Source organism: Cyanistes caeruleus, chromosome 17, assembly GCF_971803275.1.
Source record: "Cyanistes caeruleus chromosome 17, bCyaCae1.hap1.1, whole genome shotgun sequence".
NCBI lineage: Eukaryota > Metazoa > Chordata > Aves > Passeriformes > Paridae > Cyanistes > Cyanistes caeruleus.
In genome coordinates this window covers 16,577,174-16,860,450 of record NC_141717.1, presented here as the reverse complement: position 1 = coordinate 16,860,450, position 283,277 = coordinate 16,577,174, and the positions used below count along the sequence as shown (strand labels likewise).

The 283,277-nt window shown below is 42.7% G+C and overlaps 11 protein-coding genes and 6 long non-coding RNA genes across 67 annotated transcripts in view; 7 read left to right on the top strand and 10 right to left on the bottom strand.

Moving 5' to 3' along the window:
* The window catches only part of LOC111944292 (uncharacterized), a 23,453-nt gene extending 274 nt beyond the window's left edge, over positions 1-23,179 (bottom strand). Inside the window, exons 1-18 of the mRNA XM_086854091.1 lie at positions 22,996-23,179; positions 22,776-22,876; positions 20,986-21,082; positions 17,676-17,767; positions 14,650-15,844; positions 14,391-14,555; positions 14,243-14,307; positions 12,971-14,165; positions 12,711-12,876; positions 12,563-12,627; positions 12,414-12,485; positions 11,662-12,374; positions 10,804-10,940; positions 8,908-10,152; positions 5,001-5,073; positions 4,396-4,915; positions 2,237-3,108; positions 1-1,133 (exon numbers count right to left, since the gene is read on the bottom strand). The exon at positions 1-1,133 is cut by the window's left edge and continues 274 nt beyond it. Coding sequence (XP_086710217.1) covers positions 15,584-15,844; positions 17,676-17,767; positions 20,986-21,082; positions 22,776-22,778 — 453 coding nt within the window. The 5' untranslated portion in view covers positions 22,779-22,876; positions 22,996-23,179 and the 3' untranslated portion in view covers positions 1-1,133; positions 2,237-3,108; positions 4,396-4,915; ... (9 more) ...; positions 14,391-14,555; positions 14,650-15,583. The remainder of the gene's footprint in view (positions 1,134-2,236; positions 3,109-4,395; positions 4,916-5,000; positions 5,074-8,907; positions 10,153-10,803; positions 10,941-11,661; positions 12,375-12,413; positions 12,486-12,562; positions 12,628-12,710; positions 12,877-12,970; positions 14,166-14,242; positions 14,308-14,390; positions 14,556-14,649; positions 15,845-17,675; positions 17,768-20,985; positions 21,083-22,775; positions 22,877-22,995) is intronic.
* Positions 23,180-26,025: 2,846 nt separating this feature from the next.
* Positions 26,026-35,279, bottom strand: GNPTG (N-acetylglucosamine-1-phosphate transferase subunit gamma). 2 transcript variants are annotated; one of them, XM_023937080.2, is made up of 11 exons: positions 35,171-35,279; positions 35,036-35,090; positions 34,713-34,780; positions 32,574-32,628; positions 32,378-32,461; positions 31,244-31,337; positions 29,844-29,958; positions 29,218-29,300; positions 28,839-28,967; positions 27,358-27,439; positions 26,026-26,208 (listed from the first exon to the last, which is right to left on the bottom strand). In XM_023937080.2, exons 1-11 carry the CDS (start codon positions 35,277-35,279, stop codon positions 26,081-26,083), a joined length of 1,002 nt encoding a protein of 333 aa, XP_023792848.2. In that variant the 3' UTR covers positions 26,026-26,080. The 2 variants fall into 2 exon arrangements, with proteins under 2 accessions (XP_023792848.2, XP_086710206.1); XM_086854080.1 differs by lacking the exons at positions 32,574-32,628; positions 34,713-34,780.
* Positions 35,252-38,638, top strand: TSR3 (TSR3 ribosome maturation factor). Of its 2 annotated transcripts, none has more exons than XM_023937081.2 (6): positions 35,252-35,359; positions 35,457-35,673; positions 36,504-36,697; positions 37,438-37,611; positions 38,335-38,398; positions 38,477-38,638. In XM_023937081.2, exons 1-6 carry the CDS (start codon positions 35,278-35,280, stop codon positions 38,607-38,609), a joined length of 864 nt encoding a protein of 287 aa, XP_023792849.1. In that variant the 5' UTR covers positions 35,252-35,277; the 3' UTR covers positions 38,610-38,638. The 2 variants fall into 2 exon arrangements, with proteins under 2 accessions (XP_023792849.1, XP_086710207.1); XM_086854081.1 differs by having other exon boundaries at positions 35,258-35,359; positions 35,457-35,652.
* A 1,938-nt stretch (positions 38,639-40,576) lies between these two features.
* UBE2I (ubiquitin conjugating enzyme E2 I) lies at positions 40,577-49,438 on the bottom strand. Its single transcript, XM_023937082.2, has 6 exons — positions 49,368-49,438; positions 49,047-49,130; positions 46,668-46,740; positions 44,156-44,265; positions 43,917-43,996; positions 40,577-41,235 (listed from the first exon to the last, which is right to left on the bottom strand). Exons 1-6 carry the CDS (start codon positions 49,431-49,433, stop codon positions 41,172-41,174), a joined length of 477 nt encoding a protein of 158 aa, XP_023792850.1. The 5' UTR covers positions 49,434-49,438; the 3' UTR covers positions 40,577-41,171.
* KCTD5 (potassium channel tetramerization domain containing 5) lies at positions 49,370-87,715 on the bottom strand. Of its 6 annotated transcripts, XM_086854087.1 has the most exons (8): positions 87,300-87,607; positions 79,892-80,000; positions 78,701-78,792; positions 77,766-77,861; positions 74,631-74,747; positions 68,709-68,834; positions 66,188-66,246; positions 55,441-61,636 (listed from the first exon to the last, which is right to left on the bottom strand). In XM_086854087.1, the coding sequence occupies exons 1-7, from the start codon at positions 87,531-87,533 to the stop codon at positions 66,202-66,204; spliced, it is 819 nt and encodes a 272-aa protein (XP_086710213.1). In that variant the 5' UTR covers positions 87,534-87,607; the 3' UTR covers positions 55,441-61,636; positions 66,188-66,201. The 6 variants fall into 6 exon arrangements, with proteins under 6 accessions (XP_086710209.1, XP_086710212.1, XP_086710213.1 ...); XM_086854083.1 differs by lacking the exons at positions 55,441-61,636; positions 66,188-66,246 and adding an exon at positions 49,370-49,444 and having other exon boundaries at positions 87,300-87,573; XM_086854084.1 differs by lacking the exon at positions 74,631-74,747 and having other exon boundaries at positions 87,300-87,705.
* On the top strand, positions 66,731-68,452 carry LOC147650102 (uncharacterized). The gene is made up of 2 exons (XR_015277291.1): positions 66,731-67,538; positions 68,340-68,452. It is a non-coding gene; the product is annotated as an uncharacterized LOC147650102 (long non-coding RNA).
* A 49-nt stretch (positions 87,716-87,764) lies between the features above and the next one.
* PDPK1 (3-phosphoinositide dependent protein kinase 1) lies at positions 87,765-120,270 on the bottom strand. 16 transcript variants are annotated; one of them, XM_086854076.1, is made up of 15 exons: positions 119,847-120,211; positions 108,758-108,817; positions 108,548-108,640; positions 105,013-105,055; positions 104,686-104,823; positions 103,364-103,508; positions 100,919-101,016; positions 100,085-100,160; positions 98,298-98,366; positions 97,687-97,783; positions 96,251-96,424; positions 95,611-95,828; positions 94,717-94,774; positions 93,665-93,817; positions 87,765-93,058 (listed from the first exon to the last, which is right to left on the bottom strand). In XM_086854076.1, exons 2-15 carry the CDS (start codon positions 108,758-108,760, stop codon positions 92,951-92,953), a joined length of 1,473 nt encoding a protein of 490 aa, XP_086710202.1. In that variant the 5' UTR covers positions 108,761-108,817; positions 119,847-120,211; the 3' UTR covers positions 87,765-92,950. The 16 variants fall into 16 exon arrangements, with proteins under 16 accessions (XP_086710202.1, XP_086710203.1, XP_086710200.1 ...); XM_086854077.1 differs by having other exon boundaries at positions 119,995-120,208; XM_086854074.1 differs by lacking the exon at positions 119,847-120,211 and adding an exon at positions 119,648-119,771.
* On the top strand, positions 120,033-120,548 carry LOC111936224 (uncharacterized). The gene is made up of 2 exons (XR_002868079.2): positions 120,033-120,100; positions 120,407-120,548. It is a non-coding gene; the product is annotated as an uncharacterized LOC111936224 (long non-coding RNA).
* A 2,001-nt stretch (positions 120,549-122,549) lies between these two features.
* Positions 122,550-130,699, bottom strand: LOC111936218 (interleukin-9 receptor-like). 6 transcript variants are annotated; one of them, XM_023937060.2, is made up of 9 exons: positions 130,609-130,699; positions 130,390-130,480; positions 129,883-129,991; positions 128,435-128,628; positions 127,591-127,736; positions 127,084-127,258; positions 126,726-126,840; positions 125,594-125,678; positions 122,550-125,107 (listed from the first exon to the last, which is right to left on the bottom strand). In XM_023937060.2, the coding sequence occupies exons 2-9, from the start codon at positions 130,466-130,468 to the stop codon at positions 124,568-124,570; spliced, it is 1,443 nt and encodes a 480-aa protein (XP_023792828.1). In that variant the 5' UTR covers positions 130,469-130,480; positions 130,609-130,699; the 3' UTR covers positions 122,550-124,567. The 6 variants fall into 6 exon arrangements, with proteins under 6 accessions (XP_023792828.1, XP_023792829.1, XP_086710183.1 ...); XM_023937061.2 differs by lacking the exon at positions 130,609-130,699 and adding an exon at positions 130,081-130,321; XM_086854057.1 differs by lacking the exon at positions 130,609-130,699 and adding an exon at positions 130,081-130,276 and having other exon boundaries at positions 130,390-130,478.
* An 8,371-nt stretch (positions 130,700-139,070) lies between these two features.
* IL21R (interleukin 21 receptor) lies at positions 139,071-162,070 on the bottom strand. Of its 12 annotated transcripts, XM_086854048.1 has the most exons (11): positions 161,777-162,070; positions 160,656-160,878; positions 160,410-160,510; positions 150,079-150,153; positions 146,916-147,021; positions 146,102-146,298; positions 144,287-144,438; positions 143,709-143,886; positions 142,287-142,386; positions 141,421-141,502; positions 139,071-140,909 (listed from the first exon to the last, which is right to left on the bottom strand). In XM_086854048.1, the coding sequence occupies exons 2-11, from the start codon at positions 160,706-160,708 to the stop codon at positions 140,007-140,009; spliced, it is 1,947 nt and encodes a 648-aa protein (XP_086710174.1). In that variant the 5' UTR covers positions 160,709-160,878; positions 161,777-162,070; the 3' UTR covers positions 139,071-140,006. The 12 variants fall into 12 exon arrangements, with proteins under 12 accessions (XP_086710174.1, XP_086710179.1, XP_023792824.1 ...); XM_086854053.1 differs by lacking the exon at positions 161,777-162,070 and having other exon boundaries at positions 146,829-147,021; XM_023937056.2 differs by lacking the exons at positions 160,410-160,510; positions 160,656-160,878; positions 161,777-162,070 and adding exons at positions 156,814-156,904; positions 157,071-157,399.
* On the top strand, positions 159,197-162,362 carry LOC147650100 (uncharacterized). The gene is made up of 2 exons (XR_015277288.1): positions 159,197-159,397; positions 160,093-162,362. It is a non-coding gene; the product is annotated as an uncharacterized LOC147650100 (long non-coding RNA).
* IL4R (interleukin 4 receptor) lies at positions 162,134-174,919 on the bottom strand. 8 transcript variants are annotated; one of them, XM_086854043.1, is made up of 12 exons: positions 174,450-174,876; positions 172,673-174,406; positions 172,254-172,327; positions 171,604-171,717; positions 168,991-169,132; positions 168,020-168,171; positions 166,827-166,981; positions 166,087-166,243; positions 165,258-165,357; positions 164,611-164,680; positions 164,400-164,476; positions 162,134-164,300 (listed from the first exon to the last, which is right to left on the bottom strand). In XM_086854043.1, exons 4-12 carry the CDS (start codon positions 171,671-171,673, stop codon positions 162,575-162,577), a joined length of 2,649 nt encoding a protein of 882 aa, XP_086710169.1. In that variant the 5' UTR covers positions 171,674-171,717; positions 172,254-172,327; positions 172,673-174,406; positions 174,450-174,876; the 3' UTR covers positions 162,134-162,574. The 8 variants fall into 8 exon arrangements, with proteins under 8 accessions (XP_086710169.1, XP_086710171.1, XP_086710172.1 ...); XM_086854045.1 differs by lacking the exon at positions 172,254-172,327 and adding an exon at positions 170,529-170,632 and having other exon boundaries at positions 174,167-174,406; XM_086854046.1 differs by lacking the exon at positions 174,450-174,876 and adding an exon at positions 170,529-170,632 and having other exon boundaries at positions 172,673-172,966.
* NSMCE1 (NSE1 component of SMC5/6 complex) lies at positions 174,877-182,614 on the top strand. 6 transcript variants are annotated; one of them, XM_086854061.1, is made up of 8 exons: positions 174,877-174,970; positions 175,991-176,150; positions 178,020-178,141; positions 178,959-179,036; positions 179,763-179,909; positions 180,873-180,989; positions 181,835-181,955; positions 182,416-182,614. In XM_086854061.1, the coding sequence occupies exons 2-8, from the start codon at positions 176,033-176,035 to the stop codon at positions 182,463-182,465; spliced, it is 753 nt and encodes a 250-aa protein (XP_086710187.1). In that variant the 5' UTR covers positions 174,877-174,970; positions 175,991-176,032; the 3' UTR covers positions 182,466-182,614. The 6 variants fall into 6 exon arrangements, 3 of the variants coding, with proteins under 3 accessions (XP_086710187.1, XP_023792816.1, XP_086710188.1); XR_015277284.1 differs by having other exon boundaries at positions 174,879-174,970; positions 181,117-181,955; XR_015277283.1 differs by having other exon boundaries at positions 174,918-175,066; positions 181,117-181,955.
* Positions 182,615-183,519: 905 nt separating this feature from the next.
* On the bottom strand, positions 183,520-191,673 carry KDM8 (lysine demethylase 8 (putative)). The gene is made up of 7 exons (XM_086854060.1): positions 191,055-191,673; positions 190,794-190,957; positions 189,350-189,482; positions 188,475-188,516; positions 187,569-187,718; positions 184,460-184,552; positions 183,520-184,367 (listed from the first exon to the last, which is right to left on the bottom strand). Exons 1-7 carry the CDS (start codon positions 191,541-191,543, stop codon positions 184,203-184,205), a joined length of 1,236 nt encoding a protein of 411 aa, XP_086710186.1. The 5' UTR covers positions 191,544-191,673; the 3' UTR covers positions 183,520-184,202.
* LOC147650099 (uncharacterized) lies at positions 184,551-187,136 on the top strand. Its single transcript, XR_015277287.1, has 2 exons — positions 184,551-185,016; positions 185,642-187,136. It is a non-coding gene; the product is annotated as an uncharacterized LOC147650099 (long non-coding RNA).
* Positions 191,674-194,899: 3,226 nt separating the features above from the next.
* On the bottom strand, positions 194,900-200,522 carry LOC147650098 (uncharacterized). Its single transcript, XR_015277289.1, has 3 exons — positions 200,455-200,522; positions 199,550-199,644; positions 194,900-198,471 (listed from the first exon to the last, which is right to left on the bottom strand). It is a non-coding gene; the product is annotated as an uncharacterized LOC147650098 (long non-coding RNA).
* A 118-nt stretch (positions 200,523-200,640) lies between these two features.
* LOC111936213 (uncharacterized) lies at positions 200,641-238,900 on the top strand. Its single transcript, XR_015277286.1, has 11 exons — positions 200,641-200,748; positions 210,102-210,238; positions 212,447-212,646; positions 213,492-213,649; positions 215,178-215,314; positions 229,021-229,419; positions 233,958-234,063; positions 235,200-235,425; positions 236,441-236,602; positions 236,873-237,162; positions 238,598-238,900. It is a non-coding gene; the product is annotated as an uncharacterized LOC111936213 (long non-coding RNA).
* Positions 238,901-283,277: the final 44,377 nt, after the last annotated feature.

Below are 283,277 nucleotides of genomic sequence, written 5' to 3'. Positions count from 1 at the left end.
TCTTCTCTGACTCTTCAGGATCTCCTTCCATGGACTGGCAGAACATCAGCAGTGTTTTCCAGCAGCTGGGGCTGAGAGCAGGAGGTGCCCAGCACTGGTCTGGCACTGGAGCCACATCCCACTGTTTGTCCAGCGAAGCCCAACTCTGTTCCTGACAAGGTCTGGATCAGAGCCGTCCCCCAGCTGAGCTCCTGGAGTGACTATAGAATAGAATCATAGAATCATTAAATTTGGAAAAGACCTCCAAGAACATCAAGTCCAGCCTTCTCCATTCAGGAGGTTGGTTCTGGACTCCTGGTGCCTCGAGATTGAACTATGAACTTAACTTGGTATTTATATATATATTTATATATTTATATATATTATGGAATGCCAAAGTTGTGTGAAACAAGCTGACACGTAAGTTCATTAGGATGCAATTACTGCAATCAGAATGTAGGCTACTCAATTATTTTAGCAAGAAGGTGTAATTAACTGCAGGTTCATGTTGAATGCTGCCTGGTGCCAGATTTCGAGGATTGGCTTGCATGGGTAAACACAGCAGTGGGGTTTTACCTAGAGCACAGCCACTAGCTGAGGAGATGCAGACTGATGGAAAACAGCAGCGGCTGGATTGGTGGGAGACAAGCCAGAGCAAGACAAGAGGAGCAGAGCATCTTGTCCTTCACCTAGCAGCCCAGCTGATAGAGCTGGAGCCTCTAGGGATGTGAGCTGAGTGCATCAAAACTTACTGGCTATAATCGCTGCTGAGCCGTTGCTGCCTTGTTATTTAAAAGCATGAATATTAACGAGTTCTTACAGCTTCTTTGGAAAGATCTGCCTGTTATGGCTTATAGATCATAGTGGTACTGGGAGAAAATAAAACTATGTCAAATTGTTTGCCTGTTGCTTGTTTGCAACTCTCTCCTTCAGCTCATGGGAGCCTGGACACTATTCTGGAGAGGTAGTTTCCTCAGCATGTCTTCCACTTGTGAATTATTTAATGGGAAGCTTTGTCCTAGTAATGAGTGGAATATTCAGTGTGCAATTAATATCTCTGTTGCCCTCGGGCCTTCACAATCCTTGTCAAAATGTACATTACACCTGTAAAAATTCCATACAGAGCAGCAGGCAGAGAGGCGGCTGTTCATGGACTGTGCATGGAGAGAAGGAAGAGAAAAAAGACAGGAAATCTTACAAGATTTGCTGCATACATAAAGCAGGAGACCATCAAGGGCATGAGTGGCACAACAGGACCTGGGAGCTGTGGCACAGAATCCTGTATGGTGCTGAGCAACCTGGCCTGGGAAAGGAGTCCCTGCCCACGGCAGGGATAATGATAATAGAGATAATGAGATAGAGATAATGAGCTTTAAGGGCCCTTCCAATCCAAACCATTTTAGGATTCTATGAAGTTAATTTTGTTATTTGCTGTCCTTCATTCCCAGGGCAGTGCCATAGGTGCGTGAGTCCCTGGTCCTGTTCCATTGTTTTAGAAGGAAGTTTCTGCAAAGAGCCTGATCTTCCCACAACTCATTTCCAACTGGAATTTAACAGATCCCCATCTGCCAAATAATAAATAAGAACCTTTACATGCAACACTCCGTTTGTTAAGCAGAGCTATAAACAAAGCCTAAATAGCAGCTAATTTAGGGAACGAGGTTGGGAAGGCAATGTTGCCATAGCTGCAGCACACGAGTGGGATGAACACCCAGCCCCATGTAGTCAGGTCCCCTGTCATGGTTTAGGGCAAATTTGGGAGAAAACCTCCAATAGGCCCCCCCCCACCCCGGGAAGCAAACATACGTGGCGGTTCCCAAAAACCAAACCTACTGCCAGGCTTAAAGGCACCACCGAGAGCTTGTCCCTGTGGCAGTGAAGGGCAGGCTGTGAAGGATTGCAGAAAATGCCTTATTACAACAAAATGACATGGCTCTGGTTTTCATTATTTTCACTCTGTGGGGAAAGTCCAATGTGGTGAAGCTGGTGGCATATCAAGGGCAGGGCCAGCAGCAGCAGCTGTGTCTTTCTCAGGGAGAGCAGAGCCAGACATGCTCACAGACTTCCCAGGCCAGCCTTTGGGCATGCACCAAACTGGGACGGGAGCCCGTGCACTGACTTGCCGACAGCCAGAATGGGGCTGGCAGAGATAGGAAAACCCCAGGGCTTGTGGCGCCTCCGCACACTGGATCCGTGGGCCGCTCCAAGCTCTTTACACACCGCTAACTAATGTATTTCCCTGATGCATAATTCATACCTTTTTAGCAGAAGGTAAGAACTTCATAACTGTTAACGTGCAAGTGTTCATTAATGTGAGTATGCCAGACAGCCCTTGGATTTGGAAGGCGCTCTTGAGAAAGAGCCAAAGTCTGTCCTCTGTGAGCAGATTTTTTTTGAAAGCTCAGAGGCTGGTGGGCACCAGTCTCCAAATGATTCTCCAGTGGCTGCTGCTTCATCCTGGTTCCGCTGAAGAACTTGGAACATCATAGAAGCGGAAATAAACAGATAATTTCCTCTATACAAGGCATGGTGCTGGATGTGCTGTATATTCCACGTCTCTGTCCTGCACAGAGAAGTCAACCAAGCACATAAGGGAGATAAGAGCATTTGTTCCCACAAGGAACATGGAGAGGATGAAAAACAAGTTTTCTGTTATGTTCCATGCAGGGCTGTTTATAATGCCTGTGACTATTTTTAAGCCTGAGAAATGAAGGGCTGCCAGCTGCAGCTGAGGGAAGGTGCATTGTATTCTGGAGCACTGTCAGGTGAACAGAGCAGATACTTGTTACCCAGCAGCCAGCACAGGGACATTGGTGACACCACCCTCCCCATCCCTCTCCTTGGCAGAAGTCTGGCTGCAGGCACTGTCCTGGTAAGTGGAACTGCGTGCCTGCTACTGGGCTGACACCAACATTCACGGGGACAATGTCACTGTGAAAAACCTTCCAAAAGATATTGCTGGGTGGAAAAGGCAATCTCTAGGTGTAGAGGAGGAGCAAGTTCTGCTGTTGCTGCTGCCTGTTCTGTAAGACCATGTTTGGCGGTATGGAGACATGGGCAGGATGAAGGCGTGGGCAGGATGGAGGCACAGATGGAATGGAGGCACAAGCAGCCAGGAGTACCCTGCCCCTGTTGGAACAGAGGAAGGATAGCTGCCTGTGAGGCTGCCCCAGGAACCAGGGATGGAGAGCAAATCAGAGAACATCAGAGATACTCCAGCTCCTTTGGCAAGGTGAACAGCCAGCCCCTTACAATCTCTCACCCCACTGCTGACACACAGGAACTCCTGGATACTGACAGCAGCTATTTTCAACAGCCTCTGACACAGTAGAGTGAGAAATAATTTCCCAGAGCCAGAATCTCTCTTTTGAGTGTTTTGGAGAGGTCTGAGGCCACCCAAACTCATGCTGTAGAGTATCACGGACTCTGGAACTGGCTCCCCAGGGAAGTGGTCACAGCCTGAAGCCTGACAGAAGTCAAAGAAGCATTTGGAAAATGCTCTCAAGCAGATGGTGGGATTTTGGGAATTGTCCTGTGCAGGGCCAGGAGTTGAACTCAGTGATTCCTCCAGCAGCAGGATGTGTCCATCATCCAGTGTCTGCGCTATGGGGACTCAGGAATAGCAGACAAAGATGTCAGTGCTTTGAAGGACTCCAACCAGGGGCAGGAATCTTTCAATGAACCTCCTTGGCCAGACTCAACTTCCTAGAGGTAACAGAGGGGTTTTGCTCCAAAGTAGAAATTCCCAAACACTGCTGACGGCCCCACCCCAGTCGGACCAGTCACACCAGGGATCACAGCCCTGGCCAGAGGCACAGCTCTGACTCTGGGCAGGGCTGGGGGGGCAAAGAGCTGTGCTGGGAGCAGCCCCTTGGCAGGGACACTGCCCACAGGGATACCCCCAGTGCTGTGGGGCAGTTCCACTACAGAAATAGTTTTAGCAGTTTGGACTCACTGGTACAATGATAAAGTAAGGAAACTTCCAAATTAAACCCCACAGGGATATCCACTGAGGGGAATTTCATTTGCTGACATACCTAAGCCATGGCCAAGGTTGTACAGGACAAGTGTCTCAGCCACTGTTGCAAGCACCGGAGGGACTCTTACTACAGAATCATGGAATCATTAAGGCTGAATGGCAGAAAACATTTCCAAAAAGGGCTGGAAGCAAACGGCTGTGCTGAGGGGAAATTCAAAGGGCAGGGCAGAGCTTGGGATTGCAGCAAGACCATCCAAGTGGCGCTGGCTTTGGCAAAGCAGCACCTGTAATTTCATGCTCATCCAGCCCCCAGGCTGGCCGAGCTGTGCAGTTTGTGCAGCACAGAGCAGCCCTCAGCCCTGGCCAGCAGCCCTCGCTGACACCCAGGGTTGACCCACGCCCACCCGCACCACCGCTGCCCACTGCTCCTGGCTCACCTGCCATCCCTCTGCTGCCAGAAGCAAAGACCAAGGAAAATGTCTGTATTTACCACTGAGAGCTGCCTGAAACCTTCCTCAGACCTCCAGACCTGCTAATCCAAATGACAAGTGATTGTCAAAGTAGGAGCTCAACCCAGTGCACAAGTTTAGACCTTTCCCATGGTTTTGGAGATATTTGTGCACAACCAGGCAGGCTGGGCTTAACACACACTCCAGTGGAAAAGGGCAACTTCCCAGACCTAGACCTGGAGCAAAGTGTCCGGGGTGGCTCGTTTTCATTGCTAAATCCCCCAGAAAACATCCACAAGCAAAACAGAGAAAGGGACTTGGAACAGAAGAATTTGAAAGCCTAAACAAAGGTCAAACCACAAGTGTTTGAGCAGTGTGGGAAAAGCTGCCTGCCCTTACCTCCTTTTCCAAAGGACATCATGCCATGTTCTTATTTTACCTCCTGCAGTAGTGACAGCCTTCCCAGCCTCACGGTAGCGCAAATGTCTTGTTGAAAGCTCCAAACAACCTGCCACAATGTCAGCAGATGCCTGTACTTGTGCAATGCCTGCCTGCCCCAGCGCCGATCGCTATTTGCTAATACAATTCCTTACTTTTCACGTCAGTGCGCTTCTCCGGTGCAAACAGCAAGTCGGGAGGTGACCCTGGTTAAAGGTTCCTGATAACCTGTAGCAAGATAGTGACTTGGCTTATTTTCACTTACATATTTCCCTGGAGAAGCTGTAGCTGTCAGGAACCTGGATTCAAGCAGAAGTCCATAAAATCTCATGCAGTGTCTACCTGAGCTGAGGAGGAGGAGCTGGACATAAACTGAAACTGTTTGGACACCAAAAGCACTTGGCAAAATAGAAACAAAACGCAACTGGTCCCCATGATACGCAGCCAGCCAAACCACTGCCTCTAGTGTCCAGTTTCCCGACTGGGGATATTAGCTTGAGGGGGCTCAGCCAAGCCCCTGCTCCCAGCCCACTCCACGCAGATGCAAGCCAGGGATCACAGTCCCGTTCTCCCGGAGGGGTTGGAAGGCTGGGGCTGGGTTTAGGGAGGTTGGCGGCCACTGAGAGACTTGGCTGCCAGAGTGCTAGTGCTGGAAAAGGCCCCGCAGTCATGCTTTTGGAATGCTCCCCTGCTCCTAAGACATTACACAATTATTTCCCCGCCCCGCAAATCCCCCTAATATAAATGTTTAAGAATGAGCTCAGCAGTAAAGAAAGGGAACTTTTTTTCCTTTTTCTGAAGAAAACACAGAGCGGCCACTCCATAAGCAAGGCTGTCCATGGGGACACTGCTGGAGCAGGGGCTGTGGGGACGGATGTGGGATGGGGCAGCAGCCCCCAGGCTCCCATCCCAGGTCAGACACTGCCTGGGAGACCAGGCAACTTGGGACCCACAGCCCAAGGCCACCGTCAAGGGATGACAACCCGCATCAACGAAAGTGCAGCTGACCCACCCTCACCACACCCAGGGACCCCCACCCCACCCTGTCGCACTGCACCCCACCCAGCAGCCCAGCTGGGCCACCCACCCTATGCCCCATTCCCCCACCCTTGCACTGACCCCACACCCCAGTAACCCCACCTTTGAGCCCATACCTGACCAGAGGCAGTAACCCCACACCCCATTAGGAACGCAGATCTCAGTCCCTCCAAACCCGACAAGGAAACCCTGACCCCAGTTCCCCCAAGCCCCAGCAGTAACCACGAAGCCCTGTTTCTCCGGACTCCACCAGTAACTTAGACCCCACCACAACCAGTAACCCAGACCTCAGTTCCCCCAGATCCCAGCTCTGGCCCCCCTCCCCACCAGTATCCCCCCGTCCCCGGCTGTCCCCGCTCCGCTCGGCTCCCCCGGACCCCGCACCTCTCTCGGCCTCTGCCCGGTCCCGCTCCCTTCTCCAGTTCCGTCCCGGCCCCGCCGCGCGGCTCCGGGCACCGCCCCGAGCGGGGCCGTACCGTGATGGGCTGTACCGTGCCGTGATGGGCTGTACCGAGCCGTGCGGGACTGTACCGGGGGCAGAGCGGGAACGCGGGCCCGTGCGGGGCCGGGCGGGGCCGAGCAGACCCGAGCCGACCCGACTCTACCCGAGCCGTGCCTACTCGCGTCTCTACCCGAGCCGTGCCTACTCGTGTCTCTACCCGAGACGGGCCTACTCGTGTCTCCCTGAGGCGACCCGAGCCGCGCCGACCCTACCCGAGCCGACCCGAAGTCAAAGAAGCATTTGGAAAATGCTCTCAAGCAGATGTTGGGATTTTGGGAATTGTCCTGTGCAGGGCCAGGAGTTGAATTCAGTGATTCTTGTGGATACCTTCCAGTTCTGTACTGCATGATTCCAGAATCACTGCAGTGCCTCGACCAAGCTGTGGCTCTGTATAGTGCCTCCCCATGGCAATCCCAGCAACCACTAACACAGGTCTGCCTGGCTTCCCTGAGGAGCTACTCTCTCTCATGTCCTGGAGGTTTGATGTGTGTTCATCAAATTGAAAAAGGATTTAAAAATAAAGGAGTATCATAAACACCCTAAACAATCAGATCTATATAGCATGTTGTCAATATAGATAACATTATTTAAATAATAAGCTCAGAACTTTCACCTGTAAATTAAAACATCTTATTGAAATATATGCTGATTACAAGGCAAATGTCTTTGTTTTAATTATCTTAATTATGGGCTTTTAACGTCAAGAATCTGAATAATAATAATAATCTGAATAATTAATATAATAATCTGAATAAAATAATCTAAATAAAATAAAATATCGTAATAATCTGAAATAAAAACACTCATAAATGGCAGCATGTAACAACAATAGCTGCAGCTGCTGGCACTTGGACTGGGCTGTCAGGGTGAGGAATTATGTGATTCCTGGGGAGGGCATGGTGGGTGGTGGGTGTGCAGGGAGACTATAGGGCTGAGAACAGTGTCTGAACATACCTGTCACATGAAGTGATGGTGGCAGCTTGGACTAACTGCATTTATCATCCCCAGTTGTATAGCTCCCACCCCTGAGTACTGCACGTGGGGGAGAGTTGCTTGCGAGTGGGAAGAGAAGGAGACTGGGCTGGTGCATGTGTACTCAGTTGATTAATTTTAATTAGTTAATTAATTTAGTTAGTTGATCAGTTTTCCATTGTTTTGTCCTACCTGGGTGAGGCACAGCTGTGACTGCTGCATCCCTGGAGAAATGCTTGCCATGGCCCAGCTCTGAGAAAGGCCTATCAGCTGTGCCCCTTCCATGAATGAGTCTGACAGTGCTTGGGGCAGAAGATCCCACAGCCACAGGGTCCAAGCAGCTACCTCCTGCAGCATGTGCCTCCTCACAGGGCACTGAGCTCAGTCCATGGGCACTGGGATATTAGGCAAAGCCATTTCCAAGCAAAGGAGAGGTGCTGATCTCTGCTTCTCAGTAGACAGGCTGCAATTCCCACTCCACAATGGTATGTGGAGAAGGAGAATTAACTTGCATTTTCTCTGGTTCACCACTAGCAATTTCATTCCCCCTTTTGGGCTCCTGCTTCCACTCCCATTGCCTGTGCCTGAAAAACTAATTTTCAGACGCTCATTAGGATGGTGTGTCATTGGAGTGTCCTGCCTGATCCTCAGCACACTGTGTGCTCAGTTGTCCTACTGCCTTTAGAAGTGCCCCCAGAGAGGGTTTCTGCTATGCTCCCAGCCTTGCAACGCATTTTGGAGAAAACCAGTGAGCTGAAGGGCAGATTGGCAGGCAGATTCAGATTGTTTTTCTTTTCTAGCTGGACATATAGAAATAGGAAATCTTTAGAGACCTTGAAAAGGAAAAGTACTTCCCTCTGAATTGCTAAACTGATGGCATGGCTAAGAATAGCCTCTGAAGGGAGAGGGAAGATGAATGACGTGAGGCATTCGGCACCTTTTCTTACTGTGCACTAGTTGTGAAATTTAAAAAGTGAAATATCAAGGCATGTGCAGGCGAAGAGGAATGGCCAGTCACGCTGTGGACGTTTGGAGGAGTGTGTTATTATGTAAAGCAAATTGCGGAAAGGTTAGCAAATACCACTGCTTCCCTCAGGAGCTCTTCTCTTGCCAAAGCCATTAGTGCATTGGCAGGATAACAGATCCTCTCTGCTAATTCTCTAGGTCATAAGCAAATTGAGACAGAAAAGCTGATCTGCTATCAATCTACATTAGGCACAGGAGTCCAGCTCACCTGTCCAGCAGCCACTGGTTTACAGAAAGTTTAAGGCTGGAATATCAAATTATAATTAAACTGATCCCATTTTGCTCACTGCTCAGGCAGGCTGGGCATAGAGCTCTGGGACAGGGCTGTACAATTCTTGCTCTCCCCAGGTGAGAGCATGGCACAGGGAGGGCAATTCCTCAGACAGTGCCCCGGGACTTCCACCGTGCTGCTTCATCCTTTCAGGGAAATCCATGGCCATGGTGTTGCAGCTATGCTCCATGTCCAGGGGCTCTGGGGTTGCGGCCCCACAGGGAGGGCTTGGATTCAGGCAGTTTGTGCTTACCTCAGAGTCTTGATGCCAGCTCACAGTTGTGCAGCTTGCAATTTGGAAAGGGACAGATCAGGGAAATGTTGCATATGGGATGTGGGAAACTCCTTCCCTAGAGAGGAAGGGGTGAGTGAGGGCAGGAGGAGGCAGAGTTTTTTCTAGAAACAACCCAAGTATCTCCCAGCATAGGCAGAAAGAGTTTTCGATAACCTCAATATAAACTGCTTAGTGCGATTAAAACAACCCGCTCTCATGGAAGGGAAAACAATCCTCCCAGGGAGGATTAAGCCCAGGTCTGGAGCCCCTCCCTCCATGGACACACCAGTCTGTGGATGAGTACCCTGGGCATGGCAGGTGCTGGGACAGTGGTCTTCTCTGCCATGCGTGCAGAGAGGTTTAGCCTGGATATTAGGTAAAGGGTATTCCCACAGCAGGTGGTTGAGCACTTGAACAGGGTCCCCAGGGAATGGTCATGGCCCCAAGGCTGCTAGAGCTCAAGAAGCATCTGGACAATGCTCTCAGGCACAGGGTGGATTTTGGTGTTCTGTGCAGGGCTAGGAGTTGATCTATGCAGATCCCTTCCAGCTCAGAATATTCTGTGCTTCCATGATTTCAAACACAAGTGGTGCCTGCAAAACCTCCAGAGTCACATTTGCAGTGAACAAAGACACCCACCTGCACATCATTTCAAATCCTGCCTTTGATCTCAGGTTCCGGTAACAACCTTCTCCCCATCCAATTACTTGTCTTACAATTGACATAGAAATATTAAATTCCTAAGAACTAAAGCGCTTTCAAAGTATAACCTACTTTTAAAGTAGACAAGATTTATCATGGAAGCATTTGCTTTCTAGTCCTTGACATTATCAAAGTCACTGATGCCTCATCAGCAGCTCCACAAATGAGGCCTCCAAACACAATGTCTAGTTGCCTTTTGCTGAGCACTGTTTGCTGGCTGAGCTCTGATGATGGCAGTCTGGCACAAGTCCAGATTTTTGTTGGTGTTGCATTTGGTCAGGGTGTGATTTCAGCAGAGGAACCCCAGCAAAGGCATTTGCCATTGCAGGGAAAGGAAGTCAAACAGCCATCGTGGAAGTGCTCCATCCCTGGAAGTGTTCAAGGCCAGGGCGAAGCAACCTGGTCTAGTGAAGGTGTCCCTGCTCATGGCAAGGGTGGAATGAGATGAGCTTTAAAGTCACTTCCAACTCAAACCATTCTGTGATTCCATGATCCTTCAGAAGCAGCAACAGCAGGACACAACTGAGCATAGAACAATTTGGTAAATGCTACTGTAGCAGGAGTCTTGACCTACAGATATCACTACAAAGTGACTATCCCAGAGGAGGACTTCCCTGTAAGGGTCACACCACTGCCTCACAGCCACATCCAGCCCCTTCTGCCTCCCTGGTGGCACTAGAGCTGGTCCTGGCTGAGCCCCTCTGACTGTGTGACAGGTGGTGGCCCTGTCACCATCCCCTATGACTCTATAACCATGTGACCATGGTGTGCTGTGGGCATCCTTCTGCTGCCACACACTTCCAGGTGCAATCAAGTCTGTCCTGCACCCCTCTGACCATTGCTGAGTAGCAGAGGCAGCCGCTGGCAATGTGGGCTCACTGCTGCTAGCCACAGCATCCAGAAAACAGCTCAAATTCGAACTGGGAAACCTTTGCAATGGAGCAAGCACCAGGCTTCTGGTGGCGGCAGCAGCAGCAGCAGCAATGGTGCCCCTGGTCCACACCTCTGCCTGGTCCCAGCTCTCATCATAAATTGCTGCACTAACCTACATGGAGAGGCATTAACTTTCTCTCCTAAAACAAGGTGCAATTAGTTGGGCTTAAAAGAACACCAAGCAGTGCTAATTACTCTCTAAAAGATGAATAGAATTAAGCCAGAGAAGCAGAAAATTACCTTTGTGGGAGATCTGTTGCAGAGTTTAACTGAACAAGAATGGTAGCTGGATTGACAATGAAGAATTTGTCTTTTAACACCAGTTCACAAGCACCTTGACTATCGCCTTTTTTTTTGCTCCTGGAAATCACCTAGAGCTTTAATTAATAATTAAATAATAAATAATAACGAGCTAATAAATAATTAATCAATATTTACTTAACAATTAATAAATAATATTTAATTAATAATCAATAAATAAAAATTAATAAATATTAGCTAACAAAGAAATAATAAATATTTAATTGAATAATTAATTATAAGTAATATTTAATTAGTATTTAATAGTATTAAATTATAATTAGTAAATAATAACAATCTAATAAATAATAAATATTTAATTAAATTATGATTAACAAATAGTATTTAATAATAGTAGATAATATTTAATCATTATTTATTAATACTTAGTTAAACTAATACATATCAAGATAACAATATATCTTGTTAAAAGTAATTATAATTAATAATAATTTTATTATTTTAATAAAACGAGAAAAACAAAGCAATGTAATAAAGAAAATCATTATTATTTTAAATAAAATCAAACTAAAATAATAAAAACAAAAAAACCCCAGCTTTATTCTTGATATTTTAAACATTATCTTCAATCCAGAAACTACAAAACAGCTCCTCTCTGTCCCGCAGAAACAACATCTTGTCTCCCTGTGCCACTCCAGACCCCGCACCCGCCTCCGGCCGCCCGAAAAGCCCAGGACGTGGCAGAAAGAATTGGCCACGACCGGCCCCACCGCCCCAGGACACCGTCGGCCCCCAGATGCTGGCCCCAGCAGACGCGGGCATGGCGCCCGACCTCACCGGCGCTCCCCAGTTCAGTGAGCACAGGGCTCCCGTCCTGGCGCACCGGCGCTCCCTGGATCGCTCACGCCGCCGCTCGCCGCTGCCGCCCGCCGCCGCCTCTCCGCCGCCGCCTCTCCACTGCTCACCGCCGAACTAACGCCCGCACCCCTCCAGCTCACGCTATTTATAGCCCACGGCCGGCCAGCCCAGCCAATCACAGCCTGAGGCAGCGCCGGGCCCGCCAATCCCAGCCCGCCCGTTCCCGCCGCGCTCGCCTCCGCGACCCCCCGCTGTCCCCTCAGGCCCCGCTCCCGCGATCCCGCCCGCTCCCCCCCCTTCTCCCCGTTTCTTTGGGCGAAGTTACGGCTGGGACCTGAACGGGGAGCCCCCGCCCACCCTTCCCGGGACCCAGCAGCACCTCTCGGGGCTGCGGCAGCTCGGCTCTGCCGGCTCCCAAAGCAACAGCGGCCGGAGCGGCACCCCAGCAAAACGGGGGAGCGGGAACGGGCCACGACTGAGCGGGCTGAGCTTGGCGGGACCGCGCCTGGATTCAAAGGGCGGCTGTGATTGGCCACCTAGAACCATAACCTAGAACCCTGACCTAGAACCATAACCTAGAACCCTGACCTAGAACCATAACCTAGAACCATAACCTAGAACCCTGACCTAGAACCCTGACCTAGAACCCTGACCTAGAACCCTGACCTAGAACCCTGACCTAGAACCCTGACCTAGAACCATGACCTAGAACCCTGACCTAGAACCCTGACCTAGAACCCTGACCTAGACCCATAACCTAGAACCCGGAACCTGCCATCGCCAGGCTGTCGTCTCTCCGTCAGCTACAAAAAATAAAACAGAAAATCAGCAGCTGATCTTTGCAGGGCGTTGGCCAAAACCCGACAATTCCGCTACTCACGGCCGTGTCCTGAGGCCGCACGATAGGGCCACGCCGGGACCAGGCAGCGTCGTCGCAGGGCGCGCCTGAGTTAAGAGAAGAAAAAGTGATGCGGCGTTGCTGAGACTTGAACAGGCCCTCGCTCCTCCTCCCGACATCCCCAACTCACGGGAAGCCCTCGGCCCCTTCCTGAAGGCCACCCACACGGCCCCTTTACGTGGAAAAGGCTCCGTCACGCGGTCCCTGTGACGCTTCCGCAGGGGCTCACGGGAGCGGCGAAGCAGGCGTGCCGGCCGGCTGGCGACGGGGGTCTCGACGAAACGCGACTGGACCGCCTAAAGCACGCAAACAAGAAGGGACGCTTGGCGCTGCACCAGAAACTGAGAGCCCAGCGATAACAACAGCCTCCCTCCACCGGTCAACGCTCACCTTGCCCACTTCACCTTGACTGCTGCTAGCTGGCTCTATTTCCTAAAAATAAAGACAAAGAGGAGACCTGGAACACAGTGACCGGTTCCAGTTGCCCTGCAAAGACAAACACTGACTTACCTTCTCGGGGGAACCCCCTTACCCTGGATGGGGCGCTCTGCCACCGATTTCATCCGGCCGCATCTGAAAGAGAGCTGAGACAAAAGTCAAAGTGCTGCAGGGTAACGTCACAGCTCCAGACATCTTGTGTTGATCTAGGGATATGTTCTAGACCCCGACTACACCCTACATCGCCAATTTCAAATTACAGGGGCCTGGGACTTGGCCTTTTACACCTACAGCCAGGCTGGGCAGCAGGGCAGAGCAGCTCCGGGACAACTACACCCAGACACCCGTGACACACCAGACAACCGACGAGGGGACACAATGGGGAGACCAAACTCTGGGCCACAAGGACGGCCGCAAGGACTGAGAATGCGGAACGAGATGAGCCGGGTGAGAATGAAGGCGAGCTGATGAAGCTCACAGAACCCGGGAGGAAGAAGATGCTGACGGAATGACAAACTCCAGGAACCGCCAAGACGGAGGCCCAAGAATCTTATGGCCGCAATCCTCTACCTATCTTTGCGTTTCTTCAAGTCCTAAGCCGCAACAATGGATCCTCGCGGCGCACGGCTGTTGACACAGCTCGGAAGAAGACGTCTAAAAGACATCCGATCGGATGCTTTTCGAAACAGACGCGATTCCAAGGCCTCTGAGAGCAGTCGAGCCGAGGAGCCCAGAGATCGGAGATGCTATAAGTGATGCTGGCGTTTCTGGTAAGCCCCCAGAAGAGATAGGGCAAGGCACGTACAACACAAGAGGCACAAAAGACACAGAAGGCACGACGGACAAGTGACAAGCCACGCCCCGAGGCTGCTCTGTCCTGCACACCTCAGCACTGTGAACAAAAGTGAGGCTCTCCCACCGTGCGGCCTAAGGGGCCACAGCCTGGACCTCCCCGTCCCCAAAGCTGACTCAAAAATCCCAGGTCACGAGCCCCGACCCGGCACCCCGCTTCCATCCCCTCCGCGGGTCGTAGCCTTTGACTCAGCTCTCGGATGCCCGCTGGGGAGGATCCACACGGAGCGCCAAGGAAGGCCGCCTGGCTATCCGGGAAGTTCCTGCCATCGCCAGGCTGTCGTCTCTCCGTCAGCTACAAAAAGTAAAACAGAAAATCAGCAGCTGATCTTTGCAGGGCGTCGGCCAAAACCCGACAATTCCGCTACTCACGGCCGTGTCCTGAGGCCGCACGATAGGGCCACGCCGGGACCAGGCAGCGTCGTCGCAGGGCGCGCCTGAGTTAAGAGAAGAAAAAGTGATGCGGCGTTGCTGAGACTTGAACAGGCCCTCGCTCCTCCTTCCGACATCCCCAACTCACGGGAAGCCCTCGGCCCCTTCCTGAAGGCCACCCACACGGCCCCTTTACGTGGAAAAGGCTCCGTCACGCGGTCCCTGTGACGCTTCCGCAGGGCTCACGGGAGCGGCGAAGCAGGCGTGCCGGCCGGCTGGCGACGGGGGTCTCGACGAAACGCGACTGGACCGCCTAAAGCACGCAAACAAGAAGGGACGCTTGGCGCTGCACCAGAAACTGAGAGCCCAGCGGTAACAACAGCCTCCCTCCACCGGTCAACGCTCACCTTGCCCACTTCACCTTGACTGCTGCTAGCTGGCTCTATTTCCTAAAAATAAAGACAAAGAGGAGACCTGGAACACAGTGACCGGTTCCAGTTGCCCTGCAAAGACAAACACTGACTTACCTTCTCGGGGGAACCCCCTTACCCTGGATGGGGCGCTCTGCCACCGATTTCATCCGGCCGCATCTGAAAGAGAGCTGAGACAAAAGTCAAAGTGCTGCAGGGTAACGTCACAGCTCCAGACATCTTGTGTTGATCTAGGGATATGTTCTAGACCCCGACTACACCCTACATCGCCAATTTCAAATTACAGGGGCCTGGGACTTGGCCTTTTACACCTACAGCCAGGCTGGGCAGCAGGGCAGAGCAGCTCCGGGACAACTACACCCAGACACCCGTGACACACCAGACAACCGACGAGGGGACACAATGGGGAGACCAAACTCTGGGCCACAAGGACGGCCGCAAGGACTGAGAATGCGGAACGAGATGAGCCGGGTGAGAATGAAGGCGAGCTGATGAAGCTCACAGAACCCGGGAGGAAGAAGATGCTGACGGAATGACAAACTCCAGGAACCGCCAAGACGGAGGCCCAAGAATCTTATGGCCGCAATCCTCTACCTATCTTTGCGTTTCTTCAAGTCCTAAGCCGCAACAATGGATCCTCGCGGCGCACGGCTGTTGACACAGCTCGGAAGAAGACGTCTAAAAGACATCCGATCGGATGCTTTTCGAAACAGACGCGATTCCAAGGCCTCTGAGAGCAGTCGAGCCGAGGAGCCCAGAGATCGGAGATGCTATAAGTGATGCTGGCGTTTCTGGTAAGCCCCCAGAAGAGATAGGGCAAGGCACGTACAACACAAGAGGCACAAAAGACACAGAAGGCACGACGGACAAGTGACACGCCACGCCCCGAGGCTGCTCTGTCCTGCACACCTCAGCACTGTGAACAAAAGTGAGGCTCTCCCACCGTGCGGCCTAAGGGGCCACAGCCTGGACCTCCCCGTCCCCAAAGCTGACTCAAAAATCCCAGGTCACGAGCCCCGACCCGGCACCCCGCTTCCATCCCCTCCGCGGGTCGTAGCCTTTGACTCAGCTCTCGGATGCTTGGTGTGGTGGATCCACATGGGGTGTGAAGGAAGGCCTCCTCGCCATCTGGGAAGTTCCTGCCATTGTCAGGATGTCGACTCCTGGTCAGCTACAACCAAGAAGACAAAATATCAATGCAGGAGCTTAGTGCCACATCTGTGAAAACCCAGCACTTACCTTCTCTAGAGAATGCCCAGGTCCTTGGGCTGCACACTTCACCCCACAGGGAGGCCGAAGCTTGCTTCACAGCAGTATTGGCTGACAGCCAAATGACCACCACCTCAAGGAGGGGAGGAAGACTCTCCGGTCAGTGAGGGCCAGGGAGCCCAGGGTACCCCAAGGACAGAAACCCCAGCTTATACGACAGCAGTAGGCCCGAGCACTCACTATCGCTTCCTGGCTGGCCCTAGCACCAGGGAACTGCCTGCACCTCTCGGGGGTTCTGGCACTCTGCTGCTTTAGGGTTCCTGCCTGCAGCTGTCTCAAGGAAACGGGAGTGCTGTGAGGGCTACTGTTTAGGGTTTGAATAGTCCTGTACTCTACCTTATATCCCAACCTATACCCCTTTTCTTTTCACTGTTTGTCTCCAGCCCTCAAGCCCTTGACCTCTGAAGCCCTCCCTCAGCCTCTCTGTGTCACTGCCAAGCTGCCCCACTGAACCCTACAAACTTACAACCCTACGCTTGCAACCGGGGATGCTCCTTATCCATAGGCCCCAAGAGATGTCCCTTAGCCTGGACCAGGCAATCCACAGTTGCTCCCTACCCTACCTAAGTTTGGCCCTGAGACAGGGCAGAGGCTGACAGAGCCGAACTCTTTGCGGAGGCCAGGCACGAAGCCTTACCAACCGCCGCCTCGAGGAGGGGTGGGAGCAATCCCTGGCTGCGGAGGGACAGAGAGCCCAGGGTGGGGCGGGGCGGGAAACCCCCTGTTTCCCCAACCCTGCGGATCGTCCCCCCACTATCTCTTCCTGGCTGGCCCTAGCACCAGGGAACTGCCTGCACCTCTCGGGGGTTCTGGCACTCTGCTGCTTTAGGGTTCCTGCCTGCAGCTGTCTCAAGGAAACGGGAGTGCTGTGAGGGCTACTGTTTAGGGTTTGAATAGTCCTGTACTCTACCTTATATCCCAACCTATACCCCTTTTCTTTTCACTGTTTGTCTCCAGCCCTCGAGCCCTTGACCTCTGAAGCCCTCCCTCAGCCTCTCCGTGTCACTGCCAAGCTGCCCCGCTGAACCCTACAAACTTACAACCCTACGCTTGCAACCGGGGATGCTCCTTATCCATAGGCCCCAAGAGATGTCCCTTAGCCCGGACCAGGCAATCCACAGTTGCTCCCTACCCTACCTAAGTTTGGCCCTGAGACAGGGCAGAGGCTGACAGAGCCGAACTCTTTGCGGAGGCCAGGCACGAAGCCTTACCAACCGCCGCCTCGAGGAGGGGTGGGAGCAATCCCCGGCTGCGGAGGGACAGAGAGCCCAGGGTGGGGCGGGGCGGGAAACCTACTGTTTCCCCAACCCTGCGGATCATCCCCCCACTATCTCTTCCTGGCTGGCCCTAGCACCAGGGAACTGCCTGCACCTCTCGTGGGTTCTGGCACTCTGCTTCTTTAGGGTTCCTGCCTGCAGCTGCCTCAGGGAAATGAGAGCACTGTTAGGGCTGCGGTACACCTGAACTCCACCTTACCTATAACCCTTCTTTTCACTGTTTGCTCAGCCTTTTTTTCTTGGAATTCTTTTGACAGATTGAGGGCACCAGGGAGGGACTGCCACGATGAAATCAAAAGGGAAAAGGAGAAAGATCACCCCTGCAAATCCACACTGGCTCAGCTGTTCAGGTGCTGCTTCCTGGCAAAAAGCTTTGTCCATCACCACTTCCTTTAAGCAGTGCTCCAAGTCCAAGCGCATCCAGGTGCTCCCCCAGACCCCATGAGATGCTCTCACCGTCACTCCATCAGATGCCACTGGGAGCCCACCAGAAACTCCTCTCCTCCAGCAGTTCCATGCCAACGTTGTTTTGCCCCTCGTATTTGGCCCTGTAATAACGGCAAAATTGTTGCCTTCTGTCAGGTACGTGTTGTTAGACACAGGTTTTTCCATGGCCATCTTTTCAAGAATGAGGTGCCATCCCTGCTTGATTGCTAAATTATCGGTAAATTCTGGAAAACCTAAATAAGAAAAAAAATCTAAGACACTGACGAGTTAATATGGGAACCTTTACATCACTAAACTAGTATGTCTTGAAATAAAGTGAATTCTTCCATGCCTACTACAAAAATCATATTCCTAAAAATAAAATAACCAAGAAACAAACAGCATCAAATTCCCACCAATGTGGGAATCACAATACCTCCACCAACCAAGGGAAAAAAATCTTAACCCCCTCAAAAAGACCCAACACTGAAACACAACTCATCCTAACATTTCAACTAACAATACTAAAATAAATTTTCGTAACAAATATTCCCTCTATCCACACCACCAATACTACATAAAACAAATAAAGTACTCTCATCACAGCACCCCCAAATCAAAAACCTAAATTGCCCTAAAATCTTTAAAATAATCACAAATTAACCCCAAAATAAAAACTTTAATCTCACTAACAAAAAACCCCAAAACAGGCAACACAAACAAAACCAACACCGTACAACCAACTACCAGCAAAAACAGATGCTATGCTTTCACTAACAGTTCTTATCACATCAGCAAAGTTAGACATAAATAAAAAACAATCCTATTGAACTCCACACAACAAATCACACCAACTATTAAAAAATAATCAGACCAACTCGCTAAACTCAAAACCATTCAACTAACCCTAAACATCAGCAGAAAAAAGCCCCAAAGCTCTACCTTTATACTAATACCTAAATACTCACCAATACTCTATAAAAAAAATTTAATAGCTCATTAAAAACAAAAAAACCAATCTAAACTACTAAAAAATTAAAAAGCATCACCCCCAAAAATATACCTATAAAAATCCACCATATAAATGCCTGCCCCCAGAAATGAAACTAAGAAACACAACAGAAAGAAATCCAAACTTATCATCACCACCTAAACTAGAAAACGCAACATTAAATAAATAGAACATATACATTATTATACACCAACTACAAACAAAATAAAATGATACAATCAATTACTAAGTCACCTTAAAACCAGTCAATAAAAAACTTTCAAAAATTGAAAACTGCATCTAACAAAAGCCACCTAATTAACACCCAAAACTCAGCTAACCAAACAAACCCTACCCAATCTGAACACCAACATACAATAAACAAAACCCAGTAATACATATCGAGATCTATTTTAATTGATTCTACCTAAAATACAAACCCATTCATAGAATCATCTTTATTCAAAAAATAAATTTCACATAGTATACAACACAAATCAAACAACACACTGTGTACCACCAAAAAAATCTAATCTTGAATAAAAATCACATATAAATATCTCTGCTTACTAAATATTACTACCACTATTTATATTTACCTGTATCTGTATAAAATCATATTTAAATTTAATAAACATTAATTTGACCTCTAAGCCAAATATATACAATAAAAAATAAAATGTCCTTAAATTACATTATATCCTCATCATCTGCTTTATGCCCAAACATAAATTCTGTAACTTCAAAACTAAAAAAGAAAAAATTCTTTGAACATACAATCTATATACAATACTAATACAGCCTCACTCAAATTCTCTCTCAACTCTACTGTCTAACACAACAAAAAATGCATTTTTTACTTTTTCAAACTAATTTCTCATTTATTAGTGAATACAAAATAATTGCCAGAACCATAACAACTACTTCTAAAACTATTCAACTTTACTCCAATCCAAAAACCCAAGCTACCACCAAAACACCCCACGGCTCAAAAAGATCCACGCCACAGCCCAGCTCCAAAAACATCCAAACCACACGTGCAGAAAAACCCTTCTAAAGCTCCTGCTCTTTTCTCCACAACAAAGAAATTATCTAACATTATTCATCCTTTTTTTCCTCTTACCTATGCCCTACTTATTAAAATAAACATTTTTTTTCACTTTTCCTCAAAAAAAAATTCCTTTAAAATCAATTAAAAAACAGACTGAAACCTGACTTCTATTAAGAAACACATTCATTTTAAAACGTTTTCTCCCAGTTTGTCTCAACTCTTTCCAAAGTTTGGATCCTGTTCCAGTGCACCTGAACCAAATCAACCTGCTCTGGCTCTGAAAATATCAGCAACACCAAACCCAGAGCACGAAGCACCTCGCCCTTCCTACCCCGCTGTCCCTCGGCCCTGCTCTCTCGCATCCTACGCTGCAGAGCGCTGGGAGCCAGGTTCAGCCCTGAGAATTGTCACATCCATTCCCTCGGACATTCCAGCTTCCACGGGGATATTGCGGGGACCCCCTGCTTTCCATTCCCCAGTACAGCACCAAGACAAAGTTCTCACTCGGCCCGCGTCTCCAGAAAATCGTGTGCAAGGCTTAAATAAACCCCGAGGCTTGAGAAATACAGTCTGCCCGAAAAGCCCAGCTCTGCATCCAGGGGAAATGAACATCACAAACAGATTCATGCACCCCAGATGCATGGGACGCTGTCAGCTTAGATCTGCAGTTAACTCGGCAATGGAAAAACCTGAGCTCGAAGCCCTCCTGTGAGGGTGCAAAAGGTATTGGACACAGTTTCTAGAAGGCACCACATCGTTATTTAAAGGCACAGCTCGGCTAAAGAGCAACACCGACAAAGCCCCGAGACAAAAAAGCCCGGAAGGTCGGGCTTTTCCCCCTCCCCTCCTCCCAGTGGCTTCTGCTAGCGCACTCTGGAGCTGACAAGCCACAAGTGTCCCCCAGCGCCCCCGCCGGGACTCGCTCCCGGGCTGGCGCCGCTCCAGGTGCAGGGGGACCAGGGAAACCACGCCAGCCCCAGCAGCGGCGGCACCCAGCACCCGGGGGCGGCCCCGCGCTCCCGGCCGGAAACCGGCTCCTCCGGCGGGCGGGGGCAGCGCCGGCCCCGGGAGAGCCCGGCCCGCCCAGCGGCACCGGGACCGGCCCGAAGGGGCCCCGGCGGTGCCCGAGCCCTGCGCCCGGAGCGGACAAAGACGCCGGAACACAGCTCCACGCCACGGCTCCCGCCTGCCGGCTCGGCAGAGCCCGCCTCTCCTCCACACGGCTCTGTCGCTCCCTGGCAAGAGGAAATCAAAAAGGAAAAGGAGAAAAGCCCCACTGCGAACTCACACAGGCTTACTTGCTCCGATGCTGCTTCCAGACACAAAGGTTTCTCCCTTAGCACCTCCTTTAAGCAATGCTCCATGTCCAAACGCATCCAGCTGATCTCCCAGATCCTATGAGATGGTCTCAGTATCATTCCATGAGATACCCCCAGAGAGCTCACCATAAACCCCTCTTCTGCAACTGCTCCGTGCCCAAGCAAAGTGAGATAAACCCTCCCCCTAAAATAGCCCCGGGCAGGCCCCACCCATTCTTTACCATAACTGCTCACACCTGGGGCTGCTCTGAGCGCTCATCAACCTCACTGCTCACACCTGGAGCTACTCTGAGCGCTCATCAACCTCACAGTTCAGTTTGTGCTGTTGCCATCCTACGGGTGAGGGGAGGGGCAGAAGGAACTTGTTGCTCATTCCCTGGACGGCTCATTGTCTGCACCTGACACACTGGGGCACCTGGATTTCCTTGCTATGGATGAGGACACCTCTCCTTCTCCTGGTGCCCAAGGCTGAAAATGGAATTCCACCTCCACAATTCTATGTGTTTGAGTTTCATAATTCCCAATGTAATTCCCCAGGGATCATAAGCTATCACCTCTAATTTTTCCTCTAGAATCGCTGCTGACTTGCCTGTCTGTGGAAGTGCTTGACACATGGATGCAGAGTTCAGGGGCTTGTTTATGGCTTATCCTGACGAGCACAAATGAAATCCAAACACCCAGAATTACAGGGAAATATGGATAAAGTTTATAAATACTCCTCTTCCCTGCAAATCCCTGGCAACCTCCCATTTACCTTTCACTCTTAACCTCTGAATTTTGACCTTTGGCTCTTGACTTTAGCTCTCTGAAGTTTGATTCCCTGATAATTGACCTTGAACCACATAACCTTGGAAAATTAACCCATAACATTGGACCTTGGACCCTTTACTCTTGATCTTTGAACACTGACCATTCACATGTGACCCTTGAAGTTTGAATCCCTGATTTTCAATTTAACCATTGACCCCTGACCTTTTGCCCTTGACCTCAGCCCTTTGACACTGTCACAACATCAATATTACTGACCTACAGTGATTTCAGCATATGAATGCTACCATAGTTATCTCACCCAGCCATGTCAATCCCACTATCAGTCTCTATATCCCAGCCCCACAGTGATTTCAGCTCTAGCCCTGGAGAGCCCTTCCCAGCCCCAGTGATTTCAGCTCTTGGCCCACAAGCTTTATTTCACTGCAAGCTCTCTTCTTCCAGCTCCACATCCGCTTCTTTTTCCCCCTCTCTGCTAGGTGAAGCTGCTCCAGGTTGAGACAAAGGGTCTTTGTTTTTGGTTCCAGCTCTGAGGTTTCACCTCCACGCCGAGAAATGCCACTCCAACCGCATCCCAACCCCAAAGCAATCTTTACTGTAATTGCAGCTCGCCCCATTTTGTACCATTCTATGGGTGCTTCCCACATCCACAGTCACTATCCCCTCAGAACAGTGTTTGCAGCTCCCCACCCCAGCCCCAGTGATTTCAGCTTCAGTCCCACAAGCTTTATTTGACTGCCAGCTCTTCTGCTGCGCATCTGCCTCCACATCTTCCCAGCAGTGTCACATCATGCTGCTTTCTGGTTCTCTGTTTTAGCTCTAGCTCTCTGTGGTTTGAGCTTAGCTCTTGAACAGCCCCAGCCTGACCATCCTTACTGCAGGAACAGCTCTTCAAGGCCCTATCCCAGCCCTTACATTGATTTCAGCTCCAGCCACGCAGTTTGCATCCCGGCTCCATATTCCCCATCCCAGCCCCACAACAGTTTTACCCTAAACCCTACCATATTTCTGTCTGCTCCAGCTCTGCTTCCTCAGTTCCAGCTCCTCAGCTTCTCACTACCGATGGCTGAAAGCTGCTCCTGCTTCTCACTGCATCCCCGGGCTGTTAATAAGGCCACAAATCAGTTATCATCATCACTTCAATGTCTCTAGGAGTTGTCCTACCCACCCTAATGGGAGCCCAACTTTGGGGCCACTTGAGGCCTCTAGCCCAACAGGTACCTTCCCCCTCCCCCTGGGTCTCAGTCCAGCATTTGTCTGGGGCTGCAGCACTCTCCGGGGATAGGCAGAGAAGGGAGGCAAAAGTTGGCAGAGAGCGCTTTCTGTTCCCTTCAGTCCCAGAATCTGTGCTTATGGTTTCAGGGTACTTGATTGATTCGTTCCTAGATAAAAACGTTACGGCATTATTTTCAAAACTACTACCCCTCTCTAGTCAGTTTCCTACATTCCTGTGTACAACAGAAGGGACAGAGAGGATTTCTTTCCAAAGGAATTTAGAGATAAATTCCTATTCTTTGCCAATACCTATAAAAACAAAGAACTTGTCAGGTTTTTGTATTCTACACTCAGCACTCCCTGTGCATTTCCTGGCAGCTTTGGGTCCATCTAGGGGAGGGCACCCAGCATGACCCCTCCTCAATTCCCCCTCACCTGCTCCTCCACCACAGCCTGGCTCTCCCCGTCCCCCTCAGCCTTTTCTCCTTACCCCCAAAGAAGGCACAGAATGAATGGTATAAACACATGCAGAGGTGCAGCTCTGTATTTCCTTAAAGCAGCTCATTGTTTTTATAGAATACGGTGCAAGAAAACTAGCCAAAAGCAACAGGCATTACACCTGAGCTTCAATATACATATGTATATAAAAAAAAATTCTAGGATCACTCTTTCACTCATTTACCAGGATGCCCCCAGGCATCTTCCTTGCAACATTCTACTATAGTAGAAGATGAATACCACGATTAAACCTTGTGACAGTACCAAATCAGGTGTGGCATCATGTGGTTAAGGGCCTCTATGGCAAAATCAAAAGCCACAGTAGTGCATGTTGTTCAGACTAGTCAGTGGTATTACACAAATGTGATGCTACCTACCCCTGTTTTCTCCTGATAGTTTCAGCCTATCTTAATAGCTACCATCATCTTCATCAGTGTTGGGGTTTTAATTAGGGATTTTAATAGCATAAATCAAATTTTCCACTTTTACATTTGAAAACTTAAAAACAAGCCTCTAATTTTGAAGGGAACTAAGTCGTGTTAGTATTTTACATTCCTCTTCTCCAACAAAGTCTCCAGAGAGTGCAAACTTGAGTATCTATGAATCTTTACAAAAAGCCTAGGTACTGTATTGTTCACTTAAACCTCCCCAACATAACACAAGCCAAACATTTAGATGCTGGGCAAAATACTCTCCTGCCAGTATCGACCCCCTAAATCAACCACATCTAGAAAGTTCTAGTTTACAAAGCATGCACCCTTGAAGGTAATTTCTACATTAATGAGCAGAATTATGCACAAAAAGAAAAAATTCAGAACACAATTGCATAGTAATGAATCATTCTTTTACAGCTGTCTTCAATATAAAATGAACATATTCTATAACCACCAAAATGTCAAATGAGAGTCACCTTTTGGAGCAATTTCACAGATACCCCCATTCAGTATCTTTTAATACAACAATCCGCTAAGAAAAATGTTCCATGGAAAAATGATGGGTTGTATAAAACTAATATTCAAATTCAAGCTGATTTGCAATACGTCCTGTTCATCCCTTACCAGGGATGCAATCCAGAAACTATACTTTCTCCTAGCAATGTAAATTACTATGGCAAGACCAGCACAGAAAGCAGCATGAAGAAATCAAGGTTGCAAGATAAAGCTGCCGAAAAGCTAGAAAACCGGGATTTTTTCATTACACTGTCAGTACAGCTTTTAACTCGGTGAATACCATCAACTTTTGTCGGCTCCCTCACGGCAGCCGCATTCCCGTCCTCAGCTCTCTTTCAGAAACTGATGGGGAGCATTGCTTTCTTGGGCTGTATCTGAGTCCACAATCTCGCCGGAAAGAACTGCTTCCAGTCGTTTGTCGATCTCCGTTTTTTCTCTGAACACACACCATAGTAACAGGCCCGTGCCCAGCACACTAAGAGGCAGCACCTTCACCAAGGGCCTGTTGTGGTTGCTCCCCATCGACCGGCTAACGCTCCAAAGCCGCGGACTGGCCTTGCTGCTGAAGAAGTGAATGTGCCCCTCGCCCTCCAGATCCGCGCCCGCCGCATCCTCCGGGTCCCGCCGAGGCCCGGGCAGACATGGGGCTCGCCGCGCCCTGGAGACACACAGGCTTGAGCGGCGCAAAGCGCTCACGTAGGGTCCCGGCCCCCGTCCTCACCGGCAGCGGTCACGGTCCGTCCCCGCTCCAGGTTCCGACAGTACCGGCAGCGGTCACGGTCCGGCGCCCCGGCTCCCCGGCCCTCTCCTCACCGCCAGCGCCGCAGCGCCCCAATCATCCCGCGCCTTCCGCGAGCGGGAGCGGAAGTGCGAGGGCTCCCGCGGCCTGGGCCGCGGCTCGACGCGGCTGCCGCCGTGAGGGCAAGGCCGAAAGCGCCCTGGGCTAGGGGGGTCGCGAACCGCACAACAGGACGTGGCACGGTGACCACAGAAGGCGTGCGTGGCGTTCAGCGACTGCTACAGTGATGCTTCCACAGTTTGTGTAGGACGAGTCCATTTTATTCCGTATTACGCACAAAGAATTGCCAGGTATTCCCTCAACACACCTTCATGCTTCTGTAACAATTCAGTTACATTTCACTGTACCTTTCTGTTGGATTCTGACCAACTTCTTTTAACCTGACAACCAAAGACGGCATCAGCCTTTGAACGCGAGTGGGTGGACTGCTGTGCTCTGCACTGCTGTGGCAGAAAACGTTTATTTTTCTGCTAAACTGTGCCCAGAAAACTTTTTAGCATATAGATGAAATAATATGTCCCTAGCATTGTATTTAGGACCTTTATTACAACATCTTTCAGCACTAGTCTTGAGCTGGCTTGTATTTACTCCAACTTCTACTACACTTGATCAATGAAAATAGCAAAAGCTGGGACTAGACACACAGAATCTGTAAATTTGTGCCAAGTACTGGTCTTAGCAAATCAGTGTTACAAATGCTATTCTCATAATGGTGTGCCCTCACTCCACTGCACTGTTTTAGGGCAGAAATTCAAAAAGTCAAGAATACTCACAAGAAGGTAAATCATCTTTTTTGCATAATACATGCTGAGTTTAATTTATATTCTGTACCACCCAAGTTTCTTCATACAGTGTAATTCCAAATTCTTGTATTGCCATGCAGGTGCTTATCATCCTTTGACCCATTAAGAACTGATGCCATCGATGCAGATGCCAGTTGGTGACTTACATACTCAATACCGGTATTTCCAGCTGTAAAATTTAGTTTTTTAATAAGACAACAGTTATTTTGGCTTTTAAATAGCAAAACATTTTTGTCACAGAATTCACTAAATAATTTTGAAATAAATCATCTAGAGTAAACTGAATTCTGCTTTTGATTATACACTGCTAATGTGCAATAATTAAAAGAACTATGCAATAATGGAAAAACAACCAAACAGGCAAAAATACTGTGCAAATTACATTGTTAATAGTTTAAATGTGCAGACATGTTCTACAAAATTTTTATATGATGTTTTTTCCTAGAAAAATTTTTCAAATCAAAAAGAAAACATTAACTGTGTCACTACTTTTAAGCTAATTTAATTAGGTCAAAGGTTCTTTTTTCATTTGTTGAAATGCCAATTCTGAACATACAACCTGTAAAATAAAAGATATATGTATTTATGACTATACACTTATGCCCGGACATTAAATTCTCCTTTGACAAATAGTTCATGTAATAAAGGGCTTGATGGTCTGGAAGGAATGCAGGAAAAACAAACAAACAAACAGAAAACCAACCTACAAACCCCTAAAAAAAAAAAAAAAAAGAAAAAGAAAAAGAAAAAAAAGAAACAACTTGTCTGGAATTAATCCAGATAAGCCGTGCCCCTTCATGGGCAGCACCAGTCTTTCCTTCTAAAAACTGCATGTGATACGGTACTTACCTAACAGAAATCAAAGAGAGGGGAAAAAAACCAGGCAGCTTCAAAAAGGGGAAAAACTAATCCAAAAAGATATAGATAAAACTTCAAGTGTTACGAAAGAAATCAGGCCTCGTGGTTAAAATATAGAAAGTGGAGTTACTTAAAAGACACATTTGTGCTATTAATGATGTGATATAGATTTCCTTTTATGTTGGCACCTTAAGGACTGTAGACAAGCTTCAGTTACAACAGCCGTCAAAATTTTTCTATAAAGCTAGAATTTCAAGTCATCAACACATTTTTTGAGGACAAAGTAAGTCCTTGTGCATAGGAATCAAAACCTAAGTACTTATTTAAAACTTTGTCTACTAAATTTTACTGTCATATTTTATGCCAGATTATTTAACTGTTGCTGTAATTGAAAACAACATTGGGGTATTAACATTCTGAGCTGACAACAATGGAAAAGAACGATACCAAAAAATCTCACCAGAATTTCCTTGGTATGCAATACCATGCTGACCTAATAAAACTCTAAGTTTCTTTATTTCTTCAAAAAGTTGCTTGTATTCCTAAGAAAGAAAACACATTAAAAATAGTTCTCCCACTTTTCAAATACGTACCTGAATTGGAACCTTTTAAGAAAAAAATGCCTCCGTGCACAGCTGTTACACCTTTTGACTTTAAGGATCTTAAAATGCTTGTTCCAAGAACACAGCGCAAATTTTAGAAAAAGATACATGTCTGAGTTGCCAAAAGAGGAGCCGGCTTTTTTCAAGTCCAAGAGTAAGATTTAGAAATGTTTTCTGGAACTATTTCAAATCTGTCCTGCAACTAGCATTTTATCGTAGGACAAAATCTAAAGGACTACCCTTATTTTATAATTATCATAATTCTGCAGTCTGGATATTTGTCAGCTTCTCAACTCTTGACCTAGCAACTTCATGTTCTTGCTTCTCAGCAATTTCTGTTAACTAACAGACAGGGATTGCTGAGTTCTTTTGAGACTCAAAGCACATACCTGAAATCTCAGAGAAGCCCCTATTTTTTTTTTTGTGTGTGTGTTTTGGTGTTTACATAAATAAAGCTAGAGCAAAAGAATAAGTATTTAAGATTCTTTGATTACCAAACCAGCCAATTTATGTCAATTAAGCTATGATGAAGCCAGAAAAAGTAGAAATTATTAAATACTGTATTGTTAATGAGTGGAAAAAAAAAAAATCACATAACTGTTCCAGCTCCTATGAGATCAAAATGGTGATCTTTATATTAAAGTATATTCAGCTTAGCCATGGTTTTATTTGGTTATATTCATGAATTACTACATGGTGTTTTGTCTTTGCTACATTTTTCAAATAAAAAGACAATAGCAACTGCTACTCTGCATTATAATGAATGAACTCCTTTCCATGCTCTTTTTCTGACAGTCAGGTTGCACTCTTTTAGGCCGAGCACACCTTCTACCTCTATTTTCTCCATTCCAGTTCTGTTGCAGAAGAACTGTTGACATACACAAGAGTCATTCAAAAATAAATACAGCCATTCTGCCTATTGCTTGTGCAACAGCCAATATATTCTTACACAAGTGAGGGTAATTATCCAGAAAGAGAAGTGTCAACATTCTTGAGGTTGCTTACACATTTATCTTCACTAGTAATTCCATCCTGTCTCCCAATTGATATTCCCCAGGAGTACCTACAAGGTACATAACCCAAGCACATACACTAATTCCTTCATAACCCCCATCTTCTTACTGAGCATTCATTTTTGCTGGTTTGTTTTTGACTTAGGGGGCTATAATAAAAATACTGAATCACACTATATGCAGGCTGTTACATATGGAAACCAGAAAAGATAACCCCATGAAGAGATTCAGCTGAATACCAAGGGAGTTTACATAATGCTATCCCACTGATATTGTCATACATTAAAAAGGTGGCAATTCCACATTGTAAATATTATGCTCTATACCTTACTGCATTTTTCCACTGTTTCAAATTCCAGAGTTATTTTCTTACTATGTTTTTCAACTTCATTTTCTTCTGTTGCTTTTAGAAGTCCTGCTTCCTCAAAAATCTCTTTCAGAATTTTTTTGTAACCCTAAAAAAGAAAGTTTCCAAAAGGTGATAGATCAATCTATTCAACTCTTATCTCTGCTTGCAATTTGTACTTGCCATTCCAAGTCCTCAAGCTTCATTACCAGTTCATATAGTAGTTACAGAACATGAAAATTACTATTTGCCAACTGCAGAATAAATGCACCTACTCCGAAAGGAGAAACTACAGAAGCCAAGTTTGGCTATTTGACAGTAACGTTTTTATCAAATAGAGTTGGAAAAAATTAATAAACCTGATCAGTTATTAGTCCATCGTACAGAAGCTGCTCTGCTTCATCCCACTTCCTTTGCAGTGCTTCAGTCAGAGTTGGATAAACTGAAAAATGTAAGTAAAACCATATAAACATCAAGAGCACTGTCCTGCCTTAGTTAATTCCTCCTCTAGTATCATGCAAGAATATCTGTTGTAAGAACTCAGTGTTTCTACACAGTACACAGTCTCTACTGCTTTCAAGAGCTTGCCTTACACTTAGGTTGTGCTTCACGCATTTGAAGTGTCTGGAGAACGACTAGAAATTTTTCTTGTTTCGAGATACAAGGCCTCGTATTCCTTTGCTTAGTGTAACTCCAACTGAGCTTTTTTGTAATGTAAGTAAATGGGCAGATACGACAGGGCTTATTCCTACCGTTTGAGAAAAGAAAAAAAAAGCCAAAAAACATTCACTGGGTCTACACTAGCAGTGACAATTTATTTGAGAAATACCTGTGTGCTATATTGACTGGGATTTAAAAAACACTTCATATTATATGTTAACATTTCATACCAATTTATATTAAGGTACTAACTCAACCTAGAAATGGACATTCTGAGGATAGCGTAATATGCCAGCTGTTCCACAAAGTATTTTTTAAATCTTACCTAAAAGTGAGTGGGGATGGCACACAAGAGGAGTCTCAAATGTCAGAGAGTAAACGCAAGTACTTGGCTCAGACACATAAGCCAATTTATTGCTCTTTCCACAAACAAGATGAACCTAAACATCAGTAAAAACAAAGATGAGCAAAAAAAGTCTACGTGAAACAACACCATCACTGATGTTCAATCTGCTGTGTTCCAATGCCAGTAGATGCATTGCTCGACACACTGTCATGTCGAAGCTTCCAGCGCCTTTTTTTTTTTCTCCCGACAGAAAAAACATCGTAACAAGGACACTGTCCATTTATTTTATCAAATGTGAAAATTGTTTTCTCTAATGGGAAATTATTCTCCCCACCAACCACTGTTCCTTGGACTACTAAGCACCCTATTTCCAGCAATAATGACAGTAAAAAGGATGGTGAATAGGACACCCTTTAGAATCTCATCTAACATAAGCACGGTTTTCTTAAATTTTATTTCTGACCAATGTGCTAACTTAAGAATACAAGACACATCCAGACTGCAGAGAGTTGTTTTCACCTTTAGATTTGCAGCACCCATATTTTCTGTCTTCAAAATGAAATACCAGTGAAAGATTTAAATTACAATACCAAAGATCATACAGGAATATAATTTCTTTCTGCAGCTTCTATGGGAAATAAAGATGTTAAGCAGGCACCTCCATTAGAGCATAACGTTTTCACCTTGGCCAGGATATGGCAGCCAAGTTGGCAGCTAATCACAAGAGATTCAACAAGGCAAAGCACTGCGCCTGGCTCATGACAACCCCATGCACTGCTCCAAGCTTGGGCAAGAATAGCTGGAAAGCTGCCTGGTGGAAAAAGACCTGGGGATGCTGGTTGACAGGCGCTACTCATTAGGCTTGTGCTCCAGACCCTTCCACAGCTCCAGTGCCCTTCTCCAGACATGCTCCATCACTTCAAAGTCCTGCCTGAAATGCCCCTAGTGCTTGCTCTAACACCATGCTTAGCTTCTCAGGATGCTATTGTTACCTGCCTAATTAATTTCCCTCCTTTTTCCTGGATGTTTTTAATAGGCTGGCATCTTGATTTCAACAAAGAGCTCTTTTTCTTTATTTTGCCTGACACTAATTACAAAGCACTGTATTGTATTTCTACAGTAGTAATTATACCACTCTATCAAGGAAAAAGAGTTGCAAGTAACCGACAAGAAAACCTAAGTAAATGTCTTCTAAATTTTATCCTGATTCTAGCTTTCCTCCTCCAGTCATTCACACAGTTTGTGCAGGAATTCATCTTTCTGTTTTCTATCACAGCTTAAATGATGACTTCTTCAGGGTAGGAATGTTTCAGTTTGTAGTCTCCCAAGTGTATGCAGAGTCATGCTGTCTGAATTAGCATAGTCTACCGCTATTATACCTTTGTCTGTCTGCTCTTGGTTTCACAGGAGTCTCCTTCCCTCATCCACATTCCAATAAATGTGTTGTTGTCAATTTCCCATTCATGCCAGATTCTGAAAAAAAGAGGACACTATTTTGTTTTAAGTTACTGGGCAGAAAAATGTGAACCCTCAGGAAGAAGACCAACAATACCCTTAATACCATGTTCAATTTAAGTGTATGTACTTCATTTTTGTTGTCTTAGTATTTCCATTTCCTATAGCCAACTCCTTGGAAGCAGTGTAGTTTGTTATCCAGGATGCCATATAGGACACTTCAATAGCACTTTTTGAGAGCAGAGTTTTGGATAAAATTTCAGTTTGCAAACTATTTGCATTTAGAAATCTGTGTTTAAGTCCAGTAACGTTTATAGACAACAGTTTATAGATCAATCCCACAACAAATTCCATGAGGCTAAGTACCATATGCAACTCAGTTTGATTGCAGGATTTTTAGTGCTGGTGGAAGCATCTACAGAAACTACTGGTAGCTGTCTACTTCTGCTAGTCCTAAAGCAAATGATACCCTCAGCATGGTGATGTACCAGTTTCCTCACATACTGGCTTACCATTTTGCACATAGGAAAAAAACGAGGCATCTATATACAAAATATATAGAAAAGCAATGGTCTGATTTATACTTAGATTGATTTTAGGTATTATGATTTGGCAGTATTATGATCCAGGGTCTTTAACTACTTTGGGATACTTTTTTTGGGGTGTACATTATGTTTAACAACCATTAGGCATGAAGCACTCTTTTCATTTTGTAATTTTTGTATTTAACTAAAGCTGCAAATAGTTACTGGACATGAAATCTGTGCTAATATAAGCTGTATTTAGACACTATTGAATTTCTCACGTGAACATATCATACTTGCAGTTGTCATTCGTTATTAATCAGTCTCCAGCTAAAAGACGAGGTTAGTATTAATCAACAAAAAAAGAATCTGAATTTTTCAAGACAGAATATTTTTACGTATAACGCCTTGGGAACTAACATGACATAAGCTGACCGATGGAAGAATCTTATTTTTAAAACTGTCTCCTTTTTGCAATCTATGAAATGGCCTGCTGACACCATAGCTAAAACGTAAATGGTCTAAATGCCTCACCCTAAAATCCCACTATAGGCATTCCATCGAAAAGTCTGCTCATGCTGAGTGACATTATGGAATGGACAGAACTCATACTTGTACCTTAAAATGAGAGAAAAGAAACAGAAAATAAGAAAGGTTTCAGACAGGAATAAAAAAAAATCTATTTAATTCCTATTAAGTATATAAACAAATATCCAAATCCATTACTCACGTGGATTCCATAAAACTGAAACACTTGCCAGCAAGCCTAAAGAGATGTGCAGGGCCTAAAAACATCACAACATGACATAAAGGAAAAATAATGTTTTGGTTAAATTTAAGCAAGCTACTGTGGTGACAAAAGTGCAAGGAGTATGTGACAAATTTAGTTTCATGCTGTACATAAGGAAATTTTTATCTTCCATAAGAATTACTCTAAGTTCTCACTAGCACTATACTGGTTTGCGTCATGTTCTTTAACGTTTTTCATTCTCACAACCCAGAGAGATAGATAAGCCTCTTTCGACAACAAAAATGAGAGGCCTGTGTAAAAACATTTGGAGGCCGGGTCCATAATAGGAATCATCAGTGCAGATCCTGCCACAATCTAACACTGAAATCACTGAAACTCTTGTTTGGCAGCTGTCTCCAAATTCATCCAAACTCTGCAAGTTTATACTAGTAAAGCCCACTTGTTCAAAATATTGACAGTGCTGCATAGTTAAGGTTCACTGGGATTCTCTAACTGGATAATCCTTTTCACTGTTCGCCTTCACGGTCTGATCCAGGTAATATTTAACAAGATAAACTTTTTGCCGTCAGACAGGTCAGCAGTTGCAATTCTATTCTTGTATTATTGATTACAAGACTTGCTGTTAAAGGAATCCAAGATAGGTAACTTTTCATTAAAAAGAAGGTGAAAAGTTCTGAACGCTAGAAGAGTATTTCAGTATCTCTTGTGTAAGGAAATTTTCCTTGGAATTACTAAGTATTTATGAGGAAAGAAGAAAGGAGATTACAAAGCATATAAAGTAAAACCCCATCCTGGATTCTAATTCCCCAGTGTCAGGATTGTGAGGGTACTTTTTCCAGGTATCTAGACAAGCAATCCTACAAAGGCCAGACTATCAGAATCATGCCCTCCATAATGCTTTAACCACTGGGATACAGGCAGGTTCTCTTTCCCAAGTATTCTTCTGACTGTATGATCTTGCATTTCATTCTAGAGATGGGCTAGGCCAAAGGGTTTGCTCCTCTACTACGTGAAATCTGTGCCCCGGTGATTAGGATGCTCTCCCCGCAGATGAAAAGAAGCAAATGTGAGAAATGCATGAAATTCATGTCTCCCTTTCCAGGGCAGATGCTGTAGAAATTACCAGAACTATTACGACAACTGTTTTGTAGAAGAAAAGAACAAGTACGGTTTTCATGCTAAAGAAGTACTTGTGCAAGGCAAGGTTCCATGCCCTAGGTTTGCGCTCCATATACACTTCCAATTTTTGGCTACGTGTAAGATCCTACAACATAGAAAAAGGGATTTCTGGTGTGCTGTCCTTTTTTCCTGCTACATTTGGCATCTTTCCATCCTTCATTTTATGGCTAATCCCATATTTCATGTTTCACATGCAGTTATACACATTATACACTTGATATGAGTTTATAAAACATGAAAGAAAACATTAAGCATAATCACATTCAATGTCGTCATACCAAAATGCCTTTCTTGAATCTGAACAAGGTTTAAGTCTGTGCCTAAGCTTAGCAGAGAGACAAGATTCACTCCCTTTTGTTTAGTCTTTGCCTTCAGTGATTATCTGCTCCCCTCTATAGATGGCCTAGAATTTTTTACATTCCTGTTTATTTTACATAAGTGGTGTATTTACGTTGCAACATCTAGGCTGTGTGTGAAACTGAGCCCCTCTGACTGGTTCCAAGAGTACTTTTAGGACTTTTTTTTAAACTATTTTTGGGTATTAAGCACTACCAGATGATGGGATGACTTTTATATGACAATCTCAATGACATTGAGGACTGTGTCAAGAAGAAAAGAGTATTTACTGTGGAATAAAATCAAAATCTGTGACAGGCTAGAAAAGCACAGAATAAAACACATGGATAGTTCTGTCACAAAAAAACAGCACTAACAGCACTGGCACCTGGAACCACCACTGAAGTTAATCTAGGTTTTAATCCTTCAGGAGTACAATGAAATATATTTGCCTGTGCTTATTTTCCAGGATGCCTATAAAATCTCACGCAAAATTTGGTTCAGTGTGTGTAAAGTAGAAATAGACTATTTGCCCTGCAAACGAGTGCTGCTAAATGATGAAAACTGGAGGGGAAAAAAAAAAAAAGTAACGGTTGCATATACCTGATACTGCAGACGGGGACATCTTTGGCTGCAGCCTATTTGTTTGAGGCAAGAATGGGTTATTCAACCTTTCAAAAGAAGGAAAGTCAAACGTTTAAGGCTGAGTTATGCATCTGGCCGTGCCTACATCCTCCCCTACCTGTGTGTTTCAACACCGACAGCCGCTGCCCGCGGGCCAACGGGGGGGTCTGCGGCAGCGGCCCGGCTCGGCGCCCCATTCCCGGAGGGAGAAACGGGCTGGAGCGGGCACAACGGCACAGAGACCCGAACCCGCCGAGGGCGGGCGGATCGCGGGAAGACACGGCGAGCAGGCGACCACGTACCCGAACGTATTCGGCTCCTCCACGATCTTCATCTTCCCCGCCGAGGCGAAGAGACCTATTAGGAGTGAGCAGTTGGGCGCGGCGGATGGACCAAGCCGCTGGCGCGCCCATCCCCACCGCGGCCCCCGCACCTACCCAACGCCGCGCTCAGCGCCGCCAGCAGCAGCCGGGCCGCCATCGCCTGTTCCGCAGGAAGCGGAAGCGCGCGACACCGCGGGGCGGAGTCTCCGCCGAGCGCGGCCATGGAACGCGGTCGGCGCGGGGGCCGGCGCGGGGTTCGCAGCCTCGAGACTTTCGCGGCGGAAGCGGAGGCCGCGCTGAGAGGTGCGTGAGGCGCCACGGGACGCGGGCAAGGACAGGCGGGTTCTGCCGGGCAGCGCCGCGTAGCCGCTGGGCATTGATGTACACCTGCTGTTTTCAGCTTGCCTGGAGGGCGAGAGGGCCGCGGATGGGGACGCTCGGGAGGCCAGATTCCCCTGCCCCCTTGCCATGTGGGAGCTCGGACACTGCGATCCCAAGAAATGCACCGGGAGAAAACTAGCGCGGAAGGGGTTGCTGCGAACACTGCGCCTCCGCCAGAGATTCCCGGGCGTCGTCCTGAGTCCGCTGGCCACGGAGTACGTCTCTCCCGCTGACAGGTGGGGCCCCGGCGCCTGTTGGCAAAACCGGGGCGGCGGGAGAAGGCGGGGAGGCGCCGACTGTGAGGGAGAGCGTTTGGTTCATGCTGTATTAGGGAGAGCATTTGAACCACTGCCTCATGGCCAAAACTCACACGGAATAAAATTGACCTTCTTAGTACATTACTCTGATGCATGAACACGAGAAACAGCTGTTTTATTAAATCAGCTTAACATTTTTACACAGCTGGTATCAGATGAGAAAATCATCTGTAGATCTCACTGAGAAATCAAGGTGCACGTATTGTAGGTTAATTTCTTCAGAACATGGGCCTGTAGCTACTGTGTCTTTTATCATGCCATATTTAATTTCTTCGGTTAGACAACACAATGTATTGACCGGAAAACTTTTTTTCGGGAAATGAGAATTTTCTTCAAATGTGCCTGCAGAATTTTTACGAAGATATACTTACTCAGAGAAAAGATTTGTTTCTAGAAGCGGAGATAGGATAGCTGAGAACCTAAATCGGAACTTTTATGTATTTTAAGGTTTGATTGAATGTTACTATTAATCACACTTCTCTGTCACATTTTTAAACCTAGCATTATTCACTTTTCATTTTGTAATATACGGATAAACCTTTTTTGCCATTTGCATATTTGGAGGAAAACCACGCTATTATTCTTTCTTATTACATCGCTAGTATAGGCTCTTGTAAAGCCTGTGGGTTTTGATTGAGAAACAGGGGTTGCATGCAAGTTGGTTGCTAGTATAAAGTGGCAATTGGAATTCTCACTTCATCAGTATAATGGTGACAATTTTTCAAATACAGTGACTTTCTTTTTTTCAGGCGTGTCATTGCTCAGAGTGGGATTGCAGTCATAGATTGCTCATGGGCCAAATTAGAAGAAACTCCCTTTAAGAGAATGAGGGGGAGTCATCTGCGATTGCTGCCTTACTTAGTGGCTGCAAATCCTGTTAACTATGGTCGGCCGTGCAAGCTGTCCTGTGTGGAAGCTTTTGCTGCAGCATTTTGCATTGTCGGTAGGTTCAATTTGTCTGATGTGAAGTATGTTGCTAGCAATTCCTACATCCTTAATAAATCAGAAGAGATGGTTTACGAGAAAATACATGCTGTCACACAGGTCATCACTTTCTTGACTTTGGGATCAGATTGTCTAGCTTTCTTCCAAGTATGTGTTTCAGTGGCACTGAGGTAGCTGTGGAGTATTCATGTTAGCTACGGAACAGGACACAAACTGATAATTCTCATTCTGTCTGGATGGTGCTTAATGTTAGAAGACAGAGCATGAATCAATCCTTAGGCACCTTTGCCGGGCTTATAGGGCAAGGTCTGGGTAAGAACAAAAGAAACTGCCCCCCCTCTTGTAATGGTCTGCAGACACAGAACTTTGGTAAGAGAAATGCTCTACCATACTGCAGACAAATCTTATCTTGTGAAAATACGGTATGTACAACTGGTCTTGTACTAAGGGGCTGTGGGCTCTAGAGCTTGAATCGTTCATTACCCATACAAATTATTTTTATGTAACACTCGCTAAAAGGCTATGAACTGTTCTTGGATTCAGTTCCATGTTTCAAGTTAAACTGAAATTTGAAAATATTTGCAGTCTTTTCAAAAGTTTTAATCCTCTTACACTGAATGAAACACTGGCAAACCTCTTTCTATTGAATTGACATGTATGCACATACTGAACTAGAAACATGTAAGCTGAGTGAAATCTCACACTAAAGAAGAAAACTGATAATTTATTTTGTTTCAGGATTCCCAGATCTAGCCACCATTCTTCTAAGAAAATTTAAATGGGGTAAGACATTTATTGACCTGAACAAAAATCTCTTGGAAAAATACGCAGCCTGTCATTGCCAGGATGATGTGCTAAGCATTGAGAAGGACTTTCTAGCCTGTGTCCAAGAAAAAAAAGGCGAAGAAGTAGGTAAGAGAAAAACACAGAAACACTACACATACCCTTTTTCTTACTAGTTTCTTCACAGTCTTTTCCTTAAATCTCATGAAAATAATTAGCAAGGTGGGAGGTAAGTGCTTTGCTGATATGTGCTGTTCTGTTTTTATCCTGTGCTAAGTGTGCCTGTTTGACCTTTTTTCCCCCAAGCAAAATAGGTGAAAATGACTGACGCAATTTAACGCGGAGAGTAGTGTATTCACGGCTGAACTGTGAAGCAGTTTACCCCTATTCAACTAACCAAACTGGAAAACTTGGGAGCAAAATACGATGCTTCCTTGTTTTATATACAGATGTTAAAAGCAGATTATGAGTAAAAAGACTAGGAATTGAGAATGAACTGTAAGAGAAATATAGGCATACAGTCAGACAGCAAGTTAGTTACAGACATACAGTCCTCAATAAAGATGTTTAAAATGAGACCCATAATCAAAATAATTCATAAGTACAAGTAGTTTATTCCCAAACTCTTCCAGTAATTTATTGTTATCCCAGTATTTCATGCTGTATTCACAGGTGAGTGCTTGGTCTCATTCAAGAAGGCACAAAGAAAGGCAAATAATCAAGAACGTATGAAGAGATTATCCTAATTAGCATTTTCCTTTCAGGGTGATTAAGCCCTGTGAACTAGGCCAGGGGCTTACACTGTAAGAAAATGCTTTTTTCACCTTCTGCAGTTTTTCCTTCTTTTTCCAGATCCATTTGACGTTGACTTAGAAAAAGAATTTTCTAATCCCAACAGACCAGTCAATTCCTCAGGGTAATGAAATTTAATCTATATACTAGTTCTACTTACTATGAGTTATTCTGCTCTTAAAATTTTGAAAAATGTTTCCAGTCTAGCACAAAGCAAGGAAGACTCTGAGGAGGACAACATGAGTAATCCAGATGATGCCACTGAAAGCAGTGAAAGCACTGATGAAAGCAGTCAAGATGAAATAAACACCCCCAATAATCCCACGGAGTTGTAATACCTTGTATAAAGAAATTTTCTTGTGAATGCTTGAGTGCGTCTTGTTCATCTGTAACTTGGTGCTTAGCAAATCTCAGTCTCGGTGCAGGTTTGTAGGTCTTTTTATGCACAAGGGCTCTGGGTTATTTAATTTTTAGGTAAGTATGGAATGTTAAATTATTTTGTAAGGAGTTTGAAGCTTAGTTACAAGTTAAAAAATAACCCTGTATTCTAATCAACGTGTTTGGAAAGAGGTTCATAGGGGATTATTTTTAACTAATAGTATATTAGGTAAACTTTCTTAACTTCTGGTCTATATTTCAACAGGAAAACATGACTAAGTTATTGACCTATTCATAGGCACAACATACCACATAGGAAGTCTGACTTTTTGCAGGCTTGAACCTGCAAAACTACTTCATCTATTTTGAATAAACTGAGTTAAGCTCGAAAGGAAAAATTGCTTCTTGGAATTGCTTTAACATCTCAGTATGTCTTTTCAGAACTTTAATTGCTCGCTTTATTTACTCTTATACATTCCTAAGCAATACCAGTGTTTTGGCGCTTCGTATTCAGAACTGTACTGTGAAATTTCAGATCACAGGTTCATCAGTGCTATCTCTGTATATTTTCATCACTCAAAGCGGCACTGTACGAAGTCAGAAATACACATTGTCTGGCCCTTAAAGCTTTATGACAGACTTGCAACAGCAGTGGTATCTTAGGTCACTTTCTCCTATGCCTCCCAGTTTGTATAGTGAAAATAAGCTGTTAGCGGTTGTTTTCTACATATTTAAACAGAATACTCTGGAGTTTCAAGCAGCCAACAGAAACCTAAACTTTAGCAATCCTTCAGTAGAATTGGAGATACTAAGGAGAATTTGTAGACTCACTGTGACAAATCAAAGTTCCTCACGTCACAGGACCTTCTCGTCCCTCCACTACTAGAGGGATTATATACTAGCGCTACTGGAGCTAGAGCTGGGAGTAACAGCAGCAGTTTGAGTGGTACAAATACTCAATTTCCCTTTTGAAAACAAGAAGCACAAGTAAATTAATTCTACAAGGAGACTTTTCCTCTGATTCAGTTTTTTTCAGTAACTTCCCCACACATACGAAGTCTTTACCAAATGTGCTGTTTTAGCAAGGATTTCTTAGATAGTGACAAGAAAGCAATTCAGCGTAATTTTTAAAGGACTGAGAACAATGTGAGCATGTCATCTATTCTAATTTGTGGGGGATGCTTTTACATTCTAAAGCTATAGTAATCAAATGCAGACAAGCAAAACAGACTTGGGAACAGCTGTAAAACTTAAATTAGCTTAAGTGTTGAGCAGTAGCTATTTTTTTAATAAAAACACTGAAGAAGCTAAGCTCAGATGGAACAAAGCCTTTCACATTTTTTTCTGTTTTGCAGAATAATTTTGACTTAAAAAAATACAATTAAAAAAGCAGTGAAAGTTTAATAAAGGGCGTTATCAGCTTGACATACATGAAAATGACTTACATAACTGAACAGATTTCCTTTACAGAAGGAAACTGTAATTGCATAGAGCACGTCCTTTCCCTAGAAGCTATATGCATTAACATACGGAAAAAGGCACAAAATTATTTCTGATAAACAAGCACCATTAAAAATCCTCAGCATTCCTTGGACAACTTCTGTTATTGTTCATATCAATCTAAGCTCACGTTACACATTACCATAGTTGCACCAGTATGCTGATCCCATTACGCACAGTAAGCAATTGGTCTCTGCTCAAGGAACTGATCAGAACTGACTCGCTGCAGTTACCACACACAGCCCAAGGAAGGGCCACACGTGCTCTGGGTCAGGGACAGGCAAAACAAATGAAGGCAACATCCAAACAAAAGGCAAACGCAGCATCACAGGCCTTAAAAACAGGACTTGCACTGAATTGTGTTCAGAGCCATTTAAATGGCAGTCTTTTAATAATTTTAATGAAGATAAATGAAACAAAGCCCTTTATATAAACAGTTTATTTACTCTAAACAGCAACACAGACAGAATGCCATATAAACACAAAGAAAGTGATGCAGAGTAAGGATGCTGGCTAACTTTGGATCTCAGAGGCTCTTAAGCAATAACAACCTAGTTTCTGAAAGATAGAAAAAACAAATTCAGGGAGGGAAGGGGGTGGAGGGCATGATTTTTGTTTTATACAGCCAGCTAGAGGCTAAATATAGTTCTAACATTTTAAAGCATGCCTGCATCAGATAGCAAAGTAACTAGAGATACTAGTGAATTTATAGAAGTATAAAAGTTTATAATTTTACAGCAGTTGAAATACTGACATCAATATTAAAATAAAAGCAAGTTTTACATAACAATCAAAAATACAAAAGACTGAAGGAAGAGACCCTGTATGAAAAAACTGGGGGCAATTCAGCAAATTTAGAACTGTATACAACTGGCAAATATGGAAAATGGCACACATACAACCCCCTCCCCTCATGTGGATATTAATTGTACATAGCAACATTAGATTTTGCAAAAGTTTTGTAAACAAGTTCTTGCCAAACCAATCCCTTCCTTTTTAAGATGCTGCATGACAAATGCTTATGATGGTGCAAACTTCTTGGCTTGTGCTCGAACCCTCTTTTCATATTCCACTCTGTTTTGGCTGAAAAGGAAAAGGGTAATTATAGCTGGAGAAATCAGGCTGTATTACAGAGTTAGCTTCATATTGAAGAGAAATAGAAGTGATCGCTGGAGGCAGACCCTTTCGATAGCAGTTCACGGACACTACAATAAATTAAAGGCCTTTCTTTACAAGTATGGTACTGTTCAACTAGGTACATCCCAAACATCACCTGCTGTCAAATGACTGTACTGACTTCATACTGTACCAGTCTCTTCAAACAGGTTTGCACCTGCTGTTCTCAAGACCAGCTGTACCTCACGTGCAAACATTCTCTCATTCATCTTAAGTTTTCTACTCCCCACTCACATTAAGACCTGAGGTCATTAACAACAAATTCCAGTATCGGACCAGTACAAAGTGAAGAGAGAAGTTCACTAACAGCTGGTGGACTCCATATGGCTTTAAATTACCATCTTCACTGCTTTGGAGAGAGAATGGAAACACTCCTAAGAAACAGGAAAATGATAATGGTGTGGTAAGTTCAGCCTTTATCTCTAAAGACCCTGACTCACAGATTTAGGTTTATCCTAATCTTCAGCTGGGAAAAAAAAAACCACCCAGCTCAACATAGCTAAGTGTAGCATACTTGCTACAGACTGATTAAACAAGTAAGTATTATTTGAGGGAAATATGTCCAGTCATTGAGCCTCAGACTCAAGATGTAAACGGACAAGTTCTTTGTTTTCTGTTCTTGTGCCAACAACATAGTAGCATAACGTTTACATTAAGTTGTCCATTTTGTATCGGCTGTCAGAAGTGTGAGATGAGCTAAACAAAAATTTGTAACCATTACTCTCAGAGATAGAATGAGTAGATTTTGCAGACAGCTTTGCAGTAAATTTAACCTGCTTTCAGCTATAAAGGCTTGCTGCAGTGAAAGGAGAAAAAAAAGGCAGCAAATTATATCCTCAGAACTTGACAGATTGGGAGGGAAGAGGAAATGAAACCAATTTTGGTCACATGCAATGAACTGTTGCTAGCAAAGAGACTGAAGATACTCTCTTCTCCTGAAGAGATTTACAAACTTTATACTACATTTTTTCTCTAAGTTCTATTGCATTGCCACGTGAGAACATGGCTGTTAAGTCTTGCACACATAGAATCCACACAGAAGAATGCCTTCCAGTGCAGGCCCTGAATGCCTACAGCAAAGACGAGGAAGGAGGTTAGCACATTAGGAGTGCTAAGATTACTGAAGGACAGTACCAAAGGAATCCTGAGAGTAAGTATTCTTATTTTGAATACAATGTTTATTCTTGAAAGCTTAACAACTAAAAGACATCTACCTAAACAATGGTATATCTTCTGCAGTATTTATCAACTATGCCAGCATTACAGATGTGTGCACAATCCTGCTCTATTTAATTTCTAGCAGATACTCAGTAGCAAGAGACACACTCTCAGACTGCAGAATAATAGTAACTCATCTGAAATGCTCTGCATGTCCAAGAGACATGAGGAGGATAAATGGGAGACTATACATACTTGAAGTAACAAAAATCATGTAATATTTTAAGCTAAATAGATATTTTTTCCCCCTGGAAGCACTTTAAACAGAAACGAGACTAGCCAAGACTGGTTTTGTACATACATGCATGTGGAAGGTGATGAAAAAAAATTAAACACAGACTATCTGTACATGTATGGAAGTATATTATTGAGGCCTTCCTCATCATTCCTGGCTCCTACAACTATGGCCACTGAACTGTTTTCCATATGCACTCATCTCCATCAAGCCTTCAGTAAGTACTTTAAAAAATAACACTGCAGGAAGCTATTAATTAAATTAAAAAGCCACACTACCCATCCCCTATGTTCCCTTTTCACTAGGACCTTACAAAAACACATATTTAGCATAGCTTGGCTGTGCAGCCACATAAAACATTATTTTTCAAAACTGGCACTCGCCTGGAGGCCTCCTCTGTCCAAAATTGTAATTCTACAGTTCCATCTTGGTTATTATTTCAGTAGCTGCCAGTGCCAATAGCATTTGCTGCTTCCCAGAAGGTTATAGAACAGATACCTATTTTTAATGGTGGCAAAACTTCTAAGATTAAGCCTTAAAAAAACAACAAAAATCAAACAAACCTCCAAAACTCTCTTTAGCTCACGAATTGCCCCCTTTCCTGATCAATGCAAACTTCATTCTGATAAAGATACAGACATTCTGTACTTTTCAACCTATTCTCCCAAAATGCTACATTTCCTACAGTGACCACAGCTCTCCTTTATCCTTCAGGCAGAAGTTCTTACAGGTACACACCACGGGACAGAATTAAGTTACTCCTGTACTGACAGATGTGGCTTGTCTTCCAATTCAGTCTCTTCCTGGTCTCATGACACCATTACACCCCATTGTTACTACTCAGCCTTTAAGGGCAAGGACTCTGTGTTGGGCTAGAACCAGGATGAAAATCATGATACAAGGAGTCTTCACACTTCATTGCTGAAGCTTTGCTATTAACCGTTCTAATGGCGTAATAGCCATGAAGTTACTGTTTTGCTGAAGTTTAGCCCAATCTAGGCATCTCCACAGAATACAGTCATGAAGGTAAGAAAATTCCCCCAGTCATTTGTAAAAGCACTTGCGTGTTATGCTAAAGTAACAGACGACTGTAGGCAATATGACAGCTTTCAAGCTGATATGCAAAGACACTTACCAGTAAATTGTGTAAGCCTCTGCTTGAGCTGGGTCTTGAATATTTGGTTCATTTAGAAGTTCTTGTATTCCTAACAAGATCTATGGAAAAAGGAATAGAAGTAACAGGCATATATTATGAGTATTACTAATAGAGATTCAGTGAAAAACCCTTAGAAACCAATTTAGCAACACACAGCTAACATCTTGTATTTGCATCAGATAAGCAAGCAAAGCAAAAGCCTAAGTACAACTAATGACCTGTTTAATTGTGATTGCTGGCCGCCAGTCCTTATCCTCCTCTAAGATGGAGAGACACACGGTGCCTGAAGGATACACGTTTGGGTGGAATAACGGTGGTTCAAATTTACCTGATGAAGAAGAGGAAATTACTTACATACAGTGTTAAGAGGAAGATCAGAGAGTTGGGCTAGATCAGTAGGGGAAAACAAAACCCCCAAATCCCCAAATGAACACTGGCAAAAGACCCCCAACCCCCAAATAACACCCCACAGATTTCTGGAGCTATTAATATCACTTTTCTTCTTGGCTCAGCCCACAACTAAAACAGAAACTCATCACATCTGTGATACCAGTTCAGGCAATCTAACGCTGTCTTTTTGACTGATAATATTTTGGTTTAGGAATGGAAACTGACAAAGTAATTCTAGTACCTTTGCAATAAAGACCTTTTAAAAAAAAAATCTGTCTTTTCAGCCTCACATACTACTATGTAAAAGAAAGATACTACCCTTCATTCATCTTTTCTCTCCTCACTTTAAAATAATGGAAGTTTCATACAAGGAAGACTTAAGTTCCTAGCATTTTTTTCAGTTTCATATTTTCCTATGTATAATCAAGATGCACTGAACAAGAGGAACCAAGTTTAAATTACAAGACTGACTGAAGGCTTGTGCAACTTTCCTTCTGCCGCTGAATCTGTATTCTGGCATTGCTTCTAGTCTTCACAGGACTTACATGCAACAGCCAGCATCTTGGGTAAAGTTATGAACACTCCTTTTGCAATACATGAAATATCTACATGTTAGTGCAGTTTTCTAATCCACCTGACATCACAAATATTCACAAGACGTAACAGTCTTGCTGCCCTATCAAGTTCAATGGTACTTCAGAAGCTGCACTGTTAGGGCATCTTATCAGTCACATATACATATTATTTTAAGGCATGATAATTCCTTTAACACTGTCAGGATGTGAAAGCTGGTATTTTTCAAGAAAATAATGTGAAATGTTTTCAGTTAAGAGATATTCCCCCTGTGTTACATGTATTTAGGTGGTAACAAACAAAAGAAGTAGCCAGGAACTGCTAGAGCTGAAATATGGTAATGTGATGAGAGACGAATCGCTGTCAAAAGAGCTATTTGTAATCATTGTCATTGGTTTGAGATTTCAATTTCAATTCGAGAACCAAGAAACGGTGCAATAGACGTTTTCAGATTTCTGTAATAGGTAGGTTTTGTAATTTCTCTCTCCTTGCCTCCTTTGGGCTGAATTCTCTGTGGATATAACTTTTCTCTAGTCTCTCAGCCTCCTTTGGGCTGAATTCTTCTGGGATCCTCCCTCGTGGCGAGTCCCACTTATCTCAGTCCTTATTATTCTAAGAAAATTCCCGAGCTCGTTAGAATCTTGTTTCTCGTGTTTATTAACAGGTGATCACAAAACTTGACAGATCTCTCCAGGCTGGTTACAAGGTTAATCTTTGCAATTTGGCACATTTCTTTCTTCTGATGGTACAAACAAGGCCTTGTGGCACACTTTGTGTCTGATGCACAAAATGGCCCCGAACTACGCAGTTCTTTTATCTTTATACCTGTTTTTACCCAATTAACAGTAGACACGTCTATTATTTTTCTTAATGACCCAGTGACCCATCACCTCTGTGATGCACTGCGGCATTTTCTATCCAATCACTTACTATTACCCAAAAACCTCTAGGAAAAGAACATGAAGAAGAAAGAAGAAGGGACAAGGGACAACACCCTAAATCCTCCATCTTGTCTCCTGTTCTCTAAACTAACTTTTTCACCCAGTGATTAAAAAAAAACTTTCTAATCTACACACTTACATTTTTAGCTTTTTCTATCTAACTTCAACATTTGTTTTCATGTTTTACCATGAAAACATGCTCATGAATTTCATATTATATGAAAGTCAATGTTTTTCTAGATCTTATAACTAAGTATCAGAAACAAGGGCACACACTCTGTATTCCAGACTCCAACAGGTTTGAGATGGTATAAGGAAAATTCAGTTCAAAAACTTTATAAGGAAACTAGGTATCTGGAGATCTGTTAGTAGCAGAAAAAGAACAGATTAATACTTTAGAGCAAGTTGATTAAAAGGTTCAAGCTATAGAACTCTTTTTTCCTAGCTCCTGTCTTTTGAGTTCTTAGCTTAGAAGACCAACTTAGCAGTAAGAACACAGGGATTTAGTCTAAGCATGCCCACATATTAGTTTCCACGCAGTGTTGATAATGGAGTGAGCATTTTAAGTGATGCTTTTGTCACACTTTGAGGGAACTTACAAACCGATCTCCCTCCCCTCCCAGTTTTGATGTATCAAGAACTTAGCTGATTTCATCACAACTTTCTGAATGCAAAGTGGGTGGGCAAAAAAGAAGAAGCAATGTGTCTTTAAAAAATAAAACAAAATCAAACAAAACTGTAAGACAGTAATAATAATTTGTAAGAACTCCATGGATTAATTCAACACTGTTCTAATAAATCTGTGGTTTTCCGTGATTTTACTTACATTTTGGGGGTGAAGAAGGGTAATCATCCTTGAAAAGCATCCGTAGTTTAAATAAGCCTCCTTCCCACGGTGTCTATAAAAAAGTTAATGTAGAGTTTCAGTTACAGCAAGGGAAAGTCAAAATTATGGAAAAATGCTTACCAAGAATACAGTTTCTCAGACAAAGCATATGACATTCTTCTGCTACACAGTAGAAAATAGCTGTCCTGCACTGCAGCACACTGTCTAGACCATGGTAAGCTATCCTACCTATACAGGAAGCTGAAGTGGTAAGGAAGGGGCTTCTTTCTTCATTACAGCTAGTAAGTGATGCTGAGTCATCAACTCAGCCAGGATCATCACCAGTAATTCCACATAAAAGTAAAAATTTCACACTATGTAAGAGCAGAATACTTCTCAAGTTTTACATGATATGCATACAGTGAGGAAAAGGCTGTTGTACCCCTACTTATGTTTGAGAAGATAGGATATGGATACACCCCTTAAGCGTGTAAATGTAAATGGCTTCTCTTGTGCTTTATGAGAATGTGGGTAATAAAAGCACAAATTAACTAAAAACGTGGACAGGACCGTAGTACTACTACAGTTCATGAAATTCACTAGTCTGTTTGCATTTGGTAGACTGTAGTCTCACAGATTCCATCTTTCTGTATAACAAGAAACTTTAAGAAGCTCTTTATCCCTATCCAAAACTCGCAAGAGCACTCATAGGAGCAGACACAGAGCAAACCAAATAAGACAGCACTACTCAAAAGGGTCATATAAACAAACAAACAAAAAACACCAAAACAAAATCTAGCACCAGAGAAAAAGACTGTCTCAAATATACAAAACATAAGAAAAAAGCCTATCTTCTGACAAACTGAGTTCTGCTAAGAGGTGTAGAAATACAGGAAAGATTCTTGTAGCTGTAAAATGCACTTCTCTGCTACTTCTCTGTAACTTGCCTTTGCTATGGAAACACTGCAATGGAAGTAAATGCTGGGTCCTATCTGAATTATGTGGTTTTTAGCTGAATGAAAATCAAAACAAAACACCCAGAAAACACACATGAAAAGAGAAAATCGCTCCATCGTCATTGGTATTCATTATGCAAAATCTCAAGCTAGAAAAGGAAGAACAACATTCTAGGAATTAATAAGATAATCCATTTCCAGAAGTGAATGAATTTGATTATATTTGTTAGAGTGTACTTAAAGAACTAGTTCTAAATCGCTGTAGTCAGTTAACAACAAGAAAAATCTATCTCCATACCTTCACAGAGCAGTTCCTTTTTAGAAAATATGAGCTTTTTGATAGAATAAACTACCTATTTTGTTTGCTTTCAGGAACAGAGGAAGACATAGCTTTTAATAATTTACACAGAAGAATAGAACAGTTGGCAAAATTTTTATCATGTTTCTGATAGAGCAATATACCTTATGGGTGAAAGATAGCAGACACTCCCAAGCCTTACTATGGCTAATATGACAGCATTATCATCAAGACCATATTGCATTATGGGACTAGTTGCAGATGTTTTTTCAGTCAAATTTTAGGTAGTTAACAAGTGATTTGATGAGTGAACGGAATATCCAACCCAGGACTAACACCACTTCAATATTTCATGTGGCTGACAAGCAAGCATTTTGGTGGTTTCAACTACTCATCTCAGGGAAAGCAGCTGCAGTATAGGATGCCTCCAAACACAAAGGCAATAGAGAGCACCTGCTTGGTCTGGTAGAGATGAGTAAGTAATCCCGCTTATTTTTAAATATAATTTTTTAATTAGCAGGAATCACAGTGGCAGAATGGATACTTCCTGGGTGTGACACATTTTCTAGTATACATGAAAGCTGGCTTTAAGGCCTTGTTTTCTCCATTCTGTGGTTTACAAAACTTCAAAGCAGTATCATGAAGATTTTGTATGTATAAAAATTTTTTTCTAATTATTTAAAGGTGACATCTCAATAAGGTACATAAACTGTTATGGGGGATAATCTTGTCTTGGCAGAACACAAGGAGATGAGTTTTTCCTTACGCTGTGTTAGATTATTTGTCGGTGCTCCTTTAAGAACTAACTAATGCTGTTTGCAGGTAACTAGCAAAATCAAGTTGCAACTGTAACAGCAATGCTATGTTCAGCATTCAACTAAGGCAGCATCACAGACCCTGCAGGTTCTGCCAACACACAGAGCACTGGAATCTAAGAAACGAGATCATAAGGATATTTAAGCAAATTGGCAAAAGACAGTATAAAAGGCAAGGCATAAAAGTCCCACACCAAAGACAAGACAGCAAGAATTGAAACCCCCAAGTAATTAATAGCAGTATTTCAGAAGAAGCAAGAAGAAGCAGAAGACATCTTCCTGTGTTTGTTCAGTACAAGACTCTTCTTACCCCTTTCTTTCCTGGAATAGCACACTCCCAGTTCATTAGGTTCATTGTGCCATCTGGATTTTTTGTAGGTACTGCTACAAATCCCTGAATTAAGGCAAAAAGACATAGGGTGTAGATTTTACAATATATACTTAAAATACTTCATGATATATTTTATCTTTACACAAAGTTACTTCTTTTTGCACTACATGGTTTCAAATAGCTTTTTTAAATTTAAAGATATTAATTTTATTTTTAAAAAAACCTATCAGAGTAATGAAAAAAAAGTCGTCACCACTGAAACAACTCCAGAGTAAGCAATTTGGTGGTTTTCATACTTACAAATGGATGATCTTTTCTCCAGGCTTTTCTCTCCTGTGCAAGTCTGCTAAGAGCTATGCCAGACATATTCAGAGTCTCTAAAACCAAAGTAATTGCTGTTAGCATATACTTTTACCTACAGCAGAAACAATACATTATGTGTTTATAAGCCCTGATCACTCAAGAATTATTTTGACCTCTCATTTTCACTTCAATAACCTAGATGCACGTTTCTGCATCGCCTGCAGAATTTATCATCAGGAATAACATCAAGCTTCCCCATGCCATCAAGCTCTTAGTTACTGGACTTGACCTACAAAATTCCATTCTTACCTTATTGCTTTATATTTGAGCCCCATCTCAGAAGCAACTTTGACAGTAGCTTGACAACAGAGACGCTATTAGTAAGGGAAAACATGCTCAGACTTCCTATTTGTGACACACACTCTGTTTATCTCCTTCCTACACCACATCAGGTATGGCAAATTTCTTCTGTAGGCAAACACCTGAATTACTCCCATTTTTGGCAAATGGGAATAAGAAATATTACTTTTTGGGTAAATTCCCATTGAAAGTCAGTATTCCACACAAAAGCAACATGGGCATAGAATTTAACAAAGTCATCTCAGTTTTGCAATGATGCCATCATAAAACTTGTAGACAACAACAGGATCAGGCAGTAACACAGAATTCAGCTATGGAAGAGCAACCGAATAATTCCACTAGATTTTCAATTCCCGTATAAACTGAAGAATATTTCCGCATCCCCACTGCCTTAGTAACAGCCAAGCACGATGACCATGACTACAGATAAAATATGCAGAGCGCAGGTCATTCGCTACTGCATGATACCGAACAACAGTTCTAGACAGGATGATCACACGAGTGGTGCTTTCAAATTCAGGAGAGAGGATTCTCCATTCACCCAGAACAGTACTCAAAGCGAGAGTTTATTTTTCATTGTCAAACTGTGTCTAAACTAAGGGTTTCACCAGCCACAGGGTCAAATTCCAATGAAGGTTTTTAATCCTCTTCATAACTGCACTTCTACACATTTTAAATAAGAGCTGATAATTGGCAGTGGGAGAAGTCAGGCCAATTTGTTCTCAACTCCACATGTACCTAACAAGCCTTTTCGACAGCAGAATAGTAGAATGCTTCCACTTAACAAGCACACAGAATGAATCAAAGCAGTGTTACCACTCCATTTAAACAAACACTTATACACTGCTTAAGAATTATGAAAAATTTCACATCCTCTCAATATGTTGATTACTTATAAGGTACTGTGGTCTACTATTATAAGCATATGAACTGTAGAGTTTTAAAAACACCAGATTAAGCAATTTATGCAGTTCCTAGGACAACAGGTATTTTAAATACATTCTTCAACCTTTTAAGCAATTCAGTTTTGCCTGGATGGCCATATTCCCTAATTCACCTTCAAAGTAGCAATTAAATTAATGTCAGATAAAGCATTTTAAAAGGGACAATTCACACACAGTGAACATACACAAAAATATTCCTATATTCAGTCCAATTTTCCTCTAGTGATCTTAGCACATACACCTGTATCTTAATTATGGCAGAAGAATTGCAGGAATTAGTGAATGTGTACACGTAACTTCAGATTTTAGTTTGCTCAAAACCAGGAGATGCAGAGCCTTGAAAAAAACACCAGTGGAACAACAAAAAAAATCCAACAAAACCAACCAAAAAACAAAAGACAACGAAAAAACTTCTCCCTTCACCAAATTATACAGGGAGCAAGTTTTAATACGCTGTGAGCCCATGGACTTGCAAGAGATGTAAATGAACTGAGTATACAGCAGAATTTCAGCTGTGCTTTTGGTACCTGGTAGTCCACTGCACTAATACGAACTTTCCCATCCTAGCTCGAGAAAACCCTATGCACTTACAAACCATCCAAATATTCTTACACAGTTCACTAAACTCAGTTACTTTTTCTGCCAAAAGACACATTACAGGATGCTTTCAAATACATTTATTCCATTTCCTGTGGCTAACAGCCAATTAATTATAACATGCACCTCAAGGGAAATGTGAGTTTCTCATTGGGTAAATAAACAGTGCATCTTCTGCAGAACATCACTAATCAAGTAACTTTGCATGTAATTGGAAAAATCCCGAATTTTCAGGCCATGCATCCTACTTGCTTTTGTTACACAATATACTGTGCCCTAGTAAAATAAGGATTTTTCTAATGCTCTACAAACAGCTTTCCAAATCTCGAGGCATTTAACTTCAGTTAAGCACTGAAACGTTTCAGAGTATATGAGAGACGACAGGCTTCACATATATGGTTTCCACAGACTTCAGTTACACTGAGAACAGACTAAGAGTCTAAAGCCTCATCAGGCTACCAGAAAATAAAGATTAGACAATAAGACTCAAAGCCCATTTCAAAAACTAAGATCCCATAAGTTAAACCTCCCCTCAAAAGCAATCTGCTAACAAACTGTCACTATACACTCTCTATATCCCAATCTATTAATCTACTACATTACCAGAAAGATTTTTGCACCAGAGGAAGTCTATTCAATCTTATTTTGCACATGCCACAAAAGTCGAAGAGATCAGTCTTCACGTTTTAATTCCCCAAACTTACCCCCGCCATTAATAGGTAGTAACGTCCCTTTTACTGCCATCAACTCAGAAAGTAAACAGAAACTTCCAAATTTACTCAGTAGCTTGCCTTTGCCGCTGTTACTGCTTACTTTAGAAAAAAGACAAAATAAAACCATCACGGTATCACAGATGCAAATTTTTGTGTCCCATTACGGAAGACCTTACCCCTTCACACCCTCCGATGGGGTGGAACAATCTCCTTTCACACACAAAATGCACGTCCTGCAAAGAATCGTTCGCGTGCCACAGACAACTTTAAACACATCAACAATATGTTCGTTTAGGTTCAAGAACTTTCCGTACGACTTACTGATTTCCAAGCAGCAAGAAAAAACCCCAAAAACGTTAAGACTGCTTGCCTTCCATTTTAACTTTGCAGGTTAAATACTGACATAGGAAGAAATTATTATCTAAGTATTTTGCCCCGAACTATACAAACTTTATTTTTCAGAAAGCCACAGTCTGAGCTTTAATGGAAGCACGCTAGCTCTGGATTAGGATAGAAAGTCTCTGCTTGAGGCAAGCGAAAGGTAGAAGAGGCCGACCGGAGCCGCACGTTAAACAACAGAAGATGCCGCGCGGCGATGGGCTCGGTGTTCGACGGCCAAGTAACCGGACAGGGCCGAGCACTGCTCGCCATCGCGGAGGGCCGCTGGTCCCGTCGGCCCCGCGAGGGGCTGGGACAGCGCCCAAGGCCTGCACGGGGCACCACGGGCCCGCCCGCCGTTCCCGGGCAGATACCCGGCGGGGCGGGACCGGCTCGCGCAGGCCCAGCGGTTCCACGCCCTGCTCGGCGACCTCCGCCGCCACTACCGAGACCTGCGGGGTGCTCAGAGCCTCGGGCGAGCAGCGCTACGCCGGCCGGCCCATCCAAAAGGCAGGGGCAGCCGGGGCCGCACACCCATGGCCGCCGGTCCCGTCCCGACCCGTCGCAGGCGAGGGGCGCTAGCCCGGCCCAGCCCCGCTCCGCTCCCCGACCCCGGGGCTACCGCGGTCCCACTCCCGGCCGGGCCTCACCGAGAGCCGCCGCCGCCGCGCGTGTCCCGGATCGAGGCCGCGCGAGTGACCCGGATGTTCCCGCTCCCGCTGCTTTGTCTCCACTCCGGAATTTCCCTCCCTCTCGCCTCGGCGCGGAGCGCGAAAGGGCTATTCTGTCCCTCGGCCCGATCCGTCTGTGAGCCTATCGTCACGCTTTTCGCATCCTCGCGACACAGGACCCAGAGGTGCCCCCAATAATGCCTGAGTAAGAAGCACCGGAAAAAATCCACGCGGGGCTATCCCAAAGCCGATCACCTCCTCGTGCCTCTCGCTCCCACCAGCTCCGGCGGAAAGCTGAATCAATTTTTACCTCTGGCGCTGCGGGAGTCGCCTGCGACTTAGGAGCGCCTGGTCCGTCGGCGGGCGCGCGCAGGTCTGGCGGGCCGAACTCGAGGCAGGCCGAGCCCCGCCCCCTGTGGCCAACCGAGCCCGATTGAAGGAGGGGCCGATGCGGGACGGGCAGACCGGCCTATCAGAGAGCCGCAGGCGGCACGGAGGGCGGGCCGCAGCTTTCCTCCCGGCCGCGCTACTTGCACTGACCTTTGCGGGATTTATGGCCTGGTTTTTGTTTCCATTGCTTTGTTAGTTTGGTTCGGTTTGGTTTCCTGGAAGGGGGGGGGGGGGGGAGGAGGGCTGCTGTTTGAGTTTCTAAGAACGCATTTTTAGTGGCAAGTAGAGTATGAATCACATTCTGTTCTCATCTTTAACTTCTCTTTCTTACTGAAACGGAATAATTTTTAATCCTGAAACCTCTGCCTAGCTATGCTTTGTGCTAGTCTGTGTCAGTGTTACTTGAACGATGTTTTGTGTAGTATTGTAGAAGTTCAAAATGGTTTCTTTGGAACGCTAGAATTGACTCTTTCAATAAAAAGTTATGTAGATTCCCATAAGCCCTAATCAAAATTATTTGCTGAAGATCATTCTACCTACGAAAACTTCATCAGTATCAAATGCCCACCATAGACCAGGATAAACACATACTTCCCTGTGTAACTTTCCACAGAATTACAGTGGCATTATGAAAAGCAATGCAAATTATTAACGCTTGGCTTACAGGATCTTGCTCATGAAATTGTGCACATTAGTCTCCGAGGATGTCACATACATACGGACCATGTGTAAATGACTAGCAGGCAAGACTCCAGCACACTGAAAGATGAACAGCACTCTAAAAGGTGAATTTGCAGGATCATTTTCATCTTTCTGAAGTGAAACTTCCCACTGAAAGGAAAAGTAATGCCAAATGAGCCCTAAACGTTATGAAAGATCCAAACAGGTTGCTAATGACTTAGTCGTTTCTGTCCCCTTTATAAACTGGTTGGTTCAGGGTAGACACTTAGCCCTTTTATGCTCTCACTTTTCCTAACAGGTGAAAAAACTTGAAGCAAGATATGCAGAGTAGGAATCTGGATTGAAAGTCATGCCAGCTGACTCTAAAGTGCCAATACTTTTAGTAGGACAGTCTGATGATAATACAGATGCACATATTGATTACTTAATTAGTACAATTGCTGTACTTGATTATTACAGCAATGTTTGTTATTAGCGCTTATTTTAGTAAAATTCAAATGCAATTAAATGTAGCAGATTTATTTAGTAAAGTAACACAGTTTCACTGAAGTTTCTGGATATATGACGAAATAATAGAATGTGCTTTGCACTTAAAACTGATTAAACTGTTAAGATGAAATTCACCTCATATGTAACTACAGAACCTTTAAGAATTTTAAAATCTTGGGTCTTAGCTTCTCAAATTCTTAACAGCAGTTTGGAAAATAAGAACTGTCCAGTGGTCTTCTCATTACTAATACTCAATTATGAACTTTTCCATAAGTATAGAGGACACAGCCGTCAAACTTCCTGGATAATTTCAACAACCTGTTCTTTGTACTTAAATAATTTACTTCCTTCAGCCATTTCTATCCTTGAAGTTTATTATATGTTTGCCTTATTGCAAAGCATCAATTTCCATTAGCTTAGTTTTTCAAACAAAGAAAACACATTAAAAAGCAAAGTAGCAGATTCTAGAATCTTTGATGTTAGGGTGGTTTTTGAGTTGTGCAAAAGAAAAGGTATGCAAAGTGATTAGCTGAAACTTTTTCATGTGATTATATATCCATACATGAGACAACTATTTCCTCCTATAATGATCAGTAAGTCATAGCAACTGCGAAGAAGATGATTTCCCAACTGATATATATCTGAATAGACCTAACTTTTTTTGTGTCAGTCTTTGGGGAAGCAGTAAAGGGATCTTTACAAAGGAGAAAGTGTTAATGCTTTAAATCACTGCACAAATATGCAACTATATTTTACATATGAAGTGTTAAACTAGGAATTATCACAGGATATGACACTATTAATATCAATTAGTGCATTTAGAAAAGACAGATATAAGACATCACACTTTAAAAGGGAAAAAACAGGTTTATTCCATGCAGTTTACAATACACTAGTGTTATGAAAAAGAAGTTAAAAAAATACCCACACACATTTAATTTGTTTGTTTTGAAAGTGACGGTTAACTGTAACCACCTTCAAATTATTTGGGAAGCCCTAGCAGATTTTTTCCCAGGGAAAAAATTTCCCTGAATTCAGTTTCTTGTCTGTGCCTGTGCTATGAGTTTTGCTTAATGCAAATGCATTAAAACCAAATCAAAACTCAAATTTTGCTGCAGTAAGAACACTTCAGAGATAAATAACTGGCACAAAATAAAGTGTTATTGCTAATCCACTATCCAGGAAATAACGTGTTGCAAGTATGGCCACTCGGTTATAAGCACAAACAGCTGATGCACAACTGATTTTGAGACCAGTGATTTGGAGGAAAAGGTAAAAAAAAAACCAAACATATGTTGAATTGGGTAGGTGGTCCTAAAGAGTGCATAGGAAGTAGATTTTTTTATAACTAGGTTGAGATAAAGGTAAAGACAGAAGCAGGTGGAAAAAGCTGCCATTTGATACTTCTTCAGTTTGGTGATCTTCTTTCAGTTCCAGGTAGAGACGCTGGCAACATTCCTTTTAAGAGCGCCTTGGCACTTTGCTTCGTTGTAGCAAGTACACATGAGCCAAGTTAACATCAGTAAAGCTGTGCATAAGCTTTCGGAAAATCTTCAGAAGTAGCAAGAATCATGTACAGTAAATACATTTATTCTTTACTCATTTCAGATGACGAGGCCTCAAAATCACAACAGGTCTTAGGTCAAAATTTAGGCTCAGCTTTCTAAGTCAAGGAAGAGCACTGACACAGAACCTCTTCCACTTCCACTCACCCCCAAAGTAGCAAAATAACTTCTAGAAGTTTCTTTCATTATGGTAGTTTTTAAGACACAACATCCTTAAGAGAACCCTCTGATGTGTCCAGAAAGCTGTATTTGCAGCAGTGTCTATTCTGAGCTATCTATTCAGTATCTATACTGAACTTATGAGAAGTTTATGCCTTGGTAGACGTTGCTAAAGTAAAGATCAACTAAATTGCAAAGAAATATTCTGTGACAATTTCCTGGGGCAGAATCTCCCTCAAAGCTTTTTTACTGCCAGTGCTGTTCATAAAAAGTTGTTAGATTTCAGCAAAGGTAATAATAAAGTGGAGGATAAGTACTGCCTTCTCTAGTGTGCTCTTATCCAATCTGAATACTGAAAATCCAAGCCATACAGGAACACTTACATCTGCAACTGGTTCAGCCATTTGTAAAAATTATTTTAGAGTCCATGAATTGAAAAGAAAACAGACTAGTTGTTTTTTTAAACATTGTATGTCTCTGGAATCTCAAATTAGCCCTGGAAAGCATTTTAGCCCTTAGCATTTATGCTCTGAAAATGGAAAGAGTTCCTTTTGACAGTCATTTAGGCAATCTGGACAGTAAGATCTATTTAGCCCTTTAAAGCCTCTGTTCATTAAGAAGCCTTTAAAGACAACTCCTGATTTTTGTGAAACAAAAGAAAATTTATACGACACTGAGTTCAGAAAGCCTTCCACTTTTTTTTTTTTTATACTAAATATTTATACTATTTAAAGACTCAATAATTCTACACAAAAAAACCCACCTAAGATCCCAAGATTGTCCTTAAAACTGGAGATAACTGCAGTCTAAACTACAACCAAGTAACAGGCAGCATCCTCGGACTTAAGTATTTCAATACTGTCGTGTCAGAAAAGACACTTCTCCAATGACCACTCAGGTTTTAACCCTACTGTCTTAAGGTAACAGACACTGTTAAAGGTGTAACAAAATTTCATCTCTTTTCAAGAGCCCCACAGTTCAAGGGCTGATTGAAAAAGTTAATTTGAAAAACCTGAAACTTTTAATGTGGTGAGAGAATAAAAATTGGAGAATGGCGCTTTCTGATTTTATCACATCTCAAGAGAACAAAACCCCAGACTTCATCACCAAGCTTTCATTTGACTTCCATCTTCCTCAAAGAGCCCAGGAAAACTTCACTCTTCCCCCAGTACTTCCCAAGGAATACATTCCAGTATACATGGGTAATTATAATCCAGACTGTATTTAATTCCACTGGACCAGATACTATTGCATTTTTGCACTCCAAGTTAATATTTTTTGTAATATTAATAAAAATGTGTAACTACTATGTGTTTATTTGCTGGTGGTAGCCCTCTACAGCTTAAACAGGGACTGACAACTTTCTAGAACCTCAACAGACATCCACAGAATAGTGTCCTGTTACGAGAAGCACTGTTCTGATAACACTATCATCCTACTCAGCAAACTTCTTCCCCTTGTTGCATGCCTGCAACCAAGTTATCTTTTGTTTAATCTACCAGTTTTCATATTTCTCCTGAAAAAAACCAAAAACATCACCTCTCCCAGAAAAAGAGAAGATTGATTCCATTTTTGAATCTGCAGGAAACAGTCCTGTTTCTAATCAGTCATAACTGTGCATTCACATTGGTAGAAATGGAGCTAAACAGCTATTGTCCAAAGAAAATCTGAAAACAAAGAAGTCAGATGGATTCACCAAGCATCATTTTTAAAGAAATATCTTCTCCTAATGCTAAATGCAAGATGAAAGGAACTTTTATCATTACAAGAAATCGGAGTTTGAAAAAAACACAGTACATTTTCCAACTTTTATGAGCATATGATTCTGATGATAGAAATTTTAGTAAAGAATTAAAAAAAGCTGCTTAATTTGATCAAGTCTTTGACACACAACTAAATTACTGTAGGATAAAGAAACTGCAATTAACCGTAATCCATGGAAATCCCACAGTAAGTTGGACAAAATCCCAGATAACCTTTGGGCTGGAAGCTGCCAAGTCAGAGTTATACATCTGGACAGTTATTAATGGACCATATGACATTCATGTCTTTGAGGCCTCAGAATTACATGTCCATTGCAAACAAATTCTGATTCACTTGTCGCTTGAAGAAGTCAAAAGCATGTAATATAAAAATGTCACCTCCAATAAAGGAAAATAGCCTCTGAGAAAACTTAAGGCTAACTCAAAGCAAGAAATTGCTATAGCAGATTTGAACTTCTGTTTTCAAACAAGTTTTGCAACATGTTTGTCATGTAAATGCATTTGAGGAATTTCATCTCTCTCCCTTCCTCTGCTTTATTCCTTCTGCTATGATCTCTTCGAGCTCAGGATCTAAAGTTCTAACCTGGAATACTGTTCTGATTTAAGGATAGAGGAGCTATGACCAGAGTTAAGTCCAAGGAGTTTGTAGTACAGCTGTGCAGCTCCAGCCTGATAGTGAACCCCTCAGCTCTGCACAGTCACAGGCAATTCTCAGGTAGGTACTCTCCAAATGGCAGAAAAGGAACAAAGGACTCCAGTTTAAACTATACATGTACATTGCTTCATCCTGCAAGATCTTAACAGATGAAGCAATGTTTGCAAAGCATGGTGATGCCGCTTGGATTTTAATGCAATTACCTCATTACTGTCACTAACTTTATTTGAAACTGCAACAGTCAAACAAAAAGAAACTAAACTTATTTAGGGATAAATTCTTAATGCCTTGAAAAAAGCTGAAGAGAGCATTTCCATCTATCTGAAAGCCTCACACGATCACAAAAATTAAAGCAATAATGACAAAAGCAAGAACAGGAAAGTAGTTGGTTCAGGCGGTCTCAAACAACAGCATATTTAAAATAATTTACAAGGTACCTGCAAGTTCACTCTTTTATTTTCTTCTTAAAATCTTTGTGAGGTATTGGAAACAAAGTGCAAAAAATTATTAAACACTCATTTCCCTAAATTTAGCTATGGTAGGAATACATTGTAAACTAAACTGCAGGTAATCTCATCATAAAAGCAGGATTTAAAACTGAAAATATTCTAGTGGAAAAAAACCCCCAAACCTAGGAAAAAATACTCTTTTTACATACTCTAAATTTGTTCAGTTTGCTTAGTTTGTTACTCATGCTTTGCTGATGCAATTATGGAAAATTTCAATTTATTAAATAACCTGTCCTTTTTGGGTTGAGAGAGGCAACAGAAATACTGATTCAGAAGGATCACTGTGAAACTGGTATCTTGGGCATTAAAATCCACTAAGATCAATGCTGAATTACTCTGCAGAGCACATCAAAAAAACAAGTGACATGGTTAGCTGCAATTCCATGAGCCAGGGAGCTCAGAGAATTTGGTGGAGTCATACTGCTTAAAAACACAGTGACTACTGCAGCAGAGGAAATGTTTTAATATGCACTTAACACAGACAATTGTTATGCTTATTTTCAGATACACAAGATAATCTGTCACTATTTAGGGGACATCTGTGTGCTCAATTTGAGATGATAAAATATGGGTACCTAAAAAAGTATAAAAGTATAAACATTTCCCCCTACACAATTACAATTTTAGTAAATTAAATTCAGATTTAACTTCCTAAAAAAAGACGAAAACTGTACGTGTTGTGGCGGGGCCAGCAGCTTCCTGTGCAGACCACATCCAAGTCGCAAAATGCATTACAAATCCTTTCAAGCATTAGGCACACGGACAAAACATTTAGCCCATTGCTTAACCTGTTTAGTAGAAATGTTTCTTACAAATTGTTTCACCAGACTTTTATCAATATGTAAGTCCTTTAAAAAAAATTCTAAAAAAAATAAAAGAAAAAAAGTAGACCCTGGGTGTTTGAAAATCAGGTCTTTGTGTAAAGAATTACCTACAGTATATGCATAAAATCTGAAATGATAAGAATGAAAACTGTAATATCTTTAGAATTTAAAACCATCCTGTAGCTCTTTGAAACCCCCCTCCATGGGTTCCATGAGTCAATGAAGCCAAGTTTTATACTGTCCATTTCATTAAGTGTTTTAAAGATGTGCTAAAGATTTTGCTCAAAATATAGTGTGTCTTGTGTATTAGCCTGCATCCAGGACAAACTAACAAAGCTGCACCACATTCTGTTCAAACACTGTTCTTAACTGCATAGTTGAAACTGTATAGAAAGAGAAAGGTTGATTACAGGTATTCTGAATATCCAAAGTAATCAGGTTTTTCAACTGAATGAGTTTAGGTTCACACTAAGGTTGATTTTAATCTGTGTCATAGAGACAAGGACCTAGGACTAGCCAGCTGTATTTCTGTAAAACCTTCCACTCTAGAAAAATCTCTACCCTAATCCACACAGTTCAATGTTTTATAGGCATTTTATAAAAGCACAAACACACATAAAAGTACAAACACCTCCAAAGAAACAGAATGTTCAATTGGTCATTTTAAGTGAATTTTGATTCCACTTTCAAGCATGTGACCAGGACTGGAGCATAACTTTTGCAGGAGACTGTTTCAACAGAGAGAACATCAAGAATAACTCAGAGGAAGGCCATTTTCTCTGAGTTTAGTCTTCCCTTTGGGTATTAAAATAAGCTACCTATCCAGTCAATATATACACCCTTCAGAGAAACCTTTTCTCTGTTGTGTAACTTTTACACATGCTAGTTTCAGTTGATCTCCTAGGCTGTTATTACATAATAGATTATGTCACAGAGCCATAAGGAATGTGCAGTATAATACAGTCAACTGGGGCTGACACTGATTCTGAAACAACATACGCCCAAATACTTGCATTTCTGGGCTGTAACGTGTGTGTGTGTGTGTGTGTGTGTGTGTGTGCACGCATATGTCTGAAAGCGTGCGTGTGTGCGTGTGTGTGTGTGTATGTGTGTGTGTGTGTGTGTGTAGCACCAATTACACTGTCCTTTTAAGGTTTACAAAGATCAGTAGGAAAATGTCTCCAAACTGATCAACATTGGGTCGTCCAGCACCAGACATCAAGTGCTACATGTCTCCGAGGAAAATATGAGTGCATGGTCATTTCTTTTCAAATGACCAGTATCAATCAGCCAACAAGAGACTACAACCATGCACTACAACCAAAACTTAACACACACTCCCACATCATCTATTCCCATTATGTAATCTTGCAATGCTTCCAGAAGTTGACACCAGCTTATAGGCAAATATGGTTGAACCCAGATCAACAGAAAATTGTCTAAATCAGATTTTTTCTTTTGCAGCCAAGCCTCTTCAGTGTGACAATTCACTGCATCTTCAAGTAAAAGAGAAAAATTGTCACCGTTCAATACTTTCTTCACATCCTGGAACCTCGTTCTTGCAAAATCTGAAATAGACCAATAAAAATTCTATAAATGGAAATTAGCTCATTGTCATTCCTAAAGCACAGAGATCAAATAGCAACATAATGACTATTTTAAATAAGTGGTACTGTGTCAGGGACCTGGACTGAGGACATTCCTGGGGTCTGTGCTTTAAATCTGAAAAAAGACAGACCGATATGTACAATGTCTACTTTCAAATACTATTATATCAGATGTAAAATATTGCTAGGAATTGAGTATTATTAATATAAATAATTAATACATTAATAAGACTTAAGAGTTTGCAATTGTAAAAAGTAAGCCACTGCACCTCAGCTTAGTTCAGAAGATCCTGAGGTCCTATGTGGTAAATTAACCTGGGTACTTCACTAGAAACTGAATCTTCATTTATCCTGTTCCAGTAAAATGTCCTTAAGTTTCTGAAGTTTCAGATGCAAATTGTATTCCATAAATTAGTACTGAAAACATGAACTAGTAAATCAAAATGTGCAGAAATGGCACACTGGGTGCAACGATGCACAAAGTTTTTAAAGGCCAAGTACAGCCTGGCAAGATTTAAATCGACACCCATTCTACTACCACTTTGAGTATTTTCTCTCCTTTTCTGTTTCAGTTTTTTTTGACTCCTCCAAAGAGGAAAGGATCCAAGTCTTAGGACTGATTGTTCAAGCAACAATATTTTAATGTTGCTGCTCTAAACTGAATCACAACCAGCAGTAACAAGGTGAAGTGTCATACTACTGTGTAGTACTTCAGAATTGTGTCAGCAGGCTGTGGAACCAGTCACGTCAAAAGGCAAACAAAGCACTAAGCAAAGCTTCAAATGTACTGAGCACAAGTACTTAAGAATGCTAATCAGTGAGTAAAAGTTTTATGATACTTCATCTTCTTTTGCCTCTTGATAGTTTTCCTAGTATGGGGAAGGGCTCTTTCTTTCAGAAGCTGAAAGTAAGCAAAGGTACAACCCCTAAACAATGGCAGAGCTACCCTCAAGATGGAATTTTCTTCTATTATGATCTTCGTGCAGCCTGATGTTACAACAAACACTCAGTAACACATTCCAGCCCACAGAATCTGCCAGCATATACAAACACTTCAATCTCTGTGCTTGTAAGGTAAAGGCTGGCAACTGCTTCACACAGCAGTTTCAAGTACGGTTTTAAATTTTATGAGCTGAAGTATTTGATTTCCTTTTAATATTGTTAAAATGGCTATTTTATCTTTCATAAATAAGACTTCACTGAAGTCAAGCAAGGTCTCACCTGCTTTGCTCAGCTCCATGGGATTTTTTTAAGGGCTGAAGTTCATAAAACACCCATTACCGTTTGTGTAGCTCAGGGACAGTTCAGAGGCAGTGCAGTGTTAGCCAAAAAATTTAAAATCCACTTCATAACTTGCTCACTGTACTCCCTCCTACACCTGGATCCAGCTTTGTGCGTACAAAGTTCTTTTCCATTTCAAATTCAGCTTTACTGTTTTGAAGTTATGAAGACAGATGTCAGTGCAACTACTTTGAAAAATTTCCAAAATACAGAAAAATGTTCTCCACTGGCCATGTCATGCTTTAAGGTACATTTTAGAAGCAAACACCTCTTATTTCATGAAGATAATTCATGAATGTTACATGTCACTATGTGTACTAAAGCAAAAAGGATTTCATATGAAACTATAGGAAAGATGTAAGGAAAAAACCCAGGCTTTGTAAATTACTCAGTAACTGCTTGTGTAATACATACAAAAGGGACTAGATAAACTTACAGAAGACAGTGCCACTGATACCAGGTCATGGTATTACAGTGCCATTGTAGCTTCCATACAGTGACCTGGATGAAGACTTGAAGCCCAAATTCCCAGACTGAGTTTTACTGGAAGGTGGGGAAATATATCACAAGTAGATATCATAAATCATAAATGCTTCATACTTAAACTCCTTCCCCAAGTACTTGCTGTTGATCAGAGCAGAGAACAAAATGCTGGAGTAGACATCCACAACAGAGATAACAGTCTGACCCAGCCAATGGAGTCAGTAAGTGAAACCATATCCAACAGAGACAAAAGCATGGCTGAAACAAATATCTGTGCAACTAGAAAATAATACTGGATATATTAATTTTGTTAATATTCCCGATTTAATATGAAGTGCTTGAGTTCATTCATTCCTAGAAAAGTACTTGTAAGATTAATAGACTTTGAACTGTTTTCAGTAGCATCAGGAGCACATGCAGTAAGATTAAGCTGAGCCAGATCTGGACACTGAATTTTGCACACTTTACTGAGCCAGTAATCCCAAGATAAAGCAGAGAAGTCTATTCCATCAGGCAGTATTTTAACACACTTTTCATGGTACTTCTTCTGTAACCTTTACCTCTACTGAAGGCGGAATCATAGAATCATAAGAGTGGGTTCGGTTGGAAGGGATCTTAAGGATCATCTCATTCAAACCCCTGCCATGGGCAAGGTCACCCTTCCACTGTCCCAGGTTGCTCCAGCCCTGTCCAACCTGGCTTTGGACCCTTCCAGAGATGGAGCAACCACAGCTTCTCTGGACAACCTGTGCCAGGTGTCTCACCACCTTAATTGTAAAAAGCATGCTCATCATTATATCCAATCTAAAGCTAGCCTCTTTCAGTTTAAAAACCTCACCCCTTGTCCTGTCACCATGAGCCCTGGTAAAAAATCTTTTTTCATCTTTCTTATAAGGCTTTTTAAGTATTGGAAATGCAGTAACATCGGCCCTAGGGCTCTCTTCTCCAGACCTAACAACCCCAACTGTCTCAGCCTGTCTACACAGGAGAGGTGTTCCAGCCCACAGGCTATTTTTGTCTCTCTCCTCTGGACCCACTCTCACAGGTTTTTTCTTGTACTGGGAATCTGAGAGCTGGATGCAGCATTCCAGGTGGGATTTTGTGAGAGTAGAGTCGATGGGGGAGAATCACTTCCCTCAGCCTGCTGGCCATGCATCTTTTGCTGCAGTCCTGGATAACTGGCCTTCTAGTCTGCAAATATTGCTGGCCCAAATTCAGGTCTTCACCTACCATTATTCCCAAGTCTTCTGCAATGCTGCAGTAAATCCATCTGTCACCCAGTCTGTACTGATACTGGGGGTTGTCCTAACTCTAGTACAGACTTGCTGTATAGAGGATTTTCCTTATTTTCATATTTCTGTTCTATTTTCCCTATAGGTGCACCAGATCCAAAGCCGGCTTAAAAATTCTAAACAATGCTGAATGAACACTCATATTCTAGGGGACTGAATGTGATTGCTTCTTAGAGAAGCAGAACATGACAACTATTTCTTCCCACTCAAAATAAAGCTACTGCTGATAGTAAAGTGTTTCAAGGACTGTGCCTCTCAGGGAGCTTAAGAATATTACATTCAATTCCAGGGGAGTGCCAGTTTATTTTGCTTCAATAAAGCCTCAGATTTGATCCGTTCCTGTCAGCTACTCCTGAAGACCTGGCAAAAGGCTTTACACTACCCTAGCAGTAGCTTCTGTTAGCATCATTTTAGAAAATAATATTGGTTCTTCTGCAGCCACGTGCAGCGACTTCACAGCATCACAGTGTATCCTGAGTTGAAAGGGACCCACAAGGATCATTAAGTGGCGATCCCGGCCTTGCACAAGACAGCCTCAAGAATCACACCATGTGCGTGAGAGCATTGTCCAAACTTCAGAGATAACTGTAAGGCTGCTTTACAGCTAAAAAGCTCAGGTATACAGGTGAAAAGCTGAAGTTTAATCTCATGCAATGGTACCTATCTTCAATTTATATAGGTTCAAGTGCCTACCCAGAACATACCACTGAACATTCAACATTAGGTTACCTTCTGGAAACTAGAGAGTGGAATAAATATGAGAAGTACTTAAAGACACATTAGGAAAAGTGCCTAAATTGTTTTTTCAGATGAAGCTTTTTTTGTGCTCTTCCACTTGTGACTTTTAATGTAACTTGATCTTCAATCAGATGTCAAACTACAGTGGAAAGGATCCTTCCCCAGAGTTGCTTCCTGTCATAAATACAACTGTAGCACCAAGATCACACTATTTACTTGTATTTGCCACACCTTTACTAAAAAAATCCTTAGTTTCAAAGTTATCAGTTAAGACCACCTTTGAACTATGTTGCACTTCAATCAAGTTTGTTAAAATTATTGCCAAATCAGATATTTACTGAAAATGTATATAGTAAGTTTCGATCAGATGCCTCTACATGAAAAAAAACCTATCTGACAGAAAAGCTGGTGCACATAAAAAAAGAAAGAAATTAATGAATGAAAAGCAATTCTGGCCTTAGAATCTACATGAAGAACTTTCCTTCTCAGCAAAGCTTTAAAGGTACTACTCACAGTACAGTTTATAAAAGCAACATGAATTATTCTGTCAAAGAAGCAATATCCAGAACAGGAATTCTATCTTTGCCTACCATTCCACAACTATAATCACAAATACACACACACCACCAGGACTAGCCAAAGGACAGCACTAGTGGGGGTGGGAATTGGATGGGGCAGAAAAGCATCTGGTTAAAATCCTAGGGCAGCTAGTGCTCACCATGACATTTACACTTAATCTGAGTCATTCATATCGTAATCCGTTTCTTCATCCTCACTCTGAGTGTCATGCAGCATGCAGCACGTATAGAAGGAAGGGAAAAGAAGAGATTGTAAGTGAGTCAGAGCTGCAACAAAGTACAATCCACTTACACCTGAAGCATCTGGCAATGACACTTATTCACTTTTACCTGGGACCTTCACTCTTTGTATAAAAAAGTAAGACAGCTGACCATTACAAGAAGGAATGCAACAGATTTCATGACAATTTCCTCTTCCAAATATCCTGAAGTCAGCAGATAGACATCAATAGCCAGGTCAATAAAGTAGTATGAAAGAGAAGACTGCTTGTGGGAATACAGGCTACCAGTAAAAGCCAGTGGAACCATTTATGATTAATTTACTTAGCTTAGGTGTATTAGCAGGTTACACAGAAGTCATCTACTAACTTACTATGCTGTTAACTAAAAACAGAAAACACAAGAAAAAAGTCCCTAAGAATGAATGAAGGTGAAGCTTGATTAGATGGCTATCTGAAGATACTTTCTCCTATTCTGAAAATCCAGGACTATTAACTGAAACTGAAGTGTTTGTCAATGAAAATTACATACTGGCAGGTCTTTTTTTTCTCTAACTCAGTCTGCTGTAAAGGTAATAGGAGGACTTTCTTATAATTCAGTCTCCCAGTACATGAACATATTAGTCTGTACATAAAAGTAGATACCAGAATTTCTATCATATGAACTTCATGAAGACCAACTCAGACACTACTGAGACTAGAAGATAATGCTTGCTAAGAGGGAACTCTGGAGACAACATCTCCCAAAGTCAAGATTCCTGAACACAGCTGTCAGAAACCTCTCAAGAAAAAAAATAATTCTTTTTCCTTTTTTCCCCCAGTCACAACATATACCAATATACAAAAATACGATCTTTTAGAAAATACTATATAAAAGAATTATTCTTCAAGTATTGTCTATTAATTGCTAGCAACAGATTAACTCTTCCAGGACAAAAGGAGTGAATGTTTATATCTCCAACCAAAATTAACAGTAAATCCTATTCTTCACAGTGGTCAAATGATGCGCTGCTCTCATCTCTGAAACAATGACCAAGCAGCACATTAATGGAGACATCTAAGACAGCCTCTCTCAACGTTACTCCATTTACACAGTCGTAATGCAGTCTCAACTAGCTTTTGTTTTTTGTCTTTAACACTTGCATTTGGTCCATATTTTCTTTTACATTAAGGATGCAGTGTGACTCTGGCAACTTCTGAAACTACCTGAAGATGCACTACCGTTCCTTATGAAGATGTTTATTAGGCTCTAGAATTCTGCATTTTATTTCAGGTAGGTATCTCAGCCCTAAATTATCACCACACACCTCTAACATGTCAACTTTCAAAGTCTTCCTCAAGCATCCTGGCAAAAGCAGACCTTAACCAGGGTTTTGAAAGAGTAAGACATAGCTTACTCAGTTTCACTGTTTACCCCTGACTACATTGATCTTTTACAACCCATTGGAAGTTGTATCTCTACAGTGATGAACATAAGTTACTAATTTCACTAGGGATCCAACGTACAGCTTAGAGTATTTTTATAGTGCAAATTATAAAAATTATTCCATATGTGTAGCTCCATAACATGTTACAAAGCATAGAAAGCAATGAAGTTTAATCTATTTGAGGCCTCAGTACTAAGACTCAGAACCATTCCTAGCATTATTTCAAAATCAATTTCTTTGAAGGTGATTCTAGAAGAAGCAAGCTTTGATGTTTTACCAATTGTTTCCCATCTACATAAGGGAAATCAAAAGCTCTTAAGCAAACTACAGGTATAAGCATTTTGTCTGTCATTGTCATTTTGTAGTCATTGCCTCATACAAAGCAGCAATACAATGATAAAAGCTGTTCACTACTCATGACACTGAATATACTTACATTACAGAACTGCTCTGCCTTAAGACTAGTCAGCTGTGGATTTACATTTTCCTTTGTACCAATTCTGAAATACAACTGTGTAAAATGCTAAGATACTGTGCCCATTACAATCTTTTTGTAAAGTTGGTTACTGAAAGTAAACTTGGTAGAACCCTGAAAACATTAACAAGTACCCTCATTTTATAACATATTGCACATTACTGTTTTACAGAGACAGCATCTTTCGAGTTCCACTTTTGACAGTATTCTTCAGCTGAAGTCAAGCAAGAAAAACAGTTTTTAACTGAACCAGTGTCATTCAAATGTATAAGAAACAAAACCTAGTTTCTCAGCTGTAAAGAGCAAGTATCTGCCAATACCTGAAAAAAAGAGTTACTGAAAAAGTGGAGTATTGTATTTAAATAATTCAGGCATGCATAACAAATGCATGCTGACTGTACCATTTACAGTCCCTCATACAATGAACAAGGGGGAAAAAATGACAATTAAATAATGGTCCAGAATGGAAGTACATCTATCGTGACTTGTGAAGCCCACCCAATTCAACACCATTTCTTTAGTCCAGTGTCTAGTAACTCACCTTTGCTTTTTCACTGGGCTCACTGCTTGTGCCATAAGGAGTGTTATGCAATTCCTTTGAGACAACACACAGAAATTCAGCCTGATCTTCATTGCCATAGTTATAGGAAGAACCAATACTGACCAGCTGAAAGATGAAAAAAAAGAAAGTAAACTGTATTTCCACATAAAACAAATTTCATAAAGTCTAATGATTAGTACAAAGACTCCTCACTCTTCAGACTGTAGGCTGTGCCTGAAGCATAATTCTCCACTTCAATGCAAATACATTTTGATGCTGACAAATACATTGACAATACACACTTTGATGATAAGATACACGCAGTTGTTTTTTTCTCAACAGTTACAGAATTAACGATTTACAGTTATAATTATCCTGTGAAAGAAAAGACTGTGGAGGCAGGCCAGTGGAGAAGTAGCCTGTTCCCTGTTTCTGTTATTTACTGGAAACCTTCCTATCCTCCAAAGTTAATTTTTAAAGTTTATATGCAGTATCTTAATGTGACATGATTTACATGTAAATGGCTGCATGCAGGAACCTCTTTAGCCTGAAGGGACACCCATCACTACTTACAGAATAATGGTATTTCTATTAAAACGTATTTTGAATGAACAAACACAGTATTTGCATCTGACTGGAAAACAACAAGACACAGTGTGGTGGGACATCAAGATTAACATCTAAAATTCATACATACTGCTACAAGAAAGCTAATCAAGGTAGTGCTACAAGCAGAAGCCATGTATAATGAAATGTGACATATTTTCAAGTTCCTGCATTCTCTATATATATTGAATGATAAATGACAATTTACTGAGAAAGAATATACTCAACATCACTACTACTTCTTATGCAGCATGTTTATCAAATGGCAGAAATTGTCTTACCTTACACACAATACACTTACCTAATGCTAGAAGCTTTATATAGCCTGCCTTTCCAAGCCAGATTCAATTCATATGTAGCTGTTTCATTTATTTTAAAGTTTTATTTCAAAAGCACAACAAGACAATGTGTGATCTACAAGATAATGTCAGATCTACTGACACAAAGTCCTAAAAATAAAACTGTTGTTACCCAAATTATATTTATCCACCAAATCACCACACATATACAATAAGTCTGCCCTATTCCCAAATCTCTACTATACCATTTAAGTGCTCTAGAAATGGCCATACAGAAAAGTCCTAACTTATTTTTTTAGGGTAACAGCACTTAAAAAACTGCAGTTATCTCTGTGAAGACAAATAATGTACTACCATTAGTCTAGAAGAACACCAAAGAGAGTAAAGTATTTATTAAAGCATGAGAGATGAAACCAAAATGAAATCCTGATCCAGAGGTTGTACTTAAGGGATTAAATTATTCCCCCAACAAAAACTGAAGTTAGACCAAGGTTAAAAGCGGCTTCCATATAGCACTGCCAGAAGAAAACAAAGCCTCACTGTACTTTTTAAGGAGAGGACAGAGATGTTCAAATGTTCCCAAACTGCAGTAAGACAGCCAAGCAAGCACTTCCACAGATGGACAAAGCCAACGTCTACATAGTGCAGCATAGTGCAATCTGTCTACATAATGAATCAACTTGATGCCAGGCCTAGGCACTGTAAAAAGTTTCTGGAGCCTGATGATTTTACAGCATACAAGGCTCAGCCTTCCATGAGCAGTACTGGCCATCAAAATTCATTGCTCTCAAATTACGTACTTTAATAACACTGAGTGTGACCACCAGAAACCTCCCCTGCCTTCTCCTCTTCTAACACCACTCTAGTTCTGCAAAATATATACATAATCAGTAATGAACACAGGCTGATCAAACATTAATATGTTAAAGACATTTTTTCAACCAAAACTGTGTAATGAAGTTACGAACACCCAGGTTTCTTAGATGCACCAATGCATATACAAGACCTCATTTACCTTGAGATGTTAAATCAGCTAATCTTTCACGATGAGTACTATGCAGTCTGCACCATAACATATTTGTGTATTACAGAATCACAAAACCCACAGAGTAGTAAGTTTCTTTGTTGCACAAGATGGACTAAGAAAGTATACTGAAAAGCTGGAAAATCAACTCAAATTTACTTCAAATATTGAGATGATTTGTTGATTGTTTTCCCCATCAACAAAAATATACATAAATTTTCAGAAAAAAATAGCAGTTAAGTTGCCTTAAACTCAACAGAGTGGTATAAAGTTTACACTATATAGCAATTGCAAACCATTTAGAACAAATACAGTAACTGCTTCAATCATTAAGGTGAAAGGTAGGACATTGAACAGTTTTAAACACACTTAAAGGCTAGAAAACATTCAGAAAGCTTGCATACATATTTAAATAAAGCCACTCAAAATTCATGTTCTCTGAAGAGAAGTTTGAAGAATAAAATTCAAGCATAAAACTTAATTAGTATACAGTTGACTCTTCTTGGAAAATGGCAATAACTTGCTATTAGGTAAGCTATGGTAAGCACCAGAAGGTAAAATACTTCTTTACTTATTGACCCTATAAAGAAACAAATGACCTCTCTGAAAGTAGATACCATACAAGACCCAAACATCAGCCAAATAATCAATCCCGCTTCAACCAGGTTGACAGGTCTTCAGTGGGTAGCTACTAACAAATGCTTCATAATTCAACTACATGAATTAACCTTTTGCACATAAGTCTTTTCAGGAGACATGGAAGACTGAATACTTTTGGCCAGTTGGGTAGGACTATTAATTTAGCTGACTGCAAAACATTGAATGACTTTTTGCCACTACTGATCAGTTGATAAATTGATAAATTGATAAGTTGATATTGATCAGGCACTTTTGCAGAATTAGACCCAAGTTCCTCAAAACTCCAACTCACAATACTCTCATACACAGTTTCATATGTGTGCAGCTAAAAATGTGTAATTTGAATAGTAGCAACTGCATGCTAGAAATGTCACTGTAGCTTTCTGAAATGATCAACAGTAAGGCTGACGGCAGAAAAAGAAACAATGGAAAAAGACTGCCGATTAGAACTGATCTGTTCTGTCAGGAACTGAGACCAGAAATATGTTTTAGCACTCCTATTTCAACTCATTTCATTGTTCCCAGTATTGGTGACAACACTTTAAGAAGAATGCTGGTAAAAAAACCTGGAAGACCACCCCTGCCATGTCCCTCTGCCCCACACTACCACTGCCATCCTACCCCCTAAAAGAAGCCACAACGCACCAGAGTAATCTGAGGTATGAAAAACAGGTCAAAGGATTTCAGATTATCCAGACTACTGTTTCTCAGACTCTCTGAAAGGACAAACTGTTTTTGTTTTGAAGCCACATTTACTTCATGTGGCTTAAATTACCAAGAATTTAAGGAAGGATAAAAGAACACGTTGAAACTGTAAATTCCATAGATTTGTATGTTTCTATATACATATATATGTACATATACATGCATGTATCTATTTTTCTGCATTGGTTTAACTTTTCCATGACCTGTTTCATTACACTCCTTACTAAAGCAGTGTGATCCTGTTTAAGCATCCCTATGAGCCCCAACAGTGCCAGAACTGAGCACAGGAAAATGGCAATGCTACTTATTGCAGAAAATTCATTAGATAAGGATCCATTACTGCTTGCATGGAATAAAGGTTAATAGTACTAGTAAACTGTCAGCTACAGCTAAAAAAGGGCATGAATGGAAAGCAGAATTATTTTTATTTTTATTAAATCAAGAGACATATAGCTATTGCTTCATGTGCCAACAGAGGTCACAATTTTCCTGAATAGACAAAGAAATCACAAGAAGGAACATCCTGTCTCATAATAAGGAACCTTATTTTTGAAGTGAACTAATCTCATGCCTAACTGAATTGAGTCAGATCTCAAAATCACACACGTTTCAGTAACATGCCTATACAGATTTGCTATATTGATTTAATAATACTGATTCAAAATCTATATAGTATATCTACCTGACAATTCAGCAATAGTATTGCTACCTCAGATAACCACTCCGGCTTGCACAAACAGCAGCCCAGTCATCTTCTTTCTTCTTTTTCTTCCTCTGCTTACCACTAAAGTTACTCATATTAACTAGCTTTTCAACTTCACCACTAATAATTTCCTTCTCCATTATGTGATGGTCACATGATGATTATCAAAAACCAAGTAAATTCTATACCAATTATTCTCAAATTCTATTTTAAATATTCTTGTATTTTGAATATTACTGCTTCTACTTCAGATGTGGTGAACTCCTTGTACACTAGAAAGCTTGAAAAAACTGTCCATTTTTTTAATTTTTAATTATACTATCAGCTAACAGAATTAAATAAAATCCTCCACTCAATTTTTTTTTTAGAGAATCAAGTTGTATGAATCTAAGAATGGACTTTATGCCTTTTAGACATATAATGCATTTGTTCTGCCTTCCCAAAGGACTTGCAAAAAGTTATGAAGATACACACATAACAGCTCTTAAAATTCAGCACTGATGACTGACACCAGGCCTGAAAGAATATTTATTTCAGGTCTCTTAATCCAAGAGCCAGACTTCAAAGCTCAATTATTTTAAATTATAATTTTTATTTTATTTTATTTTATTTTGTACCTGCTATTTCTTCACTGTCCTCCCCATCTTCCATTTTACAATGCTGACTTTTACTTTGAGGACATGAACACATGAATAATGTCATTCTGCCTGCACCCTACACATCACTAGAAAGTCACAATTCTTTCTCTGTTGCCAGAAGTCTGAAAACTGTGCACACATTCCACATTCCAAATGTTACCTATACAACTGCAAGAAACAGACAGTGCTTGGTGCATTGAAAGAAGATTCTGGAATAAAGCAGAGTAACAGTCCATGTTTCAAATCTAGCATTTCATTATTAAGTGTCCATAGAAAATCATAAGCAAAGCTTTGTTTTTATTAAGTCATTTCACTATCATGTTATCTTCATAATGTCATACTCATCTTCCAGACCAAATAACCATATATAAGAAAAAGAACAAGTCCTCCAGGCATTTTGTTAATGAAAAAAATTACAGAGTACCAGGTTCCCAAATCAATTCACATACAACGCTTCAAAATTCAGCACGGGTATTTAAAGATCCAGAAACTGCCTCCAATATTACTGAGAGCAAAAACTCCTTCCCAGATTCATGAATATTTGGAAGTAACACAGCAATCAAAAAAGCAGAACAAGGGGAAAAGGAAGAATGTAAAAAAAAAAAAAAAAAAGCGAATGAAGAAAGCTAAGATTCTCCATTTGGATTTCAAAAAAATTTCCCAGGATGGAAAAAAATCCTAAAGCAACAAAACAATAAAGCCAAGGAAACACAGTTTTTCAAGTTTTTTCAACCTGAGATAAGATTAAAACTGTTCATTTTGTTCTCCCTTCGCTCTTCTGTTATTTTACTTATAAAAAACTTCTGTTATTCATTATTCCAGTTAAGTTCTGCATTTCCAGAAATAAAGGGTTCAAACTCAGAACTTAACTTTGGTGGATGAAATAATAATTTTCCCAATTTACCAGAAATGTCCCCTTCTGGACTCACTGAATTCAAAGCTGTATTTTTAGCGCTCCTTAGGTTTGAATTGTACCTCTTAGTTGACAAGTATGGATCAAAGGCTGCTAAATTTTGGAGGAAAATTTAAGGAAAAGAAGTTATCTATTGAGGAGATAACTCTTCCTAAGAAAAACCTTGAACTAAAGTACCAAGGGAATTTTTTTAGGTTGTTTTTCTAATATTTTTACAATGTGGACATTCATAATGTGCAATGAAATACTGTGAATATAAATAAAAGCCAGTCACAAATACACACAAACTACTATGTGCTGTACATTTAGAAAAAAAGTGGAATGATCTGAAAGCAGCAGAAATGCAAGGAGGCCAAGCACATCAGTGTGAGGGCAAAAAGAATGGTGTGACACACCTCACTGCAGTATTTCTGGAAGCATCTCTCTTCCCCTTTCACTTCCCGTGACACTATCAGCAGAAACTCTGACTGCTGAGCCCGGCCACAGCTGTACTGGGAACCTATACTGACAAGCTGAAATAATCAATCAAAGCAAAACACAAAAAGAAACCTTTGTAAAGCTGAAGCACATACTGTTATCCAAATTGTACAAGTAACAGATGAGCTCAAACATTCAGGTAACGCTTACCTGCCACTAGAACAGGTTGCTATCAAGCTACAACTTTCACTTCAACATAAAATTTACTGAGGCAGTTGCAAAGCCCTTTTTAATTTAGATGAAGTTAAGGGTTATTGATAAGAAGATAGAAAACTCCCCATATACCTGTGTTGTAGCCAACTACTCCGATAAACAAAGTTCGGTGCATTGTAAAAGTAACTATTATTTTTCTGTCTCACATTGATTGACAAGTGAAGAAGGTAACATGGATATAAGACTGGAAGGTGTTATGTAAAGCAATATATAAAGCCTGGGTATTAAAGAGCTTAATCTTATTCCAAATACTGATAAAATACAGATAAGGAAACGTAAGTCAACAAGAGGAAAAAACTTTGAGCGGTCTAGATTAGCTTTAGAAGGAGTAATTTACAGAAGATACAAGAAAATAACTGGAGTGTAAAACTGTCTCATTCCCACAAAAATTACTACCAAGAACACTGGCCAAACATCTAATAATTTAAAGTTCAAGCTCAGCTAAATTTCTCAACCTCTTATTACAAAACAAATTTTATCTAAATAACACATGACAATTCCTAGCCCATTTAAATTAAAGCACAGCCTGTCAGTGCACTTTAGGGAGATTAGAACTTAAAATTAAGTGTGAAGAGTTAGAGAACAATTGCCTATTCTGAGTAAACTAGAGATTACGACAGATGCGAAGGTCTACGAATAGTAACTTTACATATATTCTGCTACTGTATGTGAATAATTTTGAAGACACCATTTAAATACCATCCTACTCATACCGTGAACATACCTACAACTGCATTATGGTGTCAGATTAAGGTTACATTAATCATAATCATTAAAATTTACATGACCAACATTTTCTATTCAGACAGTTTGTACAGCCCACAGTTTTTTTTCTATTGTAGTGCCAAAATACTGGGTTTTTTTCTGACTGTCTGAAGAGGCAACAATTGAAGCTAAAAATCTCTACAAAATAAACCACGAAAGTGAGACAGCATAATTTTTGGTAATGGAGTTTGGACTGGGACTAATACATACTTGTACTGTTCTAGAAGATCTTTCAAATGTGTTGTTTGGAAAAGGGTATCAATACATCTGCATAAGTGCACCAACAGTTCAGCACCTTCAACTCCTATTTAATAACCATATACAATCATATTTAATGATAAAATTTCGAAATGCTAGGCATAAAAACACTTTTTTTTTCAAAATCAACAACTTGTACATGTTATATGTGGCTCAAAGCACAAGGACTCTCAATCTGTAGGAGTAACACTCCTCTGAAAAAGCTGACGATTCCATCTTTTTTCACATACAAAGCACAGTGGGTACTGCCCCAAAGACTGCTTCTGAAAGAAAACATGCTGCTGAGCAACGTAGGCTTAGAAAAAATTACAGAAATACTACAGTGTTTGAAGGTATTGACAATAAAACTGTTTATGCACAATATTCTAATCCTGTTTCAAGTGAATGACATCTGCTACAAGCAGGTCTGCAGTACACAGGAGGGAATGGCCTATTGTGAGGTAATGAGATGCTAAGTATTATGAGATCATACAGGTGTTGCGTTTATCTACTTCAAACTAAGTGTCTAAATATGTGCAACATGGGAGGGGGAGGAAGTAGGGAGACAGCTGGATCAAACAAGGATGTTATGTCCAAGAAAACCACTGGATTCTTCCAGTTCTGTAAGAGATTATAATAGGTCTTTCAGCAGTTGCACTGTCAAAGCAGTATTACTCCCAAATACAATAGCCCCAAAGGGTTTAGAATAGGTAAAACATGGTCTCATTTAATCTACTAAAAAGTAAAGGAGCTCTATTTGTAATAAAAGCTAATTTGCCCTGACAAAGAAAAATGTTGAAAAACCTTTTTCCATGCACTGGCCAAAAACCAGTTGTGTATTAAGTGAGATTTTTTTTCAGGGAATCGAACAACATTTGTGGCACGGCAAACAGACCTGGAAATACCTGAAGTGGAGTACTGAAGCATAAAAAGCTCACTCTGTGCCCGTTTAGTCTATTGGCTCATAGCTGTCTCCATGTCACTAGCACCTTACACATTTTATCAAATATAAACAAAATATTCTCTTCTACCTTTGTGTCATAAGCATTTTTTAAATGTTGCTTTGTTGTGTTATTAGAGACTGCACAGGATAATGGGCATGTGCTTATTTCAATTTTTCCTGTTGTAAGCATCAGACACTGGAAAAGGTGCTAGCAGATGAACACTTGTGTTTCAGAGTTAACAGATTCATTGCTCCAATGCAGTTTAAATACCCTGCTGGATTAGGAATGTGAAGGATGAAGCAGCTGTACGGTCAATTTCTTACACCAACTATCAAAGATGTCAGATAGATCTTGTGATTTTACAGTGTGTTTTTGAATGTACACACAAAGCTATTTCTTTGCACTGAAAAAAACTAAAACATTCACAGAGCTCACAGCTGTCAAGCTTCACATCCACACAGGGTAAAGTTCACCCTTCTTTGTGTATCAGTTTTTTTATCTGAAGAACCACTCTTTGGGCCTGGCAAACATTTATCTCCCAAGTTCATCTTTTACCCAGAACTCTTCACATCCAGCCTACCATTCATATAAACTAGTATTAGTTAATTCTGGTTGATTCACCCTTCAACTACCATGTGTAGACACTGAAGAATTATATTTCAGACATGCTGCAGATGTTTTTATAGAAAGTCAGCAAAATTTACCTCCTGGAACTTTTTTGTTGTTTTATGATAAATGCAAACACATTTAACTTAGCTGTATATGTTTATCCAAATTCTAAAAATGACCGAATAAAAAAAGATGCACGGAATTTAATTGATATTCCTCTTTCACAAAAGATACTTCATACTCCTTTTTAGAAGACTACATTAACTGTATTCCATGAATTTTTACCTGTTCAAATTTCCAGCCATCGGACATTGTGGAAACCATTTGAGTGAGTTCCTCTTCCTGACACTGCAGCACTCTGTAGACATGTTTGACTGGCACCTTCAAGAAAAAATATAAGATGCTCAATAGGGCATGGAATTCACTGCATTTGTGACGTGTCTGAAGTTGCCCTTACTCTAGAAATGGTAAGCAACACCACTTTGAACCATCCAGAGCAATGAATTAGGACCATTTTGGCTGAGACCTATAGTAAACGCTATCAGAGCAAGAGCAATCCTGTGATCCGACAACCTGGCTTCAAGAGAAATTTGTCAATAACAATAAAAGTTTGTAATATGTCCATGAAGACTCAGTTATCAGGGAAGCCTGAGTAGCAGAATTAAAGAACAAACTTTATCACATTTACTTTCATGGAAAATATGAGCTGCTATGAGAAGAGGCAACCTTCTCAATCACAGAGCCTTACAAATGAAGAAACTTTGCTACAAAAATATATGACAGGAGCTAAAAAGCATCTGTACTTATGCTGCATAAACATGCTGTATAAACAGCAGATATACCCTAGTTAGGCAACCTCATCATATTTAGAGCATTTAAAAGTCAATGAGAAAGCTATGTTTTACAAAAGCTGCTCTCTAACAAATATTTCCAGAAATGATATTATGACAAATTCTACTATTACCGGACATTTTGGACCAATTACTTAGAATTTTTTCAGTTTTTGAACAAGATCTGTGAACTTTGCAAGCAAGTTGGCAGGAGCCAGAAATTAAGAATATTATTCTTTGTATACTAGTGGCTGCAGATCATCCAGTGATGGAGGCATCCATTCAGTATCCTACTGGGAAAATCAGGAGTTAAATAAAAAAAACAAATGGAACCCGGTCACTACTAGTCATAAGACAAATAATCAAAAGCACACAAGAAAACAACCTCACCTGTGAGATTTTGCTGTCTCTTTCTCTTATTTTGTCCTTTACCAGTTTTATTAGAGATGTGATATTGTAGAATTCAGCCTCTTCCAGTACACCTAGTAGGAAAATATTTTTTGGGAAGACAGTGTAACTAAAGATTCTACGCCAAAATCATCAACTAGCTCATAAGATTATCCTCTCAACAGCTACAGAAAATTATTTATTTTTCCCTATAATAAGACAGTTCACCAACCTAATGATTCTGGCTTCTTTCAGGCACATGTAATTCAATGTTTGGCTCATTCTAAAGAATTGCCCTAAAAATATCCCAAATATAACTGATGCCATTTCACATACAAAATGAAGCAAGAAACAAAAAAAAATGCACACAGATACCATTCCATAGCAGACTGGTAAGACCACCATACCTCAGGCCCTCCCTCAGGCTGGAATATAAGAGAGAAATTTAAATAATCCCATTAAAAATCTCTGCAACTGCTAGCAAACAGAAAATTTTTCTTCCTGTCATTTGAGATCTTAAGAATCTGAAACTAAGAAAAGCTTAAGGACACATACTGCTTCTACTCAAGGCCTACCTATTCTCCATACACAGTATGCTCAACAATACACATGGAAAATGTATTTCATATTCTTTCCTCCTAGTACTGTTAAATTGTATTTCTCTTTGATAAATTTCTTCAACATGCTATTGATACAGTTTTATTACTGTATGTTTTAAAACAGTCATCCTCCATTAGGGTAAAATTGATACAAACTGGGAACAAGGAGGGAGAAGCTGGGGGCAGAATTCAGTCTTTAAAAGCATATTGCACACATCTGAACATGCCAGAGCTTCACTTTTAGCTTGCTTTACATCTTATAAAGCTTGTTTCCTAGGCAGCATTCTTTTGCTTAAAGAGGACTAAACCCAAGTATTTCACAGTCACACAGGAAAGATACACGATTACACAACAAAAGGCATATCCCCCCTGGTTTGAATGCTTATGTTCCAACTGAGAATGGGGGTTGTGAAATCAGGAATCATACTCAAAATGCTCAAATAACCCCATATCCTACAAATGCCTGATACCTATCAGTTTTGCTTGAAACAGATAGAAATGCTACACTGGTTAAGGTTTGCCATTAATTTTGGTTTGACTCAAAAGAAGTGAAATAGTAAGTGGCAAGCAAACAAAGTATTTAGAAATGTCTTACCTTCCTCAGCTAGGTCCTTGTTAATGACCAGTTTCCCATGTCTGAGATAGTTCAGCACTGGCCCAAAGTAGGTTGGGTCTCTGTCTATTAAATAGGCACCTGTTTCATCCTAGATTAGAAAAACAAACAAACACAAACCAAACAAACAACCCAAAACAAAGCAAGAGAACACCAAAGCCCAAACCAAACAAACAAAAAACCCCACAATGATTTGAACATCTAAGTGGGAACTGGGAGCTAATATTCATCTTGCAGCGAGCAGGTATTCAGACGTAGCCACAGTCCTGAAAGCTGGATTTATTAAAGACAATAAAAGGAATTAAACAATACAACTGTCATGGTGTCAGACTGATCAATCAAATCATCCAATACACAACTTTTCTTATCTGATAAATCCTCCAACACCTTATCAATGATTAACAACATTGTTAACATGATCTAAGTGGTAAGTGAGAACACTGAAAGTTAAGGTTAAAAATAGCTCTTATAACCAGGAAATTTTATTTGGGAGCCTGAAGAATCAGAACGAAGTCTACATTCTAGTGAGCTTCAAATACCAGTTTTTTGTTTTGATTTTTTTTTTTTTTATTAAAGGCAAACAAACCTAACTCTTTTTAACCTCAATACTTTGCTCTAAAAACATTTGCTTTTGTCTTAGCTCAGATATACAAATACTCACAGTTAGGGTTAGGGTTCTCACTGAGAACTGCTGTGTACCAAGCAAGGGCTGTAAATGCATCTTCAAAAATGAAAAAAGTACACTGAAGATGCAATTCCTACCCATCTCATGCAGACAAGTGAAGGAATAGATGAACAGACCAAATTAATGCTCAGTTTACCAAAGAGACCACAGTGTTTTGTGAATTGCAAAACAGTTCAAAAAATTCACCTGCAGAGCTGATATTCTTGACAAAGAGATAAAGACGTAAAATTGATAATCCCTATGTTATTTAGAATCTATGTGTGAACCCCAACAATCAGGACAGTACTGACATACTTTGTGCTGACCAGAAGTTGAAAGAAGATTCAGAGAGATTTCTAGCGGATCCACTGCTCCTTACTACTGTCAAGTGGATTACTGATTGTATTAATCCATTAGTACATAAGGCTTTGGTGCAATGGATAATCTAAAGATATATACCGGAGAGATTATGGCAGCACCCCAAATACTTTTTTACTTATTTTTAATACTCTAGTAGTTTACAGGAGATACTCAAAAAGTCATCATTACTAATAATACTAGCTATGTGTAGATCATGCTCCCTCAAAACCATAGGTACTAGCAATAATTGCTCTTCCATATGAAAGAAATTCTACTGACTCTATCCTCTGCATTTGAACATTAATGCTTACACGAAAAGGTTTGATTACTGAACTGTGATACCTGAAAGCTCTCTCTACTTGTTGTACATAGAGTGCCTAAAATGTTTCACTGGGAAAAAAAAAACAAGGCAGGTACCTGTATTTTCAGGTACAGAGATTTAGTTTCTGAGTAACTGCACTTGTCTAACCAGGATTGGTAGAATGTAGAAAGATGACAGCCTGAACTACAAAAGCCATAAATCCTTTCTACAATTACAATTAAATGCTTTACACACCTAAACACAGTGTCATTTGAGAAGAAGTGAAGGAGTTTATAGTTTTGTATAAAATTAACTGTTCAAGAAAATGCTAACATGTTAAAACGTGCTGTCAGTCAACCTACATCCAGACCAGACAATACTCTATGAAGTCTAATGGCAATTTCTTCTGATCTAAGCTCATGGCCTCACAAAAGTGAGACTATGCACCAAAACCATAGATAGATGAAGTAGTATAATTTTAATATTTCATCTATAAATATACTTACATTACCGCAACACTTCAGGAACGTACAATCTACAGATACAACCCAAAGAAATAAAAATAGCTGAATGAACAACTGTATGAATTATAAGCTGAAAAGTATTATTTAGTAAAGGAAAAGAAACCAGTGAGGTTGGAAAGAAAGATCCAAAACAGATAAAAAGAAACTCTGTTTTAAAGGAAAAAACCCTGTACTTGGTCATCATCTGAACTGCATTAAGAAACACAGGACATACAAAACTAGAAGTCTTCCCAGTTAAGAAAAACAAATCTCTAGAAATAATGTCCCTCCTTAAGATGATTGTAATTTTTTACACTGCAGTGTTTTCTCACATCACCTTCTGAAGCAATGCCAGTCATCAGCTCAATACCACTACAGAGATAGAGAGGTGGGTCACGGAAGCAAAGTGACTAAAAGCTCTAAATGAAATCTTAAGTAACAATGGCTGCTTCACTCCTTGCACAAAAGGCATGAAAAAAAAATAATTTAAAGGCCTACATTATCTGAAATTAGTTTTTTCTGAGTTGATTTCTATACACTAAACAAGCTTCAAATGAAACCACAAAGGGAAGAAGCTGTATCAGGCCTTGTCTTTCAACTTCTACTTTATGAGAGGTCATACATGAAAAAAATACCATCTCACTAGTGTCATACTCTACAAAGCCTTTCAGACAACAAGGTGTCTTGAAAAGTAATAAAAAAGAAGGCACACAAAAGCCCCATAATTTTTGCTGTAATAATTTTTTTGTTTTTTACATTAATAAATATCAACAGTTAAAGAACTCTGGCTAAATTCTAGCAGCGTGCAACCCAAATTCTGTCAGCAGGATTCACTTGAGCATCTAACTTCCACACTAAAGTCACTTACTCAGATTACAGACATAGAAAATATGCATTAATTAACATTAAGAGGAAGATGTGTGTCTTGAACATTGACCTGACAGCTCAGATACACTACACACTAGCACCAGGGAGCCAAGAGCCAAAAGATGAACCAATCAGTAAAGAATATTGTAACCATATGCAAATAATGCACAGGACTGCAGCAAAATATTTACTTCCTCAGCATCTTCCTACAGACAATGCTTTATCACTCCTTTTGAGTGAGCTGCCTGAATAGCCTTCAATGTATGCTAAGTACTTCATGTTGAAATCACTAAGAAAAGCCGATTACACTAGCTCTTTAAGGACAGTAATGTAAACATAAATCCAATACAAGCTGACATAGAAGTGCAGTCATCTGCTCTACCTAGTACTCTAAAAATACAGGTCCTAAGTCTTTCAGAATATTATCAGGACTATTTTCAACCACATGCACATGAAAGCACACTGTATTATCACATGTAATTAGCATTTCGACACTTTCAATATAAACAGTTTTATTGTAAGATAAAATAATAAATTGCAAATGTGATCCAATGTGATCTGGACAATTTAAAGAGGCAGCTAGTTTGCATGTACGTAACTAGCCTTAGGCTTGCTAGCTTAAGTATTAATAGCTTTTGATGTTCCAGCTACGCAGTTTCCTCTGCTAACTAGTAAATTGTTTTTCTACAAGCTTTGAACAAGTTTGAATCTTTGCTGACACAACAAGCGTAGGTATTTTTGAAGCCATTTACCAAACTTCAGGTGAATAACACAAATGTTAGAAAAATCTATATTCTAATAACGTTTCAAAGTTCTCTCTCTTTCAGATGTATTTTATACAAACAGGTGTTAATGGTTACTGGAACAGCAGCAGAAATTCTAGTTTCCTCTCTATTCAGTGTAGTCACATCATCCCACACTCAGAGGTCTTTCCTGCAATTGTTGACAGTCTTCATAAGAAAACTCAAAACAAATGCACGCTGTCTTTGTGTATCCAACCCTAAACTGCTAGTTAATCACATGGCTGTTTGTATCTTTACCCAGTTCTACTTCGGCATTACATTCTCCTCTCAAGAGTTTTTTCTTGTCTGTAAGTTCTAGGCCTTCTAGTTCTAGTTTCATACGTGCTTATGAGGACACCATTTAAAAGACAGCACTGCCCATGATCAGTGAAGACTGCATGTGTTTATTACCACTCTCCCACACTAATGCTTAGTTCAAGTTACAAACACCATGGAATTTTAGAGGAAACCTAGTAATCACCTGGTTCAGCATACCAATGAAAAGTCAGTGTAGCTCACAAGTTCATTCCTTTGTAAAAATACTGACTAAAGCAATTAAATGATCATGTATTCCAGTTGCAAATGTTTTCACTTCAATCTTTATAGAGACTGAGGCTTAAAGGAATCATAATGAACACTTACCCTGATCTTAGTTTAAAACACACAAAGAACTCAATTTATTTACAGTGAAATTTAACCTTTAGAAAGTAGCAGTGAAACCTAACCATTCCAATAAATAATTACTGTCACTGCTAATATTATATACTTTCTAGCAAGGACATCTATAGTTTGACACTTTGCTAGATGGATTTCACAACACCTTTACTAGACTGAACAGGCTTCACTATCAATAGATTCCTTGCCGCCATGTATGTTCTTCTGGACTGAGAAGTCAGTTCAAAAACTTCTTGCCAAAATAAATTTTGTTCTTTAAAACTTTTCACCAAATCATCTTATTTCACCTTGTGACTAGTCACTGCCCTGTTACGACCTTGAACTGTGGATGCTAGAATCCAGTACAGGATTCCAGTAGGACTCAAAAGGTGGACCAAATACATTCACCTCCTTAATCTCATTTAACCATCTCCCCAAGAACTGCACTAAAACACTAGCTGAAATGTCATAAATTCATTTCCGATTAGTTATCTTCATTGGGATCCAATACTGGATCAGGATACGCTCAAGTTATGCTTGAGCTCTTGGCTCAAGGCTATATGCTCTAACACGAATATTTTAAAAAATGACACAATTTACATATTCTGAGCTCTGATAAAGGCAGCAACATGCACAGAAATACAGTAATATTTGGTACTAAATCTGGATTTATAAATAATTATCTCCCCTATCATCTGTGCTTTTAAAATACTGAACTAGTGAAGTTTTTACAAACTGTGTAGCCTAATGAGTGTCTGCAGACTAGCAGTACTTATCAAAACTACATCAGTAACACAACCCATCTGACACGTCAGAAATTTCACGGACAAATGAAATGTATCTCTTACTTAGAATAACGACTACAATTTAGATAGTTCTTAATGCTGACAGTCAAGGTTGTGCTACTAGGAAGATTTTGATTTTTCTAAAACACTCAGTGCTTGTGTGCTTTCTTCTTTAACAGATTCTATGCCAGTTTTAGAAAGGCATTAAAAATCAAGCATAAATACTACTGCCAAAACCTTATTCAGAAAGTTTGACAATCTTCTTAGGGGAAAGTTAAAAGAATGTTAAAACAGTTTGCAAAAGAAAAATTGGTATATAGCTAAAATAGGAAGATGCTGAAACAGGAAAATATATGTAAATTATTAACAGTAATGCAGTAAAAGCATTAAATTAGCTAACAATGACAAAAAGGTGAGCAAGGCTCTGCTTGTCTATTTTCATGTATTCATCTCTAAAACAAGACTTAAATACTGTGATAAATAAATCCTATTCTGAACAGTAAATACGACCACTACTGCTCATTCATTTGCTGAAATGATTTTCAAACAGTTATAAATACAAAGTTGCGAGTGACACTGTGAAACATACTAAATTCAGAGAGTCAATGTCACTATCTTATTCCATTCAAAACTAGTTTGGCCACAGAGTGTGCCAAAGGTTAATCTTTCTTCCATTACAAGTGGAAACATACCTAACAGCAAGAGACAGGCTGCCCTGTCCTATTCAACATTAATACCTGAAGGCAATTTAAAGGCCAACATGCTACCTCTTTCTTGAAGCCTCTCAGCTCTTTACAGCAGCACTAAGGAAATCTCAGAATCACAGAATATTCTGAGTTGGAAGGGACTCACAAGGATAAAGTCCAACTCCTGTCCCTGCACAGCACAGCCCTGAGAATCCCACCATGTGCCTGAGCTCTGTCAAGTTCATGGCTTGGGTCCATGACCATTCCTTGGGAAGCCTGTTCCAGTGCTCAACCAACTTCTGTGGAAAGAACCTTTTCCTGATATCCAACATAAACGTCCTCTGACACAGCTCCATGCCATTCCCTTGGATCCTGTCACTGGTCACACAGAACAGAGATCAATACTGCCCCTCAGGAGGAAGATGCAGACAGGAATGACCCTTCCCTCAGTCTCTTCTTCTCCAGCTGAAGAAGCTAAGTGACCTCAGCTATTTCTCATATGGCTTCCCCTTCAGAAACTTTGTGTTCCTCCTTCAGATGCTCTCTAAGAGATCCTCCTGATATTGCGGTGCCCAAAACTGGCTACAAGACTTAAAGTGAGACCACACTCCAGAACAGAGCAGGAGGAGACAATCCCCTCCCTTGCCCAGCTGGCAATGGTGGGCCTGATGCACCCCAGGATACAGCTGGCCTTCCCCTCTGCCAGAGCATATGACAGTGCTTTATTTTTTAATTAAGAAACCTTAGAGGAACACTTTCCTACTCTCTCCCAAAGACAGCTGATCTATCAGCAAGCCACCTACATTTTTAAAACTCACTTTCATAGGTTAGTTTAATTTCTCCATAAAAACCTTAACCAAAACCAAGGACAACAACAAAACAATTCCCACACCACCACACTTCAACTTTTCTTTCTTCTAACTCAGGAACATTACGTCCTGTTCCCTATCCTAGGTGTTCAAACATCCTTTCTAGAAGTTATGCCTGAAAAAAGGATGAAATCTATTAACTTAATTGAAAAAAATTCAAAAGTCATATATAATAATCAACTCCTCATTTTCAACCTGTTGGTTACAGGGTTATTAGCTGTTCCTTCCTTTTCCTGACTGTACTGGAAAACGTTTTTTGCTCACGATGCTCCAAAATCCTTCAGTGCCAACACTATGTACTTTATATCCAGTACTACATACCATACCACAAATAAAGTCTTAACAACTTTTTTTCCTCTACTAAAAATGAGTCAGAGTGAATAGCAAAATATTTAGCCACTACTTGCAATCTATGCAGAATATACAACATTTTTCTCCAAGAACTGCTGAAAAGACAGAATGCTACATCTGAGAGATTATTATCAAAAGTACTTTGCTCTGGTTCTTGTAATCGAACAAGTGAATAATGACAGTGCAGAAATAACAGTTGTCAGTGCACGCAGACATTCCATTAAAACGCTAAAACTAAACCCCGCCAGACAACATAAAAAATTTACACAAACGTAAAAACGATACTGTGGTCTCTGTTGTATTTATGAGAAGTTTTGTTATTCACGAGCCCAACTGCTTCGCACCACATCACTCATTAAGCAACACTCTTCAGAAAGACTCCCTCCGCGGCAGCAAAGTCGTTCCTGCTGCCCCTCACCGCGGCGCCGGGCCCCGGGCTCCCTTCACGCCGGCGGCCGCCTGGGCAGGCGTCACAGCGGGAGCAGGTACCGGGCGCAGAACACCCTCAGCGCGGCAGGCGGGGAGCGGGCCCGCAGCGGGGAGCAGGCGCATCGGGGCCCGCGCTCACCTTGTCCGAGTCCAGGTCGGGGTCGGCCTGGCAGAGGCGGAAGAGGAAGGACTTAGGGTCCCTGCAGAGCGTCTGTCGGGTGGTCAGGAAGCAGGTGCCCCCCACGTTCAGCCGGACCCACTTGCCGGGCCCCGCAGCGGGCAGCGGCGCCGAGCTACACCGACGGCAGGGCCCGCCCGCGCCGAGGCCGCCAGCCGGGGGCACCGGGAACTCACAGTGGTTCTCCGCCGCCATGCTCGCCACCGCCGGAAGGGGCCGCCCCGGCTGCCAGGCCCCGGCGCACCGCCCACCGGAAGCGTTGGCTGGAACAGCGCCCTGCCCCTTCTCGCCCGAGCAGCTGCGGCCCGGGGCCTCGGCTGCAGCGCTGCTGCGACAGAGCCGCCGCCGGGCCGGGGCCGCGGGCTCGTCCCCGTCTGCCCCATGCCCCCCCGCCCCACGGCGGAAGGAAGAGGCGGAGGCCGCGCGGAACCCTATATGTCTTTATTACAGGCTACCAAGCATAAGTGAAATCCGTCATCCAGTCACTAACTACACGTCTACAGCACAGAGATCTGTCGAGGGGAGAATAAACAGTCATTAAATTATGAGATATGATTAAATCATCGACCAATAGAAAATTTATATAATAAAGCCAGAAAAAAGGTGTAAAATATAGTTTACAATAATTATTCACATTCAAGGCTGTACATCAATACATACAACACCATGGCCCCGAACATGAATTCAATCCAAGTAATTCATATATTAGAATTTAAATAACACAGACTGAACTAGAGGCCAACAAGAGCCAGCAAATAACCTTATAAGAATAAAAATACAAAAAAGTGTATCTTATAGCATTGCATTATTTGCTTCTGTTTTCATGAGTTCTTGGAGGAGGGGAGATTGTTTTATGGTTTGTTGAGGGGAGGTTAGGGGTTTTGTTTGTTTGGGATGGGTTTTTTTTCTTTTTTTTTTCTTTTTTTTTTTCTTTTTTCTGTACATCACAGTTACAGCTACAAATCAGGTAGAGCATATTACACATGTAACTGACTGCCACCAACCTGAAAACAGCATACAACTATCAAAATTTATTATGGTTCCTGGTTCCTATTTTTTCTCTTTTGTCAGATATAGTAATTTTCAGTTCTGCTACCATTTCAAACATCCACCAGCTCAAGTCAGTTAGTACATAGCCATAGGAAGCTTTCTCGAACAGCAACCACCTACATACAATCCACTGCCCAGCTGACAGATTTCTCTCTTGACCAGGGACAGGACTTGAGGAAATGGCATGAAGCTGAGTCACAGGAGGTTTAGGTTAGGTGTCAGGAAAAGGTTTCTCACCCAGAGGGTGGCTGAACACAGGCTCCCCAGGAAGCAGTCACACTACCAAGCCTGCCCAAGTTCAAGAAGGTGTCTGGCACATGGTGGGATTGCTGGGGAGTCCTGTGCAGGGCCAGGAGTTGGACTTGATGACATTTCCAATTCAGCATATTCTATTTATTCTAAAACCAGGCTATTGGGAGCTTCAGAACCTCTCCAACTCTTTGCTGCATAACAGTCATTTCTTCTATGAAAGAGGAAACATTCTGAAATTATCAATCATAAATAAAAACATGCCATTTTGGGTCACAGAACGACTTGTCTATAAGCTCACTTGATCAACTGATGGACAGTCTGCATCACGAGGCTTTGCTGGATTATTTCCATTTGATTCATAAAATATTTCCATGAAGTATTACAGGCATTCAGGAAAATTTCAGATATAAATACCATACCTATCTGTGCAATTTACTAATAGAAAGAATGATCAGAATCCATCCAGAGGCTACATCTTTGGGCAACTATTAATACACAAGTTTTCTCCTCAGCAAGGTGATAAAATCAAATGTTTTGTCCACAGGCCAAATGAAGTAATTGTTCTGACTTTACTATATCATTCAAAAGAAAATTTACATGTATGAAGTTCTGGTAATTTTTCAAAATTCACGGCACAAAATGTAATTGTATCAAGCACATTAAATTAAGCATCTTGAACTATGAACGCTGATTAGAATCATCACATCTTTGTTGCAATCCACAATTCTTTTCAGACATCTATAGCAGATACTTCACAATTAAATCATGTCAGAAGGAGAAAAGTAGAACACAGCACTGATAATTTTATCTTTTCAGCATCTAAATGCCTAACAAATGGAATCTTAATAGGTAATATCAGTTTGCTAACAATGCCTCAACATCACATCTGAAGTAACTCTTTCTTAATACAAAACCTTTACAAACTGGACTCTAAGGCAAATGGAAACAAACGGATTTCTCAGTTAAATAAAGTAGTCTTAAACTTGTGACTGGGCAGTAGTACTTCATTCTTTCTTAAACGCCACACCAGAGAAAAAAATGGAATAAATACCTTTCTAAAGTTCAAATACAAGTTCAAAGCAAAATTACATTATTGACCAAATTCTTCATAAATGATTGGCAATTGTTCAAATTGCAAGAGATGGAATGAATCAACATACTGGGTTTTCAGTATGGTCTGCATAAGGAGGAATCTTAAGAGTCTTCAAGTACCTACATTTCTTTTTTTTTCTGCTTTGAAAACCCTGAATTAAAAGCAGAAAAATCACCTGGCCTATGTGCAGCTCTGAAGAACTTCCCTTGCACATTTCATTCCATGAACTCCCATGAACCACAGAAGTGATTTTCAGGACAAAGATATTAATTTACCCCACATCAGGCAAAAGCATTTAAAATGGGTATTAGCCCTCCATTGTATGCAGCACCTGTCAACACACATTTAAGTGGACAAACTGATACTTGAATCCGCAAATGCTTTGTGATGCCTCACTCCATACTCTTCCCACCTTTCAAACCCACAGATTCTACATGTAGTACAAGAAATAGAAATACCTCTCCCAGGAAAGTTCTAGTTCCTTCCCAAAAAAAGCAGTAGCTAAGTAAAACTGGATTAGGAATACTGAAGTTTTAAGTGGAGTGATTACTCTAAAAGATGCTTACCATTCTCCAATAACAGCATTGTAAATTTAAAAAAAAAAAAAAACAAAAAAAAAACCCAAAAAAAAAAAAGACTTCTAGGATGCAGACATCAACCTTCTGATACCTTCTTGACAGCTTACTGCTACCAAGATCTGGCTCGCTGAAAGCCTTTGGTGGGCACAATGAAAGTCTACTGAGAGAAGATTTTCAAGGTGTGAAAAAACAATTAATTTGCTATGGTAAAAATCTAAGTATTACAGAAAACATGTTTAAGCACACCTAGATTTCTACCTAGTTAAAAAGCCAATGGAGGTCATTTTGCCAGACTTTCTATGTGAGACCAAGTTATGTCACACATTGAACAGCGGTGGCACTGTGAATCTCCATCACCGCCAAACTCTCCTGTGTAAGTTGGGAATATGTCTCTTTAGATCTCTACACCAGAGACTAAAACTGAAAGTGGTAGGATTGCCTCCAGTGGACACAACACATGGCCAGAATTTGACAGCTGGAGAACAAACGGATAGCACTGCAACAGACTTAAATTACATGGCACCTTGATTAGAATGGAACATATAGCTTACTACAGACATAGATCAAAGGTGCACTGTGCTATTCGAATTTGAGTAACAAGGAGTGTATTTTGTATGTGATGAAATTTATCATGATGCAAAGGGAACACTTTTCTGTCTTCCTCATCTCAGCCATTTACAGGACCCCTTCTCTCCCTTAACACCAGACACAGTAAGCAAGGGATTTGCTTCTCTCAGGTTTTTGTATGTGGAGGGATACAGACGACAGGAATACAGTTGCTCCAAAAGAAAAGGCAACTGCACTGTCTCTTCTAAAGACGAGTAAAGCTGAACTGCCATCAAGTTCAACCACATAACAGTTTTTTAAGAGATCAGTAATAAATCTCCTTCACCCTGTACAAGAAAATATTCAACATTCATGTATTTTCTGAGAAATCTGATAAACCACTGTTTTTAAAATACTGCTTCCTGAAAACAGTAGCCTATAAGTTTTTTCAACATTGTAGAGAAACCTTTCTTTGGTGGAAGGAAGAACACATCATAGAATGACAACTCAAAATGCAGAGTAATGGTATGTGTAGTGAGTGAATGAATAGGGGTAATGTTTACACTGCTTTTAAAACAAGGAAGGAATGCCTTTGTCCAGACCTAGGTCATTCCCCTCTGCAAGGTTTAGGAACACAGGCATGTTGAAAATATCACTGGGGGAGTTTTTTAGCACACAGGAAGCTGTGTCTTTGTAACAAAGACAAACAAGAAATGTTTGACCACAAAAAACAGTCATAATTTGAAGAGTATAAAGGAGATCGATATGAAAAATATTTTCATTTTATAGATATGCTTTTAGTACCATATATTTTCCTCTTTGTATCAATATTTGCCTTTGATTTTCTCACCAGATTACTTTATTATCTATATTTCAATTCCTTGCATTTTTTCCAGAGTTCCTGAATGTTTGGCCAAGGACCAAAAATAGAATTGACATCTCACTACCCAATGAGACAAAAAAAAGGTCAGGTTGTCAATTGTACAAAGTTTTCACGCTTCCTTCTCTACCCAATTAAATAGGCTGGCCCCACTAAAATGCACAACACATGCACACCCTGGAAAGAAAGCTTCTAGCCCTCATTTGCTGAAAAGGTGAAAAACTATTTACTATTTCAATAGTAGCCTTTTCTCCCCCATACTAACTAGTTTTTGTTTTAGTTAGCACTAGTTAAAAGCATGCTTGTAAGTTTATTGTCCCTTGATTAAACACACATATGACTTATATTAAAATTTAGACTTAATGTTTAAAATGCTTCAGAAGCCAACATTTCAGTTTTAGAAATTTCAGTGCTATGTTCAGCATTTTACTCTCTCAAAAGCTTTATCATTGGAGCCTGTCTGCCAGAAAAATACATCTGATTCATTCACATAATTACAAAAGTACCACACAAATCCTGCAACCAGAACTATGTTAGGAATTACACAAGAGTGAACTGACCTGGCTACAAATGCCATATACCAGTAAGCTGGGGGACTGCGAGGAAAGGAAAACAAAGAGGTGGTACTTAGGAGAGGCATAAAAAAGCTCCCTGATGAAACACAGTTAAATGATAATCTGAAAGTCACAGAAGACTCCAGCCCTATAAAATGCAAGGCTGGTACATGATTTGGTGTGTGTGCGTGTGGATTTGTTTTAAATCAAGTGAGGCTGGTAATGCAAGGTTTGTCTACTAGTCTGCAGCAGAAACTGGAGTGCACAAAAGCAAGATGTTCACTGCAATGATATGCATGTGGAAGCCTCAACAGAAGCACGAAGAGAGAGAGCAAAGCAACCCTGAATTCCATTAGGTTTTTGATTTTCTTCCTTTTTTTCTTCTTAAAAAATAACCACAAAAAACCAAAACCAAAAAACCCACACAAAAAACCCCAAAAACAACAACAAAAAAGAACCAACAAAAAAACCCCAAACAAACAAAAGAAAATAAAAAACAAAAACCCAAAACACCAAAAAAAAAAACAACTCCCAAGAACATTTCAGACGTATGCTTCCCCTTGAGATGGTAATAGGTGGGCTGAAAAGATTCCTCTGATCGGCTGCACACGGAGTTCTAGCAGCAAGTAGGGAAACTGGGAAATTTTGGATGAGCTTTACTATTTTGCAGCATTCTGGTGGTATCTGTGCCGCCAAACTTCATGTATCTTTTTGCACCATTTATGAGCATTCCCACTTGGGTCCATCAGGTAATATGTCCTGTTTGGCTATAAGTGAACAACATTTTAATGATTATTCCGAACAAAGTTTAACCAAAAAGCAGTAGTAATTCTGCACCTATCAGTAATTATCCAAAATTAGTTCATTAACTTTCTGAAAGTTAAATTCAATTACAGCTATATAAATTATATATTACTGATTAACTATATATCTAGCACCTGAATATTTTTAAGCAGTCAACTGAAAATATATTATACACCTCTCATGATTCACTACAAAGGGGGCTAAATTTTAGAAGTCCTTAAGAACATTCTTCAAAGCCCAAAATCCCACAAAACCCATAAAACTTATGGCTTATTTAAACCCTAATAATAAAAATACAGTTGCATTTTTGTGATAAACATGTATACCAGAGTGAGTTTTCGTATGATTTTTGTTTTATTATTATTTGATTTTGTTTGGGGGGTATAGATTTTGTCCTTTTTTATTGGTTGACTTTGTTAATGTTTTTGTTTAGTTTTGTTTTAAATTAGGACTACGAAACTTTATATCTAAGCAATTATACTTTCTCCAGAAAAATATTTTTGATAACTTACAGAAATTGCCCAAGGACCTTAGAGCAATTTACAAATAAATTCAGAAAAGAAACTTACCGTGTGAACAAAAAATGTCTTAAAATTCTTGGCTTCGGGACGCAACTCTAAAGACCATGGAATTTCTCCTTTTAGAACTTTATTGACAGGATCCACATAATACAGGTGAGGCCCTTCTGTAAGCAGCAATTGGCGCCGACGTGCAAACAATCCCTAACAAGAAAAGCAGAAGCAGCAAAGCAAAAAAAACATGAGGGAAATAAAAATTTAAATTTACACATCTCTGAACTGAACAACAAAGGCAGAATAAAACCAGCTCAGTGCTAGGATGGTATATTTGTGTTTGGGGGGTGTGTGTGTCTAATTTTTCTATACCTATTTGACCTCACTCCTTTTTTAGGGTGTTGCAGTGCATTTCTACTACATGGCAAAACACAAGTACTATTTTAGGAAAGTATCTACAAATTTTAACAAAATATAAACCACCTAGCAGTACCGAGTGAAACAGAATCTGTTTTTCACAGAAATCAGTAGTCATGATTTTGTGGAAAAGACTACAAAGAAGCAGGTAGTAACTTAGAGGAAAGAAGATTCTCTTTTGTCTAAAGCTGATGCACCCTGCTTATCTGTAAACTGTTGAAGCTAACACTTTAAGCTGTTCTAACAACACCTCTGCCTCTTTAAGGATAAAGGCACAAAGTCAGATCCATGAAAAAAACCACAGTTGAGAAAAAAAATGGGCTTGTACATAATTTTTTGTTATTTGTGGTTCAAACCACATTCAGACATGCATCAAGAAAGAGTGTTTATTAGATTATATCAGATTGGGAGGAAGAGGACAAGCAAACACTTATTTTCTACAATCTCAAAATTATATAGCAGATTTACTTAGGCTTTTCAAAGAAATCAAAAGCACATCACAAAAGCAGAAAAATCATAAATTAAGAAAAAAAACTATCACAAGAAAACACTGAATTTTTAAAAATAACTTGTTTATAGGTGACAAATTGTTTAAACAAAGAAGCTTTAAAACAGGCTGCTTCATCTACACTGCAAGTGTGCAAAAATTTGACAGCTCAATCTTGTTACAGGAAATTAAGAAAAGCCCTTACCTTTCTTTTGTCCACTGGACCCATTTTTAGGATTAAGTTATTCTCTACAAACTGATGCCTTAGAAAAAGGAAAATAACTATTACTCCAGAAGTAATGCTTTCTCAGAAACAGCTGTAATGATCAAGCGGCTTTTCATGTCACTTCCTAACATGTAATTTTCCATGAGAGTCCTGAACAACTTTAGTACAGGAGTTTTGGACTCTTCCTTAGTCCAGACCAGAGAGTTTTTTCTGAAATTTGACAGGGGTAAAAAAAACCAACCAACCAAAACAAAAAATGAAATAAAAACCAAAAAACCCAAACAACAACAACAAAAAACCCAACAAAACAAAGAAACCCAAAAAGAAAAAAATAAAACCAAACAGAACAGCACCAAAAAAGAAACAAGAAAACCCCAAACAAACCAAACAACTAACCAACAAAATGCTACCCCTTCCACCTGCCCACGGAACAAAAACAATGACAAAAATTCACAAATGAGAGACTTCTCTAAAGAGTGAAAAGAAATGCTGTTACATAGTCTGGAGCTATTTTGGTTAGATATCCACAGAATATTATAACGCAAAAAATTCCAATAACTTATGGCATCCATAAAAAAAGAGGAACCTTTTCTAGTTCTAGGACCATAGAGCAAAGACTCAGCAGCACTGGATAGTGTCATTCTGCCTATCTTATAAACACACTCCACATCATCTTCTAGACCTTGTAAATTTTAGAAATATTAGGGTTTTGCTTTAAAACCTGCTTTAAAAAGAGAAGCCAAGAAAAATCTAGTTGCCAATTGTTTACTTGAAAATACTAAGACTAACAAATACTAATTTGAATCAAAATCACTTATTTTTCAGGGTTCTTTATTGGTGTGCAAGTTATTTAGCTATATTCAAAGACCCTACCAAGGATTTCCACCAGCTTGTTTTGCCAGAAGTAGCCTCTTTTCATCTTCAGAAAATTGTAAATCCAGCTCAAAGGAATTGTTGTCAAGATCATGAATATACTGTTCAATATTTCCTCCTGATGTCTGTGGTGTACTTGTCTCTGCAGCAGACAGTGAATGGGAAGAGGCAGAACTAGAAACTTGCATGCAACCAAACTGACTCAGGAGATTGTCGTACTAAAGGAAGAAACAAAATGAATTAATTAAATGTCTTTTATTAAAAAGCTTATTTTTTCTAAACTGTGGCTTTTAATTTAAGCATGCTTTAGTTTATTTTGCTTTTGGGCAAAACCCCACCCTGTTCCCTATAGATCAGCAGACATTTACACAAAAAAGTATGATTGATCAAAAGTAAGCCAGCCTTGTTTTTTCGAAATACTCACTTTATCAGAAAACAAATGCTGATTTAAGTAAAAATTTAACTAGCAATTTTTATTAGTTTCTTAGTATTAAAATAATCATTAAAATATAACTAATCAGTAGTTTCAGTGAAAATATTTATATTAACATTTATATTATTTATATTAATATTCTATAATTATGCTATAATGGAAGTCTCAGGCAGCATCAGAGCTGAATATAGCAGTAGACAAACATACATTTCCATAACAGTCTTCATCGTCCTCTGACATAGCAGGCAAATATGCTGTGAGTTTAGGGGGTGTCTGAAGATGTAGGTTCTCCCATACAATGGATTCGAAGAAGGGGTGAGCCTTAAGAGGTCCATATCCTCCCATTTCTTCACAACCCAATCGGTTGGTAGCATCTAGAACCTAAGCAAATTAAAATTAAGCTAAGCTGCATAAAATAATGACAAAGGGCAAGCATTAATTCACATTTGCAAAGCACCATGTGAAAACGTAAAACCAGTTTGTCCCTCTGTCCTAATCATACATATCTATAATATAAGGAGGTTGTTTATAACAAAAGATGTTATTTGTCAGTATGTCCTGTCAACAACATTTTGTATTAGATCAGCTCACAGATCTAAGAACAGGAGCACTTCTTTAGGTCCACACAATTTTTTGGCTTTGCTTCTTTGTAAAGACTGAAACAAATATACAGAGAAGGCCTGAAGAAGCACACCTCATTTTAGAACACCATCACATTCTAATGATGCAAGAAGCTGTGGAACTATAGTTGGTGTCAATTATCAACCTCTCGAGCACCTCAGAATGACACAGTTCTCAGGATACAACCAGCTTAATACAACCTGGACTTCACCATTCAGGAGACACTGGCTTGGCCATAGAACTGGTCTTGAATACAGGAACACACTCATAGGCATTTTAGGTTGTATTTATCATCATCCACAACGGTAAGTGTTTCCTCTTCATCCCCTGCTAATGTGATAGACTATTGAACTTAAAAAAGCTTCTAACACCTAAAATATTCTCTGCATATTCACTTGAGTGTCACAACTATAATCCCACTGATGGAACAAAACCACTTTTTCTTCCTTCTTGTCAAACCTTCACAGGCACAGTAATTCTTAGGCTGATACTACTGAGACACGTAAAGTGAGTGCTAGCAACTGGATTGATACTAGAATGAATATATCTGCCTGTAATGTACAGAATGCTGTTTCGAACTAAATGATCCATTATACAACTCAAAAACAAGGAACTAAGTATTTGAATCTTAACTTTTTTTGTAATACACAGTATCTAGAATTGTTTGCTTCCATTTCACAAAAAGACACTCTTTGACCTTACTTTAGAATTCAGATTTTTTTAAAAAAAAATCAAAAAAATGAAGTGTTCTTCAATAACAGATGTTGATCTTCAAGACCGTCCCTTACACAATCAGTAATGCTTACAGATGTTCTATTATAAGTTTTGCAAGAGTGCATAGAAACTTTCAGAAAAGAGAACTACGTAAGTTGAATGTTTCCAATGTCACCAAACCATTTAACGACAAATCAATTTCAGTGATACCTCTTGGTTCAAGAAATTAGGCATTTAGGTACTTGGTCAGTTATAAAATTGACCAAGACAAGCATAATGCATTCAAGAAGAAAAGCACAAATATTTACCAATAGCTTTTCCACAAGGTCTCTTGCCTTGGGAAAAAATTTTTCTGGGAAGTCGTACTCCAATTTTATTATCTTCTGGAATATAAGATATTCATTTCTGCAGAAGAGAAAAATATTAACTCTTGTTATTAGTTCTCCCAGGTTCTTCCACTGGAACCTGAATAACCCAGACTTATTAATAATAAATAAACAAGATAATAAATATTAAACAAGAAATCTACAAGTTACATTCCCATAAATCTTCCTAGGGTGAAGGGGTGCTATGATCCTATAATCACCAGATACTTGAGAAATAACAAGAAAAGCTCAAATGAATCAACAGAGTGTTGAGGATATGGCTTATAAACCTCTTCACATATAGTTACATAGTTACCATCATGGCACAAATTACATGTGAAATCCTAGGCTAGCTTTAGGAATCTCTCTCACAGGAACTCTAGTCATAGCTGTCTAAGCAACTTCATGACATCAAAAATGACAAATAAAAGCATGCATGACATTAATACCAGATCTGCATTATGAAAATACTTCAGAGCTGGTAGAAAGGTAACAATCCAATCAGAGACAATATATTTATTATCCACATGTAATAATGAGCTCAAATCTCTTACCCAGCTCTAAATGGAGGCAATCCAGCTACAAGTTGATATATTATGCAACCCAGAGCCCAGAGGTCAGAGCTTCAAAACAAAGGAAAAAACATAGCATCTTTTTACAAAAGAAATCTTTAAAACGCAATTTAAGAAGAAAAAGTCTTTACCTTCTGCTACTTAGAACATAGCATGAATGCAGTGGACAAACATGCTTTGTGTAATTTCCACACTATTTTCACTTCAGCCCTTGACAGAAGAGTAGGCTAGCAACAGAACTTTCTAGAAAAAACTGTAGAGTAACAGTCCCATAAAAACTGACTCCAAGCACAAGTGGAAGACAGCTGAATTCTCAGTCAAAATAATGGGTATGTAATGATTCTGAAAAGAGTACTGATTACCCACATGACGATTCAAAGATGCAGCCAACTTAATTCATTGTATGTCCCTTCAGAGTTAAAATACTTTCCTCTAAATATTTGATTTAAAAAAGAGAGGGAATATATTACAATGCAGTTGTTTTTTACCTTTTTCACTGAAAGCTTCTCTTAAGACACACACACAAAAAAAGACAAGCTATAATGGTATGTGAGGGAAAGCTACATTTTAGTGTGGTGGTTAAAGGAAAGTTTAGTGTGCTGGCCTGAAAGAACACTTTTAACTTATTTTACATCGAGGTAAGAGATCCATAGATTTGATTAAAGCTTCAAAATCCTCATGAAAGACTAAAATGCTAACAAGGACTTAAAACTATGCAAATTAAGAGTTTTCTGTACAGTACAGGTGAAGCATTATGCAACTTCTAAAAGGAGATGATATTATGATTAAGTCTTTCCATTAGCCAAAACAGACAAAAGCTCTTGACAAAAAGATGTGAAAAATCTGATGGTGGTGTCCTGAAAACTAAGCCTTCTGATCTTGTTTTCATAGTTTTAGTTACTTTCCCAGGAAAGTAACTGTAAACATGAGTTGTTTACACATTCCTTCTGAGAAACTTCTTTGATGGACATTTTGCATGACCAGTGTGATTGGGAAGGTGATAACTTAGTTATCCAATCCCTGATCATTGCTGAGAATCTATAAACACTGGGGTCAGAAAACAGAGTTACTTCTTTTTCCTGTCATATCACTGAGACATGTTCATGTCCTTCAGCGACATGATGGTATCTCTATCACTTCAAGAAATGCTAGCACAAATTACTACACCTGTTCACATAAAAGATCCTTTTTACCTGTGATTTGTCAATGCCTAGCTTATTCTTCCATTATTGCAGTAAAATAGGTATACACAGTCAGTAGATTACCATCAACTAGTAATTTTAATGCATTAAGAAATTTCTTAAACGCATAATTCATACAGAGAGAGAGAGAGATGAGCTTTAAAATGTTGCAAATCCTAAGTACAGTTTAGAAAAGATCTAAAGTTGATCTAAATACAAGTCAAAGAAAACTGTAGCCTTCTCCTTAACTGAACAGCATGTGACATTCCATTGTTACTACTGCAGGAAATACCATATTTGAGCAATCTTATATAAAATGTAATTAAAATAATTACTTGGATAACAGAAAAAAGTTTTTCTGATATATTTATGGGCAAGAAATCCAGCTTCACCTTACACATACCTCCTTTTCCAACAACACCTAATCCTGTTAGTAGAACTCAAAAACATAGATGAATTTCAAACTCTCTTTAAATACTCGAGCGTCTTGTTTCATTAAAATATTAAGCCTGCTTGCTTGATTTATCCATTCCTCTCCATTTGACAGGTTCCTGACTGAGTCAGTAAAGTTCTGATTATAGTCCTCACCTTTTACAGGCAGATTTCTCTGTCAGCAGTTCTGGAGAAACATACTGTGCTGTCCCTACAAATGAGTTTGCCCGTGCTATTAAGGAAATAGAAAGAAATAAGCAAACACTTATGTATAAGCCAATATTCCCCTTCCTCCCCTGTCCCCACCCAGGTTAAAAAAAAAGCAACCCAAAAGGCAATCCACTGCAAGTTACATAATGCTGCAAAGAACGCATGAGAATTTAACTTCTCTGCCTATCCACAAAACTTGCTTGGAAGAAACTAATCAATCTCAGTGATATCTATTTGATTCAAGAAGCTAGGCAATTAGGTACGTACTTAGTTATAAAATCTACCTACATAAGCTTGCTACAGTCAAGAAAGAAAGTCAATTGAATTAAGTTCAGCCTAGTACTTTTTTCAGGCATTGTTTCCAGCATCTATTTACAGGCTATTAGTAACAACTGAAGACACATTAGTTCTACAACCTTCACATTTGAGCAGTTCTGACAGCCACTGGAGTTAAACATGTAAGCGGAGTTAAAACTTACTGTATTAGGTGAGCCATGGTACCAATTTCTTTGTATTCTTGCCTTGCAAATGAAAACTAAGTAATGTGAAGTAGTTTAGCTTCCCAGTATATTTGGTAATCTAGCTGGTATTCCACTACACCAAATACTACCTCCTCTGACATAATCTAAGTAGTGACAATCAAAACTATTTCGAGACCCTTTAGTGATTTAGGTGAGGTAATGATATTTGAAGGTTACAATCTGGTGAATACAACATATGCACATTTTCAAAGGATTACTTGCTATAATTATTTGTGTCACATAATGAATAATGGCAAACCTTGTCTGCTATCTGCAGATAATACTTTTGCTGTTCCAAAGTCTGTTATTTGAATGTGCATATCTTCATTTAATAAGATGTTTTCTGGCTTAAGGTCCCTGCAAAAGACAAATTTTTATATTCAAACAACATACAAATAAAGTTGAAAAACTGTCTAGTGACTTGGATACATAATGCTACAATAAATGATGCAGACATTCTATCAGCAGTGTTACAACAACTTCTCTAACTTGTAGCTGTCAACCTGCAGACTAACAGATTTTGGTAAATCCATTAATTAACATTTTTTTTTAAAACATCAAGCTCAAAACTAGGCTAATGTGCATGTCACATGTTCAAAAATTTTAAAAAGCAAAACTGACACAAAAACCAAAACAAATCCTAACAAAGTCCCCATCTCACAAAAACACACACAAAACCCCAAACCCCTTCACTCCAAAGCCTTAATTTAAATAACATCTGACAGATTGATATGGCATTAAGATTTTCTACATCTGTTTCCTCAGTGGAAAACTCCAGTTAGTTAAACACTGACAAACCCAGCCCCAGCTAAATGTCCTGTCCAGGTAAGAACCGTGTATCACCTCCATGCATAATCTACATTTTAAATGCATGCCTACCATTTGCATAGATACTGCCTCTGATTCTGAATAAAACCAGGCTTCATAGTATCAAAAACACAACAGTACAGAGCAGTACAGAGTTAGATGTCAATAGGTGCATTAGAAACAACTTAAGAGCATTCAGTTACACTGATATGATATGCCTTTGCATCAAGTTTCCTTAGCTGACCCAAAAAAACCCCTACATACTTCCTTTCTAAGCAGAAGCTCTGAATGCTTTCCTAAAGAAATCTAGGAACATGGGAGTTGTTTTGTTTGACTGGTAAGAACAAAACAGTAAAAACTGAAAACTATCTCTGTCAATCACTGTGCAGCATTATTTTCTTCAGATTAAAGCCCGCTACTATGGAAAAGTATGAGTTGTACAGTTCAAAGTCTGGAAATGAGCACAGAGAGCAACAAGCCATAAAAATCCTGTTGATTTTCTTTTGCCTGTCCTACGAGAGAAGTAGAAAGTACAGAAATGGAAGGGACCCTTCTAACAGTTCTGTGTAGGGCTTTATTAAGGTATGTATGTAAGTAGATATATTGTGCTCCATCCACACTTATATATACTGTTTATATAATATATTGTATACCTACATTAATACTGGATTATGGATCTATGGATATATATCTAGATACAGAGAGATATCGGTAATAAATTTTCCAGGGTAGCTTGACATCTTAAAGTGATTCTATCCCATGTCCTATTTCTTCAGGCAGCAAAACATCCCAAGAGTTTTCAGGCATTGCTAGAGCTGTATCCTCCTAAACTTCATACTAAGTTCTGTAACTGCACAATTTCTCCGTTTTCTTTTGAGCTCCTCGTTACGTCCCGCATATAGAAACAAATATAAAGCAGCTCTTCTCCAATATAAGGTTTACAATACAGGCTTAGTAACACTAACAGTCATTCTGCATTCATTTTATAAGCATTCTCTCAGCCTAAACACATGAACTGTAAAATCAATGTGAAACTGGGAGCTCTTGAACTTACCCCCCCTGCCACCCCCATAGAAAATCTTATGCTTTCAGCATTCTCCATATCCACCCCCCGCTTAGATTCTAATTCAAATTATTTCACAGAATCTTGTATTTAAAAGGAAAAACTGTTTTTGTAATAACTGAAAGAAATAATGCTATCAGAATTGTAATCAGTCAGCTTTTTGCCAAACAGCATCTAGTGTCCCATAACAACTGCTTGGTAACCTAGACACAATAGATTTCTTCCCCAAAAAGAAGTTCTGCAGTTCAAATGTCTAGTACTTAATGCTTTATTTAATAAACATGAATGACAAAACATGATTATCCAAACAATATATTACATCAAGAACAACTTTGAAAGTACCACTCAAAACTTTACTGATTTCACCACTTACCGATTATTGTGCAGCTTTGTGGAAATTTTTCACTCAATAAAAACTGATACAGATTAATTCTATTTGATTATATAGTAAACATTAAGCCAAACACAAAAAGAATTCTAGTTACTTTTGCTACAGGACAGCACAGGAAAAAAAGTAAACAAAAAAGTCAGTTTCTGGTTTTCAGGCCAACCGATGAAGCTTTAAACACAAGCTTTTGGTAATGTTAACTCCAGGCCAGGTTTTCTTATTTTTTCCTGCTCCAACAGTTGGTACAACAGTGATTGGCTGTCCTCCTCAGGTTTGCTATGTTTAGCTACTGATGTTAACTGTGCTAGAGGTGATCAAATGCAATTTGTGCTCTCTTTAGATTTCCACAAAATCCACCTTTGCTTTTAACTTCACAAAGAAAATTTCTAGAAAAAAAAACCACTTCTTACATGATCAACTGCATGTCTGTCTCAACTTTGTATTACCTGTGAATTATTCCTTTGCCATGCAAATACTCCAGGGCTGATACAATTTCAGCAGTATAAAACCTTGTACAGGTCTCATCAAATGAGCCAATTTTGCGTATATACTTTAGCAGCTCCCCGTTTTTGGCATAGCTAAGTCCAAAATCTGAATGTAACTTAGTTAAGGTTTATCTCTAAGCCACTCTAAAACAAAAATCTCCACATCTTATTCCAAAGAGATGAATACTACTAAAAATACATGAACAACAGGGAAGAAGTTGGTTAATTTGAGACTTAAGCAGCAACGCCAAATAATTTCTTAAATATATTAACAACCCAGGACATGGGTCCAAATTTCTTAGCATAGCAAAAGCTACATAAAGGGTTACCTTTGTAGTTTTTCCAGAGTGACCTAAATAATTAATTTAAATGACATACATAATTGCCCTCAAAGCAAGTTATTTACAGTAATAACTGATAGAAGTAAAAAATTGTCCTATCACCTGGAAAGTACCAGAGCAAGTGTTTACACTACAAAAAGAAGCCCTGTGAGCTCATACTTTATGATATATATGGCTTGCCAGCACTATTAGCAGCCTATGGGGAAACCAGAAAACTACTTACTGACCCCAGAAATAGACTGATCTAAACCTTTACGCTTGGCACAGCCAATTCCAAGCAGAAGGTTTAAGAGGAAGTTCACATAATTAATATTTTCTTCACAAGGTCAAAAAAAAAAAAAAAAAAGATAAAAGCCAACTGCCAAGCAATGAGCTTCCAGGATGAAACTGCACTTTGCAATTACTGCTAGAGAGAGCTGGGGAAGCAGTAGCCTAAACAGAGGATCCAGATTATTCTCTAAGTACCTTCATCTTCACAAAAAAAAAAAAAAAGTAATAAAGTAATAATAGCTCTAATTATAGAAATTAAAATAGTAGGAAACAAAGCTGGCTATCCTATTTTAAATGCAGAAATTACTGTGTTTTACTACAGATAGATACATACACACACACATATATATATCATGAATAAAACACTTCTAAAACTCTTCCCATACATCCTCCCGATTTAGAATTTTTAAATTATTTCAAACTTGGATTGTTACAAGCCACCCTTCAATAGACACTTTGTTTAATTGCTCCCTCATCCCATAAGACATCCTCTTTTCTTTGAGAGGGCCCACTGATTTGATCTGCTTAATTTCTGTTAAAAGCGTGACTACAAAAATTGCATCACATACATTAGGATAGTCTAAACACCTCAAGTTATTTCCATAATTTCTGTTAGGAAAGGAACTTGTTACTCTTAAAGTGTTACAATGAGTTTTAATACGCAAAGGATACATAGCTTTTCATCATCCTGAAAGGTGAAGTAGAGTTTCACAAAAAAAGGGTGATCCAGACGAGACATTACATCTCTCTCTCGTGTCACATATGGTACTTTGTTTTCTTTTATGATATGACGTTTTTCTAGAATTTTAACTTAATGAAAAAAGAGAGAGTAAAAATGCAAGAGGTACAAGTAAATGAAGCCCATCTTGTTTTGGAGTTTTTTGGTTACATATAATTAACATGAAACCACTAATTACGTTACTTCAACAGGTGTTTTGTAACTGGACTACATTGATACCATATTTTCAAAAAGTTCACGTTAAAGGAGTCAATACTTACTGGCATATTCTCTAGAACTTGCCAATTCTCGAGCCAAGACAACCTGTTGCCAGAGGAAAGAAAACATATTGAAACTGTCCACTAAACACATACACTAATATTGATCTTCCAGTAGGTATTTGAACACAGCAAAATATTTAAGCATGTGTTCATATTATGCTGGCTTCAGCAAGACTTCTGAAGAACTCCGTTCAGTAGACCAATGTTTGTTTTGCCAAAAGACACGTGTAAGAGTGTAACACTGAATTATTTTTTTCCAGAAGAATTCTGAAGACTGTAATGTAAGTCAAAGTAAACTGCTAAATTTTCCTAACAAGGGGAACAAAAAGCAAGAAGTACACTGAGGAATATTGTCACAGTATTTCCCTTAATGCAGATGGCAAAGACTGAAAGATAAACTTTATCTGAGTGAGCAAAAGTAAGAAGTGAGACAGAACTTTCAACTATTTACAATTTGTTAAGAAAAAGATTTAAATAAAAGGAACAAAATATTTCCAACTAGTAGAAGCAAGGGATGAAATTTCAAGCAAGCAGGTTTAGATTTTTAAAGAGAAAAGCTTTTGGAAGAATACAAGGCTCATTTTCAAGAGAGAACTTTATAAAAGGCAATTTTAGAGACAGTCTGAAAAGTTCTCTTGCATGAGGAAGAATCAATAACCTTGTAACAACAGATGAGCAGTTTTCTATTTTTCTCATTTTAAGTTTATACCATTTCAACAGCTTGCTAAAATCTTAACTTTATACTATTTCTTTTAATCACTGCACCAGGCTTGCTTCTAATCCCTTGCAAAATCAGTTATAACAAGAGTACTCCAAAATATTACTATACACAGCTGATGCTAAATATTAGGTATTTAGGAAATCTAAATAAGGCCTTTTTTCAGATGAAAGAAATGCATGCAATTACACTCTTTAGTACTAGAAAATTGACCTCAATTCAGTAGTAATAGGCATCCTTAATTTTCTTTAAAATTGCATCTCCTAAAAACACATTGAAGTTTACAGTATTTGAAAATGAAATTAAAATTTCTATTAAAAATGTTAAAAACCAGTCTGTTAACATCTGCATCTCTACATAAAGGATTTTTGAGTTCCTTCTGTTTACACACATAACACTACATTGTGTTGATTTGCAGTTGAATGACAATGTTATTAACTTTTCTAGTATTTGTAGCTAGGTTTCATCAACCATATCTACCACGAAATCTTCTGAAAGGAGGCCAGTTTAAAAGGTAGCTATTAAATAAGACCCCACATACACAGAGACCATACTCAGATGGCAGAAGGGATCAGCTGACACAGATGAAAATATATCTTAGCAAATTAAGCTTAAGGCTGACTCTCTTCCAGTCCAATTTCTTACCATTGTATTTCACAGGTATTACCCACAGTAGACATGCACAGGAGAAAAAAAAAAAAACCATACCAAAAAAACAAACCAAAAAAACCCACTCAGAGGCACATGTTAATATTAATACAACGTCTCTTATGAGGAACCTGAATCTTATCTACCCTATGGGAAGAAGTAATATCACTAAGGAATGCAAGTTCTATAGAAAGAAATTAGACATTAGCTGGATAGCTTAAAAAAAAAAAAAAGCTGTAAAACTAACAGAAAAACAAAAGCATTCACAGAACATGTAAATGTGTAGGCTGTAAATTCAGACAATAGCAATGCAAGAAAAGTAGTTAAACATCCCAAATTGAAGGGAGGGGAGATAGGTAGAGAACCCCTAGAGGCTACAAAGCAGAAATAACTGCCAACATACCTGGATACATCATGACTAAGCCCCACTTTAAACTTGAACAAATACTTCAAGGCTGCCAGATTAAATCTGCATTTAAAAACTGGTTTTGGTCAGACAATCATACTTCCTTAGAGCTCCTGTTTTTGAGAAAGGCCTCATTTATAGGTGGTGACAAAACAAAGGTGGAATATATATGTACCCACCATATAGAAAGAGGTGAGCTACACAACATGCCTCCTCAATCATAAGAATTACAATTTTTCCACCACATAACAGATATCATTCTGAAAGAAGCTTGAAGCTGTCTACAAAGCAAATAGATGTTCATTAATGTAAAAGAGCAGAACAAAAGTAGAAGGGCCTGCATTTGTGTGCTTGTTTATATCAAGCATGGGCCCAAGAAGTTGCAGCTGCAGAAGAAGATCCCACGAAATTGGAGAGTGCTCTGAAGAAAAACCGTGAAGCCGCATCATGTCTGTCTCTGTTGAATTTAAAATGCAGCCCTGGAACCAGGTAAGAGTTTGCGGTAGCTTAACAGAAGTCAAAGAAAATGGAACATATTAATTACGACCTTGAACAAAATATTTTTTTAATCTGAAGCTGTCATTGGATACAGGTAATATGAAGAACCCTGCTGCTTACGATAAACACTTTTCAGTTAACATATTGGTGAGGATCTTACAGAGTACAGTCAGATCTCTGAGTCTACAATCATGTTTAATATGAACAAATAATAAGCTTTTTAACAAGATGTTTTGAGAACAACATAAAGATACATGCCTCACAGATCGAATGCTCTGAAGTTGATACTTCAGAGGGCTGTGCTGCAGTCCAGGGAGACAGGTAGCAGAGTGCTGGACAAAAGTTTATTCAGAGTCTGAGCTAAGCCCTATGTATTTCTCTACTAAATAGAACATGGCATTAACTTTCAGAGACCAAAAGAAGAATGAAAAGTGTATTACTGAAGCAAACCGTCCTAGTATACCCAAACTATAATGACTCTCTTGGAGATTCTTTAGGGAAACCTGCAAGTTATACAAATTACTCTTGGTGGATACTAGAGGCCTGCATCCTAAACACGGCAGTAAGCTGTACTGTAAGAACTAGAAAACCCCAACATTCAGTGACCTACAACCAAATCAATATGAAAAAGATACGGAAATATTATTGTCTTACAGCTGGGAAACTACTGAACCATAAAATGAAAGTATTAATTGCTTCATGGATTCATTAGGGTAATACTTAAGTAATTTATTTTTGTGCAGTGCCATGGATGTGAGAAACAAACCATTTAAGGCTACTGAACACAAACATACTGGCTGTGATTCACTAAGTCCTCAAGGACCAGAGGCTGAGAAAGAATATTGGAGAAGTATCAGTGTTCTTTCTTTCAAAAGCATCTGGCAGTACCTCCTGCCATAGACAGGACATCACATAGTTTTTACCACAAGCTGCTAGACCAGTTCCAATCCTTTATATCAAACTTTTTACATAACCTATTATAGCTATCACATTTAGATCACATTAGAAAGCAATGTTGACTGAATATCCAAGCATCAAGTCATTGGATACAACAGGACTTTTGATCAATTTAAAAGGAGCTTAAAAAAAACAACTCACCACCCATATTTAGGGTGGCACTTAATTTTAATAGTTAAGCTCAAATCCACTATGCCCTATTAATTTACTCTTCAAGCTGTTCTCTCCACATTTCAATCTCAATCTTACACAACAAATTTTCAAGTTTATCTAAGATATCTGTCAATTCTTATAAAAAGTGAAGTTACCGTTGAAAAAGATCCTTCACCCAGAATTTTCCCAAATTTGAAGTCATCAGGTCGTTTCTTTCGAGGCTGTGGAGGCTGCTGTCCTGTATGTTGCTGCAAGGAGTTTGAATTAGATCTTGATTCAGGTGCCGTTCCCTCCATGTTAGATCCCTGTCTGCTGCCACAAGTGGAAATGACAGATGGAGTGCTGGAATCTGCTTGGTTCCTCACCATTGAAGGGGATGAACAGGAGCATAACACCACGCTTGACTGGATTGGAACAGCATCATACTGAAAAGAGAAATTTAACTATTATTCCCACACCTGACATAATTTCCATGCACAATTTCACTTTATTTCCATACAAGTATCATTAAAAATCTTCTTTGAAAGGGTTATCATTAAAAATCTCTTTAGGAGGGAATATAAGAATTTATTTTGGAAACGGCAGCTTCAGTATGATAAATAACTCTATTTAGGTCATGCTGTCATATAGCCATAGGTCAGAGGTCTGAACACTTTATTCAAGAATGCTTTTTTTTAAGCTCAAAAAATAATGCTCCTAACACCAAGTCATCAAATTTCCTAGTATCTTCTATGAGTAACATCACCTTAAATTTCTAGTCATACAATGGACACCTGTATTTACCAGTAACATTAGTTCAGAAATCTAAGTTGCAATGAACTCCAAATGAACACACGAAAACTTTAATGGAGACAAAGGACACATTCTTAATTTTTTACTTGGAATTTCACTTTCTCTGGTAGTATTTCTCTTTAGTACACATTGGGAAAGGACAAGAAGAAAAGAGATAACATGAAAAAGGCAGATCAGCAGAAGGATTTAATAATCAGCCACATCTAAAACTTCTTTTGAAGAATGCTCGGTTCATGATCTTTTAAAACCAGGGAGTGCACTACTTAGATTTTCCATATGGCCACATAAAGACAACTCAACTGAAAAACAAAAAGAACAGATATAGCCCAGAAAACAGCAAATACAAGAAGACACACTCCTAAAACTGATTAATGTAATATACAAAGCAAATTGTCATTTGTTACCCGTTTATCAATTTCCCCTAAGTAAGAGCAAGGAACCTTGTCAGTCAGAGACTGCTTCTGATGTTTTACCTGAAACTGGCCAGAAAATACAAATAAACAGGAGAGCTCTGCTAAACTACGGCTAACAAAAAAAAAAAACCCCAAAACCCAAACCAAACCAAACCAACAACAAAACCAACAACCAAAAAACTCAAAAAATCCCCAAGGAATAGGAAACAGAGGAAGTATTTAAGAAAGTTAACACCACAGCTGAACATTTTCTTAAAATCTCAGTATTCTAACATACATGCAGCAGAATGAAACTATGACTTAATGAAAATCACCTAATCTCAAACCAGACATATTGTACAACCATGTCAGAGAGTCTGTAACATACATCATGCTACCAAATCAAAAATTATTTCTCACAAAAATGATTTTTTTACCTCATGAATTACAATTTGAAACAGTTTTCTGCATTTTTATCAGAAACCACCTTAGAAGGGAATTGGACTGGCACTCACTCTTGCACATGGTCTTGAGGAACCTAGCTCCCAAATAAGCAACTCCTCACTTGGTTGTGCTCTGTGCAATAGAGAAAAGCTGACCTTATTTACTGCTAAAATTTATACTATTATGCATAGACACATTAAAATCCATGTGCTCTAGGTCACAGTTCCTTTTATGCCATATATATATATATATACACATTAGCTGACACCTTCTGCAGACTAACTATTGTCCACAGCATTTTCATATCCCAGATGAATCACCTCTCCTTCAGACAACTACTCAAACAGCACGGTGTCTGAAGATACACACTAGCTAGAATTAAAAACAGATTATACCTTTCCTGCAGCAAGACTGACAGAAGCACGAGTGCTCAGCAACTGAAGTGATGCCAGTATAAAATCCATCCCATTAAATGAAATACAGTAAATAAAACACACATACACACAGACTAAATATTTGGATCTAAATGATGAACTGGCTCCAGTCACAAATGAGCAAAGGAGGCTTTACAGGTAGATAAAGCAGTAGCACTGTGAGGTGGGGGGGGTGAGATTCTGCAGCTAGCAAGATCACCTTGAGAAAGCAAATAAGCAAGAAAAAAAACCACCACATGATGAAAAAAACATCAGCGAGCACTGTGAGAAAGGAGGGGAAAAGGTGCTGGGATGCACTGTGTTTCATTACACAGAAGCTGAAACTAAGTCACAGTGACTATCAAGTACAGAAAAATCCTCAGGGAAGAGACAGGAGTAAAGAACTTTGTAGGAAGAGAAGATTATTTTTGGCCAGGGTGTAACACCAATTAGTCCCCTGACTTTCTCAAAGGAAAGTCAATGTTAGCAACAAGGAGGACAGAGGAACATGCAATAGATTTAAAAGGATCAGTTACCTAAGAAATTACAGAACTATGCAACTAGGTCTGCTATGCTGCACCTCAATGTTTATAGAAAAAGGTAATTCCTACACTCGCCCTTCCACACTCCATACATTCTCCCTTAGTATTTTGTCCTGTATTATTTACCTTCTCAGTTTTATTTTGAAAGGGTCCAAAAACCATGTCTGCAGAAACCATATATGTCTACATACCAGTTTTCAAATATGCCAGAGATAAATACAGGCTACCTTATCAGATCTAACCCTGTACCATCACTCTTTTGTAAAAATCAGACTTAAGATCCTTCTTCTGCCAGATGCAGACATTTTTTTAGTGAGATAGTAAAAGAAATTTAAAATGTTCTAAACTACATCTGCAATTCTCAGAAGTTTGAGGATGCTCTCCATCTAGCAATTATCAACATTCCTCAGCTGGCAAGCCAGTGAAACCACAGATCCTCACATAGCAACAACAGACTTACCTATTGCATGTCATGTATCACCATGGACCATTCTGATAACCACTGATCTAGTAATTCTATCTCTTTAAAAATTAATCTCTAACATTACTTTCCCAAAACCTTAAGGACTCTCCTTTTCATTTACTTTCATATAGAAGTAGTTTCATTCTTAGTGCAACATACCTGAGTTTGAAAACCTTTCAAGGAGGAAAAAAACAAATCTGCTGAATGTTTGTGGCATTATAGATCAACAGTCATTTCAAAATCTTCTTCAAGTAGTTTTCACTAAATAACTAGAAACAGTATTCCTTCTATTTATACATGAACTAAGCACTAACACTGTTCTTTTCCCCACTTGCCTGCAAATAGTAGAAATGAACTTTAAGTAAACTGGAATCAGTGCAAAAAGCCCACTATACAGCACCACGTTTTTCCCTTCCTCCCCACCACCTAAAAGGACTCATACCTTCTCCCTTTGCAATTCAGCATTTTGACAAATGCACTCACTACAATTGTTAATATATTTATATGCATCAAACGCATACCACACTTCTCTAAAGCAACTACAACCACAGCAACTGCATCTCCACTGGCTTTTTCCCCACCACAAAATCTGCAACACTACTTTGCTGTGACCTATCTATCAACACTGAGAACAGCAAAAAATACTTCTAGAGACTGAGTTTCTAAAACTTCCAGTATCCTTTACTTCTGTACTAACTGACAGGATGCTGAGCACTGAATATGACTGAGAATATCTTTGCTATTTCTCAATTTCTATTAGCAAGATCTATTACAAAGAAGATCAGTATGAACAGGGTCCTGACCTCTCAGCTGTCTGTTAACATTGAGTCTGACTGCTGACTATTACAGAATCTCAAGCTGCATTAAGACATAGGGCAGACATGATGAAAAAACCTCTTCCATCTAACTACTTAGAAGGCTAATTTATTTTGGAAGTAGACCTTGGTAACAGACAGTATTTTTTATACAAAGCAACATGACCTTTAAACCTTAATTGGTACTTTTTTTTTTATTATAAATAATGCTAATGATACTATAAGCTAGAAGATTGGCACAACCCAAGATTCTGCTAATGGCAGTTTAAGTTTAGGACAGGCTTGGCCTGAGCTGTTTTGTAAACTGTTTTGACCTTGCCACGTAAGCCACAAGTTCTGAAACTGAAATTTGTTTTGTATTGCTTATGATTGAAACATTGACAGCCTGGTGTTTTGACGTGAAAAAATTAAAAGCTAAGCAGATATATTTAATATATTCTTTTCATAGTACACTGGTGCTTCAGAGGGTTGTTTCCTACTTCTTTCCCTAAATGCCCAACTACCACAAAGACGCACCAACTGCATGTGACACAGACCTCGTATCTGAAAGAGAGAATCAGAAGGGATAAAGGGATAACCAACAGATATTACACACTGCTTTTCCACTGACCTCCTACCCCCTCACACCCCACTAAAGTCCCATTAAAATGTTAACTTTCTCTATGTTCTCCAATATCTAGCTGTGACAACCTCCAGCTCAAAGGTTACTGTGTAACTACACCCTGGGAGTTCCAGCATATTCCAAAAGAAAGAAGCAAATGATCAGGTCAGATACTTAGATCGACCCAAATACACGTCCTCAAACTATGCCTCATAGTACCTGAATGAGAATGCAGGCAAAAGCATTCAAGAAATGGAAACTTCAAGAAACTGAAGATACAAACCCACTGATTCAGAGAAACAAAATCCAACTAAATGCCTCATTTTTCAGTGCAGAGTACAGTACAGTTTGTACCAATAAATACCAATACCATACATGAGCCGTTTGCAGGAAGTGTAATGGTTATTGTGTGATCCCTAGCAATATTTAACAGCAGTTTTCCTTTCATAAATTCTGTCTGCTACTGCACCAGAGTGAAGCACCCTAATTGAAGACAATACAGAGCAATAATAGATGGTGTGCTTTCATAAACTGCAGTAAGCATAAATTCTCAGACCTTATATGCTCATGTCTAATAATGCTCTCGATGTCTAAAAATGGATTGTCAGACTTTCTGCTAAGTGGCCAACAGCATCTTTTTTCTATTAAACAATTGTACACGTATCTGTATAGAGAGAAACAATACACTGATTAATCAAACACCATTGCATTCCAGTTTCTCTTTATATACACTTTGAATATGCTTAGAAATTTGTCAGATAAACTCAAGAATTTAACAATACATGTATCTACCAACATTATTACTGCCTTTAAGTAATTAAAATACTTGCCTAAAGGGAAAAAAACACTCATTAGAAAAGGTGACTAGATGCTATCAGACTGTCTTTTGACTGTAACATAAAATCAAGCATGTAATGAACGGGACAAAATTCACAGTAAACCAAGCCTCAGAAGTACTTTGAATGCATCACACAGCTTTAAGTTAATTGTTCACCCACTTAACAGGTTAACTTTGACACTAAAATACATATAGACATATTAAAACATCAAAATAATTGCAAGGCTTTTAAAGATGTACTCTGCTCACACTTTCAGCTTGACAGAAGTTCAACATGGTTTCTAAGAGCAAAGACTTCTCCCAGGAAAAAAAAAAAACAAACCAAGAATACTTATTAAAAAGTATACTAGGTTGCAAAAATATTTTCCCGTAACAACAGGACACTCTTTTTCTACAGAGTTCTTGGAAGACAATAGTAATCCATTTTCTTCAAGCTGCAGCAAACAAACCCCACTCCATGTATTAGTAATTTGTAGGTATTTAAAAAGCATTAACATCAAACATTCTTGTGTAGTGGTGGTTCTCATTTATGTTGCATAGAGGTGCATCACCACTCTCTCAAACCTCATCATCAAACGGTATGCAAAAGATTAATGTAGAGAACTTAAAATTTAGCACACAAGCCAACAAACTACCTGTTTAACACCACGTATCTTGAAGAAACTGACCTTTGCAGTCAGCAAAGCAGTCAAGCAAATTTGTCAAAATCTATACTTTGATCAGGATTCATAAATGGTTACCAACTATTACATTTAAATATTTCCAAGTGAAGCATTTAGAGCTTGTATTTTAAAGCAGAAATCAATTCTCAAGTTCAGTATTTAAATGAACATATTAAAATCTCATAGTTGAATTATAAAAACTATTTTAACACAAATTTGTTTTTCAAGAGAATCTGAAGCCATACATCTATCTGGGGTGAAATTTTTTGATCTCAGAAGTTGCCACATAAAAAAACTGTTGTTTAAAGACCATTTTTATGAATTAATTATGTAAATTTCAAAAGCATCTGGCTGCATAAAAGGAGTTTTTATTGCTGTTGTCCAGACAGACTGCTATGCTAACTGATTAACGAAGTCTAGGCTCTAACCCACCAAAACAACTATGCTCACCTTCATGCCCAGTGTCATTTGAAACCTCTTTAGTGATGAAATGTAAGCACTCATTGAAGCACTGCATAAAACCATTTCCCCCCAAAAATCTCTTAACAAAGTATCTTGATAGAAATGTCCATAATTTAAAAGAAAACAAAAGAGCTTTAAAAATCATGTCCTGGTAATACATTTCATGACTATAGACTGTACAAATTAATGGAAGGAGAAAACTTGTAATCTTCAAGCTTTCCCCTATCCAAACATACTATTTTACCTAAAATGGCTGGTACCTCTGCAGTAGCGGGAAACAGAAGTATTGTTTGTCTACTGACATTTCTTGCTTTGTGCAGTAAATCCGTAACACAGTTCATCCATAAGTGAATAATGAGGACATCAGCTTCACATATCAGCAAAAATACAGCCAAGAGGCTCAACGCTTTGGAAGCACAGAGAACACCTCTACATTCTTAGACTGTTTTGACGTTTAGAGAATAAAGGTATTTTATTCACAAGACTGTTTTCATTTTTAGAGAAATTAATTTTTCACATACCAAGCAATGCTGATCCAAAATTTTAGTTTATGCAAATGCCTTCCCCTAAATTTGACCACCTTACATACTGAGGTATTTCTTGCCAATGATTTCCAGGATTCTAATTCCAAAATCAGGTAGGGATTCAAGCTAATGAAAGAATTTATAAGAACCTGCATATCAGCCAGTTACTCTCTAACCTCCTCTACTGTTAAGCAAAACACTTAAGTTCCACTCGTCTTCATATATAGACAATTTAAGGCCTCCTTGCACTGCCTAGTGCTTCAAAACAAATCAGAAACAGGAAACCATTCAAATCTCCAAGAACATAAAGTCAGCCTATGGCCCAAATAGCCATAATGTAAACAAGCCATTGAGAATTCATTTAACATAAACAGATCTAGGCTAGCTCACAAGAAAACAAAAACCATCTGTGATTGCAATAGTCTGGATCCCAGGCCACACCACCATCAACCTCATAAGGCACACTGCTAATCAGGTGCTGCACAGCATAGATGGGGGCTCAGGCTAGCAAACACAAAAGGCTATGCCAGGCTCCTTGCTAGCAGCTATAGAAGGCAAAGAGAACAGCTTGGGGTGAAGAACAGAGAAGCAGACACACCAAGGTGGCAGTATGTAGATGGAGTGTGTGTACAAAGGATTCATGGCACAGTCAAGACCTGTAAATTCCTGCAGGACTACTAAAGAACCAAACACTGAATTTAGTATTTTTTCAGAATGCACTAAGCAAGCTAATCCTTGCAATTTTTCACCATAAGGAACTGCAATATTTCCAAGTGAAGCATTTAGAGCTTGTATTTTAAAGCAGAAATCAATTCTCAAGTTCAGTACGTACTCACACAGCAAACCACTTATTTCCTACAGCAATTCTGAGTAGAATTCATATGGGGTGAAAAATAAGATTCTATACCAAATAGCTAGCTTTGTGCATTTTCTCTTCAGTCCTTCCAGATACTTTAGACCGCAGTAAGTTTCCATAAGCTTACCTGCAAATAAGATGTCAGAAAGGGAAGTGGGAAGGAAGGAAAATCTGCTTCTCCCCCTTTTTTAAGTCTTTATTATATATACATTATATATGTATAATTTAACTTGGCGACTTGCAAAGAAAGTTTTTTTCCATTTGAAATACCAGAAACAATAATTCCTGGGCATCATACATATTCTTTGGAAAGCTCCAATATGAAGAACTTGGAAAAGGATTTATCTTTCAAAAATAGTGTTTTCCAAATTAAGGTCACTCGCATATTTTCTGAATGCCATAAATGTGCTAGTTCTATAGCTTTTCCAGACAAAGATATTTATATTTTATATATATATATATAAATAAATACAAGTTTACTGTTAAAAACAGATGTTACTAAAGTTTTTCACATATTCATAGACCAAATTTATTACTTTGCCAGTTTACTACATTTTTCAGTCTAACAAAGCGATTTTGCTCCTGGTTTCATGCCTTCTGTACAAAAAATTCCTCCAAGTACTTCAGTAGTCAGCACACCTTTCCAAGTTTTTTCCAGCAATGCTGCTTTCCAACTGATCTGCTTTTGCAAAGTGCAATGAGCCTGAGCCTGGAGGGTATCTTACAACATCCAGCTAGAGTAATCTGCTTGCAGAGTTTCAAGACCTAAATGAAATAGACTTTACTTCTGGCACTGTAATAGATCAATAACCTGAAGAAAAATTTGTTTTTAAAAAAAGTCTACCCACACAGTAGAATCATTGTTTACTAGAACATCACTATTATACTCATATTTTTCCGTGGATCATGTAGTTTCCACTAGCTCTAAGAATGTTTAATGTTAGAAAGATGAATGCATATAAAACTGCTCCTCTTAGAACTTCTGACTTTTCCACCTTTGAGCACCTTTTCAACATCCATGTCTTCTACTATCTTTTATTCCTGCAGCCTGCTCTTTTAAGGGATTTACTGAAAACTTATCCGAGTCAAAAGGCTACACGAGTGATAAAGACTAGTCATGGCTTTATGTTGAAAACCAAGGAGAAGAGAACATTAAATAGATACGTTTGAAGGGTTTTCCCTATATATGTATCTGGAAGTTGTACACCTACAAATAAATACAAACTGAACTCTTAACACAGAGTAATCTAATTCTTAACATAGATACAAAACTTACTCCCCTGTAAGCTCTGAAAGCCCAGTTCTTTGAAAAGTGTAGTTCATATTACTTCCACTGGGGGAATAAAAAGAAGCTAGCAATTTCATCCTGCCAGATCCATAACTACACTATATGCTTTATCAGGTCAGAAACACTGGTAGAATCTAGTAATTGCTAGTGCAGCTAAACATTCCAGTGAAGATGTTGCTGCAAATGAAGACGTTAATTACCATACTTTCAAACTCCTCATTTTGAAAGGAAGGGCACTTCTTGGTTTGAGACCCAATATACTCACATTAGTATTAACAGCAAATAGCAAAGATCACACTGGCATCTGCAACTAAAGCTGCACTAAAATAGCTTCCTTCTTTGAAGTACAACTCCCTTCTTATGTCACATCTTTAGAAAATAATGGAACATTTTTAGGAATTGTTCCTGTATACAAAAATACAGATATTAACTGTGTTGGAAGAGAATTGCTAGAACATTTCTTGCAAAGCTGTATTCTATTCACACCTCCCCTCCCAAATCCCATCTTAAGCATTTACAATTCAATAATCACAGAACTCGTTATGTCATTAACTCCATCACATAAACATTAACAGTAACTTGCTCAGTCTCAGAAACACTGGATTTCCTATATTTCATACCATCTGAATTACAAAAAGGTTAGTTGAATCAGACCACCTCTATCCGGTACTGCCTGTCAGTATACTCACCTTACCAGGAAATTATTAAATAGAATGGAAAAGAAGGAATTAAAAAGAATTATCCTGACAAAATATCCTAATTTTTACCAAAATGGTCATCAGTTGTGCTCTTAATTTTCCCCCTCTCTGCAAGTTTTTCCTATGGGCAAAAACCTAAACTGTATATAGAAAAGGGACAGAAATGCAAGTATTTTTGAGAAAAAGTCCTGAAAAAGATGAGCAATAAGCAAGAGCAGAAACACAAAGCAAAGCATACCCCTCTGTTTAAGAGTCCAAGTAAACAGAAGTCATCTCTGTTGCTAAGAAGCAGTTTTATAGAGCTGTATCAATTAGCAAGAAAGCAAAACGAATTCCTTTAATAATCAAAAATCAGCTTATCTCCTCCTTGATGCCGCATTTTATGTGCTCTGTAGAGCTATTCACACAGTACTTCTTGTCTTCAGTCAATAAATAAGATTCTGTGTAACACCCTGACGAAAAAAATCACTGAGTTTGAAGAGGAGAGCACGCTGAAACAGGATGTCAAGAATCAACATCAATGGCTGTGCCATTCTCCACAGAAAACCCTCCTTAGTCAATTCCAGCTGATGAAAATGTTTTAAGTGCTGCAGATTGAAACTTAGCAACTTGCTACTGACAGAACACAAGACCCAAAAGCACAGTGGCTTGCACACAAGGATAAGGAAGATATCAGTGCCAGATAGTTTTGCCAACATGAGTGAAAGCTGGTGATTATTTTTCTTTTCATAAGGGAATGTCTACACTAACTGAACTGTATAACTTACAACACAAAAGAAGATTTACCATTACCACGTCTGTACACCAGCTACAACTTCATCTTCTAGATATGCCAACGCACACAAAACGAGTTTACGCTGTCAGACTAACGTAAACAACTGCATTTGAAACGTCGTCCTACTGTGTCCCTCACGATCTTCCTCACGCGTTTGTTCCTACTACAAAGGAAGTCGATTACAGAGTGACAGGTAGCTCCTACAGGGCAACAATGCCTGTTTTCCCAGCATACCCACGCCAACGCCCCGCACCCGGAACCGAAAACGAAGGTCCGCGAAAGGCCGCGGTGCGGCCCCTCCACCATCGGCCTCACCTCCTCCCGCGAACGGGCCACGCTAGGCAGAGAACGGGGCCTTCCCGCGAGGCCCGCAGCGACCCAGGAGCGGGGGGCGGAAGAAGAACTGCGAGCAGCAGAGACAAGACTGGTCCTACGGACGGCAGCGCCCGCTCACCCGCCCTGTTCGAGCGGGAGCAGGAGATGGGGCCGCTCGCGAAAGCCCACCGCAAGCCCGCCGCCGCCAGAGCGCTGGACACGGGCAGCCACCTCTCACGGGCCGGCCCTGGCGCCCGGGCCTACTTATTCCCCCAGCACCCAGAGGGCTGCGGCCCCGGGCGGACTCACCACGGGGCTGCTGGTGCTGGTCACGGCCCGCCTGGCCCGTGAGCCGCCCCCCGCGCCCGGACTCACCAGGGGGCTGCCGGTGCTGGCCATGGCCCGCCCGGACCGGGGCCGCTCCCCACCCGTTCCGCGCCAGGAGCTCGGCCCAGCCTGAGCCAATGGGGCACCCGCGTCCCCCGCCCCTGACGTCACCACAACAATCCCCCCCGTCGTAGGCAGGACTTCCGCACTCTGCGCTCGCTCATTGGCGGTGGTAACTGTTACTCACACTCGGGTCGGGCCAGAGGGGCCCCCGTCAGCCTCAGCGCCCGAGCCGAGGAGAGAATGCGTAGTTGTGGGCTGACGCCCCCAGGAAGCCGTGTAATAAGGGCGGAAGAGGATGGGGCCGCAGGGCAGCACTTCCTCCGGACACTCACAGCTGGGTCCGTGCCACGACGGCCGCGTCAGCGGCAGTCGTCAGCTCCGGGACCGCCCGGAGCGCCGCGCTCTCCGCACAGCTCGGAACTCAAGTGTGTCATAAATGTAATTCCAGTGGGGGTGTTTGCTCCTGAGAACCTGCCTCGTCTGCGTAACACCCGCGCTCCCTCGCCGGTTCTGACAGGCTGTTTTCCCTGCGGTCCGTAGGAGCCCACTGTGCCCGTTAACGGCTTCAGTCCATGTGTGAGCCCGCCGGCCACAGACGCCGGAAGGGTGGGGCCAGCGGTGCACTATCACCCTGAAACTAGAGCCTTCTGATTGTTTAGAACATTGTTTATTTTCCTTTTTGATTGTTTAGAATATTGTTCATTTTCTTTGTTAATTTTTCTTTTTTCTTTTTCTTTTTTAAAGGAGAAAGTGTAAAATGTCACCCTGAAACCTAAAGCCTTCTGATAATGTCTTCATAGTTTTAGTTACTTTCCCATGAAAGTTCTATAAAAATAAGTTGTTTATCACATTCCTTCTAATAAACATCTTTTGGTGGACGTTTCTGTTATAAATGAGTAGCCAATTTCATTAATTAAAAAAAAATATTCCATAATCAAAATACAATCGTAAAAAGAAACCATAAGCAAAAATCAGTTTGGCGCTGTGCCGGGTGAACAGCGCCGGGTGAGACATGGAGGAGGCTTTCTGCAGCACTTCACCATGCTTCACAAACTGTGACCATCCCAGGGTGTTTTTTATATGCTTTCAGGCTTTTCGGGGTTCCTTTGGAATACACTTCTTGGAGAAAAATATTCATGCTGTTTTGGGCATATATGTTGTAATTTCGTTGGGTTTCTTGGAAATACACTTCTTGCAGATGAATATTTATGACTGCATATTGTTATAATCTTATTGGACAGACGTGTCTTGGAAATATGCCCCTTGCAGATGAACATTTTGGCCTTGCTGCATGTCACTATAATCTCGTCAGGGAAAGTTTCCTGGAAATATGCTAGGGTTCTTGTCAGCCAAGATTATAACTTTAGCATGAATTTGTTCATGCTGTGTATCACATTTCGCATGACCAGTGTGCCTGGTAGCTTAATTATCCAATTCCTGGTCATTGTTGAAAAACTATAAATACTGGAGTCGGAGAATAAAGTTTTTCTTTTCCTGTTCTAACACTGAGAGGTGTTCGTGTCAATCATTTTGTGTCTTTTAGCGACAGTGCACAACACTGCAGCAAACAAATTGAGTTTTTAAGGAATTCCTAGAATTGTGAGGGATTACACAAAAGGATGAGGTAGGAAAAGACCATCTAGTTTACTGAACATCAGAATCTACAAAGTACAGATATTTAGCTTCAAATGGGGGTGGTGTGGAGGGCCAGGGAAACCTTGGTGTTCCAGAGTTGATACACTCTTTTCAGAAAGATTTTTAAAACTGCCAGCCTGTATGACAATTTTCTCATCCTTCTGCAGACGAGTAGGACAATTGATCATAATCTTCTAGTAATATGGATGCATGCGTCAGTGGACATATGTGTGTATGGTTTTTTGTTGTAAGCCTACCTTTGCTATTCAGACTGTATCCATATTTTAGCCCTCTCAGAGAAGCTCTGCCAAGTACCAAAAAGCTTTTGTATAACTTAGGGTAGTAGTGCTGTAACTGTGTTTGCAGCTACTGAATGATGCTGAGATGGTTTTCGCGTATGTGCGTCCAAAGAGATTATCCTGGTGAAAAGGCAGATTCTTTTCCATGTGGCCTGGTAAGAATTTTCTCTCCTCTGTTTATGGTTTTAGGTCTTACTTACATAATAGTCTACACAGCTGCTTGAGCAGTTGGATTTATGTTTATGTCCTTGGATACTTTATAAGGCTCAAAAAGTATCAGGTTTATCACAAAACTAATAAAATTTGTGGATGGTACACAGCAAGTTTACAGTTATTTCAAACATTATATAACCAAGAGTTTTGAATACAAAGGAAGGAACCAAAAACATCAGACTTGCAATAATATTACATGACTACATAATATTACAGAGTTACAATAATATTTCATTACTTAATTAAGCTGTGTGTGTCAAGACAGGTCTGTGCAGACTCACATCCTGTTCCAGCAGGGCTTACTTGGGCACATGTGATACTCTGATTCAGCTTCCCTGAGCTGTGGATCATCTCTACACACTATATGTGTATTCCAGCATGTATGAGTTGAGGCAAACCCAAATCAGGCAACAGCATGACTATAGACAATCTGCTGCTTAATATCAACAAACTGTAACATTTTCCTTTCTAGAAAAGCAAATAGTGCCTTTAGAATAGAGGTAACAAAGTGCACAGTAGCATTTAAAGTCATGAAATATCAGTATATCATATGTAATCATTTGAGGTGACAATGCTATAAAGTCCAATGGCTTAATCTGGCAGAGTTTAGGGTACCAAACCCTAAACTGGAAAACCTAGATAGTAGAAATTGTTATCTTCTGTTCAGTTGAAAACAAACTGAGAAACTAAAATTAATTAGAAAAGGGACAACCACAGCATCTACAAATTTCTCATCAGTCTTAAGAAAAAGCGAGACTAGAGGCTCTTTATTGTTCAGCAAAGGGAGTGAATAGTAGATAATGTGTAATGGACTGAAGAATAGGGCACGTCTATTCTTCCAGTGAACAATTTAATTAATATTATTATTCATTTTAACAAGATAATAGCACACAAAAAAATTGAGTTAAAGTCCTTAGCAAGTGTGTGAAATTCTTCAGGGACAGATTAAATTTGCCCTAAATTAATTTTTGGGGAAATGAAACAAAACATAAACACCAAATAAAACAACAAACAAATAAACAAACCCAAACAAGAAAAAAACCCAAGCAAAACATAAATAACTGAAGTCATCTCTGCAATGTTAAAAGTTATTTCTGAGAAGACATTCATGAAACCTAGAGGATTTCAGAATGATAGTCTCGCCTACAGATGTGGGAAAAGTAAGGCCCAAAATAATGCTACAGCAAGTGGATAAACAGAGAAACAATATAACTTCCATCTTTGACAAGAAAGTTTACTTGTTAGCTAGCAGGCTAGATAGTATATAATTTGACTTTGCTGAGATGTTTAATAAATTTCAATTTTAAAGGAATACTAAGGAAGCTGGTTGACCTAAATGCTAGCACCTAGTCTTGTTAATAAATTAATAAACTTTTTGATAATCTATTTGAGTCTGTTAGCAGTTCCTTGTTAAAGTGGAATGGCATTTCAAGGAGCATTCCAGGTTCAAACTTGGTCTGACTCAATATTTTCATCAGTTTTGGTAATGAAATAGAAAGTATGTATACAAGATTTGTGATATTATTCTGGGAAAGATTTTAGTCACTTAGGGAGACAAAAATGAGGAGAAAAAATACTTTGGCATATTTTAAATACACCTTAAATAATATAAAATTACATGAAGTGCAAATATTTGCACTTCGAAAAATAAAGCAAATGTATTAATATAAACTCTGAAATAATACGTTACTAGCAATATATTGAAATAGGATGTAAGAACTATAGGGTACCAGAATTTCTATAATGAATGGTGAGATGTTACTGCAGATGAATACTATTTTAGCACATTATGACAAACAGAATTGGAGAATGGCAGATAGTACTAATTTCATTCTCCATGTAACAAATGAGGATGTAACTGAATAGTATATCCAAGTACAGGCATGATGTCTTCAGGAAGATGTGAAGCAAGTGGAGAGAATCGGGAAAGTGAGTTCTGCCTGTGGTGGAGGACGTGGGAGAAACCGTTCGCGGCGTCCGGGATCCGCCAGCAGGGGGCGGCCACGCACCGAGGGGCATCGTGCAGGCCGGAGGGCGGGGACACTGCTCTAGAGAGCGGGGACACTGCTCTAGAGAGCGGGGACACTGCCCCGGAGAGCGGGGACACTGCTCTAGAGAGCGGGGACACTGCTCTAGAGAGCGGGGACACTGCCCCGGAGAGCGGGGACACTGCTCTAGAGAGCGGGGACACTGCCCCGGAGAGCGGGGACACTGCTCTAGGGAGCGGGGACACTTCTCTAGGGAGCGGGGACACTGCTCTAGAGAGCGGGGACATTGCCCTGGAGAGAGGGGACAGTGCCCTAGAAGAGAAGTACAGTGACCCAGAGAGGATCATGCATAGTTTTTACAAAATGATGCAGTTTAAATCATGGTTCATCACATTGCAAATATTGCTGCTTCCAAGAGGCACACAGTTCTAATAGTTCTTCCTGAGGAAAACAGCAGGTCTGCTGCTGTCTCCTTAAACAAGAGGGTTACTGGATCTTGCAGCCAGGAGATTAATTTAGGGAAGAGCATAGTCATATGTCTCTGGGGCTGCAGATGTTGCCAGAGTCAGGGTTTGCCATGGCTGTAGGGGTAGTATTTACTAGACAGGGGACTTAGTCACAATCTTCTTCTGAAGCACAGAAGTCGAGGATGTATTTTAAAATGATACATTTGAAACTGTCTGCACAGTCACCACGAATGCTGCTTGGGAGGACAGTGTTGGAGGTGATAGAGCACAAGGAACTTTGTAGGCAGTATTCCTCAGGGAAGGTCACTGATCTTTCTGATGTTTAACATGACTATTTCCATTAGAAAGCTTCAGCAGTTCAGCAGAAATCAAACCTCCTGTGGTATCTTTGTCACACAAAGTACAATAGTCACTACCACTGAAGGACACATCTGCTATCCCCAAAGATTCTTGAAGCATAAGAAGGTCACTGTTTCCATGTTGTGAGTGAGAGGAATAATTCCTTCCAACACTAGGGCTCTCAAGGTTGCCTTTAATTATTTCAGAGATTTTCAGGCCAACGGTATCATCAGCATGGTTTGGTGAAAACAGTAGTCCTGGCCACAATTCTATCTCTTCTGCTCTTATGTACCTGCTGGGGACATACCGCTGGCTTGGACCTGAGGCAAATGCAAAGTTTTCTTCTGCAGTAACCGCATCTGTGCTTCCTGTAGGTTTCAATGAGATTTGGGAAATCAGTTCTTGGTTGTTTAAATCAGAAACTCTATCTGCATTCACTTTGTTTGAGTTGCTGTCCTCTTCTCTTTCAAGTTGGCTACAAGCCTCATTTGATCCAACCCAGTCCTATGAAAGCATCAATAAGTTTGGGTCATTTTGCATATTTCAAAATAACTTTTCTTTCTTTATGGCTTTGACACAATTACCCAGATGTTTAGTGCAAATCCAACAGGCAAAATTAGAATAATAGGGTAAAAAACCTAGCAGCTAATTTCACAAAATTTTACAAGATTTTTTACAAGATGACACCACCAGAATATAATGCAAGATGCTGGTATTGCTTTGGTTTTGAAAAGGTGCACCTTTTGCATTCAGTCTGAGCTAGGAGCCACTGGTGGAGTTCCACTTCTAAGGCGCAAGAGGCTGGACAGAAGCTCTGGTGGTTTGCTAGTATGTGGAAGCAGGAAAATGAGAAACTATAAACTTTCATGAAGATCAGAACCATGCATCAGTAATGCTGCTCAGGAACTAGAATTATTAATCCCAGAAAAAAAAAAAATCCTCCTGTCATGAATGGAAGGTCATAAGAAAGAAATGAAATTTATTTCTCACCTTGAAATTCCCATTGTGTAAACTATAGAGTGGCTGAAAGAAGGCAGCTGGCGTGGGAATGTTAAAGCATGTGAGGCTTTTTGCCCTAAAGTAAGAAAACAACACTTAAAAAAAGGGACAGTCTTTCTGTGTTCTGTCTCCATGATACTGGTTAGATGAACCCCCCCACCAATGTTAGTGAGATCACACAAGAAGCCCACTCATCATAATTTCTGACTTCTCATGCAATTATTTTTCTGCCACCTTCATGCATTTAATGTTTCTAACTTGAAGCACAGTCTCATAAATTTCCTAGGAATATGTCACAAACTTAATATACTGGTCTATTACTCATTGTATGCACCGAGCTGTTTAAGCATTGTTTTTGTCAGCTTACTTGATCTAAACCACTGTTTTTGAAAGTGTTTTAAGGAGTTCTAATTTCATTACATTCAAACAGAGAAATTCTGCCAGACATCCTTGCCCCGTTTTTTTGGAGTCTATCTTATAAAAATATTTTATCATGTGGACATCATGTATTCTGTTTCTCTAAGAATGCTGTGCATATGGAGCATAATAATATATGTCAAGGCAAAAATGAAAGAGCTAGGAGATTTACCTATGCTCTGCCAACATAAAAAAATTGCAGAGGATTGTTGAACCAAGGTTTTAAAACCACTTTTTTCTCTGTACAACTTGGTCTCAAATGAATCAGAATCAGTTTAGTTTGCCTATATTGGTATTTTACCTACTGACTCCTTTCAGGAACATCACATGTAGCTTAGGTACATTGGCATTGTTTAACCACATTTATGGGTTGCTGTGTACTTGCACTTTTATCTACATGAAACTTCAAATATTCCCATGGACTTAAATTTCTTTAATTCCAAGATACCATCATCCTTGGGCTTTAGCCAAATATGGGAGTCCCAAAGGTACTTTGGTCTCTATAAGGGCTGTATAGTATTTAATTAAATATAGGTCATTCACTATCATCAGCCAAGGAAGATGTCTCATTCCAAGATTGTCAAAAGACCTTTTGGAAATGACTGAGTCTGTGCAGCAGAAACAGGAAGGAAAAGGGATATAATGACTCTTGATTTACCCTTTTCAGGCCATAAAGATCAAGGGGAACTAAATGAAAATCACATACCTTGAGGAAAGCTTACAGGTCCAGAATAAATAGAGCAGAGTGCCAAAACTCAGAGGAATGAATAAGTACTGCATAATTTTGGTATTTAGAATCTTTTCAGAGACTTTTGGGACATCTAGGAAAAGAATCAGCACAAAAATTTTTAATAAGAAGTCTGGAAGTCAAGACAGAACCCCAAATAACCAAGCACTCCAAATGAAACTGGCAGCTAGAGGCCTTAAGGAAAACAATTTGGCTATGAATACTTGAAGAAAGCTAGTTATGATTTGAAAAGCTTCATTTTATCATGTATCTTCTTTATTTCTGGAACATGGACATGAAAAGAAATGAAATAAGATGAAAACAATATTCTTTGTACCTGTTCTTTGAAACACTGTTGTCTGGCTCCACTCACTCCACTGACTGTGGTATGAATTCTCATTTTCAGAAACTTTGCAGCGAACTCTTGCAGCGTAAGCAATGCCACTGCGGAGCTCTGTGGCTTCAATTTCTACCTGTGGTAGTGAACTGGGTAGTGTCTTGTTCAATGCAACCTGCAAAGTATTACAAAGCATTGCTGTTCATGAGCCTGGGAAAAAGGAAGGTCTTTTAAATACTATTTTTTATTGGTTTTTTTCCCCTTCTCTTTTCTTTTCCAGATTTTCTTTTCTTAGATGGAAGAGGGCCTGAATGGTCATGGATGCAGGGTTTATGAGAAGAAGAGTTATTGAACTCCAGTACTGATGTTTTATGTAAAATCTCTCAGCCTTAACATGGGAAACCAGAAAGGCCAGTATAAGTCAGCTGGTGGAGAGCCCTGAGCTGAGTGGCAGGGGCATTGTACCCAAAGAACAAGGCAGGATTACTGTATGCTTCATCCAGTTACCTCCCAGGACATGCTGTACTCCTTATACTGCAACTCATATTGGAGAATTTCAGCGAGGTACCAAGGCACATTCCATACACTCCACCATATCTGGCACTTGCTGGCAGTGGCATTGCTCTGGATATTCAAAGGTGGATCAAGTTTTACTGCAAATAGAGGAGGCAGGATTTTTTTTCATGATGTTTGGAACGCCACAGAAGAAAATACATTATATTAGGGTGGCTGGAAGTAATGGAAAATAAAGCTGAGTCTAAAGAGGGATACTAACACTAGTAGTAGACCAAGTTAGCTTACAGCATCAGAACAGCTACAGATCTGACATAAATTAATGATAACTCCAGTAGTCCCTAGGGTTATTCTTGCAAGCAAAGAACCACTCTGGGTATCACATTCTGCACCTACAACATACCACTAATATGGACAAGTTTTGAGCATTTCTCTCTAGTGCCAGGCCATGGGACATAAATCCATGACTCCTCATTACATAATTTCTTAGAGAGAAATAAAACAGCAAAACAAACAAATAATTGAAGCAATCCAATTGCAAATTACCCAGGGCACAAGAAAACATGATGCAGTTGAGAATTATTGTTGAATGGTGCTCCAGAGACATTCTCTCCAGAGACTTCCCTCTGAAGTCTGGGAAAAGTCAGGATGGAGAGACAGCAACTGTGTCCTTACTGGTGCAGTTCACACAGAGAACTCTCTGGGGATGGACAGTCTTGATTGTTTTCATTGTTTTCCCTCATTATCTTTAGGACATCCTTTGTTAGGCAGTATATCAGACCTATCCTGAAGTTTCTGGGCAGAGCCTCAGCTCACAGCTGTCCTGTTTCGTACTTACTGTGCATGCGGGGATTGTACTCTGGAAAGGTCATGTGTGTGTGATTATGTCCAAAGAAGTTTCCTTGGAGAGAGACTCTGTAACCATCTGTTTCCAAGATCTGGCTGGCTAAATGGATTGTGCAGTGGTACTGATTCTGCATACTCTCTGTGGCAGTCAGTTTGCAGCTGGCGTTGTGGCCCTTTGACCAGAGGCTAGAAGAATAAGAAGGCTGAAAGTTTTTTTTTTTTAGTAATACAATTAAGTGTTTTTCAGTTTATGGATGTGTGGCAACTTAGCACAGCACCACACTCTGGAAGACCATGAACCTCTTTAGTGCAGACAGCAAGCAAACCAGCAATCCAAATGCTGGATTGTTGGCAGGGCTGGGTAGGGAAGAAGAAGACACCTTCATAACCTTACTCCTGAGAGCACCAGATCTCACAAGAGTTGCACATACTGTCCAGCAGCTGTTCCCTGCTCCCTCTGAGAGAGCTGCTGTCACTGCAGGAAAGCAGATGGGTAGGGGGAAAGAGTGGATGGACGGTTGGTTACAAGTGCATAACACAGAGGTAACAATAAGCTGTACATTTAGTCTTCTTTCACTACAAACAAACCAGTACTGACATGTTGGAAGTTGGTTTGTCTTTTTGTGGTCTAGCCATTTATTTGCAATTTTTTCACATTGCATGTGATCCCACAGGAAATTGAGATATCACAGTTTATCAGCTTGCCCATCTTTACATATATTTAAAATCCAGTATTAATAAGAGTTAGGCTATTTTTTACTTAACTGTAGCAGAATATGAGGCATCTAATGTGGTTTAGAGTAGCTTACCCTCATGTAATACTGACTGATGGTCAAGACAATGTTTCTACATAACCTAAACACATTCATCTCAAGTTATCCTATCAGTTAGCAAACTATTCACCCAATTTCTTCTATTAGAGGAAAAATTGTTCAGATAATATTCTAAGTCTCTTATTAAAGCTTTTAACTTGACTTGTATTTATGTATTTACTAATATAGTTTAAACCATTAGGTGTGAATTTCTAGGCAAAAAGGAAAGAAATTATTAGAAGTTGATTAGACAGCTTTATGCAGGATGGGGCCTGGAAGTTCCCAGGTCATGGGGACCAGAGGCTGGGAAGGGAAGGTTCTCTGTGCTGAGATGCCTGCCAGAGGGGTTTACTGAACAGATGGAGAGCCCAGAGCTGACAGGAGATCATGCAGCTGTGTGTGCTTGACCTTTGCTGCAGCTCCTGAGGCTGTGGGATCACAATAGAGAGCAGCTTCTGAGGCAGCTTCTGATGTCTGGGGTGATGAGATGGCAGAGCTAGTTGTGCACAGGTCTCCTGCTGTGGAGGGAGCAAAGCCCACAGCTGGGCTCCAACCCTACTTCTCAGTGCTGTCCTGTCTATGCCAGGGCTGGGGCTGCCATGGACAGTTCTTGGTGTGGAGCTCTTACTTGGTGAAATGCAGGTGGAAAGGTCCATCACCCACTGGCTTCTCCGTTACCCACATGCAGCTCACAGTCGTCACGTAGTTATTCAGGCAGCTCAGGCTGCCAGAGAGCTCTGCAGAGGAAGGAGACCAGAACTGGATTCATGTGTCACTGGATGATGCCTTGCTCAGTACAGCAAATAAATGCACTACTTGCTAGTACTTTGCTGACACTGCATCTGATCTTCCTCATCATGTTCTTACTCTGCTCTAACACACTTCACTGCAGGAAATGAGTGCAAGATCTTAGAGCAGGGATCTTGGGCAATGGCTACACTTTTTCTGGTGCCCAGCTTGTCCAGTATGTGCTCAGTCCTGTAGGCCTGGCATTATCAGCCAGCTGTACTGGTTCCTGGGACCTGGGAAAGGCCAGTCACAAGATCTTGGGTTGCATACTGAAGGATCTGTGAATAAAAAATGAGCATAGGCATGTACCTGTCTTTGTACCGTGGACCTATTCCAGGTCTCTTACCTCTTCCTCTTCCTCCACCAAAGATTAGCACAGCAGCAATGCAGAGCTGGAGGCCCAACTGCCACACAACTCCTCCCATTCCAGATAGTGTCTAGAACAGAATAATCGTTAAGAGCAGTTTTGTCGGTATTTTTACCAGTGGGTTGAAGCAGTAGCTGCGTGCTTCTGCCAGGCTGACAAAAGCTGATCCTGAATCTGTCAGAAAAGGCACCAACTCACCTATATAATTTCTTCTACAGGAACTGTTCTTCTCGTGGCAGTAAACAGTACTTTGCACTAAAGTACCAGCTGCCTGAAAGGAAATCTACAGTTCCTGCCATTTTATGAAGGGTGGAGAAGATGTGGGTATTCTTTCTTTCTTCCTGCATTTTTGTCATCTGGTTTATGACAATTTAAGAGCAGCAGAGAGCCACAGTGAGTTGGAACCAATGTTCATGTTTCCTCAAGTCCTGTTTCTGACCATAGTCAACACCAGATGCTTAGAGAGAATTGTAGCAATAAAGCGCAAATGTTCGAGCATTTTCAGACTCCAGATATTTGCAGCTCAGGGGCCTCCTGGAGCAATGTTATTTCTGCATATTTAGATAACAGACACAGAGAATAACTGATATGATCCTGATCAAAGCACTCATTGGGAGATATAGAATACTTAGGGCCATGTTATTAACCCAGCTCACTGAAGGTTTTGTAAGGTTGTTTGAAGTGTATCTTCTGCAGTATTGGACAACACGTCTACAAGGTCGTACTGGGTTCATTCTCTTTCTTTTTAACCAAAAATTCCATTCTCTGAATTGTCTCCTGATGAAGTTTTCATTTAAAATTATGCTTTTTCACTGAAAGTTTCTGATTTGGTGATTTTATAGCAACACTTAATATGAAGAATATGGACCTGATCCATTCAGCAATATGTGGTGTTTTAAAAAGATGTTTCCAGTTTGCATTATTTGCTGGAAAGCAAATGAGCCCAGCACCTCTGCAAAGAGAGTGCTACTCCAAAGAGCCTAAAACCCAGAAAACTTGGAGCGAGTTTGTAGACAGAGACCACTAATCAGTATAAACAAAAAACAGTTTCTTGAAAAATTAAAAAATATTGAAATAACAATTTTTGCACTACTTGACTAGCACAGACACTGAATTGAGCTTTACAGCTGGGGTAACAAGAGGGTGGAATGTTCTGTCTCAAAAGAGCTTGGGTTAGTTATTGTTAGAAAAAAAAAAAGAAAAAAGAAAAAGATACCAAACAAAACTTGCCAGAGATTATGATCACTCTGTCAGAAGAAGCTGGGGAAAAGGGAAGAAGTGTCAGGATAGAAGAAACAATAAGTACAGCATTAGCACAGGACCAAGTGTATATAGTCTGACTATAGAATAAGATTGTGATTTCTAACCAACAAAGGGTCTGAAGCAGTCTTGAATAGAAGTGAGAGAGAAAAAATCTGTGCTTAGCAAGGACTGTGATACAGTAATCATTAGGATTATTTCACTGAAGAGATTAAGTGATCTGATCCATGGCCAAGAATATCCTTCCAGTCATGGATTTCACAAAGCTAGACAACAGCATCTATGTATAACATCTTGCATGTGATTATGCCTGCCTATAGCATTCCTTGTCTGAATTAAATTCTAAAATAATTAAATGTTTCAGAAACTGATCAAGAGAAAAGGAGTGTTTCTGGCTTTTACTTCACCACCTCTTCAACTATGGGTTTTTCATAAATATCCTGTTTTGCTGCAGACTTTCTTCAGGGTGGGGGTTGTCGAAAGGAAGTGTCACCACTAGCTGATTTTAGATGAGGGAGGCTGGGACACATGAAGTCTCTCCTGCTTATCATTCTAATCAAGTTTGCTTATGGTCCCTATGATAAATACAGTAACACTGGCTAAATATGAAATAGAGAGGGCTGCATTAAGCAGAATTAAACATGTGCTTACAAGTGTTGCTGGAGATTTTGGTCTCCTCCAGGCTGAGCCCCTCTGGGATACTCCCTCATGGGGAGTCTCCCTTATCTCAGTTCTGTTTCAGGAAGGATTATCCAAAGGCTCGTTTGCTTCTTGTTTCTCGTGTTTATTAATATATATCAAAAGACTTGGCAGGTCTTCCCCAGACTTTCTGCTCAAGCTCAACCCACCATCACCTGGCTCAAGTTGGCTTGAAAAACACGAAATGGCCCCAAACTGCACAGCCTTTTTATCTTTATATTTATTCTTACCCAATTAACTATACACACATAAATTATTTTTCTTAGTGACCCAATGACCCAACACCTGTGTGCTGCATTGTGGCATTTTCTATCCAATCACCTACTACTACCCAAAAACCTTGAGAAGAAGAAGAAGAAAGAAGAAGGAAAAGAGACAACACCCTAAACCCTCCATCTTGTCTTCTGTTCTCTAAACGAGCTTATACTCTAAACTTTAACTTTTTCACCCAGTGACTTAAGAAAACTCTCTAATCTACACACTTACACTTTTAGTTTTTCTATTTAACAGTTGTTTACATGGTGTTTATGAAATTCAGTGTTTTCTTGGATGTCAGAGCTAGGCATCAGAGACAAGGGCACACTCTGTGCCTCAGACTCTAACAAGAACTTGTTCAGGCACACAAACAAATAAGCAGCCTTTACGTTAAGTAAATCAGGAGAGAATGTTTCCAGGTAATTGCTACTAATTTAATAAACTCTCCCCACTCCCATGCAAGAAGTTCTTTGTTCAGCTCTGCAATGTTTGAAATGTATTAGACATTTCTGGCTCTCTAGCTCACCTGGAAACAAATACAGCATGTTTAAGTACAAATTTTTGTGTTAGAAGCCATAAATGTTAGTCCTAAGTAGATCACAGAACAGTGAATTCTGAATGACTTATCAGAAAAGAATTTCAGGAAGTAGCACACAACTTGCTGAATGAGATTCTGCATCACATTAATGCAATTAGAGGAGCTAACATACAGACTGTGGATACATATCAATTAAGAGAAAAGTTACTGCAGCTACATGTAGCATTTGTATCACCGTTAATTAATTTATTCTGTTGGAATCAACACTTTAAACAAAAAATTGCTGTCAATATTCAAATGCTTCTGGAAAGGGCTAGGTGAATGATTTAGCCCTGGGTAACTTTACTCAGAAATCAATTACAGACCAAGTGAATCTCCTTAACTTAGCCAAAGGAAAGGTTAAGTAGTCATTTCACACCAACCATGAGTATCTTCATGAGAAGATGATTTTAGGTAGGAGAAAAGTATTTTCTTTTTTTTCTTTTTTAAATCTATGAGAGAAAGATGGAAAGAGTCCAGTGGTTGGACACTGAAAGTAGACACAATTAGACAGAAACAAAGTGAAGAATTTTTACAAAGGGGAACTGTCTTTACTTCTGAAACCTCTTCCCTAAAGATATGCAAGACTTGTAGTCTTCCTATTAGCTCAGATGGAAGCCCAGTACTATCAGTGCAGGTGCAATTACAGCAGCTGCTTGCAGTGGAAGACAAATCAACTTCTTAGTTGGATGCCTTGGGGACCAGACTGCTTGCTGCTTTCTTGTGCTCTAATGTCCAGTTTTTGCAACACTGCAGATCTGTGGGTGAAGGCAGAAAAGCCATTCGAGAACTAGTGTTAAGAAGGGAGAACCAGCTTTACTCTGCAGGAAAGAAGTACAAAATATTTGAGATGATGACCTGAAATGATACACCAGACACACTGCCAGCAGTCTATCAGCACCAGGAGGTGGTAGTGACCTTGATTTCCAAAGCGGTCTCAAGACATTGCAATGGTGTTTCCATCCTCTCTGTATGTTTCCAGAGCAGAATTCTGCCTGTTATCTGCTCAAAGAAATGAGGCCTTGCAGCTGTGTTTTTCCCCTCCCTCCTGGGGTTCCTGCCTCCACTTCCCAAAAGCAATTTTAAGTAATTTAACCAGAATTTGTACAACAAAGATTTTCCAAATGCTCTCAAAGACAGATGACTGACTATTATTGCTAAATCTATCACCAGAAATTCATATTCTGGGATTCACCCCCAGATTTGGGATCCAGTTGAACACACAATAAAAAGATGACATTTTCTCATAAGAATTTGTAAGGTAAAATAAATTATTTGATAGATACCACTGAGAGGAAATAGTACAAGCAGTTGACAGCACAGTCTCACCATGTGGGTAGCCTAGATGTCATCTAGGTTTTAGAAACTCTGTAAAGCAGAGCTTTACAGGGAGAGCTGAAGAATGAGGTTGATGTAGCCCAAGAGAATTGTAAGCAGCACCTTCAATGTGTAAGCAGTAGCTTAGGAGAAGTAGGTTTAATGATCTAGAGGGAGATGGAAGCTGACATCATAGAATTAACTTCTAATGGGGAACTGAGAGATGACAAGAGGACAGGAAGAGGCTGTCAGTGAATTTAAAAGTGGGGACAAGTAACATGCTTGATGAGACAGAGATAGAAGAATTGTACTGATAAATGTAATGGGCTCAAAGGGATGGACACAAAATAGGATTTTTGCATCTCTGACTTCTGGATGACTACAAGTAAGATCAGTTTTACAGAAACCTGATAAAACATGAACTATCATATAAGAAAGAGCATGAGCAAGGATTTCACATGAAGATATGTGCATAAGATTCTCCAATATGCTTGGGTATCCTTTGATATATATGATACTATATGCCAGCCCACAGCAGACAGCCAAGAGTTCTAGATTTTATTCCACTTCTGTCATCAACTGTTTTATAAGGTATGTTGCTTAATCAACAGAATTTTTTCTTGTTGTAGCTCATTCACATGGCTTTGTATGCTCACCTAAATCTTAAAGGAAGTCAGAAGCTCCAAGCTCTGATTTGGCAGAGGCTCTGGACTCTTTCAAAATATGTTTTGCTTGTTCTCATGCCCAGAGCAAGATTCTGATGTTGACAAGGTCTAGCAATGCATGTTTGCAGCCCAGAAATCCCATTGTATCCCAGACTGCATCAAAAGCAGCAGGACCAGAGAGTTAAGGGGTGGGGGGGGATTCTACCTCTCTACTCTGCTCTTGTAAGACCACCACTTGCAGGACTGTGTCCAGTGATGGGGGTCCTCAGCATAAGGACATGGAGTTGCTAAAGCAAGTCTGGAGGAAGCCACAAAGATGATGAGAGAACTGGAGCCTCTCTTCTATGGAGACAGGATGAGAGACCTGGACTTGTTCAGCTCGAGAACTTAGTGCCCCTTCCAGTACATAGAAGTGCTATAAGAAAGCTGGAGATGGGCATGTAGTGATGGGACAAGGGGGAATGACTTCCAGCAAGCAGAGGCCAGGGTTACATGGGGTATTGGGCAGAAATTTTCCCTTTGAGGGCAGACACACTGACAGAGGTTATCCAGAAAAGATATCCCAACCCCATCCCTGGAGGTGTTCCAGGTCAGGTTGGATAGGGCTTGGAGCAACCTCCTTCTAGTGGAAGGTGTTACTGCCCATGGCAGAGGGTTTGAACATTCCTTCCAACTGAAGCCATTCCAGGAGTCTATGACAGAATGAGTGGTGCACAGTGGGAACAGACACAGCAGATCTGGACCCTTGAATGCAACCCAGTTGTCGTTCCTTACATCTTAGCAACTATTCATAAATGATGTGATCTGCCTTTGCCACAGTCCCTTCCTTTGCTTACATCTCTTCCAGTGGCAGCACCAACAGGCACTAAAGAAAGGTAGGACACTGACTAGCACCTACAAAGTAAAACAGTGACAGGCAATAGCATGTCTGTTGGGGTAACCAACAGGTACACCCCTTCATCCACTAAGAGTACCCAAAGTGCAGAGTCTCCTGCGCAATCTGTTATGTTAGTATGTGTAATTGGACATCATCCCTGCCTATGATAAAAGATTTTTGTAGGTCCCTTAAGAAAAATTATTGATACCTTCTGAATACCTAGGTCTCTAAGCACACATTTGACAGAAGCACATCAAATGTGCAGAGCAGGCTCACATGAGACTTATCCTGGGGAATAAGGAAAAAGTAGTTGGATTTTCTTATCTGCATTAATTAGAGATTATTTGAGAGAACCCCATATAACCAGCCTTTTTCTCTCTTCATCTCTGGTGAGCCATTTTCCCAACAATTTGATGCCCACAAACAGCCATGTACTTTTAGATGTGATATACTTGGATCCCAGAAAAAAAGCTGCTACAAGGATGACTGCAATAAAACAATATTCACATATTTATACACACACACACACACACACACATATATATATACACACACACACATACATTAAAAAAGTATGCTTATGTCTGCAAAGTCCCAGACACTGAGGACTATTTTGGCTGGATTCCTTTACATTCATCTCCTGCAGTCAGAGAGAAGTACCTTGTTCAAGATGGTCCTTCTTTCAAGCACAATCCATTTAGAATTCATGCAATAGTGGTGTTTTGTGCTCAGCAAGCTCTCAGAACAAAAGTGCAAAGACACTTCTGATCTTCATGTTCCTAGTTCAAGAAACAATATAGAATTCCACATTAAGATAAAGAAAATATTTTTTAATATTTTAGCTCAGGAGATGTCCCCTAACATTACATGCTCGAATGTGTAGAACAGAAATACGTTAAACTGTCTTACCAGCTCAAAAGAAATGTCTCTTTTCACACTGCTACTGTCCCTTGATAGTTTAAGCTCTGTGGTTTGATGATCAGGCAGTAGCAGCAGTGGCATAATAAAGCACAGCTTACTGTGCCTGATTTTAAAGATAGTCTCAAGAACCAATGAAAAACTACTCCGATTATCAGATTGAGTTAAAAGTAGCTATATATGTAATTTCTCATTAGTCACGGAGAAGCAGGAATTTCTGCTAAAGGGTTAACATTTAAAAGGCCAAGTAATTTGTTGAATAGAAAAGTATCTGCTTGCAACTTTTATATAAATAGGTCAACAAAAGAGCTTTCTAAGTGACCCCAAGCCATTTTCTAGCCCTGTGTGGATGTGGGGCTAAACTGCTTCCACCCAGGACCTGTGCTCTACTGTGCTCAGACCCCTGCAGCACCTCCAAGCTGCCCTGTCCTGTACTTTTTCCACAGCCAATTGCTGCACTGTGCTCAAAGGGCAGCTCTGGAAGTAAAGCAAACAAGCATTACAGTGCTTCCTAGCCCTGATCCTAGAGTGTATAAGTAATCTTCCCATGCCCAGCAGCAATGATGCAATGGCAGTGTTATAGCCAGAATCCATCAAGTCACTCCTGTACATGGGTCTAGTGCCAGAGAGCAGAGAGAGAAGCAGTCAAAGAACAGACTGAGTAATAGTCTGTCAGTATCAGCTTCTGGGGCCAAGAGACAGGGACGCAGGGGCCTTGCAGAAATGGAGATGACATTTCCAAATGGGTACATCAGAATGGATTGTGGTGTTTCTCCCAGTATCTGTGTTTTGATCCTATCATTCCAGGGGGGGAAAAAAATCCAAATTTGAACAACTAGATCATTTGAACAACTAGGGACATTTGCAGTTTGCTCCTAAGAGGCACTGAACCCCCACCCCCCCACCTCAAACCCCACCACACCCACTGTGACAGCTTGCTGACCAAAAACTTAATTGTTAAATTTTGCTTCAAAGGGAACAACTTCCCTTACTTAAATACCCTTGTGTCATACACTTGTTCATGAAGTCTGGCTCCTAGGGCGAACTGAGGTAACTTCCAGCCCAGCGTAACACTAAACCACCACCTTCTATCAGATGTACAGCCAGATAGTGTTCCAGTAAGAGAAAAAGTTCCTTCAGCAGCTCTGGGTCCATCAATACAAACGGGAACAGCGAGCACACAGAACTGAGATGTCAAGGGCCCCAGAAAACCAAGTGAGTTTCTTCCTGAAGCAACCTGGGGTCATTTATCACAGTGTAGTTTCTGAAGTGAAAAAAGCTGCGAGATGAAGCTGCAGAAGACTGTGAGAGAGAAACATGAGAAATGTTTCTGTCCAGTATATATTTGCATTGACATGATCAAAATGCAAGCAGCCCTTGTAGGACAGTGTGGGGCAGTCAGCTCATCAGGGCAGTGGAGCTGGCGTGATCCTCTGCTGCCTTGTGGAGGGCATGTGGACCAGTAGCAGCAGGGAGGATGCATCAGCACATGAAGACACCTCCTGCCATGACTTATCACAGCAGATGACAAGAAAAATGGAAAATAAGGAGGGAAGAAACCAAAGAAGCTAATGTATCTTAGAGCAGTAGCCACAAAGCCATTGAGCTACGGATGTATTGAGGGAGTAATAACAACAAGGCAAAACTAAGCCATGTAGGTCCAAAATCAACATAGCAAATACTGTGGTCGATCTGAACAATCAAACCAGAGGATGTGGATGCAATGCAGTATTGTCCCAGCATTCACCTGTAAAAAAACCAAAAAACCAGCTTCTCTTTACTATAGTGCTCTCTCCTGTTTAGAAAGCTGTGGGGTTGCCTATAGCCTCAGGTAAGAGAAGGGGGTGAGGGAAGTGAGTTTATTGGTATCACAACAACAGCAGATTATTACTAGACTGGAAATATGCATCATTCACCACAAAGGCTCTCTCAAGATATGAGCTTCTTAAGCCAAGCAGCCTATGGGTTATCGCTATACCTATGTAAGACAAAGGACGTCACATTTAATTTCAGTATTACAGTTAATTTTTAAGACAATTATCCTGAACAAATCAGGGATATGGAAATGTCAGAAAGAAAGACAGATTCAAGGTTACAGGGAAATTTCATATTTAGTTTTATTAGCTAGCAGACATTGCTTGAAATTTGTGCTACTGACCTGTTAACAGCAGCAGAGCAAGTCAAAGGCAGAAGTGGCAGGCATAGCCAGGTAGGACATTTCGATAATTCTGGCATAATTCTGAAAGCTGCTCAATTAATATTCTTGAAAAGTGCAGGGAGGGAATCTGACTCAATAGAAAAGCCTAGCAGCAAGAATTTGTTTAGAATGATACATATTTTGAAAACTTTCCATTTGCAGACTCTACCTGAAAGTCTTTCTGAAACCTGAGTTGTGCTTGGTCTCTTGTACTTGCATTTCTGCAATGATTACATAAGAATTAGTTTTGATTCCCATAGACAGGTCTGGAAACCTCTGTAATTAACAAACTACTACAGCTGAGTTTGAAGAACCAAAGGCAGTAGAAGATAAAGTAACATCACATGTTGTTTGGAAACGGTAGAGGAATTTTAATGTAGCAAACATGCTTGCCATGGGTTATGATTCTAAGGTTCCATGTACAGCCAAACTCTCTAGTCATGTGATAATACAAGGGAAAATAACTTAAAGTTCTATGCTCTTTATAAGGTTACTGCAAAATTTTTTGCATATCTACATAAGCCAAAGGATCGTTTTCAAGGTACAGTTGTTTTTTTCTGACATTTTTCTGACATCAAGGAAGGGTTGATTTATGATACTGAAAAACCCCAAAACCCAACAAAACCCAGCAACATCAATCACAACAAATTTGAGACATTAACAGTATAAGTGGGAATAGTGACAGGCGTATCTTGTGGACCTAACAGGTGTCAGTTTATGCAATAGAGTTTACACAAAATATACTTTGTTTCTCTTCTGAATTTTGCTAACACTTTGCGCCTGGCACACTAGGGAAAAGGCCCCACACTCATCCAGGCAACATCAAAGTCCTTAGTTTGTCTGTGTCCCACTGAGAGGGCTCTCAGAGTGACAGGAGACCCACTGCTTGACATAGCTCCGTGGAAAGTCTTGCCCCTCCTGCTCAAGAGGGATGGGTCCACAAATGGTCTGACTGTTTTGCCCAAATTCAGAGTCAACTGGACTTCCACAGTCTGAGTCCACAAAGCCACTGTCAATAGTGTCCAAATCTACACAGATCAAAGGATAACTGTCACCAGGCCTTGTACTGTGAGGGAAGAAGTCATAGAAGCCTTCACTTTCACCATCAGGAGAAGGTAGAGAACCTGGATTTTCCAAATCCCACTGATGAGACTGCAAGCAAAGGGCTTCTAGGATGTTCCCCACCCTTCCTTCCACTCCCCTTTCCCCTTGCTGATTGACTGAGACACTTGTGCTCCTCAGGTGGTCTGTGGACACAGAGCCTGAAGCAAGTATTTTGTCCTGTGCCCTCAGATCAGCCAAATGCAAGTCACTGGATATCTTTCTGTCTTCCTCATCAATGTCAACCTTGGGGTAACCAGGCTCTCCAGCACTATCATCTTCCTTGTTGGCATGCTCATGTTCCCTATTCACATGGTTACAGCTGCACTGGCAGTTACAAGATGTAAATTCATCAGCCACAGTCACTGTATCGATTGACAAGTGCCCGTATGACTGGTCCTCAGTCCTACCACTGCTGTTTACACTACGCCACAGGGGCTGGCTACCATGACCTGGAGCAGTCAGGCAGGATGCACAGGGCTTGCAAGGCAGATTCTTTCTCAGCTCATGCAGCTCTTCCTGTGGGGTGCTGTTGGAAGGATGCATGGTGTAAACTTCTAGGACTTCTGGAAGGACTATTCCCCATTCAAAGAAATCAAAGGTCATTTTCATATGGGATGCACCAACCCACTTCTGCAGAAAAGTAAACATGGAGAGAGAGAGGTTAGCATCACAAGGTTTGAGGTTCCATGGAAATAACCAAGTTTCTTACACTTCTCTAGGAAGTCAAATTCTAAAATCACTGACTCCTCCAATGTAACAGGAGGATCCTGTTATTATGAGAAACAGGCAACTGCAAGAGAACTAACTGAAGTAATCGAAAATAATTAGCTCTGAGAGGTTTGCATGGCTTTGCAGTTTTTTCTGACAGTCCTGTCAGGATCCTGGGGTTCAGAAATCACATAAACTCAGCTTACACATTGAGAGAACACATACAGAGAATAAGAAGTATAGATTTAACATAAAGGTCTTCATGGTACTGAACAGATACTGGAAAGGTCTGGCTCTTATATCTGGAGACATTTGGCATTCCTTTGAGAGAGATTACCCCTTCTACTGCCCTAATGAGAACCCCTTGCTCAGGATAGCGTGATGGCCGTTTAGTCTGTCATGTGCTCCACTCACTTGTGTAGCCCATTTATACCTTAAAATCTCCATTATGAGCCATGTAAAGAGGGTTGAAAAAGGGAGCAGGGTCTGGGATGCAAGCCATCTTCTTCCACAAGCTGGAAGAGAAAAGAGAAAAGCTTTGGGGTTAAGCATACACTACAGATGCAAAGCAAGACATCTCCAGATCCATTTCAAGCAACCAGAATCACCTGTCCAGCCTTGTGAGTTAGCAAGTGGCTGAGACTCCAAGGATGTATTTTGCTGCCAGAGCCATCTAATAGCCTTTCTTGTGTAGGTGAGGCCTCAGCACTTGCATACACACATTCACACTAAGGGAAGACATTCCAGTTTTTTCTTCCTGGAAAAGCACCAAATGCTAGGAATGTGTTCTCACTGAGTCTGGGCTGGTTTGTGGTCTGCAGGCCAGGACTCTTTATGCAATTCATCTGTGAACCTGGGCTGCACCAGCCCAGCCCTCCTCCATGTCAGCACTCCATATCTCTTCAAGGATATGAGAAACTTCTGAGAGGGGCAGGGGCCTCCAACCAGCATTGAGGGACCTATGCCAGCTTTGGAAAGGGGCAGCTAGCTCTGCTACTGCTCTATCTGGCAATTGCAAAGAACAGACAAGGCCAGGAGAACAGTTCAGGAGGCTGTATGCCTTGCTTCATCCCGATGTGGCACCATCTTGTCCCAGCCTGCTGAGTGGCAGCAGAGCCTCAGAGAAAAGCAGGTCACTTGTGGCAGTACATCAGCCGGTGACCATTCTTGGCTGTCTCTCACAGGCCCATAGCTGCCCACTCATAGATATACAAGACTCAAGGAAGGAGGCGTGTGAACACCCCATCTTTAACAAGACAGAATAAAAGAATTACCTCCTGCCTCCTGAAGCATTCTTACCTCTGCTGTTTGGCCAGAAATGTTGTGATTGAGGCTATGACTGCCACGACAATACCAAACAGCAACAGCCATTCCATGCCATGCGCTGTCTGTGTCACTGCTGGAGAAAGAGACAAGGTCATTCAGGCTCACCTTGTATTTATACCCTAATCAGTAAACAGGAGATGGTGGGGAGAAAAAGGGTTTTTGGAATGGAAAGTGTTGTCAAGCAATGGAATGGGCTGCTCAAGGAGGTGGTGGAGTCACTGGTGGAGTCACAATGTCAGTCCAAGAGACTGGACGTTGCACTTAGTGCTATGGTCTAGTTGATAAAGTGACCATCAAAGCTTGTACCTGATGATCTTAGAGGTCTTTTCCAACCTAAATGATTCTATGACACACAATTTCTATCCCAGATTCTCTCATTGGGATATCGAGGCTGTCACCTGGGTATCAGTACTCCAGACAGGTCTGATTGAGAGTACTCAGAGATGACTGCATCAATGAAAGGAGCATTACATCAGCTTCCCTACAACCTGGCTGCACCTCAGATAGTCAGCCAACATAGGGCAGGACAGTTACTTGCCACAAAGACCCCTGGTGTTTCTGACTCCTGGTTTAGAGACACCTCCACAGATGATCTGTGAAGTGAAAGAGTGCAGCTGATTAGAGACAGGTGTTGACTGGATGACTGCTTGGTGGTTGCTCTCCACCTGTGATGAAAAGGAGCACCGCTGAGATCCAGAACTCAGATATCCCTTAGCAAATGAAGCCTGGCCCTGCTGCCACAGCACCAGGTTAACCGTGTAATACTTCAGCTCGTGCTGCAGATCAGTGAGAGCAGGGAAGCTCAGCATGAGCTGCTGGCATTGACCCCAGTCATTTTGCACCTGCTCTGTTGGAGAAAAGGTTCCTTATTTTCATAGCCTCTGTTCCACCATGACAAGGATCAGTGTACTTCCATGTATAAAGTACTGTGAACTCCCTCCAGAGTGGTGGCTACCAAACAAAACACCCATGCCCAGCATGACCAAACATCAGAGTCCAGACACAGAACTCGGGTTTAAGAGCAGGATCTCCCTCCCCTCAGCTGAAGACAACACTAAGACCCAGTAGAGGAGATCTCCCTCATTTCTAAAAGCTGCAAGCAGGACCCTGGACATTTGACACTGAAAAGGATCTAGAGGCTGCACTCTTGCAAGTGGCATCCAAATGTACAGGCAACCCCAACAAATACTCTTCTTTTGCCACACAGTGACAACAACAATAGTGACAGCCCAGGTTCACATAACCAGTGAGGGAGATAACCATACCTGGTTTCTCATACCAGTCTTTACTGGACTGTTTAAAATTTCTTCTAACTAATTAGATTTTATTAAATTTCTGAAAGCATATTCTGACATTGGACTAATAGAAAGGGAAAGGAGATCTGGCAGCACATACCAGCAGGGCTGGTTTTCAATAACAGCGGAAAACTCCATTCACTCCAAAAACCACCGTAGCCACTGTCTTCCCGGGGTCTAGCTCTCACTTGGAACTCATACTCAGTGTTCGCCTGTAGTTCCCACGGCAGGATCACCAATGTCCGTTTATTTTCACGAACAGCTTTAGTCTTCTGAGTCTGTGAATGATTAAACACCAAACACTAGAGTGACTGCTCTGACTTTGCTCGCACTGCTGCACAATGAGGATGCCTGCAAAATAACCTCTTCTGCTTTCATGTTGCTCCTGCAAGGCCATGCTCTGACTGGTCAGCAGCTGTGTGCAATCCTGGGGGAGCCTTCCAGGCAGGACAGCATGAGAATCAAGTGAATTATCAGCCTTCCTTACATGATCTAATACTTCTCAAACAGCTTCTCAATTATATTTTGGGTTTGCCCATTTTTAGCCCAGTCAAGCAGAGACACATTTTTTTCTGAACCATGAAAACCCTTCTTTTCCACCAGTGCTACTGTCCTGGTTGTGCTGGCCTCCTCTTCTCTGGTACACCATACTTGATGGTAAACTGACATCTCACTTACCTCCCAGGTGTCAGTTCTTCTTTTGTAACGCAGCTGATATTCCAGCTCCTCATTCAAAAAGTAGAAGGAAGAGTTCTGATAGATGGTTTCCCAAGAAATATTGTAACCCTCGGAGAACAAAGCGGTCAGGTTGAATGGAGGCTGTGGTTTTACTGGAAGACAGGATGGTGTTACCTTTTATAAGATTACTACAATTAAGAGATAGCCCAACATGGTATCATGCTACCACTACAGTGAGTAGGGAACAAAGCTGCCCTTTGTGGTGGCAGTGGTGGGCCTTCCTATACTAGAGAACATCCACGGCATTCCTGCCCTCAGCCATGCACCAAACCTCACATGTAAGGAGCATAATGAAGTCAGGACCACAATTCTCTGAATGTATCTTCTGCTTGTCTCTGAACCTCCTTATTGCCTATGGAGAAGGAAAGGTAGTGCACAGGGCTAAAAAACTCCTGGGAGATTATGTAAAATGCAGAGCACCTTGTTCTTCTCATGACATAAAAGAACTCTGTGTAGTTCACTCACAAAATTGGGGAAATACCCCTCATGTAACAGAGTCATGAGGAAAAGCTGAGGCTAGGGGACATTGTGTAAGCGCACAGCAGTCCCAACTGCCCAAAAAGCAAGCTTTTGTATCCCTGCAGGGAGTGTTTGTATATTGAAAAGCAGTAATGCAAAACCCCAGCAGTCTGCAGGTCCCACCACTTAGCTATGATGCCTTTGGATGAGGATCTCTAGGAGATATGCAAAGCACTTACCACACAGTCTCTAGTCTGTCAGTGGGAGCAAGGAGGCTTCCTGGAATGTTTTGGCATTTGTCAAAAAGATGACACCTCTCAAGTAAAGTTTAATTTCAGAAGAAGCCAAATAGAAAAATCCTTTTCCTATATCTGTGTGGTACCCATCTGCCTAGCTAACCACTCCTTTTCTTCACAGTTTGCTATACAACCCAGAACATACCAACATTCCAAGTCAGCTACATGATTGCATTCAGTCTTCATGTCATGAAGAAAGATGTCATGGAGAAATGATTAGGAATTGCCCCAGAGATGGGAACTGTCACATCCAGTATATCTGGGACACCTCGAGCCACCCAAAAAAATGTCATGTCAGTTTAAGTGTCCACTGCAAAAGCCTTTTGGGAGCCTCCAGCTCCTTGGATATTACAAGAGAGCTGGAGGAAGATTTTTGACAAGGGCATGTAATGACAGGACAAGGGGGAATGGCTTCACACTGATGGAGGACAGCATTAGATGGGATATCAGGGAGGAATTATTGTCTGTGAAGGTGGTGAGGAACCAGCACAGGTTGCTCAGATCCCTGAAAGTGGAATATGCTGCCATCCCTGGAAGTGTCCAAGACCAGGTTGGACAGGACTTGGAGCAACCTGTTCTAATGGACGGTGTTCTTGCCCATGGCAGGGGGTTGGAGCTGAATGATCCTTAAGGTCCCTTCCAACCCAAACTATTTTAAGTATTTGTGACATTTGTAATAAAGCAGTTCCTCCCTTCCTTCCTTTAGAATCCAGCCAAGAACAAGCTCTTGCATAGCCTAAGTATGAGACTGGTCTAAGGTGGATATTTATCACCTACTGCTTCATGGGGAAAAGGAATTTCCCCATGAAAAGCATGGACCAAGCCAGCTCTAAGCTCAGCCTCAAGCATAATAGCAATAATAAGAGCACAGTGCTTTATGTAGATGAGTGTACAGCAAACATAGCCCCACACTGCTTGCTGCCACTCTTACTCCTTGCCCAGACTATCCTAGCACATAGAGTAAAACAGTATTTATCAAATTCACCATTTTTGTACTTACTGTTGTCTGACAAATAAAAATCTTTGGAAATCACATGGTGCCTATCAGCTATCTCTGTGACATCCACCTGGACTTTGGTATCTGCCAGGAGTTCAGTCATGTCCACAGTGCACATGTACTTTGTGTGACTGGTATTTCCTGACAATTGCAGGAGACTGCAGGCAGCCACAGTATTTTCTGGATCTTCCTCAGGAAACCTAAAAAAGCCAAAATGAACAAGTCTGCATGTATCACATACTGTAGCTGGATTAATTTGTTGCTGAATCACCAGGCATAGGAAATAATTAAAATGAAAAATCAACATGTTCAGATAAAAAAATATCTTTGAACTTCAACATATTTCTTTTCCCTTCTACTTGCTCAGCTTGGCATTTTTGAGAGAATAGGAAGGTATTTCTGGAAAGGAAAGGTGCTCCTCAGGGTTACACAGCCCAAGACTGCATCCACTTCCTTGCTGGGGCAGAACAGCAGCAGACTGGACAATCTGTGTGAGCCCTGCCAATGCAGGTGAAAGTTGACTTATAACAACAGCAAAGGGCAAGGTATTCCCATGGCAGCAGAGAAGGCAATGTTAAGGAAGCTGGAGTCAGCATAGCAGTCAGCAGCAAGAAGCACAGTCAGTGGAGACAGGAACTAGGGGTTCTTTGCTAGGGAAGAAGTCAGTTTGTAACTGAAGTGCAAAATAGCAAGTGAAAAACCAGCATGACAGCAAAATCAGGATTTCTACCTAACAAAGAGAACAGAAGGTCGCCACTGCTCTATGGCCATGGAGAGCTCCTGCTAAGTGGACTTTTCTCATCCCACCAAGTCGTACCATGTTGCAGTGAGGTTGTACGAACCGCCACCCAACTCATCTCGCAGGATACAGGACAGGGTCTGCACATAGTCCACAAAACAAGTGAGGCTTTCACAGCACAAAGCTGTAGGTTTGGAAAGAGAAAACACAGTATCAACTTCGGTGATAAAGCAAAAAGAACTTTGTATCAATATATGCACTCTTCAGGGTTCCCACTAAATCTGAAGCGAACAGATGGGTCTCTGACAACGGTTCTCCCTCCCGCTGAAAGTCTCCAGTCTTGGGGCATAAGATGTGTTCCAACTCTACAGGGTGACAAGTCACTGATGGCAAGATGAGTGTCAAACAAAAACCTATTCAAAATGCTGTGGCAGCCAAAATTAGGAAATGCCCAAATTTTGACTGAATTTTCAGACTTATCCCTGTCTCTCAGACAATTGCTACAGCAGAATCACATACACAGAGTAGCATATTCAAACGTTTTAATGATTCCACTTTCTAAATTGAGTACTGTTCTTTGCTAGTCTAGTTTTCATTGGACATCTACATAGCGCTTTACCTATATTTTTAAAGTGCTATTTTAGTGATTTTTCTTTGCCATTCTCTTTTCAGTTTTCTAAAGCTTGATATCTGCAGCATCAATACTTTTTATGTCCAGCTCCAGAGCCTTGAAGTATGTTTCCCTTGAAACTGGGAATAAAAAATATTGCCAGTTTGTAGTTATTATAATCTCTATAAAACATCCTGATAAGCACAATTTACTAATTACAGACTTCCCAAGAGAAGTTGAGAGGCAATTGTAGAACTTACACCAGTCATTAGAAAAATCAAGGAATTTTTTGAAAGTGTTCACAAAGCAGCATTTATACTCTTGTACGTTTTCTGCAGGAGCTCTGCTCACAGAGCAGTATTCAATATGTGTTTTATAAAAGTACACTTGTCCTGTACATAACACACTTATCTCCCTGGATATCAAGGCAGGTAAGATAGTAGTACAGTGAGAAGTGTCTACATTGACGAGTCCCCTCCTGACAGCTGCCTGGGCTGACAAGAACCACCACCATCACACTAGGAATGGCTGAATGAAGAAAGGCCTACAGGAGATGCAGAATGCCACGCTGGTTCAAACAATGCCTACTGCAGTGACCATTCATTTCTGACATGTAAAGTATCACCCCTTTTCAATGGGAATAAAATTATCGTCATCTGGGAAAAGACCCAAGATTGTTACATCCATACTTAAATCAGGCACGGGTCCTTCCCTACCATAAAGGCTGCTCCCAGCCTCCTGAGAACACACCACTCTGCAGCCATCAGGCAACCAAACTATTTTATGCTAACCATGCTGTGAGCTCACTTCCCTTTGTTGTTCTGCTGCTTTCTTTGTCAGAGAAGCTGCATTCTGGGCTTCCTCTTTCCCTGCTGCAACATGCTTTATGTCCAGAGTGTTGTTTGCTAATATGCTATGCTCAGCTGAAGCTGTATGCAGAGAACCACCGTGGAATGCAGACACTGTGTGCAGTGATGGACCAGAAACACCTGTTCCACTCTCCAGATCAAGTGGCTGTCCACACAGACAAGCTGTCTGCATTGACAGCCACAATGCACAGCAGGCATGTCCAGCTGAGGGTGCAGCCTCTTTCTAGGGTGGAGTAAGTTCAGAGGAAAACAAAGTCCAGCTTTTCCATGCTGAAGTCACCCACGACCCGTTACAACATTTACTTCCAAGTCCTTACATATCAGAGCACACACTACTCTCTTTACATGAACTCTGAGCAGCACTCAGATTTTCATACAAAATCCTCCTTAACCCAAAGAGTTAGGATGGTGGCTTGGGGATGTTTGCAATAGATTGGTCCCAAGGATGTACCTTCATTTCAACTTTCTAATTTCACACTGACTTCAGAATTCTGTTCTAAAATTTTCATTAAGTTTTCACATTTTATTTTGAACCCTCAATAGACTCTTCTGAGGGTCCTGGTCAAAGCACTGTTTAGTTCAGAATTCTGAGCAACATACTTCTTTTCTTTTAGCCTAACTTTGTTTTCCTAGAAAAATGGGGTTAGGAATCTCTTGCATTCCTTTATAAAGGGCAGCAACTACTAGCAACAATTAGTATAGGCTACTAATTAGCAGTAATTAGAATTCTTCTATGCTTTTTTGTTAATTAGTCATACAGACTACTATTCCTAGGTAGCTGGTAAGTTGCAAGGTTATCTTTGGGCAAGAATCTGTTAACAAAATTAAGAGGACAGCTTTTTACTGGGAAAATAATAATTAAGTGTCCTAAAATTAGTTAGTTAGATCTAGAATGAAGTGTCTGCCCTTGGCAGCTTCAGAAACAAAAATTGAATACTAACAGTAAGGTCTAAATTGATCCAAACTGAAATTAGTACAACATTGTAGTTCCCTGGCTTGCATCACACAAAATTCAGACCAGATATCACAGTGGTCCCCTATGACATGAAGATACAATCCTGAATGCATATTTTCTCCATATTTATGTCTGGGGCAGGTCCAATGCCCTCCTACAAGCAGCAGGTAAGATACTGAACTTGCATAGTTCCCTGTAGGCATGGCTGTCACTGTTTTTTTCTGTCCAGCTGATCTGTTCAGAAAGTCAGACTGGAGTTTGCAGTGTGGGTAGGAACCAGCAAAAAAGTGTGTGTGTGTGTGTGTTTGTGTGTGTGTGTTTGTGTGTGTGTGTTTGTGTGTGTGTGTTTGTGTGTCTGTCTGTGAGAGACTGTATGCACAGTCCAATCCTAAGCAAAAGGACTCAGACTAGGAGAGGTTCACTCCACTGACCCTGGCTGACAGCAACCCTGGGGATATCCTTGTCTTGGCCATCAGAACCTTTTCTACAGCAAAGGGTATTTTTGGTGGGGGAAATCCTACTCTAATGTCACTAGGAGACATTTCAGTGCAAGGCAGGCACTTCCTCTGCAGGCTCTGCTGGTGCTGCTCCCCAGAGCAGTACACAGCCTGGCTGAACTCTGCCCAGCACCTTCCTGTGCCCGTCCTCCACTCATTACTGCATGGAACTGTCTCCCCTGGGAACTTATCTTGTGCTTGGTGTCCCATGGCAACCTTGTGCCATGCCCATCTCATCAGAGCCAGCACACACGGTCACTAAGATAAATCCTGTCGGTGTACAAGAGGAAAGTAAATACTGAGTACCTACCGTACTGGAAAAAAAGGCAAAAGAAAATATTCTGGAGCCACTGTTTGTTCCTCATGGTGGTTCTCACTGGATGTCCTGGGGAAGATAACAAAACGAAACAGAAATACAACCACAAACAAGACTTCCACGATCAATTTAAAGCTCTACTCAGGCATCTACTAACTAACTAAGGTCGAAGTGGAATTAATCTTGCTTTCATTTAAAGATCTAAAAGTAGTGCCTTATTTAGATAACTTATTTCAGCTCTCCTATGTGTATCTATTCCATGGGCTAAGGGGGGGATGACCAACAGCCTGCCAACTTGCCATAAGCAAGGTCAGTGAAATCTTTGCTCCTTGCCAGCACGTGCACAGAGAAAGCAACAGTGTCTGCAGCTCGGGCTATTCAGGCAACAAGAAAGACTCTTAGGTTAATTGCAAACTCATTTTTTCTTTATTAGTGTCTTGCAACTAGGAATGGCTTGCCACTAGAGGTGACATTGCTGCAGATTAAACAGCTATACAGTGAATTAGCCAAATGGAGTCTGAATATCATTGTGGGTCTGTGTGAGGAAAGCTAGTAAGAACTCATTGATTTGGCCTATCCATAATTAAATAAGCATGAAATATCTAGTTAAGGGACTCCAGAAAGACAGACCAAAGGAAAAAAAGAAAAAGAAAAAAAACCAAACAGCCTCCCATGTAGTATCCAAGAGAACAATGTACAGTACTGACTGCAGGTAGAGGCTGCATGATGGTTTAGTGAAGAGGGCCTACAAGACAGTCTTCAGAGAAGATGACAGCAGGATTTTTAAAACAGAGGAAATGGTATCACATACAAATGACCACAGACCCTGCTCCAAGACAAAGCCCTCAAGTCATATAATGCATTTAAGGCTGTGTTTTAACAGCATTTAAACATTTATAGAAACACATGGATATGCACAGAAGGACTTAAAATGTGCTCCCTGCAGAGTACTGGCTGTTGATGCTTTGTACAGACTCCAGCACTGTTTTCTGAAGCTATTCTTAAATGGGACAAGACTTTAGAGAAGAAATGTGTATTATTTTGGGGGCATAGTTTCATTGAAAGCAAGTTGCAAGGATGCACAGACAGCAGGAAGGAAGCAGCAGGAAGACATACACCATGTCACATAGTCTGATTTACCCTTTTAATTAAAAAAAAACATCACCCCTTGTCCTATAGCAACAGACACTGCTAAAAAGTTTGTCCTTATCTTTCTTACTGGTTCTTTTTAAATAATGAAAGGTTGCAGTAAGGTCTCCTCAAAGCCTGCTCTTCTCCAGGTTGAACAAGCCCAACTCTCCCAGCCTGTCATATATAGCAGAGGTGCTCCAGCCCTTGGAGCATCTCTGTGGCCTCCTCTGGGCTCACTACAGCAGCTACACGTGCTTGTCACATTAGGGTCCCAGACCTGAAGGCAGAACACCAGGCAGGGTCTCAAGAGAGCAGGGTAGGGGGGAGAATCCCCTCACTCTATAAGCTGTCCACACTGCTGGGGAAGAACCCCAGGACACAGGGGTCTCTGGGCTACTAGCACACATAGTCTGCTTATGGGCAGCTTTTTATCCACCACTGCCTCAGGTCCTTGTCAGCAAAGCTGGTCTCAATCTCTTTGTCCCTCAGCCTGTATTCATATGTGGGGTTGCAGGTATCCAGATCCTGAGGTGCCTATGCTGCATCCACTACAAGTAACAAGTACCCAGGCAATCACTCAGCAGAAAGAACACCATGAGGTCTTTAAGACTTGGGGAACATTTGTGGTGTATAAAAATTTCCCAGGTTTACTCAAATAATGAAAGCAAAACAAATTTTGCAGCCACCAGAAAGCCCCTGCAGCCTCATGTGAGCTCACAGACATGCTCTCAGGGTGTCAGTGCCCAGGTGAGACCAGCAAGACTCGCTCCGAAGGTGCCACAGACACCGTGTCACACCCTGCTGTGGGAGCGATGATGCAGCCCCTTCTTTCCTACCAAACACTCTACCCATGAAGCACTGTTCCAGCTCAGCACGGAGCCCCAGGCACCCTGCCATCCTCCCTCACCTGTTGCCAGTGCCAGGGCAAACTCTCAACCTTTATCTCCCAGCCCTTCTTTCTGCATCACACATTGCCTTGAGTTAATATCTTTTCTTTACCCCTCTAGTCCAACCTCTCCAAGTTTTCTCTGTATAATAACACTTGTCATTTGACACTTGCCACCACTACTTCTGGTGGTGCAGTCCCTAGTCACAGATACAGTCCACTGTCTAACTCCACCTTGTGATCTCACCTATCTTCCATTGCTCCTCCCCAAATCCTTATTCCTTTGAGGAAGGCCTGCTGTTATCCTGCCATCTGAAACCTGCTCACTTGACTTCATGCTAAGACTGGCTCCACCATGAGCCCATCTCAGCATCATTTTGTATTGTGACTGTCACACTCCACACTCTTGGCCACCATGGAAAACAAAGAAAGGCAACTTGTTACCAGGAAAGGGGGGAGGGGGGGAGGGGGGGAGGGCTGGGCCATCAGAGAGGTTTGCAGACCCCCCACTTATTTCAGAATCCAATTGGCAGGGCTTTTGATGTTTTGCGTTCATGATGTTGCAGTAGCTCCCTGCTTTTATTGGTCTGTTCATTTCTGCCTAAGTGAACAGACCAATGCAAGGAAAGACTTTGGTGCTTTTACCTATTGGAATGTGGTTTCTTTCAAGGGCCTCCTCTACTTTCCTTTGTCTGCTCAGAGAATGGTATCATCAACCTGAAGGGACAGTCAGGACTGAAGAGGAAAAAGTCAAAGCAAGAAACCCAAGTATCTCATTGGGTAGATATTTTTACAGAGTTACCAGAGGCTGTCATTACACAATGGGGAGAGGTTAGCATACAGCCTTGTAATCTAGAGGGAAGATTCCTGAAGAAGAGCAACATTGCAAAAATAAGAAAACCAGTAGGATCTGCTAAAATAGCTGAAACAAAGAGACAATTCTTTCTCAGTTGGGATACCACTGTCCCATCTCTTACCCTTGCCAGTGCCCACAGATTAGTCCAACATTTATCTCCATTTCTTTCCCTACCTCAGTGTGGTAGGAAAGGACTGTGACCTCTAAGAGCACCATAGGCAGTTTGAGTACTGCTGAAATTATCTGTCCTCCTGGCTGTGCTCTGGAGTGTTATGACATGAACAGAGAAGATATGTGCAGAAGAGCTGGGAAACCTGCACCTCTGCAGCAGCATCTTTGTGGTCTTTGATGCCAAAGACCTCATGACTCCAATGGAGATGTATAGCAGCCCTAATTCTGAAAGCATGCTCCAGTCAGGCACCCTGCAAGCTTCAATCACAGTCTATTATTGGGATCCCCACCTTTTCTACGTCCCTCCATTTGCTACACCCTTCCCATTTGCTTCTATCTATCAGCATGTGATTGTTCACGTGGAGGAAGGAGTGGCAGTGGGCAATGAGCAGAGGCAGGAATTTATTCCCAGTCTGGCACTAGAAAAGTCCTTTCTACCACCTCATTTCATTTTCTTGGTCTGTGAAATGGGGCCTCTGAATCAGCTTCACACATCCTTGCAACACAGACATTTCTTATAAAATGTCAAGCATTGTACAGCTGCCAAGTACCACTTCTGCAAACTCTGTAGTATCCTTATGAGACCACAACAATAAAGTCGAGTAGTTATTCAAAATATACACATGTAAATGATGCTACAGGTTTTTAATATACCAGAGAATAGGAAATAGGACCAATAGAGACAGACATTTATGAAGATTATTTTTGGTAAGGATCTGGAAATATGATGCTATAAACTGCCAAACATGGATGCAGTCTAAGCTCACAGTTTGAAGTGTTTCCAGGAAATGTATGTACATAAAAAACAAACATCCCCCCAAAAAAACAACAAAATAAACCAAAAAAAAAACCAACCCCAAACCCCCAAACAAAACTGATTAAGAACTCAATTTAAATAAAAAAAGAGAGGGAAAAAATACGGTATTTCCAAGCACCAGAAAATGAATTTTTGCACCCAAGCAAAATAAGTGGAAGACACAGTCCACCAGTTATGTGCCCAAACAAGCTTTCTTCTTGAAAAAAAAAAATCATAATCAATGCACACTGCTATCTAATCACAAAGCTGAAGCAACAGGGAGACAAAGGGGTGCTCTGCCTGTCCACAGGCTAAGTGCAATGACAGGTGGGGCACAGGGGCCACATCAGCTATAAGAAAGATTTACAGTGAAGATGAGACATCAAGCAGGAACAAACTGGCAGCAGGGAAAATTGGTGGAAGGGTGGACATTACCTGCCCTGTTCTGTGCATTTCAGCCCTCCCGCTCTTCCATGACCAGCCTGGTTAAATCATTACTGCAACTGCAGACCCCACCTGGGGAGCTGGGGAGCAGGTGGGTCGCCTCAGCACTGAGTAAGAGCAAAGCCTACTTGTGCACAACCAAGGGCTATGGTGTATTGGAATTCATAGCGATAAATGGAGATTGACGTCACCACTGTATCAGTATTACTGTGCCAACAGAAGGATGTGGTGAGAGGAGGTGATGAATTCAGGTCCAAACACCCACACAACATTTATTACTGTACTGCTCTGCTTTCTTATGTGAGAAAAGGGTGGGAGAGCTGATAAAAACTCACAAGCTTCATATCTAAAAGGTCATAGTGGGGCTCGTGACTTGTGCAGTGAGGAGGCATCAGTATCAAGGTATTAAAGGGCTAAGCCAAAGTGCATAGTACAGCATGTGCCACATTGGAGACAGTCAAGCACCAAAGTGTTCAGCATCCATCCATTCCCCAAATGGTCCCAGGATCAGGGCAACAGCACCAATTCTCAGGCCACAGGCAGAGGTCATCTGGCTCCTATAGAGGTGAGAGGCTCACCCCTGTCATATCTCATGCCTGGGACTTGTGTCTGGGATGGGTCTGTTAAGATTGCAAGGTTGACACTGAGGGAGGGGCCATCAACTTTAATCATACCTTTAAAGGGGCTTCAAGGAACCCATGCACTCTATCCTTGGACAAGAGGGAAATGAACAGCACTATGGAGGGATTTGGCACACACAGCACAGTGTGGAAGTAGGAGGAACTAGGAGCAAGAACAAGGAGCTGTAATAACCCAAGAAGACTGAAGCAGTGAAGGTAGCACGAAGCAGCTGGGTGCAGGATGAGGGAGCTCCATGTTCAGTCCTCCATGCCTCTGACTCACCCTGTGAAAAGCATGTTTTGGAATGTTCAGGTCAGGGCAGGTGGCTCTTGACCATGCTTGCCAGGTAGGTGCTGGTAACTGAGCTGGTTGTACACAGAACATGCATGGAGAAGGCCACATGACTTAGTCCAGAAGCTACTCCTCATGGTGTTAGGAGCAGCCTCTGTGAAAGACCAGCTCTTCCTTCTGCATGCCTTGTAGATGATTTACAGGCACAATGTCAGGCCCAAGCTTCTAGAAAAGACTTGTCTCAGCTGATGGTGCCTGAGGGTTGTGGAGATTGTCACCACTCTTGGGTCCAGTGTAGGGTTAATGAGCCTGAGTGGCTAAGTCAGAAGTTTCCCAGGCTCTTAGTAGTATTTTTCTGTTGTGAGAATAGCACACCAGGACAGTGGTGTAGTTTTTGCCCCCTGATTACACAGGACTCTCCAAGGGGTGCCAATACTGTTATTTGTGCAGACGAGGGAGGGAAAGAACAGCATGTGTGACCAGTCCAAACAGTGATAGTCTGGCAGTCACAAGCCATACTACTTTTAAACCATGTAATAATATGCATTTGATATTACAGAGCTAATTTTAATCACAGGAACACTGGTAACACTGTAAGACCAATGGCTTTATAAATTTAAACATATTGCACCAAAATACCTGTTTTCCTCAAATTTAACTCATAAAAACTGTGATTTCAGCCCAGTCTGCAGCAGTAACATTCCCCAAGAAGCAAGAGTGAAAGGCACACAAGGGAAGGCTTGGTAGATTCTGTTATTCATGACCCAAAACCATTTTGCCATTACTGGAAGAACAGCAACATATGTATGTATTTATCAGCAAGAATACACATCAAAAAAAGCAACATTCAGAGCTGACAATTCTTTTCTCTAGCATATAAAACTAGTCACACTTGGAGTTACCAGGTTCATGATTTGAAGAAAAGGAGAAAAAACTCCACAGAAACAGTACTGTCTCTGTACTTTCTTCCTGTCATAACAGAATTAAACCAATATCCCCAACAGCATTGAAGATACAGACCTGGTATAACTCTCGGGTCAAAGGCACCATTACTGGCTGGTGACATTTAGGAGGAAGATAATCACACATTATGATAAATAAAAAATGGCAGGAGAACAGCTGAGACATGAGTAACAGTGTTCTGCTGGAAGGGAAAGCAATAGAGGAAACCACCTCAAAGCTCAGGAAACAGGTTAAAATATGAATGAGCCAGGCAGAAAGCAGAGGTGTTAGTCAGCAAAGCAGCAGGTTGAAAAACACTAAAGCTCCACAGGTGGTGGATGTGAGCTGACACAGGATGCTGCAGGGGAGGGAGGAATTCATTGCTTTCAGTCTGGGGAATACTGAATGTCATCTGTAGAGACCCCAGCATCCTGCCCTCCTGCCTCCCTTCTGCTTTTGCCAGTTATCTGTAGCTATCAACACTGGGGTCAGCCTTGTTTTCCCCAATATCCATCAAGTCTGAACCCATACTGCATGAATACTGTAGTAGGAGGACATCACTTCAGCTCTAGCCAGAGGGAAAGGGCTTACCTTCACAGAGCTGTGGCTATGTGTGTCTTGCTCACATGAAGGAGATTGCACATAGGCTTGTATCTTCACTTAGGAAATCACCAGACACATGCTGGTAAAGAGAAACAGGAATGACTGTGCTTGTGAACTCACCCTGACCATCTGGAACAGAAACCTACAGCTCTGCTCAGGCTCAAACCCAGCTGCACCATGCAAAGCATGCCCAGAGCACCTCTGCACGAGGTCAGCAGGATGTCAAGCGTTCCCACAGTGCTCACCTGAATTGGCAGTGCTGGCAGAACTCCCTGCTCCTTCCATGCAGGTTGGCAGAAACTGATCCCATTAGAGGCAATGTCTATCAGCTTGTCCCCAGATATCTGCAAGTGGGGATGCACCAAGACCAGAACTCTACTGCTGGCACACAGCTATTTATGGCAAGATCCTCATCTGCATCTCATAGGGCTCTGGTTTACCACAGCTGTCAAAAATCAGCATGTCCCATCTATCCTGCCTGGCTGCAGCTCTTCCACACTTGGGGTGGTGCAGCAATGGAGTGTGCCTTAGGCAGCTTCTAGCACCTGTCATGGGGTGAAAAAACCTCTAGGACAGCATCTGCAAAGCAAAGCAAAGGGCTCACACAGCAAGCTGCAGGGGGGTGGCCAGCTGCATCTGTAAACCACAGAACATGCAGTCCTAACACATTTAGTGACTTCCCATGTTGCTGGCAGCAATGTACTGTGTCTTTAGAGAAAAGGCAGGAAGGGAGTGGCTTCTCAGAAAAGCCACCCTTGTAGTCCTCCTCCACTATAAAATCTTGCTACACAAATCCAATATAGTAACAGAGCCAGAGGTTTTTAAGAAAAGCAAAGGCAGCTTGGACCAGAAGTGGGAAGAATTCCTAATACTTTCTGAACAAGAGTGTCTGTTGCAGGGGCCCAGCACAGCTCAGAATGAGGCCATGAAATAGTCAGCATATGTCAAACTGTGTATTCTAATTCCTGCTGCAGTGGAGGAAAAGAGGCACTTCATGGCTTCATTGCCCCCCGTCATGTTGTGGAGGACCATGCTATGTGTTTCTGAAGCACCTCGGCCAGGCAGTGGAGGGGGAAGGCCACCCAGCAGTGACCTGCCCTGCACAGTCTTCAAGCCCAGGGCCTGCCAGACATGTGCACTGGTCAGCACTTGCAGCACAGTACAAGCCAGCTCCTCCAGACCTCAGATGGCTACTTTACCACAGGCACTGGCTCCATGGCCAGCCATGGCCAATGCACACCTGGTTCTCACAGAAACTCTCTAGAACATCAAAATAAGGACTGGGGACTGGTTATAAGGCTGACCCAGGCATGGAAATTCTATCCCCAGAACCCAGTCCAGTGCTTTCTCACCTCATTATAATTCTTGTTGCTGTGTGGGTGGCTCATTGCAAGTGAAACCAGCAGTAGCTGAGCTGGGGAGAAGCAGTCAACCTCAAACCCTTCAGCTTATAGCAAATTTCCCCATTTCTAAGAGCTGGGGAAACAGCACCAAGTAGGAAAATCCCAGTGCTATGTATTAGTCATCAACTTCGTAGCCTTCAATCAGAGAACAAACACCACACTGTTATTAATGCCCTGCTCATTACAATTGGATAGAGACAGGATGAAGGAAATGTCTGATCCATCACTAAACTGAGACAGGAGCTCCTTAGGATGCCTGCCATACTCCATGGACTGGGCAGGTCCAGCACAGCAATCCCTCTACCAAAGACAGACTGTGGCTCACAGGCTGTACGGTAACAACTCTTGCCATGACAATTGCCTCTCTGCATTCAGAATACAGAATCTTAGGTCTCATGAACAGATGGTCAATTTTATAGAGAGCATTTTGGCAAACAGCAAGAAAAACAACAAAACATCTGCTCCTCCCCTTATGAAGCTAAATGTGCCACAGCAGCCAGTTCCCATTCCGTTCAACTAGGGCTGCAGCCAGTTTTTCTTCTCTTTCATCTTGCAGTCTTACTGAAGGGTCAGTACAGATATTTCAATGTTACGGAAAGCCACAGGAGGGGCAGACTGGAAACAGAACAGCAAAAGGGACGAATAGAGCAAAGCACCTTTGGCAAGAGTTCAAGAGCAGAGATGGAAGTTCCTCTCAACAAGCTTTTCACAAGGAATGAAAACACTCAGGATTTAGCAGTCCAGGCGTGCTGCTGATATCTGTTATTAGGCACTCTGGGAGAACAGGCTGAGGTATGGCAATTTATTAAGCTTTAACTTTGGTTGTGTTAGTGAGGTATGTGGAAAGTGCCCTCTTCCTCACTTGACTGTGTTTTTCCTTTGCTTTGGAGCAATGTGCTTAGGAAGACAACAGTCCTGCAGTTGAAAACCAAACTAAGTTCACTGGTCTCTCTGCTTTTTTTCACCAGAAAGTTCCTGCTGAGCTGCTGCTTGGCCTCCGACCTTGTGCCTTTGGTGCAGTAGGAGAGGCCTTGAGAGCTCTGGCTATGACTGCAAGGTCTCAGTCACAGAAGTGTGGAAAAAACCGCTAAAATTCTGGGTAGTGTGAGATCAAGATACATCATCACGTGGGAGCCTGGGGCAGACCTTGTATTCAGCAATCTGCAGAGGTGAGAAATGATCTGTGTGTTTGTGTGCATTCATGGGCACACATGTCTGGGCACTGCACAGGCATAGTTCTCCTAACAATTAATAAAAAATACCTATTTTTTGTAAAAGCAACTGCATACAAAACAAAACACTTTGGAAGCACCTCTGTCAGGTCTAGAACATAAACTGCACGAATCATGCTCCCTAACAGAAGCATGAAAACCCTAGGGGGTTTTCTACAGAAAAGACATAGTTAGGAGAAAACAAACTGTTCTCTCAGCCCCTCTTCATTAAGGAGTTTGGTCATATAATTCTATGGTCAGAGGTAAACCTTAGGGAGCAGTGGGTTGGTAGTTACAACCCTCTCATTTAATTCTGTAACCCTTTGTTCCTCTGGCCGTGTCATTGCAACACTTAAAAAACCTGGTTTCGTTATATAAAGTTTGTAGCTTGTGGTGGGTGTACCCTTGGGCATCCTTGCACCCTGCCTCAACAGTGTAGGGTCACAAAGCAAGATGCAGAGGCAAATTACTTAAAAAGATGAGCCCTCCTTCACCCTAAATTAACTTGTCCCTACCCCCAAGAACCTGACTCCACATCCTCAAGGTCCTGCTCTATACTATTATCACTCCTGTCATGTGGTTATTGTTAGTTCTTTATGTGCAATGATAAACCTCATGATTGATGGAAATTTGCCAACACTTGATCCTTACAGGTGTGTATTTTCTGAGAGCCAACTCTGTCCAGAAGAGAAATGAAAAGAATTCAAGCCTGTGCCATTTCTGCAATGGAAAGAGTGCATCTGAACTAGTTTCTCCTGAACTGTGAATGCACCAGCTTTTCTTCTCAGGAACCTATTTCACTCATGGTGAGCCAGGTTGCTAGTATTTGGTAGACAGACAGGTGAGAAAGATGTGGAGTGATTGTGAGCAAGTAATAAATGGCACTATAACTAGGTTAAAACTTGGCACAAGCCTTCACTTGCACAGCAGTCTTTCAAAACAAACTGAAAACCACTGAATATATGCTTACCACGATCAGCAGTGCTGTCCTGGCAGGAGCTCTCCTCTAGCAAAAAGGACATGCCTGGAGGGTACCAAAACTCCTCTCTTGGGAGGACGAGCTGCCTCTCTCTGTACAAGCATGCAGGAACAGTCTGGTCCTCAGGTGGTGACTTCAGTCCAGACCCCTCACTGCCAGCTCAAAGTCACAGCTCCCACTCACCACCCAAGTGGCAGATCACCAGCTTGGGCTAGAAATCTGTCACTTGAAACTCACCTGGGTTTCATAGCCTGGTAATAGCTATGGATGGCACAAGTGGCAGGGAACATGGAACTCAGCTTGCACTACAGCCAGGCACCATGCCTGTTGCAGGGAGAGGGTGAGTCAGACAGCTGCCTCCTTCAGCCCTGCTGTCTGTCTCCAGTTCTGGGTTATAGAAAGACATAGGAACAGGGATCCCCCTTCTCTCAGAGTTTGATTCCATTTCACTGGAGAAACACTGAAGGGAGAGAACGGGAAAAATAATCACACACAGAAAGCCATCTTACGGAAATGTGCAGACAGGAGGGCATAGCTATGTGGAAGAAAAAAGGTCAGGGAAAGGCAGAATGAGCTGGGGCTCAGCAGAGAAGCAAGTGCTGCAGCAAAGTTGGCCTGAGCAGACCTCTCCAGCCAAGCACAAGCTTTCATGGAGGATTTCACAAAGAGTGCAAGAGAGAGCACAGGAGTAAAAGGGAAAGAAAGTACCACTGTTGTCCCTACACAGATACCTCTACTACTTTACCAACTTGGAAAAGAGATTTGTAGTACCAGTTGCTGTACTTAGCATTATGGTTTCCTTTCTCATGAAAGGCAATACAGAGTTTTCTAAATGAGAATAATTGTATACATTTCAATAGAACCCCATTACTTAATGGTTCTTAACTGCTTTATGCTGTCGCCAACATACTAGGGTGGAATTCACCACACTGAAACATATAATTATGCTGTAAAGAAGTTGTCAGTAAAACTTCTTGAATAACTATACAACAAGAAGTACATACTGCCTTTAAGGTGCAGGCTAATTCCCATTCTGAGTAGACAAGAACAAGGCCAAAAAAAATATTCCATGAAGTAGGGTGTCAGACCACACACTGGATAATCTTTCTGGAAAGAAACACTGCTTAGAAATCCCTGATTCCTTTTACAACTAACTGCTGAAGTAACTGCTTGTTTCTACAAGATAAGAAACTACTCACCAATAATAGCACTGTGTAAGTGCAAATGATGGTAATCTTTATTTCAGGTCTTGATTGATCAGGTACAAACATACGCCCCATGCCAGGGCTAAACACACTGGACAATATCCCCCACCCCAAAAGAAGTAAGTTATGAAAGCTGTGTGATAAATCACTCACCTTCCTTTTGGACCTCCACCTATATCCCAATTTCAGGTGTATCAGCATTTTCCACATCACCTTTGTGTGCTTCCCAAGCAACAAACAGGGCAATAACCACAGGAGTTGTACTAAGAACTCCTGCTTCCTGCAGCTGCTGTCCCTTTTGGAGATTGCTCTCAGCTGGAGACACCAGCTCTGACTTGGTCCCTGTAGAACTGTGGCTGCCACTGCTGGGTGCTAACCCCAACTGTCCCCAGGGGTCTGCATCATGTCCTGGCTGCCAGTCCCAGGCAGGCATGAGTGCTGCAACCCAGTGAATCATGGGTGACCTATAGCAGCCCTCACTTCAGTCAAGACTGAAATAACAAGCAACAATTCGACTTGTCATACAGTTTATTTCCAAAGACTAGTTCAGTTTTGACAAATGTGGCTAGGCTATCTCCATATAGCAGCTGTCCTCTTGGGCAAGGGTTTGCACAAGTTTCATTTTTTTTCTCATTTTTCCTGCTATTTTCCATTAACTATTCTACTGGTCTTTTTTTTAACTGCAAGTGTCAGACTGGAGTCCTCACTGTGAATGGTATGAGAATCAGAAGGATAGGAGTTACTCACAGGATGAGAAGGTAACATTTTGTCTGGGCCATGGAGCACCAAAGGCTCTGCTGTTTTTCTAAGTTTAGCCCAATACTGTCCAGCAGTGCTGGTAAGCTGTCTGCTGAGCCACACCCATCATCCCCGTCTGCATGCCTCAGCACCTCTTCACTTCCCCTTGCATCTCTAAGTTCCCCTAAGTGGTTGTGTGAGTGGCAGCGGAAGTCAGTATTTTAGTCTGTTATCACCACCGTCTTGCATTACTTTACCAGTAGGGTTAAAGCTTTTCAATTTTGTTCCCTTTATAGCTCTTTCTCTGCTGTTTAAATCTTGACATTTCAACTCTAACCAATGCAACAACTGTTCATCTCTGCTGGTATTTTCATCATTGCTATCACCAGACAGCTCATTAGCGCTGTTGATCCAAGCGCTGCCATCACTAGTCTGTCTGTCATTCTCACTAGATGCTAAACCTGGGACAATGGTGCAGGCAGAGCCCTGAACAGTCAAACACACACTGTCCTTAATTCTTGGGTCAGATTCATAGATTGCAGTATCTGGAGGTGCTTCACTCAGGTTGTTGCACAGACTAATGAAGGATTCATACAGTGATGTAGCGGTAAATTCATTGTCACTGTTCCAGTATATACCATTACATTTACCTGCACTACTGAAAGGCTGATAAGCAGATGGCTGAGGTACGGTGGGGCAAGAAATTATATTTGCCTTTCTTTGAACATTTTGATATATTACTTGCTTATGTATTTCTTCTTCTGAAAGAAAAGCTGAAGCACCTTCATTTGCATATGTGGAGAAAGACAGAAAATCAGTATGTTTTGAAGAGGTGTTTGGAAAATCAAGCTCAGTGCTGGGAGATCTGTAGTTGTTAGAACATGTCTGATTACTAGCGGGCTGAGCGCTTTGATCTCTGCAGCTGCATTTTGGTGTCTCTGACAACTGTCTCAAAGATGGTGAAGGCATGCTTTCAAAGCACAGAGTCAGGCTACTGTTATCCATTGACTGAGACACGAGGGCATTGAAGCTCTTGTATGCAGAGCTGTTTGGCTCCTTGCATGCAGACACAAGCATATTAAAGCTCCTGTAGGCAGAGCCACAGGGCTCCAGGGATGGAGGCAAAAGGGTGTCACAGCCCTTGTAGGCAGAACCACACAACCCCACGGATGCGGACACAAGGGTATCAAAACTCTTGTCTGCAGGGCTGTTTATTCTGTCTGTTTTGGTTCCAAACAGTGATTTCTTTGTAGACTCCTGGATCAGGACACAAGAGTCATGTGCACTTTCAGAACTACATAGAAAAAGGCTTTGATGAATCATTTGTTGAAGATCTCTTGCATCCAGAGAAGCAGAATTTATGCTGGAGCTCCGATAGCCAGATTCAAAGGATTCTTCTGATCGTTCTGACTCTTTGCTGGCTGTACTACAATTGTAGTCATCTTGAGAGGCTTTGGTGAAAAGGGGAGCTGTATGAGAAATATCACATGGTTGCAGACTTTTGGCTGCACTTTCTTTTGGATTTTGCTGTGATGGATTTTCTGACCCTATGTTCTCTAAGGTTTTTCCCTCAGCTGTGGGGATGTTTGGACCTTTACTGTCTTGCATGTTATTTTCATCTGCCAGGAGTGCATCAAACATGTTAGCTAGTAACTCATTGTGTTCAGAATGCTCTCTGAAAGCACCGATGCTGCTCTCAAAAGGCTCAAACATGGTAATCTGGTTGCCAGTTTCTTCTTGGCTCTCAGTTTCACTGTCTGTTAAACATTCACAGATTTCTATACACTCTTCAACTGGTATTGTATCAGCACTGCTTCCTTTTGACAACCACTCTCCAGACTTGTTGTGGCAACTGCAAGATTTCTCAATGTTTCTGATGTTATCTTTTCGCTTGAAGTCTTGGCTTGACAAACTTTGAGAAGGACAGTTCTTGCAACTTCTGTTTTTGGAAGTCAAAAGGACAGGACAGTTAATGTTTATGGTACAGGAAACAATTTCATGCTGTAAAGCAGAGGGATTTTTTTTTAATCTTACTTACATTTGTTGTTCCATATGATTCTGCTTTAAGTCGTGGAATGGGAACTTAATTTCATCAAAGTAGCACAAAACTGAAAACTAATAAAGATACAAATGAGACTTAGAACACATATGAGCTGTATTTAGTATCCCTTAGACTAGTCAGACAATAGAATTTAATTACATATTCTGATACTCAGGAGAAGGTATTTTTTGCAAAGCTTTTAAATTACCTTGACATTTTTTACAACCAAATGGCTCTTTGCAGGATTTGGGATTTGATCCCACCATTCTTTCTTCACTCTGCAAGGGAAGAATGAAAATTACTTGTTTTGACTGCACTTGGGCTTAATCAGTGTACATTTGTCTCTTCTGATCTCCTTTCCCTCTTAGGCATCTGCATTGCAGAGACAGAAAGTGATAATTTTGGGCATCTCCTGCTTTTCATTAAACCAGTGCAAAGATGTTTGTATGTTTGATGCTCTTCACAATGACATTCACCTGTTTTTCCCATCATGTTTAAAATGATGTGTGAAATAGACAGGATCTCATTTTCTGATTACCATTTAAAAATTTTTGAAAGAAAGAAAGGTATTTAGCCATTATTACTTGAACTCCAGCAAAGACCAAGGTCCAAAACTGAAAACCCCCTACTATAATGAGCCTATTCTAGTAAGATTAATAAAAACTATTCAGAAAATGACAGAGTGCAACTGACTTGTGTTTATAAAAATCTCTGCTCGCAGACAGCTAGATAAAGGCACTGAGAAAACCCAAAAGACTAGATTTTAGTGCTACCAGACATTCTGCTAATCAATAGCAAGACTGATAGCCATATACACTGTTACCCTGTAAACTCTGTAACAAGCAGGATACGTACTTGGTGAAACAGAAGTAACAAATTACAGATCCTGCCATGATCAGTATGCAGGATGTGGGCACAGCCATCTGCAAAACGTCTTCAGCCCTCAGCCGGTAATCTGTTAAACAAGCAAATATTTACATGTGAATGTCCATCTAAATGTAAGCACTGGCAATACCATGTTATTTGCTGCTCTTCTGCAACTTAAAAAAATGCTATTTTAGAGGATGTAAAATAAAGCCTCCAGCACATAAACAACAGACCCCCAGAGCTCCCAGAAGCGATGGTGTATGGTGTGTTGGAGATGCCTGGCGCAGGTACTGTGGGCAGCTACTGGGTGTGGCAGGAGCTGGGACAGCCGATGTGCACTGCAAGGCTACTGTCAGCCCTCAGGGACTGACACACAGGGCCTAAAATGGCATTATCATTGTCACTGTAGTGCAGCTATGTTTCTTATTCTCCCTGTTGCTCTTCAGGGCTTTTTATAAACCCTCATACCTCTATTAAAATAATCCTTAGTTTGCAGCATCTATCTATCTATCTATCTTGTTCATTTATACACACTTGCTCTCACATCAATGCTGCTATATTTATAGAGAATGAACACATTCCTTTCAGCCTTTATTTCAAAAGGCTAAGCAATCCAACCTCCCTTAATCTTCTCTTCCTTAGTTTCCCAAGGAGTTGCCTATCTGTATTTAGTGACTTTGGAAGCCTTTACAGATGTATTCCCATTACATTCAAAATGATGAAGATGATGAGTCCATAACCCTCTTCCAGGAGAGTAGAGGAGTATGTAAGACTATATACCATCCTTTTACCAAGCTGCTATTTCTGACATTATTACCATAGTGAAATTCAACTTCTTCACTCCATTCACTCCAGTAGGCTGGGTAGTCCATGTAGTTACACCTGAGACTTACAATGTAATCATAGCCTCTCTTCAAGGAGCTGGCAGTAATCTCAAAGCTTTTTGCCTGGTGGTTAATTGCTTTTACAGAAACCTGAGAAGAAAGTGAAAATGTTCGCTTTGATTTCTTTACAGGGTGAAGGGTTAGTGACAGCAACTAAATACCAATATGGTTATGTGTTTCAGTGACTTTTCACAAATGAACAAACCAACGATTGTGTATGATATCGCAGTTCATGTCATAGGCAGGTGGTATTTGTTACTTGCCACCATGTACGTTCTTCTACTGCCAGAAGAAGCCCAGCCCCAAAATGCTGGATTATTCAGACGGGTGTTTGAAGTGCCTCACCTACCCCACAGAGCTACCAGCCTCCAGCTTCCAGATGTCTAGGGAGCAAATAAAGCTCAGGGAACAGAAGTATAGTATTTTCAGTTTTTGCCCTGTCTACTGGAAACAGCAGACCATTTTGGGGTGGCAGTCAGAAGAGTTTCAATCCTCTGACATCCGGCTGAACCATCTTGGGGTCAAAGTGAACTGTGCCAAGTGTATAATCATGAACACTGTGGGACTTCCTCTGGCTGGCCCTTACACTATCATTCATGAAGTGACTTTCTAGAGGACTTTTTAAACTTTAAAGCTCTGGAGACAGAAAACAAAGAGACTGGGTGTCTCTTACCTCTGTCGGGTGCTGCTTCCTCCAGTATTTCACTTCATAGATGACTGGCTGTCCAGAGAGCAAGGATGGAGGAGAGTAGCTCTCCTCCCAACTCAGATTGAAGTTACCATTTTCAGCTTTCTCAATGGCAAGATTTTTGGGGGCTCTTGGCTTAACTGCATGTTAAAAAATACAGAAGAGCATAATGGGAGAGAACCAATAGAGGGAAGCAGAGAGAAAAACATTCACCAGAGACCAGAGTATCATCTAAGTCAATGCACTTAGCCCTTTTCAATACGCTGTAGCACAGGAATAGAGAACCCAAACCTGAGCAACTTCAAGGTATTTATTAACAAGCAGTGATTTTTTAAGCTGGTGAACAAACTGCAAGCATAGCCTTTTGGTGCACTGGATGCAGTTTTCAGCCTGGAGAAACAGGAACAACCCGTGCCCTGACAGTACCAGCTGTAAGGCTGGGTGGGCACAGAGCTCCAGTGTCACAGTCAAGTTGTCCTGGCTTCCTGTCTCTTGGAAACTGATGTGGACTTTTGCTTATTTGACAGATAAGCAGCAGCATAAATCAAGTATTCTGAAGTGAACCAGCTCCTCAGCCGCCTAAGGTATGAAAATGGTTTCTCTGAGTGTTTAAGGTGACAGGTGCTACCAACAAACTGACCAAACTGGGAGCCTAGGCAGAGACATGAACTGTGTCTACACTCTGTCCAGTCTCTTTAACTTTTTATCACTGGCTGCTAAAATCCAACAGCAATTACTGTAAAAAAATCTTCTGCTCATGTAGCATGACTCAGCTAGCATGAAAGATCAGAGTATGACAGAGACAGGAATGGGTGGAATTTCAGTAGGGATAACCTAGTTTCTTTCTAGAAACTGAAAGTAGAATGATTCCTCTTCATCTTGTATGCCACAAATAAAATGCACTAAAGATAATCTAAACCACTAAACTCCTTTTGGCTCGCAGCTGAGAGGGTACAGCTAGAGGAAGAATCATTCTCTGCTTTCCCCATTACTTACATTAATTCCTTAAGAATCTAATCCAGAATCAGGGTTCTAAAACAAATGGATTTTGCATTTAAGCTACCACAACACTGCACCTCTGACAAGCAAAAAATGTTCTGGCAAAGTGAATGAGAAGTTAGCTAGGATTGCAAAGCCTGGAACCAGATGTGCCAGTGACAAAGTAAACAAGTACTTACCAAAAAGGGCTGGTGTAACATTGTAATTCCACATATCAGTGCCATTGAATTGTAGAGCTAGAATATATGTGAGGCCTGATACAAAATAATCTGAATATATTGTACAAGTGCACCTTAAACTGTCTTTTTCATTCTCAGGAACACATATGTTTCTGAAAAACAGGCACAAAATTATGTGATGTTTAAGAGAATGTGACATATTATTCCTTGAAAAGGTGAAATCAAGTTTCCCAACGTCTATAATTAATCAAAACTGAGACAAGTCAGTTCCCAGAAATGTTTCCAAAACAAAACAGAGATCCCAAAATAACCCACTCTCCCCAGCCACCCCCCGGGTATGTGTATCGCACAAAAGGCTAAGGATTGATCCCAAATACCACCCTTTGTCACACTTCAGCTTCTAAAGGAACATTCTAACAGGTTGTTAGCATAGGAACAGGTTCATTGAAGTGTATGAGCAAGGTTATTTGAATGTTGGGTGTGGAGAAATCATGCAGTGAGGAACAGGAAAACCCAGATGCATCTTCTTTTGTAAGAGATGAAGACAGGCCCTGCTCAGAACAGAGACAACAGTCTGTGCCTGAACATGGAGTTAGATTGTATGCAGAGACAATCACCTGGGCTCCAGTGGAAAATATTTTTCACACAGGCTACAGACCAGTGAATCAAGTAAAATTTCTCATGAAGAAGGTAAAATTTTGCACTAAGGTTTTGTAAACTTTTAACAGACCTACCACTCCTACCAGTAGGACTTGATCCCTCCTCTGTACTAAGAGAACAGAAAGTTCTACAGAGGAGTAGACCACTGAACAGAGAGTGTTGTTAATTGCAGAAACCCATTTTAAGATAAATAATCTGAAGTACATTTTGTCCCAGACACCAACAGTAGAGGGAGGGAATTAAAGCCAATAGTGGCTGTAGGATATATGAAGTTCTAACAATGACAGTGTAACATCTTATTAAACACTTACGACAAAGAAGAAGTTTCCTTTCTGTAGCAGAGCAGGAATTCTTTGGAGCAATTGGTTTGTGCAGGCACCTTCCAGTGACAAACCAGCTCTTTGTCATAGTCAGTGAAGCATGCAAATTCTTGTATGTGTCCTGCAGTCATAGCTATGGGAAAGCAGCATACAATGAGAAGCAAGAGAACCAGAAGACTAGAGTGGACTAATCAGAAATAATTTTTCATCTAAACAGAGCTTCTACGCCCCTACAAATTAAGTGAAAACATTGTTACTTTTTGTGTCTGGGTAAATGGAAAGAGGGGCACTCAGACTGTCTCCATCTTTCTGGAGACAACATCTATGGCCTTGGAGAGGAAGAGTCTGCAGTAGTAATATTGAGATAGAAAGGCACATCTCAGCCAACACAGACTTCCAAGAACAGAAAATCTGATTCCAGTAGCTCTATTTAAAACACATCAGCATTAAATTACAAAACAACACCATTCCACCTATTAAGTACAAAAGGTTCAAAACCCAAAATGCAGATAACTAACAGAGTCAGACCAGGATCACTGCTTAGTCACGACTTGTGCTTTACCTACAATGGTTCTAAACTTCCCAAAAGCACACTTTATGCCTCCCCAGAGCAGCTCCCTAGTGCCTAGAAGATCTTCCTACCACAGTCTTTCTTCTAGTCTTTCTTCATTTCATTCACTACTTCCTGTTCTGTCTTCTACTTGTCATTGTTATGACAGCATTCAAGACTGAGGAGAGATTGAGTCATACTGAGCCAGGCACTGAGGAGGTACACAAAAGCCCAGAGTCTCTGCACACCAATGTTCAAATTTATAACTATTTTCACTGGCGATATTTAAGCAAAAAATAGAATATGCTGGTCAAAATATCTTTGTTAAAACTGGAAGTGGAAATAGAATCCACAATCCTCAATATCTCTTCCAGCCTCACGTTCCTTTATTTCAATGTGCTCAACAAGAGTGATACACAGAAGAGGAGAAGCTAGGTGACAGTAAGGTCATGCTGTTATTAGGACTAACAGTGTACCAATCCTGGTACTGGACCCTGGAATGTGACCATTAGAAAATAGCTAGAAATAGCTAATACTTTTATAATGCAAGGCAATTATTTGCCCTTTCTGATGTCTGACTTCTCTTTCACAGGTAAATAATAACAGTATCTCCCTTTCCTTGCACAAGCTGTACAAATATAAATCCTTTCCTGCTTTACATGTCAATCTTCTGTAAAAAAATTAAAATAGCTTTGACTGTTTTTTTGAATTCTATTAATATTTCCTGAGTATTTCCAAAGGGATTCTGCTAGAAGATTTTTGGTGGGAATTATACAAGACCAAAGTTTGTGTACATGGCCCAGTACTTTACCAACTCTCCATGTTGGTCATTTACGTTGCAAATTCAAGATTCAGCTGCCAACTATTCACATCCTGCAAGGTAATTGTCCTTCAACCAGTTCTGCTTCACAGGCTTATTCCATCCAAGTGGTACCTAAATTTCAGATTATTCTTCCCAAGATTTTTATGCTGAAAGTACCTAATTTTTTTTATCTTCCCTATATATTTTTTTTATCTCCCCTTTTCTGTAGTCCACTTGTGTTATTTACTATGGTCCAACTTCTGCACACTCTGATACAGGATCTGCAAATGTAAAATGTGATGGTCAGATACCTTTGAGTGAATATGATACATAGCACAATGGGATCTATAAAATTTGGATTCTAAGTTGTCTGGTATAATGACTGCTTATAAACCTAGAACTGACTGTGATTCATGGTTTCATTAGTGTTCAAATATTTAGAAAATGTTCTGGTTTAGTTACTAAGGCTAAATATTTATCTTGTAGATAAGAACTGTTGCTGCTATGTCCATTCTGGATGGCAGTACCATGTTAGGTTCCCTTTTTTTCTGCACGGTACCCAATTCTTTAACACTCATCAAAAAAGCAGCAAGTCAAACTTCTGCAACATTTTAACAATCACACTTCTTTTTATTTTACAATAATCATTACCCTACTGATATGGTTTATATTTTGTTGCTATTTATAATTTTATTGTTAATTTCCTTTTCTCACTTTGAAATGTACTTTTAACAGAAGCACTATCAATTTAAGGCTCTTAAAGATGAATGATTATTTTTCAATGTGTTAATCATCTTACACTTTCAAGAATACTTCAATTAAATGAAGCTCTTCCTTCTGTGTTAAGCCATGATGACTAACAGTTTTACTTTATCTCGCTCCCTCGTGGCCCCACGGGCAAACCACAGCAGCCAGCGGACACTAGAGCTTCCTGCAGAGCTGCCTGGGCTATGCCGAGACCTTACTCATAGTGAGGTGTCCAGTGCAGATCAGATAGTGGGGAAGGAGGAGATGGCTTTCCAAACCTGCTTCTCCTTCCTGCAAATTTCTAGTTTTTCTTGCCACATAAGAAAAGGTCAATATAAAGAAAAAAAACCAACCAAACAAGTTTTTTTCTTGTACAGGGATATTTCTGACATCTGAAGTTACAGATTTTATAGTTAATTAGTGGCAACAGCATTACCTAGTGATCATGGAAAAATGCTGTCAAGAAAAGATTCAATATAATAATATAAAATATTGACGAACATACCTTTATTTGTTGTATATGAAAAGAAAAGGATCCACAGGGTATACAGTGCAGCACTTGGGAGTCTTGCCATTATTGCCAATTGTCAGTTTCAGTAGGAAAAACTGTGCTGCAATTCTGCCAACAGAAAACATAATAAGCTTACATCCCTGTCTCTGTTATGGTAAAAGTTTTTCCTACCCGTCTGCTAGATGTTAGAATTCAGACCTCCTGCTGTACCCATTTTTCACCTCTGACCCCTAAAATTAGCTCATGGAATGAGACATGTAGAAGAATAAGGAGAATACAAATGAGCTAGAAGACTTTTCTGCAAAGTTTTAATTACAGATGATATGGGACTGACATTGGCAGTGAACCTACTCTCTTTAGCTACCAGAAAAGTTGCTGGTATGTGAAGGCTAAAAAAGGGCAAGCACAAAATCAGTGACATTGTCACCAAAGCCCTATGATTCCACTCAGATAAGTAAAAGAATTTAAGAATGAAGTGTCCAGTTTACTGACTAAAATGTTTTCTCCAAGTCCCATCACCAGTGCCTTGATAATCTGAGTATCACCCTCTTAAAAAAAAAAATTAGCAAAGAACTCTGAGTATTGGTCCAACAGAATGCAGATTCATTAAAACATCAAATGATTAGAGGTTGTAAAACACATACCTAATCATGATATAACCAGACCAACTTTGGAGAAGGAAAATAATGCAGCTTTTATGTCCCTAAGCATAGCAAAACTGTCCAAGTAAATAAAAAACAGATAAAATAATTAATTTCAGACTTAAAAATAGCAAGTATCCTCAAGATTTTTTCACCTCTACACCTAATGCAGCTACTTCATGCCTAAGATAAGGTGACCAGCTTTCATATCACTAGAAATGGATGTGATCCATTTAAAAGTCTGATAAATTTGTAGGTGAAATCATGCTAGCTAATATGCTTTTGGCTTTGCTTTCAGTATAAAGAGGGATGAAATTGGGTCAGCAGCACATTGTTAAGACACAATCCTTTGGTTGCTTCTTCTTATGGTTTTGGAATTTTCTAACTTTCATGTCTGCAAGCTTCAGCTGTTCTGTTTATACCTGTAGGGCTCCCAGGTAGTACACTAGTTTTTACTTCAAACCCTGATGATTCTCTCAGTGTGATGAAGGGAAGGGAAGGGGAGGGAAGGGAGAGGAGAATCTCCTTCAGCAGGTGAATGGTGTTGGGTGTTCTGCAGAAGCTTGGTCAGATTCTGAAGTAGAAAAGGCCACCAAAAAGGTATTTTTGGATGGCGGTTCAAGACTCTGGTCCCCAAGCTAACCATGCAGCAGAACCACATTTCACGTGTCTGGCAGAGGTGAGTCTGTCTGTCTGACTGACTGAGTATATTCATCCTAGAAGTTAAGGGATAAGGACATTGTTAGTGAAAATAGAAGATCAGAATGGACACTCTTAAGTGACCTTCTCTGGGGCAGTTACTGTTCATCTAGTAATAAAAGATAAACCTGAAAGACAAATTAATCATAAGAGCTTGAGAAAACTATTACTTGAGCTCAATTTTTCATATTCTGAGAATAGATGAAACGTGACTAAGCACAGTAATACTTTTTTTTTAAAGAACACAAGCACCTTTGGTGCTGCTCAGAAAAAAAGAGCCAACTGCTCTGGCATAAAAAAAAAAAATAAATAAAAAATCCTTCATTTCCCTTTTCCCCAGAATTCTCAAGAAAGGAAGCATTTGCTTTCCACTGTTAGGTAATACTGCCACATGACTGGAATTCCAAGAAACTCTCAGAACTCTTAAAACTTTGGCAGAGAATCCTGAACCCCATAGGCATGATGAACAGATGGCAGACCAAAACCATCTTCTCATGGAAGAATGGATCTGCACATGTGCATGGAAATAGTTAAGTCAGAGCTTTAATGAAACTGCAAACAGAGAAAATTTTAAAACATCCACAGGTCCTCTGCCTGTTACCTCTTAAGTTTTTCCTTATACCAGACAATGACATAACAATCTTAAAAAAGTATTTAACACATATAGACAATAATAAAATTGCAGCAAATCTAGAAACTCTGATACATTTGAGGAAAGTAAATTGTAAAGACATAAGTCACTTCCCCAAAACTAGGAAAGAAAATTTCCTAGTTCCTTCTCCGTTTGGGTTAGAAGCAGATCTACATGATTACTGGCACAAGCTACATGCTTTGACCACTTAACTTTTCTGTTTCTTGAAAAAAATACGATTTGATTAAAATTATTTCATTCATTATCAAGAAAAATGGTACTAACTTTTGGTCTGGTCTTCCAAGGAAATTAGGGACACATTTCATTAACAGGTGTAATCTGCAAAACTGTTATGCAAGAAGAGAAACCCCTGCCCAAACCAAGAGGTCAGATATTAAATAAGACTGCTTAATGCACCGTTGCTGCAATTGTACAGCTGAAGTATAACTCCCTGTTTAAAACTGCCTCTTTTTAAAACTGAGCCACACCTTGTCTTGCTTTCTAGCACTGGCTATAAACGCTGAATAAAATGAGAAAAGCAGCACATGGCAAAGCAAAAGGTTCACCAACAGCTTCTGTATCAAACCTTGAAAAGAAAGCTTGTGGAGAGCGCAATGCCTTCTGAGGAGAAACCGCCCCTTTCCGGGCGCTCAGCACGAACCGGTCCGAAGCTCTGTGGGCCTCCGGGCACACGGGGGGCGCAGCCCGAGCCCGGGATGGGCACGGCCGGGAACGGCTCCAATCGGGAATGCGGCCCCGGGATGGGCACGGCCGGGAACGGCTCCAATCGGGAATGCGGCCCCGGGATGGGCACGGCCGGGAACGGCTCCAATCGGGAATGCGGCCCCGGGATGGGCACGGCCGGGAACGGCTCCAATCGGGAATGCGGCCCCGGGACAGGCGCGGCTGCCGCGCCCACCGCGCAGCACACCCGGCGGGAAAAACGCTTCGGAGAATTACACCACTTTTATCTAAAATACTGTAAAAGGAGCACTCGAGTTTAACAATCTCAAGAAAAGATAAGCGATTCTGCCCGCGGGCTCCAGCCGGGGCCGCCGCACGGGACGGGACCCGGAATCTCCGCCCAGTCAAGCTCCGGAGGAAGCACGAACCCTTCCGCACTTCCCAGAACGGGCAGGCAGAAAAAGACAGACCACACGAACGGCGCGCCAAGCGCAAGTAACGAGAAGGAGCCGGTCCTGACGCCAGGACGAAGGGCCGCGGACGTACCTTGTCTCCACCAGCCCCCAGAACGGGCTCCGGCCCGCGGACGCGGCGCTGTCCCGGGCCCGGCCCGAGGCCTCCAGCCCCCGCCCCCCGTCCGGGGCGGGGCCTGCGCGGGGCGGGGCGGGGCCATCTGTGGCAGGCGCGCGCAGCCATCGCCGAGCTGGTGAGCGTGGGCCGGTGCGGCGGCAGCCGGGCGGGGGTGGTGGTACCGCGGTGGTGGTGGTACCGCGGTGGGAGCGGTACCGCGGTGGGAGCCCCGGTGAGTACCAGTGTGTCCCGGCAGGGCCGAGGGGTAGCGGGTCGGGCGGTTTTTCGGGCCATTGTCTCCGTGGGCTGCGGCTGGCCCGGGGCCGCGCGAGCGGCGAAGCGGCGAGGCCAGAGCTCAGCCAGAAGCGGGCGGTGGGGTAATGCAGTGGTCAGGGAATTTCCTGAGCTGCCTTTAATTACTTCAGGCTTTCTTCGAAACCTGTAGAGGATTATCTTCTGTCCGAAGCGACCCGCTCTAACGGCCTGTGCTCAAGTCAGGCTGTGTGGGGAGCAGGAGCTTTATCTAATATAGAATGACAGACGGTGTTTGTCCCCCAGCACGGTTATTTTCAGCTTTGGGGACGGTGGTGTTGTGGATACCGGAGGGGCGGTTAACGGAGCATTGTGGAGCGGTCAGCGAGACGTTGAGCGCTCGCTAACTCCCGTTCGTAGCAAGTCAAACCGCCCCAATGCAGCTCAGCAATATACTGTGCAGCAGACGAAAACCACACCGGATAGAGAAGACCACTGTCAAAGTTTAGAGGCTCAGTGACCACCATGGGTGCCTAAAGATCCTCCAAGAGCACCGTCTGAGACTAACTGTGCAGACTGAGCCATTCCCTTTTCTATCCAGTGCTGCAATAAAGTATTGCTTGCTTCTTAATACTACCTTGGTGTTAAAAGAAGGAGTTTTATCCCCGATTTTGGGTGACAACAACACAATGCCTACCATGTTCTTTTCTGTAGCTAAAACTAGTTGGACTTTTTTCTCTTGCACCCTTCCAGAACCTCAGAGCTGGCCACCCTCTGCATTCTGAGGATGACCTTGGGATCTGCTTTTTTTGCCCTCATCCAATGTAATAGACTTTAATTGAAATCTTGTGTACACTTGGACTATTGTATTCTTAACTTGCATGAACACGTGCTTTAATTCCAGCTTAAACCTCCTGCAGCACTTGAAGCCTGGTGAAACACTGAGATGGCAGCTCAGATGACCGATGCTCATCGACGGTTCTTGCAGGTTCTGATGTCTAATGGGATAACAGAAGGATCAGAGGCCAGGAAATTACACCAGCACTGCTGTGAAACTGATAAAGGTGTGTCTGTCCTGGTGATAAAAGAACTGGGGTTTTTTTTCCTGGTGCAGCTTACAAATAATTTGATTTCTGGAGGGCATGCACAAGCTAAAAAAAGTTAAAAAACTGTAATGATATGAGTGTTCTCTCTCTTTCCTGAAAGATAAAATAATAATGATAAAATAGTAATGAGTAAAGCAACTTCTAATCAGGCCACAGATTTGTAGTACTTTTTATCTTATCAGGGTTGTTGTTTATAGGTTATACATATAAATGACTTTAATTTTTTTTTTTTAACACTGGAAGTACTTCACTATAGTGAATGCTTTTAAGTAAATGCACTTCAGTTATTTCTCCCATGTATTGTGGGAGAAATGACTGCTGCAAAAACATTTTGGTGAGGATGAGATGAAGTTTCCTGGTGAATTGCTGTGCTTTCTTCCCACCTCACCTGCACTGGATTGTCCGTTCTGAGTCCTGGAATCTGTTCTCCTGCCAGGTTTAGGAGTGCCACGCCCTGTGCTATGCCACCATGCTACTCACTCTACAGGGACTCTTCTGTTTTTCTGTGAATTTGTACCTACTTACCCATAGCTGTAAGGTCAGAACAAAGTAGTCTATTTGTGCGTTTCTTGAGTCAGAAACTGTAACTTTACATCTTGGGTGCTAAAATTGTGAAGCACAACTTTTGATGTTCTTTAACCCCTATTAATTTTTTATTGAGAATTTTTATCCCTTTTTTTTTCTGTATACGATCTACTGGAACAGCCACTCATCTCACATTAAAATGTTATAGCTGTTGTACAAAAGAGTATTCTGTTATCTTTCATCTTTTACCCTCTTTGAAATGGGTCACTAAAGCTCCTGTGCAGTGTGCAGTGTTTCCTGCTGACAGGAGCCAAGCAGGTGGCAAAATTATGCTTGAATGTTGTACTTACTTTACTATCGTTCTTCGTGTTTGTTGGCTTTGTTCACTGAAGGAATCTTGTATATCTGAGTCAGGAACTCCTGAGCAGGAGCATCCTATGAGTGCAGTTTGGCACTGCGCTGTAGTGCCGTGGGGTTTGGGTGTGGGATCTTGACCCAATGCTGTTAGATGAGCGAGGGACTTCTGTGACTGGAAGCAGGATTAATTTCATGATAACTGACTGTATTTTTGAGACATGAATCATTTATCTAAAATTATGAGCTGTTACTTAGTTCTGGTTTTTAAACCATAGCCTGATGAAGGCAACAGGAGTGATAAAATTGACAAAATCTTGTTTTGGATGGATGTGAGAGTTGTGTGGTGCTGTGCAGGCAAGAACCATTATATGCTCTTCTACAGAATGACTGCAAAGTCCATCTTAATTGTGTCTATGATTAAACTGCTGCTAGTATTTGTTTGGTTTGTAGAATGTGACTCAAGATATTTCTTGTGTTTCTACAATGCTAGAATTTTTGGTTTTCTGATATGTAACTTGATCACTTATATGCCATTAATTTGTGAAACAGCATACAGAAACAAGAAATTCCATGTGTATAAAGGAATCCAAGTCAGTGTATTTTCCTATTGCGCATAGTATTTTTTCCCAGTCATATTTTATTTTCAGTTCAGCTTAGTTCAAGTCATTGTAATTACTGGATTAGTGTTGTGGGTTCCCTGCAACAAGACAGAATGTCTGGACTCTGTCAACTGATTTTAGAGGAGCTGAGAATTTCTGAAGGTCACGAGACAGCAGCAGAAGGAAATTATATGTCTGCTGAATAGAACAGTTTGAATTCATGTTTGAATTCTGCCTCACAGTTTCAGCACTTTTACCTGGGAAAAAGTGTTACACATAAAAAGATCTGCCTGATGTGTAGTTGTTTGACTTTTCTCTCTGTGTGTTTTTTCTCATTCATTTCCAGTTTACTACGCACATGATAAACTGGATGATTTCATCAGCACTATTAATAGCCACCTGCAGCCTTTGTTTATGCAGATCCGGAAAGGAATATCGGAAGACAATGGGAGAGCACATTATGCTGTAGTAGGTACCTCCTGTGCTGTGTTTGTGTGGGGCTAGCAGTGGATGCAGGAGGATAAACTGTCACAACTCAGGTGTGTGGGAATAGGACATTGTAGCAAGGATGAAAGCAGTGTTGGAGTTACTTAGCATAAACATTGCTTAAGTGCTGAAGTGAGATTCCTTTTCCACAGGAGACTTTCTTTCCTGAGAAAGATTTTTAAACTAGGAAACACAGAGAGCTGTCCAACATATTTTTCTTTCTTTCCCACTCAAAAACCAACCTAGCACAAAAGGATTGCTGAGGAGTGGCCTATAAGTTGTTTCCCCAGATGATCTGCAATGTGCATGTCAGAGAAGCTTTGTAATTTCAAAAGACCAGATGCATACAGGATGTATTCTAACATTAGCTGCTGCTTTTAACTTTTCCTTTTGCCAGTTAAATTGAGCTAATAATTAGTAGTAGCATGTGCAATAACAGTAGAATAGATGGGCAACTGGTTTTCACAGTGAAAAAAACGGTGACTGATAATATAGTTCCAGCTGCTGTCTAGCACCAGAACTGTCTAGCACCTGTGATGTGTCAGCTCGGCTGCAGCACTCTCTGTCAGTTCTGGGAGCTTGGATTATGGAATGGCTTTTCCTGGGCAGAGGCAGATGTAGAGAATTTGTGGCTGGAAGATGAGGGGTTGTAAAGAAAGAACTTGAATACCATCGAGTGCCCCTCAAAGAACTAACATTTATGTTAATTGTAAGATGATGTATTCTTAACCTCAAGGGTTTTTTTATAGTTTCTGGTATGAAACCACATAGGCACTTTATATCAGTTAATTTTTTATAGGTGAATTTGGCAGAAACTGAAGTAACTAAAATGGCATCTGACTATACAGAAATTGAATTGGAATTGTTCAGAAAAACAGTAAGTATGTCAGTTATCACTTAGTAAATCATATTATTTGTTAAGGTATCATCTTAAAATGAATGAAAACGGAAATGGAGATGTGGTTGAGGAAGTAGTTGCCATTTTACCTAAGTTTATCTGAGATCAAATGGGTGGGGTGGGCAGGGAGGAAAGTAAGTGCAAGTAATGATTTGCTGTTTTAAGTCAGTCATGGGTAAGGTAGATAAGCACCAGGGAAGGACTTCTTGAGGTTAGGAACTTTACATATCTTCTTTTAGTTACACAACTTTCTTCAGGATTTTCCATCAAGATTGTCAAGTTTTTCACTGGCTTCAGTAGTTTAGTAATATACAATAGTTTTTAATGCCAGTAACATACAAAATTAATTTGCTGATTTGCATATAAATGTTTATCTATGGTTATTGAGGATTTCCTCAAAAGATCTTTGACAAAGAGGAGATAAAAGTAAATGGATCTGTCACCACTGAGTTTGTCCAGGGGTCCCTGAATGCAGCTTCATTTATGCAGCGTGTATACTTTTATTTGTGGAAATGTTTTCTTGGCAAAGATCAAAACTGTCAAGGGGACAATGATTGTTTCAGCTTTTGGCCTTTGTTTTACAATTCTGGTTCAAGCCATATACTGTAGTATCTCTCATATATATGGATGACATTAGCACATTACTGTAAGGTGTGTCTGCCTAATTGCAGGGTTTCTAATACTTGGTAATGTTTCTTCCGGTAGATGGACCTAATAATTTTATCAGAAAATGGCTTCGCCTCATCTACAGATATTTTAAACTTGGCTGACCAACTTAAGACAAGGAAAATGAAGAAAAAGGAAGCAGAACAAGTGCTAAAAGTTTTTGTGGAGGATAAGTGGCTGTCTGAGGTAACTGCATTCAAATGTTCATAGTTCAATGGATCCAGTTATCATGTCCTTATGGATGTGGTAGCTGAGACTGGAGCTTTTCTTGAATGAATGAATGAATGAATGAATGATGGCAAAAATGGTCTTATGGGGCCATGCTTATTGCTGCTTCAGTGATTTTTGCAGAAAAGGAAGTAGACTTACAAGGAAAAAGTCCATGGGTAGGTCTGTACAGGACCATATGGTTTCAGTTTCTTGTACCTGAGCCAGGTGGGTTTGTGTGTCTAGTCCTGCACAGTGACATGCAGGCATCCTTTGTACACAACAGCACAGCATCCTTCAACCTGGAACAAGAGCTAGGGAAAGCTTTTCAGAGTGATCAGTGCCTTTAGTTGCATTTAGAATTTCCTGAAAAGGAGCAAGGCCAGACATGTTGAAAACTCCTGTACCAGAAATGCATGGGCCACTGTGCACATGGTTACACCTGTTCTATGAAGGAGCAGTGGAGATGAGCTCACCACGTGGACACTGCAGTTGCTTGCCAAGCAAGACTGTAATCCCTTTTCTGCTGGAGTCATTGCATCATAGATCTCCCACCTGCTGCCACACCGTCACTTACATGTTAAGTTGATTTGGCAGGTATTTCCAAAGACACATCAAGCAGGAAATGCCGAGATTTTGTTTAAAGCAAATTTTCTCTAACCTATAATGGAGGATCCCAAAACAGCATGCCTCTATTAAGGAACGCATGCTTGCTCATCTATGCTTTCTAAGGACTAGATCTCTGTTAGAGGTGTGGGATTTTTATTCTGTTCCTCTAAACAAAGGAGTTCTGCTATTTCAAAGGTGTTCTGACATTGCATTGTACCAGCATGTTGGTTTCATGATGGTTTAAAAAAGTGGCTTGTTAACAAGTGGTTAGCAAAGTCAGAAAAGGTAGAAGGAATTAACAGAAATTCCTCATTTCAACACTTGTTTCTTTAGAAAAATGGAGAATATACTCTGCATACTCGGTGCATAATTGAGATGGAACAGTACATTCTCAGCAACTACCAGGACGTGGCAAGGAAATGTAACATCTGTCACAGCCTCGCCATCCAGGTAACATGTCACCTCAGCCAATGGACTTGCATGGTCATAGCTGAGGTTTCTGATGCTTTCCTGTGGGTATAAACTTGGTCTTTTAATCTGGTCATGGTGCTCATGCATTTTTTTTTTTTAATTTTAGGCATTTTATCTTCTGTCTTTAGAAATAAAACTGCCTTGGAGCAGTGTCTCCAAGTATAAAATTGGAAAACTGCACTCCCGCAATGAGGAACATGTTTGTGCTGTCTGGCTTTCCAAACCAGCATATTAGAGATGAACTCCTGATGCTGAAAGAGGTTTAGCAGTGAGGTGTTAGCAGTGTCCTCTCTGGGCCTTGCCAATACACATCATCACGTGACACATTCATTCTTGGTCCTGGGATTTTAATTCAGGAATTGCTTATGTTTGGACCTCAGAAGGAACATGAGTGCTAGTAGAGCATGCTAAAGCACTGTGTTTTGATAGCTGGGACGTTTCCAGTTCCATCTTGCCTAAGTAGTTTCAGCTTGGATTTACCAAAACTGCTGTGTTTTCTTGCACTGTGAGCCTGCATCTTCTGATTTACCGAACTGACATGCTTCCACATTATTTTTTCCATTCCAGTCAGTCTCCTTTATTGCACTGAAATTGCTGTCTTTCAAGCTAAATGTCTATATAGGGAAACAGTATTTCCTAGTTTACAGAAAAGTACCTCCTTTTACCATTTACCAGCTTCGACTGTTGAGTGTGTCTACCACCCATATTGTGGGAACCATTCTTTGGAACAAAGTGTTGCATATTTGCTGCTCTTTATAACAACTTTCTCTTAAAATTGAAGGACAGTTTAAAAAGATTTTATGAATCAACACTCCTGATTTCAGAGCCAAGTATGTGAATCCTGTGGAATTGGAATGCACTTACCTTGTGTCAGAAAGTACTTCAGAGGCCAGACTGAACCCCGCTGTCCCAAGTGTAATGAATTCTGGTCTTGTGACACCCCAGGTACCAAGCAATGTATTTTTAAAAAAACTGAATGTAATAATACTAGGAAATGGGCTGTGATGTTCAGTGGTACTGCTGTATTATTCATAACTGTATTAGCTATTTCTGACTTCAGTGGTATGTTTCAGACACTAAACCACACACAGACAGCACTGAGCTCCCAGAGTGCCCAAAAAGTGCCACAGGGGTATAGTAGACCCCGTGTATATTTTCTTATAACAATCTTTACGAGGTGGGGGGGGAGTGGGGAAGGAATAGAAGCACACACAACCCATGAAACTAAAACTTCTGGAAATACCGAGCTTCTAGGAATCTCTTTGGAATTCCTCCATTGTCCAGGGAAATTGGACATTGTGAACAGCAACAGAGGAATATACAAAGCATTTTAGAAAAGGAGGTTATACAATATTATCTTTTTTTTGTGTGTTGTCCATTAACCTTCCTTTGGTTTTCTTTACAGGTGTGAGTCGGATGGGCTCACCACAGAGTTCCACTCTTGGTGCTAGATGATGCCAGTAAAACTTGATGTCAGTGACATCACTCTGGCAGAACAGCCAGACTTTATTGTATTCAATTAGTAACAGTGCTCAGTGTACCCATTTTCTAAAGTTCTAAGAATCTTAAAATAAAACTATTATTGACGTTCCTGTTCACAGTAATGCTTGCACAGCTTTCTTGAAAGCTGTTTTCTGTTTGTGATTCTCCATATTCTTGGGTTGGGTCTCCCAGTGCATGTTTTAGTTGGTCCTGCAAGCTGGTATATACAGCTGAACTCTTGAAAGAAGCCTTTCTCAGCAAGTGCTCCCTGTTTGTACAGGGACAGTACAAATTAAGTTGCGCAATGGAAATGACACCTGCTGTAGCATGTCAAGCAGGTGAAAAATCAGAGCAGTATGTGCAAGGCAGTTGGCTGAGTCTCTGACCTAGGGCTGGTGTTGGAACCCTTCTAATGGGTTCTGTGACTGTGTTTTGTCCATTCTATAGATGCAAAAGAATTTGTCTTAACGTAAGGCCAGGTCACAAGCAGCTGTGAGGGAATATTGCCACAGAAGGATTGGGAAGCAGTACGACTGGACTTGGAGCAATGTTAGCTTATGTCTGCAAAGTGCTGAAAAAATTACCATATTGAAATTCTTTAGGTTTTTAGTCCTGGCACTTCTAACCCCAGTTTTAAGTAAGGATGCTTTTTCCTTTAAGAGTGACTTGGAAAGGAGCTAAGGACTGGCTATTGCCCCACCCCAGACTGAAATGGCAGCGTTTTTGTCCTTGATAGAGATGTGTGATGCTGCAGAAAGGCTGCGGCAGCAGTTCAGGTGATGGTTAATAAAAGCATAATTAAACTTCAGCATAATTAAACTTCAGGTTATCTAACTGCAATTAAACTATGGGTTAACTTCAGTTAACTGCCATGTTCTAGGCTTTAACATGATGATGTGCTTTAGGAATGGTACTCTCCAAATTAGTGTTTGCACCAAAACGCTCCAAACCATGAGATGCTTGCTCACTCTCTCCTCCCCATACTCCCCTCACAGACAAAATTGGGAGGCCCAAAAGATCAAGATCATGAGTTGCAAGAAGAACAATTTACTGGAAACAGCAAAGGAGTAAGAAAATGAGCAGTCATAGCAACAATATCAATAACAAAGTGTACAAGAGATACAAAAGATTCACACAAAAAGATTCATACATACAATCACTAAGAGACCAAGGAGCCCCTTCCTGCCCCTGGCCTGCATCGGTGGCAGGCTGAGGTGGTACAGAGGAAACTCTGTGTCTGGGCCATGCCCCTCCTGGCTGCAGAAATTAACCCTATCCTGGCCAGACCAGGACATAAGTGACTTTTTCCATGCAGGAGACTAGTACCTTGCTTGGTGTTAGCTCAATATTTTAATGAATTTAACGTTTATGTAGCACCATCTCTGTAGCTAACTCCAGGGTTTAGTGTTTCTAAATCCAAATAGAGAGAGACAGAGAGGCTCAGGCAGAGCCCTGGTAATGCCTGTACACAGGCTGTTTCTGAGGGATGCACACACAAGACCTAACACATAGTCTTTAGGAGTTATTAGAAACATACAAAAATGACATGGCTACAGCATACTCTTTCCACTTACCCATTGTGACTACTCCATGCTTTAGCAAGAGTTTGTTGGTTTTTGGTTTTACTCCACCTCTAACCTCTCCTGAGAGAGAAATGCTATTTCCCTGATTTTTAATTCCCTTTTCAGTGCAGCTGACTACATTTCAGAGCTATGACCACCAGAAACTAACGGAGAAGCTGAGCTCAAGCGATCGCACATAGTGCCAGTATTTAACTGGAATAAACAGAATCTGTCCAGGCATCAGAATGCAGGACTGAAATGCAGCCTTTTTGAAATTTGGAAATTTGACCAAGTCTGGATCTTCTACATCAACCTATAAAAAACCAAACAATCATCAGAAGACTGTCCTTACTCAAATATGATTTGATAACATTACTGATATCAAAATTTCAGGCAACTATTTACCTGACTAGTGTTGTGAAGAATTTGGCTTTCATGGGGGTACAGGTTTTCTGAATCTTGTGGTGAGTAGAGACGGATATACTTTCTTCCAAATACCTGTATATAATAAAAATTTTCCATTGACTGGCACATTACTGGAAGCTGTGGGCCATAGCTGGCATTTAACAGTACAATTACATGATTACAAGGAACATGGTTATCTTTGTTAGTAATAGATACTGCTATAATAAAAAGTTAAATCAGGCTATTGGAATTTAAGTACCTCTTCCCTTGGAGCAGATAAGAATGAAATACCTTTGGGAAGGAAATGCCTTTAACCAGATTGCTTTCAATTAAGAGTTTAAAGCACCCAGTTTATACATCATTATTTAGGCTCAAAATTAGCTAGAAATAAGAACTGAGAATAAGGAGGCTGAACCTTCATTGCAATTTATATTAACAGGCAGAGGTACTTGCAGAGTGACTACTAAGCTTCCATATACCCCTCAAACTCTTACTTCTGTGTCATCATTAAAACAGTTCCTTCATTGGAGTGCTGAAATGAGATGAGAATTTTTAAGGTGAGTGGCCTGGCTTCCCTGAACACTACATGTTCATTACATGAACTGCAAGTTTTGGTGCCAGGATGTAGCAGCATGAATGAGTCAAAGCTGACTCCTCCAATGATACCAGTGGAACAGAAGGTTTAGGGTGAAGATTCATATGGCTTGTGCTGGCATTCCAGACCACTGCAAGAGCCAGACATGATTATACTTGGGAACTGTCCTGTTATGGGTACTCTGACTAATCCCAGCACCCTTGAGTGGCTACCTAACCATTCCTAACCAACCTGCTTTTCCTTTATCTTAGCACCCACATAATAGAACAGGATTTCCTGAAATCTTACCAATATCAAAGCTGTCATACTGGCTATTTAGTTTGTTGCTTCAAGGACAGCACGTAAATGTATTCTACAGACTGGTAGATACTAAGTACTCTTGCCCTGTCCTACTCTTCAGTACCACTGAGTAAACTAGTAGAGCATTGATCTGTGTAACTGGCTGTCCATGTGTTTTTAGGATGTCTTCCATGCCCCAATGCCCAATGAGCTTAAGGATCTTAATTAGCTTACTAAAGAACCAAGTATTACATGGAATTTTTGGTGACATACGGAAGTGACAAAAATGCTGGTTATTGCTCCAACAGGACATTCTCTGAATGCACGAAATGTTTTTGGGACTGCCATCAGCTGCTAACAGCTCCTTCCTGCACTTGCCTCACTGGATTAAGGCCTTGTATATTTTAAGACTCCAGGCACCAGTTAATGAGCAATAGCCTTCATCTCCAGAGACTGCTTTTCTCATTAATGGAAAAACTACGATCTCACCACCAGCCAGCATAATTTCATTTTGTTACTTATGCTTGTGCCTTCCTGTACTTCACATCCACAGTTTAAACGGCATCACAAAGCAGGACAATTTAATTGAAAGCTGCCAGATCACCAGCTGTTCAAATTACAAAGACTCTTTCACACCACTGGCAGATAATCTCACATTTTTGAGGCAGAAGAAAACAAGTTCTGAGGTTAGTAAGGAAAGCATCTTTTCCCAGTCCAACAACTCCTGTACATTTTTCTTCCACAAAAAAAATTCCCCTCAAAGTTTACACAGCATGAATAGTTCAGTACTTCACTTTCAGAATGCAGCTGTATGTGTGTGCCAAGCAGGTAGCATGCAAAAGAAATACAATCCATACAGAGCTGCACAGCAGTTTAAAAAAAAAACCATCATAGGAAGGCCTGAATTAAGCCTAAGTTTCCAGTGAAAACACAGATTAGCAAGATGCAACTGGGACAGAGAAACTAAAGCTCAACCCATAAATAACCATCAGTAGAAAGTAATGTCACAGTCCTGCTGGAAAACTGTGTAAGCCTGTTAATTTTTTTTTTAAGAGTCTGAAGGACAGTTATCTCCTTCAGTTAACACCTCTCAGTGTTTGAAGATCCACAGTAGTCAACTTGGATCCAGAAGACATCCCTGGACCTGTTCAGTGCTTACCACAAAAGGCCCCAATATTTTATTGGGTTATTCTGCACTAGAAGTCATCATCAAAAAGATATCAAGTTTTAATTCCTATCTTACTGCATGCATTAATATTTTACTGGGTAACCTGAAATGGACTAAAGTATGTACCTATGTCCACCTCAAAACCTTGCTTTCCAGATGTGCTGGCTTTGGCTGGGGTAGAGTTAATTTTCTCCACAGTGGCTGGTATAGGACCATGTTTTGGATTTGTACTGAACACAGGGTTGATAATATAGAGATGTTTTTCTTATTGCTGAGCAGGATTTACAAAGACCTGAAGCCTTTTCTGCTTATCATACTGCCACGTTGGCAAGGAAGCTGGGGGTGACTGAGACTGGGAGAAGACACAACCAGGACAGGTGACCCAGACTGACTGACCAAAGGATATTCCACACTGTATGACATCATGCTCAGGATATGGGGGAAGAAGGAGAAAGGAGAGGTTTTTGGAGTGATGATGTTTGTCTTCCCCTGTAATTGTTAAGCATGATGGACTCTGCTCTCCAGGGAATGACTGAACACCTGCCTGCCCATGGGAAGTAGTCAAGTAATTCTTTGTTTTGCTTTGCTTACATGCACAGTTTTTGCTTATTAAACCTCAATCCACAAGTTTTCTAGCTTTTGCTCTCCCCATTCTCTCCTTTATCCTGCTGTTTGGGAGATGAGAAAGCAGCTGAGGCTTGAGGCTTGGGGATTGGCTGTGCTCAAACCATGATACCAGAAAAAGAAACTCCTTAGTACATTACAGGATCCAGATTGTTCCCAACTCTGTTACAAATCCCATGTGGCCTTGGAAAAGCTGCTTCTTGTGATTTCTATCTATAAAACAAGGGTAAATAATGGTCTTGCTCAATGAGCAACACTTGTGGTCTGTAAGATTACATTCAGAATTAAGTTTCAGTAGTGACAAATGCAACAAAATAGCAAAATAGTATCTGCATCTTCTCCATCCTTTGATTGTTTCTCAAGCTGTCTGCTCTCCTTGTTTCTAATACATACCATACCATTTTACACATGCCATTAAAGCAATACTTACAGAAAGTACATACCTGGGCTAAAAAATTTTGCTGGGGATCCTGATGAAGAGGTGAGATTGTACCTCCTGGACCAAACCAAGCATTAATGGTGATGTCATCTTCTTCTCCTTCCCCCAAGCAGCAGTAGTCAGGGATACTGATATCTTCTTTAAGTTCTGGGATCTATTTCCATGAAGAAAGAAACATTAAAAAGAGTATGTGTTGACTTTGCCAAAAGATGTAATTCATAGAACAGATGAGCAAGGCTGGACACAAAGAAAACAAATGCCTGGCTTGTCCAGCAAATGTAGGAGACAAGTAGCTGACCTGCTAGGAATCTGCAGGAAATGTTCTCAAACTTTCTGTTCTAGTGAGCAGACTCTGTTGGAAGGAGAAGCAGGAGAAAGAAAGGAGTTTCCTCATTCTTCAGAGACCCTATGCTTTTGCAGAAATCAGAGATACCCACAAGAATAAGTATGTTTTCTCTTCATTGAAAAGGAGCAGCTGATCTCTTCTATACTATGCTTGCTTCTCTGTGAGCTATCTTTTTATGTCTCCCACCAACCTAAGCTCTGGTAAACTGGAATGACATTTCAGATTGTGGTAAACATATCAATGTTGAAGACTTTCCTGTTCAAATCTCTTCCCTGACTTATGAAATGGGCTTTCCAGCTGATATCCCCTAAGGATATGCTACATTGTACTGAAACAGTGCTAGGATTGAATGTCTTCATCCCAAAAGGATTTTTTTCCTATGTCTTGCAGCCAAATGGAACAAACCTCTCCCTCTGTTCCTTCAAATCATGGGAATAGAAACTTAAGAATTACTCTGAATTCTCCATATACCCTTCGATCTAGTACAGTCAACATCCTCAGAGACAACTTGTGCTACAAAAGGAACACGACTGTAGGGAGATAAAAATATTCACTCAGTTTTACCTGATCAAAAAGCTGGTGCTGGGCAAGGTATCCTACATTGTTCTGAAATGACAGCAGAGAAAGAAAACACAGTAACATACAGGAAAGACAGTGGGTTAATTTACTTACAGGTGAATAGAATTTACATATAGATAACATCCATTTCCAGTGTCCTATTCAGAGTACTGTAAGTATTTCAACAGTACAAGGGGTCTTCAGAAATTTACAGCTCCATTGAAATTGTGACACTGTAGGTGTGTCTCCACAATCTATAAATCATGCAGCTTGAGTTACTGAAGGAAGCTGGGACTCCCTATGGAGTATTGACAGCTGACAATGCACAGCATCTTTCTAGCCAGACCCTGCTGGCACACAGACCAGTTCTCCCTTACGCCCTGGAACTACTTCCATACTATATTCCAGGGTGCACCACAGATCAGTTTGCTATGGCACATGGTCCTTCCTGCCAGAAGGTCAGGAAACAGAAATGGGGGCTTGGGATCTTCATCTGTGAAAGCAAAAGGACATTCCAGATGCTAATCAACTTTGTACTTTTCTGCCTCATGGCAAGTAAATTTGGATCTGACCCTAAATCTCACTAAGCAGTTTAATGAGAAAGAGGAACAACACTGCTGGCTGATGATCTCTTATTCTTAGATTCCACCAGTCAGATTTTTGCTCCATATGTATATATGAATGTGCATATGTATTCATCAAATTCCAGCTATTGTACATTTGATTACAGGTAAAAATCAAACCTATTGTTGCAATAATTATTCCCAGCTTCAGGTCTTGAAAATACGTCAAACCTTTTAATTCAGAGCTTGTGCTTACACACCCCCTCGAGTGTCTGTCCCTTGCTGTGTCTGGAAATGAAACAAATGAGTGTAACAGACCTCATCCATGATATACTGGCTGATGAAGTCACTGACAGTCATGAGCTGCTGAGACCATTCCTCATCTGTGTACCGAGCACCCAACTCCACAGGGACTGTGCGGCACCCTGCCACTTGACAGAAGTAGTCCACACTGAAATAAAAAAAGTTCCATTACCTTCTATACTGCTCTTACTAATTTTGAATGTAAGGCAATCAATCTAAAACAGTCTTGTTGAGTAATAAAATTCTACTACCCTGAGTTTCTCCTGTCTAAACCAAACCAATCAGAAGAAAAAGGCAGAAGAAAAGAATGCAAGCAACAAGGAAATCACCAGGCAGGTTTGTGTGTTCATGACCTCACAACTATCTTTTGTTTTGGTTTAAAAGCCTGTTTGCCTCAGTTGTTTCTTTGCAAACTAAGAAGATTTAAGCTGTTACTATCTCTTGGCAAGGGATGGCAAATATTTTTGCTGCCTGCTGCCACATTTGATAAAATGTTGTATCTTTTATTCAGTAATATTAGATCAACTCTCTGTCAGTGTCAATACAGGTGCCAATAACACCCAATCCAATTGTTTTAGTTTGATGGGTGAAATACATCTCTCTTTAATACCATTGTACAATGGACAATGTTATTAAACGGAGAAGTTAATATTTTTAAGTGTCTAAAGTTAACCAGTGCAGTACCTTCCCTCAAAAATTAATAAAATCCCTATGACGAAACAAGTGTGTCCACTTAATTTTACCTTTGGTTGTTGAACTAAAGCAATTACTCAAACTAAGCATGAGTGATTTTACCCCTTTTCTAGGGAATCATGACCTTTACCTCACCAATACTTGATGCTCAGTATTAGATACGTGGGCACCATTGTATTGATCAAGAAGCACAATGCTGTTATTCACTCCTGCACAGTGGTCTCTGAAACTCAACACTCAAACACAACACTGAACAAACATCAGTGCTTGGATTTATGAATGAAAACGTCAACAATGCTTACTCATGGCTCTGAAATTCACTTTCCATTGCACTAATTATTGGCAAGTTCCAAGGGGTTAAAGCCACCGATGTGTGCATGACACAGATCCACTGAGCTTTGAGCAGCTCACTGGCACTTTGCAATGTGCACTTCTCATGAGCTCCCAGGTGTTGCCATTGGGTTCCTGGGACAGCTGAAGGCTGGGCAGAGGGTGGCCTTCACCCAGAAAGAGCCAGAGGCTGGTCAAAGGGTCACCTTTGCCCTGACACACTCCAGCACCTGCTGTGATACCCTGAATGCTATGAAGAGCTTCTCTCATCTATGAAGGAACTTCACAGAGCAGTAAGACACCGCTGCTAGCAAAATACACTGCCCACGGTATCCATCCTCTGTGAAGGTCTGTGCTGCTCTATCGAGCATCAAGATATCCAACTCAGGGAACGATCGTGACTTTACTTGAACAGGGAAGGAACTTTGCTTCTCACCTCCACTTCTTCATACACGGCCAGTGGTCCATGACGCCCTCCAGAACCACGGGCCGCTGGGGAATGAGGTAGCATTCCCTGAAGCGCTCCAGCGAAGGACAGCGAAGGTGCGGAATCACCTCCTGCGGCTGCAGCGCAGGAGGCGGCGGCTGCAGCCGGACCCTCTGGAATGAACGCTCCCTCAGCAGCCGGCACGGCCCCGCGCGGGGAGCGCGAGGAAGGCCGGGCCGCGAGGGGGGCTGGGGGGGTGCGGGGCGCTACCTCGGCGCGAGCTCCGCCGCTCGGCGCCGCGCGGGGCAGGTGCGGCTGCAGCGCGCGCGCCAGGCGCGACAGGACGTTGTCCAGGACGGCGGCGCCCATCAGCAGCCCCAGGTCGCAGAGCCGCACGGCGCGCGCGAGCGGGCGGCCCGCGGCCACCTCAGCCAGCGCCCCGAAGAGGCAGCCGTAGGCGTAGACCTGGCGCCAGGCCTTGCCGACTTCCCTCCACGGCACTGCATTCAGCTTCTCCCAGGAATAGTCGCGCAGGACGTCGCTGAGGCGCTCCAGCGCCGCTGCCGCTCCGGCCCCGGGCCGGCCCGCCGCGCCGTAGAGCAGCGTGCGGGCCCGCAGCAGCAGCGGCAGGACGCAGTCCTCCACCTCACCGCTCAGCGCCAAGGTCAGCCCCTCCTCGGCGCGGGGCAGCAGCGCCCGCACCTCGGCCCACAGCGCGGGGCTGTCGCTCGCTCTTTCCGCGCTGCCGCTCGCCGCCATGGCCGCGCCTTCACCGACGTCCGCGAGGAGGCGCTGTCGGGCCGGGCCGGACGGGGGGGGCCCGGGCTGGGGCTGAGGGGCGGGGCCGGGGCTGAGGGGCCGGGCCTGGCTGTGGCGGGGGCGGGCCGTGCTGCTCGTGCCGGGGCAGCTCGGGCTCGGTGTTGGTACCTGTGCGTGGCCGTGATCGGCGCTGTTTTCGCAGTAAAGGGGAGCGCACGGACGCGGTGAAGGTCACGGTCACCTCTCTGGCCGTTCACCCAGGGCCGGCGTGAGGAGGTGGCTGCCTGCGCTGTGGACAGCGGAGCGCAGGCGGTGGGTGCTGCGGGGAGATGTGCTCTTCCCAGCTGACCTTTTGTGCTGCAAAGAAACATCTCTGCCCCGCCCCGGCGTGCGCTCGAGGAGCTGGAGCGGAGCCCAGCGCGGCTCTGAGCCCGTGTCCTCCCGCTGGCTCAGCTGTTTGCTGTTAATCTGCACATAGGACGTGCTTTCTGCATGGGATATTTACGGAAGTTTTCTAACGCGCTGGGCACAACGTCACTGAGCCCCAACCAAAAATTGCTTTGATAATGTGCCCTAAACGTTCTCAGGATTTAGTACTTGACAGCAAAGGTGAAACAATATTGTATTTAAAATTCAGCACCGAGGAATGTTTTAACATGGTGAACCAAGCTCTAAACCACCATAACAGGAAATGACGAATGTTTAGCTCCTAGTTAGGGTCGAAATCTTCAGATTTGAGACAAATCCTAATTTACAGTAAAGGTTAAAATAATTGTTTTCTGTACTGAGACGCATGTTTACACAGAATCACACAGAATCATTAGGTTGGAAGAGACCTTCAAGATCACTGAGTCCAACCAATGCCCTAATACCTCAACTAAACCATGGCACTGAGTGCCGCATCCAGTCTTTTTTTAAACACATCCAGGGATGGTGACTCCACCACCTCCCCAGGCAGACTGTTCCAGTATTTTATTACTCTTTCCATGAAGAACTTTTTCCTAATGTCCAACCTAAATTTCCCTTGGCACAACTTGAGACTGTGTTCTCTCATTGTCTTGGTTGCTGTCTGGTGAAAGAGACTGACTCAGTCACTAGTGCTTTCCAAAAGGGGGAAAAAAGTTGATGTGAGCTCCTTCTATTGCTTCTGGTGGTGGCCCTCCCCCTGCTCCCCATCTGTCTCCTCAAAATGATCACTACTGCTCTCACACTTCCCGCACTTCAAACTTGTGCATTGCTTATCATGCTGGCCTGTTTCCTGTCTTCTTACTGCCTTTCTCTTGGCACCTTAAACTCCTCCTGTGACAATGTGATTTTAGCACCTTCATTCAGTCTTTTCTCCTTAACTGCTAAATGTTAATGTATGCTACTGTAGGAGGAAGTATTTAAGCAGCAAGATTTTCTTGTTAGACCCCGTGTTCATTATTTGCAATTTAGTTTGCTAGCAAGTGTTGTTAATCTTGTGTCTGTGGAGTGTCCACTTTTTGTAACCATTTTCATTAACTTTTATTTGCATTTAAGTTGGTTAATACAATTCTCATTAAATAATAGTTTTTGTAGTTCAAATATGAGTAATATTTTCACAAGTTTCACTTTGAAGATTAGGATTTTCTCTTTCTGGAATTTCAAATAACACCAAGGTCTGAAAGAGCAATCTCCAGCACAGCAGTGAGGCATTGAGGCCATGATGAGCTTTATTAATTTCATTTCAGGTGATTTTAATTTTGCAGTATTCAGGGAGGCTCAGTGTTTCTCTGTGAGCATACACTGGAAGACAGTTATTTCTAATCAGATTTGGTGCAATATTTTGAATTCTGATACAGCATCAATAGTCTTGAATCACAGAATCAATTAGGTTAGAAAAGACCTTTGAGATCATCAAGTCCGGCCTATGACCTAAGGCCACCCTGTCACCTGGACCATGGCATTGAGTGCCACTTCCAGGCTTTTCTTTAACACCTCCAGGAACGGTGACTCCACCACCTCCCTGGGCAGCCCATTCCATTGCCCAATCACTCCTGATGTGAAAAACTTCTTCCTAATGTCCAGCCTAAAACTTGCCTAGCACAACTTAAGACTGTGTCCTCTTGTCCTGTCACTGGTTGCCTGGAACGAGAGACCAACCCCCATCTGGCTACAAACTCCTTTCAGGGAGTTGTCATTGCAGTTAAAGGGGCTATATATCTTCTGAAGTAATAAAGCTCAGGTCTTAAGGTGCGTACTGACTCTTGTGTATTTGGCCTCTAGTCTTGGAGGAAAATCCACTAAAAGCTCATAATATCATGCTGCATCTTAACCACTTGGTTGAAATTTTCTTCACTGGGGAAAAAAAGCCAACAGATTAGCAAACACCGAATTGGGAAGTTTAGCTCTCAGAGCAGTTAATCTTGCAATAATGCGAGCTAGTTTTGAAATACCTGTAAACTACTGCAGATGTTTTGTGTGAGCTGGCTGACCAAGGAAATAGACGACTTCAGTGCTAGACATTTCCATTTTAGGTCAAGAAGAGAGAATTTAATTCCTGCTGCCAAAGAACAAAGATTACTGTCATGTGTTTAACTTGCAGAAAGTGATGGGAAAAAAGAGTTCCACGGATTATGCCACCATCACTGATGCTTGTGCTGTTTCCATCAGAAGTAAATTCTTCAAAGATTATGGAAAGCAGACTGCCTAGAAAGATGTCCCTTAAAGCACAGAAGAAAAGTTACTACCAAAATTTCCCCTGCTGTTTCCTGGGTTATAGTCTGTGCTTTTTGCTTTCTTTTATATTCTGTATATTTTTAAAATATGCTCCAGCCACCTCTCTTTCTCCTAGCACTGACTTTCAGGAAAAAAATATCTATTTAGAAAAACCCAAACAAACAGGCACACAATTAAGGGAGATAATGGAGCCTGATGAATCATCCGTACTTCTCTCTTCTGTTTATAGTCATACATTCCAGGACCCACACTTGATGTTGATGTTGATGCTACCTTGTCTGCCACTGGTGAAAAAAAAAAAAGCTCTGTATCTTATCTTGCATTTGTCTTCATTGAAAAAAGTAGGTATTTGGCCTGTCCTGAATTTAAGTTTTTAAAAATTTTATTTATAGGAATATTCTCCTTTATAGCACTCTTTCATCATTTACTAATTTGAGTTAGTGAACAAAGCCCTATGATTGTTTTTGGATTTTATTAAAGTTAACCACTGAACACATACTCAGTGGTTCACCACTTAAGTCCAAAGTAGGTTGTTTGTATTAGGTGAATCAATTTTTAAAATGACGGCATCTGCTTACTTTTACACATATATTTATGATTCTTCCCTAGGTGAATGTAGCAGGAGTCTGTTGAGTAATAGCCAGCTGCTCGAATTAGCAGATAGAGAAAGTATTTATTTGTTCTGTGAAGGGGTGTGAAAGCTGAGGCATCTAAACAGATGCCCCAAATATCTAAACACAAGTCAGGATGTGTAAATTGCTTGCAGTGCTGACTGGGAAAGTCATCTCAGACGGGTTGCCTTGTCTGGAGTTCTTGCTAAATGTGAAACCTTCTCCAGTGCAACATCATGTCTAGCAATCCAGAGCACAAGAAATGACACTGAAGATTTTCTTAGGACTCCAGGCTGCTGCTCAGCTCCTCAGGAATGCCATGTCCCTTTTGGCAGCTTGGTTCTTTGGAATTTACACCCTCCTTAAAGGGAGGATGGCAAGAAGACGGAGCCAGGCTCTTCTCAGTGATGCCCAGCAGTAGGAAAATAGGCAATGGGCAGAAACTGACCATGAGGAAGAGCTTCTTCACTTGTGTGGGCGAGATGCACTGAACAGATTGCCTGGAGAGGGTGAGCAAAGTCCCTTACTGGAGATATTCCAGAATGATCTGGACATGATCCTGTGCCATGTGCTCTGGGATGACCCTGCTTGAGCAGGGAGGTTGGACTGGATGACCCATCTGTGATCCCTTCCAAAAGGAACCATTCTGTAATTCTGTACCAGGGAATTCTGTACCAGGGAATGTTCCCCTGTTTCCAGGGTTTTTGGAATGCCTGGGCATGTGCCTTCACAGGCCTTTGTAGCAGGTGCATGCCTGTCAGTATTGGCAGTGTCCAGGATCAGAGGTGAAGTGGTGACAGGCTGGTACTGCTGCTGCCTTGCCACCAGTGCTTGGGCTTTTTTTGCTTCCAGGGGTGATTGACTGTTACCTCCCATGATATATATACACAATATACTCATTTAACATAGCTTCTGTGCCTCCCCACCCATTCAAAAAAAAAAAAAAAAGGTAAAAGTAAGTGAAAATGAAACCTAAGATGCCCTCTGGCACTTAAATGGGAGTATAACCTGATGACTGCTATGAAAGCCATAGTTGGCTCTTATTTTCCTTTACAGGAAATGATAGTCTCTTCTGCAAGAACAAAAGCGTGAGCACATAAGACTTTAATGATTTTGGATGTCTTTCTGGGTTGCTTTTTTGTTCCTCTGAACAGGAGATGAATGATTCTGATTCAAATATGCACAGAATTAATTATTAAACATAATTTTCCTCAGATGAGCAAGGTTCCTGATTGAGAGTAACACAGCCATGTATTTTGATGGTATCTTGGAGATGAGTGTAATTGTGCAGCGACAGTGTAATGACGGATATATCTTTATCAACCTGTTCCCTGAACTGTGTTTTATCACTGCCATCTGCTTGGCCAAGAGTGGCAGCTGCCAGGTCTCACAAATAGTGCTGTCATGTACTTTCATATAGAACAACATATTGTTGTAATTTCCCTGATATTACTAGATGAAATAACTTTGAGATAAGGTGACATTTTGCATGGTGCTTTGGAATGCTTCTCATTGCTTTGCGTATAGGACACACAGTGTTCTTTCTGGAGCAAGCACATCTAGTTCTACTTTCAGGAATCACTGGAAAATACTTATTTTACAAAAACATTATGTAACATCCATCTGGGACATATGTGTCAGTTCTGAGATGCAACTGAGACAGTCAGTATTGGTTATACATGTAGCCTTAGTTACCTTAGCTGGATGGAAATTATGTAAATTAGACTATTTCAAAATTCTTTTTCCTTATATCAACTTGAATCCCCTTCATATTTGCAAATATGTTCAGACAGCTCCTTCAACATTAAGGAAAACATGAAATCTTTACTACTGTCATGAATGACTGCTTTGAGGTTGCTTAAGGAATCACCGGCAAAGGTATCAGCAGAAACATGTTTAACATAAAAGTAGAAACATGAAAAAGTTTGTTGGCAAAGTTAACTACTACTTGGTTTAAGAACTAGAAAAAGCAAAAAAAAGTCTAAAAATCAATCAATCCAAAACCAGAATCAGCTCCAAAATTATCTGTGGGAAGGCTGGTGGGTGGAGGGGGAAAAAGGGTAAGGGATAGAAAATGTTCAAGATAAAAAGGAATAAGGAAGACCTTCCTGCTGAGTCACAAGGTTCAGAATGGACCTCTCTGCTAAACTGAGATGGGGCTTGACCAACAGTTTAGGCCCAAAAGTTTAACAGCTCTTAACTTTAACAACGCTTAACTGATAGTTCAAATTAAGCATTTTAACAAAGGTTTCGTATGGAATTTACTATAGCACAACAGTAGCTACCAGGACTAATTTACTTACAAATCTAAACTTCTTAAGAATTTGAGAGAACAACATTTATAGTACATTTCATATAGCATGTTCACATTTGCATGCACAGAGACCTAAATACTATGTACAAGGTATGTACCTGTGAAAAATTCTCCTTGAATTCAGTGAAGGATTCACATTAGATGCCTTTGCATCTTCTCAAGAGACAAAGGGTTGAACCTCAAGGAGTGAGGGCATCAGCCCAGGATCTATCTTGTCATTCAGCAGTGGTTGTCTGAGTATAGCAAACAAGAATTCACTGGCTCTGAGTGGTCCCATTCAAAAGGAGGTTGCTGGTCGCAGCCAGAAGAATTCAAAGGGTCTCATTCAAGACCACTGTTCATAGGGTCACGAGAAAAATTATTTTCATCCTGGCTGCAATTTGCATTGGTAACTTTCTCTGAAATTTAGATGACAAAAACGTCATTCAACTTGGGTTGTTATTCAGGCAAGGAAAATAAGTTTCCAAGTCTGTTCATTAAAAACAGGAGCTCATTAGACAGCACCGCTTCCTGGGAACAGACACTGTTTCTGATAAGCTCAAGAGGAGCTTGGCACAGGTGCTGTTTGTCAAGGCCTAAGCCTAGCCAGCGTTTCTTGGATCACAGTGCAGCCCAAGAAGGAACAGAGCAGATGCACTACAGCAAGAACAAACCTTTAAAACAATCTTTATAGCTGCAGATGCAAAGAAAACTAAATTGGGATATTTCTTATTACTAATGAGCATTAATGAGAAACAGCCTTTCTCATGAGGCAAAAAACCCCATTGTAATGAAGAAGGTAGAATATGTATTCCCAATTCTTCTATCATTTTCTTATTCGAGTGCCATAGGATGTCAACTGCTGAACAGCTGATTGGCAGCCTGAAGGTCTGAGGCGGAGACAGCTGGCTTGTAGTCAGCCTGTTTGGAACACTGCTGCAGGTAGAAAGCCTTCTTGACAGGAGTATGGAAGGAAATGATGGCATGAGTCCTTTATGTTTTTCTGTTTTGTCCGAATGGATGTGTAGCATTGAAATTTTGTTGCTAGTGAGGCAGAGGCCGTTGGAATTGAGAACAGTGTTCTCCCAGTGACAAACAGAAGGCCAGGCCAGCAAAAAATCTCTTGGCATTTAGCTGATGTTATACACTCTGGAAATGTAAGGCTTACCTGTCACTCCAGTAGTGCATTACCTGTGCACTCCAGTAGTAGATGCAGGCTCCTGGCATTGTACTGATCTTGAGTACACACAAGATTCCCTTTTTGGGCTAAGGGCTGGGACATGCCATTTTCATTAGCCACACTTCTTTATATATATTTATGTACCTTAAGAGGAAGAATATATATACAGATATATAAACATTTTTACCTTCCTCCCAAGACTTAGAAATGTCATTTGAAGCTTGTGTTTGATTCAATCCCCTGGATTAGGGCTATAAATGTTGCATGAATTTGTTTTCTGCTCTAAGTATACACATTTATCTGTGTTCCTACATCACATTCTTATTAATGAGCACATCACAATTGTTGGTTGTATTGCCTTTTGTTTCTGTGGATGTTTTTGAAAGATATTTTAAAGTCTTTGCTGGAGTTTGCATGTGCTTCAAAAATTAAATTTAGTCTGTGATTTTATTACCCTTTTTATTTAATTTATCTTAATTGTTGCTTTCAAGCTGTGAACCAGCTGTTGACTTTGAAAAACATTGTTCAATTTGAAAGGAGCATTTTAAAGCTTAATTTAATGGCTGTAATCACTACAGCAATTATATTCTCTGGTGTTGTGCATCACTATAGCAATGGAGGCTGTAAGAAAACACAGGAGAGAAACCCATCAGGTTCATATGTCTCCGTTTTGTCTGCAATGCTTAGCATTCTGTGTAGCTTGGTTTCCCTGCTTGAATTGTGTCAGAAGATCAGAAGTTGTACTCTGTTGCGGCTTCATGTTTGCCCGTCAGGAATCAGGGGCTCTTGGCTCTCCTTAGATTAGAGACCAGGTTTTGCTTTTTCCCATGTGGATCAGTGGTAGATATGCTGCTCTTCTGCCTCCTCTTGACTCATTCTACAATATTATGTGGAATTTTGGGGTTGGTTTTTCTTGAGCAGCTGTGTACCCACCTTCCCTGATGCCCGTGATAGCAAAGCTCTTCACAAAGCATACAGAGAGTCTGGCCAGGATGCGAGATCTTAGCGTCTGGTAAGGTCAGACTGTGCTCCCACTGTGCTTTGGAAAGCATGGTAAGAAGAATCGATGGAAATGGGTGTATTTTCATTCATGTTTTTAGAAGGAACATTCTCCATTTATTTGTGAATAGCTTTCCAGTTCAGACAGGCTGGAGTTTTTGGGGAAGAAAATTTTCTGGATCACTGCAGTGAGAATAAGGGAAGAAGCATGGACTTTGCATACCTTCATGTTGTAATAGTCCATGAAAATGCTGTGCAGCTTCCTCTTCCCTGGATGTTCTCTCCATCATGATTTTTAAAGGAATGTAATGCACATCACTGTGGAAATAGACTATATTTCCCAACTAGTCACCCAGACATGCTTTACACACAGCTTGTGTTTGAGAGCTGTGGACAACGCTGCTGTTCCAAAATGACAGTGCAGGACTTATGCTGCCTCTGCTTTTCACAGAATCCCAGAATGGCTGGGCTTGGAAAGGGCCTCTGCAGATCATCTAGTCCAACCCACTGCCAAGGCAGGTCCAGCTAGAGCAGGTATTTTTGCCAGTGTGTGTTGCAGAGCAGGTTCAAGTCACCTGCCAAGTTACTTGCCAGTTCCCGTTAACAGTTCTGTGAAGTAACAGTGCAGGTGGAAAAAACCCAGTAGGAAGTTTAGATTCAGCAATATACTAAACCTTCCCCAAATTTAATTTGTAGCAAGATTCTTCAGAATACATATCTAATGGCAGCATAATCTGAGCTGATGCAGTATAGTGACAATAATGAGAAAAGCAATTATGCAGGGAGAAGGGGGCATTGTGAGTTTGGGATGAATGGGAGACCAGGCTTACTACTGAGGCATAATGTTGCATTGCCATGGCTTTTCAGAAAGAATAGAATATGCATTTGGAAGTGGGTTTTGTGACAGCACTTGTAGTAGATGGTATTTGTGGTAATACAACTGGGGTGATCCTCTGCTAAGAGGTAGCTGTGCCTTGGCATGGGAAAGCCCAGCTGGAACGAATGTTGCTGTAAAATGAAAAAATGAGATTCTCACAAGAACAAAGGTCCAACTGTCTGTGTGTTCAGTGTGCATTTGTGGGACATGCCCAACAAAAGGAGTTTCAGTGTAGTTTCCCATTTCCCCACCTGTATGTAATGCAATCCAAACAGAAGGTATAGATTTTACAAGTGTGCTTCAGAGATCAGGCATGTCCTTTCTGGACACATGTAGCAGAAGATGGGCTGGTGATCACAGAGGTCACAAAGGGACAGAGACAGAATCCTCATTGTGACAAAGCCCACATGATATGTGATTCACACTGTATCTTGTACGTGTATGTGTGTGTATAAATTAGACACTTAAAGGAAGTAACTGCTGGGATGGAGACAGACATGGAACAGTGTGTTCTGGAAAGTTAAAAGCCTAGCCAGTGTACCAAGGTATTTCTTAATGTAGCAGAATGAAATTCCTTTGGGTGCAGCAAGTGAGACACATAAAGTATAATGCCCTGTGAAATCACAAAGAGCCACTTTCAGCAGATGGAAAACCCAACTTTAATACAAAACCAAACATTGATAGACTCTGCCTTTGATAATCCAAGTACCAGCTTACATTTTAAAGTATCCATAACTGGCTGTGAAATGTATTTTGGTTGTTAAATGCACTTGCTAGTTTGTCATTATATAGAATTTAAAATTATGTATCCTATGTTCTGCTGTTTTCTTCACTATGAGAAACTAAACAAACTCTGTGACAAATGGCTCCCATGCTGTTTCACTCTCTTCTCTGCTGCACCAATGTGGCTGTTCTCAGTGTGGAACTGAACACTAGGGCTTGAAGCTGGTTTCAGGAGTGCCTGTGGTAGGGATGTCAGGAGGCATAAGGGGACATGTATGAAGAGCCCATTGCCAATGGCAGAGTTTAGGCTGGCACCCTGGAACCAGGGAGCTTTCCTGTGATCTTAAAGGAGCTGCATCGTCATGTAAGTTGGATGTGAGTGCTCACCTTTCCTCACCACCTCTGACCGTCTTGCTATGTCCGCAGAGGAGTGGGGCACCTCTCCCAGCTGTCCTGTGCTATGAGTGACTGACCTGATATAGTCCAGTGTAGAGAACTAGGAAGTGATGAGCAGAAGGAGGAATAATCCTAATTTTGCATAGACAGTCAAAAGTACAGGGGTGATTGTTAAGTAATGAATGAGACCTGGGATAGTAATAAATACTTACATGGAAAAGCTGGCATAGCGCTGAGTCATAAGAGTAAATAACATGTTAGGAGTTCTTAAAGAAGCAACAAGACTGTAACAGGATTATGTCCTTACCTAAATTCCTAGTGTTGTGCACCTTGAATACTCTAGGCAGTGGTGTCCTCTCATTTCAGAAAGTAAAGAATTGAACTAGAAAATGTTAGTCAAGACAGACAAAGATAATAAAGGTCTGGAACGGCTTCTTTATGAGGAGAGCTCTGCCTTGGAAAAAAAGACAATTAAATGGAATATGTGTGTATAAGATCATGTGGAATAGGAAGGATGAGGGAGGAATGATTGTTCACTGTCTCTGTTGATGAAGGGCCTGGAGCTGGAAGGACAAACATAACAATATGAGTCAAACTCAAAGGAAAAAATCAAAGACAAAAATCAAAAGGGAATCAAAATCATACTATGCACACTGGAGCTGTTGAACTCCTTGTGTCAGGATGTTGTAGGTGCTAAAAATTAAAAAAAAAATTAAAGCAAAAACTGTGGAATTTAAATCCATCTGTGAATATTAAACACCAAAGCCCCACCACATTCTGTCTTAGAAATTTTTCAAACTGTATGTGCATCACTAGAGATTGGGAACATGCTGCTCTGTGCTTTTCTATTTCTTACCTTCTTTGCTAGACATTCTTCTTCTGTCTGTTGCCAGAATATTGAGCTGAATAGACTTTAGATTTGAAGCTATGTGGCTACTCTTGCATGTCTATGTCATCCTCAATTTGCAACATTCCAGGAAAGAAGCTATGTATGATACAGATTTACACTTAGGGCCAGTATTTTTTACTGTTGTTTTAATTACTTCTAAAATTGTCCTCTGGGTCATGAAAGATAACTGCAGCCCTAGGCCATGGTGTGTTTAATTCTTGCAGTGAAAGTTGTATTACCAGCAATGGAAGTCAGGTCTAAAGTGGGGAGACAAGTGCTGTGTTGCACGGATGTCACAGATGGGCAGGCAAGGCTCTGATGCACTGATGTTTTGGTAATTGATTGGGGTGAAGAAAGAAAGGGGAAGAGTTTCAGTCAGCATCTAGGATCCATTCATAGGCCTCTGTGAGATGGTCAGTTCAGGCCTGGGAATGTTTATGGAGACTCCTGTGCAGTGGATGGTGATTGAAGGCCATGCACTTAGATGCCTGTGGAAGGAGCTGGCAGCCTGCTAGCATGGAGAAACCCAGATGGTCAGAAGGTTGTGGATAGATGGAAATTTGTATTGGGTTAAGCAGACAGTCACTCCAGTCTCCACCATTCCCACTGCTTTGCACTCTTGGCTGTTCACTGTGTGGCACAAAAGTCCTGTGGGTGAGTTCAGGGCTGTCTCCTACTGCATGGCTGTGTTGCTGTCAGGATGGAGCCAGGAAAGCTCCCCAGCTTTTCCTCTGCAGGAAGCTTTCCATTTTTACACGCCATGAAATAACTCCTGTGCACGTAATTAATCACAGTTTACATGGTAGAAATCCTTTTTTATGGGTAAATAATGTGTATCCCCTGCTGGAGTGGGGGTTCTGCTAGTTTCAACGTTTGATTATTACATTATCTTCCCATTAAATTATCAGAATGAGACCAGAGGAAACTAGCAGTAGTGGGAATAACTAGCAGCTGCCTTGTGTTTGAGGCATGGGCTTACCTCCTTAATGCTCATTCAGAAGTTAAGGAGAATGCAGGTTTTCTTGGTGCTGCCAAGCAAGTGTCACAGAATTTCTGGTTAGCACCATGGTGCTGTGCAGAGAGGCCTGGCTAGGTCTTACTCACAAGGAGCTTTATTCCAGAGAAATTCTGTGCAAACGAGGCTGCTCAGCCCCTGGTACCTGCCTGAATCTATCCCCTTTGCTTGCTGCATGTCTGCTGAGAGCTGCGTGGGAGGATGCCTGGGAATGCTCGGTAACATGACTTTATCCAGTCTCTTCTGTCAGGCAGGCTCAGACAAGTCCCAGCAGTCACAAATGTATGGCTTTCCTGTGTGTGAGGAGCGTCACTGTCACCCAGTGCTTCTGACAGAGGAAGGTGAAGAGGCTTGCCCAGGGCTGTGCAGTGTGTCTGCAGTAGAGCAGAGTCTAGGCTGCAAGTCTGCTCCTAGGAGAGACCAGCCCCACACTGCTGCATGCAGGCACACCCTTCTGCTGAACAGTGGTTCAGGGGCCCTCCTGCCAGCACAGGTGTGGCTGATGGCCTCTGGAGAGGTGGTGTGCCAGCCTGACTACCAGCCACATATATGATCACAGCATGCGTAAGGAGACCCACTCTGAAGTGAGTGATGTTCGTCTGGGAAGTGTTTGCTAGGAGCACATGCTAGTTCCTGCACTCTGATTAGCCTAAACACCACTGTATTTTTCCTGGTTTATGTTTCCTTTTCCTCCCTTGACTTTGCTACTTTTGCTTTCTTTAAGGTTGGATTCTCTGTTGTAATTACTACTTTAATCTAGAATGTTGCCACCTGCCTCCCTGACCCAACTTCTGGCCACCTTTATGGACAGTGCTAGTAACAAGTCAAGGTGCCTCTCACTGCAAGGTTCCTGCAGAAATAACTCCCTAAATAAATAACAGGCAAATTGGATATTGGAAAAGAACTTTAAATAAGCACTGAATTCCTAGGGAACTACATCTTACATCTCTGTTAGGGACAAATGGGTTCAACATAAGTAATGTTCCTCTGAAATGAAAAATAAAGAAACATTGTTCATCAGCCTCTAGATGGACTAGGATGAGAATTGTCTTTGGTGATAAAAGCAAAATGCAAAGATGTCCCTGGATAGTAGATGAGAGCAAAAGAATAAAACATCAATGGACGATAAACATAACTTTGGACATGTGCCACAGCTTGCGTCCAGATAGCTGCTTTGGGTTGATTCCTCTAGCTTTTTCCTCTCATGCCACAGGAACAAGCTAAAGACCTTTTACTGTGACACTATTCTTGGCAGCCCTTTGTGGCACATGCCAGACCATGACCTTCCCAGATGGAGTTGCATCTTTCAAACACAGCCTTGTTCTGAATTCTAGCTCTTCAATAAAACATAACCAGCTGGAATTCTCTCAATGACTTTCTGTTTTTTCCCATACTGATGTAATGCTAAAATCCATCTTGTTCCCACTTCAGGTGATTCATTGATGTTTTTATTTTGATTGCTATGTCCCTGTTGTTTGATGCTTGCCCCTTTTTCCCTTCAGGAGTTTATGACTGGATAAGCCCCTTTTGGTTCTGGGAAACACATTCCTGTCAGTACGTGGACCAATTGCTTTTTCTCTGGATGTTTTGCTTTCTGAGCTATAAAGTTCTCTGTCAGAACACGGCGGTGCCAGTGTTTTGAGTTTGTGGCTGTGATTGAGCAGCGGAGCTCATTGTGATGTGGGTGTGATGGCATGTGCTATGGAGGAATCCCCATTTGTGTGCTGTTCACTGCATAAGGATGTGCGTATGGGTTTTGCTACCTGTCATCTCCATCCTGTTCTTTGCCCCACCAGGTGTATCCAGAGGGTGTTGCTGCTGCCACTTATGCAGCACCTGCTCTTTTGTCTCCCTTTGCATTTCCTGAGTGCGTGTCTGTCCCGAAGAAAGACTTATTCTTGCTCCTTGAGCTTCAGCTGAAGATGAACATGTTCAGTGCTGTAGAAGAGGCCCTTTCTTTTGAGAAGCTCTTTAGCTTCACTAAAATGAAATTCTTGGTGTGCCTGTCTATGCAAAGCAGCCCATCATTCCCTGTGCAGGCTGCGCTCGGTTCCTGAGGAGGGCAGCATGGGTTAGCTGATGCGTCTCGCCTGGAGTTCTGCTTTACATTCCAGCCATATTTAAGGCAGAGCTAGTGAAACGTAAAACAGCATTGAAGGAATTTGTAATAAAACTCCTGGCTCTGTGATGAGATGCCTGGTCTGAGCAGAGTGATCCCCACTCCTGTTCTTACAGGAGAATTTGTCTCTGGTAGAGGCTGTGCAGCCTGCTGCAGACTGACACCAGTGTCTGGTACTGGGGGACCTGCCTGCAGGCTAGTCCCACACTGCTGCCCAGGGGAGAGCGCAGACACAGAAAAGCAGGTGCATGAAACCCCAGCACCTCCCTCCCTTTGAAAGACTGACCCCGCATATTGGATGGACTTTGTGACTCCAGTGTTGTGGACAGGTTGTTACTACCTGTTGAGCACTGATATTGAGCTCAGCCTCAGCTCTATGGTGTATGTACAAAATAACAACGTGGAAACTTGCACGGTGGTGGGGTATGATGTATGTTTTTCACTAAGAGGAAGACACTGGGAGACCTAAGGAAGGGATTCCTAAGGTTCAAATCGAGGCACTTCAGTGCCTGACTGTCTTATAGGTGATGAATGAAGCTTTTTCCTTGAAGCAGAAACCAGGATGGTGTTAAGCTCACAAGAAACCTGGAAAATCATGTGGAAATACTTGTGACATGCACATTAAAACTAGATGAACTAATAAGGATTAATGTTGGTAGGAATAATGCCACTGGATATCACAATGATTAGACTATTATAATAATGAGTTTTCCAGAGAGGATGATGACAGGTGATTTATATACTGGACAGGTATTTCTTCTGTGTATCCAGATGATAAGCAACTCTGTAACTCGGCTGCAAGAATTTGGGGCTGCTTATTGCAAGAAGTTGTCCACTCTTCTACATAGTTGGTTAGCCAGAAAGATCCCAGAGAGGAAGGGAGAGAGGGCTGAGTAGACAAAAAGGGTTCTGGTGTCTTATTTCTTGCCTTCTTGGGGAGAGCTGTTGTTAACCTAGCGCTGAGATGTTTTCGGGCCTCTCTGGGAAAAAGAAGTCTTTCTGAAGGCATGATACAGGGACAGTTTTACAAGCACTACTCAGATGCAGTAATATGATGAAGGTCTGCTGGTGTATCACACACTCTACCTTTCTGCTCTGTTGGAATCAGCTGCTGTTTTCTGCTCTGGTATTCAGAAGAAATATATCCAGTGGGATATAAACTTCTATTATATAGACAGCTTCACACACTGGGTATGTGTATGGTCTTTGGCTACAGCAACCTTTGGTCTAACAGAGCTAGTACTCACTGCATGTGTAACAGTGATTCAGAAGCAAAATGAGAAACCTCTGATAGTAAGAAAAGGTAATTGCAATTTTCCATACATGGCATTCCATCCTTTTTCATTTTGTCTGTGACTTTGCTGTGCACTGGCTGTAGTTGTTGCTGACTAGGATGCACAGTCACTTGTCCATAGATTTTCTTCCATCTCTGTAGGCTGGCAGGAGATAAGGAATTATGGTGAATTCGTGCAGGGCCTATTCTGCCACTGTATTGTTAAATTGTTCAGAAGAAGTTTCTATTTCTCTGGAAGGGAAATCAAAGGAGGGAATCTATCTAGAAACTTGTTGAGGATGATGAAATGATGTGTCATTTGAAGCTTGCATGGTAGATATTGAGCTCATTCACTGGTTTGTTGACAGAGTGACAAGGGCAGCAACAGCTTAAATGTTTTTCCTCCTCTTTCTTTCTGAAGTATGCCTGGATCCTTTCTAGAGACCCATTTTGGACTTCAGAAGCTATGTGGATATCTACATGCCATCTGTAGACTTCTGAGTTAAAGTTTCTGAGGTAGAGTTTCTATCTCTGATGCTCACCTTGGGGAAGGTAGCACAATATCACCATTATTCTCAGGTTTATATTCACTTTTAAAATTACGTCAAATGTTTAGTAATAACAATGATTATTTTCAATGCAAGCCTGAAAAAGTGAAAATAAATTCAGAGCATTTTCAACACTGAATTTTCATTATGGGTTCCTGTAATTCTTTTCTCTTAGTGAATCTTGCTCTTGCTTTGTTCTTTGCACAGTGAGACTTGTACAGCTACTAAGTGGCAAATCACCACAGATACTGAGCAAGCCTTGTTCATCCCACTTTCTGCAGAGGTTAAGTTTAATAGGGATTTAAAAAGCCAAGACTGACACTGGAAAGGTGAAGCATGCACAACTGGGGTTAGTGTGTTACCAGCGTTATGGCAGAGAATGGGACTGCACACCATTTTTCTGGTTTGCATGGACAGGTTTTGGTAACAGGGGATGGTAACAGGGACTTCTGTGAGAAGTTTCTCACAGGTTCAACAGGGTCAATGGCAGCTGGCTGCAGGCCACTGGCCAAGTCTGAGCCCAGCAGTGATTGCACTAAGGCTTCTGGGAAAACTAACATATTTAAGAAAGAAAAAGAATTATTACTCAGAGGTAATTGCAGGCAGGGAAGAGAGGAGTGAGAATATACGAGAGGAACATCTCTGCAAATGCCCATGTCATTGCAGGAGTGCAAGGGGACGTGCTCCAGGTGGCTGAGCATTTCCTTGCAGCCTGTGGTGAAAATCATGGTGAGGCAGCTGTGCCCTGAAGCCTGTGGAGGTCAGTGGGACAGTAGAAATCCACCTGCAGCCTCAGGAGGATGCCATGCCAGAGCAGGTGGATGCCCAAAGAAGGCTGTGGCACCATGGGAAGCCTGTGCTAGAGCAGGGTCCTGTGGAGAGAGGAGCCAATGCTAAAAGTGGTTTGCTGGCAGGGCTTGTGACCCTGTGGGGAACCCAGGCTGGAACAGTCTGTCCCTGAAAGGCTGACCTCTTGGAAAGGGACCCACACTGGAGCAGTTCATGAAGAGCTGCAGCCCAAGGACTCACACTGGATAAGTCTGTGGAGGACTGTCTCCCTGTGAGGGACTGCCTGCTGAATCAGAGGAAGGAAGCAGTGGCACAAACCATGTGGGATGAACTAATAGTAACCCACATTCCCCATAACCCTGCACTGCTAAGTGGAGAAGGTGAAGAATTGGGAATAAAGCTGAGCCCATGAAGGAGGGAATGGTGGAGCAAATGTATTTTTAGGATTTTTTTTGCTTCCCATTATTCTGCTCTGATTTTGATTGGTAATAAATTCAGTTAGTTTCTTCAAGCTGAGTCTTTTTTGCCTGTGACATTAATGTGTGAGTGACCTCTCCTTACCCATATAAAAATCCATGAGCCTTTCATTATAATTTCTGTTCCCTGTCTAGTTGTGGAGGGGAGTGACCAAGCAGGTGGGCTCCTGGCCTCCAGCTGGGGTTAAACCACCACAACCAAGTTTAGATACATGATCATATTTTTATGGAAAATGCACCAAATTGATGCTTCTGTTTTATTTCAAACAGCCTGAATTATGAATGGTAACTGGCAATCTACATTAAAGTAAGACTGTTCTGTGCTATCTTGTCACCTGAATTCTTAAATATCCCAGAGGTTCTTTTGCAGATTTACTCAGGTGACTGTGTCATCCTTACATACAGCTCTGAGGGTCTCTTGGCCAGGTTCAAAATGAAGGGAATGAAGGCCAGGCTTGCTTACTGATCTCCTGCATTCAGAACTTGCTGTATATAATGCTTAAGTCATGTAATTTTAAAACTGTGATTAGACTTTGCAGTTGTCTCACCAATAGGCAAATGTCAGTCTGGGAAGTGGCCTGGCAGCCAAGGAGGGCTTCTGTGAGGTGGTTGTTCCCAGCAGAAGGACTGTGGCCTCAAGGTCTTCTGGAGAGGCACTTGGACTTGACAGAGAGATTGTGCATTTGCTAACCTCCTTCCTAGTGCTTTCTGACCTGTACTGCTGTATTGCAGAATGAAATGCCTAATTCAGTTCCAGATTAACTTGGTCTCCTTCACAATGAAGTTTTACAAAGGATCTATGTTGAGGAAACAAGATGAAGTGCCCTGACGGGTGATAATGACATCTGGGAGCTCTGTGTCATCTTGCTGAAGCATGTTAGGTGTCTTGTCACCAGCTAAAGATCAACATGCTGCATTCAGCTCATTTGTTTCAGAAGTGAAATAGAAATACATGAGCTCTGCCAAAGCCTTTTTGTGGCACCAGGATAGCTCCACAGTAAGACACCTCACAGACAAGTGGGGCTAATATGATTTACACCAGCTGTGAGTCTGGTTCCCTGCACTCACCTTATTTTTGTGCTCTGCATGCTGGTAAGAGGAGAAATCTGATCTTTTGCTTGGGTGTAAGTCAAACTTTGTCATTTTCCTCAGTGTTAGATGAAGGAAGCAGCAGTACTACCTACAAGATGGAACTGCAAAGTTCAATAATTTTGCCACTGGAACCATACTAACTGGAAAGGTGATAAAGTAATCTGTAAAGAAAGCTCTTTTCATGTCTGTCTTCTCTGCTGTCAGTTTGTCAGGCATGGACATTAGACAGTGTTAATCCAGGAATAAATTGCATTTGTATTTCCCTGGTTTGTGCCCTGGGATGAGATGACAGCATGGCACAGGTGGACCAGCTGTGACAATGACAATCTCTCTAGTTTGTTAGATTACTAAAAAGAAAAGGAAGGACATGTAAAGTGATCATCATAAAAGCAGTTGAGGAGGGGACAATGGATACTGGGAGGACTAGGGTGCTCAGTCAGGTCTCCAGGACCTGAGCGGAGCTCTGCCTTTGGAGGCAAATAAAGGAATTTCTGACTTCCAGAAAGAGATTTTCCCTGGTCAGGACCTGTATAGAGTTCTGGTTTCACTTCTCTGCATGGATTCATATTTTCTTCCAGATTGTCAGCTACATCCGGTGTCTTTGGGAGCAATTTTGGCAGCCAGTTTGCATAGCCTGTCTCAGTTCCTGAATTGCCAGCAGCTGTCCAGGTGCCTAGAGACCCAGGGAGAAGGGATTCTACAGACATCAGAGCAGGTCAGGTTCATGTGATCAGGGCAACCACATGCACTTCTGAAGAGACAGAGGCAATAGAAGGCACAGCTCTGGTTGTAATGGTTTGAGTAAGGCTGGGGGGAACAATGAGACATCCAGGCAATGGACAGTGAGTGTCTTTGTGCATAATTGCCTTATGCCTCCAAAGTGCTTCTTCTCTTCCCTAACTGCTGATGCTTTCACATACCCTTGGCCCCCAGTCCTTACATCTGCCCTTTCTGGCCTTTTGTTCTTGTTCTCTTTTTTAGCTCATCACTCTTTGTGTTCTTTCTCTTGATCTTGCCATGTAAAACACTGTCCATAGGTTATAAAGTCAGTGAAATTTCTTCTCAGATTTAACATGCCAGATCAACCGGTGGAGCCTGAGCAAGGCAGAGGCAGCTATAGTTAGCACCTCTTATGGAAGTGTGGAAAGGTGGTCTCGCTACACAGCAGCACAAGATCAGACCCTGGCTGGACATGCTGGTCCTTGTGCTCAGCTTGGCTTGCAGGAGCTACAGTTTTGTTGGTGGCACACCTCCATGTAAGGGTTGGCAGGGTGACAGCATTAGCTTGGTGTCAGCTGCTGTGTAAGCCAGACTGTGCTGCAGAATGATCCCAGGTATCCCTGGGCACAGGCCGACCTTAGCAGCTTCAGCCTTCCACCTTTCAGAATCAAACTAATCTTGTCCTATATGCTCCAGACAGATTATTTCTGGTGCATTCAGACCCATATGACTTTTTAGGCTGAAGATATTGGTCTATTTTCTGTCATTATTTTCTAGTAAGTTTTTCCACAGTTACGGCGTTATGCTAAGGTGGTTAAAGGAAATATTGATTTAATTTTTGATACAGAAGCTTTGAAAATGTATTAACCATTAACATTCATGTACAATCAAAATATAATGTTTTTCCTATTAGTCAGATGTTCGGAGTTGTTAATTTGACTTTCCAGAAACAGCTGCCAGTAGCATAAATGGACCATTAACTAAATACATTAATCCAGTTTGTTTCAGTGTAATTAGAGACCTTTAAGGTACATTTTAGCCAGTTGAAAGTGTTAATACAGGCACACACATTTTCAGTCCTCATTGAAAACAGTCATGACAATGTCCCAATTAATAATAATCTATTCAGACCCAGATTACATAAAAAGGTGGGAGAGAGCTCTGAGGCGCTTCCAGGTGTTCTGCTTAGTCAGGTCTGGAGACCGTGGTTGGAATGAATATTGGTCTCCAGAATTACAGTGACACAAGGTACAGATAAAATTACTCAGAGGCCTTGGTGCAGAAGCTGATGAAACATGCCATATGCCTGAGTTCAGGGTCAAACTTCAAAAACGGATTGTCAGAATATACGATCTGGAGACCCCAGTTCTCATTTTCCCAGAGCTGTTCTCAGTGGAGAGGCCAGCACACACATTGCATCACCCCTCTGCTCTCAGAACCCTTGCACTCACAGTCAGTGCCTCACTGGAACCTGTGGAATGACATCTTACACCCCTTCAGATGTTTACCAACAGGGAATTTCCAGTCTTCGTGTGGAATGGTTTCCTTTCTTTTTCTGTTAGCTTTAGGCTTATAATGAGATGTTCATATTTTAAGTATGGTGCAATGACATCAATAATAATAATTATTGCATGCATCAAAGCTTTGGAGATTAGCCATGGATCATGCACCTAAATGGCAAATGGTTATAATAGCTCTGCACATGAAACATCAAAGTCTGAGGAAATGTTGCTCTGTTATAAAAAATACATCAGAATGATCATTCCACTCCAAGCAAAGTGCAGAACTGTAAACGTGCATGGAACAAATGCAACACATTTCATACTCATTTGAGTGTTTCAAGTGTGGGAAAAATTGATTCTACAGCTCCAATTACCAATCCACATCAAGTGAAGACTGTATTGAAAGTATGAGATTTCGCACAATATTAGGCTTAAGCTGGCTCCTCCTTTTGAAAATGTATTTGTAATTAGGGCCTAGAAGAGCAAGAAGCAATATTTGGGGTTTTAATTTTTTATATGCTCCCTGGCAGAGAGAGAATTGGCTGAGATTGCATAAAATTCTTAAACCCATGATGTTTCAAGTATCCCTTTGCTGAATCGAAATGGCTCTCTTGTAGATTAAAGGAGCTGCACTGTATATTTCTTTGTTAGGAGGAAAGTATTGCAGCCTCTGAACTCAGCAACTGAATTTCCCATTACAGACATGCTGTCGTTTCTCCTGCCTCATCACAGCTGTTTTGCTTGATCACTCCCTCAGCCCCAGTGGGATGAACAGTGTGAGGATGTGGTGGTGACACATGTGCTCCCGCAGCCAAATCAAAGGCCCAGCCAAGCCTGTGCCTCAGCCATGAGTCTGGAGGAAATCAGAGACCTTCATTAAAGTTTCAGAAAAACCTAACTGGTATGAGGACAGCATTCAAAAATGTATTTGGGGGAAAACAAATATTGTTTTAACTCTGTTAATAATTTATGTGTTGCCAGCAGAGATCCTCCTAGCATTAAGGGAATTGAAAATTAAAGGCACAAAGACACTATAAGAAAACATGTTGTTAAATAATTAATAATAGACCTGCTGGAATCTGAAAAGTATAGGTTTTAGCTTGTCTTGTCAAACCTATGCTTTCTAATACTGCAGTTTCTCCCAGAATGAGAGCATGGTCATTTTTGGTTTATATTGACAAAAGCTTGAGTTGTTTTTAGGCCCAGCTGGAATAATTAGCTGGCTTCTGTCAGCATATTCTGCCAAGCCCTTGGGATCCTAAGCAGAATACACCTCAAGATCATCACTTTCTTAAATCAAGATGAAAGAAAGATTGCTGATTATTTAGAAAACAGAAGAGACTATGCCTTTTTCAGGGAAGTTACTGTTTGTCAGAGTCAGACTGGATCAGAATGAAAAACACTGGAAGAAGAAACTCTGGCAATTCCTGTTTAGCAATGTAATTTATAAATATCTGGGAATATGTACCTAGGAATATGTAATCCCCAGGAACAGCTGCTGCTTTAGTTTGTGTATCTCTAGAGAGATGCATTTTCAATGGTGAGACAAATCTTGGGGACCACTCTGAAAAATCCATGGCTGGCACTTCCCCATAGCATTCTACCTGATGGGGATCTTAAGGACAAGAAATAGTGCAGCTCAGCATTCCACACAATACAAGCTCATCATTATGACCAAAGAAAGGATGGACATAGAATGTGCTAAAGGAAGTAAATATGGAATTTCTTCATTTGTCTCCAAAGCAGCTCCTGCACTGCTATGAACAGAGCCTGCCAAGCACAGCATTCTGTGACATCACTGAAGGGTTCAGCTGGTGCACAGTTCTTAACAGGAAGAGACACTGGCATTTCAAAGCAGTATACTGAACACCAGTTAACTAACAGAGCTGCTGTCGTCTCTGAAGGTCTGTGTCTTGCTGAAGGGCCTGTGGGCTCTTGAAACTCCCAATTTATTTCACTCCACTCCTATCTTTTACGACTGGTATAATAAAGCAGCTAGTAAGACAGGCATAATTTCTGGCAGGCTTTTGAATTTAAGAAGCTGCACAAGAGCATCCACAGAAGTGTAGTTATCCTTTAATTCCTTTAAATAAAGCAAAAGTGAATGTTGCTTCTTCAGTAGAAGATCTTTAGTTCAGTACTTTAATGCAAAAGTTTTGTTGATATTGATGGAATTCCTAAACACCCTTTTTTTACTGCAGAAAAATTAATAATTAAGGAGAAGAGAGAATATCCATGAATGCTGTTATAAAAATAATTCCCTAGTTCCAAGGTAAACTCCTGTGTAAATTGAGAAAGTAAGGGTTACTGACTTGAAGTATAAAGGGGAAGTTTTTTCCATTCTGAATAAAGTAAATGCATTGGTGAGGTACTGGCAAGTGCAGATTATGCAGAGTGCAGCTGAATGTGTTCTGGCTTGGGTGTGCCCCCTCCGCTGTCCCAGGTGCATCCGTGGCACCTGTCCCACAGCCAGCAGGAGCTCGCCTTCCTGCTCACTGCCTTGGCTGCCGGCAGCACTCAGGCCTTTGTTGAAACTGGAGTGTAAAGCTCATGGACTTGCAGTCCTGGGAATGTTGGGCCTGACATGCCGGAGGAAGAGCTGTGGAAAATCACCTCTTGCCCCGAGTGATTCCCCCAAAGGAGAATTCATTGGTGTCAGTACGGTTCCTTCCTCTCACCATGGCTGGTGGCAATGGGCAGGGTGGGTGCAAGTGCTGTGCAGGAGCTGCTTCTGGGCAGCCCCAAGAACCCCTCATTGTGAATGCCATGAAGGCCAGAGCTGGTATCCCGCAGGGAATGGCCTCCTGCAAGGTTACCTCTTCCCTCAGTTGGTCTTCTTGTCCCACTGTTGCCGCTGCAGCCGCTCATTCTTCTTCAACATGTCCTTGCTTGTGGCTCTCTGTCTCTCTGCTCTGCCCTGCCTTCCTCCCACTGTCCCTGCCCTACCCACTGCCTGCTTCAGCTGCCACTATTGCTCTCCTGATGTGGGGACACCATCTCCCAGTCCTGCTGCTGACTGGTGGGATAAGCATGCCTGCGAGACAGCCCTATTGTTTAGTAAAGATGCTGACTCTGAGAGCTCCATGCCATCAGGCAAAGCTGAGAATCTGCCTGATTTAAGAAGGCAAGGAAACAAGCCAGAGTTATCTTGATCTGAAGCATATTCTAGAAGTGATTAGCTGCCTAAACTTACTCTGTAATTATCTGTGCTGAGTGGTTTATGCATATCATTGCCCATTTTTCTGAGTGTTTTTATCTAAGTTGATAATAGAAAAATGAATAAAGCTTTAGTTCCACTCTGCTTCTGACATGTGTGCCAGAAAATATCTGAAGATTAATATTTTTGTGTTCACAATAGTTGGATTAATATTTAATTTGTTGGCATCCAGCAAGCTGATTAGTTTTCCTCTAATATGTAATTACTAATTACAGAAACCAGCTCCTCCTGGGGAGGAGGGTGCCTGGGGTAAGAGGCTCAGAGACCATCCTGACATCACTGCAACTATGATTTCACCAGGATAATGTACTGCAACATCATTGTCATATGAAATCTCTACTCTTGGAAAGAGGTACATGTAAAAGACACATGCTCTGTATCTTTTGAGGACAGGGAAGGTCTGTCCTTGATTGCATTTAAATTGAAGTATGTCCAAGGTGCAGCTGTGTCAAGTCTTGGGCAATAAGAGACCTTTGCCTGCTGCTGCAGGCCAAGCCTTCTTTGATGACATAGCCTACCTGATACTGCAGGTGTAGGGGACATGCCACAGCACTGCAGGTGGATGGGCAGAAGTAACTGAGACACAGGGACTCCCTTGCTGAGGATCCTCTTGAGCTTGGGGTGTGCTGCTGTTGGGTACTGGCAGTGACAAGCCGTGGAAGGACCCGCAGCACCACCATGGAAGCAATCTGAGAGTAAGCTCCTTGAGGCATAGGAGGCTGGCTGACTTGGAGCCTCTTTTTGGCCACAGCCATTAGCAGACGCTTCTGAAAAGCCTGTAGCAGACAAGGTGAGGAGTAGTTGAGATCATGATCAGAGTCCTTCTGGAGCAGTGTCTGTGTTCGATCACTGCTCTGAACTAGCAGATGAGGTTGCACTCCAGGCGTGTCTCAGAAGTCTGTTGAAATCCTGAGTGCATCTGGGCTCCACAGGATTCCTGGTAAAAAGCCACATGTGATCCTGGGATTACACTGGCCTTCCTCTGTCAGCCTGATATCAAATAATTTCCCTGGCACCTTATGATGTTTATACTATGAAAATGAGCTAGTGAGTATTTGGCGTGTGTTGGTGATCCCTCTAGCTGGGGACAGTCCTGCCTTCCTGATTGCAGCTGTAGGCAAGTTGTCCACTTCCATTTGTCTGGATCCTCTGGGGGTGGGCAGGAAAGTCAGCCTGCTCTTGGGGACACAGAGGCAACAGGCAAATTCACATCCTTTGTTTCTAGGATCACCCAGTGCTTTCTTCATAAATGGGACTATCACCTGCAATTCAGTCCTTCATGTGATTGAGCCTTCCCTAATTCCTCAGAGAGCAACTATGGCTCAGAATCAAATGCAGCCTTTAGAATTAACCCATCTGTAATGGCAAGTAAGTCTGGATTCTCCTGACCAGCCATGCATAGTAACATCTCAGTGCTGTATTAATCTTGCTCTGTCAGTTTTACACAGCTTCTAAGCACTCAGGAATAGCAGCACTGTCAGGGTGTTGTGATTCATTTTTTTCACCCACTTGAAGTATGTATTGTTGTCATAATCTGGCACTTTGCACTGGGAACAAACTCCCCATGTGGACAGGGATTAGGGTCATTTTTCAAATGCTGCTGACTGTTAATTTGTACACTGTATGAAGGGAAAAGGTCTTGTTAGAACTCCATTGTAAACATTACTTCACCGGAGCATAGTGGGCATTTGTCTCCGATAGCCAGGGGTTGGTGACAGGCACACCAAGCATAACCTCTATGGCAGTATGTGCTCAGTGCTGCACGCACAGTTCTCATTAGTGCACCCAAAGCTGATCTGGTGAACGTCATCCAAATCCACTTGTTCAGCATCTGACTGTCTAATACCTGCTGGCTGCTCCCTCCATTCCACATTACAGTCCTCCAGAATTGTGCCAAAACCTGATCAGTGGGAAGTTCAGGTGTTTTCTTTAGCTGCAGTACACTTTTGGCTGGGTAAGAAAAGAGGTGGCAGATACTGAAGGGTTCAGAGCTCAGCCAGCAGCTCTCACAAGCTGACTGTCCTATTTGTTTCCAGACCATAGCAGCAAGTGGAATGGCTACTACTGCTGGGCCATCCTGAGCTGTGATGGGTCTTTGGTCTTCCTGCACAAATGGCAGAAAAGTAAAAAAGGAAAATTAGTCTCTCAGGGGAAAACAAATCAAACCAGCAACCTCTGCTACATCTCATGGCCTGCTTAAACACAGGTCTGGACTAGATAATTTGCTGCAACCATTTAGTGACCCATGCTTGTCCCATATTCATCTTATGAACTGGAAAAAGCTATTTGTCTGCCCACGTGTACTGATATTTGTCAAATCCACTGCTTTGAAAGCCCTAGATTTGAACTACTGGATATGCAGAGAGAGAAGCAAATAAAAGCTGGCTGTGATATGTGTGTTTCATCTGGGTAATATCCTGGTAAGGCCAGATTTATTACCTTTATGTCTTAAGGCTAGGCAAACCTCATGGGGTCAGCCATAAAGAAGAATGAGGCAGGAGAAGAGTTTGAAAAAGGAAATCCAGAAATCTTTGCCAGCAGAAGTGTCTTAGTTCTTTGCTTTCAGTTTCTACTTCAGGTCATGCTGTCAGGTCCACCATGGGTCTTGCTGTCCCTCTGTTTTGGTGCCAGGCTGCTGCCCACTGCCCTTGGCCCTGCTGCCTTGACTCTGGGGTGCTAGTGTGGTGCTTGTGGTGCCTATGGCTGCCATGGGTGACCACAGCACTCACCCTTATTCTCTGTTTTCCTTTTAGAATATAAGCTTCCTTATATCTGAAATTCGGTTACAGTTAAAAGCACAGGCTGATACCAAATTATCAATGACGGGAGCTATGCAAGTATCACCAATGAACCAGGGTTAATAGTAAAAGAAGACAAACACATGGTACACAGAGGGTGTTTAAAACCACAATACCTAGGACTATTTCTAAATCTAAAAAAAAAAAAAAAAAAAGTCACAATGAAATTGAAAAATTATTCATTTCCTTGTGTTAATTCTGACCAACTGGCCATGCCTAAAGAACTGTGATGTTATCTGCTATCTTCAGGGAGTCTGGTAGGGTAAGCAGAGCAGTAGAGCTCTGGTATCCCCTTGGTGTGGCAGGGTCTTTGGGATGGTAGACTGGGAGGGGGCCCTGCACCTCTGTATCTGTCTGCGTGCTGGCCTTGGTGTCCCGTGCTGGCCTCAGTGCTGCTGCATGGGGCAGACACAGCTGCGACCAGCGCAATGTGCAGGTCAGCAGCTGCTGCCATCCTGCCATGCTAGTCCTTCGTGTTTGAAGTAGGGGAAGAAACTGGAGCACATGAGGATCAAAAGCTTTGTGGCATCCAGTGCTTTTTGAGGGGAGCTTGGAGTGAAATCACAGAAATCTTCCAGAAGACGGTTTAATTTTTAATGATCTAGGACTATAATTTGTCTGTTTAATTCAACCTGAGTGACATAATAGCTTCCATTTGGACTTATTACCAGCAGAGCAGTCAGTCAGTTGGAAGCAGACCCAGGGCAGGGCATTTTGTCATTATTTTAAATTTTCTCTATCCAACAGATTTGAAGGTCTTGGAGAGACTGAAGCCATTGTAAAGGATACAGCATAAGAGAATAGGTCACACAGTGTGTTAAAGAATGAAAATTGATTCATTCTTTCCTCTGTTGAATAAGCAGCTATACTTTGCTCCCTGTGATCCATGAAATAAGTTGTCAGAGAAATAGAAAATGTGCCACATTTGAACTTCACTCATTGATTCTGCTCTGAATCAAGGTATAATATTGAAATGCAGTATGGTTGGTGAAGAATCTGCATCAGTGACATCAGCTAGGCCCAGCTTGCTTATCAGTTGTCTGGGCTATTTGTAATTAAATTATTCAGTGCTTTACAATGCTGGGACTCATTTACTTAGATCATGTGGTCAGAGCCAGCTAACAGGAGAAATTCCACAAAATCAACATTTGTTAGTTTTAAATAAAACCAAAGCCTGAAGAAAAGGCTCACAGTTCTATAATTTTATTTCCTTTAATCTGGACAAATAATTTGTAGGCAATTCAGAAAATCTTACAGTAGTCAGTGTAAGAATGGGTAGCAGAAAATTCTAGAATTTGGGATTATTAGCTGAAGCATGTCAGGCCAACTAATGCCTGCAATTTTGATAGACCTACTAGCTGTGAAATTATATGGAGGACATTCCCATTATTCCCTAAAAACTACACCTGGATTCATTTCTTGTAACAGAACACCTTCCTTTACATACCTATTCCCAAGTAAAAAAATTAACCTTGTTATGCTGTCCTCAGGTAGCATCCAGAGGACTGCCTGCAACTATGATTTACTATGTTAAGTCTGTTTTATCCATGCTGAAATTTCTTTTGCTTCTTTGGCAAGTTCTTAAAAGTATTATTAACTAAAACATTGTTTTTACTGTCTTTGCTTTATTTGCCTTAAAATTGTGATTAATAAAGATGGATTTTTATAATTAAGGTAGAAATGAGAAATATCCCCCTATATATAATTTAAAAATGTTGGAATTACAGGCATTATCTAACTTCTGTTTTAAATCACAGGAACAAACTGTTTCCCATTAGCAGCCCTAATTAAATCCATTTTTCTGTGAGTCTTTGGCAAATTCCATTTTAGTTAAGCTGTATTAAACTCTCTTTTATTTCCTCTTGCTTTTCAGAATTCTCTGTTTGAGATGAATATGGTTTGAATATGGTATGTGATGGCTCTGTAGATTCCAAAGAAATGACATGAACAAATGCATTGCTCTGGAAAGCTGGTATAAGAGCACTGCTGAAGATTTAGAAACATTTCAGCTACCAGACAGGCAGGAGCAGGACCATCCAGGCCTGCAGGGTTTATGTGTGATGCAAGAATGGGCAAACATTTGTGTAGTTAAGAGGTTGTGAGAAAAAGGGTGAAGGAGGCTTGCAAAAGGGGAGGAGAGGGGACATGCTAAAGCAAGCAGCATGCTCTTCACCCCAACACAGCACATTGGGGTGTTGCCCTCCTGAGCTCTGGGATACCACCAGCTGTGTCATTCTGGTGTTGTCCTACGCTTTGGGTGAGGAATAAGCAGTTGCAAAGGAGTGGAGAGAATTTCCAGAGGTTATCCAGCTCTGCTTTTCCTCAGTACTTGCCATCACATAGAGATGTGTTTTCTGCCATGTTTTGCATGTGGCCTGTAGCGTCTGTCTGGGTTGTTGTGTTGAACCTGTCTAGACTTGTTTTTGCACACAGGTCAGACTCTGGCCTGGTCCTGTGCACAGACAATTTTGTTTGGGTGATGCTCCCTGGTGACTTAACTGAGCAAGCAGTGAGCACACACCAGAGAACCCACTTGAAACAGCCACTCATTTTGTAGTCCCTGTGTTTGAAGATTAATGTACTTCCCCAAACTTACCTCAGTCCCAGAGCAATGGGACTGCCGTCCTCTAGCATCTCCATCACTCATTTACTGCAACAATTGGCTTCAGCCTTCGATTTCCTCTGTGGAGCATATTGGAAAGAGAGAGGCTGAGTTGTGAACATTAATAAGAATGAATAATAACAGCATGAGTTACACAAGCTTTAACAATCAAATGAATCAACAGTCAGGAGGGTTTCATTAATAAATACCTGCTGGAGTTAGATGACAAGGGAGCTAGTGCCAAAGGTGTGTGTATCAGTTAAAGGCACTAATCCAATGTGATCTGGATTCTTAGCCCCTTTGTTTATCTTATGGGTTCTATGCTCTTCTCCGTGACCTGTGCAGGGGCTAGGAGGAGCAGAGGAATAGGTGGAACAGACTGCATTGTCCTGTGTTGGGGTTACATGGCAAGGTTCTGGCAGTGGAGGGACTCTGACGAACTGTCTTCTAGGAGAAGATGACAGAAATCGCCCCCATGTTGGACAGAGACAGTTCTACCATTATAGATAGGAGTATATTCTTCATGACTCAGGGCAAAAATGTGTCCCTTTCAAAGTCACCAAAGTAAAAGCTGGGAAAGACCTCAGGTTACAGTACATTTCCCTCAAGACCAAGTGAGGGTTGCAGGGTAGGGCCATCTGGCTCATCTTATGCAGCTTTCTCTTTAGATAAGCTCAGTGTGGGATGGTTTATAACCTTTTATGCAGAGCAAATTCCTATGCCAAGAAGAGCATCCCTGGTCATTATGCTTTTACTAGAGCAATAGCAAAAGGAAAACACAGGCTTTCATCAGTCTGGTTTGAAGTCCAGTCTAAAGCAATTCTAATTTAGCTAGGGAGAGTTTGAGGGCCAACTAACATTCATTTCAGGGAAAGAGAAGGACAACTTTTGTAATTATGATTAAAGGAGCTATAAATGTCTTGTTCAGGTGTTCCTGTTACCATAAAAGCAGTACCTTTCTCTCTTTGGAATTTGCAGCAAAAATGTCATCTGCCTTTGTTGTCTGAACTGCTTGAAGTCAATTTTGTGAACTTCTCTGTTTTCAATAATAAACATTTTTTTTTGCTAGAAGCTTTGCCCCAAGGTACATGATGGTTATGGAAAGGAAAAATTGTTTCAAGAGAAATCACAGAGTTCAAGGGTAAAACAAAACTCACTACAGTCACAAGGAGTAAAACTAGGATCTGTTGTGCTGAGAATCTGTATAGAAATTAGGCTGCCTGTCAGGAAGAGATGCTTCTCTTATAAAGGCATGAGGTTTTACCTCAAAGACAGGGACTGTGAAGCTCATTCCAGCCTGTCATCTCATTGTTTCCTGCTGCTTTTATTTATTCAAGGGCCTCTGCTCCACTCTGAACCTTCACCACACTGCCATGCCTGGCATGTAAGAGTTCTTATGAGGCTCCACAGCACAGGCTAATTGCACAGCACACTGCACATGCTTGTGCTGAGCAGGCTTTAGCATGGCTGGGTTGGCCAGAACAAGCATGTTACACTGCAGGGTTACCCCTGTGTGACTGTGGAGGATATATCATAGTGACAGACCTAAGCCCTTTGCATACCTGTGTCCGTGAGGAATTGTGAGCATGTTTGGCACCTGCACAGCCTAGCACTTGCTGGTTCAGATGAGCTTTCACAGTACAGGATGAATGCAGATTGGTACTTGCTTTCTGACAAGCTGTTTTCTCTTACTGATTGTTGTCTTTCATCTTGAATCTGTGTTTTGGTATGCCTGTTGCCAAATTCCACTGAATACGCCACTTGGCATCAGAAGTGTCTTTATAAAGAGGACTGGGTGCTGGACTGAGCTTGAGCTCAGAGCTCTCTATCTTATCCCTCCGTAGGATGAGCCTACGGCAAATCCTCTTTGCCTTTCCAGGTTTCAGAGACTGTGGAGAGATGGTGTAGAAAAACCTGTAAAGTACCATGTGATGGTTTGTCTTTGTAGGAGTGCTGTTTCTGAGATCAAAGATGAGACCCAGTGGTCTCATTTTTGCCCTTGATCATACATGGGTATCCTTATTTCTTGAGGACCACCGTGACTCCTTCAAATTGCTCCTTTAAGTCAAGTCCTGTTGCTCTGCTTCATAACAAAGTCCACCTGACAGCTGATATTTAAACAGCTTATACAAGATGAAAGTGCTTCTTCTTCTGTGGTAAAGCACTGGCCAGTGCCATTTGAGTGCCATGGTGGCAGGTGATCCCAGCATGTGCAAGGGCACTGTGCCTACAGCACTGTCAGCTTGGGTTTTGTTATTTTAACCCTGCAGTTGCTCTGACCTCACAGGCTGGACAGCTAGGTGCACTTACCCAGGTGGATCTGTGATCAGAAAATGCATGAATGCTGCTGGTGTGTGTCCTACAGCAGCAGAAGTTCCAAGCTCTGGATGGAGCCAATTTGCAGAGTGCTGACCAGTCACTGCCATTGGGCCTTCTTGTTCCTTCTTGTTCCTCTTCCCTGGTGGGTCAGGCTGTGAGGTGCATGTCCAGGCTGGCTGTGACTACAGTGCCTTACACTGTGTCTGAGGCTCTGCTGCAGATGGAGATGATATGGAGATGGGTGGAGAGGATATCCTTGCTCTGTCCCTCCCTAACTTACCAGCTGCGTACAGCTGCTTCTTCCTGTTTCAGGTGTGGGTAACTTGATCCACACCAACACTAATGCTGTATGCAAAGGCTGACAGATTGCAAAAATTGTTTTGTAAATGAAATAATAATAATTATAACAGTAATATATATATATATATAGTAATAATTATAATAGTAATAATTTATTAATTCAACTAGAAATACAGCCTGTTCAGTCTGTTTTGTAACTTGCATTTGCTCTTCTGGTGTGATGAGCTGGCACCAGCATTACCATTACCATTGGCTCTGTGGTGTGCCTTGATGGACAATTATAAGGGCTCTAAGGGCAGGTTACAGCCCTGCTGCTCTGGCATTGTACAGGCTGTGTTCTGTCACACTGTATTAACAATGGTGACTCCCTTAGCTTCATTGTCTAAGAGAGCAAAGTTTATTATTCTTCGTCTTCTTTTATACACATGTTTGAGAAGGTCCAAGAGGTAAAACTCATTGGTTATTAAAGCAACACATCATCATCATCGTTGGTTAAGTGGAATATCACCCCTTGGCTAAACAACACCTGCAGATCGTTGTCCTTTATCAAGGATTATTTGGATTCTTTCTTATGCTTTCTCAGGCCAGAATGAGAAGCCTGTGTGACTTAGTTTCACACAGGCTGTGTTTCCTGCTTGCTTTTGCATTTAGCATCCACAGTGTTCCAAACATATCTGGGCACTTATTGCTGTCTCGTGGTAATGGGTCTGCTATGTCTTGCTCTAGAAGCAGTTTGTTGGGTTTCACTCTTCACATCCAGTCTACTTTGTAATCTTCTCAAGATCATCGTGAAGAGATCTTCACTCTTTTTCCAGGGCATTTTTGGAATCTTGACTGGTATAGTCCCTGTGGATTGGTAATGCAACAGAAGATCACTGGGGAAAGCCAAATCTGTTCCTGGCTCACAAGAATACAAAGTCATGGAGCACCCCTGGAATGCATAGTTTCAATTAAAAGTGACCAATGCAGATATGAATTATTAAATCTTCTAGCATGGGGCTGCCATAATGAAGTGTCACATAATTCACAAAATTAATTCCTATTAAAAAAACCCTAAGATTAAAAGCAAAGAGGATTCTAAAATGATGGGAACTAAGAGGAATATCTGTATCACAGAAAAGGAAGGAACAAAATCTTGTGCTGTGTATGAACTGGACTCTTCCGGGATTTTGGGGAAGCCTGAACTCAAGGAGATAATGTTGTGATGAGGTAATGATGCTTCATTGCCAGGTTTATTTTTTCTTCTTTATCAATCCTGGTATAACCAATTATGTTGAAGCAGAAGTGACCTTGCTTGAACAGGTAATCTTTGTCATTTGAGTGTGCCACTGCCACAAGTCACTGGAATGACATTTAACAGCTCCTTAATATGTGGAACATCTGTTCTTTGTTTTTGCAATCATCAATGATCTTCCTCGTTATCTTCCCTTACCAGTGCCTACCTGAGCCTTCCATACCTGGGAGAACATTTTAACTTTTTCACTTCTGGCTAGATGGGGTTCTGAAACTGCTGACAAAATAAAAAACAATCAAATCTATAAATTATCTGATATCCAGTTAGAACTGGTGTGTGAGAATTAACTAATGGTAGTGGTACAGGCTAACAACAACACTGTTTCTCCTTTGGAATTAGAATAGCAGGGATGGTAATATCATAAATTATACCTTCAGTTTTGCTTTTAAGTGGGACTGTCCTTTGCTTTACAAACAGTCGGATCAAAACCCCTCCAAGCTGCACACATTGGAGTCTTTTAAAACATTCTAAACGATAGGAGAGCCCTCAGTGATCATCTTGTGAAGCTGTGCCATGAACAGAACTTGCTGTCTGCATGAGTAGGTGCTCACAGCAGCAGCACACCATGTTTTTGGACACTGTTTTAGGAGATCTGGGGGCAGGGATGAGGTACCAGAGGCCTCAGAGGGCCATGAGCTCTGGCTATGCCATACTGAAGGGCAGCCCCAGTACTGTCTGCCTGGGCACTTCCACAGCTTGTGTCAGGGACATTGTCATGGGCAGAATGTGCCTCCAGTGACAGAAGAGCCATATTTGGCTTAGGATGCCATGGAAATATGATATGGCTGTTCCCCATGAGAGTTGGGATATCTGCATATAATTTGTTGATTGAACTTGAGCAAAGCTCTTCTTTCCTCTTCCATGCTGTCTGCTTTTGCAGGCAGATACCAGTCTGGCTTCTCCCTTCTGGGCATGGAGGACAATTACTGATCTGCCTTCAGTTCACATCTGCCTTTTAGGCTGCTTGGTCCTGTGGTATAATCACAACAATGCTAGAATAATGCTTTAAACTAAGTAATTTTTATGGGAACACACATAGTATAAAAGGTCTGAATGTCTCTGCACACCTACACTATCTGTGGCTATTACCCAGTAAAGTTGTCAGAAGTGTCACAAGTCCTTGAACAGTATCTTCCCAAGTTTAAACAGAGGAAAAAATTGCCTCACAATTAATTTGTCATAAAAATAATAAAAATAGGATCAATACAAACTGACTGAATGAATCAGGCTTTGTGGCCACAGATGCTGGCTGTGTGAGGGCAGCCACTGGCTGTGTACATCACTTCTGCAGACCTGGTGAGAACCCTCAGCTGCTACTGACTGCTGTGATGCCAGCATGCATTGTCTTTTCCAAGAATTTGACTTTATTCTGAAGAAGAGCAAGAGTCCAGGGTTTTTCCAATGGCCCCCAGGCCAGGGATTACCAGACATGCCTGTTCTCTGCTTCCTGCACAGTGAGAAGTGTTGGCACAACAGCAAACCTGGAACACTGAGCAGAGTTTGCTGTGCTACACTGGTGTTCTCCTGTCTGTAATGGTTGTAGCACCCTTCTCCACCCAGCAATTCTAGGCTTCCTCATTTTTACAGTTCTTTTGGGGCAGTTCTTGGCCCCAAAAGGAGCTGTAGAAAGTACTTTAGTTTCTCTGTAGTGATTAGGAACACAGTGCTTTCTTTGTGACATACTTCATTCACATGCTTCTTAGGCTCCTGCACAGTGAGCCTTTTTTATTCCTCTTCTCACAGTGTAAGTTCCACAATGTTCCATTTAATGGATGTTTATAATGTATTTAGGTTGAAAGGTAAGCAGCTTAAATGCTTTACTTTCTAACATCCCTGTCCTGTTAGAGCCATCTCTCACTCACTCTCAATAGCACATTTTGTTAAATGAACATGTTTAGATCAAGAGTTTTTCTCTCCTTCAAATATTTATAGTGATGACTTGTGATGTAATCAATATGGTTTGCAGAATCTCATCCTGCTCCATCACATCTTTATTCTTCAGAATGATGTTTGCTGCAGTGTTATAGCTAGGACTGACAAGATAAAGCTGAATTAAAACAAATTGCACATTATCTGCTTCCATCTTGTTGCTGGGATTACAAAAGAGACCAAATGAAATTCTGTCATAGAGGAGCCCTTCTTCCTGCTCCCAAGCAGAGGGATGGTGGCTGCTGAGGCAGACTGAGAGCAGTTCCGACATAACTCCTGGCTGTGCTGACACAGGGCTCCTCTTCCCTCACCCCTACCAGATAACCACAGGGCTCTGTGCCAGGCTTCCAGATCCACTCCATCTTGCCTCTGTGCTAGATCCCGAGCACATCTTTACCACTTCTCTTCAGTTTTGGCTCAGCCAGCTCCTGTGAGATCCCCAGTGTTCAGCCATCATCATGGGACACGAAGCAGCATAACCTGAGCCACCCTGCTCCTACTGCACACCCCAAGAGGGGCACCCACAGCTACCTGATTTCTTTGTATCCTGCAAGGAGGAACACTTTCAGGGAACTACGTTCATAATGGAGTTTCTTCCTCTCCGTCACAGCCAACTGTGAGAGTTTTCATTGGCCCAAAGAGTGCTGGTTGTCCAGTCCCCGCAGGAGATGCTAACAGAATCCCTTTTTTGTCAGTCTGAACACTGGCTGTCTGCTCCATCTGGCCTGCATCTCAAAGTCCAAGTGTTTGGTGCTGCAGGTCTGCTGGGACCCTGTCTCTTGTCAGCACACACTGGAAGGATTTTGTTTTAAGACTTTGAGAAAGCAGGCAGCATGTGAACAAAGTGCTGTTCAATACGGATATGTGTACACTGAACTAAGAGAAAACGGGAACCCTTCATGTAGTGAGAGATAAAACACAGTCTTTTCAGGAAGCCACATGCTCATGTGGTTGATGAGGGGTGAGAGTATCCTGCCACAGAGCTGCCCAACTCGGGGTTCAGCACAAAATCTTTGTGAAGTGTATAGTAACATCCATATGGTTCCTTTGTGCCATGGAGGTATCTGACACTGTCTCAGGTACAGCGGGATGTTCTTTTGAGCATAGAAACTGCTCTGAAGAATAATATGCTATCACTGCTCTGGATGGATCTGCCAGAAATTGCCATTTCTTGTTCTTTGCTGGAAGGTGTCTTCACTTGTTTTGTTGTATGAGGTTGGTATATTTAAGTTCATGTGATGAGAATCCTCTTGATTTCCTCAAGAGGGCATTGCAGGGAGTTCTAGCTTAGGTGCCAAAGACCTTCCCACTCTTGCTGCTGCTCCTACCAAAGAGGAAAAAAAACGATTTCTCAAAAATAAGTCAGATTGACCTGTAAGTGGAGAGGATACCTTGGTAGATGGCAAGGGAGATAAAAAAAAAAGATCAACATTGGGAATACTATAGGCAAAATCCCACCTGATTTCTGTCTACTTTAAAGGCAGTTCTGTCTACTTTGCTGGGACTCTGTCTCTGCACAACTCTCTGCCTCAGCCTGTGAGTGCTGAACTGGGGACTCCTCTCCCCCAAGGAATGGTGACTACTCTGAGCTACTTGACACACCCCTAGAAAGATGTTAAAAGACATTTAGCTAGCCATTAGCGAAGAGTAATTTTCAAACACTCTAGGAAATAAAATTCTACAGATTTTGAAGATACTAAGTCCTGGGTCATTATTACCTGGTATTAGGAATTATGTCTTCCCAGTTCTGTACAGAAAACTCAGGCACATACTGGTAGGTGGAAGGAACATCAGTCCTGTGTAGCATTAGTGCCTCGGTTTCCTGGGCATAGTGGAGCCGGGAAAGACTCTTCCTCCTTCTTTCTAGGGATGATCTCCAATCCCATCATTTCTGAAATGCTTTTTAACTGCTGAAGGGACAGTCTTCTGGGGCAAGCCCCTGAGCAGTGTCTTCCTGGGTAAAGGACTATGGTGAGGTCTGCCAGCACCCAGCCCTGAACAGTCCCAGGCCCTACCTAGGACAGAGGTCCATGGCAGCGGAGCCAGGCACGTGCCACTCTCCTGGCATCCTTCAGAAACACACAGAACCTCGGGAAGAACAGGGGCAGCCAGCCCCCTTATGGATGCACCTGCAGTACTATTTCATTCTAGTAAGGATGCTGAGAATAAATGTAGGGCTCAAAAGTACCAGTTGGAACCACAGTAGTAATGAATGCTGCATCATAAATGCAGCAGCAAAGCTGATGTGGTTCCTGTTAGACAACACAGCTGTATATCCCCTTTCATGGAGCACTGCAGGTTCCCTCCCCATCCAGTCAAGAGAGCTTGATCTGCTTTGAAAGCCTGCATTTTTTCCCAGAATATCAAGGGTCTGGTTCTTTTGGGCCCAACTGCAAATCCAGGAGCCTTTGTGTGTATTCCACAGGGCTCTGTCCCTGCAAACAGACTCCTTTGGTTTCCAAGTGAGTCAAGCCCAGGACTTGTTCTGTGCTCTCTCCCTTTGTATTTGTATCACTGTTCTATTACATACAGCAGGGTGCTGCAAAGAGGAGATGAAAAGAAGCTTGGAAGTCTGCTTCTATGAATGTGTGAATTTATTTTTAAACCTCTTGAATTATTTACTTTGTCTGTTTTTTATTAACAGGTGAATATGTTTGTGACTTGTTGTCTTTCCCAAGGTACCACTTGAATGAAGCAAATTAATTACTTGTAGAGTAAATGAAGCTGATGGAGTCAAGTTTCAGCTTTGCTGAAATTTCAGAAAGAAAGTAATGTTTTATAAATTAAATGCTGATTTGTGTGCTTTCTTTTTAAAGAAGGCTTGGCATCTGGAAAGGCAGCAGGAAGAGAAACCAAACATACTGAATGATGGAAACCTGTCTTTAAGGATATACTCCATCAGTGATCAGTACACAGCTGTGAGAGATCTGTGCAGCAGCCCATCAGCTGGATGTTGAGTGTAACAGGCTCCAGCAGCACCCCAACGCCTTTGGCAGGAATTGGCTTCAGTGGCAAATTGCTGGTCTCTGGCAGGAGTTGCTGCTTTGACCTGACAGGGTGGTTAGACTGGTTGCTCCTCTCTGCGACAGCACGTCTTGTGTTCTACCAGAAAAACCTCATTCTTCTTCAGAGTGGTGTAGATTCTGGTCCAATGGGAGCTGAACTGACAGGATCCTGGGCTGCCAGGCATTGCCATCGGGAGTGAAGAGAACTAGGTGAGCCTTTGTTCTGCTTTGCTGTTCTCTCTGAGACTTTAGTGAGCTTTTCAGGTACTCCCTCCTGAACGTTGGGCTGATCTTAGAATAACTCCTGTGGTGTGAGTTGTCTTAGGAGCACAGCACCTAGCTGGATTGGTGCAGTGGGAAGAGACAGTGGCTCTGGCTTTGGCTGGACTCTCATGAGGGCAGGAGATGTCCTGCAGGTTCCCAGCAGACAGGCCAGTTGTGAAAACAGTGACTGCTTGCCAGCCCTCAGGCAGCTAACATGGAAAGGGTCATTTTAACTTTGCATCCGTCAAGCCCAGTTTCTGTCTCTGGAATGACAACACATATGTAGTGCTTTGCAAGAAAGCAGTTCCGGCTAGCCTCCACTGCTGCTGACAAGCAGTGGTGCTCTGTGCATCTTAGCTGAGATCTTATCTGTTTTAAGCTTGCTCTTCTGATTTTTTTGGGCTGCAGTATTTAAAGTCCAAGTTCTTAGGTCACGGATTCCCAGCTGTTGTGTTTAAATTTGATGGAGATGACCCTGGGAACAGAGGGAGTAGCTCTGTTCACAGAGGGTGAAACATTCTGAGCTGAGTTGGGTGCATTGCAGTGGAATCCAGGTATCGTCTGTGTCATTGTGTCCTCTTTGAACAAGCAGACTGTAGTGTGCCTTGAGCAAATTGATTATTCTGGGCCTTGTTCTGAGAAGCAATGACCACTGGGTGCCCTGTTATATTTTAGCTCATGTATATATGAAACACAGTGATCTCATGTTTTGTGTAGCTTAAGGCTCCTATCTGATAATGGAATATAAAATTGTTAATGATTTGGAAGTAGAAAGGGTTAACTCTAAATAATAATAAAATGTAAAAATGCAGAATAGAAATTTTACTCTAATTTTTATGGATTTTGCACCGTTTTGTCTCCTTCCCTGAAAGACCTAGTATAACTCAATGAGAAAATTACATTCAGATCTTGTGGGCTGATCTGCCATGACTGAACTGAAATTAGGGGAAATGTACAAAGTAGGTTTATAGAAGCTGGATGGATGGATGGATGGATGGATGGATGGATGGATGGATGGATGGGTGGATGGCTGCAGGAGAAGACATTTGGTGTCTGGGCTCTACTGTCTCTTGAACAGGCCAGGGATGGGACAGCAGGCAGGACACAGGTGCTTGTGGCCACAGTGCTGCAATGATGGTCCTGGGGAGCTGAGTGCCCTGTGGCCTCTGCCTGCTGTCTGTGCCCCAGGATGCTTGCTGACAATGACTGGGAGGGAGCAGCTCCTCAGGCAGCTTCTTGATCAGAGGGTGGGTTTCATTTTAGATGTGCTGTTGGTTTGTTGATAGCAACTTTACCTGCCCAGGTCTGCTCAGCATCCAGTGAGAGACTTTGCCATCTAACCCAGAACCACAGGCAGTGCTTTTGTCCCCCTCCTTAATCTTGCTTGAGGTGTTTGCTGAGCTCCAGAACTTCGTGGAACTCCCATGAGCACTTTTACAACCAAGCTGTGGCTTTGCCTGACCTACACGTTGTTCAGAGCACCATAGAAGGCTCCTCCTGTATGCAGACACAGTGCTCTTCCTCCCTCTCGTGCCACACACAGATAGAAAAGTCTTCTCAAAACTTGAGGCAGTCTTAGCTCCTGTTTCTTTGAGAACAGAGGGAGTGAAGGGAATAGGTAGGTGTGTCTCTGCCCATGCAGGGCCCTTGGGAGGGCCTTCTGAGTGAGAAGGACCACTGACACTCAGCCTGCAGCACAAGCAGCCCTTGCAAGGCATGTGCCAGAGCACAGCCGGTCTGGTGCTGCAGCATGAGCTCTTGGGGCTGTGAGCACCAAAGGACCAGGGTTGTTAGTGCTGACAATCCAGACATGACTAAGCCATTTTGATGAAAGAAATGGAATCTGACATTTTGCTATTTAATTGTTCCTTGTTCCTTGCAAATTTAAAAAAAAAGTTAAATTGGCTTTTTTGAAAAAAAACCAAACTGTGTAAAAGGTTTGCTGAGAAGAAATGAGTGGCCCCTGAAGCATGACAGGCATCTTCATGATCATAGCTACCTAACAAGTCTTCAAGGTTTAATGCAGAGGGGGCTGGACTGAAAAGCAAATGTCTCTGCAGCTCTAGCTTTGCCTTGAGGCACTTGGGGATAGAAATGTGCAGTAGGAGGGGGAGGAGGTTTTGAGGTCTGAGCATACCTCAGCCCTGAGCTGTGCTGTCCTGGCATGAGTTGGCTGAGGCAGGACTGTGACACCTGTGGCCACTGAGCTCTTGGATCCTGGGGCTTTTCTCAGCACTTTTGTTTTGTTCAGGTGGAAGCTGCAGAGCCTGGTGGTTCTTCTCAGGCTCTTTGCACCTTTAGCTTTACTCCTAAAGCCTGGTATGTTCTGGCGTAGCTGGGATATCAGCTGCACTTTGCCAGTGAAAGCATGTTCTGGTTTCTTTGGAGGACTTTATTTGCAAAGACCCTGAGATCCATCAGCAAATGATTGTAAGGAAAATGCCTTTCATCATTCAGGTTAAAGAACATGACAAAGCCTTGGAGACAACACTTCACTCAGGAATTAAATTGCAGGAGTCATCTGGTGTCAAATACGTTTCATTTAATAGGCTACTCAAAGTTTCTGTAGAAATCAATATCACTTTCTTCTGCAATTGATAGCTCAAGACACTCAAAATGGCATTTTTCACATAAGGTTTATTTAATTTTAGGAGGAAGAATCCCTCCTATACTTTCTACTTGGCCCACGCAACTCTCCAAGGTTAACAGTCTGCAGATTTGGAAACCTGCCCTGCACTTACTCAGGGGGACAGTGTGAGGTCACTAACATAGACTTGCCAGTCTCAAGTGCAGCAAGGATGCCATTGTCAAAGGGCTGTATCAGAAGTGTGTTCACAGCTCACTGAAGGAAACAGGGACAAGTAATTTTGTTTCTTCTTACTGGTGAGCTTGGCAGGACAAAACACCTCATTATATTTATCTTAGTAGAAGTGGACTTGCTGTGGAGGTAGGGGTCTGTGGGCTGTGAAGACTGGAGATCTGACAGCAGTGCTTCTGTGTCCAGTATAGGTGAATCATGAAATTTCTGCCTCCCTTAAGAGCATGGGACACCTTTGCTCTGTGTTTTTTATTTCAATCTGATGGTATCCCATGAGGAAGAGAAGAGACTTTGTCAACTCCCTGCACCATCTCCCTGGAGAAGGAGCTCCTTTTCCCAGACTTTCTTTGGTCACACTGCCATCTGCTCTTCTGCTGTACTGTCCCCTGAGGTGCTGGTTCTGCTCTCCACATCTGTTTATAGTGCTGGCAGAGCCCCTGTGATTGTACATCCAGCAAGGGCAGATTACTGCTAGGCTGCTCAAGTGCCATGAAGAGACATTTAGCTCTAGGAAAGGACAAGTTCACCTTCTATCTAACATCCTTAATGCTTGTAATTCCTACAAGCAGTAATATTGATTCCTGGATCTATGCTGACTATAACAAAAATGGACAGCAGCTGGTAGGAGGAATTTCCCAGCCCTGTGCTATTGGGTTCCCTGAAGATGCACTGAGTGATTTGTATATTCTCAGCAGCTGCAACCCAGTAAAGACAGAGACTTGTGACCTGCATGCGATCAGGTACATTCTGGCTGCAGGTTCTGTGGCAGAAGCTGAGTGGGGAAGTGACTTTACACCATCAGTGCTCTCCAGTCTTGTGTTGTAGCCCAGTGCCAGAGACCCATGTGCTGTGAGATGACTTCATGTTTCCCATCTTTTCAGAGCTACAGAACTTTCAATAATATAAAGTTGATTTTTATTGGAACATGTTTCTAATACTAACCTAAACCAAGGGCCTGGGCTGTAGCTTGCCCATCCAATAAACAAGGGTAAATGTAACCAGTACTAGCTGAGAAAGGAGATCTGGCAGTAAACAGAGTGTTATTGAAGAATTTTCAGTGATGCTGTTATTTGTCTCTGACAAATTAAAAATGGAAATATCTGCAAGGCACAATGGGAAGAAAATACTTCAGAAGAGGTTTTATCAGGTGTCAGAGGTAATAGTCCTGTGGAGATAGTCTTCTGGTGGTCTGCAAAGTATTATAATGCTAGATGATGGCATTCAGAGAGCCAACGTCAGCATTTGTATACATTGTGCCACGGATGGTGTGTTTTTTAATCATGCTTTCCTCTAAGAGTCTGTGTTGTCTCATCCTCTGTCAGTAAATATGAAGTGTTTCTTGCAAATGAGGAGAGAGTTCAGCCTTCAGTGCTTCTGGTGGGAGAGAAGATATAGTGACCATCTCCCTGTGCCTTCCCCAGGCTGATGTGGTTTTGGCTGGACATTTTAAATAATGGACCAAAGCCAAGTACAGGAAAACTCCTACCACATAACCCAGTGCTCTTGCTCCCTGTGGCATACCTAGGAAACACCTCTTAGGGTCGCTGCCCTGAGCAGGCTGAGCTGGTGGGAGCAGGTGATGCAAATGAAATACTCTGTCTCCTGCTGTCAGGCATGTGGTGGACATGTCTGTTATTGAAAGGAGTATTCATGCTTTGTAATGCAGATGTATCTCTCCTGGAGATGATCTGTAATGCATCAGAGAAGAATACACTGGGGGAGGTGTGGAAGAGGTACAAGACTTCTGCTGTTCCAGACTTTTCCTTAAGAAGGTGAGTTCCAGGATTTACAAACAAAAGGTGAAGATGAACCTTTTGTAAATGGTAGCACTGCTTTGAAGCTGCAGGCTGAGCAGATGCTGCAAGCACAGCCACTGCTCTCATGAGATGTGGGTTTTAATTCACCTCCGTTTATGTCATCTGTTCCCTGTGTGCTGATATGACACTGTAAAACACATTCTGTTCCCGAGGTGCCTGTGGACCAAATGAGCTTCTGTTGCAGCTCACGCTGCTCATGTCTTGCTCATCCTGTCACAGGGTGTTGGGCAGTACCAGCTGTGGCCAGGCTGAACCAGACATTCTCCAAATCAGTTCCACAAAGCTGTCATCTGAGGAAACTCTTGGTTGTCCAGGTCCATGTTTTAACACCTCCTGTAGTGCATGGTGTGGGGGTCATCAGGGAAGTTAACAACAAATTTTCGAGAAAAGGAGCCTTTCTGGGGGTTCATCCTTCCTTCCTGTGTGAGGAAGCTGGCTGCAGTGATGCCTCTGTGGAAATCCCCTTGCATGGGGAACAAATGGCATGCTCTGAGGACTTTGGTGTGTTTGTGCTAGAGCTGGCATTGGGGGTGACACATGAGGTCCTCAAGTCAGGCTTGGCTCTGATACCTTGCTGAATGCCAGCCAACTCCTTGGATGGAGGAGGAAAAACTTGGGGAGCAGGCAGGAAGGCAAGCTCCCTGGTGGCCCTTGCAGAGGTTTTGTTGTTTGAAGCCCTGAGCAGAGTGCTGCAGAAATAAGTTTTCCAGCTCTAGGGTAAACATTAAGCCTGGAGACAGATGTAGTTGTGAGAACAGAGCTTCTCCTCCAGAGCTGTATTAAGAATCTCCTGTGGGACTCCAAGGAGCCTGCAGAGGGGAGCTGGAGTGCCTTGTGGGCTCACTATAGCTAATTTTTTTGGCATGATTTGTAGTTACTGTAGGGCCCTTGAATCTGCTTATTGCCCCAGGGGTATGTCTTGTACCACTTGGGTTGAAAGACTGTTGCTCATGAGCACATGAGCATCTGTAGGCTGCATCTATAGCACCAGGCTTCTTGGTTCTGAATAAGAGAAGAAAGCCAAAGGCTCTCACTTTTGTGCTTGTGGTGAACAGAAATGATATTTTGTTGAATTACCTCTAATTCTCCAGCATCCATGACTCATGGACCAAAGGGCCAGTGAAAGGGTAGCACGAGCTTGTATTCCAGAGAAATGCTGCAGGGTGTCTCAGGCTGGCTGGGCTAGAGCTCTGACCCTCATCTCTAGGACCACAGTCCTCTACACTAGTTACGTTCCCCTGGACAAATCCAGTGAGATGTAGACGAACCTGCGCTAAATACAGTTTCTGTAGTCCTTGGCACTTTAGCAGAAAAAAGGTAACCAACATAGTTTATTAAATGTCTTAACAGTTCTTGTTCAGTCATGTTAATCCATATGTGACCATTTATTTCCAATATGATTATACTGGAGGGAAGTGGCAGAGTTTGATGCAGCCAGTTCTTTCAGCTGCTCAAAGCCAGGTCTAGAACTTGGTGCTTAACATGCTGCTGCAGTACAGACACTTCCTTTAAGCATCAAGAAAGAGACATGGATTGGCTTTTTCTTTCTTCAAAAAATGACATTTTGAAGTAGGTTAAGTCTACTACTTTTCCACATTTTCTCAGAGAGAGATTTTGTCTGGCTGGTGTACGTGCTTTTCATGAAAAATTATTTATGCGCTCCTCCATCTCCAGTCTAGCCTTCTTGATGTAACAATAGTAGATCTGGAGGAATGACCAAGGTTAGTTTTATGGTCTCACTTCAGATGTAGTGCCAAGTTATTCAGCGCTTCGTTTTGTTAGTGCCTGAACCAAAGAGCAATTTATCTCAGCAACGTCCTTCAGATTATACCTATATACCATGATACCAATAAGGCATGCACCTGGCTGCTCCAGTCTCAGAAGAAATCAATGTTTCGTTTCAAAGATGTCAGTTCTTTCTTCTCTCTCCTTCTGCCATTCTTATGAAGAAAAGCTTTTTTAGGATACATGGGAAGAAATACAGAAAGATTGTGGAAAAACCTCCTTTGCTTCAGCTATGCATACTGTTCAATTATGAATCCTAAAGAAACTCGCTGAAGGCACAGTTGTCTGGGCTTAAATGGTCAATATATGTGAATGAGAAGGGGTAGGCCCTTTGTTGGGGTCCTTTCCAGGTGATGGGCCTAGACTGCTGCAGTCTTATAGGGATGTGTCCAGTGTGACCACATCATTGCTGTCTTTACTGGGAAAATGCAGAGATATAGCTCAGTTCCTTGCTCACACCCAGTTATCTATCCTGGCACCAGTGTAACTATAATACATACTTTATTGCTTGTCAATATTTTAACCTTTTTGACATATTATCCCCTAGGGCAACTGAGCAGCCTTAATAATATAGCTGATAATTATCCTCCTGGTGAAGAAAGTTATCTCTAGGGTCCTGTATAAATCACATGGAAAACATGATGGATTTCAGTGGCTGGCCATCACAAAAATGGGAAGAGGCACAGATTGTGACAGCTTAATGGAGAAGGTAATAAAACCAACAATAAAGTAATTTATAGTATAGGCAATGATTTTCAGACCTTTCTATTTGTTTTCATGCTAATAGAAGATAAATGCCATATTAGAAACAAGACCTGAAATTTCTATTAAAAATATTTAAGAAATGTCATTAAATATCAGCAATTCCCAGTGCAAGAAGTAGCAGCATGGGTCTTAATTACCTGTCTTAATTACCAATATGAGGTTCTTAGAATCAAAGTGTCCTTGTGGTCAGCAACTATCCCTCACTTTTCTACAGAGTGAGATGTGTGGTGCCTCAGTGGGAGGAAGCCTCTAGGCCACTAGAGGAAAGCAGGACAGCAATCCTGCCATGGATCCTGAGCTGGGTACATCATGGCTGTTACATAAGGCTGCAGGTTTCCTAAGAAATCCAAGCTGTCATTATAAGCAGAGAACAAGACTTCAGCACAGATATGAGAAATCCCTGCAGCAGTACTGGAGTGGTGAGAAAGAGAGGGTGCAGTACAGTGTGGACAAAGGTCTGAGATACACTCTCCAGAAACACATGAAGGACAGGTGTTGTCACCTGTAAGTTGCCTGTTCTTATTACTGGTGGTCCTTTGGATTGCATGCTATGAAAGTGAATGTGTGCAGTCTCAACTTTTATACTCCCCACGAGCTAAAGGTCTGGGAGAGTGAGTGAGTAAGCCAGCCAGCCAGCCAGCCCTGGTTGGAGTGAGCAGGAGTGTTCTGGGGAATGGCTGCAGCTCCCTGGGTGAGCCCAGTGTAACCAGCACCTGAGAGCAGTGCTTGTTGCTGAGTGGTTGCTGGGGCTGAACAGATGGAGGCTGGTGTGCTGCTTCCCAGCAAAGTGGGGTGCTTGTCCTGTGCACTGGCTGCTGTCAGAGACAGCGCTGCCATGCCTGGGAGGGCAGGAAGAGCTCTCCTCACTGAGCAGCCTGACCTGGGCTGGCCTGGCTCTGGAGGGTGTCCTCAGCAGTGATTAGTGTGAGGATGCAGGCTGGGGAAGGGGTGGGAAAGGGAGAGTGGTGGAAATTGTATTTGTGCCTATGCTTAACATCCTTAGTTCATTCTCTTGCATTTCTTCTAAACAAGCACTCTGAGGTCTCAGCCTCAGTGCCTCTAATCTAGCAAGTGCCTTACGGATCAAGTCTTGCCATTTGGTCCCCTGAGCTGCCTTGGGTTGCACAAAAGGAATAAATTACTCCTTATACTTTAAAGAGTAAGGATGTTTTTAGTACATGTAGACCCATATGATAAATACAGAGGCACAGGTGGGATGAGAATAGCAAAAAGCAGAGGGATAATTAACAGCTGGAACAGCACAAACCAGTTCCCAAGCCCAAGCCCTGGAGGAACACAATACATTCATCATGCTGCTCTCTGGGCTGATGCTACAGCTCTGGGGTGTGAGGTATTGAATTACAGTCTCTAGAAAATATTGTTTGGGGAATGTGGAGGAGAGCTGGTAAACAATGTGCTGGAAGGTGACAGATATGTTTGCAGCTTCATATAGGGCTATCACAATAAAAAGAGCCATGCGGGGTTTTCCCATCTCTGCCTGTCTGTCAGGCCTGGCAGCAGGCAGACTGCCAGGCTTCAGTGGGGGATGGCAGACCCAGCAGCCAGCGGGCTTGCTTTCTTCTGATGCCTGTTTTTTTTAAAATATTTTACTGTGTGAAACACTAACAATGGCTGACTAATCTCAAACTTAATGGAACAGCATCTGTGATTCAGCTGCTGTGGAAAACAACATATAGAGGGCTCTTAACACTGGGTTTGGACTTAGTCTGGCCTGGACACCCCTTCTGGGCTCTCCTACCCTCAGTGTGATTGCTCTGGAGGATGGCACAGAGGCTCCCAGCTCAGAGATGCTGCCCACACAATCAGGGCATAGCTAGTGTATCACGAGCTGCACCACAGCCACACAGAGGTGGGGAAGGTAAAGACAGATATAATCTGCTTTGTAAGATGCTTTCTTTTCTACCTCCTTTCTTCGCAGGAAGCCACTCACAAGACTTTGATCTAGGATGACGCTTCATTCCTACAAACTTGTGACAAGTGATGGCAGTGACCCTGAGTCGAGCTCAAGGCGTGTTCAGGGGCTGCCTCCTCTGGAGTGTCCTGCATTACCTCCTCAGTGGCCCGAGTGCAGGGCATGCCTTCAAGCCAGCAGTAAAGCACACTCCAAGATAAGGAAGGGGGAATACTGTGTTCTCTCTCCAATGTCACATTCCCCTGGCAGCACAAACTAGGTTCTTGCTTATTTCATTGATTAAATGGGGGACTCCCACATCTGCAGTAACCAGAGGTGTATGTGCACAGGGGATAAACGTGGGATTAATGGTCAGATTCTGTTTGTGAAATGATGAAAGGGGAAGTTTTAAGGTGATCTACCTGTTAAAAAAAAAACAAACACAAGAATCAAAAAGAAAGAAAAAGACACACAGAGTCTGTTACATGGGAAAGTCTGCAGCAGCATTATGCTGCTTCTAGAGGGATTTTCCTGCACATGGAGAGAGTAGTCCCAGCAGTATGGGAGAACATGGATGTCGGGTAAGTATGCATCACATGCTTTCTGCAGAAGATGTGGTATTTAAGGTTATTCCATCCCTGCCAATGTGCCACCCCCATGGGGTATGCATGATGACAGGTATGGCAAAAGAAATACTGCTCAAGAAATCCTGACTGCATGGGAGGTCCTGATCCAGAGAGCTCTGAGTCACCTGCTCCATTAAGCTGCTTTTTGGCTTGCAGCTCCTGGGTTCCTCATGGCAGTAGAGTGGGAGAGTGCGGGACTGCCTGTGCAGGCTGACTGCTGTCAGAGGGGAGCTGTGTGGTGGAGAGCTGGGCACCCACCCACCCATGGTACCCCAGCAGTGGGCAGCCAGGGCTGTTTCAGGGGGCTGCAGTGGGGCAGCTTTTTCCCCTCCAGCACAAGCTAAGGCAGCAGCAGTTACAGGGTGTGCTCCTGCTTCAGAGGAGTCCTGTGATTACAGGACAAACATAAAGTCACAGAATCACCATCAAAACCTAAAGTAAAGAATTTGGCTCATAAAAAATGTGTCACCTGAACAAAGAGAAGAGTTATGGTTTTCCATTCTCCCTCTTGGAGTCAAGGGGAGATTGTGGCACTATAGAAGAAGCCTGAGGAGCTGACAGTGGCCAAGGCAGAGGGATTTCACTGCCCCTGGAGAGGCCCTTTCAGAGTTATTAGTTCTATGTTTGTATTTAATGCACTGATTAGGGCCAGGACTTGTAGAGAGCCACTAACAGTGCATGTGAACTGGCTTAGGCATTATTATGTACAACCATCATCAGCTCTGCTCCCCAGGAAGATTGATACACTGAGTAAATCTTTTCAAGCTGCTTCTGAAAAGATTCACAACACTGCAGTGAAAGTGGCTTCCAGTGGGAACCTCTGTATACTGATGTCAGCATATATTTTGTTCCCCCTGACTACAAGGGCTGCTTAGATTACGAGCCTCTCACTGAAAACACTGCATACAATTGCCAGATAATTGGTTCTTTTACTTGTAGGCTGATGAAGTTATGATTCACCCCTTGCTCCCCTAAGAGCAACAGGCACAGTACCATGGCTTGCTTATCTCTCATCCAGGTGCTCAGCCTTGCTTTCCTTTCCACCTGGCATGTGCAGAGGGGATTCCCCAAGAGCAGAGGGCAGGAAACAGCTGCTGAGCATAGATTTAACCTTGGGCTTGCTGCCTGAGCCAGCAGTGGGGCTGCAGGACTGCACAGGTTTGTAGGGTGCTGGTCCAAGCAGGCTGGGGATGGTGTGTCTGATTCAGCTGTGGAGTGATGCTGAAATCAGGCTGCTGGGAGCATTGGTCCTTGGCAGGTGCTGCGTCCCAACCTCAAGCCTTTGTCCATTGGACCATTTAGTTGTTTTCTTCTGTGGCAGAAATGTGTCACAGCTGTTGTTTGTGCTGGTGCTGCTTATTGCAGAGGACGTGTGGAACCCTCCAAATCTCAAGCTGATTGTATCTGGCTGCAATTGAAGACTCAGGAAGCCTTGGGAAAGAATGTGCCTCTTTGCCCCTTGCTTGCTTCCCTGTCTGATTTGATCTTACCGAGGGGCCATGGTGGATCATGAAAATCTTCCTGCTCCCAAGAAGCACTGGATGTCTATCTTCCTTCTTTGGCCTTGTCCTCATTTGGATACTGACCCTCTCCCCAACACAGATCCTCTCTCCTCTGCTAGATGTCTTTCGTATGCAAAGCATGGCTCTTAGTACTCTAGAGTGAGACTGAGAAGTGCTGGTGCTTGGAGCCATCCTGTTGCTTGCTCCTCATCTCCTTGCAGGTGTGTACAGCACCTTCACCCATGAGAGGATGCTGTGGGGGCTGTGGCATAGGACAGTGGGAATGCTGCTGCTGGGAAGGCTGTGCATGCCAGGGAGCAGAGGCTTTGGTGGTTGCTACTGCTCTGCACTGCTGTTTGGCCATGTCAGCATCAGTTTTGTTATCTGTTTATATTTGCTTACGTTGGTTACAATTTTCTCTTAGGTCTTTCCTGTAGGAAGAAAATCTGTTCACTTATCCTGTGCCCTGAGTGCTTTTTCCTGCAGTGGGGAGGGCAATGCTGACATGCTCTGGGAGGATTTGTGGCACTGCTACCTGGTTCCTTGTCCCAGCTCCCCCTCACCCCATTTGCTCCCTTCTGCTGTGTGCCCATGCCCCAGTTTCCCAGGAATGGATGTGAGTGCAACTGCTGGAGGAGTCAGGCTTCTGGGTACCCATCTGCCTGGGCTGGATGCTGCTCTGAGAGCAGCACTGCTGTCACCTGTGGGGCAGAGCCAGGATGTGAATGAACACTTCCTGTTTTTCAGAATCAGGCTGGGGTGTGCAAGTTCAAGCATGGGTAAATATTTCATGAACATTTTAGGGCTTTGGCTGTTTTGTTTTTTTAACCCCAGATGCATAGTCCTGTAATTACTCCAAATTTAAAGACTAGTTACTAATTAGTATTATAATGCCAATGCCAACTCTATCAGAACTACAATTACCAGTGCCCATAGGCAGTGCTCATTGTATCAGTTACAAGAAAAATCTTTTCAGGTACACAAAAATAGCTGAATGCCAGATGTTTGTCCCTCTGAGTAGTTGTATTTAAATCAACTTTTCAGAAAGCTTTATTCTATTACAGCAACTTGAGAGAATCCATCTTTAATAGGTTATAATGAAAAATGAAATATTATGTGTCTATTAAGCAGTCTACTTGATCTGTTTGTTAATGTAACTCTAAATAATCACCAGAACTATGGCTGGGGTACTTGCCTTTCACATGCATGAGCTTCTCAGTCAAGTACAAAGTAGGCAAAGGAAGTGCAGTCCCAGGAGATCCATGGGAATGAAACCAATTTAAATTTTAACACTGCTGCTGTAGCCTCTCTCATGGCACCTGGTGGGTCATGGATAGGTTTGCCAAAGGAGTCTCCAAAGGAGACTGCCAAAGGACTCTTGCCCAGGACTCCTTCTGTACTCCTGCTGAGCGGGACTTGCAAGCCTTGGGCAGCACTGCAGTGTTTTGCTTCAGGGGAACATGGAAGAAACTAATGTTTTTAATGGTTTCCATTTTTCTGCCAATTAATTTGCAAGACACACGGACATGAAGTTGAATTAATCAAGACTGAACAGACCAGCATATTAAAAAAGCAACTCTGACAAGAGAACGATTTCCTTCTTTGGTCCAAGACAACTTCACTGGTGAGCCAGACAGACTGTGCTGGACATGCAGCTCATCCTATGGATGTGGGAGCATTTCACCTGCATCTGAGGTGACTTTCCATGATTTATATGGTGGTTATGGTGCATGGTCCCTTCAGACTAAGGCCAGCATAGAGAGGGGCTGCTGCTCCACTATCTGGGCAGGTGCCCAGGCCTGTCCCCAGCACAGCACACTCCGGGTGTGTGTGCCCAGGCTGGAGTCAGTGCTTCCAGCAGACCCTCGCTCCTTTCCCCTCACCACAAGTGTCAGAGGTGAGCCCCTGCTCTCCGTGGGGCCACAAGGTTACCATGGCTGTGCTGCATGTGGCACTTCTCTGTGTCACAAGATACTTCCATGGTTTCTAGATTACTAGTGTTGGAAGTTCCAGGCTTCCAGGACAGGACACTGTGGTGATGGAGCTGGCTGCCACCACCGTCTGTAACCTGCAGGGAGGGAGGACCAGCCCTTTTGGGCAGGCTTTGGGAGAAAGGGGCATGCATGCTGCCAGGCTTCAGGTGAGAACAGGACTATTACAAATAATTTCCTACTGAATGGATATATAACACACTGGTTGCAGACGAGATTAGATGCTTGGTCTAGTAGCCTATAGAGGCCAAGCTTGTGGTGCTTAGGGGTCTGCTCACCACTCCACAATTTTTTCAAGGAGGGAGAGCCTTTTATCACAGAAGACCCTGCTCAGAAAGTACAACAGTGCAGCACTTTGTGCAGCAGCTGATGCAGGGTGACCTCATCTGCAGCAGAACAATCTGAGACACAGGAAAAAGTGATTCAGTGATCCAGGCTTGTCCCCACAGCCTCCCTTCCCTGTGTCGTAAAGATTGTTGCCTGACCTCTCCTGTCCTGTACCTCAACAGTCATGACAACACAGTTACTTGTATTTTGTGAACTGGAGATACCTGTTGTCATGAACTTAGGGCCTCGGAAATGCTCCCTGGTGGAGATTGCTGGATCGGGAATACTGAAGGTCAACAGAGCACAGCAAATGCCGCAGCGAGCGCTGTTGACAATGTTAAAATGCAGTAATCAGAGAGCTGTGGCTCTGCATGAGGGGGTGCACATCAATCCTTGTTTGGAGAGTATGTGATTGGCAGACTCTGTTCTTTTAGAGTCTTTCTGATGGAAAATGCTTGATCTTTCTCTAGTTTGACTGGTCTACTTTTCTTGGCATGCTGTGGTGGCAGGACTGTCCAAGACTGCTGGCACCTTCTCAATACATTTCCCCAAAATGTATCAGGCACCTAAAAGCTGAATGTGCATGCTACTATCCCTGTTAAAGCCTCCTCCTTGGACTGCCAGTACACGGTGCTCTGGAATATAAAACACGGAAATAATGAAATAGATTAATTAGCTAATGTTTGTACAGGATCTGGAAAATATAAAGAACTATATAATTGCTAAGTACAGTAGATTAATTAGTTAATGTTTACCCAGTGCTTTGTAAATGTAAAGGCATCATGACAGTGCTTAGTATTATAATTAATTAAGTTTTCACTCTGGGATACCCTGCTCCCCTTCTGAGGTAGGACCATGGTCTTCTGTGTGCTGGCAGCTGCGTGCTGCTGTTGCTCTGGCCCTGCTCCCTCCCGACCTCGTGTGCCCAGGCATGAGGCTGTTTATGGAGAATTGCCAAAAGCTGTGCTTGGCATGAGCCACTGATGCTCTGGCTAGTAAATGGCAGAGGGAACAACGTTGCTTTGCTGAGCATGTGAGGAGCATTTAATACTCAGGCAGTGCTGAGCAAGTCTGTGCTGCAGGGCCATGGTCTGACCCTGCATTGCTGCATCCTTCCTGAGTGGCTGAGGAGCTGCTCCAGTGCCTGTGTCGTTAGCTTTGTGGGAGGAGGCTCAGGAATGTGCTGTGTCCTTGGGATAGCCAAGTCCAACGGGTGCTGGCAGCTGGGAGCTGAGGCAGTCAGACAGGCTGCTGTAACGACTGCCTTTGACACATTCTTCATCTGCCACAGAGCAGTGCCTCTGCCATCTGCTGTCACTTCACACTTGGAGATGGGCTTCCCAGTGCCTTCCCCCACTTCTGTTCATCTCTCTTTTTGTGCTTTGGTCTTTGCAGAGAGAAGAAATACATGAAGAACAGGAGGCTGATAGAAAGGGAATGGGGAGGGAGTGCAGTCCATCCCTGAGTGGCAGCCAGGACCTCACAGCTGGCACTGGGGAACTGCTGTCTGCAGTCCATGCCCTCCCTTTCCACTGAGCTCTGCTGGCCTGGCCACAGGCTCAAAACTGAATGACAGGGTGCAGAGGGAAGAGCCAAGAGGAGCTCTCTCCATCTGCTGAGAAAGCAGGTCTGCCTTCAGCTGCTTGTGCAGGTGCTTGGAGCACTGTGACTGGTTGCAAGTTTGGGCAGCTGTCCTAGCCACACACTGTGCTGTGCTTATTCATGGACTGTGCTTGCAGGACCATGAGGTTTTCTGTCATTAACTCCTTGGTGAAAACAGGCTTTGTGAAATAGCTGGGAGGTGAAAGCACAGAACTTGCCTATTAGCTATATCTTTGATTTATCCCAAAACTTTCTTCCTCAAGTTCAGTAGGTGGAGGTGTGGAGGAAGAATGAAGCAAGGAGGGAAGCAGAATGCCAGTCATAAGAGGCCTGGAGCATGCAGGCAATCCAAGTCCTGCTGCCCTGGGAATGCTCTGTAATGCCTGCATGCCAGGCAAGAGGGAGTGACTTCAAAGAACGTCTTTATTAGGGTACACTGCTTAGCATGAAAGAAATGTCAGGGCTGCTCTACACTGACTCTCTGCCTGCGGCACTAAACTAGCCTGTCATTCAGCAGTCTGAGTACAAACCACAACTGCTGACAGAGTCCTGGAAAAATTTATTTTTTCACATCTAATTGCCCTTTTTGCTTTGTAAACATAAAGGTTGAAGCTTAAACACTGACAGCTCCAGTAGCCTTTTGCTTAACTCCTTAAAAAAACGACATCCAGCATGTTAAATTTTGCTTTTACTGCAGCTGAAATCTCACAAAATCTGCGCAAGTTTTTTTAAAGATCATTGAAGCATTTCAGTACTCACTTTGGGAAAAACCCTTCAGCTCACAAAAAGACAAAAGGTAGTGCCTGAAGAGCCAAGACCTTTCCCCACAGCAATTCAGGATAAAAATGTTTGACCAAAAGAGGCAGAGCAAGCAATCAGCATTCCATCTTTCCCTGGGAGCAGATTAAAGAACGCATATCTGCTCTTGTTGTTGTTCCAGAAAGAAATGAAAGACCAGAGACAGGAGAAAAAGAAAAGCAACTGTTTAAAAGGAAAATTGGATGTATCATAGTAGCCTGAAAACTTCCAGTTCAGTTTCTTCAGTGAAGTGGGTTCTCTGCCCTGGACGATGGTCTCCCAGAGTGGGGGCACTCGCTGTTCCCCAGACTCTGCTGCCGTCTCTGAGAGCATTGTGCCTGCAGGACCCTCCTCCAGGTCAGGGCTTTGAGCTGCCCCTACTGCAGTCTTTCACCATTAGAGATGCATGTCCTGAATCACTTCAACCGCAGAGAAGTGGTTTTGTAGCCACAGCTCTTGAAGAAAGATCTGTTTTTCTGGGAGGTATGGTCCATTCCCTCCATTAGACATGAAAACAGAGCTGTTGCATCACCATCACTTTCTCTGCACAAGCTCCCCCTGCATGGGATCTGCTTCCATGTGCCCACAGGAGATGAGGACCAGGCTGCCCTGCCCCCAGCCTCAGACACTCTGAAGTGTCCATCAGACACTTCATTTCTCTCAGGTCCCTGTCCCTGCAGCCAGCCTGACCTGCACCCAACTACCCCTGGTTTACGGATCTGTGTCGGCAAATGACAGGGTGGTCAGCATTGTCCTGAGTGTCAGGTTCTCCCTAAGCAGTAGCTCTAACAGGCGGTGGGGTTGAGCTGGGGAAAGAGGGACTTTTCCTGCCTGTCCTCCCTGGTACTCTTTCCCTTTTGCTGTGATCTATGTCAGGTAGTTCTGTGTTCCTGGAATTTGCCATTCATCTTACTCAAATGCAACATGCCTTCTGTTTCCCTGAGTACTGGGTGTATTGGCTGTGTCTTGGCCAAGATCAGCACAGAGGATTCATGTTTGCTGGTGAAGGACTGCAGGTGTGATCCAACACTGTGTTTTTTATGGCACCTGTGTTGCTGCCCTACCCTGAATGCTGGAGATGTCTGAAATTAGACTATTTTAGAAACAATTAAAGCTTCTTACATACACAACAGAAATGCAGAAAAATCCTTAAAATACCTTTTAAGCAAGTCCTTTGATTCAAACTGCAAGTTTGAAATGAAAAATGGAAGAGATGTTTTGGGACAATCTATGTCTGTTACAGATCCCAGATGTCATCAATAAGGAAACAACAATGATGGGCAAATTCTACGCTTGGGCTGCGTACAGGCAAGGCATTGTGCTTTGTGCTGCTCAAGAGATAGCTGTTATACCGTTACAGCAAATAATGTTTCTGTTAAGTTTTTCACCTTTTTTTATCTTCCAGTTTGCCCGAAATCGAATTTCATGTTGTTTAGGTGTGGCTTTGACTGTTTTGCAGCAGGCCAGGTCCAGAGAATGGAATGGAGCTGGGGAAGGGGCTGGAGCTCAAGTCTGAGGAGCAGCTGGGGGAGCTCAGCCTGGAGAAAGGGAGACTCAGGGGGGACCTTGTGGCTCTGCACAACTTCCTGACAGGAGGGCAGAGCCAGGCAGTGGCTGTGTAACGACCACTGTTGTTACAGGTAACAAGCGACAGAACACTAGAAAACGACCTCAAGTTGTGCCTGGGGAGGTTTAGATGGGAATAGGAAATCAGGAAAAATTTCTTTCCAGAGAGGGTTGTTCACCTCCTGAGAGTGGTGTGTCAACATCCTTGGACTGATTCAAATGATGTGTGGATGTGGTACTTGGGGGCAAGGGTTAGTGATGGTCTTGGCAGTGCCAGGGGAATGGTTGGACCCGATGGTCTTAGAGGGCTTTTCCAACCTCAGTGATTCTGTGACTCTGAGATCCCAAGTAGGATGTCACAGCAGCTAGCAATAGTGTATTGTTCCTTGGCATTCACTGTTTAGCCCACAGAGGAAGTGACAAATTCACTACTGATTGAAGTATTTTCACAGAGAACTGTCCTGGGCTCAGCTCCCCAGTATATCTAGAGTATCTACATCCACAACAGCTGTGGATCATCAGATGCTCCTGGGATAATGAGGTTCTGGAAGGAGATAAGCACAGCAAATATGTTGAAACAGGAGATATTGTTATGGCTTAACCTCAGCCAACAACCCAGTCCCACACAACTGTTTGCTCACCCTCCCCTCTCAATGGGATGGGAAGGAGAATCAGAAAAAAAGTATATTTTTCTGTGGATTGAAATAGGAACAGTTCAATAATTAAAATAAAGTAAAATATCGCTACTCCTACCCTGGAGTTCAATAGAGCAAACTTTGGCATCTTCAGGGATTTGCTCTCAGTGTCCTTTTCACAGAACATCTTCCATACTTTCCCAGAGATTAAGTTTCTCTATCCAGTACATGATTTAGTTCCTTCACTCCAGGGTTCATAGGTAGTGCTTAGTTCCCATCTCTGCTGTAGGCTTTAGTTTTGTTCCTGCAGATATATTTGACTACTTCTTGGCCACTGTTTCATGGAGGATGTAAATTTAACCAGAGGTGTTGTCATGTTTTGGCACTGGCCAAGCACCAGGCACTCACAAAAACAACTTGCTCACCCTCCCCTGCCACAGCTGGGCAGTGGAGAGAAAAAAATTAACAAAGGGTTCATAAGTTGAGATAGGGACCAGGAGAAAACTCTTCAAGGGCAAAACAGGCTCAACTTAGAGGTACAAAGTACAGGTGTATAGGTGCAAGTGGAGGAACCTTGTGTAGATGCTCCCTGGTTATCACTGGACCACATCACTCTCCTCTTTCATTGTCTTAGCTACCCACTCTTGTACTTCTCCCTTAGTCCATCACCCACTTCATTTCTCTCATGCAGGGCTCTCTCTTTTGCTCTTCACCAGGCAGTGTGCATTCTTGTCAGCTGCCAGCCAGCTGATCATGATTAGATTGCAGTTGTGATAGTGATTTCCTGTCTTTCAGGCCTGAACAGATGGTGTGCTGCTCCCAGCCCAAGGTTTGACTTTCATAGTTCTTTGTGGCTTGGTTAAATGGCAGCTGTGGGATCTATGCACATGAAGCTTCTCAAGGAGGCCCTTGTAAGGGAGAGGAGCAACTGTGTCCTCTAAGGACCCTGCAAAGTTATACCCACTCCAGAGAAGTGCTGGGATGCTTTTGTTTCTTGGATTCAGTCCTCCAAACTATACTTCTGTTCCCCAGCTTAGAAGTCTGTTGCTGATATACTCTCAGTATCATATTTAGCCTTGATATTTTAGAGAGCAAGTAATGTTTTATCCAGTAAGAGATGCTACTTTTGAATTTTATGTTACAGGATCAATAAGGAGCAAAGGAATGGGGCCCCATATGATAGGCCTGATAATGGATTTGTTCCCAGGATTTCCAGATCTCCTTTTACCAGGGACAGATTTCCATTCTAACATAACAGGTTTTCCTATCTAGCTGCTGTACAGGGTAAACTGATGTGGCTTCTTCTGTAGATGTTGTATTGGGGTTTGCATCAGTGACAGGATCTCCCCATGCCTGAGGAGCCAAGGAAGAGGGAGTCCGGTGGTGATGGAGCTGTCAGGAAGGGACTCCCCTGCACAGTTCAGCAGTCTTGGCAGTATTCTGACTGCCACGTGAAGATCCTTGAGATGAATGATCATCAAACGTGGCCACTGCCTGCCAAAAATAACATTTCTCCTGCACCTCATCCTGTAACAAAACAGCTCCTTCCCATAACATAATAAGCGTCCATCTCTTCTTTTATTGCATTGCATGGGAACAACTGGCAGCTTGCTTACGTGTGCCAATTTATTAACTAAATCTCATTTACTAACTGGGAACAAATTATTTCTTCTTGTAGCTTCTGAATATAAATGAGGCTGGGCTTCAGAGCTGCCCAGGTGCCAAGAAGCTTCCTTGGCCCATTTGTCCCTGTGTCAATGACAGTTTCACTCTGCCAGCAAAAAACTTCTGGTAGGTGCTGCTATACATGGGAGGGTTGCTGAGCCTCAGGCTAAAGAATGCTTACACAGAAGGAAGACCAGGCTCAGCTCCCTTCGCTGGTGCTGGACTGCAAAAGATCTTTTCCAGTTCACGGGAACACATCCCCAGCAATGGCAATAATTTCTTCCAAACGGTGTGGCCTGCCCAAGGGACAAAGAGAGAAGGGCCAGCCTAGGAGCAGGCTGCTTCCAAAGGGCAGCCATCAGCTGTGGTCTGTGCCCCATCCTGACACACATCTCTGTAGCGACACAGCACTGGAAAGAATGATGTTCTGAGAGCTGCTGGGGGCAGAGCAGAAGTGTTAGACACTTACAGGGCCATCCCATCCTCTGCCTGCCAGAGCAGTGAGAGCTGCTGTCCTCAGGACAGGCCAAGGGCCAGACAGGACAGGCAGAGTTCAGGCAGAGACTGAGGGGGGAAGGGGCATCTATTAGCAGGTTTCCATCCTTGCAGGGCTTGACAGGTTTCCCAGGCTGCTCACCTTCCTGAGCTCTTCCCCTAGCTCTCCCAAAGGTAATTTTCCCTGGGTACCCCCTCTTGTCTCAGCATTTCCAGTTACTCCCTGGGGGAACATCTTGGACAACCGCTGCACCTGTTGGTCCTGTGCCTACATGTAGTTCCCAAAGCAGCAGGTAAAGTGGCCTTCCTAAAACAGCCTGGCACTCGCTCCTCAGAACAGGGTCACTGTGCTGGCTCTCACTCTCTGCCAGGAGACAGTCTCTATGCAGAATATGGTGGTGCCTTTCAACAGAGCCTTTGGCAGGAGACAAACAGGTTGAGTTTTGAAATCTCTGGAAAGGGCCAGTCTGTGATGAGTGTTTGCTTCTTTTTCATACCTGTCTCCAGGTTTAATGGTTTTTCCCAAACAGGAAAAATAAGGGAAAATATAATTATTTTAAAACTGTTTATCTGAGAGTCCAGATTGTCAAGCTTTATGCTGCTAAATAAATCAAACTAACTAACTGAGAGTTAATTTGTCTGACCATAAAGTGGATTCAATAAGTGTAAAACAAAACTAATTGGTTTGCTTCCATACAAATTTAATCATGCTGTAAAATGTGATCAATGCAAATAAAAAGCATTGAGTATGTTAATTATCAAGAATCTATAAAGGAAAAAATGTGCTTTCTTTCAGGAATTGAAAACTGTGTGGGTTTCTATCTCTGTACTGATCATCCCATGATGTAGACCCAGTTCAAATGTGCTGGTGTATGTGTCACATGCTGTGTGTGTGTGTCACAAGTAACTTGTCTTTCAGATTCATAGTTTCTGTAATTATATGGCTTGAAGTTGTTGGTGGGGTGATACATGAACTCTTGGGGATGCTGTGCTTCCCCTTCCTCTTCCCCTTCCCACCAGGGAGTCCCATGGCTGGGACCCTGTGTCCTTGCTGATGAGAGCCCCCTTCTCAGGGCTCTCCAAAATTACCTCAAATTCTAAACAGACACCTGCTGTGGATTCCTGCAGAAAACCTGACTTCATGGCCCCTCATCAGGGACCTGAGGCAGTGCTTGGGGCTCCCCAGCTCCCTCCATACAGACCAGCTTCAGATGGGGAGAAGTGCCATGCCAGTGCCTGGGCCCATCTGGAGCACCCTGTGCCCAGAGCCTCTTCAGCTCTTTGCTCTGCTGCCTGTGCTATGTGGGACTGGTGCTGCCAGGAGCTGGCAGGCTCTGTGGGCAGAGGGGCAGCATTGCCCAGCAGGGGTGGTGGGAAGCAGGAGAGGAATGGGTAGCCCCACGCAGGCTCCCTGGGCAGCACCTCTGCTGTCTCCAGCTGCAGCCACATCCCAGAGGCTCTGCACTACCTGCCCGTGCTGTCTGTGCCCCCAGAGCAGGGTGCTGGCAGAGCCTGGACTTATATGCAGCTTTGTCCTGCAGGCTGGCACCGGGTTGGGCAGTTGCTGCAGCCTGGAAGGAAAGTGTTAAAGAGTATAGGGAGGCAAATGGCTCCTTGTGAGTGGAACAGACTCCCAACAAGGACACTGCTCTGCCAGGAGCAAAGCCTGTTCACTTTTGGAGCTGCTTCTCCAGCACTTTCCCAGACAGATGTTGTGGGTTTTGTGAGTATAGCTCTCAGTGTTTCTCTGAGCTCCATGGTCAATGACTGCTTATGGGTTTTTGCTTTGCTTTATAAGCTCAGTGGTATTTGGGAAAGCATCCGGATTCCCTCCATGAGCTCTGACAGATTACAAGGACTGCATTTAACTGAGTTCACAGTGTTCTACTGTGTCAGCCACACGGTGCAGAGATGTGCCTTGGCATAGCAGAGGATAAAAACTATAGCAGAGATGAAAGATAAGTGGCAATAAAAAGTAAAATGTGGAGTGTCTGCCCTTTAAAACATATTAGGCAGTTTATAAATAAGCTCTGTGTTTTTAGGATGAATGCAGAATTGTTCAGTCCCCGAAGAACCTGACCTTGGAGAGAAGAAATGCTGTGAGCAGCTTTCAAAATGTTCCCAGAATGATCAGACAGGACAATCACTCTTACTTATAATTTCAGCAGTAGGTGGTGTGTTTGGCTGGTGTGGTTTGGGAAGAAACTTGATCTCCAGCCTCCTCTTCCTCTCAGGTAACCTCAGTGTGCAGTCAGAGGCAGAGAACTTGAGGGTAAAGTTGGCAAGCGTCTGGTGAGATTTCCAGGGATGCGTCACTCCTGGCAGTTGGGACAGTCTTGGCTGGGTTACTTGTGTCCTGGTTCTGACAGCCAAGCTCTGAGGGTGTGAAGCTGAACCAGATAGAAGTGCACAGCCTGGTTCTTGGCACCTCGCTTGGCTACCATGTGCTACAAAGCTCCTGCCTGGTGAGCTGAGCTGTGCGGATCTGCCATGGCAGCAAAGCTCCTGCCCGCACCCTCCTCCTGGTAGAGCATCTTTTCGGGATGTGGGTGCCTGAGCTCTTCTCCAAGGGTGGTTGGACATGTATCTCCCACGTCTCACAGCAGTGGAGCAGCCTCTTTGAGGTGGAGAGGACTTTCTGCTGATACTGGACCTGTTCCCCTTTGTGTTAGGTACTTAGCTTTTTGGTGGGGTGAGGTAATGAGCTTGTGAGGAGGAGACTCTGGGGAGTGGGGAGAGGTGGGTTTTGGCTTTTGTTCTGGTAAGGGCTGAGGAGTCAGATGCTTTCTCTGGACAGCTAGAGGTTCTGGCCCAAACTGGAAAGGCTGCTGCTGATTTGCGATTCTTCTGCTTTCAGGCAGCCTGGGGTGAGATCCAGGTCTTGTCCTCTGCTGCAATAACTCAGTCTTGAATGAATGAATGAATCCTACCAGCCTCTGCTTGGGCAGTATGGAAGACAGTGGCCCTGCAGATTCTTTATGGGGTACTGAGTGAGTGGAGTGGTGAGGTGAACCATAGCCTCCCTACTTCAAATCTATTCTCAGAGAAAACAGAGATGATTCCCTGTGTGGAGGAATAACCAGCCAATTGATTCTTGCACGTCCTGATGCAGGGAGCCAGAAGCCCCTTGTGCTCTAGGCTTGGTTTGAGAAAATGTAAACAAACTCCAGTTTTATGTCTGACCAAGGAGACATAAACCAAGCATGTATTGTAGCCTTTTAAATATTTTGACATTTTACAATCCATCAAGGCCTTTAATTGTATTTTGAGTGAGTTGTTCTATATGTAAATACCAGTTAATGTTGAAATTGTTTATAGCCAAATTGTCTGTTTATGCAAATTGTGTTCCAAGATCACAGAGCTTCTATTGTACAATAAACATGTCTGTTCTATTTAATGTTGGAAATGTTTCCTTTGGCTGCTGCAGCTCTTCAGCACTGCTGGTGTGGGGGCGAGTGCCAGCCTCCCCGTGGGGCAGAGAGAAGTGATGGCTGCTCCAAGAGCTCCTGCTGTGGATCTGACTCCCTGGAGCTGGTCCCCTGGGATGGTGTTTGAGCTGCTTTTCTGCCTGCATAGTCCATGGGCTGTGGAATGCTCCACAAAGCCTAGGGAGCCCAGTGGCTCCCTCTTCTTGGTCCAGGCTGGGGTGCAGACAGAGCATCCATAGGTGCAGATGCTGCCATGTGAGGGGAGGAATCCCCCATGCTCTCTAGGGTTCCTCAGTCTGGCTTGTATTAATTTGATGTTATGGTGCAGAAGATGGCCAGCATTAAAACCCAAACTGCTCCTGCTGGGTGTGAAGTGCAGAGAAATCAGCATGCTGCTCCTGCCTGTGCTGTGCCCAGGCAGTAATCGAGATCAGCACCCCGAGATAAATCTCTTCCTGCCATCGGCCAGAAGAGAGAAGCCGTTACTGTGGGCTTTGCCTCCAGGTTTATTATCACAGGGAAACACATGCAAATTAATGGCTCACCCCGATAGAAATCAATCGTGCTGGAGCGTTTGCAGCCATGGTTCAGACACACGATGTCTGTGATCCATTCAGCCGAGGCTCCTATGAGTGCAGCCACCTCTGAGCTAGCCTCTGTACCCAGGCCATGCTCCTTTCCCCCTGGATTTTTCACTCTAATAGCACTGTTGATCTGGCTTTTATATTTGCTTAATGTCAGCATTTCTTGGGGAATGTTGCAGAGCACTAGCAGCTGCACGGCCTGAAGGTGGGCTCCCATATTATTTCTTCATTAATATTTGTTGTTCATAAATATATATTCACTCCTATTTATCACAAGAACACCGATTACAAGCCATAAATTCTAACTGTGGGGAATATTTCAGTCCAGTTTTATTAAAAAGTGATTTTTTTAAATGTTGCTGAGGCTTTTAGCCAGTTATGTGCTACTAAATATTTAAATCTGTATCTCTTGCGGCATGCTGAATTACAGCAAGGGGATATTTAATGTTCCCATTTCTCCAGCATAAATCTGTGAAAGATTGACTGGAAGAGAAACACAGTCAGAAGCAGCCCACGTACTTGCTGAATGCTCTCTCATGCCATGCCCACTGGCATAATCCAGCCTGGAGGCAGGTGATTGCCCCCACAGCCCCACTGAGCTGGGCTGGGGGCTCTGGGCCAGGGGACAGGGTAGAACCCTCTCAGTTGCTGGCCATCCCAGTCTGGCACACGGTGGCTGCTGGCAGCACCAGGAGCTATGAGCGCTGGGAGGCCTGTTACCTGCCAATTACACTGTGGGTTTATTGTTCAACCGTGTGCCTGGTTTATGATATGAAAAGCTTTCCACAGTTAAATGGTACTAATATTAACCTCTCCCTCATGGGCTCTAACAGTCTCCACCATTAAAAGTGTGATTAACAAATTAAGTTATCTGGAAGGGATTGGCATGTGGTGTTAAACAATAGTATAATGAATTTTTTTATGAAATCTGAACTCCTGGCTGCATGAAGAGAGGAAGCCCTGTTGCTCTTGCATGGTAGCTATGGCAGCAGCTAAATGCAGTGGGAGGACTGAGCCTTGGTGTGGTACTGGTTACAGATTCCTAGGGTGAGGAAGAGGCAGATCAGGACAACACTGAGGCTGGTGAGGCAGACAAGCTGCCTGGGCCTGCCTGAGCCTCTGGGGTTTCTCATGGTCCTCACTGAGCCAAGGGCTCTCCCCTGCTACAGGGGCACAAGTTGGTTGGTGCTTGGCTTTGTGGCTCTGTATAATGCTTGAAACAGTCAGAGAGGCTTGGAAAAATGGCTATTAAGGAGGCTTCAGGGCAGTGATGGGGAATCTGCTCTTGTCTGGGGTGGGCACCTGGATGCCCCAAGCACAGTCCCCATGGGCATGTGGATGGCAAGCACTGCAACCTCTGGTGTGGGGCCAGCCTGGAGTGAGGCACTTCTGGCACTCTAACCCACTGCTGCTAACCACTCAGCACACTGTACATGGAAATTCTATTCTGATGTGGAAGAGCTTTAAAGTACCTACACCTGCTGGCAGGTGACTCTGAAAAGCTGTTATTTGCTTCTGAAAAGCAATCCAAGATTGCCCTTAAACAGCCTATTTATTTGGGAATAAATAGGGGCTGGTGATTCCCTCACAGTGTCTCCTTCTCCTTCTTTCCCTTCTTCTTTAGATCTCACTTCCTGACCTGTTAATGGTCCGTGGTGGAACTCAGAAGCTGAGCCACTACTAGAAGCAACCTCCCCTCTTGCCCTCTCCAGCTATGTCCCAGGCCTGTTCCCAGCTCTGGCTCTGCAGTGTCCCAGTTATGGCCAGCATGGGGAGGATGATGCTGTCTGTGGCTTTGGAAAACATGCACTGCCATAACAAGCTTCCTGATTGAGGAAAAGAATCAGACAGCTTATCTTCAGTGCTGGAAACAGACCAGGGGCCTGTCAAGCTGGGAGTGGCAGACCCTCTGCACAGGGACCATGCTGGCCAGTGAGGCAGAGCTGGCTCTGAGGCCAAGGGGGCTGGAGAAGAAGCTGGGACAGCACTCACAGGCTGGCCATGGCAATGCTTCCTGTCTGCTTCCGACATCCCGTCCTGGCAGGATGAGTGAGGGGTACACGGCACAACCTCTGCAGTGGGGATGATGCTGTTGGAGACAAGAGAGGGCCAGAGGCTCCTCCAGCTTTGAAGGAGTCACTGTTTGAGTGCTGGCAGAGCCATGTGCTGCGCTTCAATGAGGGCACAGAGAATATTCATATTGTGATTTATTCCATTCTCTTTCTCCATTGATTTTAATTAAGTTCACTCTCTCCTGCCAAGCCTGGGGAACACAAGCAAAAATTGAAAATGCTGAAAGTCAGGTTGCTTTGCACTTGAGTCTTCCTAGCTTTCCAGAGAACAGAGGGAAGGGGGCCTGCACCACCACAAGGGCATTTCCTGTGCTTTGCTGGTCCCCAAATAATAAACATAAAATTAAAATCCTGTTAGGAGAGTCACAAAAGCTATTATAGCTCAGCAGCTGATATTGACTGTGATCAAATTTTTTATATGATTCACAGCATTCTGAGCTGCTCACATTCATACCTTGATCATGTTAGCTCTGGATTGATGTTTGTTTTTTTCCCCACACTGAAACAAAGCAGCAAGAAGGACAAAAAATCCAGTCTAATCTTTCTGTATCAGTTTGTGTCATACTTTTGCCATGAGCAGCAGTGTCTGGTGTTGCTGTGTGGTGTCTAAAGACAGGATCCTCCTGGGAACAGGTGGTCACTCTGGCACTGGATGTGCCATCCCAGTCCTACACAGGACTGGGGCTGCTGGCCTGGAAAACCCTATAAGGGCCCTGGCCAGCAAGGGTGTCATTGCCTGCGTCGTGTCCATCACCTAGGGCACACCTGCAATGATGCTGCTGTCCAGGGGAGTGGCAAGGATGCTTTGAAGGGCCCCTTTCATGGAGTTGTGGGTGATGCTGTATTTCTGCAACTTTTAAATAATCTTTTTATGCCTCTTGAATATTACAAGCAAGCAAATGTTACAATCCTTTAACCAGGAACTGGTTTAAAGAGCCCAAGTTATACAGTTATCTATTGTCATGATATTTCCCAAAGTTAGACTTATTCTTCATATCAGATAGGGTGATAAAAGGGTAAGGGCACCTCTCACTCAGCTCTAATTTTAAGTAATGTGGTCATCAAATTAGACATGAAGAACTAGGAGACCTCAGCAAAAAATTCTGAAGGGATATAAACCAAGACAATTTACTGTTTGCCAGCCTGTGCTCTCCTTTAGTCATTGGCAGTCATGGTGACTTGGTTTCAGATAGATGTCTGGAAATGCCTGCACTAATCTCTTTAGAAAGTTTAATGACCTTGGGTCATTCACTTTTTGAAATATTTTAGCTACTAGGGAATAAAAATGGCAAGATTGTTGCAATAACACTCCAAGTCACATCCATCTTCCTTTGGCTAAAGGTCTGGATTCTCTGAAAGCAGCCCCCCTCCAGCAGGAGGTGAGCCCAGCTGGCTGAGCCTGCTGTCCACCTTGCCCACCTGGTAACTGGTGAAATGCCAGGGAGGATGTTGGTGCCATGGATCTGACCACTGGCTGCTGGGTGTCACCTGTCCTGAGGGGACAGAAACTCACACTCCACGGTCTCACCACTGAACCCACTGGCTGTTTCAGGAGAGCAGGAATTTAATTGTTCTTAAGGACAGGGTTAAATGCACAAGGAAAGAAGCCCACGGAAACAGGTCAGGAATGGAGCCATGGACAGGATGACTTGACTTTGGATAAACTGATGAAAATCCATTAATTAATTATTCATACAGGTAGAGATATTATAAAAGAAAGGCCTTATAATATGTGGTTTAGGCCCTGCTACTCTAGCTAAACTATCAGCTAGCTTGTAAGTTCCCATGTGAAAAGAATCAGAAGAATGAAAGCAGTTAGCACAATAAACTATTCCTGTAGAGAAAAAAAAATCTGCACCTGTAAAAAACCAGTAAGTCTGTCCCATGGGAATCAGTGAACAAAATATATAAACTATCCAGGATTAAAAAGATTTGATGGACATGTAAAATGCCATTTACTGACCAATGAATTGAATTGGTTCTGCCCCCGACAGGCGTCACTTACATTCCTTCAGGGCAGCCGTGTTGCAAGAGTGCCAGCCCCTGCATGGAGGGCCAGGCTGGGTGTCTGTGAAGAGCTGTGTTGCAATGAGGCAAGGAACTTCCTCAGCCTCCTTGGGTGCAGGAAGAGCCCCTTTAACCAAGGGGGCTAATGGGAAATTAAACATGTGCCAAAGTTTGCTGTATTTAATCCTTTCCTCTCTGTGGTGATGGTCTGCTGGAGGAATGATCCTCATGCTGCATTTTGTGTTTGTGTTGGCTGTAAGACAGAGCTTCCAAACCAGGGAAAGCCCAGTCAGTGTGGCTCACACCAGCGTGCTGTGGTCCAGTTGATACCAGTGTCTGGTGCTGAGGTCTCTGGTACTGTTGTCACAGATGAAGTAGACCAAGAAGTGGGGCATCCCCGGACCATGGTAGTCCAAACAAACTCCGTGCTTTTGGGAAGAACTGGATGCTCTGTGTGGTGCTCGACACCTTGCTGGCCATGGGCCCGGCGATGGCACCCACCACACCAGGACACAGTGGCCACATCAGTGCCTGCAGCACTGAGCTCACCCTGCCATCATGGCAAATCGTTATTTATGCTTTCAGACCCTGCTAACTCACAGATAATTAATGTCAGGAAGCTGCCATGGTGCCGTGGCTAATAGCTCAGCGAAAGGAGACACACTGGTCAATTAGCAGCTATTTGATCTGACAGTAACAGCAAAGGGCAGATCTGGCTGGCAGCACCTCCATCCCCCTCCCTCCCTCTCCTCCTGCTCCTGTCAGGGCTCCAGCCGGGCAGACCTGGAGACCACTGGAGGATGGAAAGGACCCACAGACACAGCCTTTGCCCTGTGCTTGCTGCAGCTTCATCGAGGCTGCCATGGGCACCAAATGCCCGGCTGGATGCAGAGGTGTGCACTGGCATCCTAGCCATTGTCTCACCACCCAGACATGGGGACAGGGTGGAACAGCAGAGAATCCACTGCAGTGACAGGCTCCCTTTACTGGGAGATAAGCTGTTTTCCTCTGGAGAAGCCCACATTATGAATTTTGCAATGTTGTTAAAGTATGATATTAGAAAGAGACCTCAGAGCAACAGAGAAGTAATATCTGCATACATGAGGCCTCCAACTCTAGGCACAGCAATATTAGAGGATTTGTGAAGTTTAACACTATTCTTTCATCACAGGGCTGAGGCCATAAAATGAAACACCATGATTCACCTGAAAATAAAAACATATAGAGGATGAGGCTAGATCTGTTCTATCCCCTCTGAGGAGATTGTCAGTGACCCAACCTGCTGTTTGCTGTCACAGCTGTGACACTTTCCCCAGCACAGCATCCATCAGCTCTGCAGTAGGGCTGGGGAGATGCCCATTTGTTTTTAGCACCTGCGCTGCTACCACTGGTCAGGGTGGTCTGGGACCCAGCTCCCTGTGCTGGGCCAGCTGTGAGCAGAGCAGACTTCTGAGACCTCCCAGGGGCTTCTCTGTTTGCAGGCCACTCTGTCCTTGGGAATGCTAGGTGCTTCCAGGGCTGTGCTACTTTCCTCTGCCACTCTCTGAGGGACGTTGGTGTCAGGAGCTGGGATTAGTTTTGCTTTTCTATAGCAAGAGACTCTGATTACACTCAGTCTCCTTCAGAAAATTGATGCTTTAATACTCAGACTTGTCCAATGAAGGCTATTCCTAGAATAACATTTAATTAAGCTCTCTGGCTCTCTGTCTGTGATGCACCACTGATCTGCACAGGTGCGCTTACCTTCATCAGCTCTTTTGAAATCAGCTGCAACTGAAATTAGAATAAACTGTAAAATTTATAGGCGGTTTCCTTCCTTTGTAATTAGCACCGTGTGTGATGAGAAGCCTCAGGCCAAGGGAAGGAGCCGTTGTGTTTTTTACTAGTACCTGTCTTGCTCTGCAGCCAGGTCCAGCATCATCCCCCCTAGATGGAGCTCTGCAAAAACATTTGGAAGCCAGGAAACAGAACTCTGGTCGTCCTGCAGTCCCCGTGGACAGGTCATTCGGGAAATCTTGATCTTTGTGCTGGGGTGGGCAAGAGCCAGTCCTGTGGTCTGCAGGCGGGAGTGGGACAGGGCACCCTCGGTATGGTGAGGGCAGGCAGGTGCATCACCCCATGGGTGATGGCTGAGCAGCTCCGGCAGAGAGAGTCTGGCACTGGCAACGGCTGGGCTGGGCTGTGTGCTGCCAGCAGAGCAGCCCTGTGGCCAGTGCTGCTCTCTCTGCTCTGGCCCCTGGGGACTCTGGGCCACTCCTCAGTTCCAGGGTTGTTCCCCTGAAACTCCCAGTGCTGCCTTTTCCCTCCTCTGGGCCTGCAGAAGGAGCAGGAAGATCATCATCTGCTTTGTACAGGGTGAGCTCCTTGGCACCAGAACTCCCCTTGTTGTCTCTGTGAGTGTCCCCTGGCACACCAGGCTCTGGCATCAGATGGTTTTGCTCCGGGGACAATGAGATGATGGCAGCAGAGGAACACTATTTGCTGGGCGTGGGGCTGCTTTTGTACCTGAGCATTTTTGTCTTCACTGTGCTCTGATCATCCTTCCTGCCCTCAGCCCACAGCTCTGCCAGCTCCTCACCATCTTCAGGGCTCTGTGAAGGCTTAGTCTGTACCTCTGGCTAATGGATGGTTGAGCACAAGATGGAATTTGAGCTCCAGTAAAAAATTTGGCATTTCACAGGTCCCAGACCAGAGAAGATGACTCTGCTTATCCAACCTGACCTTGTTGTAGTAAGGATTGCAACATGACCTATTGCCAAAGACATGCCAGAGCAGGAGGGGTGAGAGGAAGCAGCTGCTCAGAAGGATTGGCAGCAAAATAGCTAGAAGAGAAAGCTAAAACACTCAAGGCACCCTGGATATTTGAAAGCCCAGCAGGTGCAAGAGGCAGTCAGTTGAGCAAAATGGTGGGGATGTCCATCCTGATGATCCTTCTGTTATCAACCAGAAAATCTTAGACTGTAAAGTACAAAAAGTTTGTAAATTACTGAAAATAAAATCTGTCTGTGTCATTGCGTGAAAGGGAGAAGAGGGACCAAACCCACAGCGACAGCACAGTTGATAAGCCTGTGGAGGAATGAAGAAGAGAAGCCAGAGGGGTGGGAACACATGTGGGGCCACAGGACTGAGGCAAAGGAGAGCATGTGTGATGTCACCACGGTCACTGCTGGCTCTGCAGACAGTGAGACACTGCCAAAGGCCTGGACACTGTCACAGACTGTTTGCCATTAATGCATCCAGACAGGGGACACTGAGGACAAGGCTGGAAGCAGGAATGATACTGTGGGAAGGAGTGGTGTGCCTGAGATTCTTCCCAGGGCTCCCCAATATGGGGGACTATAGTCCCTGGAAATGAGGAGCAGTAAGAGAACAGATACCACACCAGGGAAGGTGCTCTGGGGGTGAGGGAGAAGGAGATGCTCAGTTCCTCTTACACTGTGTGGAAGTAGATTAAACAAGTGGTGCCTTCTTCTTTTGTTGCCTCTTGGGACATTTTGGGTAACCACTCTGGAGATGACTCATATGAATCTCCATCCAGCAGAGCTGCATGAAACTTCCTTGGCATCTCTTACACCACACAACCAACCTCTGTTCTCATGAGTATTGCACTGAAGCTGGTGGAGATTTTCCTCCTGAAGTACTGAGTACTTGAGTCCCAGAAAATGGCCAGTGTCTGACCTGGAGTGCTTGAATTAGGAGGGCAGCTGCCTTCCAGGTGTGGTACAAGTGGTATTGCACATGTTGCTGAGCTAGCTCATGACTCAAGTTGCTGGCTGGTCTTTCCACTGTACCCATGGCCCATATCAGTCTGATTACTCCTTTGGTTTCACAAGCACTAAATTAATTCACAAATTTTATATGCATAGGAAAAAAAATACTGTCATAAAATCAGCTAGCTGAGTATTCCCTGATAAAAATGAAGTGCTTCTGTGCCTCAGAAGTGCTGGTTCTGGATCATTTCTCTCTTAAATATTTGGTGAAATCTGACTCAAGCCCTGGTGTCCTCACTGCTCAGCCCTTTCCACATCCTGGATGTCATCCTGTTCCTGAACTTATGAAAGCAAAGCATCCCATGCAAGCATTTTCTCACTGTCCACTGGGATCTGGGCTGCAAGTCTACAGGGCAGAACCCCCATGAGCATCCTTGTATCCTTGGGGTCTGTCCTGTGCTGATGCTGCTCATGGTGAGCATGTATCTCCTGCACCTGGGCTTGGGGACTGGGAGTGTTTATAAATCCAAGGAATACGTGGTGAATCCTGCTGCCTTGACAGGTAGTTGGGAAGATGGTTGGATCAGCTGCTGACCCTGGGGAAGTGGCAGGGCTCGGTACAGTGCTCAGAGACTCCCCAGAGGGCTGGAGTTAATGCGTTCCCCTTGTACAGCAGGAGCAAAATGTTTCGCTGCCTCAGAGCATTGCTGGGGGAGCGAGGGCCAGGGAGCTGTGTCTGCCCTGCTTAACAGGCAGGAGCAGGAACGTGACTATCACTCCAGACAGCAGCAGGTCTTGCTGCTGCTATGCCTTGCAGCACTCGACTGGTTCCTTTCCTGCTGCCCTTGCCATGAGCTGCAGGTCAGCCTGCTCTCCCTGACTTGGGTCCTGTGCTCTGAATGGGGCTTGTGGCCCTGACCCCTCCCATTGCAGCTCAGCACAGGCTCTTCTTCAGCCTGAGCTGACAGCAGGGACTGTGCACAGTCCAGACACCCACAACCCCCTCCCAGCACTCCCTCATGGAATTTTGATAGGCACATAACACAGTTCAAGGCTTACTATACTCCTAGAAAGAAGGAAGCTTTAAAAGATCCCCCCAAACCAAATTCCAACTGCAGAACTTTAGCTCTTGTCAGCATTAGTGCTCCTGAGCAGCCGCTGGCAAGGACAGATGGGACAGGGTTTCCAAGTTCAGCTCTTGGCCTTTTTGAGGTACCTTGGCTGCTGTGCCAGAAGGAGGAGGAGGAATGTTATAGCTGATCCTGGAACATTTTGCAGTGGCATTTCTTTTAGCAGGTTTATGATCTTTCCTGCCTCAGCTGGGAAGCCAGAAGGACTGAATAAATCTCTGGGCCGACAAAAGCTCAGGATGTTTTCACAATTGCCAGTTTTTTATTAATTTACAAGTACATTATTGCATTTCTTCCTTCCTAACAGCAGCTTCCACTTAGATGGGAAATCTTTTAGTGTATTTAGGTCACGAAGCCAGTAAAAATCTGCAAAGGGACACCTGCCAAATATTTGTGCCATTAATGCTGGTAACTTGCAAATGTGAAAAGGTGAATATTGTGCTTTCATTTGTCAGGTATTGCAGCTTTTTCCAGAAGGAAGGGACTTCCAGTCACCTCCATGCCATGGGAGGCCCTGGCTCTGGGAGCAGAGCTGACTGTGTCACCTGGCTGGTGGGGCATGAGGCTCTTGCACAGCCTGCAAGTTCCACCAGCACTTGATGCAAACACAGGATCTTCCTCCATCACATCTTCTTTAAGTTCTCGGTATTTCTGCCATAAATACTGTCCTGGTTTAGAAGACAGGTGTCTGCTAGGGAGGGCAGGAGCCCCCTTAGGAATAAAAATGTAGACTCCCCTCTTTCTGAATTACTATAATTTTGAAATCAAGGGGCTCTCAGGCAGAGATCTGGGGATAGGAATAACAGTTCTTTACTAGTGTGTATAACAAGGCAAACAAACAACAATAACTACAGCATTAAAAACAAAACAGAACCAGGGATCCCCAACAAATACATACTGCACCTTCTTTGAAAGGACCCAATTGGCATCAGAACCTGAAAAAGCTGATTTATTACTATGATACTTCTCACTGCTTCTGGAGTGAAATACCTCTGTTTTTATCTATGTTTTGGGACCCGTCAACTCCTCCGTAACAACAGATAAATGAGCTGCAGAGACCAAAGCAACAGGGCAGGGGTGTTTTTGGCTGGCAGGATTGCATCTGTGGCATGGGCAGGTATACTTCTTCCTCAAAGAGGGGAGAAAGGGCAGGGTCTGAGCTGTACCTCAGTGGCAGACAGCACATAAAGCAGTGCCTGCAGGAACCTGTGGTGACGGTGGCTCCATCTGACTCAGCAGAAGCTTCACCACCCACATTTTCATACCCACCTTGGCAGGTTGCTGTGGCCTGTACAGGAAATGGTCCAACCTTGCCCTTCATTGGCAGCTTCATGCAACTCCTCAACTGAGCTGATTTCTATTGCCCCTGTGTCAAGGTGGGCATCCAATTGAGCTTGTGCCTTTATTACCATTTGGGGGCCCCTCTGCTGTCAGAGGTGTCTCTTTTCTGCAGACCAAATGACCTTTGGCCATGGTTCTGTGGTAGCTGTAGCTTTTGCTGTGCATCTGCAGAAGAGCATGGGGCAGCAGGTGCAGCTCGACAGGTCTCTTTGCAGAGCCAGTAAAGGGAGGTTTTTCAGCTGTTTTCTGTCCCCTAAGAGCTGCAGTCCCAGCTGGATCTCTTTTGTCTTTGTGAGATGGACCATGGAGGAAGATACATGGATACAACCTGACACCTGTCCTGTAGAACACCTTCTCCTTGGGAACAGGCTGATGAGGCAGATGCCACCCTGGAATGCTGTGGGAATCTGGGATGTGGGATCTGGTCCAGCAGTGGAGTGTGGCCATAAGGCTTCCCACAACCTGTTCCTCCCTCTCAAGTCTCCTGAAACCAGTGGATCTGTGTGGCAGGCAGGGCTCCTCCCCAAGAGGTATCAACAGTTGGGAAGTATCTTCAAGTGATTAAAAAATTAAAACAGGTTAATTGTTCCCAGAAAGAAAAAAAATTAAAATGGCTTCTGTGGGTACATTTAAAATACAATTAATAATTTATCAGAGAATTTTTGTTGAACGATGAGAAATTAGGAGGCTTGAAACTCTACAAAATTTTATGTGCTGGGGAAAATGTTTAAATTATTTCTTCTCCTTCCCGTGACTGGTGTTAGAGGAGCAGCAGCAGCAGCCAGCCCCAGGCCTGCACACGTTGCCCTGTGGCCCAGGAGCAGGATCAGGGGCTGGCAGAAGTACAGGGCAGACTGGGTGCTGCTGCTGGGCAGGGTCCACCTGGGAATTGGCTCAACAGGCCCCTGCGAGGGCTCGGGAGACAGGTGACCTCAACCCATCCATGTGCCCCTGAGGACCTCCTGTCCCAGTGCCCTGGCACGGGGCTGCCTTTGAGGTGGGGACTGGGCCAGAAGTTCAGGGAGGAGAGTGGCTTTGGGCAGGCTGAATGCCAACACCTGGAGCCCAGCTTCAGGATGTAACTAACCCCTAGGGAGCATGGCAAAGTTGGAAATGAAGGAGTAACAGCTGGAGTTCATTGTCCACCCCAAGAAAAACCGTGTCCCACCCATACAGGAAGGTGTAAGCTGTATGAGCTACTCTGAAAAATCCTTCATTGTTTGTGGAAATGTGCTTGGTTTGATAAAAAAAAATAAATAAAATAAATAGTGAATTGAAAATAAATGGCATTATTAACAGAAAGGGAGTCCCTAATTAACCAGATATAGTCCATTACTGTAGCCTTCAATTCATTAAATTGCATAATTACATAAAAACACTGTTGATGTGCTATTCAGTATATCTGGTATTGTCTTCCTAATAATTAGCTCCATAATTGTCACTTTGACAGGGTAATTAAAAATGTTTAAAGATGTTGTGTCAGCCTGTTCTCCTTTGCTGAGCTCAGTTGAATGTCTCTGGAAGATGATTTTCTACCTGACTCAACCACAGTTTTGTATTTGATTTATGCCAATGTGTTACAGGAATGACCAGGCTCATGGATTACTTTGATGTTCCCGTTAGGCTGATTTTTAAGAGTAGGAGAAAAATAACTTCAGATGTCATTTTCATTTACTTTTAGGAAATCTGTGATCCCATCCCCTGGTTCATGCTACTGGTGATGTGACTTTCAGTTTTATGAGCAGAGTGTTGTGAAATCTGACATTTGTAGCCCTAAATCTCAGTTCTGTTTGCTGTGTAAAACCTTCCATTCGACATCCATTTTTTATGAAGTGATGGAAAAATGCAGGAAATCTAGGCTGTAGCTCTGAGGTGTGTGGCTGGGTGTGGAACAGGCAGCTTTGCAGTGCAGGCAGCTGTGCCCAGCTCTGACAAGGCTTCAGCTGTGCTGGGCTAGGACAAAGGTGTGACACAATGGTGGTGAAATGCCAAAGAGAAGCACGGGACTGGTGGGTCCATGTGCCACTAGAGGAGAGCAGATGACATGATGCCCTGGGCATGGTGGTGGGGAGCAGGACAGGAGCCTGGAACTGATAAACTAGCTGTGGAGACAGGCCAGGAATGGTGCAAATGTCATCCCAGGAACAGAGCCTGGTGCTAGGAATGTGCTGTTATGGAGGTGGTTTCTGGAGTCCTTCATAGCAGGCACTCTGGGTTCTGTATTTAACGGCAGTGATTGCCACTTTGGATGGTCAAAACCCTAAATGGTTTTTCTTTTCAACAAAATAAACTCTAATATTCATTGCTGAGAAGTGATAAATTAATCTATCCTCACACCCAGGAGCTTTGCCAGTTGGATTTTGGCTGGATGAGAGTCTGTTTGTGAAAGCTTTTAAGGATTTTTGAAAATAACATGTTTTGAACCATTAAATGAATTAACTGATCTGGTCTTCTGGAATAAACAGTAATCACATGGAAGTGAAGTTTAAACTTCTTTCTTGGGAAAAAAAAAAAAAAAAAGACGCTTCTCTTACTTATTTTTACATTTGTATTTGTATTTACTTTTATTTTTGTTATTGGACTGTCTCTTACACCATGTGTATGGCTCTGTGGAGACCATACACATACTCCAGTACCTACAGCACTTGGCCTAGGGAGTCCCCTCACAGCTGTGCATGTGTCTCCCTGTCCAGATGGCCCCATTCCACCACCCTCCTGCCTTAGTTTGGATTCAGTGTTCATAATTGCTTCACTAACAGAGAAACTTTACAATCTGTTGCAGGCCATTATACACAAACCCATGTCCAAATAATTGACCCTCTGCTATCCAAATTGCAGAAGTGCTTGAGCAATTTGTAATCTTACAGAAAGTGTTTGTATTCAAAGTATTTCAGACCTATATGAAAATATAATTGGTGGTGAGATAATAAGGTGTCATTTTGTAGTGGCTCTGTCAGTAGGTGATTGCACACCCATCCCTGCTCTCTGGATGTTCTGCAGCTGGCAGCGGGGTCCCTGACACGCTGTCTGGAGCTGAACTGATGCCATTTACTCCTCGGATCTTCCTCAATTGGCAGCCCCATGTCTCCCCTCAGCCATTCAGCTGGCAGAGTATTAAATGCTGGGGCTTGAGAAGGGGCCGGTGGCTTGGCTGGCAGGGCTGTGCTGGCAGAGCTGCTCCCCGGGACTGCAGCCCCACTCTGCAGGGCCAGCACGGCCGTGCCAGCTGTGGCCACCCAGCACAGCCACCGTGCCCCGTGTGGGTGCTGGGGAAGGGCGCTGGTGACACCCTCTCCACCAAGAGTGGCAGCTGTGCCATGCGGGAGCGGTGCCAGCACGGGACGCGGCAGGGCTCTGCGCTGCTGCCCCGTTTCAAAACACCTTGTTTATAATGAGCGATGCATGTGGACGAATACTTAGGACAGGAAGGCAGGGAACGTGACATAAAACTGTACAAAGGTTTCTAGAGAACCAGCAAGGTCTCCTGTAGGATGATAGATCTCTCTTTAAGTCACAGGAGGAAAGGTTCCTACAAAAAGTAATAAATTCATAAATTTCTCTAGTCACCAGGGTTATTTCCAACAAAAGAATTTATTGCCTGGCATACATTTCTCTGCTCACAATAATGAGATCTGGGCTCCAACATGTGACATTTATGACTGGCATCATTAAAAAAAAAAAGGAAAAGACATACAGTCTTTGAGGAAAATATGTGGAACAAATCTGCAGTTCACATGTACAGTATATTCATACTCCAAACCCTGCAGGCTGGGCTGAGTTTCAGCCAGAGAACCAGCAATATTCTTGTGGATGTTTTCCTGGAAAAACGCGCTGCAGTGGGACTGCTGACCCCGGATGGTCTCCAGTCTGCTGCAACCCCAGGCACCAGCTGAAGGTTTGGAGGTGTCCTTTTTTCCAGGTGCAGACTGTACCCGGGGATGCCCTGTGCCCAGATGCCTGGCTCAGACACTGGGCTCGCGTCCGTGTGAAAGGCAGTGGCAAAGGATGGGCGTGCCAGTCTGCAGGATGGTCACTTTTATGTTAGATTTGTAGGAAGAAAGCAAAGGCATTACGGCGCAGCAGGTCTGGTTATGCAGCTCCAAGCCGGGGTGGTGTTTGCTCAATAAAAGAGATAAAAACAGTGTCTGCAGCAGCGGTGAGCAAGCGGCAGGGCCGGGCCGGATTATGCAGATATGTCTGCTGGAGGAGGAACTCAGCCTACCTTTGTGTCTTATAATGAAACTTTACACTTGCTCGGTGCATTTTAATTAACTCTCTGTCCCCCTCCTGCCTGTAGGAGGCATCCAAACGCTCTGCGTGGTGCTGGCAAGCTCGCGGCTGTCTGCAGCCTCTGTGGCGAGTTCCAGAGCTGCCGGGGACAGGCACCAGCCTCGGGCTGCTGCTGCTCACGCCGTGTGCCGGGAAGGAACACTGCCAATGCCCGCAGAGCATCCCGGCAGGAGCGCTGCTGCAGGCAGCGCGCCCTCTGCGAGCTGGGTACCAGCCGGGAAGGGGAGAGGGAAAAGCCCGGGTTATGGGAGAAGGTGAAAATGTGACCCCCCTCTGATCAGATGGAAGATGCAACTGCCTGATTTGGGGCTGGGGGCAATGAGCAGGGGCTGCATGCAGTTATCCTGAGGTGGGACACGGACTACCCCCTCTCAGCTTGCACTGTGTGCAGAGGATGTGACCCTCCTTGATCCAGTGTGTGTGCATGCAGACAGTCCGGTCCCTTGGAACACTCCAGAACTGCAAATGTGATTGTCAAATGTGTCCACTGTGTTAATCCCTTATGTACCTTGGCTATGTGGACATCAGTAATGTCAGGGGGAAAACCTAGGAATTATACTGCAAATTTGTTTGCAGGATAAATGCATCTAATAGGATAGGATTTATAAAATGCAGTGATGGGATTTGGTGCGATGAGAACTCTGCAAGAGCACTTTTGTCTAGTGGAGGTAATACTTCCCCAGGGAGCACTGCATGCTCTACTTGCGCTCCAAGGGGATATGTTCTGGGAGCTAATCCTCTGATGGGAAGGCTGTCAATTATTGAAACTTCATGTTTATCTTTCTTACAAAGCTAGAAGTCTTCTGGAAGCCTTTAGATTAGCAGAATGATTGAATAATTGATATTACATGATTTATAGGATTTTGAAAAATTCACAGTACGGGTTGTCTGGGGAGGAGCCTAATTAAGGTGCGATTCAGCCAACCCACCTCCCTCCTTGTTCTCCACCCCCTCAGTCTGGGAAGCAGCAGGTACAGAGGGAACGCACAGCATTTGCATTGCAGAAAGAGTGAACAGAGTAGCAACACTTCATTTGCATTTTTAATGAGCAGAATAGAGGTAAGGAGAAAAATAAGGTAAACATCCCAGACAGCCCAGACCACAGCATGAGGTGTTCCCTACATGGGGTAGGTGTGTCAGAGCCCACTTGCACACTGCCAAGGAGATGCCATCCTGCTGCAGGTGGTGGGATGCTGCGCTCTGGATCAGGCTGTACACATGCAGAGAGGTGAGGATGGGATCACCCCTGAGCTGCACTGAAGCAGGACAAGAGCACACACCCTGAGAGCTGTGTCTTTGCACTCGCTCTGGAAAGAGCTCTGTGGCACTGGTGCTGGACATGGCAATTCCCCATGCTGAGGAAGCCCAGAGGTCAGCTGGCAGACACCAGGCTGTCCAATGCTGCAGTGCACATCACTGTTCTGCCTTTTCCTACTTTTAAGCCTGGTATTTATTGCTTGATCCTTTAATTCAGCTCAGCAAATAAGCTAAGTCTGGTTTCCTCTTCATTCTTCCTCATAGCATGCATGGTCTCCCTGTGAGCACCTGTGCTGAAAACAGTACTGTTTAGGGGGAGCGCTCTTACAGCACCTGCCAGCACCACTCTGAGGCAGGGACTGAGGCACAAGGGCTCTGTTGAGGTGTCAGGGCTCTTCCAGTCATTGCCACATGTGCCAGAGGAAATCTGCTTTGCAGGACCATGCTGGATCCCCCTGAAAGAGCCCTGCAAAAGCCTTGTGGGTGGGCACTGTGACCCCTTCCAAAGGATTCCTGTTCCCAAAGTATTGAGGTGGAGCCTGGCAGTGCTGAGAGGAATGCTCCCTCCGTGGTCAGAGGGGCTGGAGCCACCTGGTGTCTGCAGAGTCCTTCTGCCAGTGCCTGGACAGAGCAGATGGGATGCTCCAGGGTGACCCACAGAGCATCCTGGGACACAGCCCAGGAGGCATCGGCCCTCCCAGCCCCTGGAGACCCCCAGCCCCAGGCACAGCCGTGGTGCCTTTGAAGTGGGGAGCCCGGAGCATGTTACTATAGTTACTGCAGGCTCAGGGTAACAAGCAGAGAGGTATTTAAAAATTGATTGTTCTAGCAACAGCTCATCCGTGTTTGGCAACATCAGGCACATGATGTCAGCCCCCTGCACTGGGCTGCAGCCTCGGATATCCCTGTCTGGGAATTGCTGATGTACAGCGAGTGCCTGCTCCATGGAGACCTGCACAGTGGTCTGCCAGTGGCTGTGAGCAGGGGGAGGCTGGAGGTGGTGATGGGGCTGGATTCATGGGAGAGCCTGGTGCAGGGACTGTGACGGCTGCCAGTGTGAGTGTGAGGAAAAGGCTTTTTATCCTCTCAATACATCACCAGCACTGACTACAAATGGAAACTCCAGCAGGTCTTAGGGCTTTACAAGGCAGCTGCCTCCTGCAGATGTGGCCTTGTGTCCACCTGCTCACCCTCTGCCCACCTGGCTGCCCCGTGGCCATGTCCAGGGAGCCAGCAGCGCCCAGTACCTGCCTGGACACTGCACTGATGTGCCAGGGCTCTGCTGGCTGGGGCTTGCCGGGGCTGGGAGCAGCTCTGGAGGCTCAGGACACAAACATGTGCTGCATGGCCCGGGAATGGCACCTCAGCACACCTGGCCAGGGCCCTCCTCTGGAGCATCCTGCAGAGGGCATGCTCCAGCAGTCAGCAATGGTTTGGCGGCACTGTGGATGCTGAAGAGCACTTCAGAGCTCTTTCTAGGGCAGGGAAAGACTGGCTGAGAGAACAACCAATACTGCATTTGCTTTGTGTGTAGGAAATGGCTGCCAGAGTGTCAGGAATTCAATGCATGAAGTGATTTTCCATTCCATGTATAATGTTTTACATTCCATGTAAATTAGTCCCAGGGCCTGTCCCTCCCAGTGCTTCTTGCAGAGCTGGGAGCTGGTTCCCTGGGCACTGGGCACTGTTGCTAAGTGCAGGGGAAAGCTCCAGTATTTGGTCTTTTCCAGATGCCAGCACTGACAGTGTGGCTGACCTCTGGGCAGGTGTCAGTCACCTGGAGACAAACAGCTCTCGGTGGGCAGATCTGATCTGCTTCACCTTGTGGCAGCAGTGGCACCAAGTGTGTGGGACATGCCTTTCTTGCAGGAGCAGGGGACCAGTTGTTTATGAGCTCTTGTGGGCTTCAGGGTTTTTTTTCCCCACTCTTCCTTCCTTAAGAAGAGACAAGAGGAGTGCAGAGAGATTGGGTTGGTGCTGGAGCTTAGTGCACACTGAGAGGAGATGAATGCAGGAGAATTATGCTGCTGAAGCCAGGAGAAGCCACAGAAGCTCCCAGCAACAGGGGTGGACCAGCATCACTCTGATGAGCGAGTCCCACAGAGGCTGGAGAAATGTTTCAATCATTTGTATTTTATGCGTGAGAAGGTTAATTGCAGTGATGGTAAAGACAGGCATTGGCATGGCAATTTGATTAGAAAAGAACTTTGGTTCTTAAAGAGATGTAGCCAGGGGCAGAGGTTCTCTGTGAAGCAGCAGTTTTTACCCCAAAGGCTGCATTGCCTGTTGTGAGCAAACTGGGGAGAGCTTTGGTATGATTTCATGCACCAGTTGGTCTATCTTCATCTAAGTTGCTGCCTGTGCTTATAAATCCCTGTCTCTGGGCAGGGGTAATAAGATCTCAAGGCATGCCTGTCTGTGCAGTAAGAAGTTTGAAAAGATACATTAACAAGGTTATTTAATTGCTGGGTATCAATGCCAGGAACTTGGCTAATACACAAGAAGATTTAGAATTGCTCCTTTATGAGAGTCCATTTTGACTATTTGTGTGGCTGAGACCTGCTGGGAAAGCTAACTGAGAAGTTACATTGGAAAACCTCTAGCCAGAAAGCTGTTGGAAGGGTTTGGGAGGCATTGCAGAGACTGAACAGCAGAGCAGCAGGTCTGGGGACTGCTTGTGGGGGCTGCATGGGGCAGGACCTTGGGCTGTGTGTGCTACTTGGAGAACTGCTCTTCCTCGGGAAAAATGCGCCCTCAAAGAGCTCCTCTTGAAGAAGACTCTGAGACTTTGCTTTAGATGGCATTCCTTGTTGATTTTATTTTTCCTTCAGCAATCCTTTTTTAGGGGGAGAAATCAAATTGCCAACACCTGATTTGCTCTTAAAGCCCAAACCCATGTGGTGAATTGTGATTTCATTGACCTGAGTGTCCAGGAGGACTTTCCCCATCCATCCAGGTCTGGCTATTGGGGTATTGCCCTCAGTGTTTGTTATCTGTGTTTGTCATGGTTGTGGCAGGTTCCCTCAGCTGTCAATTTAGGTTATGGCTGCCTAGAATGGATTATATAGAGTCTTATTTGCATGGCAGAAATATTTGAATACATCAACATGCCTTGAATGCCTAAGATTTAAACCACACAGTATGCAGGTTCAGTGTACAGGAACAAAGAGAGATGAGGCAGTGTTGTTGCTACTGAGCTCTTCCAGCTGAGTTGAGCAGTGTGGACCCCTGGGGACTCCTGGCTGGGAGGTTTCCGTGTAAACTCCTGATGCCTCAGGCCCATCCTGGAATGGCTGAAGCAGTGGACAGTGTCTGCAGATCTGGTGCTTCCAAAGGACTGGTCCAGCACCTTCCCCTTGTCTCTGCCAGTTGCCAACATTTCTTTTGATAGTCCTTTTGTACATCTTTGTCAGTATTTGTACGTGTTGCCTTTTCACTCACCTTGGTTTGTGAAAACCTTTCAGGCAGAGGCTCAGTACCAGCCTGTGGCAATGCCCTTGTGCACCCCTGTGCCTGCTCCTTTAGCTCTGGCAGGAGTAGAGGCAGGAAGACTCGTGGGGCCCTTAAACACATTTCTGTTACTCTAGGGCCTTGTTTAGCTCTTTTTGCATTTTCCTTCCCTGTAGGTAGATGCAGACATCTAGGTCAGCAAAGCCGTCCTTCTGGTCCAGTCCTTGGGCAACATCTGCTTTCTTGCCACTTCGTAAAAACTTCCTCTCCTTTTCTCTCCTACATGCTGCTCTTCATCCTGAATAGCTCATGCATCTGGCAGTGCTTCCACCTGCTCCATGCTCTGTCTCTGCCCAGGTTTTGTGAGTGGTGACTCCAATGATGTTAAATGTTTGAACCTTGAAAACACAATTGCTCCAGGGGATAAATCAACTCCACAGCAAAGTCAAGGGATTGGATGGTTCTTCTCTGACTGACCCTCCTGCTGTGCTAGAGCAGTTAATGTGCTGGTGCTAGAGTGTAAAAGTGCTGGCCACATCTGGGTGCCATGCTCCCGGCCCTGCTTAGCAGAGCGGGAACACAGCTCAAGACCCAAGTACTCATGGAGCACATTCCTTCTCCACTTGAGCTGCTGACTTTTAGCATGGGCCTGTCTAGGGACAGATCAGCAAGGATTGCTTTACACTGACAAAGTCTGGTGCCCTTAGTAAATGGCCTTTCTCCAGACCAAATAAGTCCTTTTGTCAGATTTTCCTGCTGTATAATCCCCCACTCTGTTCTTTGTTTGACCTGTATTATTCAAGCTCCAATTCAGTTCTACCTTTGTGTAAATCAGGTGACCAGACACTCTCCTGTGCTGATTCATGCCTGGCACCAGGGCATCCTCTGACAGATGTAAAATGTTGCTCTGTGCAGAAGCCCAGCTCTTGCTGACCTTCCAAGCAGCACGTGTGGATCAGGATACAGACAGAAGTGTTAAGTTAGACTCATACAGTGACTCCTGTGCCATGCTGCCTTTTACAGTGGCATTTAAGCAGCTTGTAGTATCAAGTATCAGTTTTTATTCCTTATACCCCCACGTAAAACTTCTTATTGCTGATAACTTGTGATGCATTCAAAGCTCTTTGCCTTTTCCTGGAGCTGAACAGACAGCAGAATTTTCATCTGGAATGGACAGATACTGGACCCCTGTGGTGGTGCCTCCACTCTGGCTGCTTGACAGCCCAGCACATTTGTCTCATCCCAGCCTGGGCTGGTGGTTCCAGTTCTCTTCTGCATCACTGGAAAGGAGCTGTCACTGCCTGCACTGAGCAGGACACCACAAATGCTGAAGATGCTTTGAACATGAATTAGCCATTTGAAATTCTTTTGAGGAAGGGAGGGAGGGACTGAAGAGCTGGATGGAGATCTGAGGCACAGAGGGTACTGCCTGTAGCTCGTGTAGCCAGTTGTCCAGAGAATGCCATAGTGGCAGCACCTCCCACATTTGGAGACAAGGACAGCACCCCAGATGATGCAATTGGTCTATAACTTCTGCTATGCACTGAGAAAGACACTTGGTGTCAAATCCCCCAGCCTGGCAGGAGAAGGACCCTCTAACAGGGCAGAGGGCAACAGGCTGACTGCTGACTATGTGGAGCTTTGTCACTTATGGGTGGATTGGTGGGCATCGGAGAGGTGTTAACGTGGCAGGTAGGAGGAAAAAGGGCCCCATGTGCTCTGGGAGAAAGCTGCAGTTCCATGGAGACCACTGCCCACTGGCAGAACCCTGGCAGGGGTCTGGGTCCAGCCCAGGCTTCATGGGACTGACATAGGGAGCAAACAGCAGAAATGGGATCATTTCCCATTGTGACAAGCCAATGGGCCACAGGTACTTCTGCTGATGGGCTCCTTGCAAGAGCTTGAGTTTGATCCTTCAGGAAGACTTTGTTTCCTCCAGGGCTGGTCTTGGGCAGTTCCCTGCTGCTTAGCTGGGAGCAGGGAAGAGGAGCCCATGGAGCACTGATTTTATCACTGAAGCCTGTGTGATGTTTGGATGGTTTCAGTTTGTGTTGTCATTAGGACTTAGATGGAAGAAAAAACCCCTTGTGCCTGTAGCTGGAAGGTGAAAGCTAACAGCTGGTCTCAGCTATTATTATACTTGCCAGAAGCAGTAATGATTAAAGGGACTGCACTGTGAGGTAAAGAGATGCCATCCTGGAAGCAGATGACTGGGTGATACAATTAAGATAAAGAAATCACATATTTCTTGGCAATAGGGAAGCTGGAGTGATGAAATGCGTGATTGCAAAGTGTGGGAACAAGATGAAATTAAAGAAAGATCACAATACGGAGCAGAAATTGAGCAGGACTAAGAACAAGAGATGCAGTTGTTGAGAAGATAAGAAGAGCAGAAATAAATCGAGAGCAAATATGCTTGGAGTAGAAGTGAGGACATACAAAAAAAATATTTCCAAACTCCGTTAAAAATAAGTTGCTGTGCTAAAATGAGAGCATTTCAGTCTAAAGGAAATGAGAACATTAAACCATTGGCTTCGACAGTCAGTGCTTGGGGTAGGATAGAGGAAACCCCTTGCAGGCTGAGTTGCTCTGTAGGGGACTTTGTGCAAAGACTCAGCTGTGCCGTTGTTGCACCTCTGAGGGATTTGTCAGCAGGGATAATGCAGAGAGGCAAAAGCTCGGTGGCTGAAAGCGTTCTGCAGAAGGGCAGGCAGAGGTGCTGCTGGGGACACGGAGCAGTGGCCCGGGGTGGCAGTGGGCTGTGCATAGGTGGGCGCACACAGCTCCAGCACACACTCTCACATGAGGGTGGGCCTGGGGCCTTGAGGAGGAGCTTTTTCTCCACCATCCCAGGTGGAATGGGGTGCTCCTGAACTTACCTGGAGGGGCTGGCAAAGCAGTGCCTGGGTGTGTGGCTGTGGCTGCATGCTGTGTTACAGCCCTGAAAAAGCTGTGGAGGCATGACCTGTCCCTGCAGCCAAAGGAGTTCCTGCCTTTGGCTAAAACCCACAGTGGTAAGTGGGGCAGCTATGCAGTTATGCACCATCAGGAAAGGACCTGCCGTGCCATGGAGTGTCTAAGAGCAGACTGAAAACACCAGAGGTAGTGATGGCATGTGGGGTGACTGGGAGGGAAGTGCCTGTCCCCTCTGGAAGAGCCATTGGCCTGTGCAGCTCCTCCCTTCCATCCTCCCAGACACAGTGACCTCAGCTTGGTGACAGCTCAGCAGGAGCAGCAGCACAGCTGCAGCCAGTGGGACTCTGCTTCACACAGGGCTGGGGAGAGGGGTCAGAGCTGCCATGGGGCCAGAGTCATGGCTGTGCTTAGAAGCAACTGCAAAACATCCTCAGCAAGCATTGCCCCAGCAAGGTATATCTATGTATGTATGCACAGTCTGGAAATAAAATCTGTTTACAAAAGGAAGAGAAAGGACAACGACTTGTGATGACTCCTTCTAAATCCTGGGGAGGCTCTGGGACATTTGACTGGAGGGTCTGTGTAAGCAGGTTGGCAGCACTGAGAGTTGTGAAAGGGAGTCTGTCCTACACCAAGGACAAGATGCATGTGCTGAGCTGTAGCTCTGGGACCCATCAGAGCTTATGGAATATTGGTTTCTGCAGCAAGAGAAGGGAGCTGCTGCTGGAAACAGCTTCCAGGGTCAGCTGAGTGCAAATGTGCTTGCTCTCCTGAGCCAGACTGGCACCCCTCACAGGTCTCTGCTTGGAGATTGTGGTTACAGAGCATGACAATATGTTTGCATATGTAAATCCCAAGTCCTGTTGATGTAGGGGAGTTATTGGGTGCTGCTGTCCTCCTTTTCTGATGCTTCCAATCACTCCTCATTTGTTTTGAGGTAGTTCTCTATCAATATATAGAGCCCTCTATTAATATAAAGAGAGAAAATTTATCTCATTACTAAACTTTTGAGTTTGTTAAATGTGTGAATTAAGTTCATTTACAGTTCCTCAAAACTGCAAAATGGTGTCCCGTTCACACAGAAAACAACTGTCAGCTGTGTGTCTGGCAATGCTGAGGCTGCTCTTGGAGCAGCTGCACAGCACCCAGGTGCTATGGAGCAGGTCCCAGTGTGGCTCCACATGGGCTGTTTGTAGGGGCAGGGGGTGAGCCTTGGGCTGCTGCAGGGCTGAGGTTTGCCTCGGGCACTACTCACTGGGATGGCCTGCTTGGCAGACAAGATGGAGTTTTCTCCATAACGTTAAAATTAGGTTTGGCAGGAATGTTTCCAGGCTGGTGTCAGGATTGTGCCCCTGCACCGTCCTGATCCTGCCACACTGGGCTCACTTCTCACCTCCCATGCTGCCACTCAGTCACCAAATCCTGCTCCTCCTCTCTTGCTGACTGCAGAGACACACTGGGGAATGAATCTTAAATCTCAGTTGGTGATTCCAAGAAACATTTTTCCACATGTCATTTTCTCCTTGACCTCTGTAAAGAGTTATGGGGTAGAAGTGAAATTCAAATCAGGCAGCTCCTGTATCTGCTCACCCTACATTTTTTTCCTCTCCAAACTTAAAATGAAGAAATATAATGGGACCTGAACAGATGGATTGAGTCAGGGTGAGTATTTTAAACTTTATTAAATAAAGTGTTGGAGCTAACCAGGAAAATATTTTTTCATCTCTTTAATGCAGTGATCTGAGCTGCTCAGGGCCTCTGAGCCATAGATCTTCCCCAAGGCTTGCAGGTGTTTGCCATTGCTGTTGTGAAGGAGCAGTGCAACATCCCTGGCTCCAGTGGCAGCCGTGCTGGCACAGCAATGCCAGGACTGGGAAGGACCAGGGCACCAGCCTGGCTCCAGGGCCTTTGGCTTCCCATCAGCAGGGCTGTGTAAGGATGGAGATGTTCCAGATAAGATGGGGGCAATCTTTCTCTCTCATAAAGATCTCTGTCAGCTCCAACAGTTCCTCTCAGCAAATGATGTTTTGTGTAGTGCACAGAAACCAAAACTGTAGGTCTGTGTAACTGAACTTCAGATTCATCAACAAGAATCATCTCTTGCATATATGAATCTGAACCTGGCTCTGAACTCTTGGCTCTGGTCAGGAGCTCTTTATCCTGACCAGATATCAGGATGCCTATCACCTCACAGGCAGGTGTTTGTGCTGTTAATTTTGCAACTGCAAACACACAGGGCTTATCTAATAAATTTTTTCTTAATTAGTTAGTGGGTTACCACATTTTCTGGCACTGGTTTTTGGGAATCTCCCTTGTCTCCTAGGTGACCACATCTAATTAGTACTCACTATCAGGACTCTGAAACTGTTTTTAAGGATAGCAGTAAAGTCTGTCAAGCAGTGAAGAGTGGAAATCCATAGACTCCCATTCAAGGATGATGCATTTCAATGGGAAACTCATAGCAGTACTTAATGAGGAAATGTAAACACAGCAAGCACTTTCACTGCTTTGAAGAATTTGTGGGAAAAAGAGGTTCTGAGTACAGCATGAGCACAGCAAAGTTGTGTGTTCCAAAAATGCTGTGGCACAGCCAGTGGGGTACTGGTAACAGGAATGATGCAGCCCTACAGGGAGCTGCTCTCCTGGGCAGAGGTGCCAGGGTGCTGGGGCAGCTCATCACCTTCTTCCTAGCTCCCTCCCACCCCTCCCCTGCAGCATTTTGGTTTTTAGCCCTCCTGAGCCTTTCGGCAGATTTAGTGGCTGCTGTTCTCTGAAATCAGCATTGAGTTTCCCCTCCCAGAATAATGGAATTTAATGGAATTGAATTCCTGCTAGGCTAATTTCTGGGGAACAAAAATAGCTGAGTTGATGATACCTATAAACTATGCCCACTGCCACCATTACAAGGGGAAATATGACCTAGTGATGATGAAAACAAAGAGCATGGTGACAATTTTTGGGTCACCTTGGTGATTCTGCTCTACAGAAGTCCTCAGAAGTCAGGATTCTGCTGGGGGAAAAGTTGTGGTGTGATTGCCCAGAGTGGGGGCATTACCCCAGGCTGGAGCCTCATGTGAGTGGGTCTGGGGCGTCCCCAGCACTCCGGTCCCGCTGCAGCCGGAGCGGGGCTGAGCTCCAGGGCGCTGAGGACCAGCAGTGACGGGGTGGGGATGGGTGCTGGTACCGGAGTGGCGCTGGGTGGAGCATCCTCCACATCTCCATCCCAGCCAGGGATGTTCCACAGCACCTGGCCGTGTGGAACAGCTAGAGCTGTGCTCCCACAGGGAGCCGCTTCTGCTCTGCACAGAAGGGAGATGAAGCAAGCACATTATTGGAAAATTGTTTTGTTTAATATAGGAAATTGAGAGGTCTACTAAACCCTAGCTGGGGAGGAGGGCAGAGCCTACATGCTTATAAACCTTGTAACTCTGGCCTGAGTCATGTAGCTGTAGAGTCTGAGCAGTCCCTGGGGCACAATTAGGATAGGAAAGTAGCCTGCACTGATACAGAAAGTCCACGTTCTGCACAGAAGGGAGAACTAAAAAGCAGGAATACATACTTATGTATTTATATATTCTGCTTTTGAGATATGAAGTATCTGGCAAGGCAACATTTTTGCAGGAAAGGATGTGGGTGTGATGATGCCAAAAAGCAATGCCTTATTTTAGGATACATTAACATGAGTGTTGTCTGTATGGGCCCAGGTACAAGCATCCCCCCTGCATGTAATATCAGAGAATAAAAATATTTTATCTCTTAAAAATAATGAAATACATATTTCTTCTAAGAAAAAATACAGAGAAGTTGGTGAAGTACTGGCAAATTTTGAGAGAGATACTGAGATCCAAAATATGTGACTCATGGGGAAAGGCCGAAAGAATTAAGTGCTGTTGACCTGAAATAGGAAAATATGGGGGGGAAGTGACAGTCTTCAAACAGAGGAAAGGTTTGTTCAAACAAAGAACAGCATTCAGTTCTGTCCTTCTTAGGCCTAAATTTCCATGGTTTTGAAAACTTGCAATATTGGGGTTTTTTTGCAAATGAGGTGATAGATGAGGAGAAACAATAATCAGTTTCTCTGAGTCTGGCATGATAAATGCCTGCTCCTTCCAAAGGCATTTGTTATAACATGGGGAAACCCAAATGCAGGGACACTGTGGCTGCTCGGGGCTGGGGTCCAGAGCTGGACACCGTGCCAGGGATGGCACACACGTGCATGGGGGCCTTGGTAGCCAAATCTAGACTGGAGAAGTTTTTGCTTCAGATGACTTTAAAGCTCTTTAGGCAGTATCGTCATGCTTTTTTTTTGGGTACAGGTATCATTATTTCATTATGCTTTCATGTGAAGTGTGAAAACTATCTTTACCAATCCTCTTAAATTAGTTAAATATAATATTCAGTGAGACAGGAGATAGCGAAATGTTAATTGAAACTGGAGAGGTGTTTATAGGGTGATAGAGTGTGGCCAGCTGTGACTGAAATTAATGTTCAGGGTCCTTGATAGTGATTCATATTCCAGAGTTTATTAAATATTTTCAACAGCATTTTCAAAGCCGTGTGATATAGTCTACTACACTTGTGAGAATCCTGGTGCAGGTACATGGCACTGTCAGGGAGCAGGTCATCCAGGATTGCTTTTACCTGTACTGATTCCCCATGGGCTGGGATGCCTGTGAGTGGCTCCAGGCCTGTCTCACCCTGTGTGCCTCCTTGGGCCAGACCATGCCACGTGCCATCACCTCCATGGGCTCTCCATGGGCTCTCTACATACAATTGGAGGCAGAGCTCTTTCCCAGAAAAAGGGTCAATGCTGCACAGAGGACACTTCTCAGCCCAGTGCCCCAAAACCGCAGTGTGGCCCCATTGCCCTTGGCTGGGCATCCCTGAACTTGCTCAGGAGCTGCTGGGCTAGTCAAGTTGTAGGAATGGCATGGGGAACTCATTATCAACTGCTCAAGCTGAGCCTTCACCTCTGCTTTCCCATGCAAGTTCCAGAACAAGGAGCTCTGTCCCTGGCTGCAGAGCACATCATTGCCTAGGGACACAGTGTCCTTCTTGGACACTGGGAGGCAGGCCAGGGAGGTCAGGCAGGGCTCCTCCCCATGGAACATGTCCATCTCCTTCAGGATAATTGGTGACTGTAGTTGAAGTACATCTTTTACCTTGCACTCACTCAGCTCTGTTGCTCTGTCACTTTCATCCATCTGGGCCTGTCCCCAGAAAGCCCTGGTAGCTCAGAGCCCTCATCCCCAGTTCCCATCTGCAGTCATGGGCACTCCCTGGGAAGGGAGAGAAAACCCAACTTAGCAGGGATAAGTGATGATGACATGTTACAGGTGACAAGCTCAGCACTTTTGCAAACCTTCTGCTTGCCAAAGGCACCAGAAGACATTTGAAACTATTGAATACTGCAGCCAATAAGAAGATGCAGTAATTTATTGATGTTTCTAGCTTGCCTTTATTCCTTTCATCTATCTTTGTGCCTGCCCTGGAAGGCTGAAATAATGAATGTTGCTGGCTTTTTAATGAAGTTAGGTAAACTGTTCACCTTTTGCTAGGAGGGTCCTAGCTCTTGTTATAGGGTCCTGACAGTAGCAGAGGTCATGAAGGGACCATCCTTTGCTCTTGCTGGGTGTGTCCCTCCTGTGGGAGGGAGTGCTGCTGGACATGGGTGGGCTGACCAGCCTTCCAGGGCTCTTGCAGCAGGGGATGTTCATCACTGTGGTGCTCTCAGTTTCTGCTATGCATGCTGCAGAAATCTCTGCCTGACCTCGAAACTCAGCAGCTCCTGGATGCCCACCACCTGCAGGGATCGGATTTCTGCTCTGAGATACTGAAGATGTTCAACCTCTTTGTGTCTTTTCTTCTTTATCACAAATCTTTGGGCTCAGATCTCATTCTGTTTGCAGTTAGGGCTCTGCAGTCTTGTGCTTCCAGCATATGCAATTTCACACAGCTCCTGAACCCAACAAAATGATTCTGCATAATCCCACTGGCAACTTGTTAAGCCATCAGCACATCCCATCACTATGGAGTGAGTGTCCTCTGGAGGAGAGAGTGCTAAAGGAGAAACAATCTCCCATACAGCACCATCCCTGATGATGCTGAGTGGACTCTGGCCTGATTGATTCCCACTGTGAACTCGTCCCTGGCAGGAGCTGCCAGGGCATGGAAACTTTCTGCTGTTTGTGCTGGTTTTCCTCCTTTGGAGCAGATGCTGCTGTGCCACTCGCTCTGTGTGGGCCATCTGGTCTCTGTTAATACAGTGGTGTTTGTTTCTGTCTTGCTTGGGCTGTGCCTGGTTCATTTTCTTAAAAACTTCAAAATGAATTATCCTTGTCATGCCACTAAACCAGGAGGTCCTCAGTGGAAACAGAGAGCATGAGCTTGGTGCGCCAGGGATTCCTGTCCTTCCAAATTTCCAGGTACAGGTTGAGTGTTTGCCTCCCTGGGTAATGTCCATAACCCTGGATCTTTGACCAGGAGTGTTTTTTCTTTCATGAAGCATTTAAGTTATCTGAATTTGAACTATTTTGCTACTAATATTAGAGCACTAAGCACAGACAAAAGGAGACATCAATGATCCTCAAATCCCAAAGCACTTGTCACTCACTAGAATATTTGCAGAGTAACTAACAATAGTCCTCAGAAATCAGTAACTACTTTCAGTGTTTCTTGTGAACTTGCAAATACCAATGCTGCCTGGTCCCATGGGTGACTGGAAAGCAGGAATGTCTCCACTGCTGTCCTAGAATGAATGGGGAGTCTCCCCCAAGTTCATTGTGAAGGCAACTGTCTGTAATAAGCAGACAAGGCAGACTACTGAAAATCTAACTTTTCAAATGTGCAAATGAAGTCCAGTGATTGTTTCATTGCAAAGAATGGGAGACATTTAAACTACTTTTTGGAAAAGTCTTAGTCTGGATCTGAGTGCTGCCTCATGAATCGAGGTCAGCTGGCGTAAGCTGTGCAAATGGTCCAAGCCTCTTGAGCTTAGGAAGGAATTTAGAAGACTTTGGATTGTTCTTGATCTTCAGAAGGACATCTGTAGCTAATGGTCTGTGCAAGCATGCCAAGAGCTGCGAAGTTATACCACTGCTGTCTTGAGCCTGCTCAGACCCACGAGGTTTCCAAGACCCTTTAATACAAGTTCAGAGACAAGCAAGTTGTAAAAAATGCACTCTTGTGCCAACAGCCAATAATCTAGTGCTGGTTAAGTCAGGTGTAAAATGTCATACTGGGGCTTTAACTGTGGTGTTTGACAGCCTGGTGAATTATGGCACACAGTCTTACAAGGATTTCAATAAAAAGGTGA

What these genes read in the sequence shown, in the direction of transcription:
- LOC111936218 (XM_023937060.2), bottom strand. Translation starts at nt 130,468, where the DNA reads ATGGGAGGAGTTGTGTGGCAGTTGGGCCTCCAGCTCTGCATTGCTGCT. An exon ending in TGGTGGAGGAAGAGGAAGAG is followed by an intron (nt 129,992 to 130,389) that starts GTAAGAGACCTG and finishes CTTCCTCTGCAG; the next exon opens with AGCTCTCTGGCAGCCTGAGC. An exon ending in AACAGTGTTTCAAAGAACAG is followed by an intron (nt 126,841 to 127,083) that starts GTACAAAGAATA and finishes TTCTTTTCCTAG; the next exon opens with ATGTCCCAAAAGTCTCTGAA.
- IL21R (XM_086854048.1), bottom strand. Translation starts at nt 160,708, where the DNA reads ATGTTCCCTGCCACTTGTGCCATCCATAGCTATTACCAGGCTATGAAA. An exon ending in GGACAGCACTGCTGATCGTG is followed by an intron (nt 150,154 to 160,409) that starts GTAAGCATATAT and finishes TATCTTCCCCAG; the next exon opens with GACATCCAGTGAGAACCACC. An exon ending in CTCATAATGGAGATTTTAAG is followed by an intron (nt 140,910 to 141,420) that starts GTATAAATGGGC and finishes ACTTTTCTGCAG; the next exon opens with AAGTGGGTTGGTGCATCCCA.
- TSR3 (XM_023937081.2), top strand. Translation starts at nt 35,278, where the DNA reads ATGGAACGCGGTCGGCGCGGGGGCCGGCGCGGGGTTCGCAGCCTCGAG. An exon ending in TACGTCTCTCCCGCTGACAG is followed by an intron (nt 35,674 to 36,503) that starts GTGGGGCCCCGG and finishes TCTTTTTTTCAG; the next exon opens with GCGTGTCATTGCTCAGAGTG. An exon ending in AAAAAAAGGCGAAGAAGTAG is followed by an intron (nt 37,612 to 38,334) that starts GTAAGAGAAAAA and finishes TTCTTTTTCCAG; the next exon opens with ATCCATTTGACGTTGACTTA.
- KDM8 (XM_086854060.1), bottom strand. Translation starts at nt 191,543, where the DNA reads ATGGCGGCGAGCGGCAGCGCGGAAAGAGCGAGCGACAGCCCCGCGCTG. An exon ending in AGCACCAGCTTTTTGATCAG is followed by an intron (nt 187,719 to 188,474) that starts GTAAAACTGAGT and finishes TCATGGAAATAG; the next exon opens with ATCCCAGAACTTAAAGAAGA. An exon ending in AGCAAAATTTTTTAGCCCAG is followed by an intron (nt 184,553 to 187,568) that starts GTATGTACTTTC and finishes TATTATATACAG; the next exon opens with GTATTTGGAAGAAAGTATAT.
- PDPK1 (XM_086854064.1), bottom strand. Translation starts at nt 119,671, where the DNA reads ATGGCCAGCACCGGCAGCCCCCTGGTGAGTCCGGGCGCGGGGGGCGGC. An exon ending in ATCTGCAGATAGCAGACAAG is followed by an intron (nt 100,161 to 100,918) that starts GTTTGCCATTAT and finishes TTTCCTTAATAG; the next exon opens with CACGGGCAAACTCATTTGTA. An exon ending in ACCTTGTGGAAAAGCTATTG is followed by an intron (nt 96,425 to 97,686) that starts GTAAATATTTGT and finishes TAATTTGCTTAG; the next exon opens with GTTCTAGATGCTACCAACCG.
- NSMCE1 (XM_086854061.1), top strand. Translation starts at nt 176,033, where the DNA reads ATGGCAGCTCAGATGACCGATGCTCATCGACGGTTCTTGCAGGTTCTG. An exon ending in GTCACAGCCTCGCCATCCAG is followed by an intron (nt 180,990 to 181,834) that starts GTAACATGTCAC and finishes TCCTGATTTCAG; the next exon opens with AGCCAAGTATGTGAATCCTG. An exon ending in CTGGTCTTGTGACACCCCAG is followed by an intron (nt 181,956 to 182,415) that starts GTACCAAGCAAT and finishes TTTTCTTTACAG; the next exon opens with GTGTGAGTCGGATGGGCTCA.
- KCTD5 (XM_086854087.1), bottom strand. Translation starts at nt 87,533, where the DNA reads ATGGCGGCGGAGAACCACTGTGAGTTCCCGGTGCCCCCGGCTGGCGGC. An exon ending in GAGACAGCAAAATCTCACAG is followed by an intron (nt 77,862 to 78,700) that starts GTGAGGTTGTTT and finishes TTTTTCTTGAAG; the next exon opens with GTGCCAGTCAAACATGTCTA. An exon ending in TCCAGAAATACTGCAGTGAG is followed by an intron (nt 68,835 to 74,630) that starts GTGTGTCACACC and finishes TTCATCTTTCAG; the next exon opens with CTGGTCAGTATTGGTTCTTC.
- IL4R (XM_086854040.1), bottom strand. Translation starts at nt 171,673, where the DNA reads ATGGCAAGACTCCCAAGTGCTGCACTGTATACCCTGTGGATCCTTTTC. An exon ending in AAGGAAACTTCTTCTTTGTC is followed by an intron (nt 168,172 to 168,990) that starts GTAAGTGTTTAA and finishes CCTGTTTTTCAG; the next exon opens with AAACATATGTGTTCCTGAGA. An exon ending in AATCATATGGAACAACAAAT is followed by an intron (nt 164,301 to 164,399) that starts GTAAGTAAGATT and finishes TTCCAAAAACAG; the next exon opens with AAGTTGCAAGAACTGTCCTT.
- UBE2I (XM_023937082.2), bottom strand. Translation starts at nt 49,433, where the DNA reads ATGTCTGGCATAGCTCTTAGCAGACTTGCACAGGAGAGAAAAGCCTGG. An exon ending in CCCTTCTTCACCCCCAAAAT is followed by an intron (nt 44,266 to 46,667) that starts GTAAGTAAAATC and finishes CTTCTTCATCAG; the next exon opens with GTAAATTTGAACCACCGTTA. An exon ending in CAGCAATCACAATTAAACAG is followed by an intron (nt 43,997 to 44,155) that starts GTCATTAGTTGT and finishes CTTTTTCCATAG; the next exon opens with ATCTTGTTAGGAATACAAGA.
- GNPTG (XM_023937080.2), bottom strand. Translation starts at nt 35,279, where the DNA reads ATGGCCGCGCTCGGCGGAGACTCCGCCCCGCGGTGTCGCGCGCTTCCG. An exon ending in ATGGACTAATAACTGATCAG is followed by an intron (nt 28,968 to 29,217) that starts GTTTATTAATTT and finishes TTTCTTTTTTAG; the next exon opens with GGTTACAAAAAAATTCTGAA. An exon ending in CAGTGGAAAAATGCAGTAAG is followed by an intron (nt 27,440 to 28,838) that starts GTATAGAGCATA and finishes TTTCTTTCTTAG; the next exon opens with GAATACAAGCAACTTTTTGA.